Here is a 265,950-nt window from a genome sequence, read left to right as displayed (position 1 = left end):
TTGTGAGACCAGGATGCTCCGCTAGATGGGTCTCCTTTGGCCGGATCCAGCTGCAGGGCCCTTTGGATGTTCTAGGGAGCCATGAGGTGGGAGGACGAGGGAGTCTGCAGCTCAGCAAGCACAGAAGGGATGGCAGAAAGGGGACTGCTGGAGCCAGCGCTCTGAGGGCTCCTGACCTCCTACCCTTTTTGCCTGCTTCAGAGAGGGGGCTGCAGCTCAGCGGCAGAGCAGGAGGCGGCTCTGAGGTCCAGCCACCAGCATCTCTAGGTGAAAAGAATCACAATTTGCAAGGAACATGAGAAGAGGATCAGGTTATGGATGGCATGGGGAGGATACATTAATTACAATTGCCAGACTTCCATGTTGTCAGAGCTGCCCGAGGTCCTAGCTCACAAAGGACCAACGCCAGTTCGTTGTTATATACAAAAGTCTTTATTGAAGTTCAGTTTTGATTTCAAAGCCGCGGCGCGCAGCTCTACGTCTCAAACTCTAGACCGCCGAAGCTCCGTCTGAATCTCCTCCCCCCAGACACCAGTTTAAGATTCTAGCCCTGCTCCACCTCTTCCTCTGCTCTTTCCTCCTCTGGGTCCGCCTGTCCGCTGGAGTCTTGCCCTTTCTGGACTCTTCTGACGCTGAGTCCCCTGAGTCTTCCCCCTGCCTCCGGCGTGCTTTAGGACCTGGTTCCCAATCCGGGTTTTCTGCTGTCCCGCGGGCCTGTACATTCGAACTTGGCACCCGCGCCCAGCCGGCAACCTTCCTCCTGACCGTTACACTGCTCCTGTCACTGCTTCCCTCTTCGGGGGGGCTAGCTGGACCTGACCTCCCCTCCGTTCCCTCACTCTCCAACAGAGGCGTGGTCAGCCCTGACTCATCTTCTCTCCCTGCAGGAGGAGACGCTGGCCCTGATGCATGGGACTCTTCCCCCCCACTACGCTCTGGTGGGGGAACTGGTCCTGATCTTCCACTGCTGCTTTGGGAGTCCCCGCTGGCCCCTTGCTTCTGGTGCGTCCCCCCTGGGACCCCCCTTGCCCTGGCCATCGGCGCCCCCCTCTGGGAATCTTCTGAATCGCTGGAGAAACTCATGGAATCTCTCGGGCCACTGTCATACTCCCCTACGCTGCCCTCAGATTCTTCCCCTTCGCTCTCCGTTTCCTCTCTCCCCTGTGCCTCTGCTCCTGAGCCCCTGACACATGTGTATGGGTTACACAGAGAACCCCATCCTTGGCAGCAAAATGCAGAAGCTTGAAACTAGGCTGCAAAGCATTATATTTTCTGAGGAAATCCAGATGCTTGATATTTTGTTCTGTTTTCTTATATTTTGTTGGAAGCCATTCAGAGTGGCAGGGGCAACCCAGTCAGGTCAGGTGGGTGGGATAGAAAAAATATATCATTACTACTACTACTACTACCGAAGGTTAGCTGGCTGAACCCCTCTTAACAAAGAATCCGGCAACAACTTATAAAGTAAGTTGAATTAGTGCTTACTTACTTAGCAGTCTTGCATTGGATCACAACAAAGGCAGCAGTAAAACTATGCAGGTAAAATACTTAAGGGTTTCAAAATATATAGCTGATTACAAAATTGGATTGTGCAGTCAGGGAGATCGCCAACATCCGTCTGCCTTGAAGACATGGAGAAGAAGTGTGAGAGAGAAGCGACAGGAAACAGAGGAAATGACATCACACAGAGCTCTCTCTCTCTCCACCTTTCACATTTCTATGGTCCAAATCTGCCTGTCTAGCAATTTACAGCCCTGTGGTTAATAGCCCCTAGACTTCTTAACTGTTAAATTCTGAACACTAATCTCCTACACATAGGGGGCCACCCTATCCCCCAGAGCCCCTGGAGACAATCCTGGGCTGCCTGGAGCAGTGGCTGGCTCCACATCAGACAGCCCCACCTGTGAGTCAAAGGCACTTGGATCAGCTCCTCTCCCTCCTTTCCGGAAAGGGAAACAGCTGGTGGGGGAGTGAGCACCCTAAACCCTCTTGTGCTGCCTTCCTTTGCCACCAACACCCCTCTCTCCTCTCTTGACTGCAGACAACCTTGATGAAGTGGAGAAGTTGGTGGTTCAGGTGAAGGAAAGGACCTCCAATGTGCAAGCCCTTTCTCATGCCACAGTCGGGCAATACCTGCCGGTAGGTGCTGTCTGCAAGGTGGGCATGTTTGCAGGCCCTCAATACCTGATGACTGATGGCTATCATCCATGGTCCACTCCCCTGGAGGGGCAGAATCACACATGCAAGAGGGCTCTGCCACTCCCATTGAGCAAGCCCCTTTCAGATCTTGATCTTTTGGCTGACTGTTCCCCCTCTCTCCCTGCTTTGCCCCCTGGCCCCGCCAGGCCTCGCTCAAGAAGCTCTTCCCCTCCATCATCAGCATCATGTGGCCCATCCTGTTCCTGGAGTACGAAGGCAAGTTCATCCAGGTGAGGAGGGGGCAGGGAGCCACTGACAAGGGGGAGGGGGAGAGTTGCTTTGTGTCCAGGCTGGAGCCCCCCTGGCCTGGTCCTTCTCTGCCCACCCTCCACTTGCCCATTCAGCCCACACACACACACCCGTCCCTTTGCAGAGGTTCCAAAGGGAGCTCAGCACCAAGTGGATCCTGAACACAGTCAGCACCGGGGCTCACGTGCTGAAGGGCAAGATCCTGCGCAATTACATGGTGGACCTGCGAGTGAGCAACTCCAAGCTCTTCTGGAGGGCAGTCAGCATCCTGCAGGTACTGGGGGCAGGGGTATCCCAGAAGGCTCCCCTGCAGGGCCATGGAGCTAGTCGATGGGTGTCCACTTCCCAGGGTGAGTGCTGGCCAGCAGAGTGCCAGCAGAGTCTTGCTTTGGCAACAGCAGTGCCTGGTGCAGGGTCAGGCCAGCCGAGGTCTTCCGCTCAGTCCAGCTCCCTCCTTCTTCCAATTTCTAACACTGGGGAGGGGGCCTCTGAGACCCTGCCAGTCTCCCAGATTTGCTTGTACTGTATCTCAATCATCCACTAAGATGCGTTGGGAAGCAATGGCGGGCTTTATCCTTGTGATCCTCACAACAACCATCTTAGGGAGGCTACTCATGGAAAGACAGTGCCTGGTCCAAGGACGCCCATGAGCACCGTCAGGGCAACATGGTGACATGAACCTGAGTGAAGTTTGCTCACATCACAGGGGCTCTGTGGGGCCACCACCTTGCGGGAAAAAGCAGAGCTCAAGTCCCCACACTCAGGAGGGACCTGTGCCCTTTGCCACCCCCTGGCAGCCCCACCCAACTTCCCTCTCTCCCTCCAGAGGTTCTCGGGCCAGCCGCATGCCAAGTGCCTGGAAGGTCTCCTGCAAGCCATCTATGACCCTGAGCCGCTCTCTGAGGATCTCCGCACAGCTCCAGTCTCCAAGCACATTGCTGTAGCAACAGACAAGAGCAAGGTAGGCAGGTGTTCTCTCCCTCCCTCCCTCGCCCCCCCCCCCCCGCACCTGCCCATCCCACTTCTCCATCTGGTCATCCCACACTTGTGCCATGACACAGGAGGTACAAGTCACACCAATCACACTTCTTATTGCTGTTTATTTGTGGTCTACTGACCTTTCCATTCTCTGTCCCCATTGCTAAGAATGAACCACCTGTTTTAGTAAAAACAAAAAGATTTTACTTACATTCAATACAGACAGCAAATAAATCAAAGTGGTATGCAGGTAAAAATACTTCTTAGTTGCAAAATGCAAATTTAGTTTCCAAAATGGAGTATGGGATCCCAGAAGAGCCCATATATGTGCACCTGCTCACATTGCTGGCTTGAAAGGAAAAGAGAAACTGGGGAAAGGAGGAAGAAAAGATTAAGATGCCCAAACCAATGGCTTCAAGTTACAAAAAAGGAGACTTTGATTAAACATCAGGAAAAACTTTCTGACAGTGAGAGGTGTTTGACAGTGGAACCGTCTCCCTCGGAAGCTGGTGAACTGCCCTTCCCTTGAGGTTTTAAAGCAGAGGTTGGATGGCTGTCATGGGTGCTCCAGCTGAGATTCTTGCATTGCAAGGGGTTGGACTAGATGGCCCTTGGGGGCCCTTCCAACACTATGGTTCTAAGATCTTTTGTCCTATTTCCTGCTACAGGAAATGCAGGAATACAGGAACTCTGTATTCCTTAACCCTTTCATATTGTCAGGGCTGCCTCTAGGTCCCAGCTCACAGAGGACCAACGCCAGGCTGATATTATGTACAAAAGTCTTTATTGAAGTATAGTTTCCATTTTAAAGCCAGAGCGTGCAACCCTACGTCTAGACTCTAGATCGGCGAAGTCCTATCTGAATCACTTCCCCTTCCGCACCAGTTTAAGATCCTAGCCCTGCTCCACCTTCTGCGCTGCTCTCTCCTCCTCTGGGTCCTCCTGCCCTCTGGGGCATTGCCCTTCCTGGACTCTTCCGACGCTGAGTCGCTTAGCTCCTCCCCTTGCCTCCGGCGTGCTTTAGGACCCGGTTCCCAAACCTCACTCTCTGCTGTCCCGCGCTCCTGTACATTTGAACTTGCTTCTCGCGCCAACCCAGTGACCTTTCTCCTAACCGTTACACTACTTCTATCACTGCTTCCCTCTTCCGTGACACTGGCCGGATCTGACCTCCCCTCCGTTGTACGACTCTCCGAGGAAGGCGTGGTCAGCTCTGCCTCGTCTTCTCTCCCTGGTGGGGGAAGTACTGGTCCCGATGCCTGAGACCCTTCCCCCCCACTCTGCTCTGGTGGGGAAGCTGGTCCTGATTTCCAACTACTACTCTGGGAGTCCCTGCTCCCCCCTTGCTCCTGGGGCGTTCCCCTTGGGACCCCCCTACCCCTGGCCACTGGCGCTCCCTTCTGTGAATCTTCCGATTCGCTGGAGAGGCTCATGGAATCCCTCGGACCACTGTCCCCTCCTACACTGCCCTCGGATTCCTCCCCCTCGCTCTCCATCTCCCATCTTCCCTGTGCCTCTGCTCCTGAGCCCCTGACACATATGCTTATTAACAAACATAATGGTCAGTTTGACTACAGATTTCCCCACATCTCTTTCATTTGCCCAGGTTGTACCCACAGCCCTGCTCTGCCTCCTGCGTAGCTGCTCGGTGCCAGAGGCCCGCGCCCGCCTGGATGCTTCTCCCTCCCTCCGAGCCGCCCTTGACACTGCGCTGAATGCTCCTGGAAGGAAGCGAGGGGCTGACAAGTCAGAACCTGATGAGCCGAGCACATAGGGGGGGGAACACTTCTTCCAAGGGGTCCCATAGCCTCAAGCACCAGATGGTCTTCCAAGCAGAGGCACTCAGCCTGATGAGAGAGGCCTCGTCTGACACTGCCCTGCTGGTGCTGGCCTGTCTTCTCCCAGTGGGGAAAGGGGGTGGAGGGAAGGGATGAGGAGGGATCTGGGATGAGAGCTACTGGAAGTGAGGCCAGGACAAGGATCCTGCTGTGCCAGGAAACAGGTTCTTCTTCCCTTTGGGAGATGGATCTGTGCCTCTGGGGAATGCCCTTCTTTGCCCCCTGGCAGGGTGGGCCTTGCCCCCAAACGACTCCCTTGTCTCAGGAGCTGCCCTGCCATGCCCTGTCCTGCCCTTCCCCTCCATGCACCCCCGGCATTGGGCTGCCATGCTAAAGTGGGTGTCAGCCTTTCCTGCCAGCCCCTCCGATCTGTGCTTTCTCCTTGCCAGCTCACATCCCTGGCACTGCCACCTGTGCCCTCTTCTGCAAGGCTGGCTGCCTGGTGGACCATGGCGTGCTACTAGGGAGACAGGAAGGGCTTCAGATTCCCAGCCTGCCCTTCCACAGCCACCAGCTAGGCAGTGCAGACTGAGCCCAAGCCAGGTGGGTCTTAGAGAGGCCTTCTCCAAGTCTCATGAAATGTCCTGGGGGACCTTGCAAGACTCGCAGCAAATTGTCTGTGGTGCCTGTAGTCAGTACCTGCTGGCAGTGTCATTGTGTGGCCTGGTGGGATGAGGTGAGCATGGCAGGTGGGTTGGGGGTAAAGGGACCTGGGTCCACCCTGCCCCCTGGAGCCCCTGGCCCCTTTCTCTGTCTCAGTGTATGAGGTTGGCACAGCTCGTTTCCTTCCTTTCTGCCCTGGAGCCTGAGGTTGACTGTGTCGCTCCTCCTGTCTTTGACGGGGAACCAGCTGGCGAGTTCTGGGCTCCTCTCTTTTTGTAATAAAAGATGTGTCTGTGCACTGGGTGTCCTGTTCTTGCTCTGTTTGGGGTGGGTGACTGGAGTGCTCAGGTTCTAGAAAAACATCCTGAAACACCCGCAAGGATCAGACGTAACCTCTCTCCCCAAATACACACAACGTGCACACCATGAACTCTGAGGGCTCCACGTGGCAAAGGAATGCTTTCATAAGGCCTAGCTTGACCTCCCACTTGGATGGAGCATGTGCCCTGGGATGGCGTCACGGGTGGCCTTGACCACACCCCACCCCAGCCAGTATCCCTCTTTGGCTGGCCTGGAAAAGTGACCCTTGCTCCTGTGCATATGTACACAAAGGGTACATGTGGCTGCTGGGTGCACTTTTGCTGTTCAGGAAAGGGAGAGGGTGGAAGCTGTGGACTTGAGCTCCTGTCAACAGGAAGTCAGCCATCCACCCACCCACATCTGATCATTTAGATTCATCAGAGGTGGTTCCTGCTGAGACAATGGCTGGTTTGAGGTTTTGAGAAGAAAGACACAGGGCTGCTTGATGGAGCCCCAAAAGAAACTGGTAGCCAATTACACAGATTGAAAGTTGGCATGTGATTTGTCCTGCTGCCCCCAGATAGCAGTGTGGCTGCAGCATTCTAGCCCAAATGAAGTTTCTGAACTATCTTCATAAAATGCCATTACAGTGGTACCTCAGGTTACATACGCTTCAGGTTACAGACTCTACTAACCCAGAAATCGTACCTCAGGTTAAGAACGTTGCTTTAGGATGAGAACAGAAATCATGCAGCGGTGGCGCAGCAGCAGTGGGAGGCCCCATGAGCTAAAGTGGTGCTTCAGGTTAAGAACAGTTTCAGGTTAAGAACAGACCTCCAGAACGAATTAAGTTCTTAAGCTGAGGTACCACTGTAGTGCAATTCATCCTGGAGGTTACCAGAAAGTGATTGACTGTGGTTGCCTCTGACTTCTCAGATACAGTGGTACCTCAGATTAAGTACTTAATTCGTTCCAGAGGTCTGTTCTTAACCTGAAACTGTTCTTAACCTGAAGCACCACTTTAGCTAATGGGGCCTGCTGCGCCGCTGCCGCAGGATTTCTGTTCTCATCCTGAAGCAAAGTTCTTAATCTGAGGTAATATTTCTGGGTTAGCAGAGTCTGTAACCTGAAGCGTATGTAACCTGAAGTGTATGTAACCCAAGGTACCCCTGTACGTCACTGCCATACAGTTGGAAGTGGCAGGCACATTCCTGGGAACTGTGGAAAGAATCCCTGTTAAATCCATGGCTGCTGCATCAGGCTGAAGAGGGCCCATGGTGTTGCAACATCTGCCAACATCTGGAGGGCCACCTGTATTCCTCTTAACCTACAGTAACACATCTGGTTACAACTCGTGAACCTTGAGTTTATGCACGGTTTAGGTTTGGCACGGGATGGGCAGGCAGGAATTCAATAAGCCAAGCATTTTCAAGTATGGAAATGCAATCCCCTGTATGGACAAGTCAAACCACGGGGTTAGCACTACCAAAGTGCCCCCCCCCCCAAGCCTGGGCAGTGCATATGTTGTCTTCTGCTGCCCAGATGACAGTCCCCCTCTTGGCCTCACTGATGAAGGTGTTGTTCCAGGTGCCATCCAACCAGGTTGGGGACTCCACTCGGTATTTGTGTAGTGTTTAGAATCATAGAACTGTAGAGTTGGAAGGGACCCTGAGGATCATCTAGTCCAACCCCCTGCAATGCAGGAACATGCAGCTGGTCCATACAGGGATCGAACCTGCAACCTTGGTGTTATCAGCACCATGGTCTTACCAACTGAGCTACTCAGGCTATCCTTACTCCTGAGCGTTTTCTTCTCTCATAGAATCACAGAGCTGGAAGGGACCCAAGGGTCATCTAGCCCAACCTCCTGCAATGCAGGAATCTCAGCTAAAGCATTCATGACAGGTGACCAACCGACCTGTTTAAAAACCTCCAAGGAAGGAAACTCCACCACTGGAAGATCTCTCCCAAGGCAGCACCTAGGTGGGCTGCCTTTCCAGGTGGACAAGCTCTTCTGCCCAACCAGAGGCTACTCAGGAGCAAACCACATGGAAGTTAGGGTCAATGTGGGGGGTTGGTGCCCCCTGGGACTGGTATGGCAGAAGGGAGACAAGCGGTAGAGGGGCGCCAGAGCCACAGAGACTCCGCAGAACCATCTCAAACAAGTTTTGCCCTTCTCCGCTGAGTTCTCCGAGGGGGAAGGCAGACGCGGGCCGGCGGGCTGGAGACACAGCTCAGCGGCCCAAAGGACCTCCCGGGTTACAAGCCCCGCTCTTCCCCGCGGAGCCAGCCACGCAGCAGCCGGCCGTCGGCGCCTGTCGAACCGGAGCCCCGAGCGGTCCCGAGCATCGCGCCTCCTCCTGGACGGGCCCGCCCGTCCGACGCTTTTCTTCGTGTCCACCGGAGCCTCTTGAGAGGCTCTCGGGCAGCTGTAAGGAGCCCCGCCCGCCTGCCCCTCCCCGCCCGGTCGCCAGGCGACCGACAACACATCGAGGGGCCTCTCCTCCGCCTCCTGGCTCTGCTTTTTCGTGCGCCACGAAGGACCCTCCAGCGCAGCCAGCAGGTAGAACCCCTTCTTGCCCGGGGACCGCCCCTTTTCGACTCCCCTGCGCCCCGGAGAGCCCTCCTCCACCCCCAATTCCACCGGGAGCGTGGCTAAGAGCCGCTCAAACTTTCGGTTCCTAACTTAGCAGAGGAACATTTTCCTCTGCCCTCAACAGCAGGGGGGCTCTGCGCACGGAGCACGGGAGCGGCGGATCCTACTCCGCTCCCCCGAGGGCCCTGGGTTAGTTGGGCTCCACGGGGCAGCCGCTCCGCTCTTGGACGACTTCCAGCGCCCTTCTTCTCCTTCCTCCTCCAGTGCTCAGGATGCCTCGCAAGCGCCGGGGGAAGACGCTGCCACAGGCGCAGCCAGCTGGGACAGGACGCGCAGCCCCCGGAAGCGGCGCCGAGGACTCCGGGGGTAGCCCACTGCAAGAGGAGCTGGAGCGCGTCTGCTGGGAGCTGGAGCGGCTGCGCGGGCGGCGGGCGCAGCTGCGGGCGCAGCACGAGCTCCTGGAGCGGGAGGCGCAGGAGCTGCGCGCCGAGAGCCGGGAGTTCCTGGACTACGTGGCCAAGCGGGCGCAGCGGCGGGAGGGGGCGGCCGTGTTGCTGGGCGACGAGAGCCGGCAGCTCCTGGCGCACATCCAGCACGAGCACCGGGAGCTCCTGGCCCGCTCAGCAGAGCAGGAGGCACTGCTGCGCGCGGAGCTGCTCCGCCAGGAGGCCGAGCTGGCGCGGCTAGGCGCCGAGCTGGAGGAGCTGCGCGGGGTGCGCGCGCTGCAGCAGGAGCAGGCCGGCCGAGTGCGGGAGCTGCAGCGCGCGCAGGCGGCGGCCCGCAAGGAGCACGTGCAGCGGCGGCAGGAGGCGGCGGCGCGCTTCGCGCAAGCCAAGGCGGCACAGGAGCGCGAGGCGCGGGAGCTGGCGGCGCGCGTGGCCGGAGAAGCGCACCAGGTGGCCGCGCGGTGCCTGCTGGAGCACAGGCGGGAGGCGCAGCGGCAGAACCGGGAGCTGAGGCAGGAGCTGGCGCGGCTGGTGGCGAGGGCGCGGGCGCTGCAGGCGCACAAGGACCGGCTGGAGGATCGCGTGCGGCGCTTGCGGCGGCAGCATGACTCGCTGCGGGATTTGGCCCTCCTGCGCCGCGGCGGCCCCGAAGGAGGAGTGCGACCGGCAGCGGGGACGCGCGGAGACGCCGGAGGGCGGGCGCCCCTTCTCCGCAGCGCAGGGCAGACGAGCTGCCTCCAGACGCGCAACTGCTGAGACGCTGACCAGGGTCCTGGCGGAGAGAACCTTAAGACGAGCCTACGAGGAGCCTGGTGGATCGGGCCAGTGGCTCAGCTAGTCCAGCCTCCTGTTCTCACGGGGGCCAACCAGATGCCTGTGGGAAACCTGCAAGCAGGATCCGAGCGAAAGAGCGCTCTCTCCTGTGGCTGCCAGCATCTGGAATCCAGCAGCATGGACTGTGGCCACAGAGTCTAGCCTCCAGGCTGACTAGCAGCCCTCGCTAGCCCTCTCCATGAGTTTGTCGAGTCCTCTTTTGAAGGCATCCCATCTGGTGGCCATCGCTGCCTCCTGTGGGAGGGAGTTCCATAGTTCAACTAATGCACTGCACTGAACCCATTTTAATCAGTTTTGCTTAACTGCTGTTGTTGTAATATTACTTAATGTGGTTTAATATCTTATTCTTTTCACAGTTTGCAATTTTATTAGGTTGCTGCTTTACAAATTGCTTTGTAGAGGTGTGGTGAGTTGAGATAGAAAAACTGTTAATAAAACAGGATGGGAGGCAAACTCTCATTCTACAGGGACAGATGAGGGAAGCCATCTCAGTGGCCCTACTTAAGGGAGCCTCACAACTCAGGCTAAGAAAACCAGGACGTATGTTGGGGGTGCAGGCAGATCTTTGGCTGTGGTTCAGCAATGGTAAGGATCAGGGTCATGGCTTAGCTGGGCCCAGATAGTGCCCAGGTGCAGGATCTCCCTACATGCACTCCTACCTTGGCAATGTAGTATTTCTACCTGGAGATATTTTTATTTCAGGAGGCCTCTGGCTGGGTCATGTCACATTATGCATGCAAAGCAGCTGCTCAGCCACTGTTATGGACAAAGGAGGGGGACCCAAACACCTCCTCAGAAGCATTGGCATGCTGTGCGTAAGGACTTGAAACATCAGAGTTCCAGGACACAGGAGCTTGCCCTGCTACTGAGCAATACATGCACACACGACCACTGACTTATGCACATTTCCCTCTGTTATACTGGGTTCCCAGTGTCATAATAAGGCAAGGAAACCCCATTTTCTGAAGCATAGAAATTCACCAAAATTAGTCAAATAGATGGTTTCATTTAGTTCAAAAAGGTGATAAAAATTGTGATCCCAGGATGGAGGGGAGGGGACCTGACTCATGGCATGGAACAGGGACTCCATAATTATCAAGATGTGACAACACATACTTAGGATACACCTCCTAACTGCCAAACCAGGTGTTAACAGCCCTGACAAAGGGACCAGACTAGTAATGGTCAGAGGGAAATGAGACTCAGGAATAAATAAAAATGCCAAGGAATGCCTTCCTGACAAAGGGATATGTAAATACTTGCATTGACTTGTGGGGTGTGGGTACTTGAACTATGCAGGATAGACAGGGACATGTCTGGTTCTCAAATTTCTATCTGACACCATGCCTTTTCTGTGACAAAAGAGGCCATTTGCCCTTTGTTCTGGACTTTGTTTTGTTTGGGAGTTGAAACCTTGTTGCAACAATAGACAATCAGGTTTCCTAGCTTCTGTTTTGCTTCAATTTGCTTGGCTGTGATCTCTTGCTGGAACCTGACCAATTCTGAACCCGCAGGGCTAGACCCTACCGAAGCTGGGAAACAGTTAAGCACCGTACCCCAAAATTTTGTCCTTATCAGTCCTTGTGTCATCAACTAAGGCAGCCCCCATTTCCTAGACACACAGCTTGTGACTGTATGGGAGTCATAAAGCCATGGTTTGTAGTGCTGCCTGGTGCCTGCTGACCTCAGTGACCAGCATGTCTGTGCCTTGTAATGTATAGAATGTATTGACCTTATATGGAGTTGTGTTTCCTTTGGGCAGTGATTACCTTATATGGTGATGGGAGTGTAAAGCCATTACCAGGATGTAACGTGAGACATTAGCAGAGGGCCATGCTGGCTGTGAGACAAAGGATAATAAAAAAAGTTACCGGAGAGGAGAGAAGCAGAATGAGCTGCTCTCCATCCCTGAAAATACTTGCTGTCTCTCCGTGTCCTTTTTCTATGCTATGCTAAGCACCATTTAATGACGGCTGGTCTTCCATCATGACTGGGGAAGGTGCGGGATGAGCTGTGTTTTAAGTGACAAGCTGTGACTCGGACACATTAACCCCCTGTGGTTTCCAGTCAAAATGACAAAGGTATGATTGCCAGACAGGCACATGAGGCGCTGTATGAGACTTAAAAACGGAAAGCATAATGCTGGTGGTCAACAAAAGAGGTTTAAAGAATGTAGCATAAACACTAACAACTGGGAAACACTGGCCTGTGAGCACTCCAGTTGGAGAATAGCCTCTACCAAAGGTGTCATGGGTTTTGAAGACGCTCAAACTCAGGACGCAAGGGAGAAACGTGCTAAGAGGAAGGCATGCTTGGCAAATCCACACCATGATCAACTCCTGCCTGGAAACCAATGTCCCCACTGTGGAAGGACGTGTGGATCCAGAATTGGCCTCCAAAGTCACTTACGGACTCATTGTTAAAGCTGTGTTTATGGAAGACAATCTTACTCGGCTACAAGGGATCGCCAAAGAAGACGCAGTCACTTCCTTAACGCTTTGACGGGAATGTCTAACAAAGGATATAAAGTAAAGGTAAAGGGACCCCTGACCATTAGGCCAAGTTGTGACCGACTCTGGGGTTGCGGTGCTCATCTCGCTTTATTATGTAATTTCTTCCTGCCTGAGCTCTCTCACCCTCTCTTCCGTCAAGCCAGTGATGTAAGCAGACGTATAGTAGGGCTGCCATACATTTGGGTTTTCCCAGACATATCTGGGATTTGTCCATCAGAAATAGTGTCCAGGCAGAATTTCCAAAAATGTGCAGAAAACCTGGACGTATGACAACCCATGTCAGAAATGATGGGGGGGGGGATTTTGCAAAACAAAAAAATGTGTCCGGCTTTTTACTTGTTGAAATATGGCAACCCTAGTATATTCCTAAGCTCTGCTCAGAGCTCAGACTCCATTTTAGAAACTAATTTTCTATTTTGTAACAAAGATATGTAATATGTAATATGTACCAGCATATTACTTTGATATATTTGTTGCCTGCATCGAAATGTCAGTAAACCTTTTGTTTATCTTACTAAAATGTGTGGTGCATTCTTAGCAAAGGGGATGGAGAGGGGAAAGGTCAGCAGACCACAAATTAACATGGATAAAGAGACGTAATTGCCTAATTCCTAGATTCCAGTAAGCTGCAAAAGTGCCTAAGTATTTTTACTCTGCTAAAGGGGGTTAACAGCATGTTTGCTCTCATATTGCTCCCCCACATGTGGGATAGGAGGTTTTGGTTTTAATTTATGGATTTAATCCTCAATTAAACTCCCATCAGAAACAATATATTTATTTCCTGCTCAAAGTATCTGCACTCCAGTCCAAAGCAGTGGCGCCGAGGACTCATCCAAGCCCAGTATGATGAGCATGCCTGTCTTGCACTGCCATCTTCTAGCCAGGCTGCTCACACAACAGCTTGAGCTCCTCATCTGACTTCTGTGTCTCGGGTGTGGATGGGGTTCTGCAGCATCGAGGAACAGCGAGGCTCCTTGCAGCCAGCTGGGCTCCTGCAACTTGGCAGCGTCACATGGGGCAGGTCGGGGGGGGGCCCTCACCTGATGGTGCTTTGCAGGAGGGCCGACCTGGCCACAGACTCCTTCACCCTCCTGGGCACCCCCCACCGCTGATGCAGAAGCTTCTCACGCAGGTGGAATTCGAAGTACTGCTTTTTGTCAGTCGTAAGAAATCTTTCACATCCTGGATTTGCTCTGGGACTGGTTGTGGAAAGGTCTGTTGCTCGTGGTGAAGAAGTTTGCCCACCCAACCCCTCAGGGGTGTGAGGCATAGCTTTCCCCAGGAGGCTCGTGGGACAGGGCTTCAAAGCAGCCTCCTGGTGGTGATGGTGGCGGCAGCAGAAGGCGGAGTGAGCACAAGGCCGCTCAGTCAGAGGGGGGCTCTCTTGGCAGCACTCCGGGGCCTGCTCTCCCCCTCCTGTGATGGAAACCAAGGCTGGGGTCAGATCCCAAAGGACCAGATCCAGCCGGGCGGCATCCCGTTTGCTGGTTGGTGGAGGCAGCTCTCTTTGGGTATCTGTGATGGCCCAGGCAGTCTGAGGGGAATCCCCGGCCGGCTGAAGTGGGACCCAGACCCCTTCCTCAGGCTTCATCTTCTCTTGGGTGGCTGCGGCAAGAGGACGCTTCTCTGCAGGACGACATCCTTGGGCAAGGGGTGCCCGGCCCCAGCTTGGCTGCTGCCTCTTGCAGCGCTGGAGCTCCACGCTAGCACACGCCTCCCCAGGCAGGCTCTGAGCCCCGTCTGGGTGGGCTGTGGCTGAGGGCAGATGGACCTGGAGGAGCTCCAAGGTGGCCAGGCTGTTCCAGGGGCCATCCCCACCCAGCTCCCGTTTCTCAGTCCCTGGAAGCCCTTCCCACTGCTTCCCAGGCAGGCGTGCCAGTCCAGAGGCCAGTGGCAAAGGCTTCTGTGTCGCTTCTGGGCTACACCAGCTTCTGCCGCCTTTGGCTGCCATGGTCATGGCAGAACAAGCCAGTGCTGCCGCAACACTGTGTTGCTTGGGAGAGCTGCTCCCTTTCGAAGAGGGCCGCTCATGCTGTGGGGCTGCCTGGGCCAGAGGTGTCCCGGGAGGGGGCAGTGGCCAGCAGAGGGCTTTGCAGACCCTCTTGGGGAGGCCCCACTTGTGATGCACCGCTTTCTCCCTCAGGTGGTGCTCCAGGCACTGCCGCCTCTCCACCTTAAAAAGGGGCCTCTGGTGGTCGGTGGCTGCCTGCGGGGCTGTGCATGCCAGGAAGCCCGGCAGGGCCGGCACAGACCTCTCCAGCGAGCTGTACACCAGGCCAGGCAAGCCCCACAGCAGCTGCAGCCGCTTCCGTTGGAGGTGAGCTGTCAGCTGCTCTCGCACCTCCTGGCTGAGCAGCAGAGGGTCCAGCAACGGGGACTCCACCACTGTCCCGCTGCCCCGGCTTAGAGGGGGTGGGCAGAGGTTGGCCAGCTCGGTGGCTTGCCAGTCCTCGGGACCAGCCTCCAGGGACTGCATCCTAGCCCCCTCGCCCTGGCCGCGCTCTCAGGGCCACAGACTCCTGGCCAGGCCTGGGTCAGTCAAGATCAGCCACAGCTCCACACAGCTGCCTTCAAGACAGGCAAGGGAGGAAAGCAAAGGGTCAACACTTCTCTTGGTTTGGCACAGGAGATGCCTCTATTGCAGGGAGTTGCTGGTTTGGCTCCAGAGGGACTGAAAGGAGGCCTGCCCTATGGACCCCTTTCCACCCCTCTGAAAGGCTGGTGCTCAGAGAGCCAGGCCAGCAGCGGTTGTCACCAACACACCAGCTACTCTCCCAGGCAATCCAGCTTGGACCAAGTGACACCACCACCTTCTCCTCCTGCAGTTCCGTTTATCTTGTTGCTACAGCAACACATTGTGAGGTCAGCCTGGCACCTGCTGGGTGCAGCCTCCTTCCCAGGACTGCCTGTCCTGACTGAGGGTCCTCAGGAACAGCAGGACAGAAGGGGGCCTGGATGCGCCGGAAGACACGGGAGGGGCACCCACAGTTTTTTGAAAACTCAACACTCAGAAATGGGTACAGAAGAAAATCCATCAATCTTATGTACAAATCTATCTATAAGATGTGACATACAATCTAGAATCCACGTATTGTTACACCTGGGTGTAATACTACCCAGGAAAACCAGCAAACTTCTTACAATTCAATATGCTGTTCTGATTTATGTTATTAAACAAATCCAAATTACCCAGAGGATTATATAAAACTTTTATTCACAATTTTAGTAATTTCATGTAGCTAATTTTGGTTTTTGATAACCAATTTAATGTAAAAATTACCTTGGAATGTGTGAATGTTTGGTTATCGTAATATTTTCAGCAACGCTCCATCTGCAGTGCCCAGTTTACTCCCGGGGGTTGGGGCACAGCTCACCCCCTGCCCGACGGAGGCCAGGAAAGAAGTCCCACCTCTGGTGGCTCCTCACCTGGAGAGTAGCCTCACCTGGGGAGAACCAGAGTCCTTGATGTGCCTCCTCAGAAGTAAACCCTGCTGAGCACTGGGGAGAGGAGTGGGGCTCCTTCCCCAGTCAGTCACTTGAGCAGCCAAGACCGCCTGAGGGGGGCTGGAGGGCAGGATGCAAGGAAGGGTGTGGCCAGAGGATCCCCTTCCTTTCTATGAATCCCCACCCCCCACCCTGAGAGACCAGAGGGGGACCGCTACTCCCTCCCTCTCCTGTGGCTGAGCTTCAGAGGGGGAGGGCCCTCCTCCTCCTCCTGGGGGCAGCTGGCCTTGAGAGGGTGCTGCTGCCCCGGCTCCCCCGCTGCCTCCTGCCTGGGTGTGGCCTTCTTCTTGGGGAAGGCAGCAGTCTGCGGCCTCTTCTTGCGGCTCCCGCTGGGTGGAGGCTTCCTGGGCACTCTCTTTTGCTCCGCCTCCTCCGGCTGCTGCTTCAGCAGCTTCTTGAAGCTCTTGGCGGTGTGTGTGCCAACAGCAAACCAGTCCTGGGGGTGGGGAGAGGCAGGAGGTGGGAGCGAGAGGAAGGGGGAGCGCCAGCACAAGCTTAGCCAGGCCAATGGCCACAGACCCTGGTGAGGGCGCGGGCGCAGCGGAAGGGTCTGTGGCATTGGATTGGGTCCATGCGCACTCCCCCAGCCCCCTTGCTCCTCACCTGCGCATGCACAGTGTTGATGTGGTACTTGACTCCGCTCTCGGACACAAACTCCTTCTCACACAGCAGGCACCGGTATCTCCCAGCCACAAACTCCCCCTGCAGTAAGACGGAAATGTGCCCTAGAATCTCTGGCAGCAAAAACTTGAGGAAGACAGCGGGGGGGGGAGCGGAAGGAGGAGGGCCCCCCCCCCCCCCGATTTTAAGCGCAAGTGTCTCGTCCCTGTGGATGGAGGGATCTGCCAGTTGGGGCGCAGAGATGGTGAATCCATGTCTGCCTCCAGGGGTGGTTTGGCAATGGCAGGCAGCAGCAGAAGCCCCCCAAACACACACATCCTGCAGCCCTAAGGAGAGGCTGGCACATACCAAGGTGCAGGTGCCCAGGTGGGACTTCAGGCCCGAGATGCTGCTGTAGACACACTCACAGCCCTGTGGTGGAAGGCGAGAGTCAGGAAAGGGCGGTCAGTGGCCCTCCCCACCCAGGAACGCCCCAGAGATGGAGGGGACTGAAAGCAGGAGGGGAAATCCAGAGGCTCCTGGCAGCAACAGCTCTTAGTCTCCTCTCAGATACTTGGGGGCTCTCCCCACTCTATACCTCTGTGATGCCAAAGGGCAGAGGGAGGGGCCTCCAGATTATTCCATGGGAAGCTGAACACCAAGGAAGAGCCCCCCAAAGCCTCCGCTGCAAGTGTTTGGGGGCAAGGTGAAAGGAGCTCTGCTGGCCTTGTCCAGTCAGGAGAGTTGGTGGCATCCCCCAAGCTTTGCCCAGCCGTCCCGTTACCTGGTTTGGGCAGCGGACCCGTCGGCACGCCTTGATCTCTGCCTTCCACTTGCTCAGAACCTCCTGGCTGACAGCAGGCAGTCCTGGGCGGGTGTATTTCAGCTGAGGAAGAGAAGAGAGCAGAGCCGGAAGGCAGAGTGAGGAGCAGGGGCTGCTGCCTTCAGCTACTCCCACAGCAGCCACCCCCCCCCCGTACCCTAGCCGACTGGGGCACCCAGCTAACCAGGGGCAAAGCACCCTGACTCCTGAGCCCCAGGGACACCCCATTCCTTGAGAGCCCAGCCAGCCTCTTCTGCTTCTCGGGTTCCTGGCCCCTCGGGGAAGTGCAGCCATTTGCACCTGTACTTTGAAAAGACTTCAACTCCATTCCAGTGTTAGTCAAAATGTCAAGCCTTAAAATAGCTGTTACTACAAAATCTCAGCCCCGTAGTAACAAGCCAAGCTACTGCTGAGCGTCTTGTTCTGCTTTCCTTTGGACCCTATCAGCGAGGCTGGGGGGGGTGTCTTGTTGTCTGGGCAGCCCAGGACCTCCAGACACACTGCCCAGGCTTGCACCCCGAGGAGCTCACTTCACTGCTGCTAATGCAGTAGTTTGACTTCACCCCTGGAAGTGGACTCCATTGTCTCTCGAGATGGATAGATGACAACAATAGTAACAAAAAAAATCAACCTGACCAAAAGCTTTGGGCATTTCCTCTGCAAGCTGCAAGAGAGCAGGCTGGGTAGGCCTCCTGAGGCGGGGGCTTCTACAACGTGGCCCCCCCCCATTGCAAAAGACCCTGCTCCTCGGGAGAAAGCGCTCCCTTGCTGCATCCTGGCCCCTGAGCAACCTTGAGGTCAGCCACGACTCTTCTTGCTCCCAGGGCCAAATGGATACTGAGGAAACGGCCGCACCTTCCAGTCCTCAGGAACCAGGTCCTGCCAGACCTTGCGCCTGGGCCACTCCTTGGCCAGGGCCTCCTTAGCCAGGGCCTCCTGTAGGTGGTGGGCGGCTGCCTGGGCAGACTTCCTCAGAGCACGGCGGCCTCCACTGCTGGGCTCTGCGCTTGCCACCTCCTTCTGGGGGGCCGGCTGGATGTCCTGGCCCAGCAAGGAGATCTGACAGGAAGGACACAGGGAGTGATGCTCAGAAAGGGCCACCAAAAGGAGGAAAGGCTGCAGCAATTGGGACTTTTCAGTTTAGAGAAAAGGTGAGGAAGAGGGGCATGGAACAAGTTTGGAAAATTATGCAAAGCCTGGAGAAAGTGGATAGAGAAATGGTTTTTTCTCCCTCTCACAAGGCTGGAGTTTGTGGACATTCCATGAAGGCGAAGACTAAAAGGACAGTAAAACTAAAAGTGCAAACTGTGGAACTCCCTCCCACAGGAGGCAGCAATGGCCACCAACGTGGGTGGTTTTAAAAGAGGAATGGACAGATTTACGGAGGGCTGGGCTTTTGATGGCTAACCTCCAGTCAAGAGGCAGCAATGCTTCTGCAGGCCAGTGGCCAGAAAGTGCAGCAGGAGCGGCTCAGGGCTCTTGGGCTCAGATCCTGCTTGCTGGTTTCCCACAGGCATCTGGTTGGCCACTGTGAGAACAGGATGCTGGACTGGGTGGGCATCGGCCTGATCTAGAAGCTCCTCTTAGTTCTTATGTTCTGGCCAACGCCTGCCACTGCCAGAAAGCGGTAGCAAAGGCTCTCTGCAGAGGACAATACCTGGCCCCGTAAGAGCAGGAGGGGGCCTGCAGTAGCTTCTCTGGGCATTGCCCCGCCCCCTCTTCCACCTGCCTGTCAGGCAGGAACAGGGGCTTCCTCTGCAGAGTGCTCCAGAGATGGGGAGAGGTCCCGCCCCCTTTGCTCCTCACTGGCAACTCACCGGGCCATGCTCCATCTTCAGGTGGTAAGCGAGGCCCGCCTTGGAGCGGTAGGCTTTGCCACAGTGCTGGCACTTCAGAGCCATCTGCTCCAGCTCGGCAGCCTCCTTCCCGCACTTCCGCGTGTGGTAGAGGAAGCCCAGGACGCTGGTAAAGCTGCCTGTGCAGCCCTGGGGGAGGAGAGGGGGGCAGAGAGGAGCGCAGGCTCCCAGGAAGGAGGGGAGCCAACTCGGGGGGGGGAGATTCTGCGTCTCCCCTCCACCACCAGCTGGAAGGTGGCGAGTCAGCCCTGCATTCACCGAGAGGAGCCTGAGGCGGTCCGAGGCTCCTGCCCCAGCCTGGCCCAGGCCGCTCTGGTTCCCCGGAAGGCCAGAGGCTGCTCCATCTCACCTGCCTTGGGCACTTGAGCTTCCCCATCCGCTTCAGCACCCTCCGCAAACGCCCTCTCTCGCCCAGATCGCAGGCCGCCGCCTCTGTCCCCACCGGCTGCGTAAAAGGGAAGGGAAAGGCTGGCCAGAGACGCTTCAAACCGAGGCATTCAGATTGCAAGAAAGGAGATTCCCACTAAAGCCCAGGAAGAACTTTCTGGAGGCAAGAGCCGTTTGAGAGTGAAATGGGCTCCCTGGGAAGGGGGTGGACTCTCCTTCCTTGGAGATTTTCCATCAGAGGTGGCCCCCTGTCCGGAATGATGCAGTTGTGATTCCTGTGTTGCAGGGGTTGGGCTAGATGACCCTTGGGTATCTCTTCCAGCTCTATGATTCTGTGCTTGCAGGTGACCCAAGGCCAAAGGCCCAGGAAGACCTGCTGGGGCTGAACTGTCGCCGTGTCGGGAGTCAAGGCAGGCTGGGTCAGGCCAGAGGCTCCCCAGAGGGCCCTGAACAAGGCCCGGGGGGATGGATATACAGGCAGGCAGCAGGCTGGGCTTGCAGGGACTGAAGCATCTGCCTGAGGCATCCGGGGAGCCAGAGGCATTCCTGTGGGCGCCCAGCATCTCCTTACCAGGCTGTTGTGGTCTGCCATGATGTGGTACTTCATTCCTGCCAGAGACCGCAGCTGCTTCCCACAGTGGTGGCATGTGAGCATCTCCTAGGAAGACCACAAGGCATTGCACATGTCAGCAGTAGCCACCAGCACGGGCTGTGGGAACATCTCCCATTAGTCCTTGCTCCTGGAGTTTGGGGCCTGAAGTGTCCGTCCGTCTGTCCCCCCCCCCCATCCTGGAAACTGACTTGCTCTGCTCTATTCTACTGTGAGTTTAATGTCTGCATTTTAAAAATTATGGTTCTAAATTTTTAGCGGTAATTTTACTGTTCCTTTTTTTGTAAACTGCTTTGAGATTTGTCTTACAAACAAGCCATATATAAGTTTTACAAAATAAATAAGTAATTTGGGGGCCCTGCGTGCTCCCTTGGGGCTTCCCCCTCATGCAGACATGCAGAGCAGAAGCTGCTTCACTGAACCCTCAGTCTCAATGGCCAAGAACAACGACTCTTGTTTGGGCAGCACCATGCAAGCAATGCCATGGGAGACCCCAAAGGGCTGCGGGGGAGAAGAGGGGCTGGCAGGATCCCCTTGAATTCCAGGGTGAAATGGTTCATCTCTGAGCAAGAGCTGCTGGCAGGCTGGGGGTTAGTGGGGGGGGGAGCTGCTGCTGGGGGATTTCCAGGAGTGACTGGCTGGCTGATGTGGGAGACAGGAAGCGGGACAAGGTGGCCTCCCTTGGCCTGGTGCAGCAGGTTTCTTATGACACTGTTACGCCCCATGGCTTGAGAGGGAGTTGCAGGGTTGAAAAGGATAAGGTCCCATCCCCCCGCCTGCTCACATGCTGGCAGTTGCTCATGTGCTTCTTCAGCCCTTCCACCGTCTTCCTCACAACAGCCCTGCAGGTGGGACAAGTGACGCGGCCTCTGCTCAGGATCTCCAGCTGCCAGTGCTCTTCCAGGCTGCCTGGCGGAGCAGAAGAAGGTGCTGACTCAGCATCTTAAGGTTCCTGGCTGGTCCTGAGTGGGGCAGCCCTCTCACCTGGCCTGTGGACACCCCACTGGGGCATCTTGGGCTGGCCCCCCTGCTGCAGGGCTCTTCTTTCTATGTTTAGGGACACAGTCACGCTTACTAGCTTTCTGCGCCCCCCCCCAGTAATGCACCCCAACAACCTCTTCTGCCTGCTTCTTCAGCTATGCGCCATTCCTGGCTGCACACAGGGAGGGCAGACAAGAGGCCCCGCCCCTTTGCCAGAGGTCTTGGGGTCCAGAGGACGATGGCCCTGGTTTCTTGGCTTCTGTCCTCACCAAGGAGCTGCGATGTCGGGGTCCTGTTTTACCTGCTGCATATACCGGTGTGTCTCTTTTTCTATGGCCACTTTTGGGCTTGAGATGAGGCTGTCTCCCCATCTGCTGCCATTTCCCTGGGACAAGGAAAAACAGCAGTGAAGGTTTGCCTCTGCAGCCAGGGCCATCTACCCTCCACCACAACCCAGAACACCCCACCAACAACCTTGGGGAGAGATGGAGGCCAAGGGAAGTGACCGCCCCAATATGGGCTCAACCTCCAACATAGGAAAATGAATAGATCACGAGGGGCTCCCATCACTTGGGAGCAGCAAAGCTCAAAGTGTAGAGTGCACAGGGACAGGGATGGGCAGTCCCCTCACATCAGGAGGAACTGAGCTGAGTAGGTGGGCAGGGGGGTCTCCAGCCCCGCTCCTTGCAGGAGAGCCAGGAGCGTTCAGGGGCCCAGAGAAAGGAACCAAAGTAGAATCCACTCACCAGATTTCTGCTTCTTTTTGGGGAGATCCTTGTCATCGCCTGCATCTTTGTTTTCCTGCTTGTGCTTTGCCTTGGAAAGGGAATCCCCAGCTAAGAGGAGAAGAGAGACTGAGACAAGTGTGGGTTTTTTTGGGGGGGGGGTTATTACAGTGGTACCTCAGTCTATGAACTTAATTCATTCCGGAAGTCTGTTCTTAAGCCGAAAGCGCTCTTGAACTGAGGTGCGCTTTCCCTACTGAGGCCACCCACCACTGGGGCCCTTCCACTGTTCGGCTTCCAGGGCAAAGTTTGCTAACCGGAACACCTACTTCCGGTTTTGCGGAGTTTGTTGCTTGAATAGTTCGTTAACAGGACTGTTTGTAGACTGTACGATAATAGGACTGTAAAGGACTGTATTATTATTTCATTCAATAATGTATAGCAAGCACGTACAACAAGTCGATTGCGATCTACTGGTCGATCTGTGAGCAGATCGCAGCCTCTTGGAAGTTGGACGTCCCTGTTGTATAGAATGCATAGACTTTTAGAAGACATCTGAAGGCAGACCTGTTTAGGGACATTTTTAATGTTTGATGCTTTATCGTGCTTTTAATATTTTGTTGGGAGCCACCCAGAGTGGCTGGGGAAGCCCAGCCAGATGGGTGGGGTATAAATGTTATTGTTATTGAAACAAAATAAAAATAATCCCTTCCAGTAGCATGCACACTTCTTTAGTTATTGTTATTGTAGAAGAAAGAGAATTATAACAGTTGAAAATCAAAAGGTGAAAACAAAACTACAAAATAGGCACATTGTATATCTCATAAAGGAATGCCAAATCACATAAAAAGTGCCAGGAGATTCTAGTTCTTGAGAGACCAACACTATTGAGGGCAGGAGTTCACAGGTTCAGTCCCCAGTGAGATCTCCAGGAAGAGGATCCCTGCCCCACACCCTGGAGAAGCCACTGCAGTGCAGGCAGCGCTGAGCTAGAAGGACCTGATGGTTTGGCTCAGTGAAAGGCAGCTTCCTAGGCTCCCAAGAGGATTTCAAGGTTATCATAGAATCATAGAGTTGGAAGAGACCACAAGGGCCATCGAGTCCAACCCCCTGCCAAGCAAGAAACACCATCAGAGCACTCCTGACATATGGTTGTCAAGCCTCTGCTTAAAGACCTCCAAAGAAGGAGACTCCACCACACTCCTTGGCAGCAAATTCCACTGTCGAACAGCTCTTACTGTCAGGAAGTTCTTCCTAATGTTTAGGTGGAATCTTCTTTCTTGTAGTTTGGAACCATTGCTCCGTGTCCGCTTCTCTGGAGCAGCAGAAAACAACCTTTCTCCCTCCTCTATGTGATATCACCCATTATTTATTTTTTTAAAGATATTTATTAAAGTTTCAAAAAAAAAGATTACAGAATAAGAAAAAGAAGGAAAAAAAGGAAAAATACAAAGTACAAAAAAAACAGTTAAAAACAAATCAATCTTTTCATGTCTTGTCTTTCATTTGCTTGTTTCCCTGACCTCCTCACACCTCCCTTTTTTGTATTCCAGTTCAGTTAGTTACTTCAGCAAATCCTTTCGCTCCTTTTTTTTATCTTAATCCTTTACCTTAATGTATTATAACTTTACATTCTCACCTAATAACAATCCATTTTTACATACTCCTTTATAACATTGCTGCTAAAACCACTTAACTTCATTCCGACATCATTCTAAGATTCATTAATTTTGCAGTATTTATGTAAGTAGTCTTTAAATTTCTTCCAATCTTCTTCCACCGACTTATCATATCACCCCTTAACCTCCTCTTCTCCAGGCTAAACATGCCCAGCTCCCTTAGCCGTTCCTCATAAGGCATCCGTTTCCAGACCTTTGACCATTTTGGTTGCCCTCCTCTGGACCCGTTCCAGTTTGTCAGTGTCCTTCTTGAACTGTGGTGCCCAGAACTGGACACAGTACTCCAGGTGAGGTCTGACCAGAGCAGAATACAGTGGCACTATTACTTCCCTTGATCTAGATGCTATACTCCTATTGATGCAGCCCAGAATTGCATTGGCTTTTTTAGCTGCCGCGTCACACTGTTGGCTCATGTCAAGTTTGTGGTCAACCAAGACTCCTAGATCCTTTTCACATGTACTGCTCTCAAGCCAGGTGTCACCCATCTTGTATTTGTGCCTCTCATTTTTTTTGCCCTAGTGCAATACTTTACATTTCTCCCTGTTAAAATTCATCTTGTTTGTTTTGGCCCAGTTCTCTAATCTGTCAAGGTCGTTTTGAAGTGTGATCCTGTCCTCTGGGGTGTTAGCCACCCCTCCCAGTTTGGTGTCATCTGCATATTTGATCAGGATGCCCTTGAGTTATCATGAAAGGTTATCGGAAAAGGGTCATTAAGAGACTCAGCCAGCAGAAGCCTTTTTAACCAAACTTCCTATCTTTAGATGGGACCCAATTCATTTGAAGTCTGCATTTCCCATGAGCAGCCTCTGAATGGACCTGACAGGCCTGGGATTGGCAGTGAGAAGCTGCATCCTGTGATTCCTTATGCTCTCTGCCTTTGTGTCCTGGAGTGACATGCAAATTAATAGCTCCTATCGAAGAATAAGGGACGCGGGTGGCGCTGTGATCTAAACCACTGAGCCTAGGGCTTGCTGATCAGGTCGTTGGTTCGAATCCCCGTGAAGGGGTGAGCTCCCGTTGCTCTTTCCCATCTCCTGCCAACCTAGCAGTTCAAAAGCACATCAAAGTGCAAGTAGATGAATAGGAACCACTACGGCGGGAAGGTAAACAGCGTTTCCATTAGCTGCTCTGGTTTCGCCAGAAGCGGCTTAGTCATGCTGGCCACATAACCTGGAAAAACTGTCTGCGGACAAACGTTGGCTCCCTCGGCTAGTAAAGCAAGATGAGCTCCCCGTTGGAGGGAAGGGTGCTGGTTTAAGACGCTTTCAGGCTTATAGATAAGGGGGCTGAGGTTGTACCTGAACGTCACCCGGTACACTCTGAGCTTATGGCAGGCTGATGTCTGCATGGCCCTTGGCAGTCCCTTCCACCTCTTCCCTTCTCTCATTCAAACTCTGCCTCCCCAGACCCGCCTCTCTGGGCTTCTCCGGAGAAGGAAGGTGCCAGCTCCAGAGTGCGGCCGCGAGAGAGGGGCGATCCCCGGGCACCACGCGCCCCCTCCTCACCTTCCCCCGCCCCCTCCTCCCGGGCAAGGGTCTTCGCCCCCTTCATCTCCAGCCAGGGAACGGGGCTGGGAGGGGATCCATGCTAGGCGGGCAGGCCAGCGGCTGCCCGGCTCCTCCGATCTCGGCTCTGGCGGGGCTCCTCTTCGCCCAGGCGGCGGCGGCGGCGGGGTCCCCTGCCCCCCTCCGAGACCGACCTTTGCGAGGAAGGGAGGAGGCCGCGCCGGCACAGGAAGGGTTAAGGACGCTTCCGCGACCGACCCCCGGGGCCCCGCCCAACCCGACGGCCTCCGTCATTCCGCCCCTCCCCTCCGGGAGTTCAGCGGGGGAGGAGCTGCTGCTCCCGCCCCGCGTTGCCAAGGTTACGGAGGAGGAGGCGGGGACCCCGCGCCTCACCGGGGAACGGCCCCTCCTCGCCGTCCCCTCGTGACGTCATGACCGCCGGCCGGAAGAACTCGCTTTGCGCTCTATGACCGTGGAGCGGGGCGGCCGCTCTGCCTCTCTATGGCACCTCTATGGTCAAAACAGCCGAGAAAAGAAGGCAGAGAGAGGAAAAAGGAAGAGGGGAGCAAACGCAGCCCACTTGGAACGAGAGGTCCCGCTGTCCCAACCGGAGGACTGCTCCACCTTTCCTGGCTCCGTGGCCAAGAGAGGCCCCACGGGCGCCCCGGCGGGGCCTCTTGCTCCGCCCCTGGCCGGAAGCGGAAGCGGGCTGGCGACCGCGAGGCGACATGGCGGCGGCGGCGGCGGCGAGCTCGGCCGAGGGGCCCCCGCCGGTCTGCGTGCTGGTGCTGGGCATGGCCGGCTCGGGCAAGACGGCGCTGGTGCAGGTGAGCGGCGCTCCGGGGAGCGAGCCCGGCGGGCGGGAGGGCGCGCGGGCGGGGCTCCCCTCGGGCTTGACGGCGCTTCTCTCCTCCCGCAGCGGCTGACGGCCCACCTGCACAGCCGGGGCTGCCCGCCCTACGTCATCAACCTGGACCCCGCCGTGCACGAGCTGCCCTTCCCGGCCAACATCGGTGAGTGGCGGGGCCGGGGGGATAGCTGTCAACTTACAGATTTGAAAATAAGGGACCTGCAGCCTCACCTGTTCCAGGCACTCCAGTCTTCCTGTCCTCCTGCAGGCTGGTCAAACTCATGCTGGTAGCTTCGAGAACACTGCCCCACCAACTTTGTAACCAGAGGTTCAACTGAATAGAATCTGAATCACATGCACCACAAGGCCTATGCAGCCTCAACTTAAGATGGCTCCCCGGTCTGGCTTTGCACTGCAAAGTTTGCAGCAGCACGTGCAACAAAATGGCGTCCAGCATTCAAAACCCTCCTCAGCTTGCATTAACTAGCCACACACAAGGCATGCAAGCTCCACCCCCCAGTCATTCTTAGACTTCTTATTGGGTGAGCAACACAGCCAAGCAACACAGTTGGAGCCTCCCCCCTCCCCGGCCAGCAGGAAGGGAGGGAGAGGAGCTGCTTCCTTTGAAATTTAAGGGACATCATTTAAGGGACATTTAAGGGACATCCATCAATAAGGGACAAAAGCGGGACATGGCGCTGGAATAAGGGACTGTCCCTTCAAATAAGGGACACTTGACAGCTATGCCGGGGGGGGGGACTGGGCTCTGCCTGGTCAGGGGGCTTCATTTCTCTCCCTCTCCTTTTTCCCAAAGACATACGAGACACCGTGAAGTACAAGGAGGTCATGAAGCAGTATCCTTACCCGGGCAGGGGGCAAAGCGGGGGAGGGGGGACTGGGAGACACAGGGGGCCGGTCCACTGTCCCTCAGACCTTGGGGGGGGCGGACTATATTTTGAAGGGGGGAATTCCTATGCCCCACAAATAACCCAGAGAGACATTTTAAATAAAAGGACACATTATACTCATGTAAAAACACGCTGATTCCTGGACCGTCCGTGGGCCGGGTTGATAAGGTGATTGGGCCACATCCGGCCCCCGGGCCTTAGGTTTCTACCCCTGGGATGGAGGGCGATTGCTCGACTTTGCACACTGCAATGGGTGGAGAAAACCAATGTTGAAAGGATGTAGTAAGGTTGGGCATGATGTCTGTGCATCTGGTGAAATTGCCAGTGTGTCTCTTGAGCTGTTGCTGCTGACGTTGGCGATCTCTACAAATGTGGTTTTATGTGACACCTTTGCTTTAAATGGCCTGAGTCTCTATCTGGGGTAGAGGAAGGGGAAGGGAATACGCTGTTAGAGGTGACTTTCAGATTTCTACCAACCTTTCCTGAATGTGCACCAGGTATGGGCTGGGCCCCAACGGCGGTATTGTGACTTCTCTGAACCTTTTTGCGACAAGATTTGACCAGGTACGTAATTTCTGGTGAATTTCACTGAATGGTACTGCATTTAGCTTGAGTTTGTAGGTGCCAAACATCCTCTCTTGGAGAATTTGCCAGCAATGATGAGCATTTGACATTCTGAACCACATCAGAGGGCCGCATATTATTATCAATACTAAGACTCAGAGCGAATTTGTATCTGAACTAATTTTAAGGTGTATTTTAATTAATAGATTGCTTGTTCTTATGTTCTTTGTATAATGTCTTAGTTTTATGATGTTAGCTGCCCAGCTCCAGCCGGGGAAGGTGGGGTACAAATAAATTTGTTGTTGTTGTTGATAAATTTGTAGTTGTTGTTGTTTATATCCCAGTTAACAATTTAATCACTTAATGGTAATTCTGTACTTCTGATGCTGATGATATCATGGTTTTTTGAACTTAACTGAAAACTCTAATTCTCTGTTTCTACCTATAAATCATCTTTCTCTTTCTGACTAGGTGATGAAGTTCATTGAGAAACGACAGGCAGCATCTCAGTGAGTCAGTGGGAAGCCTGCTGTCACCAGGGGAGGGGGGTGATGGAATTTCCTCTTGACGGGAGGTGCGTATGCAGCCTCACCTTCAGCAGAACAAAGGGGTGAACTGTGTCACATTATTGTACATGTATTCAAGATGGTCATTCCACTTTTCTGACTTAGTGTGAGGCATTCAAGGCAAACCATAATTAATCTTAGAAGTGAAGATAATTCCAAAACAATTAAAGAAAAAAATCGGGAGTTTAAAAGAGAAGAGACTTGCAGAAGACTTTGTGAGTGTTCTCCTCCCCCATTCCTCTTAAGACTCCAATTTTGTGCTGATCTTAACTCTGATCTTTAATCTCCACTCAGGAGCTGATGAGTGAAGATTAAATTTTGCTGCCTGGGCTGTGGGATCCTGTTCCCTGATGAGAACAGGATTGTTTCAACCAGTGCACGATTAAACCCCATCTTCCAGGTGTTAGCTGATAAGTGGGTGAGCTTGTTTTGGAGAAAGTGATTTGAATGTTGCTTGTGTGTGAGAGAGAACAAATTCTTCCCCTTGCAGGTACGTCCTGATTGACACTCCTGGGCAGATTGAGGTGTTCACCTGGTCTGCTTCCGGCACCATCATCACTGAAGCTCTGGTGAGTACCTTCTGCTCAGCTGGCCTCCTTTGCAGGAGGTGCCTGGGAGTGGGTTGCCCTGTTGGGCTAATGCTCCCCCCCCCTTTGATGTACCCATTTAGGCTTCCTCCTTCCCATCCGTGGTGGTTTATGTGATGGACACGTCACGCAGCACCAGCCCTGTCACGTTCATGTCTAACATGCTTTACGCCTGCAGGTAAGAGGAGGATTCTCTCCGTAGTGTTATTTATCTGTTATGCAATTAATAATGGCTTACCCATTATTGGAGAGCATCTCTCTGATTGTTCTTTGATTGGGAACAGGGTTGTTCTCTCAGTAGCTGCTAAGAAAGCTCAGAGACGACTCCCTCATTCCTGGGAGGTGGAATTGTTAGCCCCTCTTCTGGTGGCTTCTTGAACCTTGAGCAAGAAGCTGCCTCTGCTGCTCTTAGGTCTTCTCTAGGAAAGCACACAAACTGCCTGCTTTTTCAGTCATGAGTTTCTAAGCGAAATGTCTTTGTGGCAACCCCAGATCGAAAGTGGCAATCTCTGCATCCCTGATCACGCTGTTGTTGTTTTCTTCTCAGTATCCTGTACAAGACGAAGCTCCCTTTTATCGTGGCCATGAACAAGGTGAGTGGAATGCCATGATCCAGTCTAAGACTTGAACCAAGAAGACCATCTGAATGATGCTTTCCTGAAACAAGTTACATATGCTTCAGGGAAGCAGGAACTGGTAGTTTTGGGGAACTTCAGCACACCCTGAAGCCATCTTTTGGGAGACGTACTCCACAGAGCATGGATTCCCCCATCCAAATCCTGGCCTGCCTTGTGGACAACTTGTGTTTTCAAAAGGTGGAGGAAGAGATGAGGAGATTGACTGACTTCGGCATTAGTCCAGCCTGGGGGGGGGGGGAATCAGTGGAAGACAGAAGTGCCTGGCGTGCTCTGGTCCATGGGGTCACGAAGAGTCGGACACGACTAAACAACAACAACATAGGGAAAAATTGTTCAGTGGCTTTAAAGCAGTGGGAACTTGGGGCAGGAATGACAGCAGACAGTGGTCATGCAGGGTGTGCTGGAATTCAGGCTCCTACGGAAAGCTTAAGGGGGTGTAGCTAAAGAGATTTACCGCATTTAAGGAAGTTGATTTTAATATGCTCAGAGAAATGCTAGTCAGGAGAATTCCATGGCCCAATACACTGACAGGGAAAAGAGCTGAGTTGGGTGGGAGTTTCTGCAGGAAGCCTTACAAAAGGCAGAGTCGCAAACAATTCCAGTGCGAGAGAGAGAAGATCAGAGCACGGGTAGACAGTGGGATGTTGGAAGCTGGTCCCGCAGATGTTATTTGCAGTGGTTTAGCTTCTTCAGCCATGGCCTACATGACAAAATGAAGGACTCCTGGTAGGAGATGGGCATTGTGTGCTGTTGTGGCCACTCCTGTCCTAAAGTGATCAGTCGAACAGAAATGCAGATAATGCAAACAGCTGCACAGAAGTACTTGAATCTGAGAGCAGAAGCTGTTTTGGCAGTGTTTGGGTGAGGGCGGCAAAGAAGAGGGTGACGAAAGGAATGTTCAGCCAGCAGAAAGATGCTTTCTTGGAGCAGAGCCTGCCACTTCCAGAGAGGAAGGAAGGCAGCTTGACCCCCATAAAGAATGGAAGGTTGCTAGGATCAGGGGTGGGCGAGCAGGCATGGACGGCTCTTCAGGTGCCTTGAAGGGCTGCTGTCCCTTTTGCTGATGAAACTTTGCTGTTCAGTTGCATCTTTCCAGGGTGGAGCTTGCACTCTGGGTGTGACCACAGCCTTCACTTGTTTAGCTGGTCCCTGTCTCATGGTGGGGGGAGGCAGGAGGAGCTGCCGCTGCCTCTTGGCCTGGCGTGCCATGGCTGAAGAGAAGCAGCCGTCATGGTGTGGGGCCTGTGGTCCTTGCCCCAGAGGTGGCATTGCGGAGCAGCTGCCCATCTGTGCCCCCTGCCACCTTCCCTCACTCTCTGCCTTCCTGACGCAGACGGACATCATCGACCACAGCTTTGCTGTGGAGTGGATGCAAGACTTTGAAGCCTTCCAGGACGCCCTCAGCCAGGAGACCACCTATGTCAGCAACTTGACTCGCTCCCTCAGCCTGGTGCTGGACGAGTTCTACCACTCACTCAAGGTAGGCACGGTTCCCCCCCACCCCCATCCAGGTGTGGATGGTGGATGGTGAATGGTGAATGCAGGCACGCTCCTGAAATGGCATGAAGTTGGCATTTGTTTCCCACCTTCACTCTGTCCAACTTTCATGGAAGCAGCTCCAAGGAGGGAGGGGCACCTTCCTCTGCAACCCGCCCCCCAAACCCTGAGTATCCCAGGTACCCTGTGCTGTTACATCTGGACAGGCTATTGTGCATGCTTGAAGGACTTGGTCCAGGGAGGCCTGAGAGTTCAGCCCCCCCCCCCCCCCGCTAGATGGCCTTGTGCCACCTCTTCTGGAAAAGGAGCTTGTGCCCATCAGTCCTGTCCCACGGGGAGGGGGGCTAGGCAATGTTCTGGTGCTGATGCTCCACTGGAGCAGAGGAAGGTGTTTGCACGCCCCTCTCCTGCACTCAGTTCCCACGCTCCGCACAAACCCTGTTTGAAACAAAGGACTTTCCCTTGCAGGTGGTTGGTGTTTCTGCTGTCCAGGGGACAGGGCTGGATGAATTTTTCGAACTCCTCTCCAAGGCTGTCGATGAGTATGAGAGGTGAGAGAGTCCCCTTGTGTAAGGGGGCCCACCTAGTCCAGTGTCCAGTTCTCACAGTGGCCAACCAGATGCCTGGAAGCTGATCCGGAGGCCAACAGGAGCCCTTGGCACACCTGCTTTTCTCATTAACTGGCATCTAGAGGCATCCTCCCTCTGCCTGTGGAAGGAGAAGATGCATTGTCCTAATTCTCTTCTAATGCCATTCAAATTGGGGGCCATCACTGCCTCCTGCAGGAGGGAGTTCCAGAGTTGAACTGCATGCTGTGTCAGGAAGTCCTTCCTTCTGTGTGCCCTGAGTCTTCTGACTTGCAGCTTCATTGGATGCCCCCAAGTTGCAGCATTACAAGAGAGGGATGAAAGCCTTTCTCTCCCCTTCTCTGTCAGGCCACCTCCCAAAAACTCTCTTGACTTGTGAGGCTTCTACCATCCTGCTGTGCTGCATCCCAGAACAATGGCCCAGATGAGTTTGCATTAACTCCAAGGCTTTCTGCAAATCCATTTGGGGATCCCTCTAGATGCAGCATAGGGTGACCCGAACAGGGGGCAGGATCCCCTCTGCTGCTCTATGGGGAGACATGAAGCCCCGGGGGAAGTCTCTTCCCCTGCCCGTTCCAGCCCTGCCCTTGGGTCAGTGACTGGAGGTCTGGGTTGTGGTCCTTGCTGTAAGGGGCCCTCCTGGTCTCTACAATGGTTGCCTGGGAGTGAGGCTGTGGTGCCCAAGAATAAACAGCTGAAACCCATTTCTCCCTCCAGAGAATACCGCCCAGAGTATGAGCGCCTAAGGAAGAAAATGGTGAGTCTGTCTCCAGATGCACTTGGCGTGTTGTTGCTCTGCCCTCTGTTGGTGCTTCCCCTGCCCCCAGTCAGTCAGGAAGGCTCCCCACACACCATCATCATCATTTTATTATGTGTACCCCACCCATCTGACTGGGTTGCCCCAGCCTCTCTGGGCGGTTCCCATCAAAATATTAAAAACACAACAAAACCTCAAACGTTAAAAACTTCCCAGTACAAGGCTGCCTTTAGATGTCTTCTAAAGTAGTTCTTCATCTCCTTGACATCTGGCGGGAGGGCATTCCACAGGGTGGGCGCCACAACTGAGAAGGACCTCAGTGTCCAGGCTGGACAATGTGGGTGGAGAAGCTCCTTCTGCTTGTGGAAGTCCTCCTATGGCCTCAAGGTGGGCACTTCCATCTTACCAGATGGAGGGAGGAGAGGAGGTCAGGGAGCACCTCCTGCCAGCATGTTGGGGGCTCGCAATTGACTTCCCAAGTGGCCAGAGGAGGCTTCTGCTCCCTTGCCAGAAGAACTCAAAGCAGCCATTGGCGCTCAGGGTTTAGTGTGCTGCCTTCTGTACATGTGTGCACATAAATGTACATCTTTCTAGAAACTGGAGTCCGGAGTGGTTTCTCCTTCCACACTCTCTCGGCTCTGAAGGACACGCTCATGACCCCCGTGGCTGCTATTGTCTCTGTTGATAGACAGCTTCTGACATGAAGAACTCAGAGCTGCTGTTGGCCTTGCAGGGCTCTGACTTCTCACCAGCTTTGCTGCGGGTGGCGGCAGCAGTTGCTTTAGGAGCTGCACAGATGCGTTGTGGGCACCACCAGGGCATGCTGGGAGGCGGCAGGCTGAAGCCCCATGGGTGCCAACTGGAGCTCTGCTGCAGAAGGCAGGCAGGCAGGCAGGCAGGCCGGGACCCGCATGTGCTGGAGGACCAGCAGGAATTGCTTGCTTCCCTTTCCTTGCTTGCAGGAGCAGGTGGAGAGCCAGCGGCAGCAGGAGCAGCTGCAGCGTCTGCAGAGGGACCTGGGCCCCCTTGCGATGGAGAGCAGTGCGGCAGCCTCAAGTGAGTCAAGGCCAGGGGGGGGGCTGCAGAGGCCTTGCGGGGAGGCTGGCCCTGAAGGCTAGAGAGGCTGCTTGGGGGCCACAACTGGGGGCCACACTGGCTCTTGCCTTCAAGCAGGGAGGAGGCTGCTGGCAGTGCCAACCTTTCCCCCATCCCTTGAGCCATTGCTCTGGGGAGACAGAGTGGGTGTGGGCAGGGTCTGTACCCTGGCTGACTGCTTTCCGCAGCTGATCAGCTGGGGAGCCCCGTGCTGCACCTGTTGGATTAGGCTGCTGCTGTCTCCTCCTCCCTGGATTCCCAGCCAGCCTCTCCCTGTTTATGCCTGTGACTTCCGCCTGCCTGCCATGGCTGCGCAGCCCCTCTTGAGCACGCAGGATGGGAGTCTTCCTGGCACAGAGCTTTGCCCATTGGCTTGTGGTGGGGGCAGGAGCGGCAGAGGTGGGCCCCTGGCAGGCGGAGGGGGGCACAGTCTGGGGCCAGGACAGGCTTGGCAGCCACTTGGCTTTTGTCTCCAGGCTCCATAGCAGAATCCGCAGCGGGTCCCTCGGCACTGATTCTGACCCGAGGAACTTTGGAGGGGGAAGAGGAGCTGGAGGAAGGCCAAGAGAGTGACACTGATGACATTGACCACGAAGGTAAGGCGGGCTCTGGAGACTGGGAAAGGTCACTGGTTTGGGGGGGGGGAGGCAAATCAAGAGGCCGGTGGGGGGGAGGGGGGCATCCTACAAAATGCCTGCAGTCTGTTTCAGGGTGGCTGGTTTGTTGGTGCAGCATGAGCCCTGGCCTTGATCTCAGAGGGACTTTGTGTAGCAAGCTCGCTTGAAGTCCATTGTGGTTGGCCGGGGATGTTCCCTCCGGGATGGTCTTCCCCCTTGGTGGTGTTCTGGGACCCACTTCACCCAGGGGCTTTTTTGTCCCCTGCCCTAGTGACGGAGGAACGCTGCGAAGAACCCGCCTTCCAGAACTTCTTGCAGGAGGCAAAGCAGCGCTACGCGGCCAGAAGCGGCCACTAGGGGAGGCGCCAAGGGGGGCCTGGAGCTGGAGGAAGTTGGGCCCCTGTGAGAGAGACTGGCTCCTTGGTGCCCACACAGGAGGCTTCTCAGGCCGCCCTTACCTTCTGGGCTGGTGGAGCTGAGCAGGGCTGGCTGTGGACTTCTGCCCGTTAACACCAAGTCCTTGGAATTGATGGCAGTGGCTGGGATCCCATTTTGTTTGGGGGTGAGGCTCCAGCAGAGACCGCCTTGGCCAGGGGAGGCAGGGTCAACCCATTGTGGAAGAGCATGCATTGAAGTGACCCATCTTCCCATTGACACCCAGCGAATTTCACTGTAATATGTGTTCAGTTTGTAAGTTATCATGAGATAATGTATATTTTGTTATGAATTGCTGCTTCTGCCTCTTCCTGCAGGGCGTATGTGTGCTGGGGGGTCGTATGTGGGCTGGGTGGGCCCCCCCTTCCCTGGCCACCTATGCCAATGGGGAGGCAGACGGGGCCTCTCAGAATGGCATGGAAACCTTGGGTGGTGGACCAGTTTCCCTGATCGTCTTGAGAGGGTCGGGGAAGATGTGGCTGGGCTGCCTCAGAGGAGAAAAAGGCAGAAAGGGAAGGGGATCTGCCTGGGTTGGCTCTGGTCCTCCTTTCACCTGTTCCAAGAAGGGAGCAGGAGTTGGGGGTGAAACAGCAAGTTCTTCTGGCTGGCAGAAGCCCAAGAAGAGGGAAAGCAAGGGCTCCCAAGGAACCTCCCAAGCAAGGATGGGCAAGAAAGTGGTGCCCATGGTTCAGCGTACAGTGATGGGGGGGGGGCAAAATTTCCTACCATTACATCTGTGCTGGTGGAGTCTGAGCTGGTGATGACTGACTGGGGAAGAGGTAACATTCCCCCCTTATGTGGCAGCTGTGAGAAGGCAGATCCCCCCTCCCAGGGATCTTTAGGAAAGGGGGGGTGGGAAATAAAAACTGCTGGGAACAATCCTGCTCCTTAAGGGCTCCTTGCCTGAAATGCCTCTGAGCATCTTCCCGTCATTTCCCTTGGCCTCAATGGAAGAACCTTGTTCCCAGAGGGCCAGGAAGATGTTGCAGTCAGCACAGACCCACCACTTCCGTCCAAGAGGCAGGCAGTCGACTTTGCAGGTGGCTGGATGGTCCCGGCACTCGTCTCTTGGCTAACCATTGTTAATGCATTTACCGTAAGAGCAAGACGGAGAGGTTTGCCTGTCCTGTCTGCTTGCACGGCTGCTGTTGGAGTTCCCCTTGCACTGGTACCCAAGCTTGCTTTATTTTTGTACTCCTGAGGGGCTTGTGCTGCAGCCAGTTAGATTAAAAAGACTTGCTTTATGGGGCTGCATCAGACTGCTATGGAAACCTAACAGAGGGCTGTAGATTAGACGAGGGGAACAGTGACTAGGATCAGACGGGCAGAGTCAAGGGAGGCTGCAAGTGTGTGACTTTCTACTCAGTCCTAATGTTCATTTTTCTAAACGTGCATTCCAGGTTGTAAAACCTAAGCTAAAACCACTCTGCATATTAAACCACTTTACAAATCTCCTTTGAACTGAGCAGGACCCTTCCAGCAGAAAAGCTCACACACTTTGTTCAGAAACCACTTTGCCCTGTGGCTCTTGGGAGGGCAGAGCCAGACAACCTGTTGCTGCCTGGGCTTCTAAGCGAGGTGAATGCCTTCTTCCCTGCTGAAAATGGCTGACCAGAGCAGAGCACAAAGCAGCTCTTGGCCCTCCGCTCCCCAAGTGACTTGCAACCAGGCATTGGTCTGCTGAAGACTGCGTCTGCTTTCCCAGGGGAGTAAGGGTCTCTTCCCATCACACAGGATTCCTGCCAGAGTCCCCCCCCCCCCCTCTCCTAGGAGGTGCTTCTCAGCTCTTTGTTCCTGGGTGAGGGGGAGTTTAAAGAGAGGCAATCTGCCACCTCTTCCATGGTGAACTGGCTCTTGTCTCTTTTTCTACTGGCAGGGAAGCGTCTTTCCCCACTTGTGGGCAACCACATGCAAATCAGCTTCCAAGTCCCCCAGCAGTGTTGGTGCCAAAGTGGCTTTTACTAGTTCCTGTTTCCTTGACTTCAAAGGGAGCTCTGTCCCTCAACAGAGGAGTGTTGGCCTCTCTGCTCCCTTTCACAGGACACTTCCCTTGTCAAGATGGGCAGTAGTTTTCCCAGTCAAAATTCATTCTTCTGCAAGCCAGACTGCAATCACAAGCAGGCAATTGGGTGGATGGTGCAAATTTTGCCATGCAACAAACAAAGGTAAAGGACCCCTGCAGGGTTGGAAGGGATCCCAGGGATAATCTAGCCCACCCCCTGCAATGCTGGAACTCGTGGACATCCAGTGAAGCTGAATGTTGGGAGAGTCAGGACAGGTTGGGAGGTTCGTCCAACTTGGATGGCTTTAAAAGAGTCCACAAATTTCATGGCGGACCCGGTTCAATGGCTATGCTCTGCCCTCAGGGTCCGAGGCAAAAATGCTTCTGAGTACGACATGCTGCTGCTCTCAGGTCCTCCTTGGGGGGCTTCTTCCCTTTCCGGAGCGCCTAGTGAGGAGACTGGAATAGTTGGGCCTGATCCAGACAACGCTTAAGCTGTTATGAGACAGTGGGCAATGGACGCTCGCTGTGATAAGAATAGGGTGCCCGTACATAAGGGCACCCTGGAAATGCACGGATCGAAGGGCGCAGGATGGAGTCGGCCAGCCGTTGCAAAACCGGCGCCCCGCCGTGGCCCGGCCGGCGGTTCTTCTCTCTGCGCTCCTGCCGGCGGTCATTCCTCCTCTGGTCGCTGCTAGGGATGCACGACCTGTCTGCAAGGGATTCCCACATGGCGGGGTTGGTGTGGGCAGCCCTCACGACACGCGGACATCTTTGCAATGCAGAGTTGGTCGGCCGCCAGGCCTGGTGCTGGAAAGCAGCTCCCCGTAGAGCCCGTCCCCGGGGACCCTGCCATCTTCCCTTCCGTGGACACGAGCAAGCCGGGCGGCGCTGAGGCGGGATGCCGGGAATGGGGCTTCTAAGAGATGCTCTTTCCCCTTTGGAAACCTGACAGTGGGGGCAAAGACCGCCGCCCTTGCCCAGCGCAGCAACCCGGCTTGGAAAGGAGGCGGCGGCGGGCTCCCGGCGGCGGGGTGGCCTCGGGGGGCCAGCGCGTGGCCTCCGCCGGGGATGCATTGCCCCGCCCACCGCTGCAGCTGGTGCCCGGAGCCGGCGATGCGGTGGCGGAGAAGGTGAGCGACGGGGTCCCCCTCCACTTGGAGAAGCCCAGCCTTCTGGCCCGCGCCCCGGGTGGGGGGGGGGTGTTGCGAGGGGGGGAGGGAGCCGCCCACCGCCCAGCCTGGTGGTTGTTCCTGCCGCGCGTCTCTAGCCGGGAGGTCCCTAAGCTGGAGACCGGCGGCGCCAAGTGCGCAGCGGCGCGCAGAGGACAGGGCGACCCTGCCCGGGTCGGGCGCCTTCGGGGGCTTTTTCCTCCGGCTCCGCTCTGGCCCTCGGGCTCCCGCCCGTTCGCTTGCCTCCAGAGCCTTGGGCAGAGGAAGGGGTTGCCGGGACTCCAAGCTGACAGCGGGGCCGCGGGCGTGGGGCTGCCCCACTTTCTTGCCCTCCCCCCCCCCCCAAGCGGCTGCTGCAGAATCTCCCTTTGCAGAAGCCGCGCCGAGTCTGGCCAGACGGCCGAGGCCTTAGCGGGCTCGAAGCTATTTCCATTTTATAGATGGGAAATAGAAAGGTCAGACCTCGCCCCCGGAAAAGGGCTTCTTCAGAGATGAGGGCACCCCCCTACCCAAGTCCCTGGAGCAGAAGCAAGCGGGGAAGGTCTGGTCGATGCCCCTCAGAAAGGAGCTGGAAAAGGATCCAGGACCTCCCCTGCGAGGACAGCTTACACCGTTTAGGGCTCTTTGGGTTGGGGGGGAAATGGGATTTAAAATGCAGGGAGAAGTTCATGAAATGATGGAGGGTGTGGAGAGAGAGAGAAAGAGAGGATCTCTTGGTCACCCAGGGAAATGTACAGTATTAGCCATACATTCAGGCCAAATAAAATCAAATGTTCCTTTGCACAGTGTGTACTTGTGGAACTCATTGCCACAAGAGAATCGTGGTAATGGCAATTCTGGTAACTTTTAAAACAGTTTGACATGCCTGGAGGATGAAGAGAGCAGTTAGATGGGACCTTCATTCTAGAGGCAGGAAACTGTTTGCTGGGGTGGGGGGAGAGAGGGGGTGCCAGTCTGCCTTGAGCTGCTCCAACCAGGCTGCCCTTCGGCCCTGACAAACACTTGGCTCCTCCAGCCATGTAGCTGACCCTGTGGCCAAAGGACTGAGCCATGGCACCCCCAGGTGTCTCACCTGGCTGTGCCCATCTCTCCACAGGCCCATGGACCCCTGGTGCTGCCTGCGCCCCCCCTGGCGATGGGGATGGGGCTGTGCCTGGCTGAGCTTTGCTCTGCTGTGCCTGGCCACACTCTCCTTGCTCTGCCTGCAGTCTGCGCTCATGCTGCGCTTGGCCCACCGTGGGGCAGGAGGACTCCCGACCTCTGCAGATGCTGGTGTCTCCCGGAGCCTCCAGCTGCACTCCAGAAGCAACCGGACTCTTCAGCGGCTCCTGGGTGCTGGGCCTGCCAATCTTGCCTCTGCCCAGCAGGCTCCGTTGTGGCACTTCTTCCTCTCTGGCCTGTGGAGATTCTGGCATCGCCTTGCAGAGGGGCTGGGGAGGTCCTGGCAGGGCTCCAGGACGACTGTCCAGTTGCAGCCCCTGCCCTGGGCTGCATGGCAGAAGAAGCTCTCTTCGGGGGTGCTGGGCCCCCGCCTTCAGCAAGTCTTCCAGAACTACCAAGCCATGAATAAGTACCGGGTGCCCCCGGGGGCCGCGCAGCGCCGAGGGAACCCCCATGCCGCTGGGACAGAGCTCTTGTGCCAGCTCCAGAGCCGCGTGGCAGTGACCACGCTCCTGGGGGACGAGGGGCCCTTTGCAGACCCAGAGTGGAGGGGGCTGCTGCCCCACAGGAGCCTGAGGCAGGAGCTGGGCCCCCTGGGAAAGTGTGCCGTCGTCAGCTCTGCTGGCTCCATGTTGGGCTCCAGACTGGGCAAGGAGATTGGTGAGTGCTGGTTGGAGGGGGGGAGCATCCTGGCGGGTGGCTCTGGCACAGCCTCCAGAGGGTGAGGGGATGCCTTGCCCTTCAGGAGAGGGCGCCATGCGTCCTGGCACTCGGGAGCATGAAGCAACCTGCCTCTCCCGTTTATGGGAGTCACCCAGCTATAGTTGGGTTTCAGAGCAAAAGAAGAGTGTGCAGGATCAGGTCAGTGGCCCATCTAGGCCTGCATCCTGTTCACAGTGGCCAACCAGGTGCCTGTTATGGGAAGCTCACAAACAGGATCCGAGAACAGGATCCCTGAGTCTCTCCTCCTGAGTCCTGCTGGGATTCAGTCCTGACTCCGACTGTGGAGGCAAAGCAGAGCCCTTGTGGCTACTAGCCATTGATAGGGGTTGTTCCCTTCATATCCTACCTCATATACCTGGCTCTCTCCTCTCCATTTCAAGTAGTTTAGCAGCAGAGTGGCAGCGGCAGCAGGAGGTTCTCAGCATCCCTTGGGCCTTTCGGGGGAGTCCTGGTTGTGCCTTTTGTGTAAAATTCCATCTGAGTTCTCACAGAAGGAGCTCATTTCACATCCTAGAAATGTTAGCAGAGCATTTCTGTTGGCAAAGTCTCAGGAGGAAACTCCTAACAATACTTTACAGTTACACAGTGATAAAATAATAGCAATACTGAAATAATGGGTAGTTATCTGGTCTTCATGGGAGTCTGCTTGAAATGGGCCATCTCATTCCCCTGATGATGCAGCTGCCCTGGGACACGTCTTGAGCAGCCCTCCCCCCCAGCATGGCTGGCTGCCCCTCTCCCCAGGGAGGGAGCTGCAGGTCTAAGAAGGGCCCTGGTTGGGTAGGGGTCTGCCTGATCTCCCTCCCCCTGGCCCTCATTTTCCTCTTCCTCCTCTTCCTCCTCCTCTTAGACTCCCATGATGCTGTTCTTCGTTTCAACGGAGCCCCAACTACTGGCTATGAGGAGGACGTGGGCACCAAAACTACCATCCGCCTTGTGAATTCCCAGGTGGGCAATGAAAGGGGGGGCTGGGAGAGGACAGCAGGGTGTGGATATGGGTTTGGGCCAGATAAAGGGAAGAGCCAATTGGGGGCAGCCTAGTGGGGCTGCAGTATGTGGGGTTATGAGCTTTGGACTGCTCTGTAGCCACAATCCCCTCCCGCCAGCTCTAGGGTGTGCTGAAGCCCACTGGCGTCCAGAGGCTTGAGGCACCTTCAAAACTAGCAAATGTTATTAATTATGAGATGAACTTTTGTGAACTCAGGCCCGTGTCTTCAGGTGAGAGTTGAATGGCCGTGAGATGCCAAGATCACAGCCAGTGATCATCAGAGCTTCCATAAAAAGACACACCTTCAGCCGCTTACCAGCAGATTGGTGAATAATGCGCTCATCTCGGCAGTGAACACCTGCCCTGGGTCAGGGAACCGTTCGCAAGGAACAGTTGTTGACAGCACAGGATGCTGGCGGCACTGGTAAACACAGTAGGATCAAGAGCTGTTGTCTCAAGGTTACCCAAGAGTGATGGCGCTGAAGTTACTGCCTTCGCCAGCTCCAGTGTGAGTTTGTGCTCTGGCTGAGGGGCACCTGTGCACTGCCAGGGCCTTGGACGTGGCATCAAGGGGCCTTGTCCACAGAAGTCACCCCCATGCTGCTCCTCTGTGGGTGGGAGGGTGGGTGCGCATGAGCACACTCTCGGGTGCAATATGAGCAGCAGTAGGTGCCAAGCAGCTCAGAGCAAAAGGCATAATTTCTCTCAGGGGAGCAACAAGAGGATAGAAGAGGGAAGAGTGGCCTCTCTGAAAGTGCACCACCCCCTTTTTCGGTGGGGCTGCTCTCTGCCTGCCAGCCCGCCCTTCCCCACTAGGCTTCAGTGATCCCTGGGCAGGTATTTGTGGGCTCTGGGCAAGAAAGCTGCACGTAAGGGCCAGCAACCCTGGGGACCTCTCCCTGCCCTCCCCTCTCCGCCTCTGCTTGCATCTGAACAACTTTCTGGGATCCTGGAGTCAGGCCCGTTCTGACCCGATCCGCCCCCCTCTACCCCACAGCTGATGGCTTCTCCCGAGCAGCATTTTCTGGATGACCAACTCTATGCGCAGGGAGCCTTGGTTGCATGGGACCCAGCCCCTTTCCCAGGGGACCTGCAGGAGGTGAGACCCTCTCTCTGCCTTGTGCTTGGGGCAAGACGAGATCCGTGGGTGCCAGGGGAGGGCAGGGGCATCCTCTGTGAATTACACTCCCAGGACTTGATGGGCTACTCTGGCACCTCCTGCCGGCTGTCAGGGGAACTCCCTGCATTTTCCCTCTGGCTTGAAGGATGAATGCCATAGCTAGGAGGAAATCAAGAGCCAGAGGCCACCAAAGATGGTGGGGTGGGGTGAAGTGAAGCTCTGCTCTGCTCCACACTCCCCTTTCTCCCTCTCCCGGCAGTGGTTTGAGGCCCCCGACTACCCCATCTTCAGACCCTTCCGTGCGATGCGCTCCCAGAGGCCCCAGCAGCTCTTCCACCTGCTGCACCCGCGAGTGCAGTGGCAGCTCTGGGGGCTGGTGCAGGAAGGGGCACCTGAGGCAGTACAGCGGAACCCACCCTCCTCAGGGCTGCTTGGTAAGGAAGGCACTCCCCTCCCTCGTGTCTCCCAAGGGTGCTCCCTTTTGAGTGGCCACGAGGCACCCTTCCTCTTCCTTCTTTTTATTCAGAGCTCCTCTGAGCCCTGCTTTCCTTCCTCTCACTGGTTGGGGGCAGGGGCGGCTGATGTTACTCCAGGGCATGAGGTGCGAGGCACTTTCCACATTCTCAGGGGGACTCATCAAGCACCAACTTTCCAGCCCTGGTGAAATAAGTTTCCTCCTGGCCCCCTCCTCTGCCGCCCTGCAGGTCCTTCTCTGCAGCGGCCCCACCTCCATCTCTCCCTCTTCCAGGGACGGTGCTGATGCTGTCGCTCTGTGACCTGGTCCATGTCTACGAGTTCCTGCCCTCGCAGCGCCAGTCTTCACGGTGCCACTACTACCAGGACTTTGTGGATGAGGCCTGCACGCTGGGTGCCTACCACCCACTGCTCTTCGAGAAGGACCTGGTTCGCCGCATGAACCAAGGCTCGCCGGCTGACTTGGCCCGGCTGGGGCGGGTGACGCTGCCTGGCTTCCAGGCCCTGAATTGCACCCTGGAGGAGTAGCAGCCTGGCCAGGGAGGCATGCCATGAGGGGCCCGGGACACCCCTGCTGCTTAGCGGCCTGCAGTCCCTGGGGGGGAGAGATGGGGGGGGAAGGAACTGGGGTCTGAAGGGTGCAGCCAGACCAAGCCATGGCCCAGGTGGGGGTGCTCCCCACAGGCATCTCACGGGCTCCCACAGTGGGTGGAGGGCACAAAGGTCCCCCTTGCAGGGCGTAGACGGAGGTGGATCTTCCTTGAAAAATATGAAACTGAAGCTGAATCCCAGAGGAGCCCCAGAAGCGACTTTGGTTCATGTTGCTTTAAAAAATGGGGTCCAGTCAACCCCCTTTGAGTCACATGACTCAAACTGATTAATTCTGGGTGGTCTTTCTTTCGACAATCCCAAAGTTGAAGAGTCAGGTGCTGCCAAGTTGGCCATTCTGCTGTAGAGCACTCCATCTTGTCTCCAGAAAATGATATAGCTTGGAAACTCTCAGGATGTGAATATGTTGCTTGAAAAACCAGGAAAAAAGAATCATAGAATCTTAGAATTGGAAGGGTCATCTAGTCCAACCCCCTGCAAGACTGGAATAAAGAGTATTTTATAAAACGTGCTTCATGTAGTATGTATTCTCATCATAGAATCATAGAATCATAGAGTTGGAAGAGACCACAAGGGCCATCGAGTCCAACCCCCTGCCAAGCAGGAAACACCATCAGAGCACTCCTGACATATGGTTGTCAAGCCTCTGCTTAAAGACCTCCAAAGAAGGAGACTCCACCACACTCCTTGGCAGCAAATTCCACTGTCGAACAGCTCTTACTGTCAGGAAGTTCTTCCTAATGTTTAGGTGGAATCTTCTGTCTTGTAGTTTGGATCCATTGCTCCGTGTCCGCTTCTCTGGAGCAGCAGAAAACAACCTTTCTCCCTCCTCTATGTGACATCCTTTTATATATTTGAACATGGCTATCATATCACCCTTTAACCTCCTCTTCTCCAGGCTAAACATGCCCAGCTCCCTTAGCCGTACTTCATAAGGCATCGTTTCCAGGCCTTTGACACCTCATAGACACCTCATAGGTGTCTATGATGGAATATTATATTGACTGTGGTCTTTTCTTGACTGTTTTATTTCATCGTTCAATGATGCTTCATGCATGTACTGTATAGAACATTTCTCTCCTTTTCACCCCCCCCCAGACATATAGAATCATTAATTCATAAAATTGGAAGGAACCTGAGGGTCATCTAGTTTAACCCCCTCCAAGAAAGGAATATTTCACCCAATGTGGGGCTCAATAATTATAAGGCATCAGACATTTTTATTCACCCCAGTGACTTGGACAGGTGAGAAAATCCAGGACAGCCGTATTAATCCATATCTGAGATTTTTTATAAAACAAAACTGTTGTGATCTGTTATGAATGACTCTCTTGAAGGTGGTCACAGGGGTGACCCAGAACTCATTGCTGATGGTCAAGCCCCCCCCCCCCCATAACAGTTCAAGCTTCGGGTCCCATAATTGTAGGTCTGTCCCTGTCCTGCAGAATGGTTGCAGGTATGCAACAGACAAGCTTTGTAGAAGCTTCTGGAAGAGAGGTTTTTTGCAAGGCATCCAGCCCCAAGCCTGAGACCAAAAAACCAAACTGCCCCCCAGGAGGAAAAAGACACCAAATTCACATGGAGCACAAGTGAGCAAGAAGGCACCTCACATTACCCCTCTGTCAATACCCTTCTGACTATTCCCTGAGAAGCTGAAATCCTTCTTCGTATAGACTTCTGTGCTGTTTCGTGGCACTTTTGGGCTGATCCATGGCTACCAGCCACAATGGCTGCCTTCTGCTTCCACAGCTGCAGGTGGGATTCCTCTGAATACGGCACAAGCAGGACCTGAGTGCAGCAGCAACACTTGCAATCTGCAGCAACCTCTGAGACCGGAGATAATTCGGAGCCATCGTAGCTGGTAGCTCCTGGTCGCCTCATCCTTTGCAAAGCCACAGAAGTTGGTGGCTGTCACAACCTCTTGTGCTGTGTGAAGAAATGCCTCTCTTTGTCCACCCTGAATCTTCCAGCATTCAGCCTCACCCAATTACTATGCACTCTAGTATTGTGAAACAGGAAGGAAAACTTGTCTCTGTTGAAGGAGTTGGGTATGTTAGGCCTGGGAAAGAGGAGACAGAGAGGAGATAGGGTAAAGAAAGGTAAAGGTAAAGGGGTCCCTGGACAGTTAAATCCAGTCAAATTCGACTATGGGGTGCAGCACTCATGTCTGCTTTCAGGCTGAGGGAACCGGCCTTTGTCCATAGACAGCTTTCTGGGTCATGTGGCCAGCAGGACCAAACCGCTTCTGGCGCAATGGGACACCGTGATGGAAACCAGAGCACACAGAAATGCCGTTTACCTTCCCTCCACAGCGGTACATATTTATCTACTCATGCTGGTATGCTTTCATACGGCTAGGTTGGCAGGAGCTGGGACAGAGCAAGGGGAGTTCACCCCATTGTGCAGATTCTAACTGCCAACCTTACAATTGGCAAGCCCCAGAGGCTCAGTGGTTTAGACACCTGCGCCCCATGGAGAGCCATCTTCCAATATCTCAAGGGCTGTCACATGGAAGATGGAACAAGCTTGTTTTCTCCTGCTTTGAAGGGCAGGACTCAAACCCATGGCTTCAAGTTAAAAGAAAGGAGATTTCAACTAAACACCAGGAAGAAGACAATGAGCCCTTTGGCAGTGAAACGGTCTCTGCTTCCTGGGAGGTTTTTAAGCAGATGTTGGATGGCCATCTGTCATGGATGCTTTAGTTGACCTTCCTGCATTGTAGAGGATTGGACTAGATGACCCTTGGGGTCCCTTCCAACTCTACAATTCTATGATTCTCTGACATTCTTGCCTGTGCTTCAGCTATTGATATTCCCCACCCCTGCCACCCTGAAGATTAGTTCAGGGTGTGACCAAGTGTGACTGCTGGCAGCATGTTAACTCCTTACAACCCTGGACATGTATATCGGCTTCCTCCCAAAGTTTCATCACGTCAGGACAGACAACCCAGGGTAGTGCATGCTGTTTATGGGGTGGGGCTAAGCTGATATGCTTTAAAAAAATAAAAGGGGGCATCTTCATGCCACTATTTATTCAAATTTCTAGGGTGTTCACCTGATAGTCTGTCTGCAAAGAGAGCCCACAACTATTTGGGCAGGAGGGAGGCATAGATGTGGCCACAAGTCACTCCCTGGACAGTTTCTGGCAAGTACCCGTAGATGGGAGCATTCCAGTCTGGGAGCATCATTTCAGCTGCCAAGAGGAGAAACCCTAAACTGAAATTCATATTCCCAGTTGCTGGCTTTGGGACTTCTGTGCAGACACCCTTTTCTCTTTCACAGCAACTGTTGAATTTAATATTGAAACAATCCCTCAGCATTTAAAGGTAACATCCTGTCCCGGGTTCCTGCCCAACTTGTGTCAGCCATATGCGTCTTGAAGGACAAACCTCCTGTAGCCCCCACTGCTTGCATGTGGGGTTCTGACTTGACCCGAGAGCTGGTCTTACGGCTGCCACAGGCCCTCCAGGAGGCCACTCATGGCTTCCTTTGCTTTGCGGTCTCTGCTCCCTCCCTGCGCACCCCCGGCGCCCAGGTACAGCTAACAGAAAATGATCTGAAAGTGCTCCTCTGAGGCAACCGACTTCCCAGGGATGTGGTTTCTGCCCAGCGGGTGGCGGGGTGTGTGTGTGGGGGGGTGTGCTTCAACCTTGACATTTTGAGAAGCAGGAAGCCAGAGGAGATCTGCTGAAGATGGGCAAGCAGGTGGTGGCTCTTGCTCCATGAAGCCGCTTCTCCCCTCTGCACCTGGCTCCTCTGAGATGTGAAGTAAGTTTTGTGGGAAAGGGGGTGGGGGGAGGAAGAGCCCCTTCGCCTGTCTAGCAGGGAGGCTGCTGGTGTGAAAGAGGGAGGCGCCTCCTGCTCGCCCCCCAGGCAGGAGCCTGGCTGCCTCTCAGCTCCCTCACCCTTGGCGCTGGCCGGCTGGCCCAAGGCAGGAGCTGAGAGGATGGAGGGGATGGGACAGCCACACAAGCAGGCTGGACAATGGCTGCTTCCTCCAGAGGGCCTTCAGGAAACCTGAGGCTGCCCTGTCTTTCTCCTCCAGACAACGGCCAGTGGTTCTCATGGCTGACCCTCTTGGTGTACATGTAGGGCCAGCCCATCATTTTACTAAAAACAATGCAGAATTTAGAAATTGTTAGAAAGACATCACTGACTTATTTTAATAAAATATGCACCCACTCGATTGTAGGGAAAAAACTCAAAGCGGTTTACGAAAAATATAAGATGATTAAAAATCACTAAAAAAAACCTACAAACATAATATATAAAGTTAAAAAACACAATAAAATAGACTAAAACAAATTAAAACTCCTGCAGACTTTCTAAACATCTGGGTAGCCTTGGGGAGTTCCAAAGTGTCGGTGCTGCTACACTAAACGTTCAGGTTCTTACTGACACAGCACAGGTATGATGTGGCACATGAAAAAGTGCCATTTCCACCAACTGAACATGCACGGTAAGGCCATCTTGTAGGTAAACTGGTCCCAAGTTGTTTAAAGTCATTATATCCTAAGAGAGAGGCTGGGAACAGGAGTGTTCCAGCCCGACAGAGAGATACAATTTCTAGGTACCCTCAGGGACTGTGTCCTAGAACAGCTGGAGCCAAGCAGAGGCGGTGGCACCCAGGATCTGGTATGAAATGTTAAGTGTCGTTGATCCAGTTTGGCTGGGTGTTCATCAGTATGTGGATGAAACCCAGCTCTACCTCTCTTTTAAATCAGAACCAGTGAAGGCAGTGAATATCCTGTGTGAGTGTCTGAAGTGAAGTTACAGGGAACCAGGCAGAGGGCCTTCTTGGTAGTGGCACCCGCCCTGTGGAACAGCCTCCCATCAGATGTCAAGGAAATAAACAACTATCTGACTTTTAGAAGACATCTGAAGGCAGCCCTGTTGAGGGAAGTTTTTAATGTTAGATGTTTTATTGTGTTTTTAATATTTTGTTGGGAGCCGCCCAGAGTGGCTGGAGAAGCCCTGCCAGATGGGCGGGGTATAAATAATAAACTGTTGTTGCTGCTGCTGCTGCTGCTGCTGCTGCTGCTGTAGGGACCACTGTGCACCAAAGCAATATAGAGCTCCATGGAGACTTGGCAAGAGAACCTAGCACAGTCCGTTAGGCTTCGAGAGAGGCGCCCTGACTGGCAAAAAGGAAGCTGAGGGGCAAAGTCCAGAAGGTCAAGCTCCTCAAAGTTCTTGGAAATAAAAGAGGAGGAGGAGGAGGAGGAGGAGAGGCTTGGGAGTTGAAAAAGCTCGGCAGGTCAGGCAAGAGAGCACAAGGGCCCAGAGGATGCCTTTGTGGTTAGCAAGCAGAATCAGATAAGCTGTGAGAGGCAAGAAGACATTCTTAAGAAAACCAGAACGCCACCCACATCAAGGGAACCAAAAGCGACACAAAACTTGGGGGGGGGGGGGGAACGCAAGCGGCCAATAAGGGATCCGAAAAATAATAATAATTTAAAAAAAGAATTTTGAGGCTCACATTGGTAAAACCATAAAGACCAACAGCAACAAATTCTTTAAATGTATTCGTAGAAGGAGATGGCCCTGGGAAGCAGGTGGACAGGTCCCTTTTGTTTTTCACTTTCATCCTTCCCTCAGGGGAAAGGTTTCTTGTGAACACCACCCTCCACAAGTCCTATCAGCCACTTCCTGCACCCCACCATCTGTTTAAAAGCAGCTCTGCCATCTTTCAGATTTAATGTGCCGGTATTCCCATTTGTGTTGAAGAGGAACCCATCATTTACACAGGCTCATCCCAAAATGCCCCCCAGCACCCAACAAATTGAACCCCCTGCTCCTGACACCACTGTCTCACCCCCACAATCAGACTACACAGCTGTGCCTGGCTGGCTGACTCTGCACATGGATCTGGTAGCATTTCAGAGAAAGCTACCTTGGCGATTTCTCGACAGCGTACCTGGCAACCTGAAGTTTTCCTCCTAGGACTTCACAATTCAATTTCCCCATGTCCTTGGAGCCAACATGCACACCCCCAACACTACAGACCAGGCTAGCTAGATAGCAGATGAGCAATGCCCAGACCATCATTCTCCATGATAGCAGGGGAGCCATCATTCTGAGAGCATGACACAGCTCTTTTGTCTCCAAAGGCCTTATCTACCAAACCTCCTGCCTCTCTCAGTTACTCTAGGTCACAGAATCAATATAAATATTTCCAAGGACAAGGAGACACCAAGTACTGAGTATGATTACTTTACTGATACACAGGAAGCTGGGGGGGGGGGGGACAGAAGGAAGCAGCTGAAAGGAATGAGTCATGGTACTTTAGTTGAGATTCCTGTTCCTATGAGGGAGGAGTTGGACTAGAGGACCCTTGGGGTCCCAACTCTACTGTTTCTCCAGCTTCAGTTGTCTCTATACTAATACACAGAACATGTGAAATAAACAAAAGGAACTTGAGCTCTTGATATGGGATGGAAAATATGACCTAATAGGCATTATTGAAAACTGGTAGGATGAGACTCATAAATGAAGTGTAGAAGTTGGACTTGGAGCATGGAAGGCAGGTTAAGAGTGTTTGGGTAAATGTTATAGGATAGGAAAACAGCAGTGACATCACTGTGGGAGTCTGCTATAGACCTCCAAGCCGGACTGAAGACGTGGATGAGGCCTTCCCAGAGCAGATGACTAAATATTCACAAATAAGAGGGAGATCAGCTCCCCTGATATCTGTTGGAACTCAAACTCTGCCAGGAATGTAAGGTACTCAAAAAATTCTTTGATTTTTGGAAGTCGCAGTCACCTTGGGTGGAAGTGACTACATCCTCCTAGAATCATAGAATTGGGAGCCCGTAAAGGCTTCTAATCCAACCCCCTGCCATGCAAGAATCACTACTAAAGTATCTCTGAAAGGTGACCGTCTGACCTTTGTAGAAAAACTTCCGATTAAGGAGACTCCACCAGCAGAAAACAAGTTTGATCCATCTTCCAGGTGATGGCCCTTCAAATATTTGAAGATTGTCATCATGTCACCCTCCTCTTCTCCAGGTTCAACATCCCCAACTTCCTTAACTGTCTCTCATCAGACTTGGTTTCCATACCCTTTGCCATCTTGGGTACCCTTTTCTGCCCACCCTCCGGCTTGTCCATCTCCTCCTCCATCTGCCAGGGGTTCTTGAACTGAGATTCCTGCATTGCAGGGGGTGGACTAGTTGTCCCTTGGGGTCCCTTCCAACTCTACCATTCTATGATTCTAAATAAACAAGCAACAGACAGCCAAATAAAAAGTTGGAGGGTCGCAACTTAGCAAGACACACAACTCCTTATCTCCTTTCTCCAGGGAGCGGGTGCTAGAAGGCTGGTGCCGGTCAGCAGCTGCGGCCCTCAGGCTTCCTGCAGCCCTCCAGAGCGAGCCCCAGCCCCACCGGAGACTGGCAGTGATGAGCCCAAATTGCACCAACTGCACCCGTCCAACCGACCAGGCCTTTGCTGGCATGTACGCCCTTATCTTTGCAGTCGGCCTCCCTCTGAACATTGCAGCGCTGTGCATCTTTGTTTTGGGCCGCGCCGGGCGCTCCATCACCATCACCTACATGAAGAACCTGGTGGCCTGCGACCTGCTGCTTCTGGCCTCGCTGCCGCTGAGGGTGCACTTCTACGGCTGGCGGCCTCAGCTGCCTCAGCTGCTGTGCGAAGTGGTGGGCACGCTGCTCCTGGTCAACATGTACTGCAGCATCTTCCTGCTGACCTGCCTCAGCTGGGACCGCTGCCTAGCCGTCTGCTTCCCGCTCAGCCCGAGGGCCCAAGCCGTGCGCCAGCAGGCCAGGTACATCTGCGCAGGGGTGTGGGCCTTGAGCATCGCAGGGACCATCCCCACCTACGCCACACAGAGGACGAAGGGGCAGCGCATGCTCTGCTTCGACGAACGCCCCCACTACATCACGGCCCGCGGGGTCCCCACTGCCATGGCGCTCGCCTTCGCCCTGCCGCTGGCCATCATGGTGACCTGCTCCTGCCAGCTCCTGCGTGCCGTGCACCACAGCGGGGCCGTTCAGATGGAGTTGGTCAACGGCACAAAGATCCGTCACATGGTGGTGACCAACGTGGGCATCTTCCTGGGCTGCTTCTTGCCCTACCACATGGCGGTTCTTCTGTACCAGGCACCACAGCTGCAGGGGGAGTGCTTGGACATGGCCTACCAGTGCACCCTGCTCCTGGCCTGCGCAAACGCCGCCCTGGACCCCCTGGCCTATTACTTTGCCACAGAGACCTTCCAGCACCTGGTGCCATTGGATTACCTGCTCAGAGGCTGGGGCTCCCACAGCAACCCACAGCAACAACACAGCTCCCACAGCAACAACGCCAGGGGCACGAGGAACCTTGGCCAACCCTTGAGGGCCCAGGGTCTCCTTGGGCTGCCCTCGGGTGAGGAGCTGCTACCCTTGGAAGGGGCAGAGGCCACCAGGGCAGAGGGAAACGGCAGCACAAGCATTTGTGAGGTTGCGGCTTGACTGGCACAGTTGTGGGTGTCTGGTCCTGCCCTGCAGCTCAAGGAAGGTAGTGCCAGAAGCATCGAGGCCGCTCATGTCAGGAGGAAAGGCTCCCCCAGGGGGGTTGGGAAGGGTACAGAATCCTTAAGCTGTAGAGTTGGAAGGGCCCCAGGAGACATCTAGTCCAGCCCCTGCAATGCAGGTAGCAGTGCGCGTTACCAGTAGCAGAGCTGGTCCCTTCAGTCTCCACAACGGCTTCATGGGAGCCAGAGAAGAGTTGCTGTGCTCCTTTGCCTTGACGATCCTGTGCGGATCCTGCTTTTTCTAATAAAGAGTTAACCGCTTGCTTCCTGTGATTTGCTGCTGGTTCTCTCCTGTCATGCACCAACCTCTGCCTGCCTTCCCAGCAACCAGGCCAGAGTGTGGCGCTGCCTGTAGCTTCCTCCTCCTCCTCTGTCTGGGCTGTAGATCTCAGCTGGGGGGGGGGGGCAGGAGGAGGTGGCTCTGCCTGCCATTGGCTCCGGCTCCACCTCCTGTTGGCCTCCTCCAGTGGGTGAGGGCGGTCTTGATCCCACACCCTGAAAATCCTGACATGGCTTGTCCCTCCCCAACCCAAAGAGCAGCCCATCTCTGCCCTAAACCACCTTGGGATTAAAAAAGAAATAAATTCAGTTGCAGACAGAGCACATGACAGTCCTTTTATTCTTCTGCTTCTTCAAAATTAACATGGCAAACAGCTTGTGATTTGTCTGCCTAAGGCACTGGCAGGCAGGGCTCCCCATTCACCCCTCAGAAAGGAGAAGGCAAATGGGTGGCCACGACCCCCTCCCAGGATGCACAAGGCTCCTGTGCTCTGGGCCCAGCCTCTCTCGCAAGGCTGCCACCACCCTCCTTGGCAAGCCTGCCCCCCAAGAGGCTGCCCACCCGCCCATTGGCCAAGCGACATTTCCTTCCATTTCCCCAAACACCCTAATTTGGGGGTGGGTTTCCCGGCGGAACTGACCAGCAGCATAGTCGTCTAATGCTCTGGCTAATCTGTGGAACTCCCTGCCACAAGATGGTGGAGCTGATGGCCCCAGGCTGGTCGGCTTTCAAAGGAGAGGCCCTCCTTCTGCATCCCCAGCCTCTCCTGGCATGACTTCCCAGGCGTCTGGGCCCAACAGCCGGTAGTTCCTTCCGCGGTAGGTGCTCACATCCTGGGCACGGCTGGCGCGCGTCGCTTCATAGATCTCGCGCACCGCCGGGGGCAGCGGGGGAAACCCTGCGAGGCGGGCCAGCTCCTCCGCGTAGCTCCACTGCTGGGCCCGGAGGCGAAGGAAGTGCCGCGCCAGACCCCCCTGGCGCAGGTGCCGGTCCAGCTGCGCTTGGGCATCGGCCTCCATCTCAGCGGCGGAAGGCAGCAGGCAGCCGCCCTTCAGCACCGCCAGGGCGAAGAGCGCCTGGCAGTGGAAGTGCGGGAAGGGGCAGATCTGCTGGCAGACGCCGACCAGGAACAGCGACGGGTGCCGGGGGGCCAGCAGGTGCCGGTACAGGGGCCCCACCCCATACTCCGTCTCCCGCAAGCCCAGCTGCGCCAGATCCAGGAAGGGGAAGCGGTATTGGTAGCCCGTGCAGAGTATCAAGGCGTCGGCCGGCAGCGCAGAGCCGTCCCTGGGCACCACCGTCTCCGCCGACACCCGAGCCAGAGGGGGAACTTGCAGCACGTCCCGGGGCAGCCCGCGGACCGGGGGGCCCTCGTGGCTCAGCACCACCCGCGCCGCCAGAGGGGCCAGCTGCAGCGCCAGGTCGACTCCAGAGGGGCCAGCGCCCACCAGCACCACCCTCTGCCCGGCAAAGGGCTCCGGGCGCCGGTAGGAGTGGCTGTGCAGGAGGCAGCCTGGAGAGGAGAGCAAAAGGCAGGCAGGGGTGGGTGCTGCGGGAAGGGCATGGCTCCCCCTGCCCGCAGGCAGCCTTCTCTCGCCCGCAGGGCAGCCCACAGCTCCTCGGGCACTCCAGCCCCCTGCCGTCCCCTGGCCAGGGTCTCCCCACCTGCTCCGCAACTCCAAATTAGTATAGTCCACCGTTTATGGACAGATCCCAGGGCGGAGTGCAACATTAAGAAGAGATTTTAGGAAGCATCATAAGGTGAAGAGAACAGAAAGGCTAGTAATAGGCAGCACAACAATGAGATAAGTGCAATAAGAGTTCCCCCACCTTTAACAGGGGAGGGGGTTATAGGGTTGCTTTGGCTTTTGTTTTTATTGTGTATTTTGTGTTTTCATATTGCGATTTTATGTTGTAACCGCCCTGAGGAGTACAGGGGGGTATACAAATTTAATGAATAAGAATACAAATTCGAATAACAGCAACAGGCCCTAGATTATTTAATGGCTAAAGATCGGGATAAAGAGGAATGTTTTCGCCTGGTGCCTTAAGGCATGTAATGATGGTGCCAGGCAAGCCTCCCTGGGGAGAGGCACTCCACAATCGGGGAGCCACCACAGAAAAGGCCCTTTCTCTTGTTGTCACCCTCAGAACCTCTCTGGGAGGAGAGGAGGGCCTTCTCGGTGGTGGCACCCGCCCTTTGGAACGCCCTCCCACCAGATGTCAAAGAGAAAAATAACTACCAAACTTTTAGAAGACATCTAAAGGCAGCCCTGTTTAGTGAAGCTTTTAATGTTTAATAGGTTAATGTATTTTAGTGTTTTGTTGAAAGCTGCCCAGAGTGGCTGGGGAAACCCAGCCAGATGGGCGGGGTATAAATAATAAATAAATTAATAAATAATAATAATAATAATGATGATGATGATGATGATGATGAAATGTGACCACCAGAAGGAGACTCTGGACAGACAAAGGCAAATTTGCAGAACTGGAAACAAGAAGACCTGCCCTCAGCTTTAAAGAGGACCTGCCCACCACTGGCTCTTAGTCATGTCAGCTGTACAGAGCCTTCAGCTTCCGCAGCAGTCTACCTGCTTGGCCCTGGCTAGCCACTGTGGGAAACGGGATGGGGGGGTTACATCGGAAGAGCCCCCTTTAGCCTGGCCAGGCGGCTGCCTCAGAGCTCCTCCTTGGTCCTTACCTTGAAAGCTGTCCAGGCCAGGAATGGGAGGGATGAATGGGTTGGCATAATGGCTGCAAAAACAGGATTGTCAGGACACATGACCAGCCAGGTCCCGCCCCTGCCCCCACCTCTGCCCTGATTGGTTCCCAGAGACTAAGAGAACATGATTGCCTCTTCCTGATAAAATGGGGAAGGGGGGGATCCTGAAAATGGCCCCTGGCCCTCCCCCCATCCCAGCCAGTTCAAGCCACCTTGGGCACTTGACATCAGCCAATGAGATTCCTGCATTGCATGGGGTTGGACTAGATGACCCTTGGGGTCCCTTCCAACTTTACCATTCTGTGATTCTATGACTGCACACACCCACACCCCCGCCGCTCAGTGTTGAGAATCCAGAGCAAAGGAATCCCAAGGCTCTGCTTGAAAGACCTCCAGTGAGGGCACCCCCATCTCAGTAACTGGTTGTCCTAGGACTCTTACCATCAAGGCGTTTTGCCACGCCTCCCCCCCCCCCAAGCAACCCTCTAGCCCTCTTGTGTGAACATGTTCCCTTGGTCATTTCCTTTCCAGGCAAAGCACACCCAACCCCTTTCACCTCCCCTCCTCGGACCCACTTTCTTGCCCCTTCTGACCCCATCCCAAAGGGCAGAGACCATAGGAGGCCTGACTGATGCAGGACACGGGTGAATTCTGTGAAGCCTCAGGGTGCTGCTAACTCACACTTTCCTTGCAATGATTTCTGCAGCTCCTGCTGCCAAGTCATGCTCCCCCCCCACCCCGCCGGGCACAGGGCCAAAGGGATTTTGACTTTCATTGCTGAACTCACCCAGTGCAGACCATGACGGCATCAAAATGCTTTGTGACTTTCTGGGTTGTCTCTGGCCCCTGCTGTGTGGCTGTGACCTCCCAGCCCCCTGGCTGGCCCTCGCTGCTGGACACAGGCTGGACGTGGCTCACCTCGCTCCGGAACTGCAGGAGGGAGAAGAAGGCCCTCAGGCAGGGAGGGGGCCAGCGGAGACCCAGCAGTGGGCAGGGAAAGGCCTCTGGGGGGCAGAGAAGCCACAGCTCTGGAATGAGCCTGGAGAGGCTCCCGCTGAACCCCTGGAGATGCCAGGCAGCCCTTCCTTTCTGACCCAAGATGGTGGGGCATGGCCTGCCTGAGAGTCCCTGCCCCAGATGTATGGGGACTGTCTATTCCAAGCTCTTGTGCTCGGATCCTGTTCAGGCATTGTGAGAACAGGACGCGGGATGAGATGGGCCATTGACCTGATCCTGCGGGCTCTTCTTAGGTTCTTAGTGGCCAGAGAAATGCCACATGCTCAGGGGTACTCTTTATGTTGGACCAAAAAGAGATCCTGAGTCCTTGCTGCTGTGGCCTCCCTCTGACCTACATCATCCAGACATCATAGATATGTCACAGAAAAGGTGGCGTCTCAGGTAGAACCTGAGATCCAGGCCTGCCCCTGTCACTCAAATATAGTATTTCCCACTTACTCCATCACAGTACAAAGGAAAGCACTGGCAGTTCTCTGGCCCCTGAGTCAAGTCAAATACACCCCTTCATCCCACTATGGGGCAGGTAGGCATTGTGATTGAGTCAGACACTCAGTCTGACACTCTTGGGGGTCACGACTCCTTGGGAAAGCCCTGCGGAGTGACTGTACATCCCAGGAATTATGGCCGGCTCTCTCACCCCTCCCCTTATACCTCACTTCCCTGGGTCCTACATGCCACTGGAACTGAGAAGATTGATAAAAGTAATTTCTTATGAATTTCTAAAGTTTTCCCAGCAAGCCAGTACATAGATACATTTTTCAGTGAATTGCGACATTTGGTTCTGACACTTTCCCCGTTTTCCTTTGTTGGAGACCTGGGGCTCAGAGGGGAGTCATGGGCTCCTCCTGCAAATTGAGCCGAGCTTCCCTTGTGGATGCCTTTGCAGATACAGTGGTACCTCAGTTTTCAAACGTAATCCATTCCGGAAGACCATTCAAGTTCTGAAACATTTGAAAACCGAAAACTCAAAACAGAATCCTCAAAACAGAAAACTCAAAACGGAAGCCGTGTGGCACATTTGACTTCCAAGGCATGTTCAAAAACCGAAGCATCTACTTCCCGGTTTACAGCATTCGAAAACCAAAATATTTGTCAATGGAGACGTTTGAAAACCGAGGTACCACTGTTTGCCGCTCTTAATTTTCTAAGCATTAGGGGCTGCTATCAGGGATCTGGAGTTTATGATTAGACAGGCACTTTGTGAATGGAGTTCTGAACCTAAATGAATGAGGTTTGGGTAATGTGGAGCAAAGACCCCCTGTCCTTGCCTTGTGGGGAGGGCACTCACCCCCCCTCCAATTTCCCAGTAACAGACTCAAGCGCCGCCACCCCACCTGAGTCTCACCTGGATGTGGTCGTAGACCCCAAAATGCTCCGCATAGCTTTCCAGGTAGGCCAGCACATCCGAGTGGTGGAGGAAGGAAGGCAGCGCCGGGTCAAAGGGGAAGTCAGGAAACGCCATCACCTCCTTGGGCAGGTTGGTCCTGGGAGGGGGAACAGGATGCAGCCACAGGATGAGCTCCCTTGCCCCCCAGGGACCCAAGACACACACATGGGGGTGAAAAAGGGGGGCCACGTCCCCGGGTGGCTACCTGAGGTCCCGGTACATGCTGGAGTGAGTGGGCTGCCCCTCGGCCTCTTCCTCCAAGTAAACCCAGGTGCCTCCCAGGCAGCCAGAGGCTTCGAACACCATGGGAGGAGCAAACGTCTCGGGCGAGGCAAGGATGTGGCGGGCGACGCACAGACCAGCAGCCCCAGCCCCAACCACGGCCACCTGCAGCTTCCGTGACGCCATCTTGCTGGAGGAGGAGAGGGAGAGAAGGGGAGATGAAGCCTGCACTTGGTTGGCCCCACGGCAAGAAGGGGAGGAGCGCCTCCTCTCCATTCACTAGAGTGTTCCCAGGGAAGGACCCCCAAGAGAAGGCCGGGTGCCCCCTCAGGCCATCAGGCAAAACCAGATTCAACTGTAGCGTCTGAGGTTTGGTGGAGTATTTTGCAGAGTCCAAGTGCCACGAGAAAAAGGCCAGTGCTTTGTGTCCTGCACACTGCCATGTCCAATACAGGTCAACTTCTATGAGGACTAGAAGCTTGCCTGCATTTGACTACACTTGTAGCTTAATGGTGAATTTTGGATATAATGGAGATGTAAAAGATTTGGATTATTATAAAAGATGCAGGAGGAAATGATTAACAATCGGACCCACAAAGGGGAGGAGGGGAGCCCAGGAGATTCTCTGGGATCTTGTCTGTATGTTGTATGTTGGATATCTGATTGTAAAACTGTAATTTGAAAAACCAAATAATTTTGTTTTAAAAAAGTATGATGCTTTTAACTCAAGAAGAAGAAGCAGCAGCTTGCCTGCATTTGATAAGAAAGCCAAGATACTAAGCAGCCGCTTGCTGCCCAATAGGCCCCATCCTGTGCTATGTGCTTGGCAGGGATCCAGTAGCCCAAGAGGGGGAAAGCCTGTTTTCTCCTGCTCTGGAGGACCTGATCCAATGACTTCAAGTTACAAGAAGGAGATTCCAACTAAACATCAGGAAGAATTTTCTGACAGCAAGAACTGCTCAACAGTGGAACAGACTCTCCCATGAGAGCTTGTGGACTCTCCTTCCTTGGAGGTTTCTAAGCAGAGGATAGGTGACCCTCTGTCATGGATGCTTGCTTGCATCATTTATTTATTTATTTATTTATTTATTATTTTATTTACACCCCACCCATCTGGCTGGGTTTCCCCAGACACTCTGAGTGGCTTACAGTACATATAATACAAGTAAACCTCAAACCTTAAAAACCTCCTGATACAGGGCTGCCTTCAGATGTCCTCCAACAGTCAGGTAGCTGTTCATTTCCTTGTCTTTGGATGGGAGAGTGTTAGCTGAGATTCCTTCGCTGCTGGGCTTGGACTAGATGACCCTTGGTATCCCGTCCAACTCAACTCCGTGTGGAGTTGGCAGGCAGCTGGGGAAGCGTGAGGGGACAGCCAAGCAAGCGGGTCAGCTCCTTGTTTGTCTCCCCTGGCACAGAAGACTTCGTCAGGAGTAGACGGTCAAAGCCAAACTGAGAAAAAGGAAGGGGAACGCAATGACCTCTGCCAAGGAAACACTGCCGCTGCCTGGACTGGGTGCTGCCCAAGCTGCTTGGGAAGGAGCAATGAAATGGAGCCGATTCCAGGGACCGGGCAGAGATCTGCTTGAAAAGCCCAAGGGGCAAAGGTCCCCAGAAGCTGGATCTGGATGGCTGGGGCCTGGCAGGGGCCAAACTGCAGCAGCTCCTTCCAGCCAATCCCACTCAGTCTCCAGAGGGCTGCAGGGTGGCTCTGCGCCCAACAGCCGTGCCAAGGAGCAGACAGGGAGGAGGGTGCCAGGCTGGGCCTGCCAGGGCAAGAGGGGCCTGTGCTGGAGCTCCCCCCCTCACTGTGCCCCCCCCCCGCATGGGGGTGACCAAAGGGTAAACAAGTGGGCTGTGTCTGCCCCCGCCCTTCCTGACACTGTCTGAGCTGCGCTGTGAAACCTGAAGCCAGAGAAACACCATTAGGCACCTGGTGGAAATGCCAGAGTCATGGAATGGGAGAGTTGCACGGGACCCCCCAGGGGCATCTAGCCACACCTTGGCCACGCAGGCTGCTGAATAACCTCTGGTCTTTTAAATGTGCGGGGGGGGGGGGTATTTATTATTTTTATTACTACATTATACTATGTTGTGCTTATATAGAATCTTAGAGTTGGAAGGGACCCCCCAGGGTCATCTAGGCCAACCCCCTGCAAACTCACCTGTGATCTTCCGACGAAGGGCGCGATTGACAGTTAATAAAGAATCGCAAGCAGTTGAAGGCGCCCCGCCCGCCCCCCGCCCGCCGCTCTCGGCGGCGCTCGAGTCTCCCCGCCCCGTCGGCGCCCCCACTAGTCCGCGCTTCCCGAGCCCAGGCTGCTTCGCTCCGCCGCTGCCCGGGGCTGCTCTGCTCAGGAGACCGCGCCAAGCCCGCACCCGACGCCGGCGCCCATCTCGCCCGGCCGCCCGCCTCTGCCCCCGGAGCGGGTCTGGCTCGGTCCCCTACCTTCTCGGCGGGCGGAGGGTGGCCGAAGGCCCTCGGAGGGTGGGCGGGCGGGCGGGCGGGCAGGGGGGGCGCTGCTGGCGGGGTCGCTCGCTCGCTCGCTCTCCGCCGCGGGGGCTGCTCTGCCGTCGGAAGTGGGCGAAGGTGGCGCGGAGGCACCTCTGGTCACGCCCAGGGAGGGACGGGGCGGGGGGGGGCAGGCCGAGCAGCGGCTGCCCCGCCCCGTCCTCGACCAGCCGAATTCTTCCTCCAGGCCCCTCTTTCGTGTTCCCCCCTAGGCTTGCCTCTAAAGGACAGATTTCCCTGAGTGTGTCCGCCTTCCCTGCCCTCCGCCCCCTCGGACCCTGCGGAGCTCCGCGGCGCCCTGCTCACTTGGGCCGAGGAAGCGCCTTTCCAACCAGCGGCTTTGCGGCAGGTCGGGCTGGCCAGGCGGCGGGGAGTCTCCCGCTCCCCCGGGGCTCCTCGGCTGGGGGAGGAGGCTGAGGCGTCTTGCCCCCGCCCCACGGGGACAGGGCTAGAAATGGGAGGGCGAGGCGCCCTTTGACTCCAGGGCGGAGCGCGTGGCCGCCGGGCTGCTGGTTGGAAGCTGGTTGCATTTTTGTACATGAGCTGTAATGTTGTTCGAGCTTTTTAAAGTTCATTGTTACATTCTTTTTAGGTGAGAGCAACGCGGGAGCAGGTTCCTTGCGCAGCAGCCAGACTCTCTCTTCTCTTCGTCGCTTGGAAACTGTTCTGAATTTGAAGCGGGGTGAGAATCGCCCCTGCCGTCTTCCAAAGGCCCTGGTTGTCTGGGGAGATTTATCCACAGACATTAGCAAATTCAGCTGCTTGAAAGAAACTGGCTGATATAAAATAGGAGAATGCTGTTGTTTAAAAGAAAATAAAAGGGCACGCGGCACGGGCAGCAAGTTGTAGGAGTTGGTAGTGAAGCCTTGCGTGGGAATTGTTAGACAAATGAGGGGGGAACTCCCCGATTCTTCTTTGGAGGGACCCTTTATCCCCAAGAGAGAGAGGCTGGGCAACAGGCACGAGGGTGCGACTTTGTTTTACTAGAGCGGAGTCAGCAGTGCATTGAGGGGGCGTCTCCTCTGGGCTCCTGCTCCAAAGAGGCCGCCCCAAACAATAGAAATTCTGCTGCTTTTATTCTCTTTTGCTCTATGTCGCTCCTTTCCCACGGTGCCCCCCCCCTTAGCCCTGCATTGCCACTGAGCTGGCCTTCAAACCTGGTTCTGAGCAGCCTTGCAGATCACTGTTTCCTCATCCTTCCTTCCTTGTGCCTAATACGGAGGGCTTTTCGCTAAGTGAGCTTGCCAAAGGTTTCCTTGTCCTAATTATTTAAACTCCACATTCATTACCCAGTCCTTCTCCAGACACACGGGGAATGTTTTGAGCTCTCTGGCCCAGGGCTCCTTCCTGCCTGCATTCAAGGCCTGGCTGCCCCACCCTCCAACTGCAGGGAAAATCACCTAGACTGACTTAGGACAGCTGTATCTCTTTTGTTGTTGTTGTTCTGAAGAACTTTCTTCTCTGCCACTTTAGTTTATAGTGCATGCACCCTTGTTGCAAGGGATTAAGGCATCATTTCTCAGACCCCCCCAAAGCACCTGTTGGGGGTGGAATTGCATTTTTCCTAGCCAACAAGGGTCACTGCAATTTGGAGTGCTGCCCAGAATGTCATTACACAGAAAAGCAGGAATTTGCCACTGCTCCTTCAAGCTAGTCACTGTCAACTCTGACTGGCAGACAGTTCTTCCTGGAGATGCCAGAGATGGAATTGGGAGCAGGTCAGGTGCCACTCTGCCACCACAAGAGGGGCATGGCCCCCTGCTAAGGAGTGCCTGTGCTTCTAGGTAACAAGGACAAAAGCAACTTTCCCCATCTCCTTTATATAGCTTAGCTACACTGTAAGTCACTCTTGCATGAGAATACAGTGTTACCTCGGGTTACATATGCTTCAGGTTACATACGCTTCAGGTTACATACGCTTCAGGTTACATATGCTTCAGGTTACAGACTCCGCTAACCCAAAAATAGTGCTTCAGGTTAAGAACTTTGCTTCAGGATGAGAACAGAAATTGTGCTCTGGCGGCGCAGCAGCAGAAGGCCCCATTAGCTAAAGTGGTGCTTCAGGTTAAGAACAGTTTCAGGTTAAGAACGGACCTCCGGGACTTCCCGGTTAGCGCCTCTGGTAATGGCAGAATTCCTCTGATCGGGAAGAATATACTTTGTGGAAATTCGGGTCTGGCCGCCACGGCGAAGGCGGAGACCCTCTAAAAATCACAGGCGGGTGAAGCCTGTGAACCTGGGATTCGGCTGGCACCTTTTGCACCTCCCCTACTCGCGGGGAAACCCGGTTTCGGGGATCCAGAGCGACGTGGGGTGAGCAGCGTGGTGCTTCAAATTGACTGCTTCTTCCACGGAGCGAAGCCGCATAGCTGTTGCTGGAGAGCGCTGACTTTTTCCTGTGGACAATTTGATCTTAAAGCAACTACCCGTGAGTAGAACGAAGAATTGGATTTTTAAACGTCTTAATTTGGTGCCGAAACGGGGAGGTCTAAAACAGGAAGTCCACCTTCCCCTTTTGTAAATAGATTGAAGCAATGAGGATGCAAGCTGAAGCCTCTGAAAGCTTATTGTAAAGGACTAAATTTCCATCGGTAAAAAATACTAAACCCCCCTTGGTGGCAGGAGAAGAGGGGGGAAAGTTTTGGACTGAGTATACCTGCAGGAGAGAGCGAACAGAGTTAAAATACCACCGCTCCAATCCTGGAAACGGGCTGCTAATAGGACTGACGTATTCTGGAAGGCTCATTGACCGTGATTAGAACGTTCACTGACAGTTAGTTAATAAGAGGAATACATCATTTCCACTGTCTCCGTCTGCGTTTAAAAAGGAGTAAAAGTAACAGAAAATTGAAACTAACTTTATTGTTTGAATTGACTTTATTTTTTTTTTAAATAATTTTTATTAAGGTTTTCCAAATTAAAACAAATTAAATCCAATTTATAAACTTTTTCCAATAACTAGGACTTCCCCTCCCCACCCCCTCATGTATTCCAAATCTTCCAAATAAACAATTAGGTTCAACAAATTCTTATCCCCAAGTTGCAATCATCCTCCATTACCCAGTTTAGCGTAATTCCCATCCCCCTAAGATCGATCTATTCCCTTCCACGAGTTTCCCCCTTTAATACAAATAAAAAACAACATAGAATTAAATAATAATTTTACAACCTTTGGATTCCAACTTTCCCTCCCCTTTTTCCCTGTTACGTTCCTCCTAGCCCTCCATCTCTAATATCTTCCTGGAGTTCCCACATTACATTAAACCCACATCCCTCTGATTCTTTGCCAGTCTTATTAATTGCGAATGTCCAATCATTTAATTACGAATGTCCAATCCTGAAAAAAGTCTATCGAGAAGAGGGTCCATTTCTTCTATCCAGATTTTTATATCCAGGAGTAGAAACTCCAATTTTAATTCCATAAGCTTGTCAAATCTGGATATCCCAAATATCCCCTTTCCCATTTCTGTCCAGTTCTTGTTGTTTCCTTATTCTTGTCGGCCATTCTCCTCCTTTTTGTTTCTCTGTTCTCCCACAGAAATGTTCTTTCTCCAAAAGTTTCTAATATCCCTGCAGAGGCTTGTTGTTCAGGAACAAAACATTACATCATGATCCTTTCATTTTCCAACAGATAGTTCCATTGTTTCCTATAGTGTGTAGACCTCTGTAGACAAAATAATGTTCCATTTCTGCAGTTTCCCAGGAGATTAAAAGTTCTATTCAACTGCACAAGTTTCCTGTCAAAAACACATGCAATATCCCTCAGCTCCTCTAGATGGATTCCCATAACAAAGTTCCCTTCCAAAGCCCATCCACCAGTCCAAATAGCTTGTTTATCCTTATTTGAACAATTTGAAACAATTTATACTCAACTTATATCAAATGTAACCGGCAAAGTCCATAACCAAGTCTCTGTTACATTCTTCCGCTTTGACAGCTCCTTGACGGCTGTCAAAACCTGTCAAAACCTCCGTTACTCTTCTCCAGGCATTTTCACGAATCGCTCCAGGGATTCCGGGGGGGGTGTGTGTTGCTTTTTAATACAAATTCCACTTTTCTCCTCCGGCTCAATCTTATAAATTTCCCTCGCGAAGTTGCTAATTCGGTGAAATAAGGTTACTCTCGATCTTAGTTATCCATTCCTTTGTTTTGGCTCTTCTACAATTTAGGGGGGGGCTGACTTCCTTTTTTCCACCTCCCCCGTTCGCTCCAAATTTTAAAAATTTGTCCCCTTTTTTTTAGTCCATATTCCAATTACTCACGGGTTCTTCTTTTAGATCCAAATTTTCAATAGAAGAAGTCAGCGCTCTCCGCCGGATGGCATGCGGCTGCGCTCGGCAGGGATAGCAGAGAACTCAAGCACCACGCTTCTCCCCGGCACCCGATCCGGAGCCTTTAAAAAGGCTCCTTCACGAGTCGGGAGGGCGCTAACGGTGCCAGCCGAGTCTCCATGTCCACGGCCTCCTCTGGCCGTGGTTTTTAAGGGTCCCCGCATCGCCGGTGCGGTAGGACCCAGCCCCTGCCGAGCAGACTCCCTCCGGAGCTCGGAGGGAGTCCGCCATTCGGCGATGGCGCCAACCCGGAAGTCCCCTATTGTTTGAATTGACTTTAAAAGGGCTAATACAAATAGAAATCGTTTCCCTCTAGAGGAACTGTTTCCCTCTAGAGGAAGCCTTTGAAACTGTTACAAGAGTTGAGCTGGGGGAATTTCCAGCTGCAAAATAAAAAGCTGTGAGATTCTGGGGACCTTGAATCGGTTAAGAATGTCGACAGAAGAGGCCTTAGTGGCTGTATTATGTAAGATAAGTGACTCACTGGAACAGCTGCACAAAAAGGTGGATGTGGTAACTACCAAAATCGACAATTTGGGACAAAAAGTGAACACTAATATAGAAACTATTTAGAAATTGATGCAGGAATCTACTTCGGCATGGCAAACAGCAGAGAAGGCTAGGGAGAAAGTTATTGCCGTTGAACCTAAAGTAACACAATTGGAGAGAGAGAGAGAGTCCCAGCCTTACAGATGCAATTTGATGACCATAAGTTGATGCCTGCTATGATTGAATCTAAAGAAAATCAGATTTTGAGGATCAGAGCCCTACCTGAACTGGAGAAGGAAAGTTTGACAGATTTCCCCACACAGGAATTAGATGATTTTTGGGACCGGGACTTGGGTCAAGAAGAGATTAAAACTGTGAGGGCCTTCGGACTTGGAAGAGGAGGGAAAAAAGAGAAGAACAAAATAAGAGGCTGTTGGAACTACCAGAAGAACTTAGAAGAACAACAGTCAAGAGTGAAAATTTTGAAAGACGTCCTGAAATACCTTTTGGATCATGGATTTAACTACGGAGATTTGGTTGCCCTGTCGAGAAGGAATAAAATCATCTTTAGGTGGGAGTTTCCTCGAGATCTACTCTTTAACCTCAAAGGAAGAAAAATAAAAATAAGACCAGTGGAAGACAAAGTAAAGTTCATGTATAAATATGAAGAAGACTCGCAGAAGGGACTTGGAAAAGAGTTAAGAGCATCGGACAGAAGATCACCAGGTTGATGGACTATATGGAATTGGCGGATACGACTGGCAGAATCCGGGACCAGGGAGAAGAGTTGGTGGAAGAAGATTGGAAAAAGTTTAAAGACTATTCATAAAAATATTGTAAAATTAATGAGTGTTAGAAAAATGTTGGAAAGGAGTTATATGGCTTTAGTAGAAATGTTACAAGGAATTAAGTACAAATAGATTATTAGAGTATTAAAGGGAAAATAAGGTTAAAATAGGTTAACACAATTATATATTAAAGGGAAAAAATAAGGTTTGAATATGTTAAGATAAATTACAGGACAGAAAACAGAGGAAGATGGAAAGGAATTGCTGAAACAGTTAATTAAAGTGGAATACAAAAAGGGAGGTGTGAGGAGGTCGTTGAAACAAGTGAAGGAAAGTTAAGATACTGAAAGTATTAGATGTGTTTTAAATTGTGTTTGTTTGGTTTGGTTAAGTTAATATTTTGGTGTTGATGTTGTGTGGTGTTTTTGTTTTTCTATTGTATTGTTTTGTTTAATTCTTTTTATTTCTTTTCTTTTGTAGTCTTTAAAATGTTAATAAATATTATTTTAAAAAAAATAAAAAAGAACGGACCTCCGGAACGAATTAAGTACTTAACCCGAGGTACCACTGTATATTCAATACAAGTTACAATTTGTTGCATTTGGAGGGATTAGTCCCACTAGTTGATTATTTTTGGCCTTTCCTTTGCTGTGGTCTCTTTCTCTTTTCAACTCTTTATTGATTTTTATCCCGAGATGTTGGATTTCGCCTATAGTCTCCTTTTTGAAGTTGGAGAGACACTGCAATATTTGGCTTTTGGTTGTTGTATTTTAGTATGCCATTCTTAATGATGCTCGGGATAGCTCATAATGAAATACAATCAACAATAAAATCAATGCAAGACAGGGAAACGCAAATTGACTGTAAAACAGCCATCAAGAAAGATGTAGTTAAAATATACTTAGGACTTTAAAAGATGAGTCTTTTCCTGGCACTGAAGAGATACCAGATTAGGAGCCAAGCAAGCCTTCCTAGGGAGAGAGCTCCATGAGCAGAAACACTCCACACCAGCGAAGAGGCCCTTTCCTCAGTTAGGAAATAAACAACTATCTGAGTTTTAGAAGACATCTGAAGGCAGTCCTGTTTAGGGAAGTTTTTTATGTCTTGTGTGTTATTGTATTTTTAATATTTTGTTGGAAGCCGTCCAGAGTGGCTGGGGAAACCCAGCCAGATGGGTGGGGTATAAATGAATTGTTGTTGTTGTTGTTGTTGTTGTTGTTGTTGTTATACCTGCTTCGCCTCACACAGTATGCCACCCAAGTGGGGAGCCTCTGCCAGTGAGTTTGGCACAGAAGCAGGTGGAGGTATTCAGGTCTTTCTGTGGTGTTTCCTTTCCAGCTGGTCATTGTAGGAACTTTGTAACAACAAAAATATTTTCTCAGTTTGCTTCCCCACCCCACAAATACATTTTCATTTTGTGTTGTGTATTTTTAGATGGCAAGCCTGAGTGCGAGAGACTGTCTTGCTTTTGTTTTGTGAGCTACGCTACAAGCCTCCCCCCCCCCATTGTATTTATTTTTTGGTCAAAGGAGAAGGATAAAAAGTAAGTCTGCCTCCAGTGATCTGCTCAGCTGTCACTTGGGCACTTTGTCTTCTTAGATTGTCAACATCTTTTTCATCAGCCGGCCCCTTTGTCCTGCTGTGCCTCTTTGTGGTTTCGATTCACTATGTACTGCAACCAGCAGATGCTAAGTCCTTGAGAACAGCCTTATAAGAAGACAGGTTGCGCTGCTTTGGCCTTTCTGGTAACAAAAGGAAAGCAAACTTAAATTGCTGTGCTCAAAATGTTGATTTTTTTAAAAAAATATGTATATGTGTATGTATAATTTTGTTATTAATATCATGTTGTACGCGATCCTGAGCGTTTCGGAATAAGAAAGATTGCAAATTTGACTTTGTAAATACAGTTAAATGTAGTGCATGTTCTAAGCCTGCCCTGCGTGCTGTGGTCATCCCTGGCCCCCCCCTTCCGTTCACCTCCCTGAAAAATATGTTTATAAGGTGTTTTTGCAGAGCAGTACAGAAGGCTGGCTGTTTTGATTCTAGTACTATGTCAACTGTAATATTAGTAGCTGCTCTTTAGCTAGGACAATTTATTAAATAAAGAGAATTTTTTTCACATTAAATTCTTATTTGACCTGTAGCCAGTTTCTGTTTCCTTCTATGCTGCATTCAAATAAATCATGCTTGTGTATTTCTTTGTGGTAACTTCTGCATTTGGTGGATTTAATTTAATGGATCCCCAGGAGCTTATTTATTGTCTCCACCTTCTTCCTGACACAGGTGAGAGATGGTAATGAGTCCCTCTGAGAAGTGGCTTGGCTGAGTTGTTCCAGGAGGACAAAAAGGAAACAGATCATTTTTCTTAGTCACAAAATTATTGTTGTCCACTTCTTTTAAAAGTATAGAGATTTGGTTGAATGCCTCTCTTGGGGCTGAATTTATGACACATTTTTTTAAAAAACTGAGCTGGGAGTCACATCTGCCTGCACACACAGGGAGGGGAAAACGTAATGTCTGAATGGATGAGATGGAGATCTTGTTTGTGCCCACACAAAGTCTGTAGTTCCAAATTGATTTCATGGACCACGTAAATATATTACTCTTTATTTCATGCATCTTTTAAAAATCCATGTTTTTTATGAGGGTGGTGGCGGAAGAAATCCAGACAGCTGGGAAGCCTGCAGGGAAAGAAAACAAAAATGTAGAACAGGGGCCCAGTCCTCTGTCCCTCCTCTGGCTCCACCTAGTGACAAGTCCAAAGGCAAATGCAGAATGATGCATATTCAGGGGGCTGGGGGTTTGTGATTTACCCCCAGAGGAACTGCACTTACTGGAGTGGGCTACCAGGATACTTTGGGAGAGTCCTGGGAACTGTAGTTTGTTCAGGGCGCCAGGAGTTGTTTGGAGTTCCCTTCCCTGAACTACAATTCCCAGGATCATTTGGCAGAAATCGTGGGAACTATAGTTTATTTAGGACACCAAGGGCTATTTTCCCCCACCGAGCTACAGTTCCCAGAGTTATCTAGGAAGAGGAATGGGCTTTTAGACCTGTTTTGGGATTCGTAGTTCTGGAGTCCCCTTGGGAAAGGCTGCAGGGAATATTCTCTGCCCACATGGGAAACTACAGTTCCCAGGTTGCCTTAAGGGATCTGCCAGGGGAATCAGGGTATTCTCTCAAATTACAGCTCCCAGAATCCTTTGGGGACGCCCGGGCTACGGGAGTTGTAGTTTTCTGCGAGCTCGACAGGAGTGGCAGGCGAAGCTGCAGGCGGCGCGGCTTCCGTGGAGCCTCCAGGTTCAGAGGCAGTCTGCCTGGGCTGCTCTGGCCACTGAGGAGGCCCAAGACGGCGACTTATATCTACGCCACGGGGGCTCCCATCCCGGAAGCGGAGTGAGGAGACAGCGCAGCTCAGCACTTGCCTCCCTGCCTCTCCTAAGATGGCGCTCATTCCGGCAGGACCCCGTGCCCTCGCCCAAGATGGCGGCAGCGCCTTACCCGCCCTCTCTTCGACGCGTTTCCCGCGCCCCGTGCCTCTGCTAAGATGGCGCCTTGGGGCCGAGAGAGGTCCGCTGCCTCCGCGCCCGTTCCGGGAGGGGACCAAGAGCAGGGCCCCCCTCGCCGCCTCGGAGCCCGCCCGCCCGCCCGCCCGCCCGCTCCCTCCTGGCGGGCCCAGTTGGAGGCCGCGAGGCTCCGGGGCTCCAGACCTCCTGGCGGGCCCAGCTCCCTTGGGGGCCCCTGATGGGCCACGGGCGGGGGGGGGGCAGGTAAGGCGTGTCCCGCATAGCTGAGCACATGATGCGCTGCAGGCACGACATTTTTCTTTTTAGTAAAGATGTTCTTGGTTTACAAAAGTACATGCCTTGTCTCTTTGTTTCCAGGTTGTACAGTCTTTCTTCCAGATCGGTTACATTTGTGGGAAGACATGAGTGTTGAATATAGAACAAGGTTGGGGCGGAAGAGGGGGGAGGGGTGGGGTGGGGAGGCTTATATGGTACATTTGTTTAGTGTAAGTGTGGGGTTTTGTGTCAGCGTCAACTGGGTAGCTTCTCTTTCCATTTGTTTATTACATTTCCTTGGTAGTGAGAGGTGTTGGGGGGCAGGGTGGGTGGGGTTGCTTGCCTGTGGTTGTTTGCAGTGGGGCTTGTTTGGGGGGGGGGCTTGTTGGGTCAGGTAAGCTGGATTGATTCCTATGCTGTCAGTGGATTCTTCTTGTTGTCTTGTTGGGCTGTGTATGTGATAAAGATGAGCCATACTGGGGTGAAGGTGTCCTCTTCTATTTGTCCCCAGGTCAGTTTCAGTTTATTGGTTATCTTTTCTAGCAAGACCATTTCCCATACAATTTGATACCTTTGGTCCATGTTTATTCCTGACAGGTCCCTCCAGTGTCTGGCTAGGAGGCTCCTGGCTGTTGAGAGTAGGTAGGTTATAAGCTCTCTATAATGTGAGTGGTCATTTCAATCTTGGAAGATGTTCAGTATGCCCAATCCTGGGGTGAGTTATAATACCTGTTAGTTTTTTTGCATATCTCTTGTAGAACTGCTATCCAGAAGGGTTGGATTTTAGGTTATTCCCACCACATGTGGAGGTATGTGCCTGTGGAGGTGCAGTAGCTTCTCCAATAATAAAAATAATAATAATTTATTATTTCTACCCCACCCATCGGGCTGGGTTTCCCCAGCAACTCTGGGTGGCTTTCAACAGAACATTAAAAACAGAATAAAACTTCAAACATTAAAATCCTGGGCATATCAGTGCCAGTTTCCAGGGTGTTAAGTACCACCTGCAGGTGAGTTTCAGAGTGAGTTCCCTTCTTTTGGCTGATAGTGACCTAAAAGGAGGTTTAGGTCACATTCTAGTACATTGGGTGGGCTCAATTTCATAGTCTATGTCATCTTCCCATTGTTCTTTGATTGTGTCAAGGGGGTTTGTGGGATTTTGGAGCCATATTTTGTATATTGTGGATACCATCCCTTTACTGTGTCCCTCTGCTGTCAGGAGGTTTTTGAAGATGGTCAAGGGCCTAGTGGCTACTGATTTTTACATTTGGATTGTTTAAGAAGACTGCAGGCACCACATTTGAATGCCAAGCCCATCAGCTGAGGGAGCAGCCCCCTCAAATATTTTATTGTTGGGGCCGAAGACCCCACAGCCCCTGGGAGTTGGCTCCTGTGTTGGCCACTGTGGGAAAAGGGTGCTGTGAACTGCCCTGAAGTCTATAGGTGGAGGGCGGCTCACATTTAATTGGTGGTGGTGGTGATGATGAATCTATGGCTCCCCCTTGGCCTGGTCCAGCAGAGTTCCGATGAGGAGGAGCCAGGCGGCCAGCGCCCCAAACAGATATTTGGGGTGGCAATGCTTCGCTGTGGCTCCTCTGGGGAATGATCAGCTGCTTAGCCCTAATGGCCGGCCAAGGATCAACTGGGTTGTGAAGGGCCCCAAGGCAGGTGCGCCCTGTGGGATGTAAACACAGGAGCAGTCAATGACAACATTCCTAGAGTGTACATGTTAGAACATGGGGAGGGATGTCTGTCCAGCAAGCAGGTAAACTTCCTGGGGACGGACTTCCTCCGCATGTGACCAGAGGTGGGTGTGGCCTCACCTGTGCAGGTAATGATAAAAGCACAGGGCAGGCAGCCACTCTCTCTCTTGCCTCTTGCCTCTTGCCTCTCTGCCATTTTCATCTTCTGAAGGAGCAACATGCCCTCTTGGCTCCCAGCCAAGAGAGGACAGTAATATCTTGCTACAAGATAGATTCTAACTGCATGTAACCTTTTTAAGCCTGCCTACCTTCTGGGATCATATTGTGAACAGAACGTGAGTAAACTCTTTTATACTTTTATAAAGACTGTGTCGTGTCTTGTATTTTAAGAGGGAACAAAGGGGAAATTACCAGAGTAATTATTATAGAGGTTCTAGCGAACCTGTGCAAGCGTTACCGTTGCGAACTTAAAGGGGAATGTCTATAAACTCTGCTGATATTTTGGGAACTTGTTAGTACAAGTTGGATAAGGATATAATTAGTCAATATATCCTCTCCTGCACCCCAGAACATTCCCACAAAGGGTTATTGGGCCCAGTATTGTATATTTCTGCGTATTTTTGAAGGATTGCGTTGGATTGTGATTTTGAGTTGAGTAGTATTTTTCTGAGTTAACTTCCTGGTAAGCACATGGTCCTTTGTTCCATTGTGCAGTGGGGATTAAGCAACCCCCCCCCCCTTCCCTCAGAGTTCACAGTGACCCAAGGCAGTGAAGATTTGTTTTGAATTTTGAGATTTTTGAGATTTTGATTTTAAAATTTTGAGAAATTTTGAAATTTTGAAGAATTTTCAAATTTTTGGATTTTAAGATGGCTAGAGCAGCTTTTGATAGTGATGCAAAGCTAGGAATGCCTGTGCTGAATGAACACAATTTCATACACTGGAAGCAGCGCTTGATAGCATGTTTAGATTATAAGCACATTTTGGAAGCTTTAAACCCTCAACCTACGGGATCGTCTGAGGAAGCTTTAGCCAAGATAAGTGCTTGGAAACGCATGAACAGCGAAGCTAGACACATAATTTTGAGTGGACTTCGTGATGAGCAGCTATCATTAATAAATAGTACAGATGATGCATCTCAAATCTTAAGAGATATTGAGCGCGTGTATGGAGAATCTAGCATAAACTGCTTCAGAAACTTGGTGTGTAAATTAACCAGAGTGAGGATGAATTCAAAAGAGGAATTCACAGAGCACATCAACAAGTTCACTGAGATTATTCAGAGAATTGATTTGACTCCCAAAGCTTTTGATGAAGATACAAAGATAGCATTTTTGTTGTCATCACTTGGACCACGCTTTAGCGCATTTGTAAGTTTGATGGATCATAGACAAGGTCTGACTTTTAAAGACTTGATTGGTTATTTAAAAGAAGAATGCAGAGATAGAGCTGAATCTCCAGTGAGAAATGCTAGAAGCAAAGACAGTAGTTATGCATCTAGGCAATTTACAAAGTCCAAAGAGATGCCTAAGAAAGTGATTTGTTTCAATTGTAACAAAGAAGGACACATTGCAAAGAATTGCAGGGCTCCTAAAGCCAAGAAACCCCACCCCTTTCAGCCAAAAGGAGAAAAGAAGGGGAAATGTGAATGCACATGGCTACTGCAAGAAAGGAATTTAACTGTCCAGAATCGTGAGAATAAACGTAATAAATGGATTTTAGATTCAGGTGCCAGCTCACATTTTTCATATAAAAAGGACTATTTTAATGAGATAAATGATGAAGAAGGATCTGAAATTGAGATTGCAGATGGCAACATTGTTAAAGCAAAAGGTGCAGGTTCCATGAGTCTGAAATGCAATATAAACAATGAATGCATTGAGAACACAATCTCTAGAGTTTTGTATGTTCCAGAGCTGAGCTGCAATTTAATCAGCGTGTCCACTTTGGACAAGAAAGGTTTCCAGATCACATTTGGAAATGGAGAATGTAAAGTGACTAGAAATGGCAAAGTGTTTGCTCAAGCAAAGCTAATCAATGGTGTATATGAGCTTGATGTTTCAGAGAATCAGTCTGCAAAAGTGGCACATTCCAGCCAGAAGGATGAAGCAGATCTGGACCTATGGCACAGAAGGCTTGGACATAGAGACACCAACGTCATTCTGGATCTACAGAAAAGAGATCTTGTAAGAGGTTTGCAGGTAAAGCAGAGCGACAAAGCTCCAGCAAAGTGCATAAGCTGTATTACTGAGAAGGCTGTAAAACCTTCATTTCCACGTTGTGCAGAACAAAGAAGCAACAAAGTGCTTGACATAGTGCACACTGACATATGTGGACCCATGAGTGTTCCCTCACTGGGAAAGAATAGATATATTTTAATATTTCTGGATGACTTTTCAAGATTTTGTGTTGTGTATTTCCTCAAAGAGAAGAGTGAGACAGTGGACAAGCTCCAGGAATACATTGCCATGGTCAAGAATAAATTCCAAAGAGCTCCAGCTGTGCTAATGAGCGACAATGGAGGTGAGTACTGCTCAAATGAAATGCAGGCTCTCCTGGCCAAGGAAGGAATTGCACACGTAACCACAATTCCTTACACACCACAGCAGAATGCCATAGCTGAGAGAAAGTTTAGGTCCATTATGGACATGACAAGGTGCATGCTAAAGGATGCATGTTTGCCACAGAAGCTGTGGGCCGAAGGAGTGTACACGTCGGTGTATTTGCAGAATAGACTGCCAACTAAAGGTGCAGAGCGCACACCATTTGAACTTTGGCATGGGAAAGCTCCCAATCTGTCGCACATACGTGTGTTTGGAAGTCCGTGTTACTTCCACGTGCCCAAGGAACACAGACACAAGCTTGACTCCAGGGCAAAAGCAGGTATCCTTGTGGGATACGCCTCTGGAGGCAAAGGATATAGAATTATGGACTTACAAACTGGTAAGACAAATGCATACCATGCGGTTTATGTTGATGAATATGGAAAGGTAGACACTAAGAACACTGTTGTGGATTCTTCAGATGAGTCAGAAAGGACTCAAGAGTTTGTATATTTCCCTTTTGAGACCCCACAAAGTACTAATCTGCCTTCGAGTGTTACAGCGCCCCCTACAGGCGACGCACCAGAAGACGCAGAGGACCAGAACCCTGGCGGCACCAGAGACGAAGATGAGGACTCAGATGGGGACATGCCTGCGTTGGAGGAGGATGAGGAAGCTGATGCGGTCCCAGAACCAGAGGTCAGACGCTCGTCCAGAACCAACAAAGGTGTCCCACCATTACGGTTGTCCTACTTTGCAGGGTCGGCGTTTCCACAAGAACCTTCCACTTGGGAAGAGATACAGGAGATGCCAGCTGCAGAAGCCAGTCTCTGGAGGAAGGCCGCGCAGGAGGAGATGGATGCACTGCATCAGAACAAGACCTGGACACTCACTGAGCTGCCTCCCGGTAAGAAGGCCATTGGCAGTAAATGGGTTTTCAAGGTTAAGAAGGGGTCAGAAGGAGAAGTGCAGCGCTACAAAGCTAGACTTGTAGCACAGGGATTTTCACAGCGTTTTGGTGAAGACTATGATGAAGTTTTTGCACCAACCGTGAGGTACAGCAGCGTAAGAATGCTTTTAAGCATTGCAGCCTCCAAGAAAATGAGAGTGAAACACATAGACATTGCTACCGCTTTTCTACATGGGCAGATTTCTGAAGAAATCTATATGAAACAGCCCAAAGGTTTTGTGAAACCACATGAGGCACATTTAGTGTGCAAACTGCAGAAAGGACTTTATGGACTTAAACAGGCTGCTAGAGCCTGGAACCAGAAGTTGCATAAAATGCTGACGCAACTTGGGTACAAGCAAGGCGACGCTGACAAGTGCTTGTACAGTAAGTCAAATAATGGACAATTCTCATATATCTTAGCATTTGTTGATGACCTGATTATTGCCACAGCAAGTGAGAAAGACTATACACAGATAGTAAAACACCTTAGCAAAGAGGTGGAGGTCAAGGAGCTAGGAGATGTCCAGTACTACCTCGGGATCCAGGTGGAAAGAGAAGAGGACGGCTCATTTCTTCTCAGCCAAAGACAGAAGATCCACGAGCTGATTGAGCACATGCAGATGCAAGACGCACATCCAGTTGCTACACCGATGGCTACTGACTTCCTGAAGAATCAGGAGGATTCGAAGCAGTTGCCAGACAACAATGACTACAGGTCGGCGATTGGTAAACTTTTGTATTTAGTTACCACATGTAGACCTGACTTAGCTAATGCTGTGGGGATTCTTAGCAGAAAAGTGAATTCTCCCACTGAGCATGATTGGGCAGGTGTAAAGAGGGTGGTGCGATATTTGAAGGGTACCATGAATTGTAAATTAAGGTTACCAGCCGTCAGAGACCCTAAGTTGGTTGGGTATACTGATGCGGATTGGGCTGGGGATAATGCTGATTATAAATCAACAAGTGGTCATGTTTTCATGTTTGGTGATGGACCTGTTTCATGGGGCAGTTATAAACAGAGCTGTGTAGCATTATCTTCCACAGAATCAGAATACGTTGCAGCAACAGAAGCCTGCAGAGAGATCGCCTGGCTTGATCAACTCATAAAGGACTTTGGGTTGGTGAGAAAAGGGCCTGTCAGCTTGCTAGAGGACAATCAAAGTTGCCTGAAGCTGACGCAGAGTGAGAAGTTCCTGGCCAGAACAAAACACATTGGGGTTAAATACCACTACATACGCCAGATGATCCAGGATGGACTTGTGGAACTATCCTACTGCAGCACCCAAGAGATGACTGCTGACATCCTGACGAAACCCCTACCAAGAGAGAGTTTCCAGAATCTACGTGTGAAGCTGGGACTCTGGGTGGTTGAATAAAGTTGTTTATGTTTTGTTTATGTTGTATTGCCTGAGAAGGGGTATGTGGGATGTAAACACAGGAGCAGTCAATGACAACATTCCTAGAGTGTACATGTTAGAACATGGGGAGGGATGTCTGTCCAGCAAGCAGGTAAACTTCCTGGGGACGGACTTCCTCCGCATGTGACCAGAGGTGGGTGTGGCCTCACCTGTGCAGGTAATGATAAAAGCACAGGGCAGGCAGCCACTCTCTCTCTTGCCTCTTGCCTCTTGCCTCTCTGCCATTTTCATCTTCTGAAGGAGCAACATGCCCTCTTGGCTCCCAGCCAAGAGAGGACAGTAATATCTTGCTACAAGATAGATTCTAACTGCATGTAACCTTTTTAAGCCTGCCTACCTTCTGGGATCATATTGTGAACAGAACGTGAGTAAACTCTTTTATACTTTTATAAAGACTGTGTCGTGTCTTGTATTTTAAGAGGGAACAAAGGGGAAATTACCAGAGTAATTATTATAGAGGTTCTAGCGAACCTGTGCAAGCGTTACCGTTGCGAACTTAAAGGGGAATGTCTATAAACTCTGCTGATATTTTGGGAACTTGTTAGTACAAGTTGGATAAGGATATAATTAGTCAATATATCCTCTCCTGCACCCCAGAACATTCCCACAAAGGGTTATTGGGCCCAGTATTGTATATTTCTGCGTATTTTTGAAGGATTGCGTTGGATTGTGATTTTGAGTTGAGTAGTATTTTTCTGAGTTAACTTCCTGGTAAGCACATGGTCCTTTGTTCCATTGTGCAGTGGGGATTAAGCAACCCCCCCCCCTTCCCTCAGAGTTCACAGTGACCCAAGGCAGTGAAGATTTGTTTTGAATTTTGAGATTTTTGAGATTTTGATTTTAAAATTTTGAGAAATTTTGAAATTTTGAAGAATTTTCAAATTTTTGGATTTTAAGATGGCTAGAGCAGCTTTTGATAGTGATGCAAAGCTAGGAATGCCTGTGCTGAATGAACACAATTTCATACACTGGAAGCAGCGCTTGATAGCATGTTTAGATTATAAGCACATTTTGGAAGCTTTAAACCCTCAACCTACGGGATCGTCTGAGGAAGCTTTAGCCAAGATAAGTGCTTGGAAACGCATGAACAGCGAAGCTAGACACATAATTTTGAGTGGACTTCGTGATGAGCAGCTATCATTAATAAATAGTACAGATGATGCATCTCAAATCTTAAGAGATATTGAGCGCGTGTATGGAGAATCTAGCATAAACTGCTTCAGAAACTTGGTGTGTAAATTAACCAGAGTGAGGATGAATTCAAAAGAGGAATTCACAGAGCACATCAACAAGTTCACTGAGATTATTCAGAGAATTGATTTGACTCCCAAAGCTTTTGATGAAGATACAAAGATAGCATTTTTGTTGTCATCACTTGGACCACGCTTTAGCGCATTTGTAAGTTTGATGGATCATAGACAAGGTCTGACTTTTAAAGACTTGATTGGTTATTTAAAAGAAGAATGCAGAGATAGAGCTGAATCTCCAGTGAGAAATGCTAGAAGCAAAGACAGTAGTTATGCATCTAGGCAATTTACAAAGTCCAAAGAGATGCCTAAGAAAGTGATTTGTTTCAATTGTAACAAAGAAGGACACATTGCAAAGAATTGCAGGGCTCCTAAAGCCAAGAAACCCCACCCCTTTCAGCCAAAAGGAGAAAAGAAGGGGAAATGTGAATGCACATGGCTACTGCAAGAAAGGAATTTAACTGTCCAGAATCGTGAGAATAAACGTAATAAATGGATTTTAGATTCAGGTGCCAGCTCACATTTTTCATATAAAAAGGACTATTTTAATGAGATAAATGATGAAGAAGGATCTGAAATTGAGATTGCAGATGGCAACATTGTTAAAGCAAAAGGTGCAGGTTCCATGAGTCTGAAATGCAATATAAACAATGAATGCATTGAGAACACAATCTCTAGAGTTTTGTATGTTCCAGAGCTGAGCTGCAATTTAATCAGCGTGTCCACTTTGGACAAGAAAGGTTTCCAGATCACATTTGGAAATGGAGAATGTAAAGTGACTAGAAATGGCAAAGTGTTTGCTCAAGCAAAGCTAATCAATGGTGTATATGAGCTTGATGTTTCAGAGAATCAGTCTGCAAAAGTGGCACATTCCAGCCAGAAGGATGAAGCAGATCTGGACCTATGGCACAGAAGGCTTGGACATAGAGACACCAACGTCATTCTGGATCTACAGAAAAGAGATCTTGTAAGAGGTTTGCAGGTAAAGCAGAGCGACAAAGCTCCAGCAAAGTGCATAAGCTGTATTACTGAGAAGGCTGTAAAACCTTCATTTCCACGTTGTGCAGAACAAAGAAGCAACAAAGTGCTTGACATAGTGCACACTGACATATGTGGACCCATGAGTGTTCCCTCACTGGGAAAGAATAGATATATTTTAATATTTCTGGATGACTTTTCAAGATTTTGTGTTGTGTATTTCCTCAAAGAGAAGAGTGAGACAGTGGACAAGCTCCAGGAATACATTGCCATGGTCAAGAATAAATTCCAAAGAGCTCCAGCTGTGCTAATGAGCGACAATGGAGGTGAGTACTGCTCAAATGAAATGCAGGCTCTCCTGGCCAAGGAAGGAATTGCACACGTAACCACAATTCCTTACACACCACAGCAGAATGCCATAGCTGAGAGAAAGTTTAGGTCCATTATGGACATGACAAGGTGCATGCTAAAGGATGCATGTTTGCCACAGAAGCTGTGGGCCGAAGGAGTGTACACGTCGGTGTATTTGCAGAATAGACTGCCAACTAAAGGTGCAGAGCGCACACCATTTGAACTTTGGCATGGGAAAGCTCCCAATCTGTCGCACATACGTGTGTTTGGAAGTCCGTGTTACTTCCACGTGCCCAAGGAACACAGACACAAGCTTGACTCCAGGGCAAAAGCAGGTATCCTTGTGGGATACGCCTCTGGAGGCAAAGGATATAGAATTATGGACTTACAAACTGGTAAGACAAATGCATACCATGCGGTTTATGTTGATGAATATGGAAAGGTAGACACTAAGAACACTGTTGTGGATTCTTCAGATGAGTCAGAAAGGACTCAAGAGTTTGTATATTTCCCTTTTGAGACCCCACAAAGTACTAATCTGCCTTCGAGTGTTACAGCGCCCCCTACAGGCGACGCACCAGAAGACGCAGAGGACCAGAACCCTGGCGGCACCAGAGACGAAGATGAGGACTCAGATGGGGACATGCCTGCGTTGGAGGAGGATGAGGAAGCTGATGCGGTCCCAGAACCAGAGGTCAGACGCTCGTCCAGAACCAACAAAGGTGTCCCACCATTACGGTTGTCCTACTTTGCAGGGTCGGCGTTTCCACAAGAACCTTCCACTTGGGAAGAGATACAGGAGATGCCAGCTGCAGAAGCCAGTCTCTGGAGGAAGGCCGCGCAGGAGGAGATGGATGCACTGCATCAGAACAAGACCTGGACACTCACTGAGCTGCCTCCCGGTAAGAAGGCCATTGGCAGTAAATGGGTTTTCAAGGTTAAGAAGGGGTCAGAAGGAGAAGTGCAGCGCTACAAAGCTAGACTTGTAGCACAGGGATTTTCACAGCGTTTTGGTGAAGACTATGATGAAGTTTTTGCACCAACCGTGAGGTACAGCAGCGTAAGAATGCTTTTAAGCATTGCAGCCTCCAAGAAAATGAGAGTGAAACACATAGACATTGCTACCGCTTTTCTACATGGGCAGATTTCTGAAGAAATCTATATGAAACAGCCCAAAGGTTTTGTGAAACCACATGAGGCACATTTAGTGTGCAAACTGCAGAAAGGACTTTATGGACTTAAACAGGCTGCTAGAGCCTGGAACCAGAAGTTGCATAAAATGCTGACGCAACTTGGGTACAAGCAAGGCGACGCTGACAAGTGCTTGTACAGTAAGTCAAATAATGGACAATTCTCATATATCTTAGCATTTGTTGATGACCTGATTATTGCCACAGCAAGTGAGAAAGACTATACACAGATAGTAAAACACCTTAGCAAAGAGGTGGAGGTCAAGGAGCTAGGAGATGTCCAGTACTACCTCGGGATCCAGGTGGAAAGAGAAGAGGACGGCTCATTTCTTCTCAGCCAAAGACAGAAGATCCACGAGCTGATTGAGCACATGCAGATGCAAGACGCACATCCAGTTGCTACACCGATGGCTACTGACTTCCTGAAGAATCAGGAGGATTCGAAGCAGTTGCCAGACAACAATGACTACAGGTCGGCGATTGGTAAACTTTTGTATTTAGTTACCACATGTAGACCTGACTTAGCTAATGCTGTGGGGATTCTTAGCAGAAAAGTGAATTCTCCCACTGAGCATGATTGGGCAGGTGTAAAGAGGGTGGTGCGATATTTGAAGGGTACCATGAATTGTAAATTAAGGTTACCAGCCGTCAGAGACCCTAAGTTGGTTGGGTATACTGATGCGGATTGGGCTGGGGATAATGCTGATTATAAATCAACAAGTGGTCATGTTTTCATGTTTGGTGATGGACCTGTTTCATGGGGCAGTTATAAACAGAGCTGTGTAGCATTATCTTCCACAGAATCAGAATACGTTGCAGCAACAGAAGCCTGCAGAGAGATCGCCTGGCTTGATCAACTCATAAAGGACTTTGGGTTGGTGAGAAAAGGGCCTGTCAGCTTGCTAGAGGACAATCAAAGTTGCCTGAAGCTGACGCAGAGTGAGAAGTTCCTGGCCAGAACAAAACACATTGGGGTTAAATACCACTACATACGCCAGATGATCCAGGATGGACTTGTGGAACTATCCTACTGCAGCACCCAAGAGATGACTGCTGACATCCTGACGAAACCCCTACCAAGAGAGAGTTTCCAGAATCTACGTGTGAAGCTGGGACTCTGGGTGGTTGAATAAAGTTGTTTATGTTTTGTTTATGTTGTATTGCCTGAGAAGGGGTATGTGGGATGTAAACACAGGAGCAGTCAATGACAACATTCCTAGAGTGTACATGTTAGAACATGGGGAGGGATGTCTGTCCAGCAAGCAGGTAAACTTCCTGGGGACGGACTTCCTCCGCATGTGACCAGAGGTGGGTGTGGCCTCACCTGTGCAGGTAATGATAAAAGCACAGGGCAGGCAGCCACTCTCTCTCTTGCCTCTTGCCTCTTGCCTCTCTGCCATTTTCATCTTCTGAAGGAGCAACATGCCCTCTTGGCTCCCAGCCAAGAGAGGACAGTAATATCTTGCTACAAGATAGATTCTAACTGCATGTAACCTTTTTAAGCCTGCCTACCTTCTGGGATCATATTGTGAACAGAACGTGAGTAAACTCTTTTATACTTTTATAAAGACTGTGTCGTGTCTTGTATTTTAAGAGGGAACAAAGGGGAAATTACCAGAGTAATTATTATAGAGGTTCTAGCGAACCTGTGCAAGCGTTACCGTTGCGAACTTAAAGGGGAATGTCTATAAACTCTGCTGATATTTTGGGAACTTGTTAGTACAAGTTGGATAAGGATATAATTAGTCAATATATCCTCTCCTGCACCCCAGAACATTCCCACACGCCCGCAGCGCGGCTTGAACAGCTGCCCCGTCAAGGACCGAGAAAGTATGTCAGGGGAGCCGGTGAGGAGAGGCAGCCCGGAGGGTCCTGGACGGGGGCGGAAGGACCTGGCAAATGTATCCCCCCCCCCCCAGCACACGCCTTGCCTCACGGTAGCAACGTTTCTCGTATGCAAATCGCAAGGGGGAGGGTCTGATCCCGCCCTTCTTGGGGCTGAATGACATCATAGAATCACAAAAGGGCAGAGCGGGAAGGGGCTCCAAGGGTCATCGAGTCCAACCCCCTGCAAACCTCCCTGCCCCACCGATAATCCCGGAGGGCTTTCCCCACGTGCAACTTTGGTTCTTCTTTGCGCGTCTCTTCCTTACTCTGCGCCTCCTCCCCCCCCCCCAAATAAACCCATAGGGCGCCAGGTCGGAACCCGGCCAAAGAGCGCCCCCTCGACCCTGGCCGGGGCGTGACGTCGGCGGGGGCTCCTTGTTGCCCGAATTCCCGGGCTCCGGCCAGTGGCCACTCAGGTCCGGGGCAGCTGCTGCCCTCGCGGGGAGGCGAGGCGGAGGCGGTGCCAACTGGGCGGCGCTGGGCGGGCTGACTGTCTCCAGGACGGAGCGCGGCTGGTGCTGCTGCAGGGACCGCGTTGCCTCTCCTGCTGCTGCTGCTGCTGCTGCTGCTGCTGCCGCCGCTGCCGCCGCCCGAGCAGTCTCCGCAGCGGAACCGGGCCTCGGCCGCTGGGCAGGGCTCCTCCGCTGGGCTCTGCGGACGCCTCGGCCCGCCTGGATGGAGCCGCGAGGCGGCAGAAGAGCAGGAGGCTCCGCAGCCGGGAGCGCGGCGCTGGCACTGACCCGTCCGGCGGGAGCCGCTGCGGCGGAGACTGCGGGGGGCCCCGCGCTGGCCGCCCCCTGAGCGCCCGGAGCCTCGCCGGGCTCCATGAGCAAGTGCTGCGCCCGTCCGCGGCCATGGCTTCCCTCCCCGCGTACCTCAGCCCGGCGGCCGTGCTGGTGCTGGTCAGCTGCGACCTGTGCCTCGTGCGCGCAAGTAAGTGCCGGGGCTCCGGGCGGGGCGGGAGGCGGGAGAGAAAAAGCCCCCGGTGGTCAGGATCGGCGCCCGAGACCAGCGCGCTCTCCCCACAAGCGCAGGCCCGGCTGGCCGACTCTCGGGCCGCTGGCCTTGGTGCTGAACCCGGGCTGCTCCGCACCCCGACGAGGGCCGTCGGAGGGCGAGGGAGGGGGTGGGCGGGCAAGGCGGGGGTCTCTTTGGCCCCAGCTCAGCCCTGCCCTGCTCGGCTGCGTCACTGGCCGCCGATTACCCGCGGAAGCAGCCGGATCGGGGCAGCAGCGCCGCGGCCAAGGCAGGCTCGGGCCCCTCTCGAAGTGCCTTGTTCCCTGCAGCCGCGAGCGGAACCGCGGCCAATTTCATTAGAGTAAAAGCCTGGCTCCAGGGAAGGCCGCGGCTGCCAGCTGGCCTCGCTTGGGTGAGAAGAAGCCTCTGCCCACGTCCCCGGCCTCCGCCTTCTCTCGAGGTGGCAAAGGTCTCTTGGCAGGGGGCACCTCCTGGCACCCTGCGCCCACTCCGCTGCCCTTGACCCACGAGAAGAAGGTGACCCTGGCCCATTCTGACGCCGGACGCCCCCAAACCGCACTTGACCCATGAGACACCCCACGCACGGTCACGATCCCCTCAGTCTGGCCTGCTTTGCCCGGAATCCGGCCCCAAACCGGCGGCTGTTGCTTTACTAGACATTGGACTAGTCAATGTCTAACCTTACAGCAATCGGCAAGGATCTGTCGAGTCAAGTTGCTCATTGCTTGGTTTTCCTAAGTGTCCCACACTTTTCTTTGCAAACCTTTTTACATGAAGAATCCACAAGCGGAGAATGTCATTGTTTCTGTGATAATCCATCAAGCAAAGGGAACAGGGAAAACATTTTGGAACTCTGCATAATAGCAGCTGCCTCTGAATAACCTAACAAATGTACACTGAAGTAAGGGCAGAATTACACATTGCACTTGACGTGGGACTGCTGCCAAAAATAAGGTCTTCATGTCAAGTTTCCTTCTCCCCATAACTTTTAGAGTCTCTTGACACATGCCCTGATGTCATGTGTTTCCCTGTCTTCATCACATCATTGCCTACTGTTGGAATGAAAATTTGGCATAAGTTCAGGACATGGGAAAAGTATCCTATACTGCAGAGGTGGGGGGGGGGGGACAAAACATGAGAGTGCCTATTTTGGTGTTAGCCTCATATCAAATCTAATGTATAGTTTTATTCTAAGTTGCAAGCGTTTCTTGATCAGTGTTCAACTAGTGGGACCTATAAAATCTTAACCTCTATTCCTAATATGGTTATGTTCCATGTATTAAGGGAGAAAGTACTGACCAATAAAAAAGTGCTTTTAAAAAAAAGACTTTCTAGGAGATCATTTGCATTCCAGACCTGGAAACAGCTTGAATGTGAATGACATAGGAGGAAAGTTGACCAATGTGTTTAGTTTATACTTAATGCCAGGCCTTTGGTCAGGGCGCAGCCTGACTCCCTCCTCTGGCAACCTGCACAGAATATTGCTTAATCGGTTGCCACTAATTTGATTTTAATTTTTATAATGAATATTTTGAATGTGTGATTATTTGATTATTTGATTATTTGATTATTTGATTATTGTTAGCCGCCCTGAGCCCGGCTTCGGCTGGGGAGGGCGGGATATAAATAAAATTCATTATTATTATTATTATTACTTCCAGCTGCCCAAGACGAGGGGCCCGACTCTCCCTCGCTTGGAGGAGGACACCTTTTGACCTTTCTCCACACGCCGGCTTCCGCCCCCCAGACTCCCCTGCTTGGCGGGGTCCGTCTTTTTAATGCATAATAGCTGACTTTGAGCCGAGGCCCCTAGGAGTTGTAAGTGCAGCTTGCAAGGAAAGTAGGTGGTTGTCCGGAGCTGCCAATCCCGGGGAGTCTGAAAGCAGGCAGGTATGGCGAGGGGGACCTATTGGCAGTCAAGCCCGCACAGTTCCAAGAAATACATTTATTCGTTTACTGGTCAAATAGATGGCCCTCCTGCTTCTTGCCTGGTGCCCTCAAAACAGAAGTTTCTCAAATGAATGGCTTAAAATACAACTGCAGAAATGGCGCAGGAGCAGAAGGGGATCCTTGGAGGGTTCATAGCCTCCCCTCACTCTCCCCCCCGGGTCTCCTCTGGAGAGGGAGCTAGAGGTAGGGAGCGGCCCTGTGACCGAGGTCAGGAAAGCGCAGCCCAGCCAGGGCAGGAGGCAACCTGCTGCCTCTTTTCCCCAAAGAAAGGGGGCCTCTGTGGCTGAAGGGGGGGCACAGCCAGGGGACCAAGCGGAGTCCAGGGCGCGCGGTTTTGCCAGGACTCTGAGGAAACGGTAGAGCGCAACTGTGACAGCTGAGCGGGCGGGAGGCGCCACTGGCGGGGAGGTCGGCTGGAAGAGAAGGCGAACTGCGGAGTCCAAATGTGGAAACTCTCGGAGGAGGAGAAGCCCTGGAAGGAGCAGGTGTTTCTGCGGGCTGGAGGGTCTTTCCTTGTGTCAAGGCTCCCTACAAGGCTCTCCCCCTCCGCTGAGCCGCTCTCCTGGTTTCTCCTTGGAGAGGCAACGACCTTTCGCCCTTCCAAGTAAAAGATGAATAGGGGGGCACAGTGAACATGGAGCAAAAAATAAGAAAAGAAAATATGCTGAAACAATATTTTTCAGACAATTCTTAATTGATCTTTGGAACTCACTCACCCAGTATTATCCTCCTCAAAGGAATATTCCTGTCGTTCCACCACCAGTTTCCATGTTTTTCTTCTTCAGCTTGCAGTCAGAATCTCGGGCCTAGGGAGCTAGGGATGAACTTTAACAGGGAGAAATGTAAAGTATTGCACTTGGGCAAAAAAAAATGTGAGGCACAAATACAAGATGGGTGACACCTGGCTTGAGAGCAGTACATGTGAAAAGGATCTAGGAGTCTTGGTTGACCACAAACTTGACATGAGCCAACAGTGTGACGCGGCAGCTAAAAAAGCCAATGCAATTATGGGCTGTATCAATAGGAGTATAGCATCTAGATCAAGGGAAGTAATAGTGCCACTGTATTCTGCTCTGGTCAGACCTCACCTGGAGTACTGTGTCCAGTTCTGGGCACCACAGTTCAAGAAGGACACTGACAAACTGGAACGTGTCCAGAGGAGGGCAACCAAAATGGTCAAAGGCCTGGAAACGATGCCTTATGAGGAACGGCTAAGGGAGCTGGGCATGTTTAGCCTGGAGAAGAGGAGCTTAAGGGGTGATATGATAGCCATGTTCAAATATATAAAAGGATGTCATATAGAGGAGGGAGAAAGGTTATTTTCTGCTGCTCCAGAGAAGCGGGCACGGAGCAATGGATCCAAACTACAAGAAAGAAGATTCCACTTAAACATTAGGAAGAACTTCCTGACAGTAAGAGCTGTTCGACAGTGGAATTTGCTGCCAAGGAGTGTGGTGGAGTCTCCTTCTTTGGAGGTCTTTAAGCAGAGGCTTGACAACCATATGTCAGGAGTGCTCTGATGGTGTTTCCTGCTTGGCAGGGGGTTGGACTCGATGGCCCTTGTGGTCTCTTCCAACTCTATGATTCTATGATTCTATGAGCCCCTTCCATCATGGTGTTTAGTCCATATTTCAACACAAATGAAGCGTCCTGGGCTCATAACCTTTAATGGGCTCTGTCTGGGTCTCGTTTCTATCTGTACTCACCACCGGAGTTCACTTTTAGAGGGAAAATGGCTTTAGTTTTCAGATTAAGTTCTATTTGGTTTTTTGGTTTTTTAAAAACTAAAGCTCAAAGCAGCTTGCACGAAAGATGATAACTTAGCCCTAAAATGACACCTTCAGTATAACAGCATCAAGGACGCTGACGCTGCCTTCCAGGCCCTGCTCCCCTCCGTCTCTAGGGGTGCTAAATGCCCTGAAAGGCCGCTGCTCCCTCGACAGAGTCCTCCCCGCAGCAGCACCAACTTGTGCCAGCCCCCAGGAGGGAGGAGAAACCCGAGGCGGAGATGGAAGGGATCCCTGGGGTCATCCAGTCCAGTCCTGCCCAGCCACCCGTGACCCTTCCATCCCTGCTTGCCTCACAGATCGGCCCCCGTCGCCCGTCAACGTCACCGTCACCCAGCTCAAGGCCAACTCCGCGATGGTCTCCTGGGATGTCCCGGAAGGGGACGTCGTCATCGGCTACGCCATCTTGCAACAGGTGAGGCCGGCGGGGGCGCACCACTCCTCTGTCCCGCAGCCCCACCGCCCCCTTGCTTCCCCAACCCCTTTGTCAGCCAAGGGGGGCTATGTTCTCTTCCCTCCCTCCCTCTCTCTGCCCTCACCCGCTCTGACGGCCTCCCCCCCCCTTTCCGGCAGCGGCAGGACGGGCAGATGCAGCGCTTCATCCGGGAGGTGAACACGACGACGCGGGCGTGCGTGCTCTGGGACCTGGCCGAGGATGCCGACTATGTCATCCAGGTGCAGAGCATCGGCCTGCACGGCGAGAGCCAGGCCAGCAAGAGGGTCCACTTCCGCACCCTCAAGCAGAGTGACCGCCTGCCGTCCAACAGCTCCAGCCAGGGTAGGCGAGGCGCCCGCGGGGACCTTCCCCTCTCCCACCCCCGCCCTCCGGAGCCTCGCTGGCCGGCTGGGCGCCCCTGTCCCCCTCCAGCGCCGCCTGTCTCCCCCCAGTCAGTCCCGGGCCTCCTCCGGGGGCCAGGAAGCTCCGTGGTGCCTCCGTCCTTGGGCGGGTGGGGCCCCTCAGTGACCTGTGGGCAGCCCAGGCGGAGGGGCCGGCGAGATCCTACCCAGCCTGCAGCTGCTCTCCCCCCCTCGCCCGACGGGGCGTCCCTCCCGAGGCACAGCTCTCTCTCTCCGCAGGAGACATCACCATGGAGGGGCTGGACAAGGAGCGGCAGCTGCAGACGGGCGAGATCGTCATCATCGTGGCTGTGCTGTTCATGTGGGCAGGTGAGGCGGGTGGGAAGCTCCCTTGGGCCTGCTCCAGCACGCTCTGCTTGTGTCCCTTACGGGTGTGTGAGTATCCCACTAGCGCTGGCCCGGAGTTTGTCTCTGGGTGCACAGCCAAAGTTCCTTCTTCTTTGCTGCATCTTTTGGCTACCGTTCTTTGCACGGAGGGGCCACGCCTGACAGCCTTGCGCGCCCAAATGAAGCATCCCGTTGAACGCGGCTCCGTCAGAAGAGCCCAGCAGCAGCAGCAGCAGCAGGATCAGGCCCAAGCGAGCGGGGGCACCTCAAAAAGTGGCTACCCAGTTGGCAAGCAGGACCTGAGCAAAGCGCAGCCCTTTCCTCCTCTCCGCTTGTGACTCCCGGTCGGATGCTTATGGTGGGGGCGCACCCCAAGTTCCCGATGGGCAGTTGGCATCTGGGTTTGGGTTTTGACGAGCATTGTGCAGAAGCAACAGCTCTGAGAGGACAAAATCGCCGTGAATCCGAAGAGTCCCCGGATCACGGCGACGCGCGGGAGATTGGGTAGCAATGCTTATTTCGGGGCGCAGGGCCGAACGAACGCGAATTCCCTTTTCTGACTGAGCTGTGTTGAACTTTTGCGCAAATAAAGATCTGCGAAGCAACCAGCCACTGACTCCAGCATGTCCAAAGGGGGGGCGGGGGGAGAGACGCTTGCACGGTGGAGGCCCCTGGTCACCTTCCTTCCTCCTTGCTTCCGCAGCGGTGATCGCCCTCTTCTGCAAGCAATACGACATCATCAAGGACAACGACTCCAACAACAACAAGGAGAAAAGCAAGCCGGCCTCGGAGCACAGCACGCCCGAGCGGCCCACCGGGGGCCTCCTCCGAAGCAAGGTGGGGGCCGTTTGGGAAGGGGAGAAGAGGGAGCTTGGCTCAGCCCACCCTCGCCGGGGAGAAGGGCCAGGGCGGAGCTCGACGGCGGGCAGCCCAGCCCCCGACAGCGGGGCCGGAGCTGCTGCCCCGTCCTCGGGGCTTTCGGCGGCTGGTGCGGGTCTGTGCCGCCACCGCCTCCTTCTCCTCCGGATGCTGGTTGCGCGGCTGGAGCAAAAGCGCGGCGCCGGGAGCGTCGGGGCTCCGGGGAAGCCGGCTTTGGCCGAGTTGGGTCACCAGGAGCGCTCTTCGTCGGCAGCAGCCGGCCTGAAGGGGGAGAAAGGGCGCCGGAACCGAACCCACCCAGGGCGGGTTGCCATCTTGCAAGGGAAAATGACAGGTGGGGACTTTGGACACGCATTTTTCGAAGGAGCGAAGGTGCCGGGCGCTCTCCAGGGCAATGGGGGCGCCGCAGTTCAGCTGCGGGGGAGGGGCACAGCCTGGCCAAGAGGGAGTGGGAGGCATCGGGGCCCCCAATAGCTCTGGGGGTCCTGCTCGCTCCCACGACCCTCTCTCTCCCTTTTTCAGAAGATGAAATCGCCCTCTGTCAACATCATCGAGGTGTAGCTGAAACTCGCGGGGACCTCAGTGGCCTCCGCCTGCCACCACCGTCGCAGCCTCCTGCTTCCCTGCATGCAAAGAGTTCCTGCTTCTTCTCGCCCCAGGAGGAGCAGACCTGCATGGAGCCCGCCGGGGCCAAAGTGCATGCGGAACGCCGGGCTCACCCTCTCGCCCAACCCTTCTCTCTGGGGCCACCGCCAACGGAGAGCGCAGCAGCAGCGCCACCCACGGGGCAGGCCAGTGCCACCCACCGCTACTATCTGAAGAGCCTCGTTGCGGGAGCTGAAGCCGCGACCTTGCCCAGCCCCCCCCCCATAGCTTCACCATGGAAACTCTGGACTGGGCCCTGAGCGGGGCCACCACCCAGAAGACCATGCTGGGAAGACTTTGTCGCCACCCTCAAGAGTTCCCTTCAGCCCCTATGCCTTCCCACCTGCCCCCTCCCACCGCAGTTATAGGGTTCCTGCCAGCTGCCCTTGGCTTCCTCTTGGGGAGGCACCAGCTGTGTGCCAACTGCCTTTGCCCTCCCCCTCCAGCCAAAGCCACCCCCAGCCCACCTCCACCTTCTTCCTTCTCAGCAAGATCAGGAGGGGAGCGCTGCGTTGGGAGTGGCAGTTCGGTCCTGGCAGAGAGAGAAGAGCTTGCAGCCCCCTTTCGGTCCTGGCAGAGAGAAGAGCCCCATTTGCCTATTTCCCTCCAGCAGTGGGGCTGAGAGCAGCTCAGGGCCCTTTGCCTGGAGGTCAAGCCACCCCATCCCACCCTTCCCTCAGGACAGGCAGCTATCCGCCTCCCCAGCTGGGCAGCAAAAGACCATCTTCTGCCGCCCTGCTGCTCCACTCCCCCCCCCCCAGCCAGAGAACCTACTTTAACAAGTGAAGACCCTCGCAGGCTCCCCCCCCCCTTGCACAGCAAAGAGCAATGGTGGGGGGCTGTGGAATCCCCTGCTTGCCCACCTTCCCGCCCCACAGAAGGGCTGCCCCCCCAGGCCCACTTGGCTTGCTTCTCCCCCCTTGGGAAGGGCCTGCCTGGCATAGCTCACCCGAAGAGCTCTGGAAGTAGCTTCCAGGTGGTGCCGGACTGGTGAGCCCCAGGCAGGTGAGCCAGGAATCCCGGCCCAGGAAGGAGACGGACGGTGCTATGCCCCCCACCCCCTGTGTGCCAGTCGGGCTCCCCCAGAGCTGGCCGGCTGTGCCACTCGCTGCCCCCTTTCCCCCGTGGGCTGAGGCCTCTGCAAGGAAAGACACCCAAGTACAACAACAGTAGAAATGGTTTATTTCCCTTTAGAAAAGGACATTAAAAACTAGTCTTTTTGCTACAAAGCTGTGATTTGGCAGTGATGAGCAGCTGGTGGGGAGGGGAGGGGGCTGCCTTCCCACCAGAGCTGGACAGCAGGGCGGGGGGGGGGGCAGCAGAGGGAAGGATTTATCTACACTCAACACAGCCCTCCTCAATATGGGGTGGGTGAAGACTGATGGGAATCTGAATGCTGCCCCCCCCCAATGTTCAGGCCTCAAGAGCACCATGAGGAGGCCTGGTGCACCCACCCCCAAGACTCATGCTGCCCCCCCCCCCGCAGAAGAGGTCCTGGGGCTGAGGATCCCTGCTGAATGCCCCGCAGGGTGCTGTTGGGGTTCCAGTAGGGTGAGGGGCTGGCCTGGGCAGGCTAGACCAGGTTCCCAGGGGTGGGGGCAGCTGGTCCTTGTGGGTGACAGACAAGGGGCAGCAGCAGAGGCTGTGCTGGAGATGAGCAGCGAAGACACGGTGAGTGGCAGGAGAAAGATGAGGAGAAGCAGCCTCAGAAAAATGTCCCCGGAGGCAGGCAGCTGCTGGGGGGGCTGCAGCCCCAGGCCGCCACTGACTGGAAGCGGGCAACTGGGGAGCCCCCAAACGCAAGCCCCCCCACACCTGAAACACACAAGGGCATCGAGAGGAGCCACTCAAGAGGAAGGAAAAAGACAGAGAGGGAGAGGAGAAACCTGAGAGGGAGAGGGGTGACCTGCCAGGAAGAGTCCATGTGAAAATGCAGGGGAAACCCCAGCTCCCCTGGAAGAAGGGAAATGAAAAGCCTTCCAAGGCATTCCCCCACCCCTTCATCCCAAGCAAAGGTTGAGGGCAGGGCCATGCTGGGGGGGGGGGTGTCAATGGTTACCTGTGGTGGGGCGGCCCCTCTCCTCTACGCGGCTTGGGGCAGAGAAGAGACAAAGATCAGAGCAGCAGCAGCAGCAGCAAGGAGAGCCCCCCCAGCCAGACCATTTTCTATTCCACAAGCCCTGCCGCAGCCCTTCAATGTGTCCCCCAGAAACAGAAAACCCACACCTCTGACTGCCTTGCCCCCCAACCAACAGGGGACCTTGACGCAGCCAACAGGCCCCTACCCAGAGAAGGCTTCGTTGAGATCTTCCTCGTCCTCCTCGTCCTCCTCTTCTTCCTCCTAGGGCCAGAGAAAGCCAGGTGGCTGCCAGGCCCCTCGAGAGAGAGAGCAGGCAGCCCCCGCTGACATACAAAGGGTGGGGCTGGTGAGGGAGGGAGCTTCTTGGCCCTGAGAGCCAAGGGGGCCTGGCAGTGTGGCAGCAGGTCACGCCCAATACCGTACCTCAAAGTTGGTCTTGAAGGGGGGGCTGCCAAGGGGTGACCTGCCAGGCGGGTGGGTGCTTTCCACAGGGGGGCACAGCGGACTCAGGGAGGGCTTCTTCTCCCCCTCCCCTTCCCTGGAGCCTGGTGGAGAAAAAATGTCCAGAGGCTGAAACACCCAAGACCCCCAACAGCACCCCCTCCCTTTCCCACTTGCTGGCACTTCACATCCTTGACATGAACACCCCCTCCTGTGCCCCCCGCCATCCTCACCACCCCACAACCTTGGAAAAGAAGGGTGCACCTGGCGGGGGGGGGGCAACCGAGCCACCAAGGAAGCCAGAGGGGAGCAGGTCACGGGTTTGGCATAGCAATGGCTAGGGGCACGGCCATCATCCGTACCTGCCTGCGCAGCCTCCCAGAGATCCAGGGCCACCTGGAAGGCCTGAGCCACCGTCAGAGTCACAGCCTGGGCCTGCATGGGCGACACGAGGCAAGAAAAGGCGACCGGGGCAGCTGGCGAGGCTGCGCCCTGCAAAGGGCCCCGGGAGGGAGGTGGGGAACCCTTCTGCAGGGCATGCAGGGGCAGAGGGGCCAACCAGCGAGCAAACCCCACCCCAAAAGAGCAGTGCAGGACCCAGCCCTCCCCGGGGGCAGGGGCAAATGCAGCGCTTACGATCTTCTTCTTGGGCGACAGAAAGGCGTGGCACTCGAGGGCACCGCTCTGGGGGTTCTGCGCCACGTAGGCAAAGACTTTGTTCTGCAGCTTGTCTGTGGTGCAATAGGAAATCCTGAAAGAGGGCGGGAGAGGAGGCAGCGCTCGGCATCCCCACACCAAGCACCCCTGGCAGGGCAAGAGCAGGAGGGCCTCAGGGCGGGGCAGGGGGCCGTGGGAGATGGCCAAGTTACTGGGCATGCAGGACTAAGGCAGAGACGCAGCACAACCAGAGCATTTTGCCCCAGCAGTGGATTACGGAAACAGGAAGAGCAGAAAATGTCCCTGACCTGCAGGCAGCAGAAGCTGTAAGCGGGGAGCAGCCCCTCCACCCCCCCCTCCCAGGGAGCGACCATGATGGGGCTCCCCAGCAAACCACGTCCCCCAGGACAGCAGGGCTTTGTTCCAAAGGAGACGCCTGCGGGCTGCCCCTCACTTGGCTTCCCCAGTGCCCAACTGGGTGCCTGTCTGTTTGCTTTTGGTGCTTGCTCACAGCCCAGCCAGCGGGCAAGTCCTCAGCCAGGCAGCCGTGCAGAGAGGGGCTCAGCCAGGCAGCTCCCTGGCCTCCAGCAGGCCTACCTTGCAGAAGCATCCTCACACACCTGTAGATGGAGATGGTCTCCATGGTCTCCTTGGTCTCCGCGTCTTGCAGAGAGAGGCCTCGTGGGGAGACAGTCAAGATCACCTTCTGGAATTTCTTGGGCCCCACCCGAGCCTGAGGAGTGAAGGTAGAGATGGGGAAGGAGGTCTCCTGGATAATCACAGAAGACCCCCTAGCCCAGCCCTCAGCTCCTAGCAGACTTCCAAGAAGCTCTCTACCCTGCACCCATCCTGTAAAAGAGGCAGGCTGGAGCACAGAAGGAACTCAGGAAACATTCTATTTTTTGCAGACAGAGAATTCCCACTGGGAGGCATCTCCATCTCCTTATCCGTAGATTTGTCCAATCCCCTTTCAAAGATAGATCTAGGCTGGTGCTCATCATCACACCTGGAGACAGCATGTCAGGACAAAACCCTTTTCTCCAAACCAGGAAGCCCCAGATGCAGTAAGGTTTCTTCCAATCCCTGCACCATTTGGGCTGCCCTTTATTCTGGCTCTACAGTAGCTTATTTTCTTAGGTTGGGAAACCAGAACAGATCTGATCTCCACCAAGATGCGTAGCCAGTGGCTCCTGAAACCAGCCACCGCGGCATCAGCAGTGAGTCTGTCTGAGGGGAACAAGACCTTCAGTGAGACCCTCAGCAAGCAGCCAACTTTCACAGATTCCTCAATTGCAACATTCCTTCAAGAAGACAGCTTTTTCTGAGCTACTTCCAAACATGTTAGCTGCAACGTTCTTTATGTAGGTCTGCCCTTAAAAGGAGCTTGATCTGTTGACAGTTTTCTCTGGCACCAAACGATCCAAGCACCAATCTTGTCCCAGATTCCCTGGTTGCTCTTGATCATGTCGAGGCTCAGTTGAAAGCAGAAAACAGGAGACACCAGAGCCTCAAAGGGAAACCCAAGAGCAGGATTTCCAGCAACTGGAATCCTGCTGCCTTGATTGTGGAGGCAGAGCAGTAGCCATGGCCAGCCCTCTCCCCCTCTTAGCCCAGCGTCTCTCAAACTTGGCTCTCCAGCATAGCTGTCAACTTTTCCCTTTTCTTGCGAGGAATCCTATTCGGAATAAGGGAATTTCCCTTAAAAAAGGGAAAGGTTGACAGCTATGGCTCCCAGCTGTCTTTAGACTACAACTCCCATCCTCCCTAGCTAGCAGGGTCCGTGGTCTGGGATGGTGGGAGCTGTGGTCCAAAAGCCGCCCGGCTGGTGGCCATCCCCGCCTCCCGCGAGCCTGGGGTCTCCCTTTCGCCTCCTACCGTGGCGAGGATCCGGTGGATGGCGGCGCTGGCCATGTCCTCCCCCTTGGGCTTCTCCACCAGCGTCATGCCCAGGTACTTGAGGGCGAAGCCCATCCCCTCCAGCAGCGGCTCCCGCATGTCGGACCACGACTCCGGCAGCTCTGCGGGGAGGGAGGGAGGGAGGCAGGGAAGGGGCGCGGGGCCCCGTCAGACCACCGGGGCGAGCAGCGCGGAGGAGGCAGCCCCGAGAGACCCCGCTCCCCGCGCGCGCCCGGCCGGGAGCCTCCTCCCGGGCTGCTCCGGCCCCGCGCCCCCCTCCGAGTCCCACGTGGGGACTCACGGTGGCGGCGGAGGCGGGCGACGCCCAGGCGGTGTCGGGCGAGGCTGGGGCTCCGCAGCACGGCCCGGCCCGCCGCCCGCAGCGCCTCCATCGGGAAGGGACCGGACGGGGCGGGCGGACGGACAGAGGCAGGCAGGCAGGCAGGCAGGCAGGCAGGCAGGGAGGGAGGGAGGCTGCTCGGCTGGGCCAGGGCGCATGCGCGGCCAGCCCCCTCAGCCACAGAGACAGGAAGGAAGGGCGAGATGCCGGGAGGACTCGGAGGAGAACTGCCCCCTGCACGAGCCCGGAAATCCCCATCCAGATGGGGGCGGGCGCCACTCGGCCCTTTAGTTGATCTCTGTGCCTCGGCGCGCCCTTCCTCCTTCCACGCCGCGCGGCGCTGGCGACGTCATCAGAGGCGGCCGCTTCCCGGGGCGGTTGCTGGGGCAACGGGCGGAGACGCCGCGCGGCCTGCGGGGACGGGAAGGCGATGCAGCTGCGCCACGTCCGGACCCTGCTCACCCCGCAGGTGGGAGACGCCCGGCCCGGCCCGGCCGGCCCCGCCAGCATCAGCCTCCGGGGGGGGGCGGCGGCCCCGAGAGAGGGCCGGGCCAGGCGGGGAAGGGGGGCTCGGGGCGGGGGGGGGGGCGCCTGGCGCGGCTCCTCCGGCCTGAGCGGCGTCGCTGAGCCTCGGCACCTTCCTCCTCCTCCTCCTCCTCCCCCCAGGATGGGGCCGCCAAGGTCACGTGCATGGCGTGGGCCCCCAACAACGCCAAGTTCGCCGTCTGCACCGTGGACCGCGTGGTCCTCCTCTACGACGAGCACGGCGAGCGGCGGGACAAGTTCTCCACCAAGCCCACCGACCCCAAGGTAGCTCAGCCCGCGCTCCCCCCCCCCCGCGACTCAGGCTCCGGGCCCTGCTCAGTCCCAAGGGGAGCCGCCATCGGAGCCCCCGGGAGACACGGCTCCGGCAGCTGAGCCCTTTTCTCAGCCCCGGTCCTTGTTGAAGGGGGTGACCCCCAGAGCCTCCGGGGAACAGGTCCCGACTCAAGCCCCTCCAGGAAAGAGACACACAGAGCAGGCGACGTGCCCTAAGCCAGGGTGGGGCCCCCCCCCCATATGGCTGAACTGCACACTGGCTGTGCCCCACACCTCAGGCTGGTGGCAGTTTGGAGTCCAACAACCCTTGGCGGGCAAGGGCTGCTCCCCATCCCTGACCTCAAGAAGGGGCTGCTGCAGAGCCTGTGGGTTCAGTCTTGAGCCCCAGGGGGTGGGGGAGAGACAAGCAGCCTTGGTTGCCAGCTCTGGGCTCCTTTGGGAGGTAGGACAGAAACGGAATTTTTAAAAATGCTCCTAGTGTCCCCAAACTGTGGTAACTTGGTTCTTTTGAAATCCGGAGAGACAAGTGATATCCCATATGCTATAGAACTTTCAATAAGACATCAGAGACCACATCTGGGTTTATACACCTTTCATGTAACATTTATTTCCTATAGTCAAGTATACATTAATACATTGGTACCAAGAGGTTCAAACACTCACATTCACACAAATACTCACACAAGTGGCAGTAATTCAGCTGATAAGCAATGCCAGGAGAAAAGTGTTTAATGGCACTGGAGCTATTGGGTCTTCCTGTACCTGCAGCCGGTCAAAAGAAAAAACTGTCATTGGGCAACACAAAACTGTGGGGTGAAGGTGTTGATGTCTCCCAGCCCTCAGGTCAAGAGCAGCTCCTGAACTCATAGCTTGCCGCCCGCCACACGTGTGTGCTCTCGGCTGCCCTGACCCTCTGCTGGAGGGGGCAGAATGAACCCCAAAGCCCTCCCAAGCCCAGGGACACTTCAGTGACAGTTGAAGGCAGTAGCAAGTGAACTTGCAAAGCGACTTAAACCAAATACGCACGACTGCTCACTGTGGCAAGGCTGGCAGGTGAGTCTGTGGAGTCTCAGAATGGGCCTCAATCCCGCCTTTCTCCCTGTGTCCTCTCGTTCCCTAGTATGGCAGGAAGAGCTATGTGGTGAAGGGCATGGCATTCTCCCCAGATTCCACAAAGATTGCTGTTGGGCAGACAGACAACATAATTTTCGTCTACAAGATTGGGGAGGAATGGTAAGAGTCTCTGCATGGTGTGGGGAGACCAGTCTGGGGTGGCCCCTTTCCCCACTTCTTTCCACCCCCTTTCCATCCCAAGAGGATGGAAGAGTCCAGCATTCTGCTCTCACAGTGGCCTTTTCGGTAGCGTCCTTCCTGCCTCAAGGACAGCGCTGCCTGCACTCCCAGCCCAGGAGGCTTCCTTTCCTCTCTGGAGCCTCACTTGCTATGGGGCAGAGTTGAGGGGGTGCAGTGCTCTTTCCTGCTAGATGCTTTGCATTATCTGATCCAGTGGGATACCTTAGCAGCCCTATGACATGTTTCCTAGAACCACAGTGGTCTTTGAGGATGACTCTTTCTCTGTTTGCTCTTCTTCAGGGGGGACAAGAAGGTGATCTGCAACAAATTCATTCAGACGGTAAGACCCAGCCCCCAGTCCCCATGTGCCTGCGGAGACCCTCAAGGCTGCTGCTGGGGCCTCCTCATCTCCAGGTTTTCATTACTGGGCAGTTGGGAGTTATCAAACTCCAAGGGATGTGCCCAGTGGCTGCAGGATGGTTCCCAGTTACAGAAGACATGAGCCTTTCACCCAAGAACTCACCAACAGAGTTGCAGATAGAGCTCAGTCCAGACAAGCCAAGGCCAAGCGCAGAGAACCAGTCTTGGTCTCTCCTCTCTTCTCTCCTGTCCTCCTTTTTTCTGCTGGGCAGGACCCCCACTCTCCTGTGGTGCTGGAGGGGAGGGGGCAGCATCAAAAGGGCTCTGTGAGAGAAGCCTCCTCTTCCAGACACCTCCTTCAGAGGAGTCAGGTGCCTCTTTGCAGCCCCATCAGAGGTGGAGCTGGGCCTCCTCCCTGCCTCCTTTCCCCCTCCTGACCCCCTTCTTTTTGCCCTGTTCCCCACCAGAGCGCTGTCACTTGCTTGCTGTGGCCGGAGGAAAACACCATTGTCTTTGGGCTTGTTGAGGGCAAGGTAGGAGTGGCCTGGCTGCCGGGCTTCCACCTCTTAGCTCTTGGAGTGGGAAAGAGCCTGCCTGGACCCTCCTGCAGAGGGGACCCTCCATCTGGCCCTGACGTCTCCTGGGGCTCCGTCTTCTCCCTGGCTTGTTGCCCTGGAGGGAGTGTGGGGTTTTGGAGGTGCCTCTCCTCTCGCTTTGCTCCCTTGCACATCAAAGGCTGACCAGACTTTTCTCTCTGGCAGGTTCGCCTGGCCAACACCAAGACCAACAAATCATCCACCATTTATGGGACAGAGTCCTACGTCGTCTCCTTGGCCTCCAAGTGAGTGTGGGAGGGTGAGGAAGCCCCACGGGGCAGCTCTGACACCCCCCCCCCCGCAAGTCTCTCTGAACTGAGGGCAAGGCCCCACTGGGGCTCCCTGGTGACCTCCTTTTGTCTTCCTTCTGCTGCCGCACAGCATCTCAGGGAAGGGAATCCTCTCTGGACACGCAGACGGAACCATCGTGCGCTACTTCTTTGACGATGAAGGCTCTGGGGAGTCGCAGGTGCAGGCAGGAGCCCCTTTCCCCACCCACCTAGACCAGGCCTGCGTGGAAACCAGGGCAGGGGGACTCATAGAATTATAGAGGGAGAGGAACCCCAAGGCCACCCATCTAGGCCACCCTCCTGCAATGCACAAAATGCACCCAACCTCTGCTTAAAAACCTGCAGTTAAGGAGACTGGTCACACTGGCTGCCTCTGAGGCATGGAAGGGTCCCAGAAAGCACCTTCGGTTTGGGGAGGTGTTGTTGAGAGGGGAAAATTATTCCCAAGCAGCCGTTTTGCTGAGGTGGAGGGGAGGGGCTGCTTTCAGCAGGGAGCAGGGAGCTCATGGGGGTGGCTGTCTCACACTCGTTTCAAAGCCTTGATGTGCTCTTTACTTGTGCCAAGCACTCAGGCAGCCCTTTAAATGAAGCGGGGGGAGATTAGTCCCAGCAAGGCTGCCCCCGCCACCCTCCAGCAACGCCTACTATCACACTAAAGTCTTTCCTCTGGGCAACCTGCCCTCCCTCCCTCCTTCCAGCAGCAGCCATGTGCTCTTCAGCAGCCCCCTCCCCCTTCTTCCACCCCACAGTCCATGGCCAGAGCCCACCACTGCAGCCAAAAGCCCTACGGCCGCAACACATACCTGGCTAGGCCCCACGTTTTTCCACCTGGTTTTCCACCTGCACCTAGTGCTGCAGTGCACTGGTTTTCCACCTGCACCTAGTTTTCCACCTGGTTTTCCACCTGCACCTAGTGCTGCAGTGCAGGCCTCCCCTGGCATTCAGAGAAGCAAAACCCCACCCCCTGGCTGTGCTAGGTTGGGAGAGCAGAGAGTTTGCCGCTGCCTAGGGGTCTCAGCTGGCTTTAGCACCAGGGGGAGCAGATCTTTTTCTCTCTCTGGCTTTTCATTGCTCCCTGTTTCTTGCTCCTGGTGCCTGGACAGGGCAAGCTGGTGATTCACCCCTGCCCCCCCTACGCCATGGCCTGGGCCTCAAACAGCATTGTGGCTGCCGGCTGCGACAAAAAGATGGTGGCCTACGGGAAGGAGGGCCACGTCATCCAGACCTTCGACTACAGCCGGGACTCTTCCGAGAAGGAGTTCACGGTGGCGGCAGCCAGCCCCGGGGGCCAGTCCGTGGTCATCGGCAGCTTTGACAGGTGCGGCTGAGCCAGAGGGCCGGGCCAGGGGGTGGGCGCTGCGCTGGGGGGCAGGCCTGTTCCCCCTCGGACCCTCACTGCCTGCCCCCTTGATTTCCCCAGGCTGAGGGTGCTGAACTGGAGCCCCCGCCGGAGCGCCTGGGAGGAAGCCAAGCCCAAGGAGATCCCTCACCTGTACACCATCACCGCCTTGGCCTGGAAGCGGGACGGCTCGCGGCTCTGCGCGGTGAGTGGGGCAGGCTGCCTCCTCTGCCGGATCATGCCCACTTGATGCAGCTTCCCTGCAGGGCGTCTCGGGTTGGCGGGCAGGAAGGGACTGAGGGGTTGTGGGCTGAAAAGGTTTTTGTTCCTGCAGGGCACCCTCTGTGGCGGAGTGGAGCAGTTTGACTGCTGCCTGCGCAGGAGCATTTACAAGAACAAGTTTGAGATGACCTACGTGGGGCCTAGCCAGGTATGTGTTGCGGCCGTAGGGCTTTTGGCTGCAGTGGTGGGCTCTGGCCATGGACTGTGGGGTGGAAGAAGGGGGAGGGGGCTGCTGAAGAGCACATGGCTGCTGCTGGAAGGAGGGAGGGAGGGCAGGTTGCCCAGAGGAAGGCCTGCCCTGCTCCTTTTACTCCTTGCTTCTCTTACTCAGGATAAGTGTAAGAAAATGTTCTCTAAGCAAAGGTCGGTTTTCCTGCAGACCAAGATGCAAGCAAGGTCCTTGATTTGCCAAGGGCCCGAAAGAGTGATGAGCAAACTGCAGAGGCTACACTCTGTTCCGAAAAATTGTATTAAATACAGTTAGTGAGGTCTGAGCCAATTTTCGGGAAAATAAAAGCTGTGTCCATCCAAAACTGTTCATAAGCCAAATATTCAGGCCCAAGACGGTTGACTCAAAATGAGTAAGAGCCATTTCCCAAACGGAGGGAGGAGCAAGATCACAGCAAGAACTCCAGGAAAGGGCCAGCTGGGCTCCAAATCTCTGAAAGATGCCCGTCCAGCTTTGTTCAAAAGTCACCCCTTTCTGAGGAAGTCTCAGGTTGTAGCATTGAGTGCAGTTTTTTTCCTGATCCTCCTTTGTAACCCCAGATTTTCTGCATTCCTATTTGTCCATTTCTCTCACCAAATTTCAGTTGGTTCAGGCTTCACTATTTTCTTACTAAAACATTACTTTCTTTGCTTTTTGCCTCGACTAATATTGTGTTTGGATTTTTCTGGATCCTGTGGCACACATCTAAGACTCCGAGAGCCTTTTCCCTGGGATTTGATTGGTAGCTATGTTCTCTTAAACTCAAAGGCAGCTAATTAAACTAATTAGGGCAGCTGGGATCATGGAGTCAGCTTATTAATGAGAGGGCTGGCAGAGTTTAGCTGGGCCATTGTAGGATTCATTTTAATCTTGTATGTTGTGAAACTGGCATGTAATAGCTACTTAATCATTTCTTAGATTCTCCCCTCAAGATGCATTTATGTATTATGTGCTCTTAGTTTTCCTCTTTGATATATTGATTCTGTCTTTCATAAACTAAAATGCAATCACTGGTCTTCTGTTGATGTAGTTAAAGTAAATCTTTCTTAATGGATTATAGCCCCTCAGGCTTCATTTGGCCATTCTCCCTCTCGCTCACTGGAGTGCTCTGATGGCGTTTCCTGCTTGGCAGGGGGTTGGACTCGATGGCCCTTGGGGTCTCTTCCAGGCTGGAGCCCATAGAAGCTCCTGCTGCCACCAGGGTGATAATTTTCAAGGTGCCACAGGAATCTTCTTCTGCTTGGCGTTTTCCCATATGACTCAAATTTAAAGCCCTAAATGGCCTCGGTCCAGTATACCTGAAGGAGCATCTCCACCCCCATCACTCAGCCCAGGCACTGAGTTCCAGCTCCGAGGGCCTTCTGCTGGTTTCCTCACTACAAGAAGCAAAGTTACAGGGAACCAGACAGAAGGCCTTTCCAGTAGTGGTGCCAAGGAAATAAAGAACTATCTGAAAGCAGCCCTGTTTAGGGAAGCTTTTAAGGATTGATGTTTTTATCACGTTTTTATATATGTTGGAAGCTGCCCAGAGTGGCTGGGGAAGCCCAGCCAGATGAGCGGGGTATTATGATTATGATTATGATTATGATGATTAAATCCCACCTTTTCTACTTGTTTATCCTTGAAGGTCCTAAACCAAATATTTTGGAACATACATTTTCTTTAAGAAAACAACCACGCACGCAAACATGAAATGCAATTTCTTCCATCAGCATCTTTTAAAATATGAAATAATAGAAACAGGAAACTTGTGGAAGCAGCTGTCTCCTCGGAAGGAGGCTGCCTCCTCCTGGCCCCAGAGCTGCTCTGCCCCTCCTGTCAGCCAGCCTTGCTTTCCTCTGGGCTGCAGAGCAGGGAAGGGACTGGCCATCTCCTTCCGCTGCAAGTTGCCCTCCTGTGTGCCGGGGAGGAAGGAGAGGATCTGAGTTGTGTCACCCATCCCCCTCTCCCAGGTGATTGTGAAGAACCTCTCCACCGGGATGCGGGTCGTCTTGAAATCCCACTATGGCTATGAGATTGACGAGGTGAAGATCCTGGGGAAGGAACGCTACCTTGTGGCTCACACCTCTGACACGCTGCTCCTGGGGGACCTCAGCTCCACCAAGCTCAGCGAGGTGAGCATCCTGCGCCTGCAGGGAGGAATTTGGCAGGCTCCCAATGGGCTCCTGGGGTCTTCACGCAAGAGAGCCCAGAGGACTGCAGACACGTGGGGCGGCTTGGCTGATGCACAGCTTGGTGGGAGGGCAGTGGGGGTCTCTGGGTCTGTCTGGCGGGGAGTGAGCTGGGGGATGGGGCAGCCTAGCTGAGAGGTGGTGTGGCCGGCCTGGAGCTCATGGGCACCTGCCCTCTCCCCTGTCTCTCTCAGGTCGCCTGGCAGGGATCTGGCGGGAATGAGAAGTTTTTCTTCGACAATGAGAATGTAAGTTGGCAGGGCCTGCAGTAGTACAAGGAGAAGCCTTTTCCTTCCTTCCAAGGATGAAGGTTTTGGCTGGTCTGCAAGGACAGCAATGGTATTGGGGGAGGGTAGCCCCATGGGTTGCTCTGGGGGTTTTTCCCTACACCGCAGGGCCTCTTTTGTGGGGCAGGGGTGGCTCCTTTCTTCCTTCTCCCAACCTCTCCTTTTCCCTAGGTCTGCATGATATTCAACGCAGGGGAGCTGACCCTGGTGGAGTATGGGAGCAATGAGATCCTGGGTTCCGTGCGCACTGAGTTTATGAACCCCCATCTCATCAGGTGAGTGAGGAGGCCCTCTTTCTCCCATGGGGAAGAAGAAGAAGAGGGAGCAGTGCCCCCCCCCCATGTATTATGTCCTTTCTCTCTCTCTCCCAGCGTCCGCATCAATGAAAGGAGGCAGCAGGGAATGGAGGAAAACAAGCGTCTGGCTTACCTGGTGGACATCAAAACAATAGCGACAGGTGAGCGAGGACCCCCTTCCCCAAATTCCCCATCCCCCTGGCAGTGCTTCAGGCTGGCCCCAGGCACCTCTCCTGAGCCACCTGCCTTTTCTCTGCCTCTTCTCAGTGGACCTCGTGGGCAGCTACAATATTGGCACCGTCAGCCACGACAGCAAGATTGACTGGCTGGAGCTGAATGAGACCGGGCACAAGTTGCTCTTCCGGGACAAGAAGATGAAAGTGAGCAGGAGGCCAGGGGTGGGGGTGGGGGCTGAAGGCACAGAAGGCCAGCGGACTTGCCTCCCTCCCCACCTCCACTGATCCTGCGCCTCTTCTCCCCTGCCCCCCCAGCTGCATCTCTACGACATTGAGAGCGCCACCAAGACCACCATCCTGAGCTACTGCTCCTACGTGCAGTGGGTCCCCGGGAGCGACGTCGTGGTGGCCCAGAACCGGAACAGCCTCTGCGTGTGGTACAACATCGACACCCCCGAGCGAGTGACCATGTTCCCCATGAAGGTGAGGCGGCTTCTGTCCCGAAGGGCTGAGAGGGCCTGGGGTGGGGCAGAAGGCAGGGCTTAAAGCCTGGGGCTTGGCTCCCGGCAGGGCGACATCGTGGACCTGGAGAGGAGCAACGGCAAGACGGAGGTGATCGTGACTGAGGGGGTCAACACCGTGTCCTACACCCTGGACGAAGGGCTGATCGAGTTTGGCACCGCCATTGACGACGGCGATTACCACAGGTGGGCGGCTGGGAGAGGAGTCCGGGGGGGGGGCTGCGTCACCATCAGGAAGCTGGAACCGGCCTGGGAACAGTCCCTGGCAAGGCCTTGGCAGAGATGGAGCAATATGGGAAGATACAGAAGGGGTGCAGACCAAGGAATAGATAGACTCCTGTAAGCCGCCCATCTGGCTGGAGAAATCCAGCCAAATGGGTGGGGTATAAATTATTATTATTATTAAAAAGGATTGTGGAGTATTACCTCAGTATATGATCACATATAGTATAAAAAACCTTTATCTCTGATCATCTCAAATATATCATTAAGTTGATGGTATTGTAAACAATCAGTTAATAATTATTATAATCCTCTTATATCTTCAAACCTCTTAAATTTCAGCTCATGATCTATTTCCATTAATAATTCTTTATAAGATACCCAGTCATTTCTCATATTTGCTTTTTTTAAGGATATCCCATCCAGTGGGTTTGAGCCACAAGGTTGTTTTTTGTTCTCATAAAATTTTACATTTTCCCCATACTTCATACACCGCTTCCCTTACTACATGATTCAAAAAAAGCTGTATGAACTTTCAAAAAGCTTTCATAATGAATTCATGGGGGGGAAGGAAGGAAGCTGCTTTGTCCAGCTGAGCTTCCCCCTCCCTGTTAGTGGCCCCGATCCTCACCCCCTTCTGCCTTCCGCTCCCAGGGCTGTTGCCTTCCTGGAGACGCTGGAGATGTCTGCTGAGACGGAGGCCATGTGGAAGACGCTGAGCCGCCTGGCTCTGGAGGCCAAGCAGCTGCACATTGCAGAGAGGTCTGTGGGGAGGGGGGAAGAGGCCTGGCTGGCCCCAGAGAGCAGCTGGCAGCCCAGCGGCAGTGAGGCAGCAGCCTGTGGGCTGGTCGGGGGATTCCTCACGGCTCTCTGCCCCCTTGCACCAGAAAACGGCCTTGCTTAGTTCTACACACCAACCAGGCGTCCTGGGACTCTGCTCATCCTCACCTCCAAAGGGAGCTGCACCTCTGCCCATGTCACCCACTCAGTCGTGTTTCTGTGTGGGGCAAGGATGGGCGAGCGGACCCCGCCCCACACCCTTCCCCATTGCTGCTTCTGCATGAGATTCAGGCTGCACAAACTGTCACATGACCCCCATGACAGTGTCTCTCTCCGCCCCCGCCACCCACCCAGGTGTTTTGCTGCTCTGGGCCACGTCTCCAAGGCCCGCTTCCTCCACGAGACCAACGAGATTGCTGACCAAGTGGCCAAGGAATATGTGAGTGGGTCCCGGGGTGGGGTGGGCTGCCCCTTTGCGCCCCTCTGTGCTCCTCCCCAGCCTCGCCTCCGTCCCGCAGCCCCCACAGCCCCTTTCCCTGCCAGGAGGTGCCTGTGCTGCCCCTTGCCCTGCCCTTCTTGGGCACGGCAGAGCCCCCTCCCCCTGCCCTGGCGTCCCACCTGACAGAGCTGCCCGCTTTCTTCTAGGGAGGGGACGGCACAGACTATTACCAGGTGCGTGTCCGCCTGGCCATGCTGGAGAAGAACTACAAGCTGGCGGAGATGATCTTCCTGGAGCAGGTGAGCCCAGAAGTGGGCAGGGGGCGTTTGTGGGCAGCTCCAGAGTCCCCCATCCCCCCCCTCACGCTGGGCTGTCTCCTCTCCTCTCCAGAACGCTGTGGAGGAAGCCATGGAGATGTATCAGGAGCTCCACATGTGGGACGAGTGCATCTCGGTGGCCGAGGCCAAGGTAGGGGGGCAGGTGTTTGGGGAGGGGGCCACTGGGGAGCCGTCACAGCCAGGCCCCTTGTGTGCTGCCACCCTCCTTCCCTCTGCCCACAGGGCCACCCTGCGCTGGAGAAGCTGCGCCAGGGCTACTACGAGTGGCTGCTGCAGACCCAGCAGGAGGAGCGGGCGGCGGAGGTGCAGGAGGGCCAGGGGGACCTGCAGGCGGCCATCGGGCTCTACCTGAAAGCAGGGCTGCCGGCCAAGGCGGCGCGTCTGGCCACGGGCCGGGAGGAGCTGCTGGGCAACACCGACCTGGTCAACCGCATCGCCACGGCCCTCATCCGCGGGGACCTCTTTGAGCAGGTGAGGGCTGAGAGAAGCTGCATGGAGGGGAGACGCGGGCGTCTGCAGACTCACTCCCTGCTCCACCCCAGAGCCCTTCTGGCAGGGGCGGAGGAATGGGTGTGTGGTGGGGGCAGGTGCCCCAGGTGTCACCACTGAGGGGGGTGACAAAATACCGGGCAGCATTCACCGCGGGGCCTGCAGTGCACCTGAGCCACGTGTCTCTCCTGGGAGTGACGCGGTGGCTTAGGTGCCGGCAGGCTTCGCGCTGCCCCAAATGGTCTGCCTGCCGCCGCCTCCTTAGTTGTAAGGCAGCGAGGGGAGGAGGCAGGCAGGCAGACTCCTCAGAAGGCATGCGGAGCGTCCTGCCCCGGCTGGCCCCACCCTCGCCCCTGGGCACAGGGCATGCGCACCACCCCAGCCCCTCGCTTGCTCACCTTTCTGTTGTTCCCACCTGTTGTTCCCTCCCCCCCTCCCCCCCCGTCTCAGGCTGGGGAGCTCTTTGAGAAGATCCGGAACCCCCAGAGGGCCCTGGAGTGCTACCGCAAGGGCAGTTCCTTCCTGAAAGGTATTGCGGGGCCTCCCCTGGCCAGCTCCAGTGGGTGGGCGGGCATTTCATATATTTATTTAAAGTTGACCAACACCTTTTCCCCTGAACGAGGCAAAACAAGCCACTAGAGTCCTTGGGCACAGCTCCCCCTCCCTTCATCCCGAGGAGGAACAGCACTGGAGGCTGCTGGGTCTGGCTGTGATTTGCAGCTGTGGCCCCTGCTGCCCAGGCTGGCTGCCCCGCTTCCCCCAGCCCTGGCTGCCTCTCTGCTCCCTGGAGTGCTAGTCCTGGGCCAGGCCCCATCCTGGCCCCAGGCTGCCTGCCCATGTCTCCGTCTCCCCCTCCCTGCAGCCGTGGAGTTGGCGCGCTCCGTCTTCCCCGCCGAGGTGGTGAAGCTGGAGGAGGCCTGGGGGGACCACCTGGTGCAGCAGAAGCAGCTGGATGCTGCCATCAACCACTACATTGAGGCCAGGTACAAAGGCAGCTGGGGTAGGGGCGCTCTGCCTGCCCGCCCTGCAGCCTCCCCCTTGCAGCTGGCAGGGCCTGGCCTGGGCTCCTCTCTCCTGCCTTGGGAACCTGGGCCCGGGGAGAAGCCTGGCCTCTTCCAGGTGATTCCTGCCTTGCAGGGGGGTGGACTGGGGGGCCCTTCCAATTCCTCGGTTCCACGGTGCAGGTGCGCCATCAAGGCCATTGAGGCAGCCATTGGGGCACGGCAGTGGAAGAAGGCCATCTACATCCTGGAGACGCAGGACAAGAAGACGGCCAGCAAGTATTACCTCCGCGTCGCCCAGCACTATGCCGCTCTGCAGGAGTATGAGGTGAGAGCCTCCTCCCTAGCGCCCGAGCACCAGCAGTTGTCCTGTGGGCAGGAGCCTGACAGGAACCTCCTTCCTCCTCCTCCTCCTCCTCCTCCTCCTCCAGGTAGCGGAGGATCTGTACGTCAAGGGAGACCACAGCAAGGAGGCCATTGACATGTACACACAGGCGGGACGCTGGGAGCAGGCGCACAAGGTGAGGGTTTGCGCTCGGGGGACCCATCCCACTCGGAGGCTCCGGCTGCAGATGGCCATCAAAACCCACAGATCCACAGCCAGGCCTTCATGGCAGGCAGTGCAGGAGTCACAGATGGTGTCCTTTGGCTGTTCCTTGAGCTGCAGCGATGAGGCCCTCTGGAATCATAGACTGGTAGAGTTGGAAGGGACCCCCAGAGTCATCTAGTTCAGCCCCCTGCAGGGCAGAAATCACAACGAAAGTACTGAGAGACCTTGCAGGGTCTCCCTCTATTCTGGTCTCTGGGAAGCAGAAGGAGAAGGAAGGGGTGGCATTTGGACTGGCTGGCCCTGTTTGCCCCAGTGGCGGGCATTCTTGGGGGTGCTCTTCTCTCCTGCGGGTGGGGGGAGGCGGGGGTCCCTCCTTCCTTCTGGCGCCTGCTCCCAGCCCCGACTCTCCTTGCAGCTGGCATCCAAGTGCATGCGACCCGAGGACGTCTCTGTGCTGTACATCACGCAGGCCCAGGAGATGGAGCGTCAGGGCAAGTACAAGGAGGCCGAGAGGTGGGTGCTGCGCAGGCTCCTTGCTGGGGTGGGGGGCCCACACCCTCCTCCTCCTCCTCCTCGGGGGCCTCGCCCTCAGTGCCCAGCTCTGCCCTCCCCAGGCTCTTCATCACGGTGGACGAGCCGGACCTGGCTATCACCATGTACAAGAAGTGCAAAATGTACGATGAGATGATCCGCTTGCTGGGCAAGTACCACAAGGACCTGCTCAGCGACACTCACCTCCACCTGGGCAAGGTAGGTAGAAGACAGCGAGGGGGGCAAGGAGGAGCCAGGCTCAAGGGGCCTCACTGGCTTCTTTGTGCCCCAGGAGCTGGAAGCTGAGGGGCGCCTGCAGGAGGCGGAATATCACTACCTGGAGGCCAAGGACTGGAAGGCGAGCGTCAACATGTACCGCGTCAACAGCATGTGGGACGAAGCCTACCGGGTAAGCAAGGGCAGCTCCCAGCATGCACTGCTCCACGGGGGCAAGGGGCTGAGCCATCGCTCTGACCCAGAGCGGTCCAAACGGAGTGTCGAGACACGTTAGCGGGTCTGCTGCACTCACCAGCGGAGCTAACCGGGGGCGGGGGGGGGGGCGCACTAGGCAGCACGTGGGGGGAGGGTGGCACAGCTCCAGGGAGGCAAGGCCAAGCTGCGCCCGCCCGGCTGCCCTCTGGGCTGCTGCTGGTGGCGGCGGCTCTTCCTCTCAGCCTGTACTTGCACCACGTCCCACCTCTGGGCTGGGCGAGAGGGCAGAAGAGCGAGAGGGCTGAGGCCGGGGCCGGGCCACGATGGAGGCCTGGGGAGGAGGTGGCTCTGGCACTGCGCTCCCAGCCTCATATGACAGCTAGGCAGTTCCACTCCTGGGTCACGCCTGGCGGGTGTGTCTGTGTGGAAGCAGCGGAGGGGAGAGGAAGCGGCTGCATATCTCCGCCCCCCCCCCCCCGCTGGGCTGTGTGTTGCACAATGGCTCAGCACCACAAGGCTGAGCACTCCCAGGCCAGGCTTACCGAGGGGTGGAAGCCCTGGATGGAGGGGAGAAGCAGCAGTGGGGGCAGCATTCCTTTCCTGCTGCCCCTCTCCCCAGCTGTGCTCCCTCCGTGCCGCCCCCTGGGTGCCCTCACCCAGCCGTGCCTGTGCCCCTCCGTCCCAGGTGGCAGTAGGGTGAGCTACGCCAGTGGCAGCGGGATGTAGATGTGTCATGCGAAAGCTCCCTGCTCACCTCCTGGGGCTGGAAAGGGGTGAGGTTAACCTCCACTTTGCTAGGAAAACTGAATTGCTGTGTTGCAAAATGATGCGTGTCTAGGAAGTGTGCCATCAACATGAAAAGTTTGGCTAGCTCTGCTCTAGCCTGTCCAAAGGGGGTGTTGGAGGAAAGTTGGTTCCTGTGTCCCTCCCCCCCCCCCATGCCCTGTACAGGCTTACTCCTGGGGGGGTTTATTTATTACTATTAGTTATTAATTGTGTTTACTGCCCTATGCCTGTAGACCTCAGGGTGGTTCACAGCATAACTGAAGGATTGAGGGTTAATTCGTAGATTAAACCCTCCTATGTGTGTGGGAGAAATACAAAAAGTCAATGGGCTGTGAAGCATTTTAGCAGAGTAAAACACTTAAAGGTTTTGCTGACCTCTATCTCTTCACCCCTGTTGCAGAGAATGAGCCATTTGTTTTTAGCAAGATAAACAAACAAACAAAAAGGTTTACTCACTCAGTGCAGGCAGCAAATGCAGCAAAGCAGTATGCAGAAAAAAGAGCTGCAGCAAAGCACGTTTGCTTAGCTTGGAAGTGTGGTGAAAAGACAGTCTCCTGAGAGGCGGAAGGAAGTTAAAGGATTATCTCTTTGGTTACAGAATTCCTGCCCAGAGAAGGCAAGGAAAGTGGGTCACACAGAGGGTCCTTTCTGGGAGTTTCAGAACTCTCTGTGCTCTCGCCCTCTGCTTGTCTAGCAAAACATAGTTGTGATTTGGCTGCAAACCCCACAGAGAGAGGCGGGTGGGAGGCCTTGCGTCCTGCCTTGGGGGGCAGTGAGTTGGGGGGCAGGAAGCCTGCTGACCCCTGGCCTCCTTTCTGCCCTGGTCCGAGACAGGTGGCCAAGGCTCACGGGGGGGCAAACTCCCACAAGCACGTGGCCTTCTTGTGGGCGAAGAGCCTTGGCGGGGAGGCCGCCGTGAAGCTCCTCAACAAGTTCGGGCTCCTGGAAATGGCCATTGACCACGCAGCCGACAGCAAGTGAGTGCATGGCCTCAGCTGCGAGTCCCGCCCTGTGACTCTAAGGCAGAAGGGCTTCAGTGCCGTCTTCTGCCCACATGGCTGGGTAGGGCAGGGTCCTTCCAACACCCACCAGTAGCCCCCATGACCCTGCCCTCCCTGGAGCTGCCTCCCAGCAGGGGCCTGTGGGTGGTGGCTCCACTGCCCAGCCCCTTATCTTCTCCTTGCTCCTCCTTAGCATGTTTGACTTTGCCTTTGAGCTGGCCAGGCTCTCCCTGAAGCAGAAGCTGCCAGAGATCCACTTCAAATATGGCTCCTTCCTGGAGGATGAGGTAGGAAGGCGGGGGGGGGGGGAGCTGCTCTCTTGGGCAGAGACAGAGGCTAACCCCCCCCCTGCCCCTCTGCATGTAGGGCAAGTTTGAGGAGGCTGAAGTCCAGTTTGTGAAGGCCGGGAAGCCCAAGGAGGCCGTTCTGATGTGAGTGCCGCCCCTGTCCCCCAAGACGCCTGGCTTGGCCACCTGGGAGGATGCCCTCTGTGGCTCCTCTCCGGGCCGCCTCTCCTTCCCACCCTGACCCTGTGTGCTCCCCCAGGTACGCCCATGCCCAGAACTGGGCGGCCGCTCAGCGAGTGGCCGAGGCGCACGACCCGGACAGCGTGGTCCTTGTGCTGGTGGGCCAGGCAGACGCCGCCTTCAAGCAGAAGGAGTTCCAGAAGGCCGAGGCGCTGCTGCTGCGGGCTCAGCGCCTGGACCTGGCCGTGAAGCACTACAAGGTAGCAGGCTGAGGAGGGTGGGGAGGGTCCTTTCTCGCAGGGCACCGTTGCTCTGGGGCAGCTGCCTTCCGAGGTGGCGCCTGGTGTCTCCCTCCTCCCCAGATGCTGAGGCCGGAGGGGATCCTGTGACCCTGCCCTGGCTCTCTCTCCAGGAGGCTGCCATGTGGAGTGATGCTCTGCGCGTCTGCAAGGAGTTCCTGCCGGGAGACCTGGAGGCGCTGCAGGAGGAGTATGAGCAGGAGGTGGCCAAGAAGGGGCCCAGGCAAGCAAAGCCGGGGGGCGGGGAAGGGGGGCATGTGGCCTGGCTGCCCAGCTGTTCCCAGGGGCCTAGAATCATAGTTGGAAGGGACCCCCAGCCCCCGGCGGTGCAGGAATCTCAGCTAAAGGCCTGCACCCAGTTGCTGCTCTGGGGTCCAGCAACTGCACGGCCCCCTCCTCCACCACTGAGGCTGCCTGATTCAGGATACCGCAGTGGCCCCCAACGCCTGTGATGAGTGCCTGCCCAGGGAGGCTTTAGTTGCAGGCCCTGCATTTCCGGGGGCTGGACTAGATGACCCTTGGGGGACCCTTCCAACTTGACAGTTCTGGGAGTTCTTGTTTCCACCTAAGACATCTGTGTGACTCAAGGCAGCGTACAAAAATGTCAAGCCTCCAACATGGCAAGATTAAGAAGGGAGCCGAGGAGGGCATGGCAGAGAGCCTGCCCTGAAACCCCTTGAACCTGTCCAGGGCGAAGGTTCCTGAAGTCAGTGAAGAGCCGCCCTCCACAAGTCTGCTCTTTTGGGGGGGCGGGTTGCAGGGACCCCCGAGCTCTTCTCCTCCTCTCCCCCGTCCTCGGGTGTTGATTTGGGTGCTCTTGGCCGGCAGGGGCGTGGAGGGGATCCTGGAGCAGGCGAGAGAGTGGGAGCAGGCGGGCGAGTTTGCCCGGGCCGTGGATTGCTACCTGAAGGTGCGGGACCCTGGAAACAACCCCCTGATGGAGAAGTGCTGGATGAAGGTGTGTGTTGCTCTCACTGCAGGATCCGTTCCCTGCCAGGCCCCATGGGGGCCTCTGGAGCCAGAGGGCTGTGCCCAACTCACCTCGGGAAACGGTGTCCTCTCCTTCGCCAGAGACTTTTAGCAGAGATTGGGCGCCAGTCTGTCCGAGATGCTTTCACTGAGATCCCTGTGGTGCAGCGGGTTGGACTAGATGACCCTGGGGGCCCCTCCCAACCCCACAGGTCTGTGATTGTGCCTCCCCCCCCCCTTGCAGGCGGCTGAGCTGTCCATCAAGTTCCTTGGCCAGCCGCGGAGCATCGAGGTCATGCGGCTGGTGGGGCCCCAGCTGGTCAGCATTGGGAAGTTCAACGTGGTAAGGAAGGGCCAGGATTTGCAGGGGCTGGGAATCTCTTGGGGGAGGGGGCTGGCCTGGGATGAACCATGGGGGGGGGCCTCCAGACTCCTGGCCCCGGCTGAGCCCCCCACCTCTGCCCTCCCAGGCAGCCGAGCTCTACCTCAACTTGGACCTCATCAAGGAAGCCATAGATGCCTTCATGGAGGGAGAGGAGTGGAACAAAGCCAAGCGGGTGGCCAAGGAGCTGGACCCCAGGTAGGCTGGGGGGGGGATCCCACAGGAAACCCCCTTCCCTCTAGGCCAGCCAGGTAGCCCTCAGCGTCCTCCAGCTCAGGGTGTCTGACCTATTGCTGTTATTATTTATGAAATATTCGCCTATCGCCATATGAACTGGGGGGTGTTGCGCTGTTTACTATGTTACATATTTTTGTGTTTTTATTATTGTAAACCACCCTGAGGGCAGTACAGCATTTAATTTACTTCTACTACTACTACCACCACCACCACAGTGGTACCTTGGGTTACATATGCTTCAGGTTACAGACACTTCAGGTTACAGACTCCGCTAACCCAGAAATAGTACCTCAGGTTAAGAACTTTGCTTCAGGATGAGAACAGAAATTGTGCTCCGGTGGCACGGCGGCTGCAGGAGGCCCCATTAGCTAAAGTGTTCAGGTTAAGAACAGTTTCAGGTTAAGAACGGACCTTCAGAACGGATTAAGTTCTTAACCCGAGGTACCACTGTACTATTATTAATTGGTTGCTTTTTCTTGCCAAAGACAACTCAAAGTGACTTGCAGAGAACAAAATCCCACATAAATACATTTAAATGAAAACAACGCACACACCCCTTTGAAATAATATGTAAAAAACACCCTGCGAGAGCCCACAGATAGCTTAAGGCCAAAGGGCTTGGAGAAGAGGATTGCTTTTGCCTGGCTCCTGAAGATCTGTAGTGAAGGTACCCAGTGAGGCTCCCTGGGGAGTGCATCCCACAATTGGGGAGCCACCACAGAAAAGGCCCATTGTCATGTTGCCACCCTCTGGACCTCTCATGAGGAAGAAGGGCTTGGATGACAGTCGCAGGGTCTGGGTTTATAGTCCTGAGCCGTTGAAGAGCTGCACATGGGGTGGGGTGCCCAGCAGACCCCCTTGCTTCCCCTCCGTGCTTTACTTCTAAGAGCTGGGGGGTGTCTGGATGGGTTCCTGCCTGCTCCAGAGGGCCCAGCCCTTCACTTAGGGGCCCAGAGGTTGGGTTGGGCCCCAGGTAGCTGCAAGGGCCCTTCTCTGCCCGGCTGCAAGTGACAGCCCCTTCCCCTGCGGCAGGTACGAGGAGTACGTGGATCAACACTACAAGGAGTATCTCAAGGACCAGGGCAAGGTGGACTCGGTGAGATGGGGGGGGTGATTTCAAACGCACAGCCAGCCCCTCTTGTTCCCTGGGGGGCTCTGTATCCCACACATTCAGGCTGCAAATGGCTGAGAGCTTTCTCCAAGGGCCTCCTAAGGAACTGACCCCCAACCTGCCCCACATGCCCCTGGTGGTGGGTTTTGAGACCTGCCATGGGAAGAGCTGCGTGGTTAACCAGCCAAGCCCAGGGTCAGGGCCTTTTGGGGGGTCTTCGTGCCAGAACAAAAGGTGGCAGCCTCTGGGTTGGCTTTGGGGAGGCTGCCCACCCACCAAGGCCCAGGCTGGTTTGGCCCATCTGGTCAGCGCTTCCTTTCCCCTCCGGCAGTTGGTGGGAGTTGATGTCATGGCTGCCCTCGACATGTACGTGGAGAGGGAGCAGTGGGAGAAGTGCCTGGAGACAGCTGCCAAGCAGGTATGGGGCAGGGACCCAGAGGGGTGGATGGGGGGGGGCACTTGCCTTCAGCAGCAAACCTGCCTCTGCTTCTCCTGCAGCCAAGAGCTCCCACCCAGCAATACTGGCCGGTGTCTCCACCCGCTATTGTGGGGCAGGCAAGGTGCTGGGATGTGGGGCAAAGGCCCACAATCAAGGGGCTGGGAGTAGGCTCCCTCCTCTGGGCTGCGGGAGGCACAACCTCTGGCCTCCAACTTCCCACACCGGAGCAGCTGGGAGCCTGGGTCACTTGCGGGGAGGGGTTGGCCAGTCTTCCCCTTCTCCCCACCCCCAGGAAAGGGGAAAGGCTGAGCATGGACCCCACCAGCAAAGAAGGGGCCTGGCCTCTGCCCCTCAGAGCCCACCGTGTGTCCCCCTCTCCCCCTTGCAGAACTACAAGGTGCTGCACAAGTACGTGGCCCTCTATGCCACCCACCTCATCCGCGAAGGATGCTGGGACAAAGCTCTGAGCCTCTACGTCCAGCACGGCGCTCCCTCCAATGCCCAGGTAAGTGGAGACCTCCGGTAGGCTCTGCCTATGGGAAGCCTGGCCGGGCAGCCCTTGGCCTGTGCCCATGACAGGGTTGAGTCGCAAGAGGCACAGGCAAAAGGAAGCCTGCCCAGAGGGGCCTGGTGGCCCTGGGGCAGCCTTGCAGCATCCTTCTGGCTTCTCCTCTCGGTAGGGCAAAGGGGAGCTTGGCTGTGCCAGCCCAGGCTGCCATGGTCAACGAAAGAGATCAGAATGACAGGTGGGTCCTGCGGCAGTGGGGCGGGCAAGGGGCAGCCCCGCCCAGGACAGGCGGTGCACCTGAGCCCCAGAGCAGAGACCCTCCAGCAGGGCAGGGTCCCGTCTCAGTGGAGCTGCCCCCGCTGCCCCTCTCGCTCCTTCCTTTCCCCTCAGAACTTCAACATTTACAAGCGGCTTTTTGTGGAGATGGTGAACGTGCCTGGCATGAACTGCGCAGAGGCCTATCACAGCTGGGCCGACCTGCGAGACGTCCTCTTCAACCTGGTGAGAGCGGCGGCGGCAGTGGCTGCAAAAGTGCCTCAGGATGGGCTGGGATCTGGCTGGGGCCGGGGGGCTGATCCTGGGTCCCCCCCCCCCCCCAGTTTAAGTCTCTCCACTGCATCTTTGGGGTGAACCGCCTTCCGGGCCAAATGGGGACCTCTGTAGGCCTGCCAGATGGAGGTTCCTCCCCTGCTGTGGGTTTGCTTCGCTCTGTAGGGGGGGGAGAGCATCCAGGTTCCCACCAAACACGTTCTGCTCTGAGGCAGAAAATCCTGTACCAGAGTAATAGAACCCCGAGGGTCATGTAGCCCAACCCCCTGCAATGCCCCACTTTGGGCAAAAGATTCCTGCACGGCAGGGGTTGGACTAGATGCCCCTTGTGGTCCCTTCCAACCCTGCAATTCCATGGTTCTGTGAATACAGCAGTTGCAGTTGCTGCTTGCATTTCTTGGCCCTCCTGTTGAAGGCAGCAAAGGGGTCCCCCCCCCGCCCCCCGACTGCCCTGCCTCGTGTGCCAAGCCCAGGGGTCCCTTCTCCCCACAGTGTGAGAATATTGTGAAGTCCAGCGAAGCAAACACGCCGGCGCACGAGGAGTTTGAGACCATGCTGGTGGTGGCGCACTACTATGCCGCGCGGTCAGCAGCCCAGAGCATCAAGCAGCTGGTGAGAGAACGACAGAGGCCCAAAGAGCCGGGAGAAGGGGAGAAGGTTTCTCCCACCCACGCTTCCTCCTTCCCCAGAGGAAGAGAGGAAAGAGCCAGACTGTCAGCTGCTTCTCCTCCCAGGAAAGGAGGTTCACACCTTGCGCCGCAGCTCTCCCCTGGCCCAGAATCCTTTGCTCCCGAGGGCCAGAGGCAGCCAGTTGGGTCCGGGGGACCCTCCTCCAAGGTGGGAGGCCAGTGGGGTGGGATCTGAGCGATGGGGAGGGAGGGTGACGACTGTCCCTTTGCCTCCAGGACACTGTGGCAGCCAAGCTCTCCATTGCCCTCTTGCGCCACACGGAGCTCATCCCCGCAGACAAGGCCTTCTATGAAGCCGGGTCGGCAGCCAAGGCAAGAGAGGCGGGGCAGGGGGCGCCTGGGTCCAGCGGGCAGCTGAAGCCAGGCTGGGGGAAGAGGAGGCTGGGGAGGGGGCTTTGGCCTCCCCTGAGGGGCGCCAAGAGCCCAGTTGGGGACCCAAGAGGCTGTTGCCTCCCACTGGCCTCTCCTTCCACCCTCTGAGCCACACAGCAGCCATCGGAGCCAGCCTCTCCTGGTCCCCTGTGCCCAAAGACCTCCCTCCAGAGCAGCCTCCAGGGCCCAGTGGCACCACCCCAGCCGGAAAGGACCCTGGAGCAGCTGCAGCTCCATTCAACTCCTCCACCCTCACCTATTCCCCCCCCCCCAGCAGGTGGAAAGAATTTGTGTGCTGTGACGGGATGAGGACCCCCGCCTGCCCCCAGCACCCCCATTCTTAGCCCCTGCTGCCCAAGCACTGCTGTTCTGAGGTGGCTCCCTCCTTCCCCCACCTTTGTCTGCCTGGCCCAGGAGCCTCTGATCTGGCTGCCAGGCAAGGGATGGGGTGGAGCCTGGGACCTCCAGCACAACCAGCAGGCAAGAGGGCTTTGGGCTGCCCCCAATATCCCTCCGCCCTCCCCGCCCTCCAGGCTGGCATCCCTCAGCTGGCAGCATCAGGGGCAGGAGGGGCAGCCAGAGCAGCCTCTCACGCCGCCCCTGTCTCCCTGCAGGGCGTTGGGTGGGAGAACATGGCCTTCATCTTCCTGAATCACTTTCTGGACCTGACGGACGTGAGTGTTTCCTTTGGAGGCGGCTGGAAAGGGGGCTGGGGGGGGGGCCTTGGTAAGAAAAAGGCCTTCCTGTGTCTGCTTCCCAGGCGATTGAGGAGGGCTCTCTGGACGCCCTGGACCACTCCGACTTCCAGAACACAGACATCCCCTTTGAGGTGCCACTGCCTGCCAAGCAGCATGTCTCGGTGGGTGCCCAGCGACAGCCGGAGGGAGGGAGGGGGGAGGGAAGGTGCTCCCTGGGGGGGACACAGAGGGGAAGGCAGCCCTGCACCCACCCTGCCCTTGCCCTGCGGCCTGCCTGCATCTGAGAGGCCCCTGCACTCCCCCCCCCCATGGCAGGAGGAGCAGCGTGAGGAGACCCGCGACTGGGTCCTGACCGTCTCCATGGACCAGCGGCTGGAGCAGGTCCTGCCCCGCGACGAGCGCGACACCTACGAGGCCTCTCTGGTGGCAGCCAGCACCGGCGTGCGCTCCCTGCCCTGCCTGATCACAGGTGAGGGGGAACAGGACCCTCGCAGGGGACCCTGGGGGCCACCCAGCCCTGCCCCCTGCTCCGTGCGTCCCAGGTGGCTGGCTGGCTGCCTGGGGGTGGCCACTGCTGTGCCCCCATCCTGTAAGAACATAAGAGGAGCCTGCTGAATCAGGCCAAGGACCCACTTAGTCCAGCATCCTCTTCTCACAGGAGCCAAACAGATTCAAGCACCAGAGCAACACTCTCCCCTCCTGCAGTTTGCAGAAACTGTGATTCAGAAGCATCCCTGTCTCCAGCTGTGGAGGCCGAGCAGAGCCATTGTGGCTGGGGGCCTTGGAGAGCCTTTTTCTCCTCCATGGATTTGCCCCGTCCTCTTTCAGAGCCGTTCAGCTTAGTGGCCGCGGCTGCCTCCTGCAGGAGGGAGTTCCACACTTTAACTATGCTCCCCGTCCTGAATCTAACAATATTCAGCTTCACTGGGCATCCACAATTTCTGGTGTTGTGAGAGAGGGAGAAAAACTTTCCTCTGTCCCCCATGCCATGCATTATTTTATACCCAAATCATCTCTGCCTGCCTTCAATGCACTGAGAGATTAGCTGCTTGCAAGTGTGTTTCCTTGAGCCTCAGTCAAGAGTTAATAATAATAATAATAATAATAATAATAATAATAATAATAATAATAATAAATTTTATTTATATCCCGCCCTCCCCAGCCGAAGCCGGGCTCAGAGCGGCTAACATCAAATGTAAAACACATTAACATAAAATCAGACAATCAATTAAAATACATCCTCAAATCAGATCAGGATCAGAATAAAATCCAATCAGATGGCAACCCGCAGATTAGGTTGCTGGTCTTCTGCGAGTCTCTTGGGGAGGCCTCCCAGCCTGAGCCAGAGAGGAGGTCCACACCATCTCCATGCGCAGAGCCCAGGGGCAGCAGCTGTCCCTGCCCCAGTTGGGGGAGAGCTGTGCCCTGTCATGGCGCCCCCAACTGGTCTCATCTCCGCGCCCCTTGCCAGGCTACCCTGTGCTGCGGAACAAGGTGGAATTCAAGCGCCCTGGCAAAGAGGCCAACAAGGAGAGCTGGAACAAGTTCTTGATGGCGGTCAAGGTGAGAGGGAGAGTGGTGTGGGGGGGGGATTCAGAGTCTGGCCTGGTCCCTACCCTGCCCTGACTTTCCCGCCCTCTCCTGCAGATGTCCCACAACCCCTCCTGCCAGGACGTGCTCAAGTTCATCAACCAGTGGTGCGGGGGGCTGCCCGGCACCAACTTCTCCTTCCAGTGACGCAGCCAGGACCTGACCCTGGAGCCTTCCTCCTTTCTAATTAAATGTTATCGTTTCTACATCTCTCTTGCCATCTTTCTAACCAGCTGAAGGGAAGAACTGGAAGCAGCCGAAGCAACTCTCAGAGGAAAAACACGGAGGGTTGGAGGGGTCACTCTGTCCTTACCTGGAGAGAGTCACATTCCTGTTGATCCTGGGGCTGGGCTGGGCAGGGATGTTGAAACCCCTTTGTCCACCCCAGCACCACACTCAGGATTGAAACCGCTCCCTCCCTCGCCAAAGGGACCATCTTCTCCATCTGTGTGCGTGTTGGTATACAAGGAGGGTGACCCTGTCTCTGGGCACAGATGGGGTGTTCTTCTCCGATACGAAGCGCTGGGCCCAGTTGCAGTGGCCAACCTGATGCCGTAAGGGAAGCCTGCAAGCCTTGTGCCCACTGGCACTTCCCAGCAGCTGGTTTTCAGCTGGTCTGGAGAATCATGCTTTTGGTGCCCCATCCATGGCTGACATGTGACACTCCCCCACCCCAGCAAGGTTGGAAGGGGGTGGCCATGTGTGCTGCCTCTGGTCTGGGGCTTGTGGCGCAAGCAGCACTCAGAGCTGAGCAGCCCTAAAAGGAAGGTGGCAACTCTCTTGCGGGTGCAGGTACAGGTAGGGGCCCTCTGGGGGCCTGGGAGGGTGAGCAGCCAGGGAGCATATGGCACTGCCAGAGCCCCAAGCGAGGGTGTTTGGGTCCCAGTGGGAGCAGCAGAGACGGGGGGGGGGGTCATGTGAAGGAAAGGACTGTCCACTCTGAGTCTGTACAGTTTAATTCTGCCACAGCACTTGGATTCTGAGTTCTCAAAGTCCAGTACAACTGGCTGGGTGGGGGCTGGAGGGGCCCAGCTCTGGTCAAAGGGCCTCCTGGTGTGTGGGAAGCCACGTTCTGCTGGGCAATGGGGTTTGAGGCCGCCGGCCAGCCCCAGAGCAAAGGGACGCAAACCAATTCTCTCTAGTCTGACGCCCATCTCTGTGCTGCTCTCCTTGGCGTGATGGCTGCAACATGCCCCTTCTCCATCTGGGCATTGGGGGGCAGTTTTGATGGCAAAGTAGGTGCAAGTGCTGCTCTTCACAGCGCCAGGCTGGGTCACAAAGTCGCTCTGCAGCTACTCCCAAGGAGCACACAGCTGCACTGAGGAGCCCCAGCCAAGGGAAGTATTGCAATATGGGGAGCAGGGAATTAGTATGGAAGAAGCATCTCTTCCCCCCCCCCCTTGCAAAGGGGTGCCAGTTGAGCCAGGAGAAGATTCTTGCCTGGCTAGTAAAGTAGCGCTCTCCTCTGCCTTGGTCAGACTCCACCTGGAGTCTTGTGTCCAGTTCTGGGCACCACAATTTAAGGATATTGACAAGCTGGATTGTGTGCAGAGGAGGGCGACCAAGATGATCAGGAAACCAAGCCTGATGAGGAACGGTGGAAGGAACTGGGGATGTTTAGCCTGAAAGAGGAGACTGAGAGAAGATAGGAGAGCCGTCTTCAGATATCTGAAGGGCTGTCACACAGAGGGTGGAGCAAGCAGCTTTTCTCCTGCTCCGGAGAGGAGGACCTGAACCCGTGGCTTCCAGTTACAAGAAAGGAGATAATGACTAAACTTCAGGAAGAACATTTTGATGGTAAGAGCTGTTTGACAGTGGAGAATGGGCTACATTTGAAGGTGGTGGACTCTCCTTCCTTGGACGTTTTAAGCAGAGGTTGGATAGCCATCCGTCAGGAATTCTTCAGCTGAGATTCCTGCAGTGTTGGACTAGACAACCCTCGGGGTCCCTTCCAACTCTATCATTCTGTGTCTGGCCATCCCAGCACAGCCCATTGTCATGGGCCTCTTGCAGCAAAAGTGGGGCAGGCTCTTTCTCCCCACCCCACCCCACTAAAGGCTGCACTCCTCTTCTTGCATGTCAAGCAGGAGCTGATGATGAGGGTCTCTTCCGGAGCTTTCCTCTGCTGCCTCCTTTCCTGGGGCAGCCTCCTGAAGCTGGAAAAGGAGCCCAAAGAGAAGCTTTTCAACTGCCCAGGGGCCTGGGGCAAAGCAGGGAGCAAGAGGGCCGCACTGGGTGGCCCCCAGGGGTCGCTCTGCAAGTGCCGGGGTGGGGAGGATGTGGGGGGAGGGAGAAAGGTGCCCTCTTACCAGTGCCACTTTGTAGGAGGAGGGGCCCTGGCCCGAGAGAGAGAAAGACGCCACGCAGCACCAGGCGGACAAGCCAGCCTCCACCGCGGCCATCACCAAGGAAGGGAGCCAGAGGGCCAGGGCCGTGTCCTAGGGAGGGAAGAGGCAGGCAGAGAAGGTCAGCTGGGGAGCGGCCAAGACCTCATCAGAAGAACTGGTCAAAGCTTTTGAAACTGAAAACAGACAATTACTTTCTATAGATATTTGTTATTTACTAGTTTAAGAAACGATTGGAAGAAAGAATTGGATGCTCCTATACTGTTTGATAGTGGGAAAGTGTTTCAGTTTCTGTAGCAAAGATATTGATGGATCTTGAATTACGACTTATACAACAGAAAATAATATTGAACTCCATACAATTTGTATACAAAAGGACTGTCTAATGCAGCTTTTTGTTGAAGATGTATAAAGACAGTGCTTCTTTGAAACATTTGTTCTTACTCCCTAAGTTTTGGGAGAAAGTGCTGGACTGTATCAATATGACTGTGCAGGAAAAAAATGAAATTTTCAGAAGTATATATTCTTTTGCATTATATACCTGCTGTATGGAAGTCGACAAAAAAACAATTAAACCCCTATGACCAAAAGACTGGTAAGGATGAACATGAAGAACAAAGATCTGGTCCTCTTTAATTCAAGGAATGAAGACATGACAGTCCTTGCAAAAGATGAACAGATTGTGGAGAGATGCAGACTTTGGATATTGACGTTTAGAATGAATTTATACATAATATAGCAGGTTATCCACAATCATATATGTATTAGGGCAATAACAGTACATGATATAGATAATACATGGAAGTGTAACATGCACATATATTCCTTTTATATTTTTCTTTGCACTTTTTATTTTTCTCCTTTTTCACTTTATTTTGTACAACTGAAATTTTCTTAATACTTTTTACAAGTTTTGATATCTCTATTCTATTAATGCCAATTACTGTTAATTGCTTTTTAATTACCGCTCCCCCCCCCCCCGGTGTTTTTAGCTGTAAGCCACCTTGAATCTCTGTTAGGGGAAAATAGTACCAGCAACTCACAAAGATGCGGGTGGTGTCGAAGGGACACTCGTCGGTCCTCACGGTGCGGGCGTCGGTCGCCAGAGCCGAGCGGTTGCAGCCGGCGAGCAGGAAGCGGCCTCCGTTGGCCACGGTGAGCGAGACGGCGAGCAGCAGCCCCGCGCAGCAGGCGCCGGACACCAGCGCGTTGACCAGGGCCGCGGCCAGCAGCACCCAGCGCTGAGAAGGGAGGCAACGGGTGAGCGAGCCCTGGGGGCCCCGAGCCCAGCCTGGGGGCCCCCGCCCAGGGCGCCCTTTCTCTCGCCCACACCGGGAAAGGAGCCACGCGGTACCCTTGGGTGCTCCGGCGGCGCCTGGCCCCTTCTCCTCCTCCTCCTCCTCCTCCTCGCAGGGCGCACTCACCAGCCAAGGCGGGGAGCGGCTCCGCGACACCAGGATGGCCACGACGCCGGCGGCAATGCTCTGCGGGAGACACGGGGAACACGCGGTGGCTCTCGGCTGCTCCTGCCCCAAAGGAGCTCGCCTGCGCCCCCAGCCCGCCCCGCCGCCCCTCACTCACCAGCAGCCCCGAGACCACCGCGATCACGTTGGCCACCGCGTACTCGGAGGTGATGGTGTGCGCGGGGCGCGCCACGTGGCGCAGGACGGAGCCGTGCACGATGGCGCCCAGCACCAGGTTCAGGTGGCCCAGCACCACCAGCGAGATGCCGCTGCGCACCAGGCGCCGCGCGCGGGGTCCCGCATCTGCGGAGGGGATGGGGGGGGGGGTAGAAAGAGACGTGAGGAGGAGGAGGAGGAGGAGGAGGAGCGCAGCGGGGGGCGCAGCTCGGGATCAGAGTCCCCCCCCCCCCACCACGCGCAAAGGCGCCCGGCTTCCTCCAGGGGCCCCTGCGGCGGATATGGGGTGATGCTGCAGCCACCTCGGAGCTGAAACGCCTCTTTTCGGGGGTGGGACTTGGAGTGTATTCGCTCTTGCTTGCCGGCGGGGAGCAAAGAGGGGCGGCCGCGGGTGGGGGAAAGAGGGGACTGCGAGGCCAAGCGCTCACCCATCCCGCTTCTCGCTCAGCCCCGGAGAGACCCGGCTGGCCCCGCAGCGCTGCGCTTCCGGCTCCTCCCGCAGGTGCGCGGGACCTTTGGCCCGCCAGGTGCGGCTCAGCTCCGGCTCCTGCCATCCCGGCCACGGAGCCAGCTTGCTGGGCCTGATGGGAGTTGTGGTTCAGCGACACCTGGAGGGCCAAAGGTCCCGCACACCTGTCCTGCCCGGGAAGCGGCAGGTGGCACAGAAAAAGCCTTCCTTTCCTCCCAGTGTTTTGGCTTCCTGGTTCATCCCGCCGGCCACATTTTTATCAGCTGCAGCGGGAACGGGAAAGTGGGTCGACGAGGAACAGAACCGACCCCCGGCGCCGAGAGGCGGCCACTGCACATCGCGAGGGAGGCCACCAGCTGCTCTTCTGCTTGCAAGGCAGCCGCTGTGGCGCCGCAGAGCTGCAACCAGGCGCTGGCTGGAAGCGGCCAGCGTGGCTTCAAAGGCCGACTCTCTGCCACAGAGGCCGCTGCTGACCTCTTGGGTCTGCTGTGCCTTAGAGCAGAGCGGGGGTGTCCTCGGGCCGGGCTGGGGAGCAAATATGGCCCCCAGGCCTCTTCCTGTGCCAGACTGGCTGCTGCTGCATCCCGCTCTCGGCACTGGCCAGCTCTGCTCCCCCCGCCCCCCCCCCCGCCCCTGCTTCCCCCTGGCTGGAATGGGTCCTTGAGCTGCAATTCTTGTTCATTTATAAAAGTATTTCTGAACTGCTAGATCATAAAACATCAGGGCACTTTACTACTGTTATTATTATTGTGATGTTAGAACATGGAACATAAAATAAAATGATACAAAGAACAATGCAGATAATTATATGATTGGCTAAGACTGTCTATAGAAAAAAGAGGGAGGATTCCTTTGCATTGCGGGGAGGGAGGACCCCAAATGCCTAACTTCCAGCAGAGCCCAGTGGGGCCTCTGGGACATTGCGGGGACCAGTGAGAGAACCGACATCACCCTTGAATAATGTCTCTTGCTTGCTGGCTAGATGTCTGCAGAATCCTCTGACTTGAAAGGCTGAAAGGCAGCCAGGTGTACAAAAGCCACATCCATTGCCCTCCCCACCTTGGCCTTTAGCCCCACCCAGCAGGCATGTGCTCCCCCCCCCCCAGGCTGTCAATGACAGAATGCAGTTTCTGGTCTGAAACAGGTTCTCTCCTGCATTTGTCTGACACCAGCTTGGCTGCAGGAGTTGCAGGAAAGAGGCATACAAGATGCTATTCAACCGTCTTAGCGACTCTACTCTGGATTTGCCTAAGGTCTACTCCTTAGTAACTTAAATTAAATAACCACTGAATTTCCTTCCCTTCTACCTGATTTAAGGAAGAAATGCACAGCGCCAACAGTTCTGCCCAGGAGAGGATAAAGGTTTTTGGGTGATCGAGGGAAGGCGGAACTGCTCAGCACCTCTGTCTTCACCCAAAAGAAAACTGATGCCCAACCTGGTCATAACAGAATACAGTGGTAAAAAGGTAAAGGTACCCCTGCCCGTACGGGCCAGTCGTGTCCAACTCTGGGGTTGCGCGCCCATGTCGCTTAAGAGGCCGGGGGCCAGCGCTGTCCAAGGACACTTCCGGGTCACATGGCCAGCATGACGAAGCTGCTCTGGCGAGCCAGCTCAGCACACGGAAACGCCGTTTACCTTCCCGCTAGTAAGCGGTCCCTATTTATCTACTTGCACCCGGGGGTGCTTTCGAACTGCTAGGTTGGCAGGCATTGGGACCAAGCAACGGGAGCGCACCCCACCGCGGGGATTCGAACCACCGACCTGACGATCGGCAAGTCCTAGGCGCTGAGGTTTCACCCACAGCGCCACCCGCGTCCCAGAATACAGTGGTACCTCGGGTTAATAATTTAATTTGTTCTGGAGGTCCGTTCTCAACCTGAAACTGTTCTTAACCTGAGGTACCACTTTAGCTAATGGGGCCTCCCACTGCCGCCGCGCGATTTCTGTTCTCATCCTGAAGCCAAGTTCTTAAACCGAAGTGGTATTTCCAGGTTAGCGGAGTCTGTAACCTGAAGCGTCTGTAACCCGAGGTACCACTGTAAACGATGCAAAGAGGGAGCTGCAGCGCAAGATAGGAAAAGAGGGGGAAAGGGAACATTTGGAGACTTCAAATGAATTGCATCCTCCAGGGCCTGGTGAGCAGCATCCAAGGTGCTGAAGAAACTTGCAGGTGTAATCTCAGAGCATCTGCCTTAGAACCTTGGAGAACAGGTGAGGTCCCTGGAGGTGGGCAAATGTTCTCCCCGTCTTCAAAAAGGGGGAGAAGATCCAGGCAACTACCGACCAGTCAGCTTGATACCAGGAAGGGTCCTAGAACAGGTAAAGAAACAATTGATTTGTGAGCCTGGAGAAGATTGAGAGGTTATGTCAGTAATCTTCAAATCTGCCTCTGAGGGTGGCTGATTCTCCTTGCTTGGAGGTTTTTAAGTAGAGGTTGGGTGGTCATCTGCCATGGATTTTTCATTTGATTCCAACTCTTATGGAAATATAATGACATATCACTATCAATGCACAGGGATAGTAATGTAGTAGGAGCCCTTCTGCAAATAACCATGGCAACATCTCAGTTAAAATGGTAACAAAGCAGCCAGATGTGCCTATTTATAGCAGATGCTTCACTTAGCTCCGTTTTATCAAGGGATCCATCAATTTATTGATGAAATATCACTTTTACCAGTAAAACCTGAGCTGAAATAGTATGGAGAGCAAGATGTTCTTGATAAAACCTTTCCCAATAGCCTGGCTGAGTCCTTTCTGCTAATCCCACAGATCCTAAAAATAGATAAAGCACCATGAGACCCGTGGGTATAGGGCAATATATATATTTTTATATTATTATTATTATTACTATTATTATTATTATTATTATTATTATTATTATTATTTGCTTGAGTCGCGGGATCCTCGCCTAGGAAAGCCTTTCCTGCGGACTTCCGGGTTAGCGCCATCGGCAATGGCGGAATTCCTCTAAGAGGAACCCGCTCCGTGAAATTCGGGTCTTGCTGCGGTGGCGAAGGCGGAGGCCCCTTAAAAATCCCAGGCGGAGGAAGCCTGGGAACGTGGGATTCGGCTGACACCAGGAGCGCCCCCCCCTACCCGCAGGGAAACCCCTTTTTGGGGGCTTCAAAACGACGTGGGGTGAGCGGCGCGGTGTTTTGAATCGACCGCTATTTTTACGGAGTGAAGCCGCACAGCCATTGCCGGAGAGCGCTGACTTCTTCTTGTGGACAATTGGATTTCAAATAACAACCCGTGATTAGAACGGGAAATTAGGTTTTTAAAACAATTTAATTTGGCAAGGAACGGGGGAAGGTCTAAACAGGAAGTCCACCTCCCCCTTCAGATACACAAATGGTGTGTATCTGAAGAAGTGTGCATGCACACGAAAGCTCATACCTAGAACTAACTCAGTTGGTCTTTAAGGTGCTACTGGAAGGAATTTTTTTATTTTGTTTTGACCATGGCAGACCAACACGGCTACCTATCTGTAACTAGGAGAAGACAGTTTTTGGAGATGGGAGCCTGGCTTGATTTGGAAAATGAAAAGTGGAGAGATCAGCCTATGTGGGGATCAAATGACTTTTGGGATATGAATTTGAGCCAGGAGGGGACCGAAGTTTCTGGGGCCTTTGGACTCGGAAGAAGTGTGAAATAAGATCGGGAATACTTTATGGGCCCTATTTTTAATTATGGAAATCTGGCAGACTTGATAAGAAGGAATATGACCATCGTTGGGTTGGAGCTCCCCCAAGAACTGTTTCTTAATATTAAAGATTATCAAGAAGATTGGCAGATGGGACATGAAAAAGACTTAAGAGCCTCGGATTTGAGATCTCCAGGTTGATGGACTGCTGTAAGCCGATGGAACTGTTGGCAGGGGCCGAGACCGGGGAGGAGAGACGGTGAAAGAAAACTGGGAATTTAAAGTGTATATATTGAGAATAATATTTTTTTTTAATTGCGTTTAATGAGAGATGGAGAAATTGTGGAATGGAATTTTTATGACCCTAGGGGAAATGTCTTAAGAGAATAGGTTTAAATATATCAGTTTTAATGAGAAATAAGATTAAATAAAGTAAAAGTGGATGGCTAATTTGTGAAAGAGAGAATGGAAAATTACAGTATATTAAGATAAATTATTCGGATAAAAATAAAGATGAAGGATTTGCTGAAATATCTATTTGAACTAGAAAACAAAGAGGGGAGGTGTGAGGAGGTGAAGGAAATAAGTCATAGGAAAAAAAAATATGTAAAGGTTTAACTTTTTTCTGTTTTGATTGTATGTATTTTTTATCTGTTTTTGGTTTTTTTGCTTTTTCTATTTTTTGCATTTTTTCTTGGAAATGTTTCGGTTTTTTTCTGTATTGTGTTTTCTGTTTTTTTAATGTTTTAAAACCTGAATAAATATTATTCCAAAAAAAGGAAAGCCTTTCCTGCGCCGCTCCAGCTCAACAGGAGCCCTCCAAGCCCTTTTCCGCAGTGGGATGGACAGGGGAGAGGCCTCATCCCGCCCCGCCCTCAGCGGCCCGCGGGCGCCTCCCGTGGAAGCCGACGGGCCGGACGCTCTTCCCGGGGAGGCCGCACTGCGCACGCGCGCCGCCGCTCGGCCGGCGAGCTCCCTGCCCCGCCCTCTCCTGCGAGCGCACGCGCACTCCGCTCCGCGGCCCGCCGAGGACCCGCCCTCCCCGTCCGCGTCGACGTCCCGTCAGACGGACAGGTCGCAGGCCGAGAGGCGCGAGGCGGAGCCAGTCCGGCGGCCAATCCGAAGGCGCTCCGGGGCTCGGCCTGCCCGTTGATTGGTCGACGTCGCGTCCCGGCCCGCCTCGGCTGGCGTCGCTCGTCCGCAGCGCGTGAGGCGGCGCGCGGCTCCGTCTGCTGCCCGTTGGCCCTCGCTGGAGACCGGCCCGCGCCCGGTGAGTGGGCCCGGGGACGGGGGGAGGGAGGGAGGGGCGGAGGGGGCGGAGGGGGCGGGGGCGCCCTACTCCCGCCCCTCCCGGTTGCCAAGGGGCCGCCGAGGCCCCGCCCCCCGCCCCGCCCCGGCCCCGCCCCTCCGGCTCCCGAGCGGCGCCTCATTTCCCTCCCGCCCCTCCGGCGCAGGCAGGTCGCCCCCTCTCGCTTCCCGGCGATGTCCGAAGGCGAAGCCAAGCAGGCCGGACCCAACAGCGGAGGAGGCGGAGGCGGAGGCGGAGGCGGAGGCGGCTCCGACCCGAAGGCCGAGGCGGCGGCGGCGGCGTCTGGAGCGGCGGGGCCCGGGATGACCTCGCTGTCCCCTCCGCTGGCGGCGGCCTCGGCGGCGGCGGCGCAGGAGGAGGAGGAGGAGGAGGAGGAGGAGAGCGAGGACGAGTCGGAGATCCTGGAGGAGTCGCCGTGCGGGAGGTGGCAGAAGCGCCGCGAGGAGGTGAGAGCGGATCTTCTCCCGGGAGCCTCCCCAGCGCGGCTCCGGAAGCTGCCCAGGCCCTCCGGGCGCCCCGGGAGGAAGAAGCGGCCCCTGGGCAGCCCACCGAGGCTGCTGCGGCCGCCCCGTCGGCTTCCGGGAGCCGCAGAAACGGGAAGCCGGGAGGGGAGGCACAGCCGTCGGGCCTGCCAGGGCTGCTGTCCACACCTGGGCTCCCTGAAGCTTCGAGGACAGGGATCCTTCCCAGCCCTCCCTGGAGATGCTGGGGGCTGAGCCGGAGACCTGCTCCTTGCCCAGCATCACATTTCCCCTGGGTGCTGCTGTGGGACAGGGCAGCCGACCCTTCCCTCTTTGGGAGAGAGGCGGTGGACTCTCCTTCCTGGGAGGTTTTTAAGCAGAGCTTGGGTGGCCACCTGTCAGGGGTGTTTTAGTTGAGATTCCTGCACTGTAGGGGGTTGGACTAGATGACCCTCAGGGTCCCTTCCAACTCCACAGTTCTCTGGTTCTTTGCCCCTGGGCCTCCTTGCTTCCCAAGTTTTCAGTAGTTGTGGACTTTCAGGGGTGCAGAGCAGTTCTTGCAAGGTAGGACTCTGCTCTTTGATTCTCTAAGTCGGGCATCTGTGTTTGTAGCACAAAGAAAGGATGATATTATTGTTGATTTATATACCATTTAATGCCTGGATGGCTTCTGAGTGATTTATGAAATTTACTGCTGAACATAGAGAGGATCTCGGTGTCTTAACTGATCATCATAAAAGGAACTGGAACAAACCAGCGGCTCATCCAGTCCAGCATCCTGCCCCCCCAAGGGCCAACCAGATGCCCCAGGGGGAAGCCAGCCCTGAGGGGTGGAGGGAGAATGTCACTGGTGACTAGTGGAAAGAGCTGCATCAGACGCCTGCTCTCTTGCTCTGGAGGGCAGGACAGGAAGCAATGCATGGGAGTTGCAGGAGGGAAACAGATTTCAGTTCAACATTAGTAGAGAAGTTCCCAAGTGGAGGAGCTGCTTGGCAGTGGAACAGGGGTGTCGTGGGGGGGGGGCTGGAGGCATCTGGACCTCCATCCATCAGGGATGCAGTGAGCAGGGGGTTGCGCAAGATGGCCTTCAGGGTCCATTCCAACTCTGATTATATTGGTTGATTTGCAAGAATATTTATAAACCAGTTCATAATCATATCATAGCAGTGTAGGATGAAATAATTAAAACACCATAAAAATTATAACTACCAAATCAATATTTTCAGCAAGCGACAAAATATTGGAATTTTATAATAGTATTTTGTCAAAGGTTCCTTGCCTGCTTCATGTTTGTGTTGCTTTTTGGGGAGGGCGTGTCAGGCTGTTTGCAGATGAAGGGTCTCTAGAGACGAGTCTGTCTTCTATTTCAGCCTCTGTTCTCTATTGATGCATCATCCTTTATTTTATACCCAGTTCAGCATTCTTCTGCTTTCTTTCAAGGTGGCTGTGGGCTTTTCCCCCAGGTGGGATATAACTATAGTAGAGATGGGCAACTGACACAACAAGTAAATCTTACGTAAGATTATGAATGTAAGCATGTAAGAAAGCATTCAATATTTGGTATTAGAAACTGAATTCTGATCTCAGCATTATGTGCAGATCTAGATCAGAGTTGCTTATGAATAAAAGAGCTCAATAAAAATTAGCAGCTGCAGATCTGGCCAGCTGAAACTCAAGCTAGAGCTTAAAATAAACAGAATTTCAAGGTCTGGGCCAATCCAAGTTTTCACCTGGCGCCAAAGCGAGAATAAAGACTACCGCAGACAATCCTTTCTGGGAAAAAGAATTCCGAGAGAAGTGGTGGCTCTGAGGCTCAGCTTACTGGTCAGGCAGGTTTATGTAGAAAGATTAGGGGCCACAACTCCCCTTAGCACCAGCCAGCCAGGTTAAGGGACTGTGGAACTCTCACCTCCTGCCATCCATCCCACAACGCCTGGAAGGCCACGGGTTCCCCAGCCCTGCTGTAGGTGTCATGGTTCAAAACTGTTTAGAACATTTATAAGCTAAAAGCAACACCTTCAAATGTGCTCAGATTAGACCCAGGATTTGTACGCATGTAGCTCCTGGTGATATTCTCCATCCATCATCCCGTTTAACAATTCTGATGCTATATTCTGCAGTCCCTCAACTTCCTGAGCAATGTTCTAAGACAGCCTTGTACACAGCTGTGGTCTAAACCACTGAGCCTCTTGGGGTTGGAATCCGTGCGACAGGGTGAGCTCCTGTCTCTTTGTCCCAGCTCCTGCCAACCTAGCGGTTCAAAGGCACCCCATGCAAGTAAATAAATAAATAGGTACGGCTGTAGTGGGAAGGTAAACAGCGTTTCTGTGTGCTCTGGTTTCCATCACGGTGTCCCATTGCACCAGAAGCGGTTTGGTCCTCCTGGCCACAAGACCCGGAAAGCTGTCTGTGGACAAAGGCCAGCTCCCTCAGCCTGAAAGCAGAGATGAGTGCCGCACTCCATGGTCGCCTTTGGCTAGACTTAACTGTCCAGGGGTCCTTTATCTTTACCTTACACAAAGCTCTTTTCTCTCTTCCCCTGAAGCTGGGTATGGCCAGGTGGTGCTCAGTGTGTGTGCATTTAATTCCAGCCACCCACCCAGTACTTCTCTCTTCAAGGAACATGGCACTGTTGTCTTGAGGGACTTTATCCTATTTCCATAGGTTGCCTGTATGAGCTGTCCTTTCCCTAACCAGAGCAATGCTGGAACATTCCGGAAACTCCTGTTTGGGTGATGGCTTTAGTAGGCATTGGTAGAAATGGCACCAGCTGCATCTAGAAGCTTTGGCAGCCCTGACATGTGGCTGCAAAGGTGCTTTGCAGTTTCAGGATGTGGTTCCACACTCCGCTTCAAAGCTACGGCTGCCTCCTGCTTCTTTGGCTTGTGTTCCAGGAGAGGGTCCTCTCCCCAGGCACCTGGGGGCCAGAAGATGTTCCTTGCTTGGAAGGGACTTGTTGCTCAGCCAGAGGCTGAATCGTCCTTTGGAAGATGGGGGGGGGGGGCTTGGGAGGAGGTTGAGCACACAGTTCACCTTTTTGTGCCGGCTGGCAGAGGCTGAGAGTGGCAGGATGGTGACTGGTTTGACCAGCCAAGGCTGACTGACTGCTGGTCTTGGGGGGCAGCTGACACGACTGCTTTGCACAGGGCATTCCTGGGGCTATCCTGGCTGTCTTGTGGTCTGGAGCCTTTGATGGAAAAGGCTCCCCTCCCCGGGAGCAGTTCAAAATGGCCATGCCTTTTACACTAAAATGTGACCAGGGGCATCTCCAGAAAGACTGGTCATCGCTAGCCTGGCCTGACTCCTCTTTGGCCTCTGTCAGAGTTGGTCCCGAAGCTGGAAGCGAAGAGCAGGGCGAGCAGTTTGAGAGGCTGGGACCAACACTGGAGGCCTTGTTTGGCTTTCAAGGGGCTGTGCCTCTGGGTGGGGACGTGACTTTGAGATTGGCCTTGGGTGGGGGAAGTGTGTGTGTCAGGAGAAGAGGCACCTTGGAGGGAGAACAAGGTGGAAAGGAATTCTGGGCAGACTCTCCTGGAAGCTTTGTCTGATGAGCCTTTTTGGGGTGCAAAGCGGCCTGGGAGCTCCTCCCCTCCCTTTCCCCAAATAGATCTGCCTGCCAGCAGCCCTGAGTCTGGGGGCCTTTTTTGCTTGGCTGCAGTTTGGCCCTCCCTCTTCTTGCAGCTGTTCTCATTCATTGTTCCTTTGCCCCTCCCTCCTTGGCTGGGCTGGGGGGGGGTGGATGTTGCTAGACATCTCTGGGCAGATGGTGAGGAGCCTGCCTACCAGCCCTTTCGTATTCTGTGTCAACTCACTTTGGCTGACTCACTGTGGCTTGACCTGGTGAGGACTCGAGGAAGTGGCTGTGCCCCAGAAGAGGGCTGGGCCCTGGGGAGGAATGTGGCCCTGATGCAAGGCAGGCTGCTGCGTCATTTCTGTAGCAAGCTGGGGCAGGGAGGAAGCCAGGCTGGCTGGCTGGGCAGGGGCAAGGGAAGCAGGCCCCAGAGGCAGGAGGTGCTCTGGCCTCCTGAATGGTAGGACCAGAGGAAAGATTCCTGCCCTCTTCTGCAACATCAGGAAGGAGGTGTCTCTCCTGCCACTGCAAAGCCCACCCAGGGAAACGGTCTCTGCGCAAGGCTCCAGGCTGTGGAGGCAGCAAGAGGGGCAGGTGCCTTTCTGCACACTGGCTATATAGAAGGAGGAGTATTAGGCAAACCATCAGCCAGGCCAAGCTTGTTCCAGGTGGGGGTCCAGCCAAGCCTTGGGGTGCCCCCACCCCCCTGCCAGCCAGAGGCAGTTCTGCAGAGGAGGGGGGCAAGAAGAGGAGGAATCCTGGCCCGTTCTTGCTCCCTTGCCTCTCCTCTGCTTGGGGAAGGGACCAGCATGGTGGCCTGAGGCCTCTTGCTCTTGGCATTGCTGCTCTTGCTGGTTTCTCCCACGCCACAGGGACAGGGGAGAAGGCAGGCAGGCGGGCTCATCAGAAGTGGCAGGGGGCAGGCCCAGCAGAGGTAAGCCCACCTTTCAAGGGACCCTTCAGCCAAACATCTGTCCTAGCATAGCTGGGGGAAATTCTTGCAGTGTGAATTGTTCAGGCCAGAAGAACAAGAGGAATGACTTCCACAAAGTCTTGCCTTCCAGTCTTCTTGATTTGTTTCTCTTCAAATGTGTAGATCTACCTTTTTTGGCTGGAGGGCCATATTGGCCCAACCCTCTGGGGGAACAACTTTTTGTTATCATAGTATCGTAACTTGGTAGTTTTTTTTTTTTTTTTAAAGTGTTGCAGGGAGACAAAACCTCAGGCATCATGCCATCACAACTGGGGACCCATGGGAGGGGGTTGTTATCAGAGTTATGGGTAGTTGAGGCATTGCAGGCTTTGTGGTCCCCAAGGATCTGCACTGGGCTCAGTACTGTTTAAAATTATTCTGAATTTTCCAGGTTTTTGCCATTATTTTATCATCAGCATTGGCATCAATTCAACTTACATCCCACTCTTTCTCTCAAAGGTGCCCAGGGTGACAAACACATCAATAGCAATTTAATTTAATTTAATTTAAAACAATTAAAAGCATTCCCCCCCCCCAACAGGGATTTCAGGAACAGCATTTCAGCCATCAAATGCTTGGGGAAGCAGGAATGTTTTTAATTTCCTCCAGAGAGTCAGTGATGAGGGAGCTAGTCTCCATAAATGACCCATAATTGCTCATGGTGGTGAAATTCCAAGCATATTGTGAAGAGTCCCAAAAGTCTTTTCCTGTGCCCTAGTGTCGGAACATAAATCTTTGGAAGAGGATGTCGGGGAAGCTTTTACTAGCCAGAGTGGCTAGGACAACTCAGTCAGATGAGTGGCATATAAATAATTAAATTAAATTAAATTAAGTAATAAAAATAAAATAAAAGAACAGCCCCCCTCCTATGGGAACCCTGCAAGCAGGGCCTGAGCGCAAGACCCATCTCTCCTGTCAGAAAGCTCTTCCTGGTGTTGAGTCGGCATCTCCTTTCTTGAAACGTGAATCCACTGGTTCAAGCCCTTCCCTCCAGAGCAGGAGAAAACAAGCTCCTTCCCTCTTCCATGGGACAGCCCTTCAGATAGTTGAAGATGGCTTTCGTCTCTCCTCTCAGTCTCCTCTTTTCCAAGGTAAACATACCCAGTTCCCTCAACCATTCCTCATAAGGCTTTGTTTCCAGACCCTTGATTATCTTGGTTTGGATATTTAGTCAACCATGGTTTTCGCTGAATCAGGGGTCCCAAGGGTCCCAAGGGTCACCTGGTCCAACCCCTTGCAATGCAGGAACCCCCTTTAGCATTGTGCCATTCACTTTCTTATTTTCCAGAGTCCTTACTCCTTTCTATTCTGCTTTGGGCAAGATTTCTGTTCTCTGAATGAAGGCACCCTCTGCCATTAGATCTCTCTGCTGGACTGGGGGGGGGGCATTTCCTAATCAGTGGTCTACATTCTAGCTGAGCTTCTGTCATCATGGTGTTAAATAGCCACTGAGCACCTTGGGGAAACTTCATCGTCTCGGTTCTTAATTGACCCCCACATTTTTAGGTTTCCCCCTTTATAACTGTCTTGTGCTGACTTGGCAACCTTCGAGTCATGTCTTGAAATTGATAAATGTCCATGAGATCGAGATCTTGCCCCAGATCCTTTTTTTTTTTTTTTTTTTTGAATAATATTTATTAGCTTTTCAACATGAAAAAAGTTACAAAAATAGTGAAAAGAAAATACAAAAAGATACAAAACCAGAAAAGAAAAGAAAAAATAAAAATAGTTAAAAATAAATCCCTCTTTCTATTATCTTACCAACATCATTAACATTCAATAATTGTACAGTGTTTCTGTAAATAGTCTTTAAATTTCTTCCAATCTTCTTCCACCAACTCTTCTCCCTGGTCTCGGATTCTGACAGTCATTTCCGCCAGACAGTCATTTCCGCCAGAGATCTTGCCCCAGATCCTGGGCAGCATCACTCAGGATAAAGCTGAGGCTTCCACCCCCCTCCAGTTGGTTCCAGGACTGACTTTCTCAGCCACCGTCATTTAGGGCAGGAGAGCTTTTTGACTCTTTGTGACATGAATCTCTGCTGTGATTTTCAGAGCAGCAAGACTGACTTGCCAGGAAGAGGTCTTGGAGCAAATCTTTCTGGGCTGCTCCTGTCCTCAGGAGTTTCCTGACTCAGGCGTGGGGGTCTCTGCAGGCACCAGCACCTCGTCTCCACAGCTCCCTGAATCACTGCTTTTATTTTTGCCCCTCTCCATGCAGGTGAATCAGCGCAATGTTCCTGGGATTGACAGTGCTTACCTGGCAATGGACACAGAAGAAGGGGTGGAAGTGGTTTGGAATGAGGTCCAGTTCTCGGAGCGCAAGAATTTCAAGCTTCAGGAGGTTGGTGAGCCTGGGATGGGAAGGATGGGGAGTAGGTGGGCATCATGCTCAGGATGCCTGGGAGGTAGTGGCATAAATCCCCGCAGTGCAGAACCCTGTGGGAAGACTGGCTAGCCTCCCGGCTGCTGCCTGGCCAGCCCTTGGGGGTTCTCTCCCAGCGCTGCATCCGTCTCTCCACGGCTGTGAGGCTGGGGTAAGCCAAAGAAAGGCTCTCCTCTTCCTGGGGTCTGGCATTCCTCTGCTTTGTCCCTCCAGGAGAAGGTCAAAGCTGTCTTTGACAACCTGATCCAGCTAGAACACCTGAACATTGTGAAGTTCCACAAGTACTGGGCAGATGTGAAGGAGAACAAGGCCAGGGTAAGTGGGGTGCCCCCCCCAACGTCTTCCTGGTGGGCTTGTGGAGAAGCAGCAGCAGTTGGTGACTTCCTTCTCCTTCCCAGGTGATCTTCATCACTGAGTACATGTCCTCTGGCAGCCTGAAGCAGTTTCTGAAGAAGACGAAGAAGAACCACAAGACCATGAATGAAAAGGTGACACCCTCCCTTCTTTCTCCTCCCTCCTCCCTCTGCTCCTGGGTCCCAGGCCTCCTGCTGGGGCCGTCCTGCCTGTGAGCACAGAGAAGCAGCTTCCTTTGGCCAACCCAGAGCCCCAGAAGGACAGGAGGCTGGGGAGGAACCAGGAAGTGTCTGGCCTGTTCCTTCTGAGTGGCATGGAAGGAAGCAAGGAAATAAGGAAAGTATTTGCCTGTTGCAGTCAAGCTGCCTGTTGTGGGTGTTGCTTAGAGCCTCCTCCTTTTCTCTGTCTTTAGGCCTGGAAGCGCTGGTGTACCCAGATCCTGTCTGCTCTCAGGTACATGCTTGGATTCCCTCAAAGGCTTTGGGAGCCTGGCTGCTCATGCCCCCTTTGGTTCTTCCGAGGCCAGGGTGGAGAGCGGTTGCTTCTGGCTCCCTCTAGCAGTTGTGGCAGGACTTGGCTTGCCGCTTTGCCAGCCTGCCTGCCTGCCTGCCTGCCTCCCCTCCTTCCCAAGCTGACTGAAGGTAAGAGAGTGATGGCTGCTGCTCTCTTGGGGAGTCCCTGGCAGCCTCGGGCACAAGGCCTTGGTTTTGCCCCTGTGAAAGTGGCCTTTTGTTGGGGGCGGTGAGTGCTGGTGCCAGCCTCTTGGGCCCACCATTCCTTGTGTTGCCATTCCAGTTACCTTCACTCCTGCGATCCTCCCATCATTCACGGAAACTTGACTTGTGACACCATCTTCATCCAGCACAATGGGCTGATCAAGATCGGGTCAGGTAAGCCTCTCCTCCGGAGCCGCAAGCCAGTGATGTAAAGAGTCACTGGAAAGGGAAGGAGCTCCCCAGAAGGCCCAGGGGCTTGGTGGGCTCCTGCTGCCCTGCTCACCTGGGATTCTGAGCCTCAGCTGGTGCCTCTCTCTGTAGCCTTCATTGCTGACTTCTGGAAACCTCCTGGAGAACTCTGCCACCTGGATATGTGTGGCCCTGAGCAGCTACTGCTGCTGCTGCTGCTGCTGCCACCACCTTCTCAGGCTTCCCAGCTTCCTCCCACCCCATGCTCTGTACCTGGAGAGGCTGCCCAGACCATGGGTGCCTGCGTCACTCCAGGGCATGGGGCAGGAAACTGCTTCCAGGTGGCCTTTGGTCCTTTGGGGAGAAACCCTCCTTCCTCTTTTTGCTGCTTCCCTGCCAGCCGGGCGCTTGGACAGGCAGCCGGCCGGGACTTTGAGGAAAGGGAAGGGCAGCTGGAGTGCTTTGCCGAGCTGCCTTTTGGATATCCCCAGCCCCCAAGAGCTCTGAGGAGGAAATGGGAGAATTCCCCTTGGGCTTTTTCTGGGGCTCTCCCACTTCTTCTCTTGAGAGCTCCTGGGACAGACTAGCCAGAACCCTCTTGTTGCCAAGGGCAGTTAGGCTGACTTTCCTGGCAGAAGACAAGGGCTGGGACTTGGCTGGCGACTGCAATTTCCTGGGCACTAGGAGAGACCTGTGGCGGTTAAATTAGTAGGAAACTCATCACAGTCTAGAGCTGCCAAGGGATGCAAGTGTTGGGGGGCAGTGTGTGTGGGGGGGGGGTGCGTGGCAATGGACTGCTGGCCTCTGTGGTTTCAAGTCCTAAAACTCCTTTGAGAACAAAGCCCTTCAAAGGTGCCCGCAGTTCAGGGGCAGCCAAAATGTCACCCGGCTGAGTGCAGAGGCCTTGTCTGGTAAACTGCCTCTGAGGGTGGAGATTCTCTTCTGGACTTCGAAGGGCCTGTCCCACCACCACCACCCTGTGACTTTGCCTTTTCCTGCCCCCCCCCCCAAAGGAGTTCAGGGTGGTTGGGTTTTTTTCCAATGGAGTTTTGCATCACCCTTTTCTGTAAACGGCCCTGGGAATTTTTGCTGAAGGGCAGCATAGACCTTTCTAAAATAAACAAAGGTGGCCTCCCTGGTTTCCCTGCGAGGGTTCCGCCTAGACTCATGTCCCTCCCCTTGTCACAGTGAGTTCCATATGTTGCGAGGCAGGGAAGGGCCCAGAGACCTGCCTCCAGTGGTGCTTTTGCCAAGGCTGAGGAAGACCAGCCCTCCTGGTGGAACAAAGACTCTTCTGACGCAAACTGCAAGATTGACCGGCCTGCTTGCTCTGCGCTTGGGATGCCTTTGGCTGAGTGGTGGGCAGAGAGTTTTGTGGGGATGCCGAGGTGCCAAGGGATGCCCAGTCTTCCCTGCTGCTGGATCTTTTGCTGCTGCTGCTGCTGCTGCTGCGCTGCAGGGCCATCCTTGGAGCCACTCGTCTCAGGATTCTGCCCCAGCGTAGAACAGACTTCAGAACCTTCTGGAGTCTTGGCCAAGTTTTGAGCAGAGCCCCCCCCCCCTTCAAGAAAATAATGTGTGTTCAAGTTTTCAAGAATTGCAAAGACCACCACAGGGCAAAGAGCTCACAATAGTACCATCCTCTTTTTTGCTTTGTACAAGTTTGGGTCTACGATATTTCATCCAGACAAGACCACCCATAAGGAGCTATGGGCCAGTGACCTCTTCTGGCCATCTGCTTCCAAGAGCTTTCCTGGTATGCTTTGTGGGTGAAAGAGAGCATGGATGAAGCCCCTGAGCTGCTTGGACAGGGAACTCACTCAGGCTGGAAGAGCCACCCTTGGGATTGGGGAACTCCAGGGCGGTGGCGGCTGGCAGCCTTGCACAATGCTCAGAATCCCCCCCCCCGCCCCCCGGGCACAAGAGAGGGGGCTCTGCAGTTGGGCCAAGATGCAGGAGGACCAGGCTGCCACCTGCCCTGTGGCTCCGGATCATGGCAAAGCTTCCAGCCTGCCTCCACACAGGGACCAATGCCGCTTCTGCTTGACATCTCTGGCGGAGCTCGTCTCACTGGTGTTCCTGAAGCAGCTGAGTCAAGGGGGTGAAGCACCTGCTCTTTCAAACTCTCTTGCTCCCCGGGACATGGCAAGGGGCAGCAGTGCTGTGATTTAGGAAAGCTCCACGGCACCATTTGCGCCTGTCAGCAGCGCCTTTGGGTGGATGGGTGCAGGGGCTGGAGCCCTGCTCTGCCGTTGTCTGTCGGGATCTTAGTAGCTGGTGTGGGAGGCCAGCAAATGCCCTTGGCTCTCCCCTCCGAGGCTCATTTGAGAAGAGGGCAGAGAAGGAAGCGCGGCTGTGGTGTGACTGGCACCTGTTGTGTGGATCTGGCCCAGAAGCAAACTCAGAGGCCTCTGCCTGCCCCATCCTCTACTGGGGCAGGTCTTGCTTCGGTCCCCACGGAACTGGGTGGCTCCTTTGGGTCCCCCCTGCCCCTGGGCATTGGCATGCTGGGCTGGGCTCAGACGGCAGAGGGAGACTCGCCACCTTTGGCTTCCTGGCTGCCACCTTCCCACAACCTCTGGATGAGCCATTTTTGTACTTAGTGGGGAATTGAACGGGTGGTTGTCTTATGGGTTTGGTCAGCTGAAGCTGGGGAGGAAATCGGGAGGTGGGCCAGTACTTTGCCCCGCCATTTCCCCTTCCCTTGGGCTGGGAAGAGCTTCAGGGCCTGCAGTGCTGCTTGGGAAGCTCTGCCTGGCTTTGCCACCTCCTGCCCTAAATCTGGGAGCAAGTGGATGGAGGCTTGGTTGTGGTCATGGTCCCAGCACCTGAACCTTAGGATCCCCCCCTCTGTCCTCCGCATGCACCTTCTTCAGAGACATTTCTCTCTCCCTTCATGTCTCCCCCCAAAATCTGTAAAGATTCCCACCCCCCAAAGCCAAAAAATCTTTGGAAAAACCCAGAGCCCTTTTCTGCCTCTTTCCCTGCCTGTTTTCTCTTCCCTCCATCTCCACTCCCAGCCCCATTGATGATTCAGGGGTGGGGGGAGCTTCTTGCAGCCCCAGTGGCTGGCAGTTTTGTCCAGGAGGTTCCCACTGCTCAGCCCCACCTGAGGCTGCCTGTGAGGTGTGCAGAGGAGGCCCTGAAGCTGGGGGGGGGAGGTCAGGGGGGCTAGTGAAAAGAGGGGAGGCTGCTGGACTCCTGGACTGGAGAGGCCTCTGGGCTTGGCTTGGCTGGGGGTCGCCAGGCACTCATGGCCTCCCTTCCTCTGGCAGCTGTGGAAGAGGAGCTGCCTTGGGGAGAGGACTTCAGGCCTCTGTTTCCCCATGACCCACTGGAAATCGGGGGGGGGGGTGCTTGGAGCTGACCTGGGGGCAAGGGAGATGGGAAGGCAGCAAGGATCCTGTACTACTAAATCGCATGCCCTGGGGAGGGACTTCAAGAGAAGCCCTCCCCTTCCCCACCCGCGCCTGGGCCCCTTCCCCACCCCACTCCCTTGGCAGGGAGTCTCTGGTCTGCTCCTGGGCCCAAGTGCTGGCTGAGCCAGAAGCAGCCCCTGGCCGTGCTGGCCTGGTCAGCGCCTTTTCCTGATGCCCTGCTGGGCAGCTTCTTGGGGGCTGAGCTCTGTCCTGGCAGGAGCAGGGAAGGGTCTTGTCCCAGGAGCCCCCCACCCTCCATCGCCTTCCGCTGTGGCTGGGTAGGCAAGGACCGCCTCCCCCTGCCCGGTTGTGGTGGCCGTGGGCGCTGTGGCTGCTGAGGTGAAGGGCTGACCCCTCGGCACCCGCCATGTCTGGTTTTACTTCCTGCTTTTATGGGCTGCCTCTTTCTCTCTCTCTCTCGCCAACAGTCTTTCATAGGATTTTTGCTAATGGTGAGCAAATCTCTCTGCTCTGTGATGTGACTGTGACCTTTGGAGCATCTATCTATAGAGATATAGATATGAGAGCATCACTTTGTATATTGGCATATATGACGCTCGTTTTCCTCCCGGTGAAGGCTGGCACCTGGGCTCTATGTAGCTCCACCCCAGTCCTGCCCCCTGTTGGGGCTCCTCGTGGGGGGTGGGGGGGCTGCCTTTCTGCTGCATGGCTGCCTCCTGCATGTGTCCTGGGCTGCTTGTGCCTGTGGAGTAGCTGCCGCCGCCCTTGCAGCCTCCTCCTCCTCCGCTCGTGGCCCGGGGGGGGGGGTTCTGCTTGCTGTTTGCTTGTGGCTTCGCTGCCTCCTCCTCCAGCTCCCTGCGGCCGGCTGCTTGGCAATGGGTCGGACGCTTGTGGTGGAGCCTGACTCTTGGGAGCTGTGTGCCTGGTGTCGCCTGCACAGGGGCCTGGAGGTGCTTGGGAGACCCTGGTGCAGCCTTGGAAGTGCTCAGGCCCTGCAGCCGCTCTGCTGCCGCCCCCTCTTTTGCGGGGAGCCTTTGGGGAGCTGCCTGTGTCTTCTCCTGCCTTGGTGGTAGGGAGGTCTGCCTTGGGAAGGGCCTTCTCTTGCTTCCACTGCCAGCAAGGAGAAGACACAGGGCTGGCGGAGAAGGCCAATGCCGGGCGCAAGATGAGCTGTGCCCTGCAGGCGGAAGGTTCTGGCGGTGAGACGGGGGCCCTGGGGTGTCCTCCCCCCCCCCACCCGGCATGGCCAAGGACTGAAAGAGCCCTTCGCTTTGGGCAGGCAAGAAGTCCTTGGGCACCTTGGTCCAGGCGAGCTCAGTGGAGCGGAGCAGGTGGAAGCTGGACGGGAGCAGGGCCGAGAGGAGAGGTGGCGCTCGTGGCGCAGAGGCGGCAGGTAACGCGAGGAGGAGGAGGAGGGCAGCCAGGGCGCTGGCACTGCTTGGGCTGCATGCAGGTGGCATGTCTTCTGTGGAAGGGAGCCTGGGCCAGGAGCAGAGCTCAGCTTTTCTCAGGGCCCCAGTCTCTGGGGTGGGTGAGTGAGTTTGGGTGGTGTGCTCAGTGAGTCTCGGGCGTGGCTGTGTATCTTGGCTTATTTGACTGCTTTAAGAAAGTGAAGTGCTTTGAGCTGGATCCCAAAGTCGGTGGGCAGCAGGAAGATAGCTGCCAGCTGTGTTGGCAAAGGCTTGCCTGGGCAAAAGTGAGCCCAGAACTCCAGGAAGCTGAAGGCCCTGCCTTTCTTCGCAAGAGGAAGGACAGAAGCTGCCCTCTTCCGAGTCAAGAGCCGCGTGGCCTTGTCTCTCTTGCCTGATGCCAGCAGCTCCGCCATGCTTCGTTTGCCTGCCTGCCTGCCTGAGAGCCTCAACCGCAGGTGCTGCAACTTGAATGCCAGACTTTGTTCCTAAAAAGCATGCCCCCCCCCACACCCAGCAGAAGGAAGCCTTTGAGCAAGTTTCCCGTTTTTGGCACGAGGGATAAAAACACTTTTCTGTGACTAGAATACGCTTGCTGTGTACAGAAACTCTGCAGACAGATGCGATTAGCACATACAATTATATTTGGTGGCATATTTCTGAAATTAAAAATATAGGTATCTTGCATTTATTCTGATCAGGACAAGTGTGCCTGAGCTTTTTCTAGTTGAGAAACTGGGAGCGTCCAAACCATGGGTAGGCAAACAAAGGCCCGGGGGCCGGATCTTGCCCAATAGCCTTCTAAATCCAGCCCGCAGACAGTGCAGGAATCAGCATGTTTTTACATGAGTAGAATGTGTCCTTTTATTTAAAATGCATCTCTGGGTTATTTGTGGGGCATAGGAATTTGTTCATTCCCCTCCAGATATAGTCCAGCCCCCACAAGGTCTGAGGGACAGTGGACCAGCCCCCTGCTGAAAAAGTTTGCAGACCCCTGGTCCAAACCCTTGTATACATGTCTGCCCCCCTGGGTAGAGGCTGTAATTAAAACTAACCAGGAAGTCCAAGCCCCTTACAGACACCACAGTTCTAACACCTGGTGGAAACCCAAGGAGGAGAGGCCAGGATATCGTTCCATGGGTCAGAAGTGGAATGGGAGATTTGGCTTTGGGGGTCCCTGGGGGAACAGGGGAAGCAGCAGGACTGGGGAGTGGTTTTGTGGAGCTTTGGAGCGAAGTTTTAAGTAAAAGACAATTATATATAAAAAACCAGCAGGTGGGAGGCTGGGGCAGTGGCTGAGAGGGGAAGGTCCATTCTGTCTGCTAGGGTGAAAAGCACAATTTTAAGCTCAAGTCAGTCTTGAAAATGGAAAGCAGAGAACATGAATCCTGCCTTCCTGGCAGTGCTCCAAGCATAAAGAAAACGTTAAAGGGTGCCAGTCAGGAAGTGTTTGGCTTCAGTGTCTGGGAAATGACCTTTAAAACCACATCTGAATTGCGGGGGGGGGGGGTGAGAGAGAGAATTTGGGGCTCTTCTAGCAGGCGCCTCTGGCCATTGAAACCACTAGGTTGGTAATTTGAGTTGCGTTGAGGTGGTCCTGTGATGGTTTACTGCTTCCAGAAGGGAGTCTGGGGCACTTTTGGAGGACGGGAGAGCTTTGCAGCAAAGGAGGTGGTGGCAGCAGCAGCTAATGGAGCTCCAGCTTGCCTGAACTGAGCATTCCTGTCATGAAGTCTTTCTCTGCCTTTCCAGGCCAAAATTGAGCTTCCTTCTCATGTGCAGGCTACCAGGTCACAAGCTGGATTTTAGGGGTGCTGAGCTGCAGGCCATAGCTGGTATAATCTTCCCTTCTAAGGCGGCAGCAGCAGCAGTTGTGTTAGAAAGTGGCTGGTACTGCCTCTGGCTTTGGGTGCCAAAGGAGGAGGAGGAGGAGGTGGCTTGGTGCGGCTTCTGCCCCAGCATCTATCTCCTGCTCATCGCTGCTACCCTCAGGGTGCCCACCAAGTCCCGCCCTCTGTCTCGATCCCTGCTTTGGGGCCTGGGTCTGTGGCACCCTTGGCTCCAGGGCCACTGCCCCCTCCCCTTGGCATTTCTGAGGTGACTGGGCCATTGGGATCTTTGCTCTTGGGTGGCGCCTCTTGAGTGAAGGGATGGGGCAGCAGTGGAGGGGAGGCAGCCCTCTTTGGTGGGGAGACAGAGGCTGGTGCAAACCTGATCAAGTGGGAACCCCCCTCTCCATTGCTGGGCTTTCAGGAAAAGGCCTGAAGCCGGCCAGTGTGTGTGTGTGTGTGTGTGTGTGTGTGTGTGTGTGTGAGAGAGAGAGAGAGAGAGAGAGAGAGAGAGAGAGAGAGAGAGGTGTGAGGACTGTCTTGTCTGTACCCTTCCCTGTCATTCAGGTGTCTGTGGGTGGGTCAGTGTGGGTGTCTGTGGAACACCAGCTGCTGCTGCTGCTGCTCCTACTGCTCAGGACCCCCCCCTTACTCTGCAGCCCCTTGTGCCTGCCTTAGTGCTGGTCCAGCTGATGCTTCTCTGCAGTGGAGACCCAGGAGCAGCAGAAAGGACTTCCTCTGCCGCCTTCCTCCAGCAGTGCTGCCTTGCCCCCCCCCCCAGCTCCCATTGGGCTCATCTGCTTTCCCTGGTGGGGTTGCTTTGGCTGCTGGGGCTTGGAGCTCACCCAGGAAAGATGGAAGATCTGGAGGAGCATGTGGACCTGCCTCCCCCCCCCCCTTTGCTTCTGAGCTGCGCCTGCCCTTGTCTTGCACTGGGACTGGACTGGGGTGGCAGCAGCTGTGCCTGAATGCCCTCTGCCCGCCCCATGAGAGCAATTTGGGAGGGAGGAGGAGGCTCAGCCCCTGATTCCTTGCTGTTTTCCCCCCTCTTCCAGTGGCCCCAGACACCATCAACAACCATGTGAAGACGTGTCGTGAGGAGCAGAAGAACCTGCACTTCTTTGCCCCGGAGTATGGCGGTAAGAAAGGCAGGAGAGCAGCAGTTCATTGTTTGGGGGGGGGGAGGGCTGAAGTGGCTCATCAGGGTTGGTGTAATTTTCCAAATTACACCAAGTTTCCATGTCTTGAGGCCCCCCCTCCGTGTTTGGTTTCTGTTCAGAGTTCGCACACCAGCTACGCTGGGTGGCTTAGATACCAGTCCAAGGCTAAATGCCCGGAGCATGACTCATCCACCCTTCCTTTCTCTAAGGCAGTGCTTCTCAGCCATGTTGTTGGACTACAGCTCCCATCATCCCTGACCACTGGTCCTGCTAACTAGGGGCAATGGGAGTTGTAGTTCAACAACAGCTGGAGACCCACGGTTGAGAAACGCTGCTCTAAGGAACGTGTATGGGCAGAGGCGGCTATAAAGCTGAGGTTGCATTCAGGAGCGTTGCCAGGAGTGTGAGCTCTTCCCCAAGGAGAGCTTTTGCTCAGTGCGAGGTGTCGGTGGAGAAGCTGCAGGTTACATGCTGTATGGTTCAGTACAGCAAGGTGAGCTAGCAGGGTCAAGTGCTAGCGGATTTCTCTTGTATCTTCACAAGGTCTCCTTCTAAGACCAGAAGAATGGTATTCTAGTAGGTTAGCTCATGTACCAGCCTCTCTTAAAGGTTCGTGTAGCTGAGGTGTTTATGCTTGTCTTGTGCCATGAGACAATAAGCACTTTAAACTGAACTGAGTGGGAAAGGAGGTTTCTTAACTGGGAGCTCTGGGAAAGGCTGGCTACTGGAAAACAGGAAAACTCTTGATACTCTGCTAGAAGACTCTCCTGGATTCTGGAGCTGTGCATACTCTGCTGTTTGCCCTGGTCAAAGTGGGGCGTAGTATTAGCTACAAATGGTGGGTCCAAGTCTTAACAGGTTATGGGCCAGTAACAACTGGTACCCCCCAACTTCCCAAGCCCGATGACTGAGTGGCTCTGAATGGCCATTGCCAGCCAGCCAGGGGGGTCCTGATTCCTGGTTTTGTGTTCCAGAAGTTGCACATGTGACGACCGCGGTGGATATCTACTCCTTTGGGATGTGTGCGCTGGAGGTAAGGCAAGGAGAGCTGTGAAGAGGGAGGGTTGGGGGGCATAGCTGCTTCCCCCCCCAACCTCTAATCCTTATGGGAAGGGGCGGCTTGTTTGGTATCCTGGTCTTATCTCGACAGGGTTAGGAGTGCACAGTGCATCTCCTTGTGTCGTGCAGGGGGTGTCATTTGGTCGCTGTGATTTCTGAAAACTCCAGGAACAGAGGAGAGAGAGACCCATTTGGAAAGGAGGGAACCAGTCCCCTTTCTCTCCCTCGTTGTGTGTGATGGCGGCTGGTGGAGCCCTTTGGTTCCTCCGGGATCGCAGCATGCCAACTGTGGGACTCAGCCCCCCACTGAGCTGTGCTTCTGCTGTCCCTGCAGATGGCGGTGCTGGAGATCCAGGGCAATGGCGAATCCTCTTATGTGCCCCAGGAAGCAATCAACAATGCCATCCAGTTGCTGGAGGATCCCTTGCAGCGGGTGAGGCGCCCCTCCCCTCCCCTCCCCTCCTCCCTCCCTCCCTCCCTCCCTCCTGGGACGGGCACAAGTCTCGGCCTTCACGTCTTCTCCTTCCTTTCCCTCCTTCCAGGAGTTCATTCAAAAGTGCCTGGAGCTGCAGCCCAGCAAGAGACCCACGGCCCGCGAGCTCCTCTTCCACCAAGCCCTCTTTGAAGTGCCCTCTCTGAAGCTCCTGGCAGCCCACTGCATTGTGGGCCATCAGCGTGAGTGGAGGCTGGGGGGGGGGGCGCTCAGGGAAGTGGCTGGGGAGGCCTAATCCCTTCCTCCGGAGGCAGAGAGCGGAAGCAGCCAAGGGCACTGAGCAGAGCAGCCCTTGCTGGGTCTGGCCTTGAACCTTTGGCCCTCTGTGCCTTCCCAGCTCCTGGCTAGAGTCCTCCTGGAGAGCTCTTTGGGGCAGGGTGGAAGGCTGCTGGGGTCTGGGGCTTTCTCAGCCCCGAGGGCCCTTTGAGCTGCTCTGACTGGTGGCCCTGAGTGGGTCCCCTCCTTCCATGCATCAGCCTGGCCCTCAGTTGGTGCTGTGGTTTACATCTTGTGGTGCCGCATTCTGCTTGGGGAGCGGTGGCGGCCCCTACCCCCCCACTCTGAAGGCAGGAAGTCCCTGGACCACTTTCTGGCAGAACCTGCAGTTTCAGAAAGGGGCTTGGGTTGCCACAGGGGAAATAACTTCCCCTAGGATCCATTCGTCCCTCACCTCACTCTGGTTGCTTCTCTTCCTAGTCGTCGTTGTCCTCCTCCTCCTCCTCCTCCTCCTCCTCCTCCTCCTCCTCCTAGAATCATAGAATCATAGAGTTGGAAGAGACCACAAGGGCCATCGAGTCCAACCCCTGCCAAGCAGGAAACACCATCAGAGCACTCCTGACATATGGTTGTCAAGCCTCTGCTTAAAGACCTCCAAAGAAGGAGACTCCACCACACTCCTTGGCAGCAAATTCCACTGTCGAACAGCTCTTACTGTCAGGAAGTTCTTCCTAATGTTTAAGTGGAATCTTCTTTCTTGTAGTTTGGATCCATTGCTCCGTGTCCGCTTCTCTGGAGCAGCAGAAAACAACCTTTCTCCCTCCTCTATGTGACATCCTTTTATATATTTGAACATGGCTATCATATCACCCCTTAAGCTCCTCTTCTCCAGGCTAAACATGCCCAGCTCCCTTAGCCGTTCCTCATAAGGCATCGTTTCCAGGCCTTTGACCATTTTGGTTGCCCTCCTCTGGACACGTTCCAGTTTGTCAGTGTCCTTCTTGAACTGTGGTGCCCAGAACTGGACACAGTACTCCAGGTGAGGTCTGACCAGAGCAGAATACAGTGGCACTATTACTTCCCTTGATCTAGATGCTATACTCCTATTGATGCAGCCCATAATTGCATTGGCTTTTTTAGCTGCCGCGTCACACTGTTGGCTCATGTCAAGTTTGTGGTCAACCAAGACTCCTAGATCCTTTTCACATGTACTGCTCTCAAGCCAGGTGTCACCCATCTTGTATTTGTGCCTCACATTTTTTTTTGCCCAAGTGCAATACTTTACATTTCTCCCTGTTAAAGTTCATCTTGTTTGTTTTGGCCCAGTTCTCTAATCTGTCAAGGTCGTTTTGAAGTGTGATCCTGTCCTCTGGGGTGTTAGCCACCCCTCCCAGTTTGGTGTCATCTGCAAATTTGATCAGGATGCCCTTGAGTCCATCATCCAAGTCGTTGATAAAGATGTTGAATAAGACCAGGCCCAAGACAGAACCCTGTGGCACCCCACTAGTCACTCTTTTCCAGGATGAAGAGGAACCATTGATGAGCACCCTTTGGGTTCGGTCAGTCAGCCAGTTACAAATCCACTGAGTGGTAGCATAGTCAAGACCGCATTTTACCAGCTTCTTTACAAGAATATCATGGGGCACCTTGTCAAATGCCTTGCTGAAATCAAGGTAGGCTACATCCACTGCGTTCCCTTCATCTACCAGGCTTGTAATTCTGTCAAAAAACGAGATCAGGTTAGTCTGACATGAATTATTTTTCAGAAATCCATGCTGACTATTGGTGATCACAGCATTCCTTTCTAGGCGCTCACAGACTGTTTGCTTAATGATCTGCTCCAGAATCTTCCCTGGGATTGATGTCAGACTGACTGAAGTTGTTGCCTTCCTCATTTTCCCTAAACTGAAAAGGCCCAATTATTTTCACATTCCGTTTTTAGAGAAGGTTCCTAGTATCTTGGCTGGCTTTTTCCACGCCCCTCTCCTGCTTTTATGGACAGGTGCTAGGATGTTGGCAATACGAAAATGCCTCGAAATTCAGTCTTGGAAAGTCCTCTGTAAAGGATTAAACTTCCATTGGCTAAAATCATTAAACCCCCCTTGGAAGCAGGAGAAGAGGGGGGGAATTTTGGATCGTGTAAGCCTGCAGGAGAGAGGGAAGAAAGTCAAATTACCACCGCTCTGAACCTGGAAACGGGCTGCTAGCAAGACCAACGTTTTGGGAAAGTTCATTGTTGTTGACAGCTAGTTAAACAAGAGAAATACATTGTTTCCATTGTCTCCTTCTGCGTTTAAAAAGGAGTAAAAGTAACTGAAAATTGAAACAAATTTTATTGCTTGAACTGTGCCTAAAAGGATTGATGCAAATAGAAATTGTTTCCCTCTAGAGGGAGCCTTTGAAGCTGTTATAGGAGTTGATCTGGGGGGATTTCCAGCTGCAAGATAAAAAATTGTGAGAACCAGGGATTGACCTTGGATTGTTTAAGAATGTCGACAGAAGAAGCCTTAGTGACTGCATTTTGTAAGATAAGTGATTCATTGGAACAGCTCTTCAAGAAGATGGACGTGATGACTATTAAAATTGACAATTTGGGTCAAAAAGTGACTAATTTTGGACAAAAAGTGAATATTTATACAGAAACTATTCAGGAATCAACACAGGAATCTATTTTGATATGGCAAACTGTGGAGAACGTGAGGGAGAAAGTTGTTGTTGCTGAGCCTAGGGTAATACAAGTGGAGAGGGAGAGAGCCCCAGTTTTACAGAGGCAATTTGATGATTATAAGTTGTTGCCTTCTATGAGTGAATTCAGAGAAAGTCAGATTTTGAGGATTGGAGCCCTGCTTGGACTGGAGAAGGAAAGTTGGATAGATCCCCTCATGCAGGGATTTACTGACCTTTGGGACCTGGACCTGGGTCAGGAGGAGATTGGAGCTGTGGGGACCTTCAGATTTGGAGGAATTTTGAAACACGTCCTGAAATATCTTTTGGATTTTAGTTTTAACTATGGAGATTTGGCTGACCTGTCGAGAAGGAATAAAAACATTGCTAGGTCGGAGCTTCCCTGAGATCTACTCTTCAGCATCAAAGGAAGGAAATTAAGAACAAGATCAGCAGAAGACAAAGTAAAGTGCATGTATAAATATGAAGAACACATGCAGAAGGGACTTGGAAAAGTGTTAAGAGCCTTGGACAGAAGATCACCAGGTTGATGGTCTATATGGAATTGACGGAAATGACTGGCAGAATCCGAGACCAGGGAGAAGAGACGGTGGAAGAAGATTGGAAAAAGTTTAAAGTCTATTTATAGAAATATTGTAAAATTAATGAGTGTTAGAAAAATGTTGGAATGAAATTATATGGCTTTAGTAGAAATGTTATATGGAGTTAAGCATAAATAAGTATTATAGTATTAATGGAAAAGAAGGTTAAAATAAGTCAAGATAATTATAAGACAGAAAATAGAGAAAGATGGAAAGGCATTGCTGAAACAATTAATAGAATTGGAATACAAAAAGGGAGGTGAGAGGAGGTCGAGGAAACAAGGGAATGAAAGTTACAGATAGGTAGCCGTGTTGGTCTGCCATAGTCAAAACAAAATAAAAAAATTCCTTCCAGTAGCACCTTAAAGAACAACTAAGTTAGTTCTTGGTATGAGCTTCCGTGTGCATGCACACTTCTTCAGATACACTGAAACAGAAGTCACCAGACCCTTCTATATAGTGAGAAGGTGGGGAGCTCTCTATATTCAGCTCTCTATATTGGACAAACAGGCCAAACCTTACGCCAAAGAATAAACGGACATAAATCGGACATCAGGAATCACAAGACAGAGAAACCAGTAGGAGAACACTTCAATCTCCCAGGACATTCTATACAAGATCTCAAAGTAGCTGTTCTATTACAAAGGAATTTCAGAAATAGACTGGAAAGAGAAGCTGCTGAATTGCAACTTATTACCAAACTTAAAACCATGGAGAGACCTGGTCTGAACAAAGACATTGGATTCTTATCTCATTATACATGACAAAGCCATTTTTCACCTTTTCACCCCTTGCTTTTTCCTGTAAGACCTATTGCAGTCGTTAAGAGTCGTCAACAGGCTCATCACAGCTATCTGCCAATCACCCATTCCCACCACCCTTCTGAGTAATACCCCTCCCCACCTTCTCACTATATAGAAGGGTCTGGTGACTTCTGTTTCAGTGTATCTGAAGAAGTGTGCATGCACACGAAAGCTCATACCAAGAACTATCTTAGTTGGTCTTTAAGGTGCTACTGGAAGGAATTTTTTTATTTTGAAGGGAATGAAAGATAAGGCATTGAAATGGTATGATGTATGCTTTTAAACTGTTTTTGTTCTGTTTTGTTTAGTTTAATGTATTGATGTTGCGTTGTGTATATTGTAATGTATTGTTTTTGCTTTCTTTTGCTTTTGCTTTTTTTCTTTTCTTTTTTTTCCTTTCTTTTGTAAGGTTTAAAAGTAATAAATATTATTTAAAAAAAAACAAAAACGAAATTCAGTTGCTCTCATAACACACTAGGCATGGCCTTTTTCTTCCTGCCATCACTCACTGAGCGTGTTTTCCGCTGCAGCCCAAAGGCCTCTCCCATTGGCCAGACCCCGTCTGTTTGGGTCCCATGGGGCATCTGGGAAGTGTGGGTGTTTCTGCCCCAGAGGCCACTTGCTTCATTCTGACTTCCATTGCACTTCTTTCAACCAGTTTGGAGAGATCTTTTGGGGGCTCTTTGCAAACCACTTGGGCTTCCTTTGTGCTGAATAATTTGCAAATTTGGCCACTTTTGATGGCTCAGATCATTTCTAGTCCAAGTCATAGAATTGACTCCCATACAGATCCTTGGACAGCCCCTCTCCTGCCTTCCATCAACTCGAGAACCATCTGTGCTTCCTGTCCTCTGTTAACCCACCACCCGCCCTTCATAGGAAGCAAGGAGTGTCCTTTGCCTTCCTTGCAGAGGGTGAGGGGATGTTTTAATTGTAGATGGGGAAGGGACCCTGAGGGTCATCTAGCCCAACCCCCTGCAACGTTCCTGAAAGACTCCTTTGCCTCCTGACAGACATGATCCCAGAGAACGCCCTTGAAGAAATGACCAAGAACTTGGACATGAGTGCAGTGTTGGCCGAGATCAACCATGCCGACCGCGAGGGCGTCCGCATGATGTGAGGCTTCTCTGAGGGGCTGGGAATGTGGGGAGGGGGAGGGCAAGCAGTGGGTGTCCCTCTGGCCCCTCCCCAAGGAGGCCAGGGAGGGGAGCAGGCAGCAAAGATTTTGCATTCAGCATTGAGATCCCCCTTTATCTAACTCTGTGCTTTCCCCACCGCACAGCTTCTCCCAGTCCCCAGCCCTGGAGCTAGACAAGTTTCTGGAGGATGTGAGGTGAGAATTTTCTTCCACCACCTTCTTGTGTGCCAGGGAGCCTCTCCTGGGCTGACCAGCCTGGACCCTTGCCTCCTTCCCTTCTCTTCCACCAAGTGGAAGGCCCGCAACTTTGCTGCCCACCTGGGGAACAGAGCCTGACCCCTCTCCCCCTCTAGGAACGGCATCTACCCCCTCACGGCCTTTGGCCTGCCCCGCCCTCATCAGCCGCAGCAGGAGGTGGTGACGTCTCCCATTGCACCCCCATCGGTCAAGACGCCCACGCCAGAGCCTGCGGAAGTGGAAACCCGCAAGGTGAGTTGCTGTCCTGCTCCACTCAGGTCCTGGAGCCTGGCCAGCAGGCACAGCCAGGGCCTCCCACCCCACTCACTGCCTCCCCTTGCCTCCCGCAGGTGGTCCTGATGCAATGCAACATCGAGTCAGTCGAGGAAGGGGTGAAGCACCATGTATGTACCAACCTGGGCTGGGGGGGGGTCTCTTCCACCATGCTGCCCTACTTGAAGGGGCCTGGGTTGGCTGCGCGCCAGAGCCCAGGGGACAGGAACTGACTTTGGCTTCTCTCTGCCCAGTTGACACTGCTGCTGAGGCTGGAAGACAAGCTGAACCGACACCTGAGCTGTGACCTGCTGCCCAGTAAGTCCCGCCCTCCCTCCCTCCTGGCTGGGCATTGCTGGGCAAGGGAAGCCCTCCTCCTGCTCCTGACTTTTGGCTGCCTCTTCTTCTCCCCCTTTCCCAGGTGACAATATCCAGGAGCTGGCGGCCGAACTGGTCCAGCTGGGATTCATCAGTGAGGTAGGATCCTGCCCACTGGCAGGCTGGGTGGGTGGGTGGGTGGGCTCAGCCCGTGAGTGGGGCTCTCACTGGCCTCTCCTTCCCTCTGCCCCTTGCAGGCTGATCAGAGCCGGCTGAGCTGTTTACTTGAAGAGGCCTTCAGCAAGTTCTTCTACTCGCGGAACGGAGCGCTGGCGGCCGTCACCGTCTCCTCCTAAGGGCTGCCCCCACGCCAGCAGTGCCTGGGCACTGCCTCCGCAAAGGGCCCCCTCCCCCCGCCAGGCCGCTGCTGCCGCCGCCTGCACACAACCAGCTTGGCTGTGCCTCCTGCATGTGCCGCAGCCGGCAGGAACCCCGCAGACAATCGCTGCCACCATGGGGAGGGGGGGCAGGAGGGAGGGGGCAAGGCGGGGAAGGGGGGCTGTGTGCCTTGTCAGTATTATTCCCCCCCCCCCCCCCTGGGGCCAGTGGCCTCCCTCTCCCCCCGGCTCACGCATGGAGTTTTGTTTTGCTTGAATTGTACAGAGGGTTTTTTTTGCACAGCACAGAGATGTCTGTCTTGTTATTTAAGGGGGTGGGAGGGAGGGGGGAAGAAGAGTGAGGGTGGCTCCTCCCCCTGCCCCTCCCCCTCTCTCACATGCTTTCCAGCCCCACAGTCACCCCCTTCCCTGGCAGCCTCACCCTCCTCTGGGCAGCTCCTTTTCTCCCCCTTGCTTGGCTGCCCTTCTTGCCCTGGGTTGTGCAGCAGAGACACCTCCTCCTGAGCCCTGGAGAAAGTGGGTGGGCAGGTGGGCACAGTGCCATGAATGTCGCAGGTGCAAGAGGCAGCCAGCAGCTGGCCAGACACCCCCCCAAGAGCTGGGTTCCCCTCCCTCCCCCCTCCCCAACAGGGCTGGAGCCGGTTGCTCAGCGACGGGCACCCATTCCCATCTCCAGAGCTGAGGCTGCTCCAAGTGTTTGTTTCTGTTCCTATTTTTAATAAACTGTTTTGTAAATAAGCCACAGTGTCCTCATTGTCTCTGGTCTTTGGGGAGGGGACCAGCCACCCAAGGGGAGTCAGCTCCTGCCTGCAGAGGGGGTGCTCTTCTTTCAAGGCCCCCTTTGAATACAGAGAGCTGCAGGGAGCAGCTTGCGCCTCATGCCTTTTCAAAGAAGTACTTGGGCTGGGCAAGGCTGGAGGAGCGGGGGGGGGGGGGACCCACAGCAGGCAGTGGAGGAGCCCTCCCTGGTGGACTCTTCTTCCCTTGCGGTTTTTAAATGGAGGTCAGATGGTCATCTGTCAGGGATTCTTCAGCTGTGATTTCTGCATTGCAGGGGGTTGGACTAGATGAGCCTTAGGATCTTCCATCTCCATGAGCCCTTCTGCACTGAGGGTCAAATTCTATCCTCCCCTCGTAGCCCTGGCAGCAAGGGGGGGGGGGGCAGCAAGTGTGCTGCTGTGTGGAGAAGAGATAAACCTGTAGAGGAGGGGCTGCTGCTGCTGCTGCTGGTGGTGGTGGTGGAGTCCTGCATGTCTCTACTTTCTGAGCCCCCATTGGATGCTAAGGCCACAAAGCCAGAGAGGAGGAGGCCTAGAAACCTGGCCAGGCAGCTGGTGGGCCTCAGACATTTCCACTCGCCTTTTTGGTTGTTGCTGGCTAGAGAGCTTCTTCCACACAGTGACTGACACGGCTGGTGGCAAGGAGTTCCCTTGGTAGGAGCCATGAAAAGGTAGTGCTGCATACATTTTCTATTATTAAAGCTTTTTTGGTACAACAGGAGAAAGGGGGGAGAAAGAAAAAAAGAAGAGGGGGGAAGAATAAAACAAAAGAAAAGGGGCTTCTGATTCTCCTGTCTGTTACATTAAAAAAATTCAAAACAATCATTTCATGACAACATGCAACTACTTTACTTTCCATAAACCGGTATTTTTCCAGTCTTCAAACCCAGATGTGTTTTCCTTTTTACACAAAAAGTCCAAAAGGGGTTCCCAGTTAAGGAGATTGATAAATGTCAGCAAGAGTTTGTCTCAAACATTAATCAACTTTGTCCAACAATTTCACCAACCATGACTCTATATAAAATAATGATAAATCTTTCCCTCTGCAGATATAAGCATCTCTCCACTGTGAATATAATTTAATACATTATTGCATATCCATTGGTCCGCACCCAGTTCTGTCTTCAATTTCCACTTTGTATTTGCCATGTTTTCCACCTTATCTAGTATTGACTCTTCCATTTGTGTTTCCATTTTGCGTTTCTTCCAGTCTTTTCCAAAAAACAATGCCAGAGATTTAATAGCTTTATCTCCTGGGATCACTCCAAATTGTAGATAGAACTCTTTTCTTAGTTCCATTGATGTCAGATTATCCAGATATCTCTTCATTTATAACTTTTTGTTTTCCAGAATCCCAGCTTTATCATTCAGTGGTTCTTCCACTTCATCAGTTGCTCCTTCTACTTTTGCCACAGCTTAATCTCTGGGTCCTGCCAGTTTTTTGTTCTCTAGGCAGGTTTCCCAAACTTGGGTCTCCAGATCTTTTTGGAATACAACTCTCATCCTCGCTAGCTGGTGGGAATTGTGGTCCGAAAAACACCTGCAGAGCCCAGTTTGGGAAACGCTGCTCTAGAGATTCTAGAAGTATCTGAAGAAGTGTGCAGGCACACCAAAGCTCATACCAAGAACTAACTTTAAGGTGCTACTGGAAGGAATTTTTTTATTTTGTTTTGACTATGGCAGACCAACACGGCTACCTATCTGCAACTAGAGATTCTGTATCATTTCCGATCCTTTTTCCATTTCAATCGGCTCTCGCCGAATTCCCTTCTTCTGCGTTCTGCCCGCCAAAGGCCGCCTTTTCCGAGGCGTCTTTGGGAAGCTGGTGCAGCGCATCTCGTCCGGCCTGGGCTCGCCCTTCTCCTGGCGCCCCTTCGCTCTGGGCTGGGCATGGGGGCGGGCGGGCGCCCAGGAGTCCGAGGCTTCACTGGGCGAGGATGGAAAGCGGGACGCCAGCCGGGAAGCCGGCCTGGGAAGAGCCCGCCTCCCTCCCTCCCTCCTTCCCTCCTTCCTTCCCGGAGGAGGTCTCGCCCATCCCGGGCTCCAGGTCCCTTCAGCCCTCCCCGCCGTTGCCGGGCAACCAGCCGCTCCCGCGGACTCGGTGGTGCCCCCGCTTCCCATCATCCCCCGCGGCCGCCGCTCTGCCCGCGGACCTCGCTGAGCGCTTTCCGCTCCCTCACTTCCGGCGGCGGCGGCTCTGTCGCCTCAGCTTCCGGCGCTCCTTGTTCCGCGCGGCGGCGGCGGCGGCGACTCTCTGGTGCCCGTTTCCGGTTCCGCCTGCCGGTCTCCTTCCCTCGCTCGGTTCCTTTCGCCGCCCGCCCGCCCTCCCGGCCCGCCTTCCCTCTCCGGCCCGGCGGGGCCCGCGCCTGCCCGAAGCCATGGGGGCCTACCTGTCGCAGCCCAGCACCGCCAAGAGCTCCGGGGACGGCGCCGGGGACGGGCCTCGCCCGCTGCGCTTCGGCTTCAGCGCCATGCAGGGCTGGCGGGTCTCCATGGAGGTAGGTGCGCGAGGGACCGGGGGGCGGGAGCGGGCCGGAGACCCCGGGCGGGCAGCGCCTCCCGCTCACGCTCACGCCCGCGGCCGCTTCTCTTTCAGGACGCCCACAACTGCATCCCGGACCTGGACGGCGAGACGGCGATGTTCTCCGTCTACGACGGCCATGGAGGTAGGTGAGCGCGGCCCCGGGGCTCGGGGGGCCGGACGGGAGCCCCGAGGCGGCGGCCGGGGGGCGGGGTCTCTCTTGGCGCCCCTCCCTGCTCGGGGTCCCTCTGCCTTGATCCCAAGGGCCGTCTGGCCCGATCCTCTGACGCCCCCCTCTCCTTTGCTCCAGGGGAAGAGGTCGCTCTGTACTGTGCCAAGTACCTCCCAGAAATCATCAAGGACCAGAAGGCATACAAAGAGGGCAAGCTGCAAAAGGTACGGGGCAAAGGGCCTTTCTCCAAGGAGCCGCTTCCCCCTCACCAGGCTTCAGAGCTCAGGGCCAAAACAGGAAGCCCTTCGCAGCATGTGGGGCACAGGTCTTCTTGCCAGGTTCCAGCCACGACCTGTGCAGGGTGGGGAGCTCAGCGCCCAAAGCTGAGCCCTGGGGAAATGTTGCAAAGGGATGTTAGCACAGCGCTTTCTTGCGACTCTGAAGCTAAATGGGGCCTCGCACTGGCCCCATTTCAACAGGGTGGCATGGCCAGTTGCTGCAACTTGGATTTGGGGACTGTGATCCTTCTTGGAATTGTAGAATTGGAAGGGACCCCCATCCAGTCCAACCCCCAACAATGCAGGAATCACAACGAAAGATGTGGCCACCCAACCTTCCTTTGGAAATCTCCAATGAAGGAAAGTCTGCCTCCTTCTGGCAGATTCTGTTCCGCAATCAAACATTTCTTACGCTTATTATTATTATTATTATTTATACCCTGCCCATCTGGCTGGGTTTTCCCAACCACCCTTGGCGGCTCCCAGCAGCAGAAAAATCTTCCTAAGGTTTGGACAGAATCTCCTTCCTTGTCATTTGAATCCCTTGGCTTGGATCCTGCTCTCTGGAGCAGCAGCAGAAAACAAGCTTGCTCCATCTCTCACGGGACAGCCCTTCTGGTGTTTAAAGTGGCTCCCAAGCTACCTTTGCATTTCCTCTTCTGCAGGCTAAACATCCCCAACTCCATCAATCATTTCTCAGAAGGCCCTTGATTTTCGCATCTTTATTTCCCTGAATGTGATGTTATATGGTCAAGTAACTGTTAAAGAAGAATTTTTAGGGTGTTTCATTTCTGAGACCTTCAGGGGTTGCTTCGTTATGTGTAACAGGCCTCCAGAGAATGGCAGAATTGCTTTGCCCAATTCTCTCTTGTCTCCTAACTGGCTAGCTTGATGGCTTTAGGAAGCTCCCAAGCCGAGTTCAGCCTCCCTACCCCCAATTAGAGCAAAGGCTGGAACTTGAACTGGCCATTGTTCTGAGCTGAACCAAGTCTGTTCGCAGGACTCCTTATTACCAAGAGACTCAGGCAAAGGACAGGAGGCCCTCCTGTTTTGCTTGGTTCTGGTGCAGGGTTGGGTTGGGTTGCCCCACTTGCAGGGGTTCGAGAGCACCGCTGGGACTGACGCCCTTTCTGTGCTGCTCTAGGCTCTTGAGGATGCCTTTCTGGCAATCGATGCTAAGCTGACAACTGAGGAGGTGATCAAGGAACTGTCACTGATGGCAGGTCGACCCCGAGATGATGGGGATGAGAAGGAGGAAAAGGTGGCTGATGAAGATGATGGTGAGCCACAGAGGCAGTTCATTGCCCAGACAGGAGTGTCCCCAGGGGGAGAACTGAATCAGAACCAGAGGGTGGGGGGCAAAGGATTCTCTTAGCTTTGTCCCGAAGACGTTTCTCCACTGGGAGAGGCAGAGAGGCAAACATTGTCTTGTACACAGTGAGATTAGGATTGCACCACAAGAATGGGGAGACTAGCCTGATTTGGCTTCCTTGAGAGGCTGCAGCTGCCCAGAGTCATGGGCAAAGCAGCGCTGGTCTATTGTAGGGAGTGGGCTTGAGGGGTATGAAAAGTTCTGTATGTTCAGAGCAACCAGGTGAAGGTGGGGCGGGGGTGTTATGGGGTTCCACGGGACTCTGTGATGGATTGGCTGGGAGAACAGATCCTTCTTTCCTTGTTTCTAGTGTAGGTTGCATGGGCAGGATCCAGCAGAGTGGATTTCTGCTTGCACAACAAAAGTCTTCTCTCCCTGCATGTTCTTCCCAAAATGAGAACCTAGAACAGGAATTTTAGAGGCAACATATGGAGAGGAAGTCCTTGCAGTAGCATAGAAGCTTGGCTTGATCCTGCCCTGGGCCTGGAAGCCATTTTCCTCCTGATTGACACTACTGGGCCTGGGAACAGTGACCCTGACCCCCCCCCCCCAATTTCCTTTCTCTCTGTCCCTGTTCAGTGGACAACGAGGAGGCTGCCTTGCTGCACGAGGAGGCCACCATGACCATTGAGGAGCTGCTCACGCGTTATGGCCAAAACTGCGTCAAGGGCAAGTTGGGGACCCCCAGCAAAGACCCAGCGCAGGAAGAGGCGCAGAAAGGGCGGAGCCTGAATGGGGAGGTGGACACAGAGGAGCTCCTGAGGCACCGCCAGGAGGAGGAGGAGGAGGAGGAGGCAGCCAATGGCCAGGCATGCCCCAAGTCCTCCAGCGCCTGCCCTGGCCCAGACGCGGCTGGCGGGGGGGATGCTGTCGCTCCTTCCCAGAAAAAGGCTGCTGAGGGAGGGGCAGCCTCCAGCGCAGGCGAAGCAGAACCGTCCTGCTCCTCCGCAAGCAAGGCCCAGCGGGGGGCTAAGTCCAAGTTCTTTGAGGACAGTGAGGAGGAGGAAGAGGAGGAAGAAGAGGAGGAGGAGGAGGAGGAAGAGGAAGAAGATGACAGCGAGGTACCCAGCGTGGGTGGGTGGGTTGGCCACTTGAGCCCCATGGTCTTCCCATGTCTGGACTGGTGGGAAAACCAGGCATCATTGTCCCGCAGGCCCCTTTGCTGCACTCAGCTTCAGCCTTAGAAATCAGGCAGCCGCGTTTTGCGACTGACACAGAGCCAATTGTGACCACACGGAGTTCTCTGGATGCCAGACTGGTCTTATTCTGGATTGTTTTATTTGATGTTTTAATGTGTTGTAAACCGCTTTACGATTGGTTCTTTCAAGTATAAAGCAGTATAGAAATGAAATCATAGAATTGTAGAGTTGGAAGGGAACACGAGACTCATGAATAATAACACAGTCGTATCTTGGATCTTGAATGTCCTGGAACTCAGACGTTTTGGGTCTCAAATGCCGCAAACCCGGAAGTGATTGTTCCGGTTTGCGAACGTTCTTTTGGAACCCTAACGTCCGAAGGGGCTTCCACGGCTTCTAATTGGCTGCAGGAGATTCCTGCAGCCAATCAGAAGCTGTGATTTGGTTTTCGAATGTCGAACGGACTTCTGGAACAGATTCCGTACGACTAATTTTAAAAACCTCATTATTATTATTTTTTAAATGCCAACACATTCTACTGTGGTGAGCATAACCCAGGCTTTAGTTGCCATTTGGTTTTCAGACTATATAAACCACTGAGCCTCTTGGGCTTGCCGATTGGAATGTTGGCAGTTTGAACCCATGCAATGGGGTGAGCTCCCGTTGCTCTGTCCCAGCTCCTGCCAACCCAGCAGTTTGAAAGCACACCAGTGCCAGTAGATAAATAGGTACTGCTGCGCCTGGAAGGTAAGTGGCCTTTCTGTGCGCTCTGGTTTCCATCACGGGGTCCCACTGCGCCAGAAGCAGTTTAGTCCTGCTGGCCACATGACCTGGAAAGCTGTCTGCGGACCAACGCACGCTCCCTCAGCCTGAAGCAAGATGAGTGCCACACCCACCATCGCCTTTGACTGGACTTCATTGTCCAGGGCTCCTTTATCTTTACCTTATTAGATTATATATAAGAGATTCCAAGAGTGCTCACTTCTTTTCTTGGGGGTGGGTGGGTTCGTGTTTCAACCAGGAATGCAGTGAGGATGAGGATGGTTACAGCAGTGAGGAGGCAGAAAACGAGGACGAAGACGACACTGAGGAAGCGGAGGAGGATGAGGACGAAGACGTGATGCTCCCAGGCATGGAAGGCAAGGAGAAGGTCAGTCAGTGCCTTGGCGGGAGGAGGGGTCTCTGAGGAGGAAGAGTTGTGCTCCGAGTCTCCCTCACCCTCGCTAGCCCAGAGGGGCCTTGGGGGCCTCAGGCCAGGCCTGCCTGGCTCTTGCTGAGCTCTGCCTTCTTGGTCTGCAGCCCGGCTCTGACAGCGGCACCACGGCGGTGGTGGCGCTTATCCGGGGCAAGCAGCTGATTGTGGCCAATGCCGGAGACTCTCGCTGCGTCGTGTCGGAGGGCGGCAAAGCCGTGGACATGTCCTATGACCACAAGCCGGAGGACGAGGTGGAGCTGGCCAGGATAAAGAACGCTGGTGGGAAAGTGACCATGGACGGCCGGGTGAATGGGGGCCTGAACCTCTCCAGAGCCATTGGTGAGCGGTTCAGCAGGCTGCCAGGCAGTCACTTCCTCTCTGCCCCTTCCCTGCTAGGGAGAGCCCAGCGACCCTCCTTCCCCTGACCTGGAAGGCCCATACCTCCATTGTGGAGCCCTTTGCTTTGAGGGGCAGGCAAGGTCAAGGTTTGAATGGGAGGAAGATGGCCTGTTTCCCCCACCCCCCACTACTTAGAATAATAGAATCTATCTAAGAGTTGGAAGGGACCCCCAAAGGCCATCCAGTCCAACCCCCTCATCCATGGCAGGTGGCAACCCATCCTCTCCTTAAAAACCTCCAAGAAAAGCGAGTTCACCACCTTCCGAGGGAGCCTGTTGCGCTGCTGGGCGCCTGTTGCCCTCGGAGAGTCCTTGCGGAAGAAGAAAGACCAGCCCAAGGCTCCATTCCCCTACCTCTGAGCCCCCTCACCTATTTCTCTCCTCTGCAGGCGACCACTTCTACAAGCGCAACAAGAACCTTCCCCCGGAGGAGCAGATGATCTCTGCGCTGCCAGATATCAAGGTGCTGACAATCAATGAGGACCACGACTTCATGGTCATTGCCTGCGACGGCATCTGGTAGGTGTCCCAGGGAGGGCTACGGGGGGGGGGCAAGAGCTGCTGCCCTTCTTGCAGCTGCTGGGCTTCCTCTCTCAGCTCACTGGGTGGGGGCGGCTCACGTGGGATCCCCGGAGTGGGCTGCATTGGTCCGAGAGCAGCCTGGCCTTCCTCCTGCGCCTGCTGACCTCCCTTCTCTTTGCGTCCGCCTCTGCCCAGGAATGTCATGAGCAGCCAGGAGGTGGTGGACTTTGTCCAGTCCAAGATCACCCAGAAGCAGGAGAATGGAGAACTTCGATCCCTTTCGTCCATAGTAGAAGAGGTGAGTGGCAGGCCTTACAAGCCATTTCAGCTCCTCCTTCCATGCTGTTGGGCTCAGGCACTTTTAAGAGGCAGGGGTGCAAAAATTATTATGTATTGAATTTGTATCACTACAAAGGACCACAGCAGGAAGACCAGAATCCTGGGTTGGGGCAGCTCAACCCAAACGCAGGGCCCTTGGCAGGGGCTGGGCTCCGGTAGTGCCAGCAAGCAGGAAATCCCACCCAGCTGGCTGTGTGAGGGGGCTCCGGAAAAGGAGACCAGGCCTGCACACAAGCTTGTCTGAGGCCCAGAGCGGGGGTCTTTTCCATGAGACACCCCACCATGATGCCCATTAAGTCTGCAGTCGGCTGAGAGGCATGGGGTGTTCTTGGCATGGCAGCGTATGCCTGGCACATCCCTGGCTGGCGTCCCCTCTGAGGCCCAGGGCAAGTGTATTATGGGCCTCTGCATTATGGGCCTGAACCAGGTTTTGGGACTTCTGGGCCCAGCTGGGGGTGCCTGCATGCCTGCCTACCTTCAGGGCTGTTGTGTGTGCCTTTCCTTCTCTCTGTCTCGCTCTCTGCCCAAAGAGGGACCTACTCCTCCACCCATCTGAGGAGAGGTGCCCTTGTGCCCAGCACCAGGCTGCCTACACATCTCCTGCCAGCCGCACACCCAATGCCTTGAGCATCCTTGACGCAGCTGCTGCTCCTGGCCAGGCCCTGTGAGACACAGCTGGCACATTGAGGTGACACTGGGCCTCCCCCCCCCTCTCTCTCTGCCAGCTCCTGGACCGCTGCCTGGCTCCGGACACGTCTGGTGACGGGACCGGCTGTGACAACATGACCTGCATCATCATCTCCTTCAAGCCTCGCCCCACCCCGGGGCCCCCGGCCGAGGGTGGCAAACGGAAACTGGAGAAGGAGGAGGAGAGCGGCAGGGGCAGCACAGGGGCAGAGGCGGCAGCAGCAGAGGTGGCAGAGGCAGCCCCCTCGGCCCCCACGGAAGAGAGCTGTAGCAAAAAGGCCAGGCAGGACTAGCAGCGCCCGCCTTGGGCTGGGAATCGCCTGAGCTCGCCCTGAACTCTTGTTTTCTAAGCGACGCTGAACTCTTGGTGCCAGAGTTAGGCCTTTTTTAGCCTTAGGGAGGCCCAGTTTGTCTGTGTCATTTGGAGGAGGGGGTTCCCGGGGGTCCCACTTGCTGTTCTTGGCAACCATTCCGAAGAGGGAATGGCGGGGGAGGTCCAGGGCCCCAAAGGCGGCCCCCCCACTCCCCCCACCCCACTGCAGCGTCTCTCCAAGTGGTTGTTGCCATTTCCGTGCCTGTGATGTTTCTGTTGGAGGGAAGCAGTTTTTCATTGTCAAGGTTTCTCAGCTGCCCCCTATTTAAGGCCTCTCGGGTTTTTTTTATTTGTGGGATTGGCGCCCACCCCCCTTCCCATGTTGGCCGCCAAGCCTCACTATCTTTCAACTGAGATTTTTCAAACTAAAATCCCAAAAACTGAAGAGTGGCTGTAGTGTCCTTTTGTGGGGTACAAGGAACTGAGCCTTCCCTGCTCCTTGCTTGCTCTCTCTTGAGGGGATGCTCATCAAATTAGCAGGTGTCACCGAACTGGGAGGGGTAGCTAATGCTGCAGAAGACAGAATCAGAATTCAAAACGACCTTAGCAAATTGGATAACTGGGCCCAAATTAACAAAATGAATTTCAATAGGGACAAATTTTGGGTTCTGCACTCAGGCAGGAAGAACCAGATACATAAATATAGGAATGGAGGACACCTGGCTTACATGGGAAAAGGTTTTTGGAGTCTTGGTGGACCACAAGCTTAACCTGAGCCAACCGTGTGATACAGCAGCAAAAAAGGCTAATGCTATATGAGGCTGCATCCACAGAGTCTCGTGTCCAGATCAAGGGAAGTGATGGTCCCACTCTATTTCGCCTTGGTCAGACCACACTTGGAATACTGTGTCCAGTTCTGGGCACCACAATTTAAGGTGGATGTTAACAAGCTGGAACATGTGCAGAGGAGAGTGACCAAGATGATGATGATGATTTATTGAATTTATATACCACCTGCGGGTCTCAGGGCAGTTCTGATCAAGGTTCTGGAAACCAAGCCTTATGAGTAAAGGAACTGGAAAAGAGGAGACTGAGAGGCGATATGAGAGCCACCATCTCAAGGGCTGTCATATGGAAGATGCCTCAAGCTTGTTTTCTGCTGCTCTGGAGGTAGGACTCGAAACCATGGCTTCAAGTTTCAGGAAAGGAGATTCAGACACGGCATACAGAAAATCTTTCTGACAGTAAGAGATGTTCAACAGTGGAATGGTCTCCCTCGGGAGGCGGTGAATTCTCCTTCCTGGGAGGTTTCTAAGCAGAGGTTGGATGGACACCTGTCATGGATGCTTTAGTTGAGATTCCTGCATTGCAGGGGGCTGGACTAGATGAGCCTTGGGGATCCCATCCAGCTATACAAATCTGGGATTAACGGCTTGGTTCATTCCAGACACTTTTCTCCTTCCCCGCCGTGAAACAGCTTATAATCATTGAATTGTAGAGGTAGAACGGACCCCCAGGGAGATACAGTCCAACCCCCTGCAATGCCGGAGTCGCAGCTGATGGTCACCCAACCTCTGCTGAAAAACCTTCCGAAAAGAGCTTTCCCAGTTGGTCTGCTTGCAAAAGGAGCTCCCAGATGCTGCACTTGCTTGCCTGGGGGGCACTCGGCTCTCACCAGGGACAGAGAGACGGCTGGGGGCTGTGCGAACCACCAGATGATCCCAGGGCTGTGAGTGAGGTAGCAAGAAGGCTGGATCCTCTCCCGCTGCCCTCCAGCTGATCACCAGGGCCCTCTCCTTTGCAGTGGGGTCTTTTGGCAGGTACATCCTGAGCTTTTGAGGTGCCTGCCTGGCCCGGCCCAACAGGGATGGAGGAGGGGTGTGTGGATCTGTTTCCCCAAGCTGCACAAATCTCTGGCCTGGCATGAAGGCCATGCAGGCCTTGGCCTGGTCCTCTGCAGCCCCATTCACCCTGCGTCTGGATGATGAACCAGTTCAGCACTGCATCAGGAAACTGGGCTGCCCCACTGCTCCCTGGCTGCCTAGGCAGGAGGGCTGTAGCTGGAGGTCCCAGGCTCAATCCCTGCTTGGGGTCTCCAGAAATATAGAATGTCTACAATTCTGGAGAGCTGCTGTCAGTTGGTGTAGACAGTACCAGGCAGGAGGGACCAATGGTCTGGCTTGGCATTGGGCAGCTTCCTATGCCAGTTCCACAGTTCAAGCCCTCATGGCCCTTTGGCTCACCTGACTTGAGAGAGAGACCCCAGACCCTGGTCTGGTCACCCAGAAGACAGCTGGGCCGTGTAATCATAAGACAAGCCCTTCTGGATCAAGGCAGAGACCCATCGAGTGCCGCCTCCCGTTCTCACAGAGACCAACCAGGGGCAAGCAGGACCTGAGCACCAGCCCCGTCTCCCCTCCTGGGGTTTCCAAAAAGGGATTCCCAAGCATTGCTGCCTCCAACCCTGAGGCAGGGCAGAGCCATGCTGGCTAGGAGCCACGGAGAGCCTTCCCTCCTCCATTAATTGGTCTAATCCTCTTTCAAAGCCGTCTAAGGCACCTAAACGCAGCGCCTACTCTTCTTTCTCTCTGGCAGGAGTTCTGCTCTTTGCCCACAATACACGGCCCAGTCTCCTCTGAACGATCCCTGCCTCTTGGCGTCGTTTCCAACTCTACAATCCTATTATTCCTCCTCCTGCACGGTCCGCTCCAAATCGTCTTTCTTGCTCAAGATGTGGCTGGAGAAACCCAGCCAGATGAGCGGGGTATTAGTATTATTATCATTATCACCATTCTCCTCCAAAGGTGCCTTTTCACGACTCTCCACCCTGACTGACCAGCTCCCCCCCCCCCAGCTGTGCTTGCAGGGTCCTCGAGGGGAGGGGGGCGCAGGCATCTTCCGGGTCCCTGGAGAGAGGAGGCGCTGCTCCTTCGCCCCTTGGGGAGGAAAGAAGAGGCCGGCTTCTCTGTGAGCTGCAAATTTATTGCCTCAAAGCACCAAAGTCCAGAGCCTGAAGTCGTTGACGGGTGAGGGGGGGGGCACAAGTGCAGAAGGTGCGCAGGCAGGCAGGCAGGCAGACAGGCAGGGGTGGATGGGGGGCATCTGCGCTGGCCAGTCCGGTGGGGGGGGGGCGAGTCCGCCTTTGCAGCAGCAGCAGCAGGCGGCGACCTGGGCGCGAGCCTCGCTCCCGGCTGCCGCGCGCGGCTCTCCGGGAAAGCGGCGTCACTCCGTCGTCACTCCGGCCAAACTGCAGCCGTCGCTGGTGTAGGTGAGCGAATCCGTGGAGAAGCTTTGGCCCGACGCGGCGCTGCAGAGGCTGTGCTCGTGGGCGGCCGGAGGCTCCGTCTCCACCTCCACCGCCACCTCCATCCTGTTCTGCCCGTCCCTGCGCGGGGCAGAGACCTGTGTCACTGGCGGTAGTGGCGTAAAAAAAGCCGGGGGCCTAATTTTATAATAATGGCACTTCTACCCCCCGTTTCCCCTCTGAGGCGCTCAAGGTGGCTTAGATGGTTCTCCCCGCCGCATTTTATATCCAGAACAACCCTGTCAGGTAGCTTGGGCCCGGCGCTCTAGCCACTAGACCGCACTGCCCCCGCCCCCTGGACTGACCTGCGGGAAGTGGCCTGAGCTGCTGCTTCGTTCCACGGGCTCTCCGGGCCCTTCGGGCAGGACGCCTCCAGCTGCCCGCTGCTCCGGCTGGGCAGGAAGGGGGCAGCCATGGCGGCGGCGGCGGCGGCGGCGGCGGCAGAAGAGCCCCCTCCCTCAGCCCCCATCGGCGTGGGCAGCGCGGCCAGCAGCTCGTTCACTGCAACAGGCAGAGGGAGGGAGAGAGAGGATTTGCTCGGAGGTGACGGTCGGCTAATTTATATGGCAGCTTAAATCAAAAGTTCTCCGGCTGGCTTTAAAGATGGCACTACAGCAAAAGCAGCAGATAAATGCAGAACCAAATGAAAATGTTCCTAGTCCGGTTGGCACCGGCAGGCAAACGCCCGGCCCGGAGACAAGGATGACCGGCAGAGGATCTCTGCCCGCAAAGCCCCTTCTGTACCGCAGCCCCCCTCCCTACCGATTGAGAGCTCTCCGCCCAGCCGGTTAGGACGGAGCCTTGGCGGAGGGAGAGGGGCTTCCGGGCCAGGCCGCCCACGACTCACGTACCTTTGGCGAGGTTCTCCAGCTCGACGGCGCTGAGCTCCCCGGCCTTCCTGCGGGCGCCTCCGCAGCCCCAGCGGTTTCGGCACAGCGAGAGCACCACGACCCCGTAGACGTAGGTGAGCATCAGGGGCACCCCGACGCCTGCGGGCAGAGAGGCTGGCGTGAGGCGCGGCCCAGCAGCAGCCGATCCAGGAGCAGAGAAAGCCGCCGCCGTCCAGCTCCAGGCAAGGCGTCTCTCCCAGCCCTTCCTGGACCCGGGACCGTCGGCGGGCAAGGCAGCTCCTCTATGAAAAGGAAGTAAGATTCTAGTCCTGATGGGTCTAACAAGAAGAAGCGCAGCTGCATTCAATAGCTCCCTACCCTGTAAACTGACTGGCAGCAGCAACTGCTCTCCAGGGTTCTGGGGGGGGGGGATTCTCAGCCCTTCCTGGAGACTGACCCCTCTGAGCAGCAGCGCCCTCTGGGGGCCCTTACCCACAGTGAGGGCGGTGATGACGGGCGACACGAAGAGCGAGAGCAGGATGGTGCTGGCGACCGACAGGCACTGCTGGCAGCCGGAGAGCTTGCTCTTGCGCCCGTGGCTCAGCACCTGGCGGAGAGAGGAGGCGGCGGAGGGGCAGTGGGTCTCCTCGCTCTGGGCCCCTTCAGGCCGGCGCAGCAGGACGGGGACCCTCGCCCAACCTCCGGGGAGCGAGCCGCGGCCCCCTTACCTTCTTGCCCATGTAGATGGGGATGCCCAGCGTGATGACGGGCACGGCGATCCCCGCCACCAGCGAAATCACCATCGGGGCGCCCAGCACCATCCCCAGCTGCCACAGGACCTTCCGCGTGCGCGACCAGCGCTTCTTCCCCCAAAAGGTGCAGCCAGAAGGACTGGGGAGAAGGAGGAAACAAGGGGGGAGTCAGCAAGGGGGTGTCGAAGGGCACCCACAGGAGCACCAGAGCGCCTCTTCTAGGGGGGCCCCACCACCAGCTCCCCATTTCGCTTTCGGGGGCTCCGTCCAACTCGACACTTCTGTGAGTCTATGAATTTTGAAGATTGGAGGGTCAAGGATCTTTGACAGGTGGGGCAGCCCAACTCACCTGCCCATCACGTGACATCCTAATGACTGCCATGTGATTGACAGGCACCCATCCACCTGCCTTATGTTCGCCTCCCTCCCTCCTGATAATCCTCCCGCCCCTCCAGAACATCTTTTGCTCCGGCGGGACTTTGCTTCGTGGTCACCCTTGGCTGCGTTTCATAGAATCACGGAGCTGTCGAATTCTAAAGGGCTCCCCGGGGTCATCCAGCCCGACCCGCTGCAATCTAGGCGTCGCATCCAAAGCAACCCTGCGCGGCTGGGAAACTGTTGCCCACCGAGCTAATTCTTTTCTTTGGGTTTAGGTTGCATTCCGTCCTGTCATTTTTGCAGGAGAGAGGGAGGGAATGTTTCACTGTATAAAAAATGAAAGAAAGGTAAAGGACCCCTGGACGGTTAAGTCCAGTCAAATGCGACTCTGTGGTGCGGCGCTCATTTCCGCTTTCAGGCCCAGGGAGCCGGTCTTTGTCCGCAGACAGTTTTTCCCGGTCCTGGGCCAGCAGGACCAAACCGCTTCACTACAAACGCCCGGGGAGGCGCGTGCAAACCCAGCCGAGCTCCCTTCTGCGTCCGCTTCGACGGGGCTTCCCCCGGGCAAGCGGGGCGAGGAGGACGGCAGCCTTAGGCGGCTTCTGCAGGCTCGGAGGGGCCAAGCCTGGTTCTTCTGCCCTTTCCTTCGGCCGCCCCCCCCCGCCGCCCCCCAGTCGCACCTGAGGAAGTGGACGTCGGTGATCTCGCGCAGGCAGAGCCAGCAGAAGAGGCAGCCGCAGATGGTGCAGTTCATGCGGTTGCAGCTGCCGTCGTCCACCTTCATGATGAGCGCCCCGCAGCGCGGGCAGACCTTGATGGCGTCCTTGTCTGCGGGGAGAGAGGCGGCAGGTCGGGGCCGGGACCTTCTCCGGCCCGGGGGCCGAGGGGAGAGAGAGAGTCGGGGGCCAGGCCCAGAGAGAGGGGCGTCTAGGCGGGGAGAGGGCCCCCTGAAGCCCCCTGCCCTTCCCACTGTGGGGGGCTGCTGGCTGGGGGTTGCGGCCGGCCGGCCGGCCGGCCCCCCACTCCCTCCTCGAGAAGGGGGCTGCACTCACCCTGCGCGCTCCCCGGCGCCGCCGCCCCGGCTTCCTCCTTCCGGATCAGCTGCAGGGAGAGCTCCCTGGCGCCCAGGGGCGCTTGCTGGCTCCATACTCGCCAGGCCTGCTCGCACGAGGCCTCGGGGTGCCAGGGCTGCCGGCAGTGGAAGCAGAACTCGGTGCGGCAGTCCGGGCGGGCGCAGACCAGGCGCGGACACTCGGCGCAGCCGTAGGCGATGACCGCGTAGCTGCAAGCAGAGGCGCTTTGAGAGAAAGGGGGGCCCGACAGGCGCGCCCCCAAGTCCGCCCCTGCTGGGAGGGGGAGAGGGGGGCTCAGAATGGGAGGCTGGCCTCGCCCTTCCTGGTCCTCCCCCCCCCCAGTGGCCCAGTGGGACATTTGCCCCTTACTGAGACCGGGCTCTCACCTAACCCGGAGCCGCTGCCTGCTGCAGTCTGGGGGCCCCGATTCTGCAGCCGGGAATAACCAAACTCTGGTCTCTGGCCTCCAGGCACCAGAGGCTCCTGGCCGACCCTGGCGGGGGGGGGGGGGGGCTCGCGGCCAGCTGCGCTTCTGATGTGCCTGGACTGTCTTCCTTCCCGAGACCTTTAGATCTTAATACTTCCACAATCCAATTCAGAACTACACGTGTTTCATCTTAATTGACGGGAAATGTGTGATGTACTGCGCGGGGAGAGAGCGGGATAACTTTTCTGTTTTCAGCTTCGCAGTTCCATCCTGGGAACAGACTGAGCTGCCTTTCGGCGGAGTCCGAGCCCCCAGCGGCCACCCCGACAGGAAACACAGCTCCTCCTCACCCCACCCCAGGGCCCAAGGGTGCTGAAGGAGGCTTGGGCATGGGCGTAGCCAAGGGGAGCAGCTCCCCCCCCCCCCATATCAAGTAAATCAAGAGAAATACTTAACTAACTGAACAATCACGTTTGTTCTGCCCCCTCTAAGAAAAGTTCTGATCTCCCTAAAACCAAGTCCTGCCCGCCTATGGAGGGGGTGTCGCAGCACCGCCAGGCGAGGAAACAAAGTGCTGTGCGCAACAGTCTGGACAGACGGGCCACAGGTACAGGAGCGCCTTCCCAGCATGCAGGGGTCAAGGACTGGACGCAAGGATTGGACCCTGTTCTTTCTGGGGGTCTCCCTGGGAAGACCCAGCCGAGCGGCCTTGAGCGCCCTCTGGTGGGAGGCAAGCGCACAACAGCAACCTCCTCAGCAGCCGCTTCGGGCGAGGCAGCTCTGGGCGGCCCCACCATCTCCTTCCCTCCCTCCGGGGGGGTCAGGCAGGGGAGGGTCTCCCAGGGCCGTCGGGGATTGGCCACCGGGCCCTTGGGCGCGCCAAGCGGGTCCTTTCCTGGAGCAATCGGGCCTTTATCCCACCCCCCACCCGCGCCGGCCTAGCGCACCTGCAGTCCGGGGCTGGGCACCAGCGCGTTCCCGGGTCGGCGACGAGCAGGCGGCGGAGCAGGTACTCCTCGTACTTGTCGCGCAAGGCGGGCTCCGGGCGCAGCAGCTGGTGCACCTCGGCGGGCTGGAGCGGGGCCGGGCAGTGCGGACAGGCCACCTGCACGCGGCTCTGGCTGATCGCGATGCGCAGGTACTGCTGCAGGCAGGTGAGGCAGGACAGGTGCGCGCACGACGAGAGCTCCGGGAAGGCCGCGGCGGGCTGGGGCAGCAGGCACAAAGGGCACTCGCGCAGGCTCCCCGACGCCTCGTCCTCCGCAGGCGGCGCTGGGATGGACGGGGCCCCCGCGGACGCCTCCTCGGCCGCGCTCAGCGCATCCTCCGGCTCCGGCGTCGCTGCGAGCTGCCCTCCGAAGAGGCCCGAGGAGGGAGGCCCCGCCGGCGGCCGCTTCATGCTGCTGCTGCTGCCGGGCGAGGCTGCTGCTGCTGCCCCAGAGACTCAGGCCCGCGGGCTGTCCGGGCGGCGGAGGGGAGCCCCGGGGCCCGGCTCTTCCCCATCCCCGCCAACGCCCTCATTGGGGCTGGCTCATCGCCTGCAGCTCGCGCGTCCCGGTCCGAGCGCCCTGCGGATGGAAGGCAGCAAGCGCAAGCAGAGCCGGAGCGCCCCGCGCATCCGCTGCGCCAAACCGCTCGGCTGGGACGGCGGCGGCCGTGCCAAGGTCTCCCGGGGAGGAGGGGACCCCGCTCCGGCAGGTCGGGCTTCCCCCGGGCCTTTGGTCCTCGGAACCGGCAGGGCTCCGGGGTCGCCGCCGCCGCCTTACCGGCCTCGGTCTGCTCGGCGCTCAGCTGAGCATCCCCGCAGCTCCAGCGCCGCCGCACAGCATCTTGGGAAGGTGCTCCCCCCGAGAAAGCCCCGCAGTGACGGCTGCACCGGGAGACGCCACTTGGCCACAAGGACGCGAGCGGGGCGCCCGGGAGACGGAGCCTTGGGCACCAGGGCCGGCGCAGGGCGAGGTCCGTGGCTTCCCGGCTGGCAGGGGGACCCGACTCCAGCGGACCGCAGGCCAAGGAACCCCCGCTCCTCGTCGGGGTGCTGCCTGGAACCGAGAGGCGGCCGCGCCTTTAAAACGGGGACCGGCCTGAAAAGGCCCCCACGAAAGGCCGGTGAGAGGAGCCTCGCGAGACCCCCCGCCAGCGCGCCCTTCCCACGGGAGCCGGATGGAGCCCCCATGGAAAGGAGCAGTCCATCCCCGAGGAGCAGCTGGGACGATGGCAGCGCCGAGGTTTCCCTGGCCTGCTTCCGAGCTGCTTGTCTGTCCCCTGCTGGAAACGGAGCACTGGGGGTGGCGGGGATTGCCGCATCCACCTGCAGGCCTCCTCGGGCTCTTCCAAAGGCGGAGAGAGGACTCAGGGCCCCACACCCAGGACTTGGGGTCCTTAGTGAAAAGGGCTTTTAAGGGAGCACCATTCTCCATGCACGAGGCATCGCCAGCAGCCCTGGGACGCGACTCCCTGCTGCAGCCCCTCCTGAAGCGGCAGCAACCAAGCAGAGCCCCCGGGCAATGTCTGTCCCACAGCTCTGACCACTGGGCAGTCCCCCCTCATGGTCAGCCAAACCTGGCTTCCCTGCCCGCCCGCCCCCTCTGCCTCTAGCTATTTTATGTATTCAGCTGGAGTCGGTTTTGGGGGGAGCTGGGCATGTGTGGCAGAAGAAAACTGGTTTATTTTCAAGCCTTGGAGTCCCATCCAGACGGACAACCGGGATGCCTCTTCCTCCGCCCTGAAAGACTTTCTTTGCCAGGCCCCGCCCAGTTCGTCTTCCACTGCGGCTCCAGCACTGCTCGCAGGAGGACCCTACCTGGACATGGAGCCTTTGTGTTTCTGTATCTAATGCAAGGCAAGGGGGTACCAAGGACCCCCTGGGCCGCCCCCACACAATGGGAAATGGAGCGAGGGGGAGCTACTGCCACCCCACACAAGGGGTTCACATGTTTTGTTTTTAACTTTTGATCATGCAAAGTGAGATCTCTGCTACAAGACCAGGGCACTCTGCAGTTCCTCTCTCCCCCCCCCCAAAGGTTGATGTAAGAAACTCCCTTAAGAATCAGTGGCGAGACCCGGGATGCCGTAATCAGAGCGTGATGGGGCACCACCTCCGAAGCAAAGCAGCCTCCAGGAGGGGAGTGTGTGAAGACCCCATTCTTCTGGGGGCCCCTTTCATCCCCAAAGGTTCCCTGGGGTGCAGCTGCTGCTGCTGCTGCTGCTGCTCCTCCTCCCTGCCTACCGGGCTCCACCTGCAGCCACTTGACTTCAGCAGAGGACAGGACCAACAGCCCTTCCTTCACTCTTGGACAGCAGGGAGGGATCACTGCCTTACTCACATCAAAGTCTTGCAAGGATTCAACATATCAAGTGATGAGAACCAGGCAGGCAGGAATCCTTAAACATTACAAATTCCCATTGTCCAGTGGAGATTGTTTTCTGAAGAAGAGCAAAGAGGCATCTTCCCCATCACAGATAGGAAAAAGGGCGTGTAGTGACAGGAAGAAGGAGAGATTATTTTTATATCGTTTCCCTTACATCCACAAAAGTTTAGAGGATATGTGACTATCTAGCCATCATGCAATCTGTGATTTGGCTGCAGATCCTCCGACACACCTGACAATGCTCGTTTCCCCCAAAGCTGTTTTTAATTGTGGGCTACTTAATATAAAGCAGACGTGTTTGGGGGCTAAATGTAGCGCCATCAAGGAAATTCGGGGAGTCCCATAGGTACCCTGGAAGATTAGAGGGTTTGAGGAAGGGAGCCCACAATTGTTATGACACTGCTTCTCAAAACTATGGCGTGCCCAATTTGTCTATTTTGGGCAGAAGATGCCTGGCTGAGGCTCCGGAGGTGTGCAGTTTCCTTTTTGGCTTGCCGCTGTTCCTCTCCATCCCTTGCTGCGTCTTGGTCCAGGGATGCTCGCGGGGTCCCTCTGTCGGCAGCTTCTCTGCGGACTCAGCTCCGCCATCTGTCGCTCCTTCCCTTTGTGTCCCCCAGTCAAAAGGGCGATGCTTTCTCACTGGCATGTGGGAGGGGGCTCCAAAGGAGGTTCAAACTGAGGGCGGCTTGCAGGTGCTGAGTTCCCGGGGTTACGTTTGGCTTCCATTCCACTGCTGTGCTGGGAGCGTGCAGGATCCCACCTAAAGACTGCAATCTTATGCACACTTACTAGGGAGGAAGTCCCGCTGATCTGAATGGGCTTACTTCTGAATAAATATGTTTTGGCTTGAAGTGCAAATTTTATGTGTTTTCTCTGCTGATGTTACACCAGTTCTGCGGGGCCAGAGCATTGCCCGTGATTCTCCCGCACCCTCCCGAAAGCCGACCTGGCCCGTGTCTTCACAGCTCTCCCTCTGGGGAATCCTCCCTTCTGCCTTGGGAGAGAAGACCCGGAGGTTCTTCAGCCGAGAATGAGACGGGCGATTCTCTTCTCGACTTCTGGGCTCTCAGCATCAGAGGGGCTGTGCAGGAGGAGGCGGGTTGCAAAGCCCAAGCTGCAGACCCCTTTCCCCCACCCCATCAAGGGGACAGCAGGAGCCCCGCTTCTTTGGGGCCCCCAACCTCCACGCGGGTCCCCCAGGACTCCCAAACCCACGCGATGACGTCACCGAGGGCGGGTCTATGGTGGCTTCAGCCCCGCCTCCCTCGCTTCCGGATTCCTGCGCATGCGCGAGTGGAGGAGCATCCCTAGAGATAGCAGAGGGTAGAGTGATAAGAGCACAGACGGGGCTCTCCGGCTCGGAGCTGCCGTCCAACTGGGGCTTGTTCTTCGGGGAAGCGGCGGTTGCCGCTTTTTGGAACTTTAAAGGCCCTGCCAGCCCTTGGAGCCCAAAAGACCAGGCTGACCTACCAGGAATGCAACCCCAGAGGGCCCCTGCGCTAAAACATGGGACCCGCCCGGGGAAAGGGACGGGGAGGGAAGAGTCCTCCAAGAGGAGGAGCGGGCACAGAAACGGGGGCAGGAGGGGGCCTTTCCGTGGCTGCCTCCCCCTGTCGGGCCCATGGAAACTGACCCATCGCTGATCCCCCCTTCCTCCCCCGCCACGTGGTTCTCTCTCTCTCTCTCTCCGAGGCCGATCAGGCGGGACTCTGGAGCTTCATGGCGGAGCATCGTCCGCCTTCCCCGTCGGGCAGAGGCGGGCGGGGAGGAGGAGCGGCTGTCAAGGCGGAGCCCGGCGCCACCTCCCGGTCCGGCCCGGGCCTCGTCCCGCGGGCCGGAGGAGCGCCCGGCCAGAAGCGAGCCCGGAAGCCGCCGCCTCAAGACGCCTCTACCCTTCGCGCTGAGTCTGCGCTCTCGCCGCTCCCGGTCTCGCTCTCGCGAGGGCAGCGACTCCGCCTCCCGTCATGCCGCGCGGCCGGGAGCGGAACCGGAAGCGCGCGCATCTCTGGCCGCCCGCCCCGCGGATGGGCGGGAGGAGGCGGGGCGGCGGCGGCGGCGAGGGGCGGGGCGTCGCGGAGGAAGAGGCGGGGCGGCCCCGGAGCAGCGGCGCCGAGCGGGAGGCGCCCAGGGCTGGAGCCGCCCGACGCCGCCCCGCCGCCGCCGCCGCCTGGGCCCGGCAAGATGCCCCGCCGGAAGCAGCGCCACCCGCAGCCCGTCAAAGGTCAGCCGGGCCGGGATCGGGCGGGGGGGGGCGGGGCGGGGCGGGGCGGGTCAAGGGAGCCTCTTCCTCCGCCGCCGACCAGGACTGGCCGCTCGGACCGGGAGGCGGAGGGGGGGGGCCTTTTCCGGGTGGGGCGGGGCTCCCGGGACCGGGGCGCCCGGGTCTGACCGGGGCGCCCCGTCCGCCCTCCTCCCCGTCTCGCTCTCTTGCAGTGGACGCGGCGGGCGCGGCGGGCGATCCTCCGGGCGAGGAGGGCCTGGCTCCGCCGGGCGCCTTCCTCTCGGAGCACGAGCTGGAGCTGGAGGACGAGGACGACGAGGAGGAGAGCGGCGCCGCCGTTGGCCTTGCCTTCGAGAAGGACTCGGAAGGTGCGGGGGAAGCGGGCGGCGGGCCGGGAGCGCAGCGCGGAATCGCGGGGGGGGGGCGCATGGGCAGGGGGGCTGCGCGCCGAGGAAGGGCTCCCCCAGGGATCGCGCCCCCCTCCCGCCCCCGTGGTAACCCCCTGTTGTGCCAGCAGGAAAGGGACGGGCCGAGGTGAGGATGCCCCCCGCTGCCCCCCTGATGCCCCCTCCTTGTGTGCTGCAGACTCCCTTGGGGGGACGCCCGGACTCTCCTCCTATGTGCTGAGCGATGAGGAGTTCCCACCGCTGTGCCAGGCCCAGGACAATGGTGAGGGGCCCGGCCAGGCTTGCCAGCACTGCGGCCTGCCTGCCCCTGCCCCTGCCGCCTGCTGCCCGCCAGAGGAAGAAGAGTTGGAGGAGGAGGAGGAGGAGGAGGAAGGTTCCGCCAAGGGGCGGGTGGTCTTCTCCTGCCAGCTGTGCCCCTTTGCCTCGCACTACTCCAGCCACCTCAAGCGCCACATGAAGACCCACAACGGGGAGAAGCCCTACCGCTGCCCGCACTGCCCCTACGCCTCGGCCCAGCTGGTCAACCTGACACGCCACCTGCGCACCCACACGGGAGAGAAGCCCTACCGCTGCCCCACCTGCCCCTTCGCCTGCAGCAGCCTCGGCAACCTCAAGAGGCACCAGCGGGTCCACGGCCAGGAGCGCTCGCTGCGCTGCGGCTCCTGCACCTGCCGATGCTCCCGGGGCAACCCCCTGCGGCGCCACAGCCCCGGGGTGCAGGGGGAGTCGGAGGCGGAGATGGAGGGGCCAGCGGCTGTGGAGCAGGAGACAGGTATGTGGGGCAGGCCGGGGGTGGGGGTCCAACCCCTTGCAAAGCAGAAAGGCTTCCTGACAGATAGCCGCCCAACAGCTGCTTAGCAATCTCCAGTGAAGGAGAGTCCACACCCTTATTAATGAACTGGTTCCACTGCCAAACAGCTCTTACTGTCAATAGTAATAATAAATAATAATGATGTTATTGTTTTTACCCTGCTGGCTTTCCCCTGCCACTCTGGGCTGCTCCCAACAGAATATTAAAAACACGGTAAGACATCAAACATGAAAAGCTTCCCTGAACAGGGCTGCCTTCAGATGCCTTCTAAAAGTCAGATAGTTGTTTATTTCCTTGACATCTGATGGAAGGGCGTTCCACAGGGCGGGCGCCACCACTGAGATGGAACTCTGCCTGGTTCCCTGTAGCTTGGCTTCCACAATGAGGGAACCGCCAGAAGGCCCTCGGCACTGGACCTCAGTGTCCAGGCTGAATGATGGGGGTGGAGACGCTCCTTCAGGTATAATGGGCTGAGGCCGTTTTGGGCTTCAAAGGGGCTTGTACCAGGAGCCAATGTAGATACTTTAGCACTGCTGTTGTATGGCCCTGGCGGCTGCACCCAGTCACCAGTCTTGCTGCCGCATTCTGGATTAGTTTTAGCTTCCGAGTCCCACCTAGAGCGCATTGCAGTAGTCCAAGCAGGAGATAACAGAGCATGCACCACTCTGGCGAGAGAGTCTGCAGGCAGGGAGGGTCTCAGTCTATGTACCAGATGGAGCTGGTAGACAGCTGTCAGGAATCTCTTCCTAATGTTTAATGGGTATCTCCTTCCTAGTTCTTTGAATCAAAGAAAGGAGAGTCTGACTGAATGTTGGGAATAACTTTCAGACAGTAAGAGCTGTTTAGCTTTGGAATGAAAGGATATTGACAAGCTGGAAGGGAGACCAGGATGAGCAAGGAGTCTGGAAATCCCTCCTTACGAGGAATGGTTGTGGGAGTTGGGTCTGTGTAGCCTGGAGAAGAGAGCCAGAGTTTGACCCCAGGAGGGGAGAAGGCTCTTGGCCACTGCGAGTACAGGAGGCTGGACTAGAGGGGCCCGCTGGCCTGATCCAGCAGGCTTTTCTTATGTTTTTATCAATCCTAGCAATGTGGAGTTGGAAGGGGGAGCTGAGGGTCATCTAGTGTAGGAATCTCAACTAAAGCATTCCTGACAGATGACCATGAGAAGCCTGGAAGATGGAGCCAGGTTATTTTCTGCTGCTCCAGGGGGCAGGATCTGAAGCCTTAATGACAAGGGAGGAGATTAGGAAGAACTTTCTGGAGGTGAGGGCTGTTTGAGAGCGGAATGGGCTCCCTCATATGGTGCAGGACTCTTCTTCAGTGCTTGCAGGTCTTTCACCAGAGATTGCTTGGCCATCTATCAGCGATGCCTTAGCAGCAGCAATTCCTACCTAAGGGATTGGACCAGGGGACCCGGGAAGTCCCTTGCGACTTTAAGCCATTGATTTTAAGCCATTCCCAGCAAGGTAGTGAGGAACACTCTCCTCAGACCCCTCCTTAGCTAAATAAATAAACCTTCCCAAGATGGTGGCCTCCTCATTGGAAGGGATCTTCAGCCTAACCTCTACGGGGTCGGCAGAGTCCAGCAGTGTGGGAGCCAGCTCTGGAGCAGATAAGAAGAAAGGGGGGCTCTTAGGTGGACGCTGCGTGCAGGAGCGCAGAACGTGGGTCACGTGCCCCAGGCTGCAGGGATTCCCTCCCCCAGCCCCCTTTGCCCCCCTCACTGTTCTTTCTCCTCCGCAGAGCCTCCGCTCTTGGCCCCGGGCTCCCCGTTCCTGAGGCCCGAGGACTCTGCGGCCGTCCTCCCGGAGCTGCTCTTCCCCTTCACGTGCCGGGCATGCGGACTGGTCCTGGAGGCGGACGAGGGCCTGGGCGAGCCGGTGTGCGGGCGCTGCAGCCTGGCCGTGCTGGGGGCGGAGCAGTCGTCGCCCAAGGGCTTCTCGTGCCAGCTGTGCCCCTTCGTCACCACCTACCCCAACCACCTGGCGCGGCACATGAAGACGCACAGTGGGGAGAAGCCCTTTGCCTGCGCCCTGTGTCCCTACGCCTCGGCACACCTCGACAACCTCAAGCGCCACCAGCGGGTGCACACGGGAGAGAAGCCCTACAAGTGCCCGCTGTGCCCCTACGCCTGCGGCAACCTGGCCAACCTCAAGCGCCACGGCCGCATCCACTCAGGGGACAAGCCCTTCCGCTGCCGCCTCTGCTCCTACTCCTGCAACCAGAGCATGAACCTCAAGCGCCACATGCTGAGGCACACGGGAGAGAAGCCCTTCCAGTGCCGCATCTGCCCCTACACCACTGGCCACTGGGACAACTACAAGCGCCACCAGAAGGTGCACGGCCAGGGCCTTCCCGAGGAGGAGGGGGGCCCCAGCCTGGACAGCAGCCTGCCTTGAGGGCCCGCGGGGGGAGACCGCAGGCAGCCGCCACACCAAGGCACCCACCTCCTCCCGGGTGTCTCTGCATAGGAATAGGCTCAGACAGCAGGAGGAGAAAGAGGGGGCCTCTTCCACTCGCCAAACAAGCCCCCACCCCCAGGACTGGGGGAAGCAGCTGTAGGGACCTTGGGGGGGGGGCAGTGCAGTTCGTGCCGGCAGCGGAGCACTGGGACCTCCTTGGCCAAAACGCAGCTGTGCACGGCCTGCTCCTGAGGATTGGGCCCTTTTCACGTCACCTGGAAAAGATTGTATCTGTGGGGCAGCAGAACACTCCTCTCCCCCCCCCAAAAAAGAAACCCTCCAACTGAGGGCGGTTCTTGGTGCTTTCCTGTCCTCTCTGTGCCTCCTCCCCAGCCCCTTTTAACTGTGGTTGCTGCTTGAGTCTGTGTAATTTATATCGTGTATTAATGCATTAAACTGTTTTCTTATCTTGCTTTATTTTGGCTGGGGGAGAGCAGCAGAACCGAAACTCACACGCGGCAACCGGCATTGCTGGGAGGTGGCTTCCCCCTCCCCCCCCCCAGGAAGTAGGTGGTTTGGGGAGTCGTCCCCCCCCCCCCGTAAATAGCACAGAAGGGGCAGTTACCCTTTCTCTCAAAAGCAGGAGGAACGCGGCTCACACAACTCTCTGCAATTCTATAGAACTTTGCAAAGACCAAACGTAAAATGTGGGCATTTCTATTCCACCAAGTGCCCCAGCTGCCACTGCGGTTGGAGCGATTGAGAAGAACGCTAGAACACTCCCAGGGATGTGGATTATCCTTTAGAAACAAACGTAGCTATTATTTTCTCTTTATTGAAAGGAGGGATATTGGGCGGGACTTTGGTTTTGGGACATCCTGTATCGCACCTGGACATGATTTTGGTACTGCATATTTTAAGGAAAGGCTGTTATTTAAAGAAACAGACACTTGGTGGAATATAAATGCCCAGTTCTTACATCTGGTCTTTGCAAAGTTCTATAGAATCGCAGAGAGTTGTGTGAGCTGTTTCTTCCTTTCTCTGTATTCCTTTGTGTTGCGTGAAGCAGGAGAAGGCAGGAGGAGACGCAGACAGGACTTCCCAATCATGATCTATTTAATCATCGCCACAAACATTCGTTCGTGTTCATCTGTAAACAGCAGGAAGATTAAACGAGATTACAAGCCTAGCAGTTACACAGAAGTCTATTGGCCAGCGCCAGAGCTGCGTCGGATCGCTGTGCAAAATGTCCACTCTACCCTAATTTGGCGTGTATGGAGCTGAAGCCGCCAGCCGGCAACCCCACCCGCTGCCCGTCCCGGGGCCCGGGGGGAGGCAAGGTGGGGGGCGAGGAGCCGGCTGGGGTCGAGGCACATCCAGGTCAACCCGGGAGGTCGTACATTCCACATGGAGGCGGGGGGGGGGGCAGGCCGCTCACAGGTCCTCGTCGCCGATGCCCTCGAAGGCGTAGTTGCCGTGGAAATCGTTCGCCCCGATGTCGGTGGCAGAGCTGGAATGGCTGATGGCCCTCAGGCTGACCGAGCTGAGCTTGCTCTGGGGGAGGAAGGGGGGAGTGAGAACAGGCTGCCCCTGGGACCTGGGGCTAGATGTCCCCTGGGGGCCCCTTCCACAAGTCAGGGGACGCGGGAGGGGAGCAAAGGGAGGCGCTACTCACCGCAACCTTTGTGAGGGAGTCTCGGCTGCTGTCAGGCGAATCCTGCTGGGACAGGCAGACATGTCAGAGGAGACCAAGCCCCCCCCCCCGCCCCAGGGGCAGGCTGGGGCAGGGGTCTGGTGGGGTTAGGGGCTTCTTACCAGGAGAGGGGGGGACTTCACGGCTTGCTGGCTGTCTGAGCGCTGCAGGGCTCCATTGGCTCGGCGGCGAAACATCTGGTGAGGGGGAAAGACAGAAAAGTAGGTTGGTCTTGTGGCCCTCAAAAACAGGGTGGCTCTGTTTCTGCCCCCCGCCCTGCCCCCAAGGTCTGCTGGGGGCCCAAAGCCTCACCTTGCGGATGCTGCCCCCGGACTTTTTCACCATCAGCTCATCCACCATCGACTGCAAGCAGATGCTCAGCATTATCGCCTGCAAGGGGGGGGGGGGGGAGAGACCTTGTGACATTAGTTCCGTGTGCCACGCTGCCCCAGCAAGAGCCCCGGTTTTGCTGACCTCAGGCAGGAAGTCCAGCCTCTTGCGCCGTAACTTTGGGGCTGTGAGTCAGACTAGAATAAAATCCGGTTTGCATTTCTCAAGAAGTGTTTGGAGTGCGTTATTGGGCAGGCATGCTCTCGGGGCAGGGCAAGGGGGTCTCAGTGCGGGCGGAGGCGGCTGCTCCCCAGGGCCAAACCCTCCTGCCTCGCTGCTGGGCCTACCTGGGGGCTGGTGATGGTGACCCATTGCAGGCGGTCCTTGCTCATCAGGTACTCAAAAGCCAGCTCCAGCTTCACCTCCGACTTGCTGCCTGCTGGGCCGGACGTCCCGTTATGCACGGGGACCTGGAAAGGAGGTGTGGGTGTGTGAAGCCTTTCTGCACTTGCGGGGGCGGGGGTGGGGGGACACACGACACACCCACAAATTGCCAGGGGAGAAAGAGGGCCAAGAGGCAGCCAACTGGCCAGACGGGTGCAGGACTCTGTGCAACTGAAAGGGGCTCCGCGCATCACTCACTGAGGACGTGACCCTCCAGCAGCGCATGCGCGTCACTTTGAAGCTGCCCTCCTTGATCTGGTCGCTGGGCAGCTTGACCTGGAAGTTCAGCTCGCTGTTCCCGGCGCCCACAATGACATGGCAGCCCTTCTCGGGGAAGTCCGTCACGCAGGGGTCAAACTTGAGATAGCCGTAATACTTGAGCGTCTGCGCCAGGCGGATGAACTGCGCCAAGGAAAAAGAGAGTGGGAATCTCAGCGTTGGAGGGGGTACTAAAGGGTCCTCCAGTCCACCCCCCAAAACTCAGGAATCACAGGCAGCGTTGGAGCCTCCCAAACAGAGGAGCTGGGGGCTGGCAGCGCCCGACCCACGCAGGGTCCCAACCAACCTCCTTCTTGGAGACTTTCTCCTGCAGGGACTTCAGCTGGCGATGCTGCTCTTTGTTTGCCAGGATCCAGCCCCTCTCAATGTCGGCCACCGTCTGGAAGGGGAAAGGAGAGGAACCTTGGGGCTGTACAGAGTTGGAGGGGACACCAAGGGTCATCTAGTCCAATCCCGTAGCCCAGCCAGGGTCCCGGTGCTCACCTGGGCATAGAGCAGGTTCAGCCCCACCCGCTGCTCCATCACGTCATCGTCGTAGGCAGAGTCCCAGTAGCTGCGGGGAAAAGGGAGCAGGTGCCGTTAGAGGGACTGTGCTGGCTGGGGGTCTGGCGCCTGGGGTCCCCCCCCCCCCCCGTGGCAGCTGCCGCCCCCTCACCTCTTGCGCAACAGGATCTTGTACTCGGGGTTGTGGAGGCTGGTGACCGACACGTAGGGCAGCTCAAACTCCTGCAGCTTCCGAATGACTGGGAAGAAAGCCAACACAGAGCTGCAGCACCCGCACCCAGACCAGCTCCCCCCTTCCCGCCACCCCCCAAATTCCCCCTCCTTTCCCTCCCTGATCCTGCCAAGCAAGGCGCACATAACAGCAGGGGGGCCACTCACAGGAAAAGGCCCCATCCTTGGCTTCTCGCACCAGGAAGAGGTGGAAGTAGCCTATCAGGTCCTCTGGCAGGTCCAGCTTGGAGGCCACGGCCTGCGGACAATGGGGAGCAATTGGGGGGGTCACCAAAAGCAGCAGCTTCCTCCCTCTTTCCCTCCCTCCCCTGGGGAAAAAGACCTGCCATCTTAAGAAAGGCAGAAAACACATTCAAGGCATTCAATTACAATCTGCTTTCATGTTTTAACTTTGGTACGTCTTGCTAACGTCCTCTTGGTTTTGTTAATAAACCCTCTGCCCCCCCCCAAAGGCCTCACCTCCAGGACGTCCTCCGTCTGGTCTGAGGTGAGGAGCTTGACCTTGACGGTCTGTCCATTGGACAGCAGCACCTCCAGCTGCACCTCCTCTGTGGGGATCTGCTGCGTCTCCTGTGGGGGGGCACAAAGAGGGTCAGTGCCGGGCCCTTCACCCGCCGCCCCCCCCAACTCACCTGCCCTGCCTCACCTGCTGAGCCTTGCGCAGGAAGCTGTTGAAGATCTCGCTGCCTCCCAGCAAGGGGTCCTGGCGCACTGCGGGGGCACAAGGACGAGAGAAGGGCAGCTGTCAGCCCAGGGGGGGCTCCTTGCTAGGCCCCCCGCAGACCCTCAAGCCCACCTTCCCAGGGACTCACCTGCCTGCATGTATTTCTCTAGCTGCTCCCGCCGCTGCTCCACCTCCGCGGGGGTGAGGGTGAAGATCTTCTTGGGGGGGAAGGCGGGCACCACGTTGGCCCCATACTCCTTCCGGAGCTGCAAGGAGGGAGAGTGTTTCTGCGCCCAGCCTGGCTCCAGAACAAGGGGGCCAGACCCCCCCCCGCCCCAAGCACTGGGGGGAAGCACTCAGCCAACCCCCATCGGCCAAGCATGCAATCCATTGGAAGGGACCCCCAAGGGTCATCCAGCCCAACCCCCCGCAATGCTCCCCCTACCTGTTCATGCAGGCCCAGCAGCTGGCTGTAGCGCACCTGGCAGTGCAGGACGCCGTTGACATGGATGTTGTAGGCCTGCCAGGGGAGGGAAGGGGGGCAGGTCAGGGGCGGGTCACGGGGGGGGGGGTGGTGCCAGAGCCACCTTCTTCTCCTCCAGAAGGAGGCTTTGGGGGGCCGGAGCAGGAAAGTCCGTGGCCCCCCCCCCAGCAGGAGCAGATGGGGAGGACTGGGTGCCCAAGTGGCCGCTTGGCGCAGCTGGCACACCCCCCAGGCTGGCTGCCGATCGGCCCTCTCCCTTCCCGCTTGGAAATGGGGGTCTCGCTTGGAAATGGACGGGGGAGGCGGCACTGGTGCGACTCTGCCCCGGTAAGTGGCGCAGGACGGGAGGCCCCGAGCGCTGCGCCCCACACTAAGGCCCTCTGGCCTGGCTGTTTTGGGGGCGGGGGCAGCCGGAGCCCGAGCCCGCGGAGAAGAGGGCAGCCGGCCAGCCCGGCAGCGGAGGCCGCCCCGTCGCGGCCCAAGCGGACACCCCACCCACCCACCCGCGGCCCTCTGCCGGGGCTTCCTCTCCGGGGGGCGTCGGCGTTTCCCTCCCTCCCTCCCTCCCTCCCGGGGGGCGTCCTCCTCCTCCTCCTCCCCCCCCCGTCCAGCCACGCACCACGTAGGCGGCGTTGGCGCCGTCCGCGGCGCGGCTCTCGGTCTCGGGGATGGAGAAGTGCATGGCCGCTCGCTTCGCCTCGCCCTCCGCTACCTCCGGCCCGGGCGCGGGCCCAGCTCCGCCGCCCCGACAGCCCCCGCCGCTGCCGCCGCCATCTTGCGCAAGGAGAGGCGGGCCCCGTCGGGGCGGGGCGCGGGACGGGGAGGGCCGTCCTGTCGGGGCGGCTCCTCCCCCTCGGGCTGGCCGCCCACCGGGCGGCGGCCACGAGGGGCGCCCGCAAGCCCGACGCCGCCCCTCCAAGCCCCGGGGGTCCGCCTCTCCCGCTGGACGGGCCGCCGGGACCCGGGACTCCTAGCCCTCCGGGGGGAGGAGGGCGCCGCCCCCTCCCGCGAGCAGCCCCGGGGGGGAGGAGGCTCCGCCCGCGACGGCCTCCCCGCTCCCGGACGCTGCCTAAGCAGCCGCGGCAAGGGGGGCACCTCAGCCCCGCCGCCCCGGGGGGGCGGGGAGGCCAGCGGCGCCCTCCCCCCGGGCCTCGGGCCTGGCTCCTCCCCCTCCGCTGCTCGTCCTGCTCGAAGGGGGCGCTGCAGCATCCGGTGCCGTCGGAGAGAGGAGCCGGCGATGGCGGAGCGCAGCAGCGGCGGCGAGGCCGGCGAGGCCGGCGAGCGGCCCGGGCAGGTAGGGGCGCCGCCGGGACCCGGGGGGAGGGCGCCGTCGGGGCCGGCTGCCAGTCCTTGACGCCCCGGCGGGGCTCTGCTCTTGCGTCCCTGCAGGCGCCGTCGGGGCTTCCGAGCGCCGAGGAGAAGCGGCAGCAGCGGCGGGAGAAGAAGCTGCAGAAGAAGAAGCAGCAGCAGCAGCAGCGCCGCGACGCCGGGAAGGACGAGGCCGGGCAGCAGCAGCAGCAGCAGGAGGCGGCGGCGGAGGGCCCCCGAGGCCCCCTCCCCGTCGCGGAGCCCGCGCCGCCGCCTCTAGCGCCAGGTCGGGGCACCGGAGGGCGGGCGGCGGGCGGCGGCGGGCGGGCTGGCTCTTCCCCGGCTGCTCTCCGCTGACCCCCCGCCGCCTCCCCCTCCTCTCTCCCGCAGGAGCGGAGCCTCCCGCGCCGGGCAAGAGCAAGGCGGAGCTGCGCGCGGAGCGGCGGGCCAAGCAGGAGGCGGAGCGGGCGCTCAAGCAGGCGCGCAAGGGCGAAGCGGGGCCCCCCGCCGCCGCCGCCCCCCCGCCGGGGCCCAAGGCGCGCCCGCCGCCCGGCGAGACCCAGCCAGGTAAGGCGGCGCCCCGACGGGGAGGGCGCCCGGGGAAAGCGGCCGCTGTCCGGCCTCACCGCCTCCCCGGCCTCGGCCTTCTCCGCAGGGGTGAAGCGGCTCCCGGAGCACGTGCAGGTGGACGATGCGGCGGCGCAGAAGAAGCTGGCCAAGAAGCTGGAGCGACAGCAGGTAGGCGGGGGCGGGGAGGGGGCCTCCTCCCGGGAAGAAGATGCGCCCCGGAGGGGGCACCACGGCTGCCCCCCTTTCCTTCCACCTCTTTTAGGCCCCCTTATCACCCCACAAGTTTTGCGCATTTGTAAGAACTTCACCGGTTAATCTGGCAGCACCTGCCCTCTGGAACTCCCCGCCTCTTGATCTCAAGCAGGCACCCTCACTGTAGTCTTTTAGCGCTACAATTTGGTGCCTGCTACAAACATTCTATTGGAGTTTGTCTAGACCAGGCATCCCCAAACTTGGCCCTCCAGATGTTTTGGGACTACAGTTCCCATCATCCCTGACCACTGGTCCTGTTAGCTGGGGATGATGGGAGTTGTAGTTCCAAAACTTCTAGAGGCCCGAGTTTGGGGATGCCTTTCTAGATGCTTAGGAAGTGACTTAAGTTTTAACCTTTTAGCGTTTTACCTTGTTGTATGTTTTAAAGTGCTGTTGTGTAAGAAAATCTTTTAAATGGTTTCCAAAAAGGTAACGCAAGAAAATCAATAAGCTATTATTTATTATTTCTTGATATTTATTAAATTTGTACGTAGCTCTTCATCCTAGATCTCAGGGCAGTTTGCACCATAAAAATACAAGATAAAAACACAACAGACATAATAAAAACAACCTCCGCTCCACTCCCCCCACCCCCCCTCCTGCAAGCACATTTAAAAGCACACCTGGCTGGTTAGTCAGCAATGCTCTTTGTAGTTAGTGCATCCATTTTATGAAAATGTAATAGTTAAAGTAACAGTAATAAAAATGTTGAGATGTGGGGGACCCTGGAAGGCAGACCCACGTGGCGGAGGTGGAGGAGGCTGTTGTGGCTCAGGAAGGGAGATCTGGGACGGGGGGGGGGGCAATCCATCTCCCCCTTCCCTTTGGCAGCTGGTTCCACCGATGGGGCACAGGAAAGGGAGACAGCAACAAAGGGCACTGCTGGGGCACTGCTGCCGCTTCCAGGGGGGCGGAGGGTCCTGACTGCTGCCCTCAGCCCCCCTTTTATACTTCTTCCTCTTCCTTGCTGCAGGTGCCTCTGAGGCCGGATTACGGGACCAAAGTCAGCCTCTTCTCCCACCTCCACCAGTACAGCCGCAAGAAGCTGCTGACGCAGCAGATGAGGTGGGTGCCCTCCAGGGTGGATAAAAATCAATAGTTTTTTTTATTTAAAAAAATGATTTTTTTATTTTTTAAAAATGATTTTTTAAATTTAAATCAGATTTTTTTATTTAAATTGAATTTTTTTAAGAAAATGTTTTTGGAGGAAAAAATCTTACTAAAGATAGTTTTCGATTTAAGTTACATTATAGTTCAGAGGCTATTCATCAGGAAGTAAGGATTTGTTTTAAGCTTTTCATATGTGCTAAAACTCAGTCTAAGGTTTTTTTTAATAAAAAAAATGTTTAACCACATCAGTTAACATAGATACATATGCTATAACGTTCTTATTTTAGTAAATAAATCGTTTAAATTGTTATTAAGGAAATGATTATTTTTCTCCTTCCAATAAAGTACAGCAGAAAAGTTTTCCAAATATAAACTGTTAACTTATTAAACCTCACAATAATTTCATAATTATCTGTCTATGTGTTTCTAATAGTATAACCTAATCAGTAATTTTTGATAACTACACTGAAAATTTATTATTCCAAAAATGAAACCTTCCTCTAGTTGTAAATATTAAGATGATACCAGCAGGAATGAATCTTTCTGTAAAAAAGTGATTTAAGTCTTACTGACTAGTGATTTAAATTGTTTTGATTTAAATCAAACCCCCCCTGGTGCCCTCCTGGCGCCCGTCCGTCACGTTCCGACCCCGGGAGCTCCATGCCTCTGCTTCCTTGGGGGGCTCCGTTTCCCCCATCCGGGCTGTGGGGCTGCCCCATTCATTTCATGCTGCTTCTCGCTGGCTTTTGCAGAGTTTGTGATGGGGCTGTTTTTAGATGGGTGTTAGGAAAAGGGAAGAGGAACTTGGGGGCTGCTCCATCCAGCTCAGCCTCGCCCCTTACAGCCGCCGTGGGGCTGAGCCCAGGGGCTGGGGCAAGAAGGAGCCTCTCCCTGGGCGGACCTTGTGGGGCGCACAGCAGAGGGGCGTTCCTACTGCATTGGCGCTTCTTAATATTATTTATTTCCCAGGGTATATAATTAGAAGTAGAAGATGTAATTAAATTCCCATATAAATGCACAGGGTCTCAAATGTATCTGCTCCGTCCTGCCCCATCAGGCTGCCTGCCCTCAGCAATGGGGCACCCAGCCAGTCTCCCCATGGAAACACAGGAATAATGAGGGTACTAATAATAATAATTTATTATTTGTACCCCAGCCATCTGACTGGGTTGTGCCAGTAACTCTGGGCGGCTTCCAACAAAAAAATAAAGGGGAGAAAATCAACCACCACCAAACATTAAAAGCTTCCCATCAGAGGACTGCCTTCAGAAGTCTACAAAGTAAAGTTATATAGTTGTTTAATTCTTTGGCATCTGCCAGGAGGGCATTCCACTGGGCAGGCACAACTCCTGGTTCCCTCTAAATTCACTTTTTGCAATGAGAGAACTACCAAAAAGGCATTTCATTTTATCACCTCTACTTTTCTTTTTTGTGGTATCTGAAAAAGTGGGGGGGGGGGGACAGCAATAGCATCACTGCTTCACAACCCGCAACCTTTCCCCTTCAAAAAATGTGTTGAGGTTTTGTATGGCTTTTTAGAAATGAATCTGTGAAGCGGGAAAAGTACCAGTTTGGCAGTCAGCACACAAACCACATGTGTTTTACTCCAGTTCCTTTATTATTGTTGCTGCTGCTGCTGTTATTTCAGTTTATATAGCACTATCCAAAGATCCCAGAGTGGGGTGCAACATTTAGAACATTATTTATATGCAGCATAATAATAATAATAACAGAATGCACAGCAAAACAAAAAAACAATAACAACAACAACAGTGGGGGGGGGCCTTTAACAAACATAAATCATTTAATGGCCAGAGGCCTGGGTAAAGAGATATGTTTTCACCTCACGCCTAAAGATGTTGTTGTTGTTGTTCTTAAGATTTATATACTATATACCGTATTTTTCGTCCTATAGGCGCACCGGCCCATAGGACGCACCTCATTTTTTGGGGGGAAATGAATAAAAAAAATTATTTTCCCCCCCCAGCGGCTGCTGCCCCAAGCCTTGCGCACACCTGCCCGAAGCACGGGGCACCCTCCGGAGGGCTCCCCGTGCTTCGGGTGGCAGGCTGCCGCCCCAAGCCTCGCGCGCCCGGCGGGACCTTTCGCCGGACGCGCAAGGCTTGCGGACACTCGCCGGGGCTGCAGGCTGCTGCCCGCAAGCCTTGTGAGCCCGCAGGAACTCCCACCGGGCTTGCAAGGCTTGCAGATAGCTTCCTGAAGCCTGGAGAGCGAGAGGGGTTGGTGCGCACCGATGCCTCTCGCTCTCCAAGCTTCAGCGAAAGCCTGCATTCGCCCCATAGGATGCACACACATTTCCCCTTCATTTTTGGAGGGGAAAAAGTGCGTCCTATGGGGTGAAAAATGCAGTACTACCCTTCATCCTAAGATCTCAGGATGGTTTGCAGGATGCGATGATGGTGCCAGATGAGCCTCACTGGGGAGAGCATCCCACCACAGAAAAGGCCTGTTCTTTAGTTGGTGCTTTAATAATAATAATAATAATAATAATAATAATAATAATAATAATAATAATAAATATTTCTACCCTGCCCATCTGGCTGGGTCTCCCCAGCCTCTCTGGGCGGCTTTCAACAAAACCTTGAAAAGAGAATAAAACTTGAAAAATAAAACTTTCCTAAATAGGGCTGCCTTCAGATGGGAAGCCCTCACAAGCCAAAGTGGGGGGAGAAAGTAAAGTGTGGCGCCGAGTGCGGAGTCGCAAGGGGCCTGGAGTTGGGTCGTCAAAGTCCTCGTAAGGGAGGGCAAGAGTGGAAAGCAACCCTGTTCTGTCATGTCCTAGAAAGGTGTGGCGCCTGTGTGAAATGACTCACGATGCGTTTGTGTGTTCTTGTGCTCCCTGCAGCATCCCGGCCTCCGCCATCCACCCGGCGGTGGTGCGCCTCGGCCTCCAGTACTCTCAGGGCACCGTCAATGGCTCCAACGCCCGCTGCCTCGCGCTCTTGAGGGTCTTCAAGCAGGTGTGGGGAAGGTTCTGGGTGGGGCTGCTGCAAGGAAGGGCCAAGGGGGGCACAATGCAGCAGAGTAGCCTGACTTCACACCCACACCCTGCCTGGCTGCCAGTCAGGGCTGGCGTCGCACTCGTATCTCCCCGGTGAGCAGCCCAGGCAGTGGCAGCACCCTGGCCTCACTGACCTTTCCGGAGGCTCTTCAAGGGCAGCCCCAAGCAGAGGGTGTGCCAGCAGTCTCAAGAGAGGAGCTGGCCTTTCCAGAAAACAGGCGCAGCCTGAGTTGGCGCCGTGGCTCCTGTCTGGGTGGGCAGAAGCAAAGCCAGGCTCCAGGGGGACCCCATCTGCAATATGGCAGTGCGGGAATTTTATTCCTGCTGTTGGCCTCCGTCTGTCTCCAGAGACAATGGAGTGTGCCTCCGGGGGTGAAGTCAAACTGCTGCATTGGAGGCAGTAAAGTGACCTCCCCGGGATGCAGACCTGGGCAGTGTGTCTGGAGGTCCAGGGCTGCACATAGAACAAGACCCCCCCCCCTTGATCTCGCTGATGGGTCCAAAGGAAAGCAGAGCAAGACATTGGGCACCAGCTTGGCTGCAGGAGTTGCGGGAATGAGGTGTACCGAGCGCCATCCAACCATCTTGGAGACTCCGCTTGGGTTTACTCCTGAGCAGGATGCGGGTGGCACTGTGGTCTAAACCACGGAGCCTCTTGGGCTTGCCAGTCAGAAGGTCGGCAGTTTGAATCCCTGTGGAATAGTGAGCTCCCATTGCTCTGTCCCAGCTCCTGCCAACCTAGCAGTTTGATAGCACACCAGTGCAAGTAGATAAATAGGTACCACTGTGGCGGGAAGGTAAATGGCGTTTATGTGCAATCTGGTTTCCATCACAGTGTCCTGTTGCGCCAGAAGCGGTTTGGTCCTGCTGGCCACATGATCCAGAAAGCTGTCTGTGGACAAACACCGACTCCCTTGGCTGGAAAGCGAGATGAGCGACATAACCCCATAGTCACCTTTGACTGGACTTCACCGTCCAGGGGTCCTTTACCTTTTTACTCCTGAGCCTTTTCTTCCCCCAAATATGTCCCACAAGTAGAGGTTTAGGATCTGAGTTTTCCTTCTCGTTATTGTTATTATTAATATATGTATATTAAATTTGTATACTGCCTCTTCAAGGCAGTTCACAGCAAAAAAATACAAGATAAAAATACAAAAAACAAACCAAACAAACCAATAATCCACCACTCCCTCCAACAACAACAAAAATATTATTATTAAATTTGTATCTCCCTGCCCCTCCAGTTTTCCTAATATTGGTGCTCAAGATCAGAGTCGTCCACACAAGGCAGAATTAACCTATGGAAGCAGCGTTGGCAACTAGCCCTGGGGGCTTTGGAAGGGCTGGGTGGGATTAGGAGAGGTCTGTGGGTGGCCTCTGTCTCCTGTGGCCCTGCAGAGGCCAGTGGTCTCCCAGGAGAGGCGTCTGGCTGGCCCCTGGCAGAATCAGGGCGCTGGGTAACCTCGCTATCTCACGGTCGCTGCCCCTCTTGTTGTCCCGGCAGGTGATTGGGGACTACACCACCCCAGCCAACGAGGAGCTCTCGCGGGACCTGGTGAACAAGCTGAAGCCCTACATCAGGTGACGGGGAGGGGCTGGCCCCCCTTGGGGAAAGAGAGGCAGGAGGGCAGGCAGCCCGGGGGAGCAGATGGGGGGCCATGAGGCTGGGCTGAGCGCTCCTTTCCTCCTGCAGCTTCCTGAACCAGTGCCGGCCCCTTTCCGCCAGCATGGGCAACGCCATCAAATTCCTCAAGAAGGAGATCTCTGCGCTGCCCGCCTCCATGCGCGAGGAGGAGGTGAGTCCAGCAGCGCCTGGGGGGGGGGCAGGGGCCTGGGCTTGCCATGGGGTCTGTGGCAGGTGCAAGAGGGGCACCATCTCTCTGTCACGCTCCCTGGTGGGTTTGAGTGGCAGCGGAGCCCACCACAAGCTGCCAGACCTCTCTGGGTTCATCCTTGGGGTGGTAGCCCTGTCACTGTGCCAGCTTGGGAGGCAGAGGGCTTCTTGGTGTCCTCCAGGGGGGCACGCGGGGGCTCCTCCCCTCTCGGAGATGGGTGAGAGAGCATGGTGTGATCAGGCCCCCCTCCCACGACAGGCCAAGCGGGACCTCCAAAAGGCCATTGACAGGTACGAGCGGGAGAAGATCGTCTTGGCGGCCAAAGCCATTTCCAAGTCTGCCTTAGAGAAGATCAACGACGGGGACGTCATCCTCATCTATGGATGGTACGGAGTCGAGGGTCCGGGGTGGGCACCCTGCTGTAGGCGGCAAGGGTCTTGTCGGCTGGGGAGCCGAGGTGTTGGAGGGGGCATCTATGGATGGTACGGAGTCGAGGGTCCGGGGTGGGCACCCTGCTGTAGGCGGCAAGGGTCTTGTCGGCTGGGGAGCCGAGGTGTTGGAGGGGGCTGGCTCCCGGGAGGCCTGTTGGAGCCCGGCCTGCAGCTCCTGCCGCTGACTGGGCTGACCTGTGCCCCACGAGCAGGGCCGTCTTACCCATAGGTGCTAGGGGTGCGGGACACCCAGGCGCCAGGCTCTCAGGGGCGTTAGGCCCTGGGGCCCGAGAGTTGAGTCCGGGGAAGAGACCACCCATCGGTTGGAGCGCTGTGGTGGGCTCTTCTGCTGCGGCAGGCTGCACCCTGAGTTTGGGGGCAACCGAGAGCCCGTGAGACGCTGAGACAGCCCTGCCCGTGAGATGGGTTGTGAGAGCAGCGGAGGGGGGGAGGCGGCAGGAGCAGGAAGGCCCCTCCTCACCCCTTGCCCCCCTTTGCCTGGCAGCTCCTCCCTGGTGACACGCATCCTCTGCGACGCCCACACCCAGTGCCGCTCTGCAGGCCGTGCCTTCCGCGTGGTGGTGGTGGACAGCCGCCCGCGGCTGGAGGGGCAGGAGGCGCTGCGCCGACTGGTCAAGCAGGGCATCTGCTGCAGCTACGTCCTCATCAACGCGGTCTCCTACGTCTTGCCCGAGGTGAGGAGGGGGCAGGGGAGCAGGCAGGCTCTTTCTGCTGGCGGATGGACTCCGCAAAGGCTTTGTGCCTCTGCCCTGGCCGAGTCTGGGTGGGGGCTTCCCCCCCCCCGGCACCCTCGCTGGGCGTGAAAGAGTGCCGAGATCCCCAGCTCCGCTTCCTCCCCTGGCAGGTGTCCAAAGTGCTTCTGGGCGCGCATGCGCTGTTGGCCAACGGCTCCGTGATGTCGCGCATGGGCACCTCGCAGATCGCGCTGCTTTCGAAGGCCCACAACGTGCCGGTCCTGGTCTGCTGTGAGACCTACAAGTTCTGCGAGAGAGTCCAGACCGACTCCTTCGTCTCCAACGAGCTCGGTACGCTGCAGGTCCCTTGGGGGGTGGGGAGTCGGGGAGGTCGCTAACAAGAGAGGGAGCAGCAGGGAGATGCCCAGCTGGCACTTTTTGATGATGATGATGATGATGATGATGATGATGATAATAAATAAATAAATAAATAAATAAATAAATAAATAAATAATACCCCGCCCATCTGTCTGGGTTTCCCCAACCACTCTGGGCGGCTTCCAACAAAACACTAAAATACAATAACCTATTAAACATTAAAAGCTTCCCTAAACAGGGCTGCCTTCAGATGTCTTCTGAACGTCAGATAGTTGTTTATCGCTTTGACATCTGAAGGGAGGGCGTTCCACAGTGCAGGTGCCACTACTGAGAAGGCCCTCTGCCTGGTTCCCTGTAACTTGGCTTCTCGCAGTGAGGGAACCGCCAGAAGGCCCTCGGTGCTGGACCTCAGGGTCCGGGCAGAAGGATGGAGGTGGAGATGTTCCTTCAGGTATACTGGACTGAGTCTGTTTAGGGCTTTAAAGTTCAGCACCAACACTTTGAATTGTGCTTGGAAACGTACTGGGAGCCAATGAAGGTCTTTGAAGACCAGTGTTATACAGTCTCGGCAGCCGCTCCCAGTCACCAGTCTAGCTGCCGCATTCTGGATTAGTTGTAGTTTCCGGGTCACCTTCAAAGGTAGCCCCATGTAGAGCGCATGGCAGTAGTCCAAGTGGGAGATAACCAGAGCATGCACCACTCTGGTGAGACAGTCGTCGAGCAGGGAGGGTCTCATCCTGCATCCCAGATTGAGCTGGGAGACAGCTGCCCTGGACACAGAATTGACCTGCGCCTCCATGGACAGCTGTGAGTCCAAAATGACTCCCAGGCTGCGCACCTGTACTTGTGTCTTGTCAGAAACAGTACCTCTGTCTTGTCAGGATTCAACCTCAATCTCAATCATAATGCCATGAGAACACCCATTTCCCTCCCTGCAGCCCTCTGTAAGTTGAGAGGGTCCTGGGGTACGGACAGGGCACTCCCTCCCTCAGCTAGCAGGGGCAACTGTCTGCCATGGCAGCAAGCGGAGTGGGGGGAGCCTGTAGGGCCCCGGGAAGCCCCTCTAGCCTGGAGCGGGGCTGCTTTCTTGAGGCTGCCCAGGACTGTTGCCTGATCTCCTGCCTCTGAGCTCAGGAAGGCGCCTTGTCCTCGACGATGGGCAAGGAGATGCTGCTGAGCTCCTTCTACATGCCAAGCAGATACTCTGCCATGGAGCCCAGGCCCTTGCACTCAAGCCCCGTTATTGGGGCTGCCCCAGAGCTTGGCCTTGGGAGGGAGGGAGAACCCTAACCCTCCTCTTGCCTGGGGGTGGGGAATAGCCTCATCTCACTGACCCCGCTGTGCCACTTGCAGATGACCCCGACGACCTGATTGGTGGGAAGCCAGGGAGGACCCCGCTGGCCGGCTGGCAGGAGAGCAAGTCTCTGCGCCTCCTCAACCTGGTCTACGACGTGACCCCCCTGGAGCTGGTGGACCTGGTCATTACGGACTTGGGGATGATCCCTTGCACCTCCGTCCCGGTTGTGCTGCGGGTCAAGAATGTGGAGCAGTAATGCCAATGGGGTGAGGTCAATAAACCTGTGTGTGCCCTGCTCCCTGCCTCCGCTGTGTGTGTGCCTGAGCGCATGGACAGAACAGGACCACTGGAAGACCTTCCCGAAAGGGGTTGTTGCCATGGATGCGTCTCAAAGTGGGGGGTCGACGTGGAGCCCAAACTCTGGGCTGGGATGCGTGAAGGGACTTTTCTGGTTCCCTCTGAACAGAGAGAGACCCTTTTCTCCCTCAGTGGTTGGACAAGCCAGCTCTGTAGATCCAGCCCCATCAGCCTGGCACTGCGTCCCCACATTTCCATCTTGCTTTGACAATAGAGGGACAAACCCTCCCGATAGGCCCCAAGGTGGTTTGAAATCTTTTAAAGTAAGTATTATTATTTATTGAATTTCTATAGTGCCCTTCATCCGAAGATCACAGGGCGGTTCACAGCATTAAAGGAAGTGCCAATCACAGCAGAGCCTGATTCTGTTCAGGTCCTGGTTGATTCTTGTGGCCCAAGGATGCTCACTGATTTCTTTGCCCACTTTTTGGGCCACCTTCTTGGAACAAACCCAGGGCACTTTACAGAAAAATCAGTGTAAACATGAAAACACAGGACAAAAACCCCGGCAGCCCTATTACATTTAAAGCAAAGTATTGTCAGCTCGTCACGAAGGGCCTATCCAAATGTCCCCTTTTCTCTGGGCTTATTATTCCTGCTAAACTTTTGTCCAGGCTTGTGTCAGATTATGGGGGGGGGGGGTCAGGTGAAGACCCCCAAAAGCCTGTTATCTCCTGTTCCTCTTGGACCAGCAAAAATGAGAGTGTGAAGGAGCCTTCCTGGTCTGTCATGGAGGCTTCAGCTAAGATTCTGCCTTGCAGGGGGTTGGACTGGATGAACCTCGGGGTCCCTTCCCACGCTACCGCCCTGTGATGGGGGGTGTCGGTGTGGGGCGGGGGGGGGCCGAGCCACTGCCTTAAGCCAAAGGGCTCCTTGCAGCCCCTTAGAAGCTGGGGGGACTGTGGCCCCAGGCAACGGGCCCGAGAGACCCACAGCTCGCTTGGCGAAGGCGCCTCGCCGGCTGCTTCGGCTGCGTTGCCCTTGGGGCCTCCCGCGGATCCGACGCGTGTCTCCGCGTTCCCACGCCCCTCGACCCGCCGCGGGAGGAACAAAGAAGCTGCGCGCGGCGCCTCGGCCGCCAGGGGGCGCTGCAGCCCCTTTCCCAGCCAGGCGCGCGGAGGAAGTGACGTCAGCGGCCACCGCGGAGGGGGCGGGGCTCGCGCGGTTCCGCTCGTCGCAGCTGCGGCCGAAGGGGCGGCGGGACGGGAGCGCGAAGGCGAAGGCGGCACCCGGGGCTGCGACGCCCGCGGCGAGCGGATGAAGGAGGCGGGGAACAGCCGCCAACGCCGCCGGGAGAGCTTCCGCGTCGCGGGACGGAAGTGACGTCAGGGGCGTGCGGTCATCGTTGTGCGCCCGTGGCGGCCGCCATCTTGGCTGCTGGGGCCGCCGCTGCCGCCGCTGCTTCGGCCGGAGACCGGCTTCGGCGAGCGAGAGGTGAGGCGCGGGCCGGAGGCGCCAGGGCCAAGGGCGCCTCCGCGGGCGCCGGGCGGGCGGGCGGGCGGGCCTCCTTCTCCGCGGAAAGGGCGCTGGGCCGCGCCCCCGCCGGAGGGTCTCCCGCTCGGGGGTCTCGCCTGCCCGGCGAGGGGGGGGACGGGGCCCCGAGATGCTGCCCCCGATGCGGGGGGGGGGAGCGGCCCTGGCCAGGCAGCAAGTCCCGGTCAGGGATCCCACTGGATCCCCAGCACATCAGCTCTGGGCGCCAAGGCTGATCCTTGGGAGGGTCCCGGAGGATCATCTAGTCCAGCCCCCTGCGATGCAGAATTAGGCAGAGATCGAACCTGCAGCCTTGGCGTTATCAGCACCAGCCTCTCCCCAGCTGAGCTATCCAGGCTGTCCAGCAGGGCATTAAACTCTCCAGATTAATCTGTGTCACTTGATCGATTGCCCACTTTAAGGGGTAACAAAAACCATTCAGGTATCTCAGACGAATGAGTCAAGCCGTATCTGGTAGAATAAAATAAAAGCAGGATATGTTAAGAGTGCATGTGCAACAGCCTGTCCTGTTTTGCTATCTAACATAGGTGGTGGAGGGATTTCCCCCTGTCTCTTGAGCTTTGAACAGGCAGCCCGGTTTAGGGAAGCTTTTAATGTTTGATGTATCACAGTATTTAAATATTCTTTTGGAAGCCGCCCACAGTGGCTGGGGAAGCCCAGCCAGATGGGCGGGGTATAAATAATAAATTATTATTATTATTATTGTTATTATTATTATTGAATCCTTCCCGGGTTTGCGACATTTATTTTTACAGTTGAGCTTCACCTGAGCCCCATGGATGCTCCAACCCCTTAGGGATGAGCTGGCTGCTGTGCCCCCTGAGGGGTCCAAGTGGTGTGAGGAGCCTCCCTGAGTGCAGAAGGTTTCCTGCTGCTGAAGCAAAAGGCCCACAGCGCCCCCTTTCTGCTCACACCCAAACCCACCCCCCTTTCTGCTCAGGCAACCCAAGAGACCAGAGTTCAAATTCCCACAACAAGGAAGCTCACTGGGTGAGCTTGAATCATTCACTGTCTCAGCCTAACCCACCTCACAGGGTGGTTGTGAAACTAATATTCATTCATTTATTCATTTTATTTCTTAAAATTGTATACCGCCCATCTTTTGAAGATCTCAGGGTGGTTTACACATGGGGGAATTTCAAAGATCATTTTATGAAACCTAAGATAACTGTAATATAACGTTAGGTTTATACTAGTTATTTGGCTCACGTTACATTTCCACAGTTTTTCTAATACTGGAAAATTGCCATCTTGGTGCTGTATGGTTGATTATACAGTGATACCTCTGGATGCGAACGGGATCCGTTCCAGAGCCCTGTTCGCATCCTGAAGCGAACGCAACCCGTGAACGCTTGTCACGGTGCTTCCGCGCATGCCCGTGATGTCATTTTGAGCGTTTGCGCATGCGTGAGCAGCAAAACCCGGAAGTAACGCACTCTGTTACTTCTGGGTCGCCGCAGAGTGCAGCGCGAAAATGCTTAACCCGACGCTACGTCAACCCGAGGTATGACTGTAGTAGTAACCTCATGCATAAAACTCTGATGTGTGAACATGTTCTTGGCAAAAAGCAGCCCCCCAAAGTGTGTTCAAAATAAGTAGAATAATTTAACCCCAATGACATTTATGTGAGCTCCTTGGAGAAAAACATGGGATCTAAATGCAATAAAATAATTAGAACAGCGCCGTTTCTTTCATCTGCTTATTTGATCTGAGATGACTGTCCTCCCCACAGCTTTCCTTGTTCCTTTGCCTCTCTCTTTCACAGCCAGGTCCCAGTCCAAGATGGGAGTCGCGCCTGCCTGAGTCACTGTGGTGCCTTCATGGAACCTTGCCCCACGCCAAGCTGTGCCATGGGGATAGCCAGGGAAGCCGCAGACCGAGCAGATGGATGCGCCAGCCGTATCCTTTGCATGGAGCCTTGCCGTAGAGACCCTTGCTGGGGCGGGCAGAACTATCCTGCCCCAGAAGCGCTGGCCTCGGCGGGAGCAGCGTGTCTGAGCGAGGCAAGCACAGCAGCAGCCACAGGCCCCCCTACGGAAAGCTGCCCGCAGGAAGAATGGCCCAAGCCCCAGAGCCCCCCCTGCAAGAAGAGCGGCCTAGAGACCAAAGGCAAGCCGCCTTCTACACAGCTGAAGGGGCAAGCAGAGGAGACAGGCGGTCGGGAAGCCCTTGGTACGTCTCTGGGGGCCAGTGGCTGGGATCCTGTAAACCACAGGCAGAAGGAGGCTTGCAGAAGGGGACTCCCCAACCCCAAGGCCTCCAGGAAGCCGCTTCAGAGTGTCATGCCGGACCGGATTAAGACCTTTAGAGGCCCTAAGCACTTAGAAGATTTTGATGCCCCCATATGTATTGAATTCAAAATCTAAACAGTAATTAACCGTAAAATAAAAAAATATTTTTGAAATGAAACTGAGAAAATGAGCTCTCAACGGAGTGATCTGTGACCAGCTAACCTGTGACCATCTCTGTTGTGCCCGCCTTCCCTTGATACCCTAAGCAGGGCTTATTTTGCTTAATCCAGACTTTGGGGACCCTCTGGGATCTGCCTGGGAGGAGGGCCAGGGCTTGCTGAAGGAGCTGCAAAATTAGGCATGGGCCCCTTGGGCAAGCAGGTCCTCCTTACTGAACGTGCCCGGGAAATGGAGGGGGGGTGGCTGTCTGCTTCCATTCTGCCGTGCAGGGAGATAATCTGGTGCAGAAGGAGGGGGGATGAAGGGGCAGGTCCTGCCTTTATCTTAGGGAGGGTGATGCCTTTGGGGAGTTGTGGGAAGGAGGGAGTTGTGGCAGCATCACAGCACCTGAAATCTCGGCAGAAATGGTTCTGTAGGAAGGAGGCTGATGAGCTTGTGGGGAGGATTTGGGTAGAACCTGTAACTCTGCAGGGACTGGGAGGAGTGCTGAGGAAGCCCCTGAGGCCCCAGGTGTGCTGGAGGAGCAGCTGCTGGACTCCACAGTTAAGGACACAGCCACAATCATACTCTGTGGTCACTGCCACGGTCACAGTGTGGTGCAGTGGTTGGAGCATTGGACTAGATCTTGGGAGACCAGGGGCTGAATCCACGCTCAGCTGTGAAGCTCACTGGGTAACCTTGAGAGCCAGTCACTGCCCCTCGGCCTCACCTACCTCACAAGGTTGTTGTGTGAATAAAATGAGTGGAGAACCGTCCCCATGACCTTGAGCCCCTTGGAGGAAAAGCCGGGATATAAATGAAATAAATAAATAAAAGTGCAGCAATGATGGTTTTTTGCGAGAGGAGGAGCTCCCATCGGCTTGACTGGGAGGACCTTTTTTGTTAACCCTAACTACTGTGCTAATGAGGTCTTTTTTGCTAGGGTTGCCATGTGTGCGGAGAAGTTAATCCTTCTCTACCTGTGTGCTGCAGGCCTGACAAAATGACCCCTGTGGAGAAAGAGGCCATGTGCAGCCCTCCATAGAAAAATAAGTCCATCCATGGCTCCATGGCAGGCTTCACTTGTGGGGAGCTGAGGCTGGAAGTGGGGAAGGGGAGGCAGGAGCTGGGAGCCCTCTTCTGCCTGGCATGGCAGCGGCTGCTTACCTAACCTGGCCCTTCCTTTTCCAAGCAGATGGACTCTGCGCTTCCCCAGAGGCAGCCTTGGTTCCTGCCAAAGAGCAGCCGGCAGCTCTCCCGTCCGCCCAGAAGCGCCAGCGTGGTCGCAGGCCCCGCAAGAAGAGAGGCGCCGCCTGCAGAGGCCCTGCCTGCCAGGAGCCCCAGGGACCCCCCCAGGCCCCCGGGCCTTCGGAGAACGGCCCGCCCCTGCCTGTGAAAGTGCCGAAGAAGCGGGGGCGCAAGTCCAAGGCTGAGCTGCTCCTGAGGAAGCTGTCGCAGGGACTCGAGTGTCCGGCGCCCGAAGCCCTCTGCCAACAGAAGCTGCTGGCCGGTGATGGAGGGCTGGACTGTCTGGAGACGACGCCCGGGGGGCGCCCAAAGCGGAGGGCGGCAAAAGTGTAAGCGAGAGGCGTTGACGAGCAGGGGGAGGAACTCGCTGGTAGTTCTTTGACTACTGAGCAGGAGTGGCGCTGCCTTCTTAGGCACAGGGGGAAAGGAAGCAGCGATGGCCACCAGCTTGGAAGGCTTTAAAAGGGGGTTGAATGTAAAGAGAGACTGCTTGATCAGGCCTGTTGCATCCTATACTTAAGGTGGCCAAATGCCCCAAGGAATCTAGATAGACTGCCTCTGGACCCGGAGGTTCTATAAGGGCAGAAGAAAAAACTGCTGGAGTAAGCCAGCGGCCGATCTAGTCCAGTATCCTGGTCTCTTTTTTCCCCCAATTTTTTAAATTGATTTTTCACAAAATTTTAAACAAATAAACCAACAAACATAAATCATAACCTTATTAAGACTAATCTTATTAACATTTTTAAGTGACCTCCTCGTATCCCCCTGGTTGAATTTCAGTGTATATCATTTTAACGGTTTTCCAAAACCAGTATTCTTATAAAATTAACTTAATCACTTAACATCTTTCTTTCCAATTCAGCATTAAACATATTAATTCATCACATTGCATATTTAAATTCTAAGCCTATCTGGTGTTTGCAAGCTTTTCCAATTAGTTTATAGCTTCAGACCTTTTGTCCAACTTTTCTATGTTTGCTGTATTATGATTTAAACCATCTCTAATATCATTCAGTATTGTCATTACCGACTCCTCAAAGCGTTGATTTTTAGAGCCATGTCTTGTTTTGTCTGCACACATAATGGCTTAGGAATTTCAAGGTCAGTCCCACAGCTTGGTGTAGTGAGAAAGAAAAGCAGATTCCCTCCACCAGTCCCACAGGTGTCAGCCAGACAGCAGCCTCCCTGTTCTTTAAAAACAGGCTGAGAAGGGAGAAATTCCCCCCCCCCCCCAAGTTCCCCTTTTTTATAAATATTTGTAGTCAATCCTAAAGGGAAAAGACACTTTTGGCCACTTTAAAGTATAACCAGACAGCTGCAGAATACAATGAGTTTCAAAGGTCGTTTTTCCTTTAAGGCTTCTGTCTTTGCACACCAATTCTAAGTTCCTCCAACAAAAGGGACCAACCTCCGTTTTTAAATCCCTTTTTTCCCGCTGATTTTTTCGAATTAGTACTTTGTTTTTACTTACAGTTCCAAATTTTAAGCCATTTTTTTCAAGAAGGAATTGGCCACTCACGATCACCAGTCTCGGAGCTTCGCACTTAGAAGGAAGCAATCGTTTCCGCTGTGCCGCGTCTCCAACCCCGCTCGCTCTCGGGGCTCTTACAAGCTTACTGAGGAATGGGGGAGTCACGAAAAGGCACCCGCCGGATCTCCAGGTCCTCAGAACGCCCAATATGAGGGGTTTTTTGGGGAACCACAATGCTCTCGTGGTGTCCCCCTACTTTAAAGCGCTGGGGCTCTTTCAGCCGAAAGAGCTCCCGACTGCCATTACTGAGTGACCAACCGGAAGGCAGTCCAGCATCCTGTTCTCCCAGTGGCCGACCAGATGCAAACAGGAGTTGAGCACAAGAGCCCCAGTCTCCTCTTCAGCAGTTTCCAGCCCCTGGACTTCCGAGGCTTTGCTGCTTCCAACTAGAGGCAGAGCTGAGCCACCGTGACTAGTAGCCATTGCTAACCATGCATGGAATCATGGATTCATTCTCCTCTGTAAATGGGTTTAATCCTCTTTTAAAGCCATCCCAGTTGGGGGAGGAGAAGGCCGTGAGCGGCTACTAGCTACCATGGCTGTGTTCCGCCTCCCCTTTCGGAAGCAGCAGCGTCTGAATCCCAGATTCTGGGAGTCACAGGTAGGCAGGGGGCTCCCCTGCTCCAGTCATGCTGGTGGGCTTATCTGTGGAGCATCAGGTTGGCCCCCCTGAGAACAGGATCCTAGATTAAAGGAACCTTTAGGCTGATCCAGGCACCTCTCCTTCTGAGCAGGTCAGGACGTCCTAAGAGGTTTTCAGGAAGTGGGAAACAGGACTCCACAGGGGCCTCACCTGGATGCAGGCAGAACACGCTGCCCCCCCCCCATGACCTCATGGAGTTGGGGCGAAGTGGGGCCTGTTTTCTGCTGGGCTTTCAGTGGAAGCTGTCCTCCAGTTGTTCGTGTTTTGGATCAAGTTCCTAAAGCAAAAACCAACTGGGAAAAGATTAAAGAAATCCTAGTCAACAAATTGACTGACTCTGCCGATATCTGCATGCAAGGCAAAGTTCTGCAGAAAGATGCAGAGAGAGGAGGGAGCTGGTGTTGGCACTCTGCAGGGTCTGTGTCACAATAACTGGACAAAGAATATAAGAACGTGGGAAGAGCCCCGGTGGATCAGGCCAGTGGCCTTCCTGGCCCATCATCCCCTTCTGACAGTGGCCAAGCAGAAGCCCATTATGGGATGCAAGCAAGCAGGACCCCAGTGCAAGGTGGCTGCAGTTTCAGGCAGCTGGGAGTCAGAAGCATTGCTGCCTCTGACGGGGGGGGGGGAGGCTCAGAGCACAGCCATCCAGGCTGGGAGCCACTTATTCTCCGTGAATTTGTCTAATCCTCTTTTAAAACCATCCAAGTCGCTAGTCCTCACTGCCTCTCATGGGAGCTTCCAGAATTTGTGTGGAACTTGCAGCTGCAGGACTTCTGCAAGCAGCCCTTTGGCCCAGAGGATGGGGAGGGGCTGGACCCAGGCGGGCTGTGTTTGGCACCTGCTGCAGCCCCCCCCCCGTCCCCCCCTTCTTCAGTTCTGGCTCTTGCCCTGAAGATCTGGGGGGTCTTGTGACCATTTGTCCCTGCTCCCTCCCCTTCGGCCCGCAGAGCCCTTCTGTACCTGCAGGAGCTGGCCGAAGAGTTGACCTCTGTGTACCAGCCGCCCGCTTGCAGCGAGCCCTTGGAGAACGCCCCGCGGCCGGAGGAGCCCAGCCGGAAGCGGCGAGGCCGGAAGCCCCAGAGCCAGAAACGGGAGAGCGAGGAGGATGCAGATTTCAACCCCTCGGAGGAAGGGCTCTTGCAGCAGGAGGAGGAGGAAGAGGAGGGAGAGGACAGCGACCTGCGGCTCAGCGAGGTCTCCGACTCTGACCTGGAGCCCGGCCTGCGTGGAGCAGCGGTGACTATCCTGGTGGTCAGCTCAGAGGCCTCTGTGAATGAAGAGCAAGCCCAGCCCTTCTCTGGGGCTGTCGGCTTGGGAGGGTGGGCTCCGTGGGCCTCTGTCTCTGACCCCCGCCTCCTTCTCCCCAGAGGCCCAAGAGCCACTGCCGAGGGTTTGCGTCCAACGGCTTACACAACTCCATCATGGCCCCCATCTGGAAGGCGCTCTCCGTCACCCACCGCGTGTAAGTCTGGGGCTGGCTGCCCCACTTTGCCTTGCTGGTGGGGGAACTGAAGCACAGGAATGGGGAGGGTCCCTGCCTTGCAGTTGTGCTGCTGCTGCTGCCGCCGGGACAGAGCTAAACATTCAGGCTGGTGCGGGTTCCAGAGACTCCAGCTGGGGCCTCGGAGAGCGAGGACTGTTGTGTCCCAAAAGCAAGGAAGGATTGTACTCTGATTAATAAAATACACATGAGGCTTGACCAGCAAGACTATGGGAGGGGTGCCAATAATAATAATCCGTCCACCCTCCGGCCCAGGTTGTTTTATTCACAAAAGAACTTTTTACATAGTGTCCATAAGAACCAATCAGATTTCCTCTGAGCATTTCAAAAAACCCCACGTGGGGACAAAGTTAAAGTTAAAACTACGAAGAGCTAATTTGAGCATCCATACATTCTGGGGTAAATAAAAGAGGACTAGAGGAGGAATGCATTCAGCAACCCCAGAGGTCTAAACAAGCAGTAAACACGAGGGGAAGGATGGCAAGGAAAGATAGGTATCTCTATCACCTCCTGTGTGGAACTCTATTTCCTGGCCCTAAGATTAACAAAACCAATGAAAAGTACATCAAAGAAGTTACCTACTATCTTTATGGCCCAGGATGGCTGGTGAAGCAACTGGCCTGTGTTTAGGATGCTTGTATGTGCCTCTCAGGCAGAGAAATTGGACAGAGACGCAGAGGTGTGGATTGATCAGAAATGATATCAACATGGCTCAGTGCTTTCATTGCTGACACAAATGGCTTGCTCCATATTTTTTATAATTCCTCGTAGCAATCCCACCTGATCACTACAGAGGACTGCCTGGGTTTGTTCCTGCTGAGGCTGCAGGGATGCCCTGGTGGTGATGTCGCCCTCTGGGCTGGTCCCCTTCCCTCCTGCACTTCTCTCTGACACCAGGTGGCTGTGTTTGATTGCAGGCGTGAGCAGCTCTACTCCCACTGGGAGTTTCCAGAGTGGGTGCCCTCTGCCCGGAAGTGGATCTTCCTCTCGGAGAGGTGAGTGGCCTCCTGACAAAGAAGGGGGGGCAGTTGCCAGTAACTCTGAAGAACACCTGGACCCAGGTTGGCGGTTGCAATAATGGGGGGAGGGAGTGCATGCTGGGGAGAGAGCAGGGAGAGGGTGCCCCGCGTGCCATGCCCTCTGGGCCCTTTGCCACTGCCACCACCAGCAGGAGGAGCCCCAAATCTCCACCAGGAAAGAGGGTATTTTGCATGTGCAGCCCAGCCTCTTTTGAGAGCCCAAAGGGGTCAGAGTGTGTGTGTGTGTGTGTGTGTGTGTGTGTGTGTCAAGGAGATCCTTGGAGTGAGTTTCCCCTCTTTCCGCCTTCCTCTTCCAAAGCGAAGCTGAGGAATACCTCCCCAGCGAGACCAAGTCCCCGCTCTTCTGCATCAAGCGCGAAGGCCTCCACGAAGAAAGCAGCGTCCTCTACCGGATCAACAGGTGCTGGTCACTTTATGTAAACGTCTCTCCCGCCTTTCAGCCGAGAGTCCCTCTTGCAGTACTTGGAAGAGCCCAGGAACTGCCTGTGGGATCGGGCCAAGGCCCCAGGAGTCCAGCTCCCTGTTCTCAGTTGCCTGTGGGAAACAGCCAGCAGGTTCTGAGCACAAGAGCAAATCACCCGTCCTGGGGCTTCCAGAGCCTGACTCTGGAGGCAGAGAGGTAGCCACTGAGAGCCGTCTCCTCCTCCGTGAATTTGCCTAATCCTCTTGGTGGCCAGCCCTGCCCTCCTTCAGGACGGAGCTTCATCTGCCCTGTTGGAAGGGAGACTCCCGGCCTGTGAGCCCCTTGGCAAGACCCCCCTCCTCTTTCCCCTCTGGCAGGTTCAACGCCTTGCAGCCCCACGAGGAGTGCTTGGACGTCACCTTCTTTGTGGGGGGTCCCATCTGGGCCATGGAGTGGTGCCCCACCCCAGAAGGTGCCCTGGCCTCCCAGTACGCAGCCATCTACTGCAACCCCGGCATGGACGACCGGCACAGCTTGGCAGGGACCCACACGGGGCCAGCGCTGCTCCAGCTCTGGGAGCTGGGGCCCCTCCAGCAGGAGGCAGGGTGAGTGGGGAGCTCCCAGGCCCCCTGCAGGAGCGCTCCTGGGCCCTGCCTTCCCCTGGCTTCAGCCCCAGGGCAGCCTGGTGGCCACCCAGTGGAGCTCAGCAGGGACCCCTGGGCAAGGCGGGAGGGCAGGCTAGGAGGGGCTTTCTCTGCCGCCGGACCAGAGAGGCTGGCACCTGTGAGCTGGGCCTCTCTGGGCCCCTGGCATGAAAGAGGCCACAAGTGGGGGGGGGGGGAGAGGAGAGCTGCCACAAGGAAGACAGGGTGAACGTGTTGCTGCTGCTCTGGAGGGGAGGATTCAAGTTCCAAGGAAGGCCTTCCTGCCAGTCTGAGCTGTTCAGCAGTGGACTGGGCTCCCTCTCTTGCTCAGCAGAGGTTGGATGGCCGCCTGCCAGAGATGCTTTAGCGGTCCTTCCTTCGCTGCAGGGGGTTGGGCCAGATGACCCCTGGGCTCCCTCTCCAAGATGTGGCCACGCTGCTGTGCTGGGGTCTGAATGGCCAGGCTGCACCTGTGCTATGACCGCCTCCCCCCGCCTTCTCTCCCCTTCCCAGGTCAGCCACCAAGCCAGGACTGGCCTATGGCATTGCCACCGACCACGGCTGCATCTGGGATATGAAGTTCTGTCCCAGCGGTGCCTGGGAGCCCCCTGCCACCCACCACAAGGTACACCCGCTTCCCAATGCACTTGAGAGAGAGCACAGAGCCTGCCGGGGGGGGGGGGGAGGGGGGGCTGGCAGAGCCAGTCGCTTGCTGGGCCCCACAGCGTGGCGTTTCCCAGCTCTCTCTCCTGTCCCCAACAGTCGCCCTCCCAGATGAGCCGGCTGGGGCTGCTGGCCGTGGCCTTCTCTGACGGCAAGGTGCTGCTGTACAGCCTGCCTCACGCAGAGGACCTGCGTGGCTCCCGGAGAGCCCAGGTAACAGGTAGGAAGAGCCGTGAAGGGACCCCTCCTCCCCTGGGTCATGGGGAGGGCTGGGCCCAGGGCTGGGCCAGTGTGGTTCCCTTGGGGGGTGGAAAGGAGCATCTATTTCTCTTTCTTTCTCTCTCTCTTTCTCTGCCTCGCCTGGTGTTTTGCCAGCTCAGGGCTGTTTTATGGGGTGGCGGAAGAGAGTCTCTCACCCAAAACGTTCTGGCAGAGGCAGCTGGCCCCTCCCTGGTGGGGCTGGGGGGTGCAACCTGAGTGCTCAGCCAGCCGTATCAGCTAATGAGCCTTGTAATGATATCTGTCTGCAGGAGTGATGGATGAGGCTGCAGGCGGGCGGCCTTGGGGGTGCTCAGCCCTGCCTCCTCGGTGTGGATAAAGGAGGCTGAGTCCCACCTCCCTCTCCAGACACGCCCTCCATGAGACTCCACTGCTCAGGCCTCTGCCTGGCAGTGCCTTCCAGGGCATCTCTGGCTGACAGCTGGCTCCCTGACGGAGGTGCAGCCAGCCAGCCAGCCTCGCCCCGCCCCCTTCATCTCCATCTCCTGATCCAAGGAGGACCTTGGCGAAGGCGGCTGCTGCCCCAGCCCCAGAGCCCTCTTCCCCCCGGCCTGCGTCTCGGAGATCCCTCTGACACGGAGGCAATCCTTCTGAAGCAACTGCTCCGCTGCCACCCTAAAAGCTATGGGGCAGTTTCTCTGCAGATGCCTTTTTAAAAAGGTCTCTTTTACAAGGCAGGGGCTGCAGCCAGCCTGAGTCGCGGAATGAGGGTGCTGCCTGCAGATGGGTCTAGAGCACCGTTTGTTCCTGCTGGGGGGGGGGGGCTTTGGCTTGAGCAGCCTGAGAATCCTAACCTTGCTTGCGTCAGGTAGGAGGGGGCAATCTGGCTTGGCTGAGGTGTGTGGGGGGGGTGCTTTCTCTCACCCCACAGAGGCTGCTCCCGGCCTCACAGCATCTCTCCTTCCTCCTCCTAGGTGGGTCCTCCCCCCGGCACACCATCTGCAAGGTACGTCCTGCCAGCCCCGCGGAGGATCTCTTGGAGCCGCATCCTGAGCCCTCCAAGCTGCCCATGTTCTGAGGGGCAGGGACAAAGGGGGGCTCCCTGAGCTTGCTCATTGGTCCAGCTGCAGCTCTGGAAAGGCCCCCTTTGCATGGGGGTCGGGGGGTCAGTAGGAGGGGGGAATCTTGAGCGTGCCAAGGTGGCCCCCGACCCCTGAGTTTCTGTGGGGGCCCTTCTCTGGCCTGCCCCCCCCAACTGCTCCTCCTCCATCCCTGCAGGTCCAGTGCGTGGCCTCCCTGCAGGTGGGGGCCATCCAGGCCGGGAGCCCCTCCCAATGCGGACAGTGTCTCAGCTTGGCCTGGATGCCAGCGAAGCCTCACCAGCGCCTGGCGGCTGGATTCTATGATGGTGAGAGGAGAAAGCTCTGCAGCTGAAACGCCCAAGTGCCAAGGAGGCTCTGAGGGGGGATGTGTGTGTCCCCCCCCCCCGGCACAGGCTCCCAATCCCAGCCCCCTCTGCCTCCTCTGGCAGCTGGATGGCCGCCTGTCAGGGATGCTGGAGTCCGGATTCTTGCTTTCAGGCCTACTCTTCTCTGCTTGTCCCCTCCCCTTCTTCCAGGCACAGTGGCCCTCTGGAACCTGGCCAGCTGCTCCCTGCTGCAGCGAGTGCGTCAGCCCGACGGCTCCCTCAAGCTCTACCCCTTCCACTGCTTCCTGGCCCACGACCACGCTGTGCGCAACATCCAGTGGTGCAAAGCCAACAGGTGGGGGCCGGGCTTAGCGGGGGGGGGGACTTCCTCCAGCCTCCTTCCCCTGGCTGCCTTGGGGGAGACCCCCAAAGGGACCAAGCCCAGAGTGGGTCAACCCTGCCAGTGGTTGGGCCTAGCCAGGACCTCCATCGCTGAGCCGCCTCCCCCTTGCTTGCTCCAGCAACTTCATGGTGACGGCCGGGAACGACCGCAAGATCAAGTACTGGGACCTGCGGCGGCTGTACGAGCCGCTCCAGAGCATCAAGCGCTTTCTGAGCACGGAGATCGCCTGGCTGCTGCCCTACAGCGGCATCACGGTGGCCCAGGACAACTGCTATGCCTCGTGAGTTGGGGGGCGGAGAGGGGAGGGCTGTTGGCCAGGACGGCTTCCCGAATCCTCAAGGGGGGAGAGGGCTGTGGCAGCTCAAATCCAGAGAATCTTCTTGGCCGCTGTGCTTTTCTGTGCGGGGCAGAGGCTGCCCTCGCTCTGAAGACCTGCTCCGCCAGGAGAACCCAACCCCAGCAGGCGTCAGGCTGGCGGTGGGGAGGGGGCAGGAATTAAGAAGAGCTTTCTGACAATGAGGCCTGTTTGGCAGGGAATGGTCTGCTTCCCGGCCGCTGCCTCGCTCTTCACCCGCCCCCCCCCCTTGCATTGCAGGTATGGCCTGTGTGGGATCCACTACCTGGACGCCGGCTACCTGGGCTTCCGGGCCTACTTTGTGGCCCCTCGGAAGGGCACTGTGTGGGTAAGCGGAGTCTCTGCCTCGTGCGTTGGAGAGCAACAGTGGGGCAGCCTCGGGGCGCTGGGGGCCCTCTTATTTCTGGGGAGGGGGGAATGAAGAAGGGGGTGGGCCCAGGTGACGTCCCTCCCTCCCTCTTCCAGAGCATCTCTGGATCCGACTGGCTCAACACAGTGGCTGCCGGAGACGTCACAGGGGAGCTGGTGGTGGCCATGATGCCTGACCTGTCCGTCAACCCGCACAACGTCAAGCGTCCGTCGGAGCGCCGATTTGTAGGTGTCGCTGCCGCTGAGCGGGAGGGAGGGAGGGAGGGAGGGGGTCCGCAAGGGACTCATAAGCTTAGCCTTCGGTCCGGCAGGGGAGAAAGCAAGGCCTGCCCCACCCATCCATCCTCTAGATCTGGGGTGGAGGTCCCTGGGCCACCCTCCCCTCACCCAGGGGATGAAGGAATAATAATAATAATAATAATAATAATAATATCTTTATTGTCATTGCCCCCTCTCGGGGACAACGAAAATTACTTGGCTGCTCCATCCACCCAGGTAGGGCACTCCACTCAAAATCAGAACAACTATAAAAACACTAATTAAAACAATACAGTATAATACAGCAAGGAAGATTAGATGACTTTCAAAGTCCAGGTTTCCCATTCAGGGCCGAGATTGCTCTGGAGAAGAAGCTGTTCTTGAGGCAGCTCGTTCTTGTCCTCATCGTCCTGTATCTCCGTCCCGACGGCAGGAGCTCGAAGAGACAGTGACCAGGATGCGATGGATCTTTTACTATGTCCAGTGCCTTCCTATGGCACCTTGTGGCATAAATCTGCTCTAAGGTGGAGAGTGGGCAGCCAACAATGTTCTCTGCTGCCTTCACAACTCTGCACAACCCCATCCTGCCTACATCCAGCCTCATGGATGTAGTCCAGGCTGCATCCAGTGGGTGGTAGCAGCTGCCTTGGCTGGAGTCCCTCTGGGCAGGTGGGTGCTTTCAGCCCCAATGCCCCCCTCTTTAGCTCTGAAAAGTCTCTCTGCGTCACAGGGTCTCCCTCTTGAAGGCAGTGGTGGGCTTCTGTGCCCTCTGAGAGAAGAGCTGAGGTCCAAAGGAGCTCCAAGCCTTCATGACGTCCCTTTCCCCTCAGACGGGTTTGGGGGCAGGGCTCCTCAGTTGGTAGACGAGGAGACTCTCAGTCTTGGCCGTGGGTCCAAGCCCCACATTGAGCAAAAGCTTCCAGCATTGCAGGGAGCTAGGCTAGATGGCCCTTGAGGTCCCTTCCAATGATGATTTCATTAAGCACTTTGAGTTGGAACCAAAAAGGTCTCCTTCCCCTCCAGACAGCAAAGTGGTCATCTTTCTCCTTCAGCCTCTTCAGGGCCTAGGAAAGTGCCAGGAAAGGGGGCTCCTTTGGGGTGGGGGGCAGATTCTGGAGCCTGGCAGTGCCCCATGCCCTCTCCTCCTCCTCCTCATCTTCCGCAGCCCGTCTACAAGGCCAGCCTGCTCCCCTGCGGCCTCCACAACCAGGAGGCGTCGACAGGAGCCCCCAGCAGAAGGCTCATGGCCCCCGTGGAGGGCAGGACGTACCAGGAGTCCGTGGCCCAGAACTACATCCTCTTCCGAGACACGGACCTGGTGAGGCCTTGGAGGAAACGGGGGCAAGGAAGGGGGAGGCAGGGGGCTGCTTGAACCCCTCATGTCTTCCTGGAGGGGCAACCTGGGTGTGCTGGGGGGTCGCTGGGTGTCCCCTCCCCCTGCCCCCTGATCCCCAGTGCGCTGCTGTTCTGTGGTCTGTTCCTGGCTGATAAGGCTCCTTCCCAAGCCCATCAATCGCCGGCTGTCAGCAGGAGGCCCCCCTGGGATGTAGCTGCAGCCCCCCCCCCTTGGCCTGGCCCCACCAACTCTCAGCCCCGCCCCTTCCCTCTCCAGAGGAGCTTCAAGAACATCTTCAGGCGGAAAGGGAGAAAGAAGCCCCAACCGGCGGAAGAGGAGAAGGAGGGGGACGGACTGGGGCGCTTGCAGCTGGAGGCCGTGCACAAGGTGAGCAGGGGGCGGGCTCTACCCCTGTGAACTTCAGAGTGGATTACAGCGGTACCTCGGGTTACAGACGCTTCAGGTTACAGACTCTGCTAACCCAGAAATAGTACCTCGGGTTAAGAACTTTGCTTCAGGATAAGAACAGAAATCATGCTCCGGCGGCGTGGCGGCAGCAGGAGGCGGCATTAGCTAAAGTGGTGCTTCAGGTTAAGAACAGTTTCAGGTTAAAAACGGACCTCCGGAATGAATTAAGTACATAACCCAAGGTACCACTGTAGTGGGATCAGGCCGTTGGGCGCCCTGTGAATCCAGCTTCCTCTTCTCACCGTGCCCCCAAGGGAAACCCGCAAGCAGAATCTGGCACAAGAGCAACTCTGGCTTGTTTCCAACAACGGACATTTGGAAGTGTCATGTACTGTCTCTGGCTTGCGGGGTCCCCTAGCAGCATCAGAAGAACCGGCCACCGGGGGGGGGGGGCAGCTAGCACAGTATCCTGTCCTCCCAGTGCCCAGCCCAAGGCCTGGGGGAATCACAAAGGCAGGGTCCAGGCAAAAGACCGCTCTCCTGTCTTGGGGGTTCCAGCCACGGGGATTGGGGAGTCTTGCTGCCTCCAGCCCTAGAGGCAGAGCAGAGCCATCCTGGCCAGGAGCCCCCCAGAGCCCCCTCCTCCATGAATGGCGGCTGTTGCTGCCTCCTGTGGCAGGGAGTTCTGCAGTTTAACTGCGCTGTGTGAAGAAGTTCTTTCATTTATCTGTTTTGTATTCTCCAACCTTCTTCTTCATGGGGAAGCCCAGCCAGGTGGGCCGGGTGTAAATAATAATAAAATTATTGTGATGGCGCACCTGCAAGTTCTCGCATGGGGGGAGAGAGAGGAGAGTTTTCCCTCGGCCGCTTTCCTCAGTCCTCCCAGAGCTCATAGCCTGGCCGCTCAGGCTCTTGGTCTCTCAGCCCCCTGGATCAGCCAGGGAGGGAGTCTCTCCCTCCTGAAGGGGGGCAGGGTCCGTCCCCCCTTGCGCTTCCCCGTCTGACGCCCTTCCTCTCCCGCAGGTGCGCTTCAGCCCCAACCTGGCCTGCCACACCTGGCTGCTGTCGGGGGGCCAGTCCGGCCTGGTGCGTCTGCACTGCCTCCAGGCCCTGGCCTCCCCCCCCAGCCGCAAGCTCCTCCGCGAGTGCCAGGCCCAGTTCAGCGCCATGTTCGACACGGAGGAGCAGGCGGGCAGCCCTGCAGCAGAGCCCCCGGGGGCACATCCCGCCGTCAGCTGAGCAACCCCCCCCCCCAGCACCGGCAGAAATCGAGGTGGAGGAGGCGGGGATCTCGTTCGAGGCGCCCAGAGCCAAGAGGGCATCTTGCAGGGCACTGACGGACTGGCTGGATCCTGGCTGCATTGTGAGGACGGACACGGCTACAGAGGAGCCCAAGAAGGGGCCAGACCCCCAGGGGGCTTGTGGGTGTCTCCTTTCCCCTTGAGTGGGGCTGGGAGCGAGAAGCAGCCCCTGCCCCCAAACTGGACATCTCTCCATGACTCTGTGCTTTTGCCTCTGGGGTGGGTGAGGGGTCTCTCCCAGCCTGCCCTATGTGTGACCCACAGCTCCAGGGCAGGGAGGGGGTTTCTGCCTCCCTTTGGCTGGCCCAGTGGAACAACCCTTTGCCCCCCCCCCCAACATGGGCCAGCTGGGGTTGGCTTGGCACGTGGGGCCCAGGACCAGCTCCCTGCTAGATGCATTTTGGGCATTTTGCTCCCGCCAGCCTCTTGGGGGGGGGCACAGCAGCCTTGCTCACATTGAGCTCATTCCTTGTCTTTAACTGTTGTTCTTATTAAAGTGACTTGTTTTGTTTCAAAGGCCGGCTCTTTCTTCTGAGGACCCCCCTCTCCAAATCCCATAGCAGCTGCTGCTTCTCCTGCCAGGAATCTGGCTTGGCATCTGCGCTGGTCAGTGCCGAGCTGGGGGAGAAGGTGGCGAACCCCCCTCCATTTTTAGACAAGGGGTTCTCAGGGGTTCCTGAGCTGGCATTCCTGCGTTGCAGGGGGCTGGACTAGAGGACCCTTGGGGATCCCTTCCACCTGGATGTAGGGGGCACAGACACAGCTCCCCACCCCACCCCCCTCCTCCTCTGCCCCAAGGACTGGCAGACACACTGGCAGGTTGGGCTGAGGCAGCTGATTTTATTGGAATCTCTGGGCACTCAGTTAAGACAACACTTGGACACTCGACACGGTCGAAACACACACACACAGACGTGAACTCCACAAGGTCACAGGCACAAGGACACGGGAGGGTGGGGAGGGTGGGGCTGGCCCCCTCCATGGGCGAGATCTCCCAGCAGCAGCGCTTCCTAGTTGTCGCTCGGCTGGGGGGCTGGCCTCTCCGTGTGGGCCCCTCGCCCAAAGCGTCTGGCAGGCAGTGGAGGCATTCCTGATCAGGAGGGCTGGGGAACTGGTTTCTGCCCCCCCCAGGGCTCCCCCCTCCATGGCTTGGTCCCCACTGGTGAGCAAGGAGTTTGCTTCCCTGCCATGGCGTCCTTTTTGACCTCCTGGCAGAACCACTTTGCTTTCGGCCTGGCCAAGCGGGGGAAGGATCTGCCCTCGTCTGCCATGGCTGCTTCAGTTGGGATTCCTGCACTGCAGGGGGTTGGACTGGATGACGGGGGGGGGACCCTCCCAATTCTGTACAGCTGTTTAAACTCATAGGATGTCTTGCAGACTCGACTCCACGGCAGGGAGCTTGCTGGAAAGGGAACACACTCGTGCAAACACCGACTAATGGCAGGCCTCGCCTGGGGGGGGGGGCTGAGTTGCATTGCACACCAAAGACACTGAGGCAGGCAGTGGGGTGGGCAGTAGCAGAGGGGCCCCCGTGCCTGCCTGGAATGTGACACGAAGAAGAACAGGATGCGCAGGGGCAGGGGCTCAGCCTCCTCTCCTCTCTGGCTGGGCAGCTGAGGCAGCCCTGGCGGTGGAGGTGGGCAGAGGAGACACACACAAATCCCGCCACCCCTGCTGGCCCCGGGATTCCCAGCGCCTCCCGGCTGAGGTTGGCAGTTGGAGGGCACCAAGGGGGCAGCGCTGGGCTCAGTCCTGTGGGTCCTGGCACTGGCGGCAGCTGGCCATGTCGTCCAGGTAGCGCTCCACCTGGATGGTGCAGGAGACAAAGCCAAACTTGCTCTGCAGGACGGCTGTGGCCTCTTGCAGCACCACCTCCATGTCGGCACCAGAGTCTGCAAGGGGGAGAGACCCAGAAAGGGGTCAGCTGGGCAAAGGCTGCACCAGCCTCTGCCTGCCCTGCACACCCAAGGAGAGGCTTTGCGTTTGCAGGATCATCTAGCCCAGCATCCTGTTCTCACAGCGGCCAAATGCCTCTATGATCCTGGGAATCGAGATAGACTGCCTCTGCACCTGGAGGCTCCATAAGAACGAAAGAAGAGCTTGCTGGATCAGGCCAGTGGCCCAGCCTCCTGTTCTCACAGTGGCCAACCAGATGCAAATCAAGGGAAACTACAGAACATCAGGGGGGGGTGTGTGAAATGAAAACAGGCATTTTCCCCCACTGCCTCTGTATTATGAGATGCCCTTTGCTGTAGTGGTCTTCTAAAGACATCCTTTCTCCCCTGGCCTTTCCTGATCCATAATATTGGGCCCTGTTATTTATTTGTTCGTCAGTTCCCCAGATTCCTGATTTTATGCTGCTCTTTTACTGGTTCCATGTTGCATTTTTCTTTTAATGAAACTTTTAAGTGGTGCACCACTTTTGAGTTTTTAAAATATTAAGTGGCTTATGAAATGCCTTAAAATGAATAGATAACATTCCCAGATATACCAATTGATTTTTGTCCTGGACAGATGTGTTTTGCTTTTGAGGCATTTTAAACTCAGGGTAGTGTCCCGAAATGTGGTCCCCCCCACCTGCAGTCTGAGGTGGTACAGTTCCCACCCCCATCGCCTGGGGCTTTTTCCCTCTCCGGGGCTGCTGGATTTCCTCAGGGGGTCCCAGGCACTCAGAGCCAGGGTGGGGTGGGGGCTGCTCACCAATTGCCAGGTGCACAGCCACCACGTGATGGCTGAGGGTCAAGGCCCAGAGGTGGAGGTTGTGAGCCCCCTTCACGCCCTTGACGGACAGCAGCACTTCCTTCACGGCTTTGAACTCCACACCCCGCGGAGATCCTGGAAGAGAGGGAGGCAGGGTGGTAACAGACTTGGCTGGGGTCCCTCCAAACCCCCAGCTCCCACCCTTGGAAGAGCAGATGGCGGTGCCGTCTCCCTGGAGCAGAGCAAGGGAGGGGCACCTCCTGCTGGAGATGGTTGCTCAGTAGTGTAGCAGGATGTGGGGTCACCGGGGCAGTTGCCCCGGGCAAAAAATTGTTAGGGTGTGCAAAATTTCAACAACCGGTGCAGCCTTAAAACAGCCATGTGCTTCCACAAGTGGACTCTGATGAAAACGGCTTCTCCATGCAAACCAGAAAGTGAGCTCTCCAGACAACGCAAGACCCTGGGCTCTGGCAACCCCTGCTATGCCATGCGGACACTGGCAGACAAGGCAGGTGTAGGGTGCAAATATCCAGAGTGTGGGGGTCAGGTGGGGTTGCTATGAGGAATTATGAAAAATGGAGCAAGCCATTGTGTCTGCAATGAAAGCATGGCGTTGACTGGGTTTGATTCATTGACAATAATTTCTGATCAAATCCCACAAGCCTCTGCACCTCTGCCATTTTGCCTCAGACTTCCCTTAGCCAGTTAACAAGGTGGCCTCATTTGACCCGAAAGGGTCTGGGTTGGAACTCACCTTCCATGAGCACCCGGAAGACGTCGCGGAGGATGGTCACAGTGGAGCCCACCACAAAGACCGAGAAGAGGAAAGTGCTGATGGGGTCTGCAATCTTGTACTGGGGCTGCAAAGCAGAGGAGGAGGAGGAGAGGCAGGGATAGACACAGACAAGATCCCTGCACTGACACAGAGGACAGAGGACCCCTAGGACAGATTTAGGGGGCAGCCCCATTCCCCAGGCAGAAATCCTTGCATGGATGTGACACACTCCTCAGTGCTACTTTGGATCCAACCTGAATGTTGCTTTGGTACGTAAATTTTGTTAATTAATTAAATGTAATAAGGGGAGGGGGAGTAGCCTTCCAAGATCTCTGGCGTCAGAGATGCAGCTGCCTCGCTCTCTGTGGTTCCAGCAGGGGGAACTGGACCCAGTGAGTGGAAGCTGCAGGGAAGCCGGTTTGCCTGGCCATTCAGGGGGAAGAGGACCGCTTGGGCTGCAGACAGGCCTCCTGGGGAGTTGGCAGGGTGTACGTTAAGGGCTGGCTCCACCACCGTTTGCCAGGACCAGGAAATATTTAAATAAGAACCCCCATGGTGCTCTGATTCTTAATTTGTGCTGCTTTTTTAATTTGGCAATTTAAACTGATCTACTGCATCGTTTGTCCCTCTTAGTTGCAATGGGTGCTGGTCAATGTAAAAAAAGGGAAATCTCTTTAGCTGTGATTCCTAGATGACTCTTGGGGGTCCCTTCCAACTCTACCATTCTATGATTCCATGGAAACAGACAGTGCTTCAGGGAGGGAGGTTCTGGGTCCCTATCCAGAGCAGGATGCCTGGTCCCCCTACCTTGAAGTAGATGACGGTTGCAGCCACAAAGACCCCGATGCTCTGGAGCAGGTCCCCCACCACGTGCACAAAGGCGGCTCGGACGCTGGTGTTGCTGTGGGTGGGCACCGCAGGCACACCGCAGGGGCTCTCCCCAATCCGCTCGTAGCCCCCCGTGCTCACCCCGTGGCTGTGGGGGGAGCCCGACTGGTGCAGAAGGTAGGCCATGCTGCAGAGAGGGGTGGCAAGAGCTATGAGCCAAGGCTTTGGGGGTGGGGACACACCCTTCCCCTCCCAGGGCAAGGCAACCATTGGGGTACCACCCCAGACCCCCCAAGTGTTTTCCAGGGATATCCCTGATTTAGAGAAGCCGTCCTGGTTTCTGATTTGATCCTGGAATGTCTCACTTTTCCCTATTTCCATTGGAGAAATGTTGGGGGTTCTGGAGTTATCCGACCCCCAAGCCGTCTGAAGGCAATCCTGTATAAAGAAAGGTATTTTTAATGGTTAATGTTCTACAGTGCTACCTCTGGATGTGAACGGTATCTGTTCCGGAGCCCCATGCGCATCCCCTGAAGCGAACACAACCCGCGTCCGCACGTGCACGGGTCGCGATTCACTGCTTCCGCACATGTGAGTGATGTCATTTTGAGCATCTGCACCTACGCAAGCGGCGAAACCCAGAAGTAATGCACTCTGTTACTTCTGGGTTGCCACGGAGCGCAACCCGAAAACGCTCAACCTGAAGCTACTTCAACCCGAGGTAGGACTGTATTATGATTTTATATATGTTGGAAGCTGCCCAGAGTGGCTGGGGCAACCCAGTAAGATGTGTGGCATTCAAATACTAAAATGATTATTATGGAATGGGACGTCCCTATTTTTATCAGAGAAATGCTGGAGGGTCTGCCATCCACCGCAGCAGCCTCTTGCCCACCACAGCTCTTGGGCCCTGCTTGTGGGCAGAATGCTGCCTTCTACAAAGATCTTAAGGGCTGCCATGTGGAGGACGGAGCGAGCGTGTTTCCCCCTGCTCCGGAGGGGAGGACTCAAACCCATGGCTTCAAGTGAAAAGAATGGAGATTCCGACTCAACATCAGGAAGAACTTTCTAACAGTAAGAGCTGTTCTGCAGTGGATCGGTCTCTCTCAGGAGATGGTGGACTCTCCTTCCTTGGACTCTCCTTGGAGGTTTTTAAGCAGAGGTTGGAGGCCACCTGTCATGGATGCTTTAGCAGAGATTCCTGCATTGCAAGGGGTTGGGCTAGATGACTCCCCGGGGTCCCTTCCAACTCTACCATTCTGAGATACTATGGAGGTTTTTGAGCAGCGGTTGGCTGGCTACCTGGCAGGGATTCCTTGGCTGTGATTCCTGCGTGGTGTGGGCTTGGGCTATAATTAAATGAACTGACCAGAGGCAGCCCCTGATAATGGGAGTGTGTTGTGCCTGAGAATCCGTCCTCCGCCTCCCTCAATGCCCCATGCCAGGCCTCACATGATGTTCACGCCCACAGCGCAGGCTGAGGTGCCCAGCATGGCGGAGGCTTCGATCTCGTAGTCATTGCTGATGATGCGGGCTGAGGCCAGGTAGACCAGCACTCCCGTGACGATCCAGATGGAGAGGACCGAGGCCAAGGCGCCCAGCGTCTCTGGAGGGGAGGGGAGAGGGAGATGCCAGTCAGGGGCGCCTTGCCAAAGTAGCCCTGTGCCCTCCCTCCAAGTTGGGGAGCACCAAGGCCAGCTCTGGGCCTTTTCCCTGAGGCTGCCTGGAACCTGAACCCGGATCAGAAGGTTGGGAGATGTTCCTGAGTCTCTTGTCCCCAAGGCCAGTTCGCAGAGGAGTCCTTTGCCCTGTCCTGAGAAGACTAGAAGGCTGGCATTGGGCCAGGGAGACCTGCTGCCAAATCTCCGCTTAGGTTCATGACTTAGCCCCCCTCCCATTCTCACCCTAGCCTACCTCACAAGGTTGGCGGGAAGCTGAAACACTGCTCCAAGGTCTGTCGAATAAAAAGCGGGGGGGGGGGGGGCGGACGTTTGGCCCAACAAGTGATCCTAAACTACAACTCCCATCAGCCCCAGCAAGCAGGGCTGGTAGCCAGAGGTGGGTGGGATTTGTAGTTTGGTAACGCCTGGAGGGTTCCCTGCAGCTGCAATAGGACACGATTGACTCCTGCAGGGAGTTCTTTCGGCTCCCCACAAAATGGGCAGCAGGGAGGAAGAAGATGGGGGGCAGGAGGGGAAATGGACCCCCCAAGCAGGATCAGAGAAGAGGCGCAGAAAGGCTATGGGGCTGCCAAGTCAAGCCCTGGCAACAAGGAAGGCCCCTGGGAGAGTCTGGGGGTCTTTCACTTTGTGGGGAATAATAAATAATAATAAACTTTATTTATATCCTGCCCTCCCCAGCCGAAGCCAGGCTCAGGGCGGCTAACAACAATAAAACAATACAACAGTCAAAAGCCATCAAAAAAGCCTTTTGATCTCTTTCAAGTGCTGAAGAGGCCATTTGAATCCATTTCTTCTTCTCTTTCATCCTCCATCAGTCTTCCCTCCACCCATTTGCCTTCTGCCTTTTTCAGGGAGCAATTTGTGAGCCTCCCTGGCTCCTTGGCTCTATTCTGCCACCACTTCAGAGGGAAGCAAAAAGGGAATGAGGGAGGCAGTCACCCCCCCCCCACCAGCAGCCTTTGTACTGTAATGGGAGAAGCATCTCGCTGCTGCTGCTGCTGCTGCTGCCGCCGCACCCCAAATGGGGCACCCAGAGGCCAGTCGGCTTGGCAGGCCCTCCAAAGGCTTCCTTTCTGCACTGCCTGATGAAGGCTTTCCTGCTTTTTGGGGGACGCAGTGCAGTTGCTGAGAGCCACCAGCTGGCCTCTTGGGCTGAAGGGGCAGTGGGAGAAGCGGGTGAGGCAGAAGCAGCAGCAGTGACCCTCGGCTGCCCCTTGGGAGAGCCCCCTCATGGCCTTGTGGGACTGGTGAGGTAGGGTAGGGACCCCATTAGAGGATCTGAAGGTACCTGAGCGGTGCCAGCCGAAGCTCATAATCTTGGTGGCCGGGCGCGTGGAGACCCAGAGGGAGAAGAGGCTAACGCCCATGCTGCCCATGTCTGTCAGCAGGTGGGCTGCGTCTGTCATGATGGCCAGGCTGTGAGCCAAGTACCCACCTGAAAGGCAAGCAGAGCTGTGTTGTGGAGGGAGGGGTGAAGGACCGGGGGGGGGGGGAGGCCCTGGCTCTAACCAGGATACCCTCTCAGCCCCTCTCAGGCAGACTTCCTGGGTCTTTGTAAGGATGAGCTGAGTCTAGTGCTGCTGCCGTGATTTTTCTCTTCTACCCTTTGACAGGTTTTTTGCTGTGTCAATCGCTTTGCTGTCATGAACACCTTGAAAGAGACCTCGGAAAGTTAGGAAAGAACTGCAAAACAGATAAAATAAATGTGAATCAAATGAAAATTGAAACATCCTCTCTCAGCCACAAAGTGTAGGAATGAATTCAGGCACTAGGAGAGGGTAGTTAGTTATTTTTCTTCTTTGCTCACATGAGTGAGATCAGCAGAGTACCACCCTTTGCAGCTTTAAACATGGAAGCTAAGGCATGTTTGATTTAACCTTCTAGAAACAATAATCCAGGATGCTTTAAGACAGGCTGCATTTTCCTGGTCTTACCCCCTGCAAAACAACAATCACACCAACATTGTTTTGTGAAGAAGTAAAAGTAGTATTTACTTACATAATCTAAGTCTTGAGGCAGCCATTACAGTAGCAAAATGAAGGCAGGTTTATAACTACTATCTAAGTTACAAAAGTATAAAAGTAAATTCAAAAATGGTGCGTGGGTGGTCAGCTTGAAGAAAGAGAGGGCTTCCCAGGCAGGAAAGAAGCAGGCCAAGACAGACAAAGGAAGTGATCTCACAGAGTTCTCTCTAGCAAATTTTACGGGGAAAGCTCTGTGAGTCTCAGCCCCTTCACGTGCCCGTCTGGCAAAACATGACTTGTTGGCTTGACTGCAATAATATCCCAGAGGACGCTCCCTGGGTGTCTGGCCCTTTGTCTCTCAGATGACCCCATCCACCTGGAAGGAGAAAAGCAGGTGGCCATCTGCACTCCCACCCAACAGGTGTGTCGTCCTTGTTCCTTGAAGAAGGAAGAGAACCCCCAGGGCATCCCAGAGAGCTTTTCTGTGGCTCTGAGCCTCTCTCGGGTCAATGGAGGTGCCTGCCACTGGCTTGGTGGTCCATGAACCTCCCTCCCAGAACCACTTCCCAGCCCCACTAACCTATGACCTCTCCAATCATGAAGAGGAAGCAGACTCCGCAGGCGATGCTGAGCTTCCTCTGAGCCTGGAGCTTCAGCTGGCTCTGGCTGGGGGAGCAGGGCCCCAGGTGGCAGTGGGGGGCCAGGCGGCGCTCCATCGCCAGGCCCCCGGGCACTTCCGCATGCCCGTTCTCCAGGGGGAGGCTGGGGAAGGCATCCTGGGTGCCTGCAAACAGACTGAGAGAAGGCCGGAACATGAGGGGAGGGGCAGCCCCTCAGTCCTGCTCAACCCCCACAGAATAAACACACAGAGAATTTGCCGCCTCCTTCCTCATGCCACCCACGGCGGCCTTGTAGAGTCACTCCCCCCCCCCCAATTTAACATCTTTAATTTTTATGTAAAGCATACAACCCAATAAAATATGAAACAAACGGGAACAAACACCCAACATGAACCAGAACAAATCACAGACTGGGTGTCTACCCACAAACTAAAGCAAAGGAGTTAGAAGTAATTTTGCAGATTCAGGATAAAAATGAATAGCAGTGTAGAGTTGGGTATGTTTAGCTGGGGAAAGAGGAGGCTGAGAGGTGACCTGAGCCATCTTCAGATATCTGAAGATGGAGCAAGCTTGTTTTCTCCTGCTCTGGAAGGGACAACCCCAGTCAAGGGATTCCAATTTCAAGAGAGCCATTTCCGACTGAACAGTAGGAAGAAATTTCTAATAGTCAGAGCTGTTTGACCAGAGCTTGGAAGGTGGTGGGCTCTCCCTTCTTGGCTGCCAGTCAGGGAGTCTTTTGCTGTGATTCTTGCATTGCAACTGATTGGACTAGATGACCTGTCAAACTATACAATTCTATTCCTATGATATCCTATGATAAAGCTCGTGATTCCCAGTCGTGATGTATGGAAGTGAGAGCTGGACCATCAAGAAGGCGGATCGCCAAAGAATGGATGCTTTTGAATTCTGGTGCTGGAGGAGACTCTGGAGAGTCCCATGGACTGCAAGAAGATCCAACCTCTCCATTCTGAAGGAAACCAGCCCTGAGTGCTCCCTGGAAGGACAGATCCTGAAGCTGAGGTTCCAAGACTTTGGCCGCCTCATGAGAAGAGAAGACTCCCTGGAAAAGACCCTGATGTTGGGAAAGATGGAGGGCACAAGGAGAAGGGGACGACGGAGGACGAGATGGTGGGACAGTGTTCTCAAAGCTACCAGCATGAGTCTGACCAAACTGTGGGAGGCAGTGGAAGACAGGAGGGGCTGGTGTGCTCTGGTCCAGGGGGTCAGGAAGAGCTGGACACGACTAAACGACTTAACAACAACAACAATGATATCAGAAAGTGGAGGGACTCTCCTTCCTTGAAGGTCCATCTGCCTGAGACTCTCTGGCTGTGATTCCTGCATTGCAATGCAGAGTCACTAGGAAAGGGGTGTAAGAGACACTCAAATGCCAGTGCTGGTCTCCTGACTTTCCTAAGGGAGCAAATGCCTCTTGATCTGTCAAGGTCTCTGTTGTAATCCACCCAGGGGATCCTGGACAGTGGGCGCATTCCAGGCTGCACAGGGAAGCCACCCAGGTCAATACCAAGCCCTGAATGAAGGGCGCTTTCTTGCAGAAGAATGCTCCTCTTCTGGGTTTGGCCTCCCCTGCCGTGCCCCTCACACCCCTTTGGAGCAAGGCGGGTCTTTTGTCAGAGAGAGGCATGTCAAGTGCTCCCAAGAGCCTCGCTGGGGAGGGAATGAATAGCCAAGCTGGCTCCGTGACTGTGGCTCCTCTCCTGGGGCTGCGGGGAGACTTAATCATCTTCCGCCTGGCAGGAACTGGAGAGTGTGATGCCCCTGGACAGGTTTGGCCAGGGTGGCTGCCTTGCTGCCAGAAGGACCCCTTTGGGGAGGCAGCTGGGCCCAGGAGCCGAGTTCGCGGGCGCTGGGCTTGCAGGAAGGAGGCAGCCCAGAAAGCCAGAGGGCCGAATCCTGGAATGGGAGAGAAACGGCTGGGCCATGTCCTTATGAAAACCTCCAAATAAGGAGACTAAAAAGAGGAAGGTAAGAAAGGCTGATCTGTTAGCAACAGGTCTCAGTGTAGAGAAGCCGTGGCTGGCGGAGAATCTCCCCCTCTTCTGGATGGCATAGAAACCTGCACTTGAGTCGTCCTTTGAAATACCTCAAGGGCCCCCCAGTGGGGTTCAGGCCCAGGGCGTTCAGTTCAGTGGGTGGGTGCGCACGCCAGACACAAACGTGACTGGTACAGCGTCCATTTCTCCCACTGCACCTGATGACTTTCTGTCTGATGTCTTACTTTTCCTTACGACATCCCTATTTCCATCAGAGAAATGTGGAGGATATGGAGTTCTGCTGCCCCAAAGCCAAGGAGAGAAGGAACTATAAAGTTTTCTTTTAAAATGTTTAATGCTTTATTATGTTTTTACATATGTTGGAATCCACCCAGAATGGTTGGGGCAACCCAGTCAGATGGGCAGGGTGTTATTACTATTAATAATAATAATAATAATAATAATAATAATAGATGTCCCTATTTTCATCGGAGAAATGTTGGTGGGTATGGAATGGCTGCCGTGAAAAACTCAGGAAGAATTATCCTTATCCTCCATTATTGTCCGTCCCGCCCCCCCCCCCCGAGTTTGCAGGCCTTTCTCTCCTCTATTATCTCACGCCTGGGAGCCACCCAAGCGGCTCCCCCCCCCCCTGCAGAGCAGTACCACGTGGTCCCCTCCGCCCCCTCCCACCCACGGACGGCTGCTGCTGCTCTTCTCTCCATCACTTGCCCCCGCAAAATCCTTTCTCCTTCTCCCGCCTCCCCCCGCAAAGACTGGCTCCCGCAGGCGGTAGAGAGAGAGAGAAAGGAGCCGTCGAGGGGCGCTGTGCCTCGTCTGAGCAGGGCCCCGATCCAGGGAGCGTAGCTTATGCAGTCCAGTCATTGGGGGGGGCTTTTCCTTCTCGCCTATACGCACAAGCTGGAGCAAGAGACCCCCGTCAAGAACATGCGTGTCCGTGTTTCGAGTTTGTGTGAACGCGCGTGTTTTCCTTTCTGCGGCTCAGAGGCCCCCTTGCTGAATTCAGACCGGCTCGACGGCGACCCTGGGCTGAGACAGGAGCTCCAGAGCCCGGGCTGGAGCCATTGGCGGGGCCGCCCCGCTGCTCTTCCGGGGCAACCCCCAGGACATCGCAGCCGGTCTGGGAGGGAGGAAGCCGCGCCGCGCCTGGGTGGCGGGGGTGGGGTTCTCTCCCTCGGCCGGGAGGCGCAAGGAATCCGTGGCGGAACCCTCGAGGCTGTGGGAGGAACAGGAAGGGAGAACGGGCGGGGATCCCGTCGAGGCCTCGAGAGGAAACAGCGATGGGGAGCGAGAGAGCGGTGCCCCCCATCCCACTCGAAGTTGGAGTTGCCCCCACCCGGAAAAGCGAAGGAGGCGCAGGCAGACCAAAGGAAGCCTAGGGCACGGAAGCACGCCCTCCGAAGGCCAGAAACTGGGGGGGGGGGGACATAAAAAGAGCCTGGATCAGACCAACGGCCCATGAACCCCAGTACCCTCTTCTCACAGTGGCCCCCCAGGTAAGAAGGGGAGGGTGGGAAACCCGCAAGTAGGACCCGGGGGGCCCAAAAGCAGCGCTCTCCCGTCCTGGCGAAGCAGCAGCGGGTATTCAGAAGCATCCAAGTCGCCTCCAAGTCCAACCCGCAACTTCTCCTCGCTCCAGACCCTGGACAATTGGGGCTGCCCTCTTCTGAGCCTTTTCCAACTCTGCAATATCCTTTTCGAGGGGAGGCAGCCAGAGCAGGACCCCAGTCTTCCCACTTGCCTTTTTCAGCACCTGGGGCTGGCATCTTCACTGAGCTCTCCTAGGACCCCAAAATGTGTGTGAGAGGGTGAAATCATCATCATTTATTTGTCTTGACCTACATCATTTAACACTTGTTTCCACTGAAATGCATTTGGCATTTTAACGCCCACTCGCTTTGTTGGGAGAAATCCTTTTAGAGCTCTTCACAATTTGGTATCCGCAGCGAAGGGAACATGCACAGGTCCCAAGAGGATCCGGGACGACTCCACTTTCTCCATCCCTCCATTGTTCCTCCTCTCTGCTTCCTGCTACTGAATCCTGATCTACACAAGAAATATCCTCTTACTCCCTGACTGCTGAGCTTACTCAGGAGTCATGGGCGAGGTATAGTGTTGAGATCCCACGTGCACTTTGTCAACTGGATCACCTCTATCAGCTTCTTGTCACTTTCAACCAATAGCTTGGTGAGATGCGGCGGAAGCCCTGCTGACAGCCTCAGCAGGGCTTGTTCTTCTGTTTGTGTGGTTATTTCATCTTTAAGAACAGAATCCACCCCCTGCGCACTCCAAGCATTGGCCCCAGCCGCCCACAAAAGAGAGAAAGGCTCGCCTCGGAATACGCAGAGAGATCAGGGAGGGAGAGGAGAGAAGGTAGAAATGTTTTACTTATACCCCATCCGCCTCCGTCCTGTTCAGCTATGTCACCCCACCCCACGACTTCCTCTTACTCAGTTTCCCTGTTGGAGGATATTTCGCACTTTCCCCTGGATTTACTCACACTGAGGAAATGAGTTTAGGGATACAAGAACTCTCGATTTATGGTGGGAAATACTAACTTGACAGGGAAAACTCTCATTTTAACTAAGGAGTAGCAATGAGCCCGGCTCCCTCTTGCATCTCAGAGGCCGAGAGGTCCACCCTGGAGGTCTCCTCTCAGGATGGAGAAGGAGAACATGAGGCCGGAGACTGAGGAGTATCGGTCTAGCTCCTGAAGGGAGGTCAGCACAAGTTAGAAGGCAGTCTTGGAAGCGGGGCAGGTCCCCTCTCGAACTGCTCTTCCCCATTCAGACCCACGGCAGCCCCCAGTGCAAGGGGAGACCTGCGCCCCAGCCCTTCCCACAGGCAGCCAACCTCGCAGGGCAGAATGTCAACATTCCCACACAAAATAGCAGCTCCCAGCGTGTTGGCTGAAAACGTGACAGGCAGGCATTCGTCAGGGGTTGCTCCCCCGTTGCCGCAACGCTTTCAGGGCTCCAGACAGGCTGGGCTGGATTCCAGGGGCGGCGGCCTCCCCTCCCCGCCCCCAGGCAGCATCTCAGCCTCCAGGCACCTGTCCTTGCCGTTGACCTCAGTGACCTTCAAGGCGCCTTTCCTTGGCCAGGCTGCTCTGGAGGACGGGGGGGGGGGAGCTGGGTTAGGGGCTGTCTGCACAGGGATGGGGAGCCTGCCCTCCATGTGTGCGCCCCCCCCAGCTCCTCAAATGCAAGCCCCGGAAAACGAGGCAGCCACGCTCCCCCAGCGCAGATTTCACCAGCCCACCGCTCAGCTGTCCCTCCCTGGCACCCGGCAGAGCCTTCTGGAGGCAGATGGGGGCACAGAAAACAAGCTGGCACGTGCCAAGGAGGCAGGCTCGACGACACAGGAAGCGCCTCGTGGGCTGGCAGCGAGGGCCAGGCATCCCCCACCCCCCGGGGGGCTCTTTCCAGCCACAGCTGTCCTGCTCCCCCCAAGATGCAACGCCATCACTAGCGGCTGACCGCCGGCCCGCCCATGAGGTGCCCTCTCGGACCGGCGAAAGGCCGACGGGCCTCCTCACCGATGCTTGGAGAGTCTGTTTCTCCCTCTCCGGCAGTGAAGCTTGGCTGACAGGTTGCCCCCCGAGCGGGCCGTGGAGCTGCGAGGTTTCCAGCATGCTGCGCAGGCAAGGCGACCCCGACGTGGGTCGGGGGGGGGGCAGAGAGGGGTTCTCCGGCTGCTAACTCTATTGAGAGACTCCCTGCCTTTGGTGCAGCAGCCCCAGACGTGACGAGTGAGGGAGGGGTGTCAATGCAGACGCCGCAAGGAAAGGCTCCTGTGGGCTCTCCGGGAGCAAGGAGCCCCCACCTCTGGCGAGGGGCGAGAGGGACCCCCGCCTCCCCCCCCCTAACAACTGAAACGCTCGACACCGGCAGCAGAGCTAAGGCATAAGCGAAAGATGCCCCGCAAGGAACTGGGAAGGAGACGCCCCCACCTCCACGATTCCCGCTCCCCCCACACTTTTGCGCCTCCTCCTCCCGCCGCTCACGTCCCACTGCCGTGGAATTCCCCATGAGCCGTCGGGGGGGGGCAGGAATCCAAGGATGCCCTGGAAGGAGGAGATGGAGGAGCGGCACAAGGGGACCCCCTATAGCCGACCCCCTCGCAACGAACACACGAAGTTCCCCAGAAAATGCGGGGATTCCCGAGCAGGGGTGTGTGTGCTGGGGGGAGGCAAGGCGGGGAACCTGCCGGGTGGGGGCCCGGGGACTGGGCAGGGAGGGGGAAGAGGCGGCGGGGGTCCCTGGCTGTCCGGGGAGTGCGGGCGACCAAACGCCACTTCGCTCGGCAGGAGCATGTAAGATTAAAAACCTCAGGCCGCTTGTGCGGAAAAAGGCAGCCGGGGGCCATCTCAGAGGGGTCTTCAATTGGGTTAGGGGAGCGCCTGGTGGAGTCTCCGGAGGATCCCGGTGGAGGAGAGGAAGGGGCTTCTGCGCGTGGGGACCCCCTTACCTCTTGAGGCGGACGCTGCTGGAGCTGCTGCTACTGCGGCTGCCCACCAGGCGGGCGCTCTCCGAGGGGTCCCTGCCGTCACCCGAGGGGGGCTCCATCGCGTCCAGAAGAGGAGAAACCCCCTGGCTGCCGCGCTCTGGGCCTCGGCCTCAGGCAGAGGCGCGCCGGGCACTCTCCATGTGCTCTCGGGAGACTCTGCTCCTGTTGCTGCAGCCGCCGCTGCCGGCGCCGTCGAGAGGTCCAGGCAGAGGCAACCCCCCGGTGGGCGGGCGGGCGGAGGAAGGCCCCGCCCCTAGCCACAGGCCCCGCCCCTAGCCACAGGCCCCGCCCCCTGCGGGCCGCGGGAAGATGCGCCTTCGGACGCCCCTGCCTTGCCTCTTCACTGCCGCACCGTCGTGGCGCCCGGGAAGGAGGCAGGCGCAGCGCTGAGCGCAGGAGATGCCCGATTGCGCCGGGCCTCCGGAGACCCTGCTCCCTGCTGCTTCGCCTGGACCCCCAGAGGTAGGAAGGCGCCTTGGCGGTCCTCTGGCTCGGCGCTCCGTTGTGGCTGGGCGTCAAACCCGGGGAGAGCTCCCCGGGCCCGAGGGGGTGGCCCGCAGCTCGGCTCCGGGCTGGGAGGCCAGGAAAGGCGCTTCGCTGGCGAGATCTCCCCGGCCCAGCCAAGAAGAACGGGGCTGCGGGAAGAGACCGGCGAGAGACGCCGCGCGCGGAGCGAGCCGGTTCCGCCTGGACGGGCGCGCGGGAGGCGCCGCGGGGCTGAGTCGGAGCGCTTTCTTCGCCTCGCAGGATCGATATTGATGGCTATCCAATGAAACGGTGATGGAGGTGATGATGGGGGGCCAAAGAAAAGGGTCTCTCTTCCCAAGGGGACAGGCAGGGACCATTGGAGATCTTCTGCCGGAGAAGGGATCTCAGGAGAGCAGATCCATTGTGTGGCAGGCGGGATTGCTCCCTCCAGCGCAGGGGGAAGAGGCAGCCGGATTTGGGCCTAACTCGGCCCCCCAATCCGGGGCCCGGCAGCCCCCCCCCACAATGACCCCCCCAACAGAGAGTCTCAGCCCGTGGAGCAGCGGTGCCCATCAGGCTCCCCCACTTTCTTCCTATCTTACCCGACAAGGAGGCGGCGGCTGCCTCGATCCAGGCACTGCTTGGCTCGTTTTCGCTGAATCCCCGGCGCACTTCTTCCCGTCCAGGAAACGGAGCTTGCTCTGCCCTCTTCCAGCCTCGCCCCGCTCCTCCCGAGGCGGCTCCGAGGTTAGAAAAATGCGATCGCCCGTCCGATTCCATTTCTCCCGGGCCAAACCCTCTGCGCGGCCCAATTTCGTTTCTTTGTTTTTCTCTGTGAGGCGTCAGGGAAGCCGGAGGGCGGAAGGGACGGGAGACCGCAGGGGAGGCGCGTCCTTTGGCTGCCCGCACACCTGAAGCCCCTCACCGGGAGGGGGCAACAGAAACCTGCAGTCTAGAGCCCGGGCGGGGGGGGCACTGCGGCTGCCCCCCAAATCTCCCCGTCCATCTTGCGGCTCCGCAGAAATGAGGACGCCTCTCGACATCTTTCCGTGGGGCTCGGGGCACGGGGCGGGGAGACGGACTTTTCTGAGAGGGCGGCTGGATTTTTTATTGGAACCGGCGCTGGGGTTTTGCCCAAGGAGGGGCGAACGAGGCGCCCCATTCCCGGCCTTCCTTTATGGGGCCCGTGTGCGTTTTGCTCCAAAGTGGCGACCCCAAAGGAAGCCTATGCGCCGCGGGACATTTTTACCGGCGCCGTTGGCCGGCTGGACGCCTTCCTGGAGAAGAAAGGCCGCGGGGAAAAGCCCCGAGAGGCGGGTTCCAGGCGCTGCTAGACGGCGCCGCGGACTCCGAGCCTCCTTTCCAGTTCGGTGCGGGGAAAGTCGCTGCGGCGCCCCGCCGGACGCAAAGGAAAGAGGGGGGGGCTGCGAACCGGTGCCAAGGCCCTGGCGAGGGTCTCTCTCTCCGCCCCTCCGTCGGGGAGACCTGGCAGTCCTGCATTCCGGAGGAGGAGCAGGGCAGGAAGGGCGGGTCGCCGCCGGTGGGCAGAGAGAGGCGGAGGGCGGCCCTTGCCTTTGTCTCTGAAGCCGTAATGTTTTAAAAACAAGAGCCCGCTCTGCCACGAGAAGCTGTCCTTGTCGCAAATGAAAACACCAGTTGGTGTTCATATTATTTTTTGTGGGGGTGCCACACCCGTGGAGCGAGACTCCGAGTGGCCGTGTGGTGCTTGCTTGGCGCTGCTCCCAGTTACACTTTCCCCCGGATAATGCGCTTGAGGTTTACCTGCGAAGGTGAGGAATTTGACGCAACGGATGGGAAGCTGGTCCCTGGTGCCCTTCAGAATCTACCCCCCCCCCTTTATCTCACACAAACCTTCTCACCTTCAAGCCCTTTCGCTACTCTGTAGGCAACGGGGTCAGTGCGCATAGTTTTTGTAAAAGGCTCTGCGGTCTGCTCTTTAAACAGTAAAGCGGTATATAAATCTTAGGAAATAAATAAGAGGGATTTCAAAATGCGAGGGGACGGGGAGAGATGCTTCTCCGTGGGCCGAGGAAGTGGGAAGAGGACCCGCCTGCATCTGGCGCAGGAACCCCGAAAGCGAGGGGACTCTCCGCTGCCCAGATACTTCCCGAAGTCCCCTGGCTGCTGCTCCGCCTTTTTCTTCGGAGTTTAGTATTAATATTTCCAGATGGGAAGTAACCATTACGATTTGGCTGAAGCGTCGTCTGTTAAGAAAATCCAGGGATCCAATGTGTCGGCCAATGCTGAAAAACAATAAAATTCGATTATATCTAGATATCTCTATCGAGTGATTCTGTCGTCCCAGTCGCGAGTCTCCGGTCTTTGAGTCCCTGGCCGGACGCCCGCTCTCGAAGGGCTCCTCTCCAGATCCAAACCCACCAACATGGGGGCATCTGCCCCCCATCAAGTAAAACAATAGAAATACTTAACTAACTGACCAATCAAGCCGGCTCTGCTCCCCCTAAGAAAAATCCTGGCTACACGCTTTCTCACACTGCATGATCTGATAAACTCCTATCATGTCGCCTCTGACTCCCCTTTTCCCTAAGCTAAAAAGTCCCAAACGCGGCAAATCTCTCCATGATCCCCTCGAACATTTTGATTGCTCTTTTCTGAGTTTTCCTGGTCTCCGATATCCTCTTTGAAGTGAGGCGACCAGAACAGCCCACAGCACCCCAACGTGTCCACATCATAGACTGGTATAAACGGCATTGTTAGCACAATATCTGATTTCCAATTCCTTTCCTATTGATCCCGAGCAGGGCGCGGGCCTTTTTCACAGCTGCTATAAGCAAGTGTCTTTCCTCTCCACCCACGGCCAGGTCAGACTCTGTAGAGGTGAAATTAAGCATATTCAATTTAATTAATACATTTTTTTTACTCCGACATGCATCACTTTACACTTGTTTATACTGAAATGCTTTGGACTTTTTAACGCCCGTTCGCTCAGTTTGGAAAGGTCTTTTCGGAGCTCTTTATTTCAGGACCCTGAACAATCTGGTGATTTCAGCAACGCTAAAATGCGCAGGTTCCTACAGCGTTGCACTTTCTCCGTCGCATTCTCCATTTATTTCTGCTCGCTTGTTCCTGCGACTTAGCCCATTCCTGGCCCGCGCGAGGAGGAGCTCTCCCCTCGTGAGCTTGCCTGGGTGGGGGAAACTTCAAGGAGACGCCCATGCGCTGCAAAGGGAGCCGTGTTTCGGCCGGCTTTCTTTGTGACGGGAGAGTCTAAAGCCACCGCCGAACTGCAATCCTGTCAGCGGACTACCTTACAGGGCTGTCCTGGGACAAGATTTCCCAGCCACATACCCTCAACCTGTCATTTTTCCCAGTCGGCAATATCCCTCCTCCGCTGCGCCAACGCTAAAACCAAAATGCAGACCAAGAAAAAGGCACTAGAAATCATGTCATTATATACTTACCTGTATGTACACCTTTCCTTCACAACAACCTTGCGAGGTAGTGTGTATCTGAAGAAGTGTGCATGCACACGGAAGCTCAAACCAAGAACTGACTTAGTTGGTCTTTAAGGAGCTACTGGAAGGAATTTGTTTTGTTTTGACTATAGCAGACCAACACGGCTACCTATCTGTAACTTGCGAGGTAGGTGAGGCTAAGGCCTCCTTCAGCCACGAAGCACGCGCCCCCTTGCGAAAGAGGAAGGGGGAGAGAGGAAGGGCCCAAAAGAGAAAGGTCTCTGCCCCCGTCCAGGGGTGACACCTGGTGCAAAAGGCAGCTTGTTCCCCCACCAAAAAGTATCCAATTACAAACCATCTGATCAAAGATGAAACATTATGATAAGAAATTTAATTAAATATGATGCACGCTTCCAGAGAGAAAAACCGAAACAAACCGAAAAGACTTGATCGTACAATGAAGTTATGCTACATGATACATACCAAATGCATCAATATACATGGATACAGGACGATACCTGCCTTTTATTTATCTAGATGCGGTTTTGTTTTAATTGGTTTTAGTCTTTCTGTGGTATCTGCGAGTCGCTCTAAGTCATTTCCACAAGTAATGCCAAGAAGACATCTAAATAATAATAATAATAATAATAATAATAATAATAATAATGACAACAGCAACTATACATGAGATATATATGCTATATTATAAGGATCACAAATGAGGGTTTAAGGAGATCCCTGGGTGTGGCGGACCCTCTGGCATAGCACACCCGAGAGGGCCGCCAGATGCGCCCCCCTCCCAGCCTTGGAGCTCGGGATCGCTCTGCGTCAGCGCCCGACAGAAGGAGAAGGTCGTGCGGGAGAGACAAAGAAGTGAGCGAGCAGCGGAGAGGGGCCACCGCCAAGAAGGCCTTGCTGCCAAGCGGAGACAGCCTTCCTTCCATGGCGGGAAGCAGCGTCGCCCTACAAAGGATCAAAGAAGTCAAATGCAAGGCAGACATCCTGGACGCGCCTTGAAGAAGGAGCCTCGTCCAGCGCCGAGCACTTTTTTTTTGGGGGGGGGTGTAAGCAGGAGACCGGTTTTCCTCCCCTGGGTTGGGAATCGCCGGGAGGGGCTGCTCTCTCGGCAGCTTCCTTCCTTCCTTCCTTCCTTCCTTCCTTCCTTCCTTCCTTCCTTCCTTTTATGTCCTTGGAGCTGGAGGTGGTGCACACGGTCCCCCCTCTCCTCAATTAATCCCTACAACGTCCCTGTGAAGAATTATTATTCTTACTTTTCTATGCCGCCCTGGCGGTATAGCATGCATTCCATGATAACCAAAAGTAATAACCCGCTTGCCCAGCTTCAATGGCCAGGTCTCTCTCTCAGTGAGCGGGGATTCGAACTCTGATCCCCCAGTCCTCGCCCTCCTTTGATCCTCACAGCCCCCCTGCAAAGGGAGGTCAGGCTGAGAGAGGAGAAGACGAGGACGGGCCCAGGAGCTGTTCTGTTGTGAGCCGCCCTGGGATCTTCGAGGGAAGGGCGGCATACACATTAAGTCAATAAGAGTGGGGGGGATTCGAACCCTGATCTCCCCCAGACCCAGCAGTACCGGCAGTCTAACCAGTAGGCCACACTCCCCTCTCCAGCCCTCCGCCCACCAGCCCCGACGGGAGCCCGGAATGGCCCCATTCGCCCGCGCGAGGGCTGCTCTCCCTGTCTCGCCTCTGTTCTCTCCGTGCGCGCGGTGCCTGACGGGAATGGTAGTTTCGCGGAGGGAGGAAGAGCGGGCGCCGCCGATGACGTTCGCCACGTCGCCCTGCGCGCCTCCCGGCAGGCTTTGCGGCTGCCGGCGCTGGAAGAGCGGCGCCAGGCGGCCAAGATGGCGGCTGAGGAGGCGGCGTGTGCGGCGGGGGCGGCTCGGGCGGGAGGGCGGCGAGGCAGCAGGTGAGGCGGGCGAGGGGCGGGCGGGGCGGGCGAGGGGCGGGCGGGCGGCAGGCAGGCAGGCCGGCCGGCCTCCCCTTCCCCGAGGGGCCCAGGGCGCTCTGCCCGTGCTCAGAGGCGCCCTTCTCCTTCCCGGCGCAGCGGAGCCCCCGCCCTGGACAGCCTGGGGTGCCGCCCGCCGCTGACGCCCTCGCTCTCGCCGCGGAAACGGACCACGAGCCAGTCCAAGACGGAGCCGCCGCTGCTGCGGACCAGCAAGCGCACCATCTACACGGCCGGCCGCCCGCCCTGGTACAACGAGACCGGCACCCCCTTCAAGGAGGCCTTCGTCATCGGTGAGCGGGCGGGCGGGCGGGGGGGGGGACCCAGGCGCCCGGCGCCCACGGAGACGGCAGGAGGGGCCGTCCGCTCTTCGGGCCGCCCTCGCCATTGCAGCAGCTGCTGGGCTTCGGGGCGCCGTCTGTGGCGGGGGCGCCTTCTGCAGGGGGAGGGGGGCTTGGGGGGGCCGCCTGAGGACAAGGAGGGGGACAAGGCCCGGTGCAGGCGGGGGAGAGGCTGGAGGGAGGGGGGACCCCACCCAGCGCTTCCTGCATTTGCCTGCAAGGTGGGGGGGGAGGGGGAGCGCTTTTCAGGGGTCTTCCCCCTCCCTTGGCTCCCTCTTGCCTGCTGAGTCACCCGATTGCTTCCTGGCAGGCAGAGTGGCAGAGATGACTTCAGAGTGCCCTTTCCTTGGGTGGGAAAGGGGCCTCCTGCATTGCAGAGGGATGGGCTAGATGACCCTTGGGGGTCCTTCTAACACTACAGTTCTGTGATTCTGTGGGTGCAGCTCTCTCCTTCTTGCCATGGTCTGAGATGTGGCTCTTGTGCCGCAGAAGAGCTGGCCTTGGATCATTTCCCCTCCCCTCCCTGGACCTTGCCTCCCACCGCAGCCTCTTGGCTTGCCCTCTGCAGCTGGGCCCCTCGGCTGAAGGGTCCCGGTATCTTGGGGATGAGTTGCCTCACGGTCCTCCCTCTCTCTCAGGCTTGTGTGGTGGAAGTGCCTCGGGCAAGACTACGGTGGCCAACAAGATCATCGAAGCCTTGGATGTGCCTTGGGTGGTGCTGCTCTCCATGGACAGCTTCTACAAGGTGGGTGGGGTCTCCGGCCCAGATCTGATGGGGGGGTCCCCTCTGCCTCTCTGATCTGCCCCTCCCTCCCCTGCGCTCTCCCAGGTGCTGAACAAGGACCAGCAGCAGCTGGCTGCCTGCAACGAGTACAACTTTGACCACCCCGATGCCTTTGACTTTGACCTGCTGATCAGCGTCTTACGGAAGCTAAAGGAGGGCAAAAGTGTCAAAGTGCCCGTCTACGACTTCACCACGCACAGCCGGAGCAAGGAGTGGGTATGTGGGGCGAGACTGGGAAGAGGGAACTGAGGCCTTTGCTGTGTCATTCCCTCAAAGCCCCAAGGAGCTGTCCGTGAGGCTGGGCGGGAGCCACAAAGGGACTGCGCTGTATTCCACAGCTGCAAGGAGTGGCACAGTTTGCTTGCGTTTACCTGAATCTGAAGTCAATTTGCAAGGGGAAGCAGGGAGCAGAAGTAGCGTTTCTGCAGTCAGGGCTGTTTTGAACCAAAAGACAGCTCTGCAGGTGGGTGGTGTCCCCGAGGCGCTGCCAAGGTGCGCTGCTGCCTTCCTGCTGCTCTGCTTCCTTACAGCTGTGTCCCCCGTCTGCCTCTGTCAGCCTGTGAAAGAGACAACAGGCCACTGCTGCAGCCCGGCTTGGGCCCAGCTACAAAACGCTGCTCTGAATTCCCAGACTTTGTGTTGCTTCTGAAGCCACTCAGGGTGAGGAAGGGAGCTCTTCTTCTGGGCTACAGCCTCCGGGAAGACTCCTCTATGTGTGAGCGTCATCCTGGCATTGCTCCTCTCTTCTTTCAGTGATCTATGGTAATTTATTTATTTCCTGTCTTTGAGGATACAAATCCTTCCAAGGTGACATATGACTAAAGTCAAAATACGATGATAAAATCAAAGTGGCTGTGGTGAATTATAGTTCATTGTGGTCCTTCCCAAAGGAGTGTGGGTGTCCGTAGATCCTGGCTGGAGCTGGAGGTGTGTGTGTTAAACTGGTAGAAGAGGAGATTCCGGTGTGCAGAATGTTGCATTTTTTGGTTGGATGGACAGCCTATTATTGAGTTCTCAGCGGGAGGGTAAATGCTCAGCACCCTGAGATCCCTGAAGAGAACACAGAACAGGCCTTGTCTGTTGGTGTTGTAGGGATATCTTCTGGGGGTGGGTGAGCGGTGGGGGTTTGAGATCAGAGGACGGATCTGTCAAGGATGCAGAGCCGCTTTTGTTTTGAAATCAGTAGCAGAGGCTGCCCACCCCTTTCAAGGAATATCTCCCCGAGGATGGTGCAGCAACTCTTTTTGTGTCTGTGTCTGCAGGGGTGAGGGAATGTGCACACTCCCATGTGAGACTTTCCCTGTGGGGGCTCTTTGCACCTCTGGGACCCAGACGTATGTGGGACGGCTAGGCCCAGGAGGCAGGCTGGTGGGACTGAGTCTGGGCTCTCTTGGGAGGGAGAGGTTGCCTTCTAGCCTGGAAGAAGCTAGCTGACCATCTCCTGGGTGGCTTGAAAAAGAGGGTGGGACAAATTCACAGAGGGGGGGGCCATAGGCTGCTTGTGGGTTTCCCCCAGGCATCTGTTGTCACTATGAGAACAGGATGCTGCAGTCGAGGGGCCCCCATTTGGTCAGATCCAGCAGGCTCTTCTGAGGTTCTTATGGGTGCTGGGTGCTCCCCGGTTGGTCTGATGCATCCTTCCTCCTCCCTCTGCAGAAAACCATCTATGGGGCCAATGTGATTGTGTTTGAAGGGATCCTGGCCTTTGCCAATAAGGAGCTCTTACAGGTATGGAAAGGGGGGGTGTTCCAGGCAGGCCCTGTGGCGAGAGAGGAGCTGGGTCGGGGTCTCTTCTGGCGTTTGCATCCCAAACGAGTCTCGTTTGTGGGAGCCCCTTGCAGGAGGCTGCCTCCCCAGGACCCACATTTGGGCTGGTCAGAGGGGGAGGCCTCCCCACAGAGGCCTGAGCCTCCCGCCCTCTTCCTCGTGACTCCTGCAGCTCCTGGACATGAAGGTGTTTGTGGACACCGACTCGGACATTCGGCTGGTGCGGCGCCTGAAGAGGGACATCATGGAGCGCGGGCGAGAAGTGGCCGGCGTCATCAAGCAGTACAGCAAGTTTGTGAAGCCAGCCTTTGAGCAGTACATTGAGCCCACCATGCAGGCGGCGGACATTGTGGTGCCGCGAGGTGAGGAGGGGAGGCCCACGGGGTCTGCGCAGGAGGCGGCTCTGTTTCCTGTGTCCGGAGGGTGTTGGGGGGCGCTGGGAGATTCCTCTGGAAGGGGGGAGGTGCTGGGTGGGCAGGATCTTTCTCCCCTGGACCCCCTCCCTCTGTGTTCAGGCTGGCTGCTGCACTCCTTCCCACTCTTGGTTCTTTGCACGGGAGTCTCAGACCTTGAAGGTGGAATTCAGAATTAAGCCTCTGCTAGGTTTCTGCAAGGTGTGTTGAGGCCTCCAACTGGGGTGGCTCTAAATGTGGATCAGGCAAAGGCATGGGGGCCAGGTCAGGCTCTCGGTGGCACCTAGATGAGTTGGCTGTGGAACAGAGACCCCCTGCCCCTAAATACACTTTGGCTGGAGATCCTGTTTTTTTGGGGGGGGTCACTCTTGCCTCCTGTGTGTGGGCATCTCAAAGGCCTATGTCTGGCCCCTGGGAGAACAGAATGCCGGGCGGGATGAGCCCCAGGCCCACTCTCTGTACCTGCAGTGTGGAGATAACTATGCTGTAAAAGAGAGAGCTCTCAACTGCATTATATAAAGTATCTGCCAGTTGGGTACTGCAATACTTTACAAAACCACCCCCCCCCGCCCCCAATCATAGGAGACCTGAAAAATCTCTGGGAGCTTCACCAAGGATTGATCTAATATCTGAGCCAAACAGAATTGGTTCATGTACTGGGCAGGACCCTCTGGTGTGGCCAGCGGGGGCCAGAAGGTCACTGTAGGCTTTTCAGAATATTTAGGAGCCCGTCTGCAAAGCATCTTGGGATTGTGGAAGCAGGAACTCATGATGTCCTGGTATCCCAGGAAGGAGAAGGGGCCGGGCCAAGATGCCACGTGGGCAAAGGAGCCAACCTCTCTCCCCTTTCCCACCCAAGTCATTTCTCCATTGCTTCACACCACTTGGAAGCATGGTCTAAGCTGGTGCCCAGGGCCTCTCCTCTTTTAAAGCTCTCTAGGTTGGTGGCCATTGCTGCCTCCTGTGGAAGGGAGTTCCATAGCCTAACTCTGCCCTGTGGGAAGGAGTCCTTTTCTTTTATCTGCCTTGGCTCTCCTGGCGTTCGGCTTCCCAGAGGAGGAAGTGCCAGAGCGCCCACTCTGCCCTCCCAGCCTTGTTGGAGCAAGTGTGCCAAAGCCTTCCTGACAGGCTCCTCTCCTCCCCTTTGCTGTTTCTCCAGGTGGGGAGAACTTTGTGGCTCTGGATCTGATAGTCCAGCATGTGCACAGCCAGCTGGAGAAGGTGAGGAGGTCGGGGGGGGCCTTTGGGGCAGCATGGGGGGGCATGGGGACCTGTCCCCACTGCTGCAGGGTGGTCCACAGCCCCATGCGGTCACTCTTCCTTCTTCTCATCACCCGCTTCTGGGCATCTCGGTCTGTCCTGCCCTCCTCACTGGGTGACCCTCCGGTCTCGGCCTGGCCCCGGACCCTGGGCAGGTGCCCCTTGAACGAGGCTCAGTCCCGCCCTGGGCTGCCCCCCAGTGACTGGGCCTGGGAGGTGGGAAGCCTGGGGGGGGCAGAGCTGGGGGTGTGAAGTGACGGCTGTTCTGTGTTTCTCTCCACCTCCCCCCGCCCCCCCCCCGTAATGACTCTGCTGCCTCCCGCCGTGGGCCACTCCTACCACCACTCAGCGCGAAATCACGGTCAGGTATGATGGCGGCCCTGAAGGAGCAGAGCTTGGACCCTCGCCTCCCCCCCCCAAAAAAAACCCCTTCCTGGTGCTTTCCCAGCCACTCAGCAAGCCAGCCAGCGAGGGAGCAGGGGGGAGGGCTGGGCCCTGCAGCCGGGGGGGGGGGGGAGAAGGCAAGGAGGGGGTCAGGTTGTCTGGGGAGGGGGCTAGACCCACCACTTACTGGGGCTGCGTTGTGCTGCCAGGCCTTTCTGGCTGGTTCCCTCGGGGAGCATGCTGGGTTGGGGTGCCACCTCTGGCAAGTCCCCTCCACCTGCTTGTCTTTGGTGGGGCTGCTGATAGGCTTCCCCTCTGCATTCCTGGGGGAGCTCCAGCCCTCTTTGGGGCGCTTCTGCTTTGCCAAACCACCTCCCTGCTTTTTGAACGCTGCTTGCTGGGTGGCAGCGTCTGTGTGGACCCTGCATTGCAGGGGACTGGGCTAGATTCTACGTCCGATTACCTGTTTGTTGGCTAAATTTGTTAGTTGCTTTATCTCGCCCAGAGCAACCCAAAGCGACCTGCAGCCGCCTGAACAACCTTCTCCCCTGCCTTGCCTTGTCCTTCCTGGCTGCTGGAGGGAGGAGAGAGGGGGAGGAGCTGCTCTGGGCCTTACTGCAGTGGGGTGCAGGGGGAGATGTCAGCTGCCCCCTCGCCCGCCTGGGTCCGGTGGGGCACTCCTCCTCCTCCTCTCCCCCTCCTGGCAGGAAGCCGCTGCCCTCGTTGCCCTCCTCCCTAACACCCTGTCTGTCTGTCTGTCTGTCTCTCTTCCTTCCCTCCCTGCTGGGCCTGGGCGTCTTCACCAGAGGAAGCTGCGCTGGCATATGTGAGGACCCTTGGTCTCCTTTGGCTCTTCCCCGCTGCGCCTCCCGCCCCTCCCCTGTCTCTTGTGCTGGGTTTTCAGTGGGGTGGGGTGGGGGGAGAGGAGGGGCAGGGCAGAGCGGAGCTGGGGGAGAGGACGAGGGACAAAGTGCGCCTGACTCTTCTGGGCGAGGACCCCAGGGATGGGGGGCAAGCGGGAGCCTTCCCCCTCTGGCAGAGTAGTGCAGTGTGGCAAGGAGCCCCCTCCCTGCTGGGAGACGAGGGCAGCCCCCTTTGCCTGCTTGGCGCCAAAAGGCTCCGTGAACTAACGTTGCGCTTGCCAAAACTGAACGTCTAGTTGCCATTTGGGGACCAGGCGGCTTGAAAGTTGTATTTTTCAATATGTCTTTGGTTCCTGAAATTCATTCTCATTGTGCAGATAAAATATAGCTGGTAGAATTCTGCAGGATGTGTTGCTAGAGTGTGAAAACAGTCCCCAGGCAGGCACCTCCAGGCAGTGGTGCTGTCAGGCGGCATCCTGGTGCCGGGGCATCTTCACTCGGTCGCAAGCAGCCAAGAGCCAGGTGCAAAATGCGCCTGGAGAAATTCTAGCGCTGGCATGGGGTGGAGGGGCTGGGAACTTGGACTTCCAGTGGCAGGGGGATTATCCAAGAATTCTCTAGAGTGGGACCAGTAAGGGGGGTTTCTTTGAGGCACATTGGGGTGGCCCCACTCTCCCCCCCCCCCGGGTCAGGGCATTGAGGGATGTGAGCCAGGCGAGGCTGAAGTGCATGGGGAGCAGCTGCCCCTGTCCTGTAGCCAGCCAGCCGACCCCTTGCTGGCGAGCTCTCAACTTCCTCCTCCTCCTGCACAGAGCAGCCTTGGCCTCGGCCCACCAGGGACAGCCCTTGCCAAAGACCCTCAGTGTCCTGGACAGCACCCCCCAGGTCCGCGGGATGCACACCATCATCAGGTACGGTGGGGTGGCAAGGTCTGAGGGGGCTGGGTTGGGGGGCGGGGGAATCGGCCCTTCCTCCTTTGATGGGGTTTTTGAAGCAGAGGTTGGCTGTGGGGGGTGGGTGAGTAGGAGAGGATCTTCTATCAAGTAATGAACACAAATACCTATTAGAGTAGAATTGAAAACCACTATCTATCCGCCTCTGAAAACTATTAGGACATGCTTGCATAACTTTTTAGAACAACTATGATATCCAAGGATGTTTTAGGCAGACTTGGGTTATCTTCTCCCTCTTAACAAAAAGGAGTCACTCAGACTAAGTAAGAAAATACAAGGTTTACTCACGTCATAGTCTTGCCAGGGTTCAACATTACAGTGACGAAAACCAGGCAGGCAATAATCCTTAGACGCTACAAATATCCAGATCCAACTGGAGATTGCTTTCTGGAGGAGAGCAGAGAAATCCCAGGTAGGAAAAAGGGTGTGTAGTGACAGGAAGAAGTGGAGATTGTTTCTATGGTTGCCCTTCCTGCCAGAAAGGTTTCAAGGAGATGCCCCCATAGAGACCCCTGTCTGGGACTATCCAGCTGTCACGCAGCTTGTGATTTGGCTGCAGATCCTGCCGTAAGATGGGCACTTTTTAGGGAAGCTTACAGTTCTCTGATTCTGACGCTGTGCCAATCCTGCCTTCTCCCCCCACCGCCCTACCTCTGCTTTCCCCCTCAGGAACAAGGAGACCACCCGGGACGAGTTCATCTTCTACTCCAAGCGCCTCATGCGCCTGCTGATTGAGCATGCCCTCTCCTTCCTGCCCCTCAGGGTGCGTGCGCCTCCTGGTCCCTTCGTTGCATGGCAGGGGTGGACTACATGGCCCTTGGGGGGGGGACCCGTCCACTTCCAGTTCTGGGATTCAGCATGCCACAGGAGCCCCTGGAGGCAGCACATTCACTCCCGGGGGGGCACGATGGTTGGCTGGCTGGTTGGCAGCTCCCCCTCGCGGGCAAAGCCCAAGAGCCTGCCGGGCTCTCCTGCCTCCCACCCACCCTTGTCTTCCGTGGCCTTTTGCAGCCGGTGACGGTCGAGACGCCGCAGGGGACGGTCTACGAGGGGAAGCGGTTCCATCGGCAGCGGGTGAGTCACGCTCCGCGCACGGAAGGGTCTCAGGCTCTGCTGGGTGGGAGATGACTCTGGCCGGCAGCCAATGCGCAGGGCCTCTCTGCAGGAGCTGCTGGGTCTTGGGCCTGAGCTCTTGCGCTGTTGAGCTGTGGGCTTCTCCCCATTGGACGTAGGGCAGGGGCAATCCTGTGCCGGGTGCTGAGGGCCGCCAGAGACGAGTTCCTCTGCTTCCTCCTCTCCCAGATCACAGGTGTCTCCATCCTGCGGGCGGGAGAGACGATGGAGCAGGCTCTGACGGCCGTCTGCAAAGACATTCGTCTGGGCAAGATCCTCATCCAGACCAACCACAACACGGGGGAGCCAGAGGTAGCGAAGGGGAGGGGGCTGGCGGGAGGGAGGGCAGGGGCCGCCTCTCCCCATGGCTAAGACTGACCTGTGCCCCATCCCCCCCCTTCTCTTTCAGCTGCACTACCTCCGGCTTCCCAAGGAGATCAGCGAGGACTACGTCATCCTGATGGACAGCACGGTCTCCACAGGGGCAGCAGCCATGATGGCCATCCGAGTGCTGCTGGTGTGTGGGGAGACCCTGGCGAAGGGGAGTGGGGGGCAGGGGGGAGCTGCTCAGGGCCCAGGAACAAGCAGGCCTTGTTTGCCGGTGTTGTTGGGGGAGGGCAGGCAGGCGACCGGAAGAGGGTTATGATTGCCAGCAGAGAATCAGAGTTGGCAGGGGCCCCCTTGAGTCATCTAGTCCAGCCCCCTGCCATGCAGGAATCTCACAAAAGACCATGGCAGGAGGAAGTTTGGAGGTGTGCCTGTGGAAAGCAGTGTGTGCCAGACGCAGTTTGGGGCCCGCTTGGCTGCTGGCAACGCCCTCCAAGTGATGTCTGCCATCTGTGCACTGGAGGCAGCAGGTCTAGAGGACCCCTGGGGGTCCCTTTCATCTGAGTGTCTCTCTGCCTCAGGACCACGACGTCCAGGAGGACCGGATCTTCCTGCTCTCCCTGCTGATGGCCGAGATGGGGGTCCACTCGGTCGCCTACGCCTTCCCCCGGGTGCGCATCATCACCACAGCCGTGGACAAGAGGGTCAGCGAGGAGTTCCACATCATTCCAGGCATTGGTGAGCAGGAGCTCTGCTGAGGGTGGGCAGGGGCATCACTGCTCCTGAGCGGCCCCCACTTCCTGTGGAGCGGCAGAACCAGCTCAAGGTGGGGGGCTCTGTTCCCTGTCGGAGAAAGGAGCCGCTGCCCCCGGAGGGAGTTCTACGGTTCCCTGATGGGCGGTGTTGCCAGATCCCTTGTGGGCTGGGAGGGGACAGAACTCTTGTGCTTGGATCCTGCTGGCTGGTTTGCTCCCATAACGGGTGTCTGGTCGGCTGCTGTAAGAACAGGATGTTGGACTGGCCTGATCCCAGCAGCAGACTTTTCTTACGTTCTCATGGAACCTCCACATCTAGATTCCTGGGTTCTTTGGGGGCGTTTGGTGAGAACAAGAGGCTGGGCTCGATGCCCCCCTTGGGCCTGATCCAGCAGCCTCTGCTGACGTTCTCCTCCCTCACCTGCCTCTGTGACCCCTGCGGCTTGCCTTTCCGCAGGGAACTTCGGCGACAGATACTTTGGCACCGACAGCGCCCAGCCCTCCTGGTACGAGGGAGACTGCATGGACTGCTGAGCTGGCCTCGCTTGTCGACAGGGCTGGGGGGCGTGGAGGGAGCTGGACCCCCTGCGCCGCCAGACCTTGGGGGCGCTGCTGTGACTGCATGCCTTTCTCCCGGGGAGGGGAGAGTGCTGCCGCCGCCACTGCCCTCCATCTCCATATTTATTGGGGTCCTTTTTTCCTCGCCAGTGCTCTGGCTGCTGGCCCACCCGGGGCTAAAGTGGCTGCAGTGAGGTCCGCTGCGCTCCTTGGCAGGGACGCTCCCAGCTCGAAGGGACCCCCTGCTACGTCCTGTCCTTGGGACCCCCCCCCCCGCGACTCCCCCTGTGCTGCCGGGGCTCAGGGCCAGCCGGGCTGTGCAGGAAACGTCCCTGGCCGCCTCTTGCCCTCGGAGCCAGCGGGCCATGGTGCCAGCCGCCCCCTCCCTTTCTCATGCCTCCGCAGGCAGGTGGACCTGCACTCCAGAGGCCTGGGGGGTCCTCCTCTCCCCCTGTCCTTCGCCTAAGGCCAGCCTGTCTGCCTTCTGGACCTCTTTCTCCAAGTACTGTACGAATCTGCCGCCTTTGCTTTTTTACGTGATAATAAAGACCAAGAGTGGCTCCTGCTCCTCCCTTTTTTCACTTGGGGGAAGGGGGTTCTGTAGAGGGGAACACACTGGGGGGGTGGGGGGCTCTGGGCTTCTTCAGATTTGCCCCGGCTGGGCAGATGGCAAAGGGGGTCACTTCCTTCAGCACAGCATGTTCAAGGCGCCACTCTCAGCTTGAATGACAGACTTCCCATTTAGAAGACCATATAACAAAACAATCGACTCCTGTATAGTATGATGTGATACCATATAATAATACAAGGGGGGGGGACACCCTTTAAATGCTCTCTCTGCTGCTCTCTCCAAGGATACACAGTACCAAAATTATCCACAGCTCGAACTGAGGCTCTGGGGCTGGCTGGACTCTTCTCTGCCCCCACTGAAATCCCCTTCAGACTCTGGGGAGGGTCTCCTCAAGAGCCAAGAAGACTTTCTAGCTCTCTCCCTCCATTTCTGGGTATGGATTATATTATTTAGTGATTTCCCAGTGCCGTGCATATCTTCTTCTTCTTTGGCGATCACTCGTAGCCGAGTAAGATTGTATTCGATAAGCACGGTTTTAACAAGGAGTCCGTAAGTGACTGTGGAGGCCAATTCTGGATCCACACGTCCTTCCACAGTGGGGACATGGGTTTCCGGGCGGGAGTTGACCACAGTGAGGGATTGCCAAGCGTGCCTTCCACTTAGCACGTTTCTTCCTTTCGTCCTAAGTTTGAGCATCTTCAAAGCGCACGACACCTTTGGTCAAGGCTGTTCTCCAACTGGAGCGCTCGATGGCCAGTGTTTCCCAGTTGTTGGTCTTTATACTACATTATTTGCCTTGAGAGAGTCTTTAAACCTCTTTTGTTGACCACCAGCATTACACTTTCCATTTTTAAGTTCAGAATAGAGTAGTTGCTTTGGAAGACAATCATCAGGCATCCGCACAACATGACCAGTCCAACGAAGCTGATGTTGAAGAATCATTGCTTCAACACTGGTGATCTTTGCTTCTTCCGGTACACTGGTATGTTCATATATGCAGCTGTGCACAAGTTGATTGCACACAAGTGGGCAGACACCTGTGTACCAAAACCCACAATGGGAAAATACCTTTTATTATATTATAATCCCCCTGGTGGTGCTAGACTCCCACTGCCCCTGAGGACTGAGCAGGTGGTCTGATGGGAGTCCAGTAACCTCAGGCTCCCCCCCCCCCCGCATTAAAGAAGGATTGGGCAAATGGGTGGAAGTGAATGTCCGGCGATGGCAGAGGGAAACCTCCAGGCGACTACTTCAATGTGTTGGGGCTGCCCTTGAAGACAACTCGGAAGATTCCTGCCTGGGGTCCCCTGCAGAGCTCGGAACCTGTTTCATTTCAAGGCCCAGTTCAAGGTGCTCAATTTTTAAAATGACATAATGCAAAAAACATTAATCGTACTGATATAAAAGGAAAACTATAATCGGAGGGGAAGGAAAGACCCAAGATTAATTCCTGGGATTTTTATACTCTCAATCGAAGGCATTGAGAAATTGCTTTATTATACAGTCGTATCTTGAAAGTTGAATGGAATCTGCCCAGAAGTCCATTCAACTTCCAAAACATTCGGAAACCAAAGTTCGGCTTCTGATTGGCTGCAGGAAGTTCCTGCAGCCAATCGGAAGCCCCATCGGATGTTAGGCTTCCAAAAGAACGTTCGCAAATCAGAACACGCTTCTAGAATTTCAGTGTTTGGGAGCAAAAACATTCGAGAACTAGGTTGTTTGACTTCCTATACCCATAGATCTTAGGGTAGTTAACAACACAAAATCACAATATAAAATACAGAAAATACTTTATCCTAATCTTCTAAAATATATCGCCTCCACGAACTTAATTGAACCCTATTTTTAAGGAGTGGGGTGTGTAGGTTCTATTTCTGTTCTACTGACATATAGCAAAAACAATTAGAACCAATAGTGTAACAATTGTCTGCCTTAGGTTCACTCCTAGTTACTATAGAAGAAGAAGAGTTTGGATTTGATATCCTGCCTTTCACTCCCCTTCAGGAGTCTCCAAGCGGCTCACATTCTCCTTTCCCTTCCTCCCCCACAACAAACACTCTGTGAGGTGAGTGGGGCTGAGCAGCTGCAGGTGGAGGAGCGGAGACGCGAACCCGGTTCCCCAGATTACGAGACTACTGTGCTTAACCACTACACCACACTGGCTCTCTGTAGGGTTGGAAGGGTCCCCCGAAGGCCATCTACGCCAACCCCTTGCAATGCAAGAATCACAGCTGAAGAATCTCGGCCAGGTGTCCTTCCAGCCTCTGCTTCAAGATCTCCAGTGAAGCCCACCACTCTCTGAGGTTGCTGGTTATTGCTGCTGCTTGTGGGAGGGAGTTCCATAGTTCTGTGTGAAGGAGTTTCTTCTTTTTGCCTTGAATCTCTCAATCTTTGGCTTTCCTGGATTTCCCCTTTGGAGTTGGCACTGCTGCAGCTGCCCCATAATATTGCATTTGTCAGAACTCTGGAATCCCCTGCCTGCTGGGATCAAGCGAGCACCTTCACTGCATTCTCTTCGGCACCTGCTAAAAACATTCTTGCTTGGCTCTGCCCACCCAGGTGCTTAAGGAAGATGAGGCGCTTTTAATCCGTTTTAGTATTTCAACTTTTGCATGTTTTCTCTTCATGTAGCCAAATCTTTGAGCTAGTGATGCAGGGTTGTATCTTGGCTTACCAAGAATGTGGGTAAACCAAAATACAAAATCAGTGTATAAATTTCACGAATCGAGAGTTTTCTGGGAAAAGGAGACCCGCCCTTTCCCCTCCCCTAAAGCGAGCGAGCTCTTTTCCTCCTTCTTCCTCCTCCCTCCTCCTCCTCTTTCCTCGGCTCCGCCCCTTGCATCCGGCGCCGGGAAGAAGGAACCCGCAAGCGCGGAAGGCGGCCTCCTCTCTCTCTCCGGACGACTACGGTCCTGCTCTAGTGCGCATGCTCGCGGCCCGCCGCTTCCCCGGGCTGCTTCCGTGCATGCGCAGTGCGGGCGCCTGGTCCTGGTCGCTCGGTCGGTGACCGGGAAGCGGAGGAGGAGGAAGAAGAGGAGGCGCCGGAGACCCGCCGGGTGAGCCCGAGGGGGCGGCGGGGGGACCCCGGGCCTCGCCTCACGCGCCGTCCTCGTGACGTCACGCCCCGGGCATGCATTGCGTCACGCGGAGGCTTTCCGGGGGGGGGGGCAAGACATTTCCCTCCCTCCCTCCGCCCCCCGGGCGGGGGCAGCGGCGTCTCTCCCTCCCCGCTTGGAGGGCGGCCGGGGGGGGCGGGAGGGGAGGGAGGGGTGTGGGGAGGGGAGGGGAGGGGGAGGGGTGTGGGAGGGGAGGGGAGGGGGAGGGGTGTGGGGTGTGGGGAGGGGAGGGGAGGGGGAGGGGTGTGGGGAGAGGAGGGGAGGGGGAGGGGTGTGGGGTGTGGGGAGGGGAGGGGAGGGGGAGGGGTGTGGGGAGGGGAGGGAGGGGTGTGGGGTGTGGGGTCTTCTCTCCCCTCCCCCCCTCCCCTCCCCGTGGCCTCGTTTCGGGCTAATCTGGCTCAGCCCTTCGGCCTGGCAAAGCCGGCTCCGGCGGGCTTAGCCTGGCGGGAGAGAAGAGCGGGGGGGGGGACGGGACGGGGACGGCTCCTTTCCCCCCATGGGGGACCCCAGAGCCCCTCGGGAGCCCTGACGGGGGTTCCCTACCGAGAGAAGCAAAAGAGCAGAGGCCAAGCAGAGAATATTCAGAAGCGAAGCAGCTGGAGGCCGGATCTTGCTGAAGTGTTGCAACTGGCCAAAGGCAGGAGGAAGGAGGAACCGGCCACATTGGGGCGCAAGGCCCTATGTAGACATTTGAAATCGCCCACCCTGGAGCCAGAGACCTGCCCACGTCTCCCTTTTTTAAAGGGGAATTTCCTTATTCTGAATAGGATTCCTGGCAAGAAAAGGGGAAAGTTGATAGCTATGGAAATCGGAGTGTGTTGCTTCTCTCCTGATGACAATGCCTTCCTTGGTTGCCTTTTCCGGGTAGCCTGGCCATTTCTGGGAGACGGGCAATACTTAGTTCCTGAAACTATATTGAGAGTGTGCTCAGCTTCCCAGATGCTTGCCGGACTGTATTGGCAGAGAGCTGCACGCCCAAAGTCCAAAGACAGTCAGAAAGCTTTCCCCATTTCCTTCCTCCTTGCAGAGAAATACTTGCGGTCAATTTGGGAGAGTCAAAATGACTCCAGAATTGCTCTCCTGTACTATTTCAGGCACATGGTTTATATGCTTATGTATGTGTTTGCCTTGTACATTTCTGAACATTTAATTTATATATATAAGACCTTAGAATTCCTGTAACTGGGGTCCATCTGGGCTGCCCTTCCCAGGAGTCGCCAAGGCAAAGCAGGATTGGGGGGGGAGGGACCCCCTCTTGTCTCCCCACCCCCACCCCTGAGTAGCTCTGGGTCTGGTGAGGGAGCCAAGGCAGCTCCGGCTCAGCCTTTGCCTTCCACCCCCTGGGCCCATCAGTATGCTGTGGGGCTTGGCATGGGGGGAGCTGTCCTTCTCCTCCCCCTCCACCCACACTTTAAAACCTCTTCAGAAAGAAGGTTTTCTGCATGTGTCATCTGTGTTTATGGCACTTCTCTTCCGCCTTTTTCTCCAAGGAGCTCAAGGTGTGTGGGGGGGGCGTGGTCAGTCTTCACAACAGCCCTGTGAGGTGGGCAAGGCTGGGGGAGAGAAGGAAACTGGCCCCCCAGGTCACCCCCAGGTAGCTTTGTGGCTGAGTTGGGCCCTGGGCCCTAGTGACTCCTCCCCAGCCCAACTCTCTAACCACTACACCGCCAGAAAATACTCCAACAGGGGTTGGAAGTTGCATATTATTACAAAGGCGCATGTAAACACAGAATGGTTTCTTAGGGTTTTTTTCATAGATGCATAGAGCTGGAAGGGATCCCAAGGGTCATCTAGCCCACCCCGCCCCCCAGCACAGGTGTTTTTTCACCCCATGTGGGGCTCGAACCCATGACCTTTAGATCAAAAGTCCGATGTTCTGCCAACTGAGCTGTTCTTGATTTTATCATCTTAAGCTTATCATCTTACACCACCACACTCCCTTTTTTATCCTCCTGTAATGGAGGAGTGTTTGATCTGCTGGCTGGGTGCCCCCCCCCGACCCTGCCCAGCCCCTTTTCCATGCCAGGGTCCCTTTCCAGAGCAGCCAAGGCTGTGCCAGGCAGAGGGCTTTTGCCCGCTTTCTGCCTGTCTGTCCTCATGCCTCACCCCCGACCGGGCCTGAGGTCTGCTCTTTTGGGGGGAGTGGACAGGAACACCCCCCCCCCGCTCTTGAGAGTTGGAGGGAGACCTGGCTGGGCATGCATCCTGGGGTTAGGGTCTCTTCCTCACGCCCCACCCAGAGCGAGGTGATGCTGTTTGTGGAGGTCACTTGGGTCCCACTGCCTCCCACCCCAGTGTGATCTCTGGAGCTTCTTTGGCTTTGGCCAAGCCCAGCCCCTCGCTTGTAGAGTCAGAAGGGACCCCCGAGGGCCATCTAGTCCAGCCTCTCTCAATCCCTGACCCAGTTCTTGTGTGCTACTCAATCTAGAGCAAGATGGCGGACGCCGGTCGGCCGCAGCGGAAGATGTCACGGGCCGGAGAGAGTTTGTACTGCATCCTGGGCCTGGAGAAAGGGGCTTCCTCTGAGGACATCAAGAAGGCGTACAGGTGGGCTTCTCTCCTCTGCCCTCTGCCCAGAGGTGGGCTTGCAGGCGCTGCTCTCACTGTGCTCTCCTCCTGCCCCTCAACCAGATCTGTGTTCTTCCCCAACCATTTTTGCTGGCAGGATTCCCAGTCGGGCGTCTGGGTGGCGGCTGTGAGAACAGGGTAACTGGGGTCTAGATGGTCCCCCTTTGACCCAACGCAGCGGCAGGGCTCTCCATATGGATAGGCTAGCAGAACCTCCATGCCCAGGGGCAGTCTATCCCTGAATACCAGGTGTGGGGGAACTGTAGAGTTGCAAGTGGGTCCTGCTTGTGGGTCTTCCGATGGGTGGCCACTGTGAGGGTGCTGGAATAGACAGACACCCCCCCATTCCCTGATCCAGTGGGCTCTTCTTACATTTGTACGTCCTCTGGCTTAAATAAGGAGAATTCCCAATCCTAGAGGAGGTGGCAGAGACTTGTGGGGCAGGAGGACGGCATGCAGGTTCCTCTTGCCCCCCCTACCCCCCCGGGGGGGGGGGCTTAGCCCTTGCCAGCACCTGCCCCTTCCTTCACCTGCCCCCTTGCTTTCTGGTCACATCAGTGCAAACGTCCCAGTCATTGGGAGCACAGGATGAGGCCTTCCATTTCCCAGCTCCCTTTTTTTTTCTAAAAAGGCAAACATCCTCAGCCTTTGTGCATGTGCAGAGTGGGGGCCTTGGGCAGGCGTCTGGTGAAATGGAAGGGGGCGTCCTCTGCCCTCTCGGATGTCCGTTGGCCTCAGCATCCGGGTTTCCTTGACCTGGAAGCCTTCCGTCCCCTTGGGCATTGTGTCTCTTCTCCCTCCACCCCGCTGAGCGCATGTGCTCCGAGTTCAAGGCAGCTTGGTTGCTCCTTTCCAGCCCTGAGATGGCACTGCCTTTGCAAACTCTTCCTGGATGCGCTTCTTCCTGCCCCTTAGATTTGGACATCCAGGCTTTCTCTAGCCATTTCTCTCCATGCTTCCAAGTTTCTGCAGCCTTGTGAAGCTTTATATTAGAATTCTAGAAGTGTGGAGTTGGAAGGGTAGGGGCACCCAGCCCCCCCCCCTGCAAGGCAGGAGTCTCAGCTCAAGTATCCAGGATAGAGGACCACCTGACCTCTGCTTAAAGACCTCCAAGGAAGGAGCGTCTCTTCAACGATCGCACAGCTCGTCATGTCACAAAGCTATTCCTGGAGTCAAGTCGGAATTCCCTTTCTTGAATGGATTTGAATCCGTTAGTCCTTTTGATTTCCCCTCGGGCTCCGCTTGCCCCCAACCCTGCCGCCTTCCCCTTTCAGGAAACTGGCTTTGAAGTACCACCCGGACAAGAACCCGGAGAATCCCGAAGCCGCGGAGAAGTTCAAGGAGATCAACAACGCCAACACCACTCTCAGCGACGAGAGCAAGCGGCGGATCTACGACGAGTACGGCTCCATGGGGCTCTACGTCTCGGAGCAGTTCGGGGAAGAGACCCTCAAGTACTACTTCCTCATGTCGAAATGGTGGTTCAAGGTGGGTGGCTGTCCTCTGGGGGGGGGGGACACCAACTACCCCCCACCCCTGGGAGATGCAGCCAAATGTGTGTGTGTGTGTGTGTGTGTGTGAAGTGCATGAAGTGTGTGAGAGAGCACCCGTATGGGTGTCGGTCCCCCCGTCCCCGTCCCCGTATTCCCACACACACCAGCCAGAAGTTTAGGACCTTTTGCTGGAGTTACGACGTGTGTTTGTTATGAATTTGTGCTTTCCGTTAGCCTTATGCCCATTGGCTGCTCCTGATCACAGATTCATCTCTGCTTATAGGATTAATCTTGATGCCCTTTCGTTTAAAACGCCCTTGCAATTGTTCCCTCTTGCTTGTTACTATCTTTCAATCTGTATTTCATATTTTGGGCATCGTACCTGCTAGTTCAACGTATTCTATTAGCTTAAACAGCCATTGGTCCTTTGTCAGGAAGGCTTTCTCTCCCCACATTTTTGCATACAGTATTTTGGTGGCTTCTATACGCAAGTATAGAAATAGGTTTTGCACTTAGTCTGGTATTTCTTGACCTACTATTGCTAACAGGAATGCTTCAGGGGTTTTTTTTTTGGGGGGGGGAGACATGTATTTAAGCATCTTTTAAAATTTGTCAGATACAGTAGAACCTCAGTGTTCAAACGTACAGTGGTACCTCGGGTTAAGTACTTAATTCGTTCCAGAGGGCCGTTTGTAACCTGAAACTGTTCTTAACCTGAAACACCATTTTAGCTAATGGGGCCTCCTGCTGCCGCTGCACCACCTGAGCCTGATTTCTGTTCTCATCCTGAAGCAAAGTTCTTAACCCGAGGTACTGCTTCTTGGTTAGCGGAGTCTGTAACCTGAAGCGTATGTAACCTGAAGCGTATGTAACCCGAGGTACCACTGTAATCTGTTCCGGAAGGCCATTCGAGTTCCGAAACATTTGAAAACCGAGGATCAAAGGGCTGGCAACAAAATCCATTGAAAAAATGGAGAAACGCGCCTCAGAAGCCGTTCAACTTCCGAGGTGTATTCGAAAACGGAAGCATTCACTTCCGGGTTTTCGGTATTCGGCTTCCGAAACATTCAGCAGCTGAGATGTTTGAAAACCGAGGTTTGACTGTACCATTTCCCCTTTTTTTTGCGAATTTGCATTGCTGCCACATGTGAATTAAACAGCTCTCTGTATCTGAACATATCCAACATAAATTTGATCCTCTTTTATACATTTTGGTGATTTTTTTGGGTATCAGATATCATTTTTACTGGGTGTCATGTGCATCATTTTTTGAATGTTTTCCCTAGTTGTGTAACATGCTGAAAAAATTACCACATTTTTCCAGTTTTTTCCATGCTGAAAGTTCTATATTTTACCTGAAATCTGATGCCCAGTGAATCATCGCTGCCCTGACAATCTCATCCTCCGTTTCCCTTTGCTTTGTCATTTATTTCCTAATATGGAAAGAGAATCCACCACCTTCTGAGGTTAGGGAATCGGGGAGTGGGAGCCGTCCGGGACACTTTCACGATAAGGGTCTGTGCCAGGGTCCAGAAAGTTCACTGAGGGGTATAGATTATATACAGTGGTACCTTGGGTTACAGACGCTTCAGGTTACAGACTCCGCTAACCCAGAAATAGCACCTCGGGTTAAGAACTTTGCTTCAGGATGAGAATGGAAATCGCGCAGTAGGAGGCCCCATTAGCTAAAGTGGTACCACAGGTTAAGAACAGTTCCAGGTTAAGTACAGACCTCCAGAACGAATTAAGTACTTACCCCGAGGTACCACTATATTATGGCTGGGCCAGCTGTATTGATGCCCTGCTGTTTAGTAATGAGCCACGGGGCAAGTTCTGGTTGCCCTGCGCTCCTGACCGGCCGCTCTGCCCCTCTCCGCAGCCCCTGATGGTCTGCTGCAGTTTGCTCACCTGTTGCTGCTGCTGCTGCTGCTGCTGCTTCTGCTGCGGGAAGTGCCGCCCCCCAGAGGAGGAGGAGCCCTACAAGTACGTCAACCCCGAAGACCTGGAGGCCCAGATCCGTGCCGAGAACGAAGGTATGACTTTGAAGGAGGGGGCGGGCTTTCTTTTTCGCTGGCTTTGGGTGCTGATCCTTTGAAACTACAACTAATCCAGAAGGCGGCAGCTAGACTGGGGACTGGGAGCAACAATTCAAAGTTGGTGCTGACCTTGAAAGCCCTCAATGGCCTCAGCCCAGGAGACCTGAAGGAGCGTCTCCACCCCCATCATTCAGCTCGGACACTGAGGTCCAGCTCCAAGGGCCTTCTGGGGGTTCCCTTCCTGCGAGAAGCCAGTTACAGGGAACCAGGCAGAGGGCCTTCTCGGTGGTGGCACCTGCCCTGTAGAACACCCTCCCATCAGATGTCAAAGAGAAAAACAACTGTCTGACTTTTAGGAGACATCTGAAGGCATCTCTGTTTAGGGAAACTTTTCATGTTTGATACTATTGCTTTTTTATTATTGTTCTTGGTGTTCTGTTGGGAACTGCCCAGAGTGCTTTTATTTTATGGAGCGGAGTCCGTGGGGTCTGCATCTCTGCCAAGGGCCTGGAGGGGGAATTGCCTGCTCCTGGGCCAGCCTTGGGGGGTCTCTTGATGGCAGCTGTGCTTGTTTCCTTCCCAGCAGGCGGCGGAGAGGCCATCCGTATGCAGCCCACAGCCAGCGCCTCCTTGCACACCACAGACGAGACACAGCGGCCGCACAAGCCCTGACCCGTAAGCAGAGCGGTCGCCCTTGCTGGGGGGCGCAGCAGCAGGGGGAGGCTCTTCCTGGGAGGGGAGGTGGGTCGCGTAGGAGAGGGACCCCAAGGCTCATCCATTCCAGCCCCCAGCAATGGCAGCAACAGCAGCCATAGGTAGCTTTCCCTGGAATCCCTGCGGGAGCTGCTACTTCCCAGGACTTGTGGGCAGAAACACCCCACACTCCCTTCTGGGGAAGGGGCAGAAAGAGGCCTGTCTCCGCCTGGCTTCAAGGGCTGAAGCAGCTTTGAGAAGGGTGGGGTGGGGAGACGAGGAGAAGCCCTTGGTTGGTGGGTCTCAGTTGGCCATTTAATGCCCAGCTCACATGGTTGGCATGCCTGGCACAGATCCTGGCAAATGAAGCAGCCAACCTGGGTGGGTCAGGTAGGAATCTGTAGCAGGAGCTCCATAGTTCCGTAGGGACCCCCCGAAGTCCAATGCAGGAACCTCAGCTAAAGAATCCTGAGCTTGCAGCCCCTTCCTCCCCCACCAGGAGGGTTTAGGGGGCTGCTGGGGAGGGGTGGTCTCTCGCCCGCTGCTTGGCAGGGGCTGCTGTGCCAGACCAGGCCCTGCTCAGGTCCTCAGGGTGCCCTTGGGGGTTGGCAGGCTCTCTGGGGTATCGCAGCCGTGGCTGCGAGCATCAGAGGGCACCCCGGCCTCTCTCTCTGTCTCCTGCTCCCCCTCCTTTGCTTGCAGAGGAGAGGACTCGGGGTGACGCTTGGCTTTGGGGGGTCCTGGCCAGGATGGCTCTTCTCTGGCTCGGCCTCCTCAGACGGAGGAAGAGACGCTTGTGCCACCAGTTACTGGAAACTGCAGGAGCGGAGAGTCCCCCTTTCGCCTGGATACTGCTTTGGGGCTTCCCAGTGGGGAATCGGGGGAGGCCCTGTGAGAACAGGGGACTCAAGGGGGGGGGGCTTTGGGCCTGATCTAGCCTCCAGGCTCCCCGCAGGTTCTGAGATCCAAGCTGCTCCTCCAGTCATTCTGCCAGGCCCCCCCATCCCTCACCCCCCCCCTTCTCTCTTCCCTGCAGAGTTCAGCTGACGGTCAGAGCACAGCCCCCCCTTTTCTGCAGCCATTCCAGAGACCACCCCCAGGCCCACATGGCTGAGTCAGGCCTGCCGCTGCACTCTGGGGCAGAGAGACCCCCACCCCCCACCCCCCACCCCGGGGGCCTTGCCAAAGGCAGGGGGGCCACACGCCTGGCCGACCGCCCCACCGTCATTGGGAGTCTTCTCAGGGAACGTGGCTGAGGGCACAGCGGAGGAGGAGGAGGAGAGCAACTTCCAGCCTCGCAGGGAGCTGGCAAGACCAGGGAGGTGGCCCCCCTCCAGGTTAGGGCTGGCGGAAGACGTCGCCCGCTGCCAGCCCACCCGCTTTTTCCGGACGCTTTTTGACCCCCGGCTCTCTCCTTGGCCAAAGGTTCCTGCTTCCCAAGGCCAGGCAGCCCCTGGGGGCACGGCTGGGGGGTTGTGGAGCTCGCCGGCCCTGCCCCCCTTCTGCCCTGTGCAGCGGTGCCAAAGTGCATTTGTGGGGCCAATGCAGGCGAGTCCCTGCCCCGCTCCCTAGCTGGTGGGTTGGGGGGGCTCCCTCCCCCTCTGCCCTGAGCTGCAGCTGCTCTGGGTGGATTCAATCACTGTGCAGAGGGAGCCTGGTCCCCCCCCCAGCTCCCTCCCTGGCCCTGCTGTGGGGCAGCCCCCTCTTGGGCAGGGCCCCTCTCTCCACACTGTGACAAGGAACTTCTCTAGGGTTTACGGACACAATTAAATGTTTCTGAAGGAAGAAGCTGCTGTTTCTATGCTGTCAGTCCGCCTCTGGGGCGTCTCACTGAAGGGGACCCCCCCAGGGTCACCGAGCCCCCCCCCCCGCAATGCAGGAATCACAACTGAAGCATCGCCCGCAGATCTCTGCTTGAAAACCTCCAAGGAAGGAGAGCGTGCTGCCTCCTGAGGGAGCTGTGGCCGTCAGGAAGGTCCTCCCTCAGAGCCCAGTGCTCCTCAAGAAGCCCAGGAGGACGGAAAATCCAGAAGAGAGAGAAGGAACTCCTTCTCCACAGAGTTAAACAATGGATCTCACTTCCGCAGGAGGCTGGGGGACAGACGGGGTCGCAGGGCAGCAACTGCCCGCCTGGGGGCGCCTCTCTTCCCAGCCTGCCAAATCCAGCTGTTCCCCCCCCCCCATCCAAGGAGGGCCCGGGTGGCAAGGGTGGGAATGGGGTGGAGAGGGGAGGGGAGGGGAGGTGCCTGTGGGGCAGGGAAATGGGGAGGTCGGGGGGAGGCTTGGCAGCCCTGTCCTTGCCAAGGCTGAGCATTCGACCCGTTAAGTATTTTTGGAGCCTTGATTTAATGAGGAGAAGGGAGGTCGGCCCTCCAATCCTCGGCAGGCCTGGCAGCGATGCTGAGTGGGCGACTTGTCAGGGGCCCACAGCATCTGGATGGCCTTGGTGGCCAGCCAGGGGTGTCGCTGGGGGTGACAGCGGCCTGCAGGCCTTTGCCTGGACCAGGGAGAGGCCTCTTGCCCCTGGCCACCCTTCCCTGCATCCATACTTTTTTATTAAAAATAATAATACATAAATGCACAGTATTTAATTTCCAGCATCTCTGGCCTAGTTGTGGGGAGAGGTCCTCCAGCTGCTGTCCAGGCGGACGAGAGGCCCCCCCCCGCCGACAGTTGGGGGAATTGCAAGGAGCCCCCTTTGCTGGCCACAAGCCCTCCTCTTGTGGGGTGGGGGGGAGTGGCTTTTCCTGAGGGTCTAGAAAGCGCAGGGAACCCCTAGAGGAATAGCAAAGTGAGCTGTGGGGGGGGGGAGGCCTTGCATTGTCATTTTCACTTGACCCTGCCTGCCCCTCCAGCAGATGCCCAAGGCCAGCCTCATGGCCTAAATATAGAGGGAGCAGCCCAAGGGGCAGGGGGGGTGCCAGCCCCCTTGGGAGCCAGGAGCTGCTGCTTCTGGGACTGACCAATACAGAGCAAGCCGCTGCCTTCAGTCTAGCCTTGGGGCTGCCTTTCACTCATTCACACATATGCAGAATCCCAACCCTCCTCATTCTTGCTCTAAACTGATTGGGATCCATTTTGTTTTGCTGCTGGATATCTTGTGCGGAAAGTTTGCAGCATTTGGGACTTTTTACCTTAGAGAAAAGGTGAGGAAGAGGTGACACAGTTACAGTTTATAAAATTCTGTGCAGCGTGGAGAAAATGGGAAGAGAAAAATTATCATAACAGTAGGAACTCATGGGCACCCAATGAAGCCGAGTTGCGGAAGGATTAAAGAACCTGTGGAACTCTCTCCCACAGTTGCTGGAAACCTCAGGAGGGGAGAGTTGCTCTTCTGCATGGATCCTGCTTGCGGGTTTCCCATTCAAGGCATCTGGTCAGCCATTGTGAGGCTGGACTGGATTGGCTGCCTGTGGCAGGACCCACCAAGACTCATCTTGCACACTTATTAGGACTGGGTGATATATTGATATATCATCCCAAACCAGTTTGAAGCTCCTGTCATGATACCAGTTTCATACTTCTTGACCTGGCAATATATCACAAATCATGATGTCTGTGTGCTATGCAAAAATCACTGTGTGGGAGAAACTGAAGGCAGCCACGGCTTCTCTCCATTCCTGCAGCCCCTGTTAGCTCTTCCCGCCTGATGCAGGGGGGGGGGGGGCAGCAAGCAATAAAAGGTAAAGGGACCCCTGACCATTAGGTCCAGTCGTGGCCGATTCTGGGATTGCGGCGCTCATCTCGCTTTACTGGTCGAGGGAGCCGGCGTACAGCTTCCGGGTCATGTGGCCAGCAGGACTAAGCCGCTTCTGGCGAACCAGAGCAGCGCATGGAAATGCCGTTTACCTTCCCGCCGGAGCAGTACCTATTTATCTACTTGCACTTTGACGTGCTTTTGAACTGCTAGGTTGGCAGGAGCAGGGACTGAGGAACGAGAGCTCACCCTGTCGCGGGGATTTGAACTATCAACCTTCTGATCGGCAAGTCCTAGGCTCTCTAGTTTAACCCACAGCGCCACCTGCATCCCTATCACAATGTTACCTAGTAAATCTCAGTGTCGGGATCCAGACATGGGAGGAATCCTGTTGCTCCAGGGTGAGGCTTCCCACACAGACTGGGAAAAGACCCCCTTCTGCCCAGCACCCGGGAGAGTCGATGGCCTGAGTCTGTGGGAGCTGCCTCCTGCCATTGTGTTTGCAATGGCTTTTCCTTCCAGATGTTTTGGATTGCAGCCCCCATCAACCCCAGGCAGCAGAGCCGTAAGATGCAGGGGCTCCTGGGAGTTCTAAAATCTGGAGGGCGCCAGGATGGCAAAGGCAGGCTTAGCTATTTCTTACTGTCAGAGCTGCCTCTAGGTCCCAGCTCACAGAGGACCAACGCCAGGCTGATGTTATGTACAAAAGTCTTTATTGAAGTTTAATTTCCATTTCAAAGCCAGAGCGTGTAGCCCCCTGTTTAGTCAACATTTCCAACCTGATTTGCAGATCCTTGCAGGCAGCAGCGGCTTCGTCTTCCCTCTTCCTAGATGCTAGAATTTCCGCGTTAAGTTGTGCAACTGCGTTTTGCAGGGCTGTTATGTGTTCTTCGGTAGTCATCTTGTCTTGCTTTCGTGAGCTCGCGAAGCACCAATCTTCGCCCCTCGCTGCGTCCACTCACGCTGCGAGGTTTTTAAGGAGACGGGACTTACTGTCAGAGCTGCCTCTAGGTCCCAGCTCACAGAGGACCAACGCCAGGCTGATGTTATGTACAAAAGTCTTTATTGAAGTTTAATTTCCATTTCAAAGCCAGAGCGTGCAGCCCTACGTCTAGACTCTAGATCGGCGAAGTCCCGTCTGAGTCTCCGCCCCTTCCACACCAGTTTAAGATCCTAGCCCTGCTCCACCTCCTGCGCTGCTCTCTTCTCCTCTGGGTCCTCCTGCCCTCTGGGGCATTGCCCTTCCTGGACTCTTCCGACGCTGAGTCGCTTAGCTCCTCCCCCTGCCTCCAGCGTGCTTTAGGACCCGGTTCCCAATCCTCACTCTCTGCTGTCCCGCGCTCCTGTACATTTGAACTTGCTTCTCGCGCCAACCCCGTGACCTTTCTCCTAACCGTTACACTACTTCTATCACTGCTTCCCTCTTCTGTGACACTGGCCGGATCTGACCTCCCTTCCGTTGTCCGACTCTCCGAGGGAGGCGTGGTAGGCTCTGCCTCGTCTCCTCTCCCTGGTGGGGAAAGCACTGGCCCCGATGCCTGGGACTCTTCCCCCCCCACTCTGCTCTGGTGGGGAAGCTGGTCCTGATTTCCAACTACTGCTCTGGGAGTCCCTGCTGCCCCCTTGCTCCTGGGGCGTTCCCCTTGGGACCCCCCTGCCCCTGGCCACTGGCGCTCCCTTCTGTGAATCTTCCGATTCGCTGGAGAGGCTCATGGAATCCCTCGGACCACTGTCCCCTCCTACACTGCCCTCTGATTCCTCGCTCTCGCTCTCCATTTCCCATCTTCCCTGTGCCTCAGCTCCTGAGCCCCTGACATCCATCCCCCCCTCGAAGCCCCCCCTTCCTCCTCCCCTTCTTCCGGTGTGGGTTCTGGGTGCTCCAGTGTTGTGGGGGTGAGTGCAGGGTACAGTTCTTCCCCCGTGGCGTGCAGCCAGCCGGATAAGTCCGGGAAGTCCTCCATGGTCCTGTCGACGGCGATCTCCTCTGCTTCCATCTCTTGGGAGGTGTGTTCGAAACCTGGATCTACCCCCAAATCGCCCGGTGCCCCCCCTTCCTCTGTTGTCTGGGGTGACACTGCGTGCCATGGTCCCCTCGGCAGTTCTCTGCGCCAGCCCACCTCAGGTTGATCCTCCCACCAATAAGATCCGCCTGTACCAAACCCTGAGAGGGATCCCTCTGGGGAGCTGGTCTCCTGTGACGCCTCTTCAGCTGAAGAGAAACCCTGGAATGTGCTGGTTGAGAGTGTGGGTGTGAAAAGATATTCGTCGAAATAATTCGCCGGCATGGGCCTGTGTGGGTACAGTGTGTGGAACTCGTCTTTGAGGTAGTGCTCCTCCACCGCATAGTACGGTACCCAGTTGTTGGCGCTGGCCGGGGTACCTTCCCTGGCTAGTAGATATTCAACCCCCTCTTCCCCCCCATCTCGAGTCCAAGATCTCCGTGACCTCGTTGAGCGGCTCCTCCCTCGGTGGCCCCCCCTTTGTGGGTGCGCCTCTGAGCGGACTGGGAGCTGTCCCTGGTGCTTGGAACCTGTGAGGTGCCTTATAAGGCGTGAGCACTGATCTATGAAAGACCGGGTGCATTCTGGATCCTTCCGGGAGTGTCAACCAGAAGGCCACTGGGTTGATCTGTGCCTCGACTTGGTAAGGGCCTAGCTGCTTGTGTCCGAGCTTCTTTTTAGCTAACGATCTGGCCTGCACTGCCTGGGCTGCTAACCAGACCCAGTCCCCCACCCGTATGTCCTCACCAACTCTCCTGTGTCGGTCTGCCTGCATTTTGTAAGCGTGTTTAGCTAGCTCCAACTGCCTTCGGAGCTGTTCGTGGACCTCCTGTAACTCCGCCGCCCAGTCCTCAGCTCCCTGCGGCTCCCCCTCCCCCACTTTCTCTAACCCCGGGAAGGTTCTGGGATGCCGCCCATTGTTGGCGAAAAACGGTGTCACCCCCGTGGACACGTGCTTCGTGTTGTTGTAGGCAAACTCGGCCAGCGGTAGATAGTCCACCCAGGTCGAGGGCTGCTGGTTCGCGTAGCATCTCAGGTACTGCTGCATGATGGCGTTGACCCTCTCCGCTTGTCCGTTGGTCTGCGGGTGTCTCGCCGACGATAGGTTGACCTTGACGTTCAGGATGCCCATCAGCTTCTGCCAGAAACTCGAGATGAACTGGCGTCCCCGGTCGGACAGGATAGACCGTGGTAGGCCGTGCACCTTGAACACGTGGTCTATGAACATCTTGGCGGTCTGTTCCGCTGTGGCCACCTTCGCACAAGGAATGAAGTGGGCCATCTTGGTGAACAAGTCCACTACCACGAGTACCGCTGTCTTGCCTCGTGAGCTGGGCAGATCTGTGACGAAGTCCAGGGCTACTTTCTCCCACGGCTCAAGGGGCGTCTGTAGCGGTTCCAGCAATCCCGCCGGCGGCCTGTGTACTGGTTTGGCTCTTGGGCATGTGTCGCACCTCTTGACGTAATCCTCAACTTCTCCCCTCATCTTGGGCCACCAAAAGTCTGGCTACTAATTCCACCGTCTTCTCTTTGCCGAAGTGCCCAGCGCTGGGTGCGTCGTGTAACTGCTGCAGTACCTTCGCGCGGAGGTCGTCTCCCGGCATGTAGAGGGCCCCTTTGCGGATGAGCAGTCCATCGCGTATCTGAAACTTGTCGTCCTTTGCTGTGCCGCTTCGCACCTCCTCCATCTTGGATCGTGCGAAGGAGTCTGTCTGCAGCGCGCGACGTACTGCGTCCAGGTCCACCGTGACTGCGGCGCATGCCCACGCTTTCGGTGCGAAAATGTGCTTGGCTGCCGCCAGTGCCTCTGCCTCGAGATACTGCGGCTTCCTGGATAGCGCATCCGCCATGATGTTGCTGTCTCCTGGGATGTATTCTATTCTGAAGTCGAAATCTGCAAAGAACTCCGCCCATCGGATGTGTCTCTGGTTCAGGAACCGCGTCGTACGCCAGTACTCCAGGTTCTTGTGGTCCGTGCGAACTTGCACTGTGTTTGGCTCCGATGAGGAAGTGCCGCCACGACTTGAAGGCTGCATGGATGGCCAGCAACTCCCTGTCCCAGATGGTGTAGTTCTGCTCCGACTTGCTGAGTTTCCTGGAGTAGAAAGCGCACGGCCTCCAGTTTCCTTGCGGATCTTGCTGCAACAGGACTGCCCCCACGGCTCTGTCAGAGGCGTCCGTTTCAACCCTCATGGGTTTGCTGGGGTTCACATGTAGCAGTTGTTCTTCGGATGCGAAGTCGCTTGAGCTCCTGAAAGGACTTCTCCGCCTGCTCCGTCCAGATGAACTTCTTCTTGGAGCTGAGGGTGTCTGTGATGGCCGCCGTTTGCATCGCGAAACCCTTGATAAACTTGCGATAAAAGTTGGCGAAGCCGACAAACTTCTGGACCTCCTTCCGATTGTGTGGGCTCTTCCAGTCCAGCACCGAGCGGACCTTGGCGCTGTCCATGGTGAGACCCCTGTCGGACAGCTTGTAGCCCAGGAAATCCACCTCCTTCATGTCGAACTGGCACTTCTCCAGTTTGGCGTAAAGTCTGTGCTCCCGTAGCCTCTGCAGGACTTCCTTGACATCTCTCTCGTGAGCCTCCTGCGATTCCGAGAAGATCAGAATGTCGTCCAGGAAGCAGACGCACTTCTTGTAGAGGAGCCCCCCACGTGATGCATGAAGGCTTGGAAACAGTGTGAGCCATTTTGCAAGCCAAACGGCATAACTCTGTATTCGTAGGTGCCCAAAAGCGTAAACATGGCCGTCTTCCACTCGTCGCCCTCCCTCATGCGTATAAGGTTGTACGTCCCTCGCAGATCCAACTTGGTGAAGATGCGACCCTTCCTCACCGTCGCCAGCAGGTCGTCGATCTTGGGCATGGGGAACGCCGTGGGCTTCGTCCTCGAGTTTATGACCCGGTAATCAACTACAAGCCTCTTTTGGGGCGTGTCTTTTTTCTTCACAAAAAACACGGGGCTGCCCCCCACCGCTTTGGATTCTCGGATGAATCCCCGCTTCAAGTTGAGGTCTATGAACTCCCTGAGTTCCTGCAGTTCATCTTCAGACATGGAATACAGTTTTCCAGTCGGCAGCGTCAACCCCGGCAGGAGGTCAATCTTGCAATCGTATGGTCTGTGGGGGGGTAGTTTGTCCGCCTCCTTCTCGCAGAAGACCTCCAAGAACTCTCTGTATTTGTCGGGTACCGCTTGCAGCATGCCCAAGTGTAACTGTGGTCCATCTTCCGGCCCTTCATCTTCCTGGGTGGGCAGTATGCAGTGTGCTGCGCAGTAGGAGGAGCTGAAAGTCAATTGGCGCTGGTACCGTGCTAATGCCGGACTGTGCCGGTCCAGCCAACTCATGCCCAACACTATGGGCGTGTCTGACAGGTGGGTAACATTGAAGCTGATGACTTCGCGGTGGTTTCCAATTCTCATCACCATTGGCGGCGTTTGCTGTAGCACTTGTCCCCCCAGTAGCTCTCTGCCGTCGACTGTCACTACTTTCAGGGGCATCGTGGCAGGCAGGAGCGCTATGCCATGTTGCGTGATGAAATCCACTCCTATAAAGTCTGCATTGCTGCCAGAGTCAATGGTAATAGGCACTTCCATGGTGAGGCCATTGGGAAGCTGGAGCGCTGCGGTGAGCTGCACCACTGGTTTGGGTGGGAGGGGGTCTGTGGGCTGTAAGATCTCTGGAGACTGCTTCACTGACTCGTCTGGCTGGGCCCCAGTGCCTATGATTCCAGCCAGACTCCGTCGTTTCCCTGCTGTGGTACATGCTGCTGAACTGCTTCTGTAATTGTCACTGAGGCTGCAGTGTGCTTGTGCAACCTCTGGGGACACTCTTTCGCCATGTGCTGAGCACTGTCGCAGATGTAACACTTCCTGTTCCCTCTAGGAGGCTTCGTTTTGACTGCTCCCGGCGTTAGGGCTCTGGCTGCTGACTGAGCCTTGGCACCTCCTATCTCCATCGGCTCCTCTCCCCCTCCTAGTGGAGGCGTGGATTGAGTGCGCGTTGTGTCCCTGGGAAAGAAAGGAGGTGCTCTTGCTGGCGTGCGTCCCCAACGTCCTTCGTCTTTGCTCCAGGAACGTTCTTCCAGACGCACCCCAATCGTCAGCGCCCTCTGGACCACTTCTTGAGTGCTCTGGGGTCTCTCCCCCCTTGCAATTTCGTCTTTCACAGCCCCATTCAACCCCTCCCAAAAAAGGTCCCTGACGGCAGCTGAATCTTTCTCCCATCCCAGCGTGTTGACCAATGCAAAATAGCGGGAGTGATATTGCCTCACAGTGGCTCTGCCTTGTTTTAATCCATGTATCTCTTTCCTGGCAACATCCACATCTATCGCTGATAAAAAACAAGCGTCCATCGCCTTAAGGAAGGCTTCTGCATCTTGGAGAGCTGGGTCCTTATCTCGCCACAGATTACGCAGCCACGCTTTAGCGTCTCCGTGGAGATGAGTTAGTATGAAACCCACTTTCTCCTGCTCATCTCTAAAGTCCTTCTCCAGCAACTCTAGCGCGTACATCACGTCTGCTCTGAAGTTAGGATACTGCTCCAGATTCCCATCGAAATGAGACACGAGGCTGCCTCCTCTCTTCCCCAGCCCAATCCCCTCTGGTCTGGTTCCCGGCGCCCCCTGTTTAGTCAACATTTCCAACCTGATTTGCAGATCCTTGCAGGCAGCAGCGGCTTCGTCTTCCCTCTTCCTAGATGCTAGAATTTCCGCGTTAAGTTGTGCCACTGCGTTTTGCAGGGCTGTTATGTGTTCTTCGGTAGTCATCTTGTCTTGCTTTCGTGAGCTCGCGAAGCACCAATCTTCGCCCCTCGCTGCGTCCACTCACGCTGCGAGGTTTTTAAGGAGACGGGACTTACTGTCAGAGCTGCCTCTAGGTCCCAGCTCACAGAGGACCAACGCCAGGCTGATGTTATGTACAAAAGTCTTTATTGAAGTTTAATTTCCATTTCAAAGCCAGAGCGTGTAGCCCCCTGTTTAGTCAACATTTCCAACCTGATTTGCAGATCCTTGCAGGCAGCAGCGGCTTCGTCTTCCCTCTTCCTAGATGCTAGAATTTCCGCGTTAAGTTGTGCCACTGCGTTTTGCAGGGCTGTTATGTGTTCTTCGGTAGTCATCTTGTCTTGCTTTCGTGAGCTCGCGAAGCACCAATCTTCGCCCCTCGCTGCGTCCACTCACGCTGCGAGGTTTTTAAGGAGACGGGACTTACTGTCAGAGCTGCCTCTAGGTCCCAGCTCACAGAGGACCAACGCCAGGCTGATGTTATGTACAAAAGTCTTTATTGAAGTTTAATTTCCATTTCAAAGCCAGAGCGTGCAGCCCTACGTCTAGACTCTAGATCGGCGAAGTCCCGTCTGAGTCTCCGCCCCTTCCACACCAGTTTAAGATCCTAGCCCTGCTCCACCTCCTGTGCTGCTCTCTCCTCCTCTGGGTCCTCCTGCCCTCTGGGGCATTGCCCTTCCTGGACTCTTCCGACGCTGAGTCGCTTAGCTCCTCCCCCTGCCTCCAGCGTGCTTTAGGACCCGGTTCCCAATCCTCACTCTCTGCTGTCCCGCGCTCCTGTACATTTGAACTTGCTTCTCGCGCCAACCCCGTGACCTTTCTCCTAACCGTTACACTACTTCTATCACTGCTTCCCTCTTCCGTGACACTGGCCGGATCTGACCTCCCTTCCATTGTTCGACTCTCCGAGGGAGGCGTGGTCAGCTCTGCCTCGTCTCCTCTCCCTGGTGGGGAAAGCACTGGCCCCGATGCCTGGGACCCTTCCCCCCCACTCTGCTCTGGTGGGGAAGCTGGTCCTGATCTCCAACTCTGGGAGTCCCTGCTGCCCCCTTGCTCCTGGGGCGTTCCCCTTGGGACCCCCCTGCCCCTGGCCACTGGCGCTCCCTTCTGTGAATCTTCCGATTCGCTGGACAGGCTCATGGAATCCCTCGGACCACTGTCCTCTTCTCCTACGCTCCCTTCGGATTCCTCCCCCTCGCTCTCCATCTCCCATCTTCCCTGTGCCTCAGCTCCTGAGCCCCTGACACTTACATATTGACATGATTCTCCCCTGAGGTTCAGGGCGGCGGGCAGTGACACTCCTCGGCTGCAGCTCACAGAACAGGACCATCAGTTGCATGGCAGCGACTCAGGGAACTGTAGAGTTGGGAGGGATCCCCAAGGTCATCTAGTCCAACCCCCTGCAATGCAGGAATCACATGGAATGCAACCGTTAGCTTTTGCGAAGTGTTGGGAGATCTTCATTCTCCACATCTCTGTGTTGTTTTTATGCTTCCCGCCTTTGGATTATTCATTCTGGATCTGGGCCCACTGAGCTGCTCCGTCAGATGAGCATCAGCCTGACCCCAGCATGCTGTTGAGGCAGCCTGGAATCCAGCCGCTGACTGAGCTGCCACAACCCAGCACTGACTCACAGGTCAGCTGGAGACCTTGGGCTCCTTTTCACAAGCTCTGCTGCCAAGGCAGGTGTCGCCCATCCCTCGTTTGCGCCTTGGATTCATCGTACCCAAATGCAGAACTTGGGAAAAGCTTTATTCCTTGCTGACGCTGGTGGCTGTGGAGGGGTGATGCCCCCGCCTTTGCCTCCCCCCACCTTGAGACTATTATGGTGTAGCTGAGCAGTTGGGGGAGTGAGTGGGGCTGGGTTCCAGGGGTCCAGTTTCAAGTCAGCCTTAAGGAGCGCAAGACAAAGAGGGAGAGAAAAGGCAAGTTGGGGGGGGCAGGGAGAGGAATAAAAGCACAGCATTTCCCAACTTAAACCGAGGCTGACAAAGCAGTTAAGCTGGTTTCATGATGCCTGGAAGAGAAGGACCCTCGGATCACCTGATTCTTCCAGGATGGGGCTTGTCTTGGAGGAGAAACAGCCCAAATCCCCCCAGGTCAGTGAAGAGGGAGACCAAATATTCCCTATTTGCAGGATGGCAGCATGACTTTCATGGTGTTATTTATGGAGAGGCAAGAATCCAGTTGGAGAGGTTACACACACAACACAATGCTGAGCACATTGTTAAATTTGTGGAAGTGGCTTTAAGAGGCGTCTGCCTGTCCCTCTCTGGGCCTGCTGCAAAAACCCTGTCATGGGGGGGGGGAGCTTGTTGAGCATTATGGGTGCAAGCAGAAAGAGGGGGGCACTGAAGGGAAGCTAGAGGGTTCATGACAGGGAAGGATCACAGGGCAAAACGTTGGGCTGCAAAGGACTTCCTCTGATCAGACCCACAGGATCTTGGCAGGGGGCACCCCTTGTGCCACACCTCTGATGCCTCTTTGCTTTAAAGCATTTCTAAACTCAATATTAAAAGGTGTCTTGAGCGCTGTCCCAATATGCATATATTAAATCGGGGGGAAATATGATAAAGAGATGAACAAACAACCTCTTAATAACAGGGGTCCAATCTTATGGGTCAGGGGAAGCTGTGGGCGGGGGGGGGGGGAATCCCTGCCTCCACCAGATGCCCAAAGTGACTGGCAGAGGGTGCTTCACCTACAGCAGCGGAAAGGGCGTTCCGTATTGCAGGAGCAATCGTGGGAAATGCCCATTTTCAGGTCACAGTCCAGCCCTGCCAGGAGTGACATTTCCCCAGATGGTCCCAAGTTCATAGAATCATATAATTGTAGAGTTGGAAGGGACCCCAGGGGTCATCCAGTCATGCCCCTGGCAATGCAGGAATCTCAGCTAAAGCAGGTGGACAGCCAGTCTCTGTTCAAGAACCTGCTAGGAAGGAGAGTCCACAACTTCCCGAGGGAGACTGGTCCATTATTGAACAGCTCTGACTGTCAGAAAGTTCAGTACTTGATGTATATGTTGGCAGCATGACTTTGCAGCTGATGGGCAGCCAGTGTCTCTCAGGGATGCCTGCAAGCCCAGGTGCTCCACTCAGCAACCTGTTGTGAACAGCTCTGTGATCTTCAGATGAAGGGGGGGGGCATATGAATTTAATTATTATGAATAATGATAACCTGACTGCCACATTCTGCATCTGATGCAGCTTCCAGACGAACCCCAAGGGAAGCCCCATCTTGTGCATTGCAGTAGTCCAGCCCTGAGGTTACCAACATGGGACTTGTGGCATTTCCTAGACAGGAAAGGGCATACCTGGGATACCAACCTGTTGCTCCTCAGCCCTTCTCACTGGGGATGTTCCCTGAGCACCCAGGGACAAAAGGAACCAGGGGCACCTCTAAACTACTTCCTGTCCCCTCTGAGGGGGCGCAACCCTTTTTAGAACTGGTAAACTCTCTAGCACCAGACCTGGGAGCCCCTCACCCACACAGTCTCCACTTTACAGAAATTCAGTTAACTCGCCCATATCCAGCCCCCCACTGCATTCAGGCCCCAGTTCAAAACAATCACAGCCTCCTTTGTTTCAGATCTCCTAATGGCTGCTCCGTCTAGGGATGGCATGCTCCATGCAGGGACTGTGCCTCCCCCCCCCCCCGGAGGCTGCCTGGCACCTCCCTGGTAACGGAGGAGGAGGAGGAGGAGGAGATCTTGCTGGACTTTCCACTTGCACACTTCCTCTCACAAGGCACAAGAACAGGGACTTCTCCACGCTGGCCCCTTTCCAATTCCCTCCAAAAGAGCTTGCTGGAACCTGGCTCCATGTTCCTGCCTTCAGACAGAAATGCAAAATCTCCCTTTTCATGAAACTTTTGAAATAACTCGGTGGTACTACACGGACTTCCTCCACAAACTATATTTTGGTCATACATATGTTCAATCCAGATTTCCTAACATTTTAAAAATAAGTGAATGGAATGCCCACGGAATTCTTGAGTGATCGAGTTCCACCACAAACTCTCTGCCGCCGT

At 55.6% G+C, this 265,950-nt stretch overlaps 21 protein-coding genes and 1 long non-coding RNA gene across 41 annotated transcripts in view; 15 read left to right on the top strand and 7 right to left on the bottom strand.

Moving 5' to 3' along the window:
* GCKR (glucokinase regulator) overlaps positions 1–5,773 on the top strand; it is a 48,933-nt gene extending 43,160 nt beyond the window's left edge. For all 3 annotated transcript variants that reach the window (XM_081856450.1, XM_081856451.1, XM_081856452.1), the window contains 5 exons: positions 2,042–2,139; positions 2,346–2,429; positions 2,573–2,722; positions 3,275–3,409; positions 5,033–5,773. In XM_081856450.1, the coding sequence (XP_081712576.1) occupies positions 2,042–2,139; positions 2,346–2,429; positions 2,573–2,722; positions 3,275–3,409; positions 5,033–5,200 (635 nt within the window). In that variant the 3' untranslated portion in view covers positions 5,201–5,773. The remainder of the gene's footprint in view (positions 1–2,041; positions 2,140–2,345; positions 2,430–2,572; positions 2,723–3,274; positions 3,410–5,032) is intronic.
* A 2,383-nt stretch (positions 5,774–8,156) lies between these two features.
* CCDC121 (coiled-coil domain containing 121) lies at positions 8,157–11,488 on the top strand. The gene is made up of 2 exons (XM_081856447.1): positions 8,157–8,730; positions 9,035–11,488. The coding sequence occupies exon 2, from the start codon at positions 9,036–9,038 to the stop codon at positions 9,963–9,965; it is 930 nt and encodes a 309-aa protein (XP_081712573.1). The 5' UTR covers positions 8,157–8,730; position 9,035; the 3' UTR covers positions 9,966–11,488.
* A 4,263-nt stretch (positions 11,489–15,751) lies between these two features.
* Positions 15,752–25,674, bottom strand: ZNF512 (zinc finger protein 512). 4 transcript variants are annotated; one of them, XM_081856433.1, is made up of 12 exons: positions 25,620–25,674; positions 22,064–22,153; positions 21,619–21,702; positions 21,121–21,245; positions 20,298–20,384; positions 19,689–19,784; positions 19,301–19,468; positions 18,339–18,542; positions 17,445–17,546; positions 17,030–17,092; positions 16,664–16,762; positions 15,752–16,496 (listed from the first exon to the last, which is right to left on the bottom strand). In XM_081856433.1, the coding sequence occupies exons 1-12, from the start codon at positions 25,657–25,659 to the stop codon at positions 16,215–16,217; spliced, it is 1,440 nt and encodes a 479-aa protein (XP_081712559.1). In that variant the 5' UTR covers positions 25,660–25,674; the 3' UTR covers positions 15,752–16,214. The 4 variants fall into 4 exon arrangements, with proteins under 4 accessions (XP_081712559.1, XP_081712558.1, XP_081712560.1 ...); XM_081856432.1 differs by lacking the exon at positions 25,620–25,674 and adding an exon at positions 22,496–22,743; XM_081856434.1 differs by lacking the exons at positions 21,619–21,702; positions 25,620–25,674 and adding an exon at positions 22,496–22,746.
* A 246-nt stretch (positions 25,675–25,920) lies between these two features.
* On the top strand, positions 25,921–34,619 carry GPN1 (GPN-loop GTPase 1). The gene is made up of 14 exons (XM_081856443.1): positions 25,921–26,053; positions 26,146–26,239; positions 26,891–26,930; positions 27,482–27,548; positions 28,020–28,057; positions 28,605–28,683; positions 28,785–28,879; positions 29,249–29,294; positions 30,673–30,819; positions 31,305–31,387; positions 32,141–32,180; positions 33,143–33,236; positions 33,752–33,871; positions 34,164–34,619. Exons 1-14 carry the CDS (start codon positions 25,955–25,957, stop codon positions 34,247–34,249), a joined length of 1,128 nt encoding a protein of 375 aa, XP_081712569.1. The 5' UTR covers positions 25,921–25,954; the 3' UTR covers positions 34,250–34,619.
* Positions 34,620–36,925: 2,306 nt separating this feature from the next.
* LOC309338914 (beta-galactoside alpha-2,6-sialyltransferase 1-like) lies at positions 36,926–43,726 on the top strand. Of its 2 annotated transcripts, XR_014155102.1 has the most exons (7): positions 36,926–37,462; positions 38,598–39,322; positions 40,236–40,333; positions 41,371–41,472; positions 41,753–41,927; positions 42,242–43,032; positions 43,708–43,726. XR_014155102.1 is itself a non-coding variant. In XM_081856437.1 (6 exons), the coding sequence occupies exons 1-6, from the start codon at positions 37,401–37,403 to the stop codon at positions 42,493–42,495; spliced, it is 1,416 nt and encodes a 471-aa protein (XP_081712563.1). In that variant the 5' UTR covers positions 36,926–37,400; the 3' UTR covers positions 42,496–43,083. The 2 variants fall into 2 exon arrangements, 1 of the variants encoding a protein (XP_081712563.1); XM_081856437.1 differs by lacking the exon at positions 43,708–43,726 and having other exon boundaries at positions 42,242–43,083.
* A 2,521-nt stretch (positions 43,727–46,247) lies between these two features.
* LOC309338918 (lysophosphatidic acid receptor 6-like) lies at positions 46,248–51,370 on the top strand. Its single transcript, XM_081856446.1, has 2 exons — positions 46,248–46,343; positions 49,876–51,370. Exon 2 carries the CDS (start codon positions 49,976–49,978, stop codon positions 51,044–51,046), a length of 1,071 nt encoding a protein of 356 aa, XP_081712572.1. The 5' UTR covers positions 46,248–46,343; positions 49,876–49,975; the 3' UTR covers positions 51,047–51,370.
* Positions 51,371–51,709: 339 nt separating this feature from the next.
* On the bottom strand, positions 51,710–59,577 carry LOC309338915 (uncharacterized protein). 5 transcript variants are annotated; one of them, XM_081856439.1, is made up of 6 exons: positions 59,555–59,577; positions 56,720–56,926; positions 56,473–56,611; positions 54,898–55,040; positions 54,090–54,142; positions 51,710–52,901 (listed from the first exon to the last, which is right to left on the bottom strand). In XM_081856439.1, exons 2-6 carry the CDS (start codon positions 56,920–56,922, stop codon positions 52,117–52,119), a joined length of 1,323 nt encoding a protein of 440 aa, XP_081712565.1. In that variant the 5' UTR covers positions 56,923–56,926; positions 59,555–59,577; the 3' UTR covers positions 51,710–52,116. The 5 variants fall into 5 exon arrangements, with proteins under 5 accessions (XP_081712565.1, XP_081712567.1, XP_081712566.1 ...); XM_081856441.1 differs by lacking the exon at positions 59,555–59,577 and adding an exon at positions 59,186–59,191; XM_081856440.1 differs by lacking the exon at positions 59,555–59,577 and adding an exon at positions 58,902–59,000.
* A 22,127-nt stretch (positions 59,578–81,704) lies between these two features.
* On the top strand, positions 81,705–88,826 carry FNDC4 (fibronectin type III domain containing 4). Its single transcript, XM_081856449.1, has 6 exons — positions 81,705–81,838; positions 85,920–86,035; positions 86,194–86,398; positions 86,698–86,787; positions 87,509–87,642; positions 88,207–88,826. Exons 1-6 carry the CDS (start codon positions 81,760–81,762, stop codon positions 88,243–88,245), a joined length of 663 nt encoding a protein of 220 aa, XP_081712575.1. The 5' UTR covers positions 81,705–81,759; the 3' UTR covers positions 88,246–88,826.
* Positions 88,827–89,488: 662 nt separating this feature from the next.
* On the bottom strand, positions 89,489–93,868 carry LOC309339536 (low density lipoprotein receptor adapter protein 1-like). Of its 4 annotated transcripts, none has more exons than XM_081857621.1 (8): positions 93,705–93,867; positions 93,383–93,525; positions 92,128–92,240; positions 91,487–91,601; positions 91,213–91,285; positions 90,833–90,954; positions 90,615–90,670; positions 89,489–90,144 (listed from the first exon to the last, which is right to left on the bottom strand). In XM_081857621.1, exons 1-8 carry the CDS (start codon positions 93,793–93,795, stop codon positions 89,793–89,795), a joined length of 1,065 nt encoding a protein of 354 aa, XP_081713747.1. In that variant the 5' UTR covers positions 93,796–93,867; the 3' UTR covers positions 89,489–89,792. The 4 variants fall into 4 exon arrangements, with proteins under 4 accessions (XP_081713747.1, XP_081713746.1, XP_081713749.1 ...); XM_081857622.1 differs by adding an exon at positions 90,389–90,420 and having other exon boundaries at positions 89,891–90,144; positions 91,213–91,601; positions 93,705–93,868; XM_081857620.1 differs by having other exon boundaries at positions 91,213–91,601; positions 93,705–93,868.
* A 197-nt stretch (positions 93,869–94,065) lies between these two features.
* Positions 94,066–117,468, top strand: IFT172 (intraflagellar transport 172). Its single transcript, XM_081856425.1, has 48 exons — positions 94,066–94,212; positions 94,410–94,553; positions 95,683–95,795; positions 96,156–96,195; positions 96,683–96,748; positions 96,977–97,056; positions 97,193–97,280; positions 98,205–98,419; positions 98,522–98,645; positions 98,775–98,870; positions 100,883–101,044; positions 101,296–101,349; positions 101,560–101,663; positions 101,760–101,845; positions 101,952–102,064; positions 102,176–102,343; positions 102,431–102,567; positions 103,258–103,365; positions 103,738–103,822; positions 104,029–104,121; positions 104,213–104,290; positions 104,383–104,631; positions 105,100–105,178; positions 105,512–105,632; positions 105,834–105,978; positions 106,082–106,171; positions 106,616–106,713; positions 106,815–106,950; positions 107,024–107,140; positions 108,784–108,926; positions 109,144–109,237; positions 109,317–109,381; positions 109,497–109,677; positions 109,830–109,939; positions 110,545–110,674; positions 110,930–111,028; positions 111,156–111,265; positions 112,337–112,400; positions 112,747–112,833; positions 113,243–113,359; positions 113,753–113,863; positions 114,404–114,523; positions 114,817–114,912; positions 115,587–115,646; positions 115,733–115,831; positions 115,986–116,139; positions 117,142–117,233; positions 117,318–117,468. The coding sequence occupies exons 1-48, from the start codon at positions 94,174–94,176 to the stop codon at positions 117,405–117,407; spliced, it is 5,250 nt and encodes a 1,749-aa protein (XP_081712551.1). The 5' UTR covers positions 94,066–94,173; the 3' UTR covers positions 117,408–117,468.
* Positions 117,469–118,198: 730 nt separating this feature from the next.
* On the bottom strand, positions 118,199–122,031 carry KRTCAP3 (keratinocyte associated protein 3). Its single transcript, XM_081856448.1, has 6 exons — positions 121,674–122,031; positions 121,187–121,371; positions 121,030–121,089; positions 120,649–120,846; positions 119,570–119,698; positions 118,199–119,416 (listed from the first exon to the last, which is right to left on the bottom strand). The coding sequence occupies exons 1-6, from the start codon at positions 121,675–121,677 to the stop codon at positions 119,312–119,314; spliced, it is 681 nt and encodes a 226-aa protein (XP_081712574.1). The 5' UTR covers positions 121,678–122,031; the 3' UTR covers positions 118,199–119,311.
* A 4,794-nt stretch (positions 122,032–126,825) lies between these two features.
* On the top strand, positions 126,826–152,033 carry NRBP1 (nuclear receptor binding protein 1). 3 transcript variants are annotated; one of them, XM_081856426.1, is made up of 18 exons: positions 126,826–127,113; positions 133,893–134,015; positions 134,271–134,372; positions 134,456–134,545; positions 134,824–134,864; positions 135,207–135,301; positions 139,976–140,089; positions 142,990–143,073; positions 144,069–144,127; positions 144,488–144,586; positions 144,696–144,828; positions 149,945–150,047; positions 150,214–150,264; positions 150,423–150,558; positions 150,657–150,710; positions 150,834–150,897; positions 151,001–151,056; positions 151,155–152,033. In XM_081856426.1, exons 1-18 carry the CDS (start codon positions 126,841–126,843, stop codon positions 151,251–151,253), a joined length of 1,776 nt encoding a protein of 591 aa, XP_081712552.1. In that variant the 5' UTR covers positions 126,826–126,840; the 3' UTR covers positions 151,254–152,033. The 3 variants fall into 3 exon arrangements, with proteins under 3 accessions (XP_081712552.1, XP_081712553.1, XP_081712554.1); XM_081856427.1 differs by lacking the exon at positions 139,976–140,089 and adding an exon at positions 139,164–139,187; XM_081856428.1 differs by lacking the exon at positions 139,976–140,089.
* Positions 152,034–154,277: 2,244 nt separating this feature from the next.
* PPM1G (protein phosphatase, Mg2+/Mn2+ dependent 1G) lies at positions 154,278–161,455 on the top strand. The gene is made up of 10 exons (XM_081856429.1): positions 154,278–154,572; positions 154,671–154,740; positions 154,906–154,991; positions 156,190–156,325; positions 156,997–157,478; positions 158,578–158,706; positions 158,856–159,090; positions 159,539–159,668; positions 159,867–159,969; positions 160,736–161,455. Exons 1-10 carry the CDS (start codon positions 154,453–154,455, stop codon positions 160,988–160,990), a joined length of 1,746 nt encoding a protein of 581 aa, XP_081712555.1. The 5' UTR covers positions 154,278–154,452; the 3' UTR covers positions 160,991–161,455.
* A 2,331-nt stretch (positions 161,456–163,786) lies between these two features.
* On the bottom strand, positions 163,787–169,173 carry LOC309338662 (E3 ubiquitin-protein ligase RNF19B-like; the record flags this gene model as incomplete). The annotated part of the gene is made up of 8 exons (XM_081855984.1): positions 163,787–164,395; positions 164,620–164,815; positions 165,166–165,303; positions 165,637–165,751; positions 165,873–166,035; positions 166,955–167,102; positions 167,327–167,556; positions 168,722–169,173. The coding sequence occupies 8 exons, from the start codon at positions 169,171–169,173 to the stop codon at positions 164,233–164,235; spliced, it is 1,605 nt and encodes a 534-aa protein (XP_081712110.1). The 3' UTR covers positions 163,787–164,232.
* Positions 169,174–169,922: 749 nt separating this feature from the next.
* On the top strand, positions 169,923–171,996 carry LOC309338922. The gene is made up of 2 exons (XR_014155103.1): positions 169,923–171,575; positions 171,616–171,996. It is a non-coding gene; the product is annotated as an uncharacterized lncRNA (long non-coding RNA).
* A 1,113-nt stretch (positions 171,997–173,109) lies between these two features.
* On the top strand, positions 173,110–177,463 carry ZNF513 (zinc finger protein 513; the record flags this gene model as incomplete). 2 transcript variants are annotated; one of them, XM_081856430.1, is made up of 4 exons in its annotated part: positions 173,110–173,366; positions 173,579–173,734; positions 173,884–174,545; positions 176,328–177,463. In XM_081856430.1, the coding sequence occupies 4 exons, from the start codon at positions 173,110–173,112 to the stop codon at positions 176,981–176,983; spliced, it is 1,731 nt and encodes a 576-aa protein (XP_081712556.1). In that variant the 3' UTR covers positions 176,984–177,463. The 2 variants fall into 2 exon arrangements, with proteins under 2 accessions (XP_081712556.1, XP_081712557.1); XM_081856431.1 differs by having other exon boundaries at positions 173,259–173,366; positions 173,952–174,545.
* Positions 177,464–178,084: 621 nt separating this feature from the next.
* SNX17 (sorting nexin 17) lies at positions 178,085–182,401 on the bottom strand. Its single transcript, XM_081856436.1, has 15 exons — positions 182,235–182,401; positions 181,577–181,651; positions 181,280–181,397; positions 181,114–181,178; positions 180,927–181,037; positions 180,615–180,705; positions 180,388–180,475; positions 180,216–180,285; positions 180,019–180,111; positions 179,652–179,855; positions 179,357–179,479; positions 178,992–179,069; positions 178,802–178,876; positions 178,662–178,703; positions 178,085–178,540 (listed from the first exon to the last, which is right to left on the bottom strand). Exons 1-15 carry the CDS (start codon positions 182,295–182,297, stop codon positions 178,421–178,423), a joined length of 1,416 nt encoding a protein of 471 aa, XP_081712562.1. The 5' UTR covers positions 182,298–182,401; the 3' UTR covers positions 178,085–178,420.
* A 366-nt stretch (positions 182,402–182,767) lies between these two features.
* EIF2B4 (eukaryotic translation initiation factor 2B subunit delta) lies at positions 182,768–192,809 on the top strand. Its single transcript, XM_081855437.1, has 12 exons — positions 182,768–182,909; positions 183,005–183,209; positions 183,314–183,490; positions 183,579–183,661; positions 184,719–184,810; positions 187,722–187,836; positions 189,382–189,458; positions 189,571–189,673; positions 189,971–190,098; positions 190,649–190,838; positions 191,009–191,189; positions 192,570–192,809. Exons 1-12 carry the CDS (start codon positions 182,853–182,855, stop codon positions 192,767–192,769), a joined length of 1,608 nt encoding a protein of 535 aa, XP_081711563.1. The 5' UTR covers positions 182,768–182,852; the 3' UTR covers positions 192,770–192,809.
* A 1,295-nt stretch (positions 192,810–194,104) lies between these two features.
* Positions 194,105–211,003, top strand: GTF3C2 (general transcription factor IIIC subunit 2). 3 transcript variants are annotated; one of them, XM_081856454.1, is made up of 19 exons: positions 194,105–194,304; positions 196,134–196,536; positions 197,947–198,331; positions 201,127–201,415; positions 201,547–201,641; positions 202,598–202,675; positions 203,019–203,120; positions 203,501–203,728; positions 204,281–204,392; positions 204,530–204,650; positions 205,624–205,655; positions 205,928–206,057; positions 206,268–206,412; positions 206,579–206,740; positions 207,056–207,143; positions 207,281–207,409; positions 208,608–208,760; positions 209,055–209,165; positions 210,210–211,003. In XM_081856454.1, the coding sequence occupies exons 2-19, from the start codon at positions 196,185–196,187 to the stop codon at positions 210,423–210,425; spliced, it is 2,928 nt and encodes a 975-aa protein (XP_081712580.1). In that variant the 5' UTR covers positions 194,105–194,304; positions 196,134–196,184; the 3' UTR covers positions 210,426–211,003. The 3 variants fall into 3 exon arrangements, with proteins under 3 accessions (XP_081712580.1, XP_081712579.1, XP_081712581.1); XM_081856453.1 differs by having other exon boundaries at positions 194,106–194,304; positions 196,130–196,536; XM_081856455.1 differs by having other exon boundaries at positions 194,107–194,304; positions 196,130–196,536; positions 197,950–198,331.
* Positions 211,004–211,307: 304 nt separating this feature from the next.
* SLC30A3 (solute carrier family 30 member 3) lies at positions 211,308–227,799 on the bottom strand. 2 transcript variants are annotated; one of them, XM_081854901.1, is made up of 8 exons: positions 226,651–227,799; positions 219,017–219,231; positions 217,761–217,907; positions 216,243–216,396; positions 214,770–214,977; positions 213,942–214,047; positions 213,188–213,322; positions 211,308–212,379 (listed from the first exon to the last, which is right to left on the bottom strand). In XM_081854901.1, the coding sequence occupies exons 2-8, from the start codon at positions 219,150–219,152 to the stop codon at positions 212,234–212,236; spliced, it is 1,032 nt and encodes a 343-aa protein (XP_081711027.1). In that variant the 5' UTR covers positions 219,153–219,231; positions 226,651–227,799; the 3' UTR covers positions 211,308–212,233. The 2 variants fall into 2 exon arrangements, with proteins under 2 accessions (XP_081711027.1, XP_081711026.1); XM_081854900.1 differs by lacking the exon at positions 226,651–227,799 and adding an exon at positions 225,542–225,809.
* Positions 227,800–231,316: 3,517 nt separating this feature from the next.
* Positions 231,317–241,531, top strand: LOC309337854 (uridine-cytidine kinase-like 1). Its single transcript, XM_081854788.1, has 15 exons — positions 231,317–231,409; positions 231,548–231,741; positions 232,428–232,534; positions 232,619–232,789; positions 234,230–234,301; positions 234,513–234,702; positions 235,913–235,974; positions 236,363–236,379; positions 238,073–238,171; positions 238,883–238,976; positions 239,225–239,287; positions 239,516–239,638; positions 239,736–239,843; positions 240,235–240,391; positions 240,866–241,531. Exons 1-15 carry the CDS (start codon positions 231,345–231,347, stop codon positions 240,940–240,942), a joined length of 1,599 nt encoding a protein of 532 aa, XP_081710914.1. The 5' UTR covers positions 231,317–231,344; the 3' UTR covers positions 240,943–241,531.
* A 3,040-nt stretch (positions 241,532–244,571) lies between these two features.
* Positions 244,572–253,231, top strand: DNAJC5G (DnaJ heat shock protein family (Hsp40) member C5 gamma). The gene is made up of 6 exons (XM_081855048.1): positions 244,572–244,593; positions 247,082–247,200; positions 248,496–248,709; positions 250,594–250,747; positions 251,334–251,425; positions 252,480–253,231. The coding sequence occupies exons 2-5, from the start codon at positions 247,088–247,090 to the stop codon at positions 251,420–251,422; spliced, it is 570 nt and encodes a 189-aa protein (XP_081711174.1). The 5' UTR covers positions 244,572–244,593; positions 247,082–247,087; the 3' UTR covers positions 251,423–251,425; positions 252,480–253,231.
* The last annotated feature ends 12,719 nt before the right edge of the window (positions 253,232–265,950 follow it).

Source organism: Podarcis erhardii (assembly GCF_964252035.2).
Source record: "Podarcis erhardii genome assembly, chromosome: 3".
NCBI classification, from domain to species: domain Eukaryota; kingdom Metazoa; phylum Chordata; class Lepidosauria; order Squamata; family Lacertidae; genus Podarcis; species Podarcis erhardii.
This window is presented reverse-complemented; position numbering and strand designations above follow the sequence as displayed.

Excerpts from the sequence above, each read along its gene's own strand:
- SNX17 (XM_081856436.1), bottom strand. The coding sequence starts at position 182,297 with ATGCACTTCTCCATCCCCGAGACCGAGAGCCGCGCCGCGGACGGCGCC. Across the intron at positions 179,856-180,018 it reads AGAAAGTCTCCAAGAAGGAG|TTCATCCGCCTGGCGCAGAC; the intron begins GTTGGTTGGGAC and ends TCCTTGGCGCAG. Across the intron at positions 178,704-178,801 it reads TGAAGTCCCCCCCTCTCCTG|GATTCGCCTGACAGCAGCCG; the intron begins GTAAGAAGCCCC and ends CTGTCCCAGCAG.
- ZNF512 (XM_081856432.1), bottom strand. The coding sequence starts at position 22,580 with ATGCATTCTATACAACAGGGACGTCCAACTTCCAAGAGGCTGCGATCT. Across the intron at positions 19,469-19,688 it reads AGCTCAAGTGCCCAAGGCAG|GGCTGCACAGGCAGCTTTAC; the intron begins GTGAGATGGAGC and ends CTCCTCCCCCAG. Across the intron at positions 16,497-16,663 it reads TCAACACTGTGCATGCGCAG|GACTGGTTTGCTGTTGGCAC; the intron begins GTGAGGAGCAAG and ends CCCCACCCCCAG.
- GTF3C2 (XM_081856454.1), top strand. The coding sequence starts at position 196,185 with ATGGAACCTTGCCCCACGCCAAGCTGTGCCATGGGGATAGCCAGGGAA. Across the intron at positions 201,416-201,546 it reads CCGGCCTGCGTGGAGCAGCG|AGGCCCAAGAGCCACTGCCG; the intron begins GTGACTATCCTG and ends CCTTCTCCCCAG. Across the intron at positions 206,413-206,578 it reads CAGTGGTGCAAAGCCAACAG|CAACTTCATGGTGACGGCCG; the intron begins GTGGGGGCCGGG and ends TGCTTGCTCCAG.
- NRBP1 (XM_081856426.1), top strand. The coding sequence starts at position 126,841 with ATGTCCGAAGGCGAAGCCAAGCAGGCCGGACCCAACAGCGGAGGAGGC. Across the intron at positions 135,302-139,975 it reads GCTGATCAAGATCGGGTCAG|GCAAGAAGTCCTTGGGCACC; the intron begins GTAAGCCTCTCC and ends CGCTTTGGGCAG. Across the intron at positions 151,057-151,154 it reads AGCTGGGATTCATCAGTGAG|GCTGATCAGAGCCGGCTGAG; the intron begins GTAGGATCCTGC and ends TGCCCCTTGCAG.
- LOC309338914 (XM_081856437.1), top strand. The coding sequence starts at position 37,401 with ATGCATTGCCCCGCCCACCGCTGCAGCTGGTGCCCGGAGCCGGCGATG. Across the intron at positions 39,323-40,235 it reads CAGACTGGGCAAGGAGATTG|ACTCCCATGATGCTGTTCTT; the intron begins GTGAGTGCTGGT and ends TCCTCCTCTTAG. Across the intron at positions 41,928-42,241 it reads ACCCTCCTCAGGGCTGCTTG|GGACGGTGCTGATGCTGTCG; the intron begins GTAAGGAAGGCA and ends TCCCTCTTCCAG.
- IFT172 (XM_081856425.1), top strand. The coding sequence starts at position 94,174 with ATGCAGCTGCGCCACGTCCGGACCCTGCTCACCCCGCAG. Across the intron at positions 96,749-96,976 it reads TTGGGCTTGTTGAGGGCAAG|GTTCGCCTGGCCAACACCAA; the intron begins GTAGGAGTGGCC and ends TCTCTCTGGCAG. Across the intron at positions 103,366-103,737 it reads CAGCTGCACATTGCAGAGAG|GTGTTTTGCTGCTCTGGGCC; the intron begins GTCTGTGGGGAG and ends CCACCCACCCAG.
- LOC309339536 (XM_081857620.1), bottom strand. The coding sequence starts at position 93,795 with ATGGAGGCGCTGCGGGCGGCGGGCCGGGCCGTGCTGCGGAGCCCCAGC. Across the intron at positions 90,671-90,832 it reads CCTTCAAGACCAACTTTGAG|GAGGAAGAAGAGGAGGACGA; the intron begins GTACGGTATTGG and ends CTCTGGCCCTAG. Across the intron at positions 90,145-90,614 it reads CTCAACGAAGCCTTCTCTGG|GTGTGGGGGGGCTTGCGTTT; the intron begins GTAGGGGCCTGT and ends TGTGTGTTTCAG.
- KRTCAP3 (XM_081856448.1), bottom strand. Across the intron at positions 119,699-120,648 it reads TCGACACCACCCGCATCTTT|GACACGGCCCTGGCCCTCTG; the intron begins GTGAGTTGCTGG and ends TTCCCTCCCTAG. Across the intron at positions 119,417-119,569 it reads CCTCCTACAAAGTGGCACTG|CTTCAGGAGGCTGCCCCAGG; the intron begins GTAAGAGGGCAC and ends CTCCTTTTCCAG.
- DNAJC5G (XM_081855048.1), top strand. The coding sequence starts at position 247,088 with ATGGCGGACGCCGGTCGGCCGCAGCGGAAGATGTCACGGGCCGGAGAG. Across the intron at positions 248,710-250,593 it reads TGTCGAAATGGTGGTTCAAG|CCCCTGATGGTCTGCTGCAG; the intron begins GTGGGTGGCTGT and ends CCCTCTCCGCAG. Across the intron at positions 250,748-251,333 it reads GATCCGTGCCGAGAACGAAG|CAGGCGGCGGAGAGGCCATC; the intron begins GTATGACTTTGA and ends TTTCCTTCCCAG.
- LOC309337854 (XM_081854788.1), top strand. The coding sequence starts at position 231,345 with ATGGCGGCTGAGGAGGCGGCGTGTGCGGCGGGGGCGGCTCGGGCGGGA. Across the intron at positions 238,977-239,224 it reads TCTCCTTCCTGCCCCTCAGG|CCGGTGACGGTCGAGACGCC; the intron begins GTGCGTGCGCCT and ends GGCCTTTTGCAG. Across the intron at positions 240,392-240,865 it reads CCACATCATTCCAGGCATTG|GGAACTTCGGCGACAGATAC; the intron begins GTGAGCAGGAGC and ends GCCTTTCCGCAG.
- EIF2B4 (XM_081855437.1), top strand. The coding sequence starts at position 182,853 with ATGGCGGAGCGCAGCAGCGGCGGCGAGGCCGGCGAGGCCGGCGAGCGG. Across the intron at positions 183,662-184,718 it reads AGAAGCTGGAGCGACAGCAG|GTGCCTCTGAGGCCGGATTA; the intron begins GTAGGCGGGGGC and ends TCCTTGCTGCAG. Across the intron at positions 187,837-189,381 it reads TCTTGAGGGTCTTCAAGCAG|GTGATTGGGGACTACACCAC; the intron begins GTGTGGGGAAGG and ends TTGTCCCGGCAG.
- LOC309338915 (XM_081856438.1), bottom strand. The coding sequence starts at position 57,012 with ATGGAGAGGAGGCGCTCCTCCCCTTCTTGCCGTGGGGCCAACCAAGTG. Across the intron at positions 55,041-56,472 it reads GGGTCTACGACCACATCCAG|TTCCGGAGCGAGGTGAGCCA; the intron begins GTGAGACTCAGG and ends TCCCTCCTGCAG. Across the intron at positions 54,143-54,897 it reads GCCGTCATGGTCTGCACTGG|CCATTATGCCAACCCATTCA; the intron begins GTGAGTTCAGCA and ends CTGTTTTTGCAG.
- PPM1G (XM_081856429.1), top strand. The coding sequence starts at position 154,453 with ATGGGGGCCTACCTGTCGCAGCCCAGCACCGCCAAGAGCTCCGGGGAC. Across the intron at positions 159,091-159,538 it reads GAACCTCTCCAGAGCCATTG|GCGACCACTTCTACAAGCGC; the intron begins GTGAGCGGTTCA and ends TCTCCTCTGCAG. Across the intron at positions 159,970-160,735 it reads TTTCGTCCATAGTAGAAGAG|CTCCTGGACCGCTGCCTGGC; the intron begins GTGAGTGGCAGG and ends TCTCTCTGCCAG.
- SLC30A3 (XM_081854900.1), bottom strand. The coding sequence starts at position 225,639 with ATGGAGCCCCCCTCGGGTGACGGCAGGGACCCCTCGGAGAGCGCCCGC. Across the intron at positions 214,978-216,242 it reads GCTGTGGGCGTGAACATCAT|CATGGCCTACCTTCTGCACC; the intron begins GTGAGGCCTGGC and ends CCCTCTCTGCAG. Across the intron at positions 213,323-213,941 it reads CTTCCGGGTGCTCATGGAAG|GATCTCCGCGGGGTGTGGAG; the intron begins GTGAGTTCCAAC and ends CCTCTCTTCCAG.
- LOC309338918 (XM_081856446.1), top strand. The coding sequence starts at position 49,976 with ATGAGCCCAAATTGCACCAACTGCACCCGTCCAACCGACCAGGCCTTT.
- GPN1 (XM_081856443.1), top strand. The coding sequence starts at position 25,955 with ATGGCGGCGGCGGCGGCGGCGAGCTCGGCCGAGGGGCCCCCGCCGGTC. Across the intron at positions 31,388-32,140 it reads GCTGTCGATGAGTATGAGAG|AGAATACCGCCCAGAGTATG; the intron begins GTGAGAGAGTCC and ends TTCTCCCTCCAG. Across the intron at positions 33,237-33,751 it reads GAGCAGTGCGGCAGCCTCAA|GCTCCATAGCAGAATCCGCA; the intron begins GTGAGTCAAGGC and ends TTTTGTCTCCAG.
- FNDC4 (XM_081856449.1), top strand. The coding sequence starts at position 81,760 with ATGGCTTCCCTCCCCGCGTACCTCAGCCCGGCGGCCGTGCTGGTGCTG. Across the intron at positions 86,399-86,697 it reads GTCCAACAGCTCCAGCCAGG|GAGACATCACCATGGAGGGG; the intron begins GTAGGCGAGGCG and ends CTCTCTCCGCAG. Across the intron at positions 87,643-88,206 it reads GGGGCCTCCTCCGAAGCAAG|AAGATGAAATCGCCCTCTGT; the intron begins GTGGGGGCCGTT and ends TCCCTTTTTCAG.
- CCDC121 (XM_081856447.1), top strand. The coding sequence starts at position 9,036 with ATGCCTCGCAAGCGCCGGGGGAAGACGCTGCCACAGGCGCAGCCAGCT.